Source organism: Rhinichthys klamathensis, unplaced genomic scaffold, assembly GCF_029890125.1.
Source record: "Rhinichthys klamathensis goyatoka isolate OS25496 unplaced genomic scaffold, OSU_Roscu_1.1 h1tg000554l_1, whole genome shotgun sequence".
Taxonomy (NCBI): domain Eukaryota; kingdom Metazoa; phylum Chordata; class Actinopteri; order Cypriniformes; family Leuciscidae; genus Rhinichthys; species Rhinichthys klamathensis.
In genome coordinates, this window is record NW_026607023.1 from 3,791,834 (window position 1) to 4,080,191 (window position 288,358).

The window sequence follows — 288,358 nt, forward strand, 5'->3', positions numbered from 1 at the left end:
TGTGTTCACATGACAGTAGAAACCCCAGAATATACATTTTTAAATGATGCAAAAAAAAAAAAAAATTAGGATACCACCTTAAAATGTCACTAAAAAATCATGGAGATTTTTATAATACTTGTGTTGCTAGACCATTTAGTTTTAGTGTCTAAGCATCAAAGACTAGGCAGAAAAATAATGAAGAATAAAATCAGTTATAGTTAGAGATATTTTGCTTACTGAAGGGTGTGCCATCGCCCAGGGCATGGCATACATTTACCTGACTAATAATAAATTGTTACATAAAAATTTATTCTGACCTACTCTAAAACTATTGAGTCTAGATCATGTTAAATCCATGTTACCGCAAATCTGCGATCAGGTTAGTAACAGACTACAATCCAGTTTAGGTTCGATTCCATTGGGGCTCGATTTAGACGAGCTCCGCCTAACAACTTGGCATTAGTTAAGTTTACTTAGTCTGTAAAGGCTATGCTGGGTTTTTATCACACAAAAAAAGTGTTATGTAAATAGGGTTAGCCTTAAAGGGATAGTTCACCCAAAAATTAAAATTAGCCCATGATTTACTCACCCTCAAGTCATCCTAGGTGTATATGACATTCTTCTTTCAGACGAATACAATCGGAGTTATGTTAAAAAAATGTCCTGGCTATTCCAAGCTATGAATGGCCGTTCTGTTTTGAAGTCCATAAAAGTGCATCTATCCATCATAAAAGTCCTCCACACGGCTCTGGCGGGGTTAATAAAAGCCTTCTGAAGCGAAACGATAAGTTTGTTTAAGAAAAATATCCTTACTTAAAACTTTTTAAAGTAAAATAACTAGCTTCCGGCCAAACAAACATACCGATTCAACTTAACGCAACTTTGAAGCTTCATCCATCTGGTTCTCTGTCTCAACTGGTATCTCATATACTCATTTAGCCCGGCTTCCAAAGAATAAATGCATTGTTCTGTGATTAATTCATTCAATTAATTTGATCATATAATCCAATTACTCTAGAGTTCTATTTTGTAGAAAGAGTTTCATTTAGATTTTTCTTCTTATCTTCTTGTTTTATTTTTTCTGTTCTGTAGGCCTACGAGACAACACAATATAGACAACTCTGCCTAGGGTCATGTAGATCAATAACACACATATAATACATTTAATTTTTATAGTGCTTTTCTAGACACTCAAAGATGCTTTACAGTTATTGGTTTACATCGATAAAACAAACAAACTAGGTATATAGACACGGTTACATAACTAGCACAAGAAATGAAAAAAAAACACATATACATGTAGATCAATAACACACAACATGTAGATCACGCACATGTATATCCACTTACACACATGCACACTTTGTAACTCTTTTACAGCACAATTGGTCAATATGTTAAATTATAACTATGTATAATATATACATGTATGAGTTTACATGCATGTTTTTTTTCCCAATATGTTTATTGGTCTTTCATGTAAAGTTTACAGAGGTAATTCAGTATTAAAGTTAACAATCTTTTCTAAACCACCATCTGACAGCACACTTCAACCAATTTCAGAGCGAGTAGAGAATACAATAAAATAAAACATAAATAAATATAAATAAATCCATCGAAATAATAAATCTTTTTAAAAAAGGTTAACAAATGGAAAAAGGGGATTGTCTAACATACATATAATAGCCTACTTATACACTTCCTTAATTTTAGGAAATCACAGTTTTACATTACCACATCAGCATTGTCTTCCAATATAATTTTTCATATAATTGATAAATTTGACCTCTCAAATAAAGTTTTTTTATTAGATTAAATATAATTTTTTCAACTGGAACATAATGAAGCTATAAATTTCTTTGCTCCTATCAAGGCCATCTTCATAAAACGTAAATGTACCCTCTGTTCAAGTTGCTAGACTTATACGTCCCCTAATAAAATACATCTTGGATCAAATGGAAGTTTTGTTAATAGTATGTATATTTTCACAAGAGGTTTTAAGTTTTTTACATGCCCAAAACATATGTAATAATGTATCAGTTTCTACTTTAAATCATAGTGCAACATTCTGAATAAGAATCACTTATGTTATGTAATCTTTCCGCTGTGTATATAATATACACTGAAACTGAATTAATCTATGTCCGCTGTTACATGAGAATCTTAGGGCATTTTCACAAACAATTTCCCAAGTATCTTGTTCAAAAATACATTCCAAATCTTTTTCCAGTTTGGATTTAGAGGATGTTGTATCCTCACCATAAAGAACAATGAAATTGGCATACATATAAGATACATAACCTTTGGGGCCCTTTTTTTTCTCTTATAATGTTATCTATTGGCAGAGAAGTAAGAGGCAATAAATGACCACCTTGTGTAGCAATGTAATGGTACACCTGGAAATACTTAAAAAGGAGAGAAAAAAACTTTGCACTCAATTGTTCAAATGTCATGAGTATATCTTCCTCATACAAATCACCAAATATTTGAATGCTTTTTATACCAATGTTGTGTTATTCCATCTCTAAGTGCCTCTGAAAGAGCCGGGTTATGGTGAAATGGAGTGTTATTATATATATTGGCAATATCCATTTACATTTTTTATTGATCTATGACCCCAACCTACTGACAAATGGATTGTTGACCTTCACAACACAGGTCTGGAGAATGAATAATCTAGGGGAATTTCTTTGTATCCATGTATCCATAACCATACAGCTCTCATTTGCGCTGGCCAAAAATAGAGTAAGAAATCTGGCAGTTGTAATCCTCCTTCGTTTTAAACTTAAATTTAACCCTTGGTGTTTTGTTTTTCCAAATGAATTTTCTTATCAAGCTATAGAGGTTAAAACACTTTCATGGTATAGGAAGAGCACTTGTTTTTTCCTCAATTTACATAGCCAGTGTAATTACAGAGGCAATGATGTCCACCTTTCTAGGTCTCTTATTAGCTTTTTAAGTAATGGGGTATAATTTAAAGATTATGTCTCCTCCAATTTTGTATAAATATTTAGTCCTAAATACACAACTTTTCTGAATTCCATGTAAAGGGGAAATTTCTTAAGGGCATTTTTTCAGCAACTAAATTAATTGGTATCATAACACTTTTATTTATAATAATTTTATAGCCAGTTATTGATCTAAACTTTTCCAATAATTGGGACAAAGTAGGCAAAGATAATTCCGGGTTAGTAAGATAACATTATGTCAACAGCAATATAATGATTTATTATACAGCTCTTTGGAATACTTGATTCTGATTGGTCAATCGCACCATCCAGTGGTACGTTATTCCCCGATAACAACCGCTAAAATAGATAACACAGGCTCATCCGGGTTACTGAAATCAGCTTTACTATACACTTGCTAGGAATGTTTTTTCTTCGTGGAAGTTTTGTGTTTGGTGAGCTAATAAACTCTTAAAACTCAGTCAAATCAATATTTTGTGCATACAGTTACTTAAACATTTCATCCAGTATCGTGAATTTGCGCTCTCATTTTATACAAACGCTGCTGCTGCCATTTTGTGTCTATTGTTTTGTACACTGTAATGGATAAGATAACAAACAGATATGAAACACTTTCATCTCAAATCAATATCCCCATAATTATTTATGTGGCGAAATGCTGCGTAATAAGTGGTATGACTGTATACCGTATCTCTTAAATGTCCGTCTAGTTTGAACCTGCCGCGCTAGCAACTGCTCTCTCCGCAGAAGCTTTGCGTTTAAAGACCTAATAAAATATTTTGTGTCTAATGATTTAGATGTTTTGCGTCGGGGTCCTGATCACCCTGTCGGCGTTTATTCTGAGATAACAACCGGCTGGATGTACATTATCCCTTACATAATATGTTCAGCTCCTATTTCTAGACCCAAGATTCACTAATTTATAATAATAAAAATAATTCATTACATTTATATAGCGCTTTTCTAGGCACTCAAAGCGCTTCACATGGAAGGGGGAATCTCCTCAACCACCACCAATGTGCAGCATCCACTTGGATGATGCGACGGCAGCCATAGTGCGCCAGAACGCCCACCACACACCAGCTTACTGGTGGAGAGGAGACAGAGTGATGAAGCCAATCAGTGTATATATATATATATGGGGATTATTAGGAGGCCATGATGGACAGAGGCCACTGGGCAAATTTGGCCAGGATGCCGGGGTTACACCCCTACTCTTTCGAAAGACATCCTGGGATTTTTAATGACCACAGAGAGTCAGGGCCTCGGTTTAACGTCTCATCCGAAGGACGGTGCTCTTTGACAGTATAGTGTCCCCGTCACTATACTGGGGCGTTAGGACCCACACAGACCACAGGGTGAGCGCCCCCCTGCTGGCGTCACTAACACCTCTTCCAATTTGCAATTTGTCCGTATTTGGCCAGGGTCTCTACTGCCAATACAAAAAGTAGTGGAGAAAAAGGACACCCCTGCCTGGTTCTTCTTGATAAAGTAAATTGTGATGACATCGGAATTAGTTTGGACAGCTGCAGATGGACTTTTATATGACATATGGATCATGTCAAGAAATTTTGGACCTAAATTCATTTTTTGCAAGACTGCCAACAAGTAAAGCCATTCTACTCAGCTTTTTCTGCATCTACATAGATAAAGTGCAATCACTGGGGAGTCTACTTGTTCTGCCGAGAATATGATATTCACAAGCCTCCGTATGTTATCAAAGCTTGATTAAGAGATTCTGGTAACTCTTTTTTGTGAATTGTCTCAGTATACAGTACATAGAGAACAGTAGATTTGACTAATTTTGGAAAAAAAAGTTCAACCGTCCAATACAGCTAAGGCCGAGACTGCAGTTTGAATCTCTCCTTTTGAGATTTCTTTCTCCAGATCTTCTCGGTCTTCATCACACATTTGTAAAAGCCTAAAAACTCTTGGTTAATTGATTTAGGGTGTTTAATAGTTTTATTGTCTTTTATTGAGTGGAAGAGAGCGCTGTTCATTAACTCGTTCTCTTCCACTCATTACCCACAACTGAGTTATTGAGCAAGACACCTCAGCCCCTGATTTATTGCCGGTACTGAGACTCGAACCCGTGACCTTCGGGTTACAACTCCGACTCTAACGATTAGTCCACAACTGCCCCTAAAAACAGTGGCCCATATGGGGATTGTTATGTGATGATTGTACTGTTATGGTTTTGCTAACTTCTTTTCTAAGCTGCCAAGCTAGAACTTCCCCTTCCACCAATCTTATCCCCATGTTCATAATACCTCTGCCATGACCTACGAAGAACATACCAAAGAACATGCTTTAACTTCTTTCAAAATATATTAAATTTTTTACAATGTAATTGTTGGAACAGCTGAGCATTTTTAGTGTTGAAGTGTTCTCGTTCCATTGTCATAATTTCCTATTCAAGTGATTGTATTTGTGATTGGTACTTTTTTCTTTTACTGGAGGATTAACTAATAATTTGGTTTTTAGTAAGTTTTTGGTAAACCGCAAAATAACAATTTGGCAATGTCATGATCGAAGAAGCGGAAGCAATAATGCAAGTAACTCTTTATTTGGTCAGACACAAACACACAGTCTCTGGACAGTTGGTAACGCAGGGACTAGATGGTCAGTGAATCCAGGTGAAGAGTGCAGAGATGATGGTGATGAATACAGGTGATAATCCAGACACGAAACAGAAGCCGGGAACAAGGACAGGAACAAAACCGCAACGACGACTGGAACAGGACCAAACACACACGAGGGACATCAACAACGATCTGACAAAGAAAGAAGAATGCGATGAGCATTTATGGGTGAGTGGATTGGATGCAGCTGGAGAGGAGATTGGATCAGCTGATCGCTGATCAAGTGGAATGAGGCGTCCACAATCACACACGCCCACACACATAACAACAATTACACGAGACAAGAAGGAAACAATGAATTTATTAACCGTGACAGTACCCCCCCTCCTAGGACTCCCTTACCTGTCGATTGTAATCATCAATAAGGGAGTGATCCAAGATGTCTCTAACAGGTACCCAACTTCTCTCCTCCGCACTGTAACCTTCCAAGTCCACCAAGTACTGGAATCCGCGTCCCCTCTGCATTGAGTCCAGAATACAATTAACCGAATATGTGGGTTCCCCATCTACGAGTCGCGGGATTGGCCGGGATTGGCGGATTAATATGAGAATGAAACATGGGTTTTATTTTGGATACATGAAAGACGGGATGAATTCTCCTGTACACCGGAGGGAGGTTGAGGCGGACTGCCACCCGACTAATGATTTTGGTGACAGTGAACGGGCCGATAAATTTGGGAGCAAGTTTATTAGAGACGGATCGGAGAGGAATATTCTTGGTAGAAAGCCACACTTTTTGAACAACAACGTATACGGGAGGCCTAGACCGGTGGTAATCGGCTTTGGCCTTGGTGCGCGCTCCCACTTGGAGTAAAGTCTCACGGGCTCTAGTCCAAGTGCGATGACACCTCTGGACGAAGGCGTGGGTGGAAGGGACCACGACTTCGGATTCCAGGCTAGGAAAAGTAGGTGGCTGGTAACCTACACTACACTCAAACGGAGAAAGGCCCGTAGATGACACTGGTAACGTATTGTGGGCGTACTCCACCATAGACAATTGTTGGCTCCACGAGGAAGGATTCTTAGAGACCAGACATCGCAACGTTCTCTCTAAATCTTGGTTGGCTCTCTCAGTTTGACCATTGCTCTGGGGATGGAACCCTGAGGACAGACTGACAGTCGCCCCCAATAACTTACAAAATTCTTGCCAAAATTGAGACACAAATTGGGGTCCCCTGTCGGAAACCACGTCTGTCGGGAGGCCATGTAAGCGAAAGACGTGATCAACGACGGTCAACGCTGTCTCCTTGGCTGAGGGTAATTTGGGCAAGGGAATGAAATGGGCCGCCTTCGAGAACCGGTCCACCACGGTCAAAACTACCTTGTTCCCTCGAGAGGGCGGTGATAAAATCTAGCGCAATATGGGACCAGGGTCTCGAAGAGACAGGCAGCGGTTGAAGTAACTCATCTGGAGATCGATTGAAGGTCTTACCAACGGCACAAACTGGGCAAGCCAAAACAAAATTGTGAACATCTTGAGCCATAAGTGGCCACCAGAATCGTTGCTTGACCAAAAACTTGGTTCGACTAACTCCTGGATGACAAGCCACGTTGGAACAATGCCCCCACTGAATGACGTCAGACCGTAATCCCTCCGGTACAAACAAACGGTTCGGTGGGCAACCGGGCAGAGGCGTTACCCCTTCTAAGAGAAGGCGGCCTTCTTGACCTTCGATTCAACCTCCCATACGAGAGTGGAGACAAACAGAGTCTCGGGCAAAATACACTCAGGAGTAGACGGGCGTTCGGAATGATCAAAAATGCGCGACAAAGAATCCGGTTTAATGTTTTTGGAACCCGGGCGATACTAGGGATGGGACGAAATATCGTTTGACAAAATATCGCGATACAAAACGTGACGAAACGCATCGAGGTCGAAAAAAATGGATCGCGAAATAAAGATAGATGGCACTGCTGCATGATTTGCGTAGTACCGTAAAACTTCAAATAATAGCCGAGTCCCAAATAGACGCCTGTCTCTTTTACACGCCTGGTGTGGCTGCAGGTTTGGGTAAATAAAGGTCGGTCTCAAATAGAGGCCGGGTCTGTTTTTTAGTTTCGGGTTGTATTTAATCTTCTAAAACCGTCAGATTGTCCGCTTTTTGATGGGAGCCAAAGCAAATTTTTTGTCCCTCCAAAGCCTTTTTTGATCGATGAGTGATGTAGAATAGAATGACTGCTGCGCTTGACAGGGCGCGTTACGAGAAGAGAGAGAGAGAGAGAGAGAGAGAGAGAGAGAGCGCCCCGGCCGCGCGCGCGCACTCTCACGTCTTCAAACAACACGAGCGCTGTCTTGTTCTCTCTCCCTCGCGCATATTAATAAAAATCAATTGACGCGATAGTAAAAGGTCGGAAGACCGCAGTTTCACGTGGAGCATTTGGAGATTTTTAGAGATTAGAGACGGGCCTATACAATCAATGAACAACATCTCAACACTAAATTATAAAGGCCTGTCTCATATAGACGCCTGTCTCAAATACAAGCCGGTGCAGTACGACGATTTGGGAAAATAAAAGCCCGGGCTACTATTTGAAGTTTTTACGGTATATAAATAATTTAGTGTACTATATGTGTGTGTGTATGTATATGGGGCAGACATACAGTCTATGGTGGCAGGCTGGTAGCACCATCTGCTGATCAAGCAGGGTAAAACTAAATGAAAAAAAAAAATGATATCCGGGGAACGGTGCGGTACGTCATCACGTCAAGACAGCGCATGTTGCAACAACAACACTGCAGTCTACAGCGAGCTAACAAATATTAGCATAGCACCAACTGCCTTGCCCCCAAACAGCCGACCATGGAGTCAAATGAGGTTGAAATTGAGGACGCTCCGCCTGGATACAAGTCATATGTCTGGCAGTATTTTGGCTTTCTCATTAAAAAAGACAAAGACGGCAATAGAGTAACTGACAAGACTAAGACTGTGTGTAAGCTATGCCATGCTGTCATTCCGTAACTTACACCACATCCAACACATCAAACATGAACCACCACCTTCAACGTTATCCATAAAAATGTTGTAAGTTACAAAAATAAATAAGTTGTTGTTATACAGTAATATTTTTTTCTTTTCTTTTTTCCTTTTTTGATATCGTATCGTGACGTATCGTATCGTGACCCTGGCATATCGAGGTGCATCGTATCGTGAGTTTAAGTGTATCGTCCCATCCCTAGGCGATACGAGAGAGTAAAATCAAAACGTCCGAAAAAAAGTGCCCACCGAGCCTGCCTGGAGTTCAATCTTTTGGCAGTCTTAATGTATTCCAGATTCTTGTGATCGGTCCAGACGATAAAAGGTACCACCGACCCTTCTAACCAGTGACACCATTCCTCCAATGCCAGCTTGACTGCCAACAATTCTCTGTTACCAATGTCATAGTTGCGTTCGGCAGGGGACAAACGATGAGAAAAGAACGCGCATGGATGCATTCTGTCGTCTGTGGGAGAGCGCTGGGATATCACTGCACCTACCCCCACCTCTGACGCGTCGACCTCCACCACGAACTGACGTGATGTATCAGGGGCAATGAGAATAGGGGCTGAAATGAACCGGCCTTTCAGTTTGGCAAACGCAGCCTCAGCTGCGTCTGACTACCTGAATGTAGTTCTGGGGGAGGTCAAAGCGGTCAGAGGCGAGGCTAGTTGGCTGAAGTTGCGAATAAACCACCGGTAAAAATGGGCAAACCCCAGAAACCTCAGTAGGGCCTTACGGGAATCTGGACTTGGCCAATCCACCACAGCCTTAACCTTCTCAGGATCCATATGTATTCCCTCAGTCGACACAATGTATCCTAGAAAAGGAACAGACTGTGCATGAAAATCGCATTTCTCCGCCTTGACAAAAAGCTCATTCTCTAACAACCTCTGAAGCACTCGCCGGACGTGCTGCACGTGTTCCTGGAGAGAAGACGAAAAAATCAATATGTCATCCAGGTAAACATATATGAACTGATCAACCATATCTCGCAGCACGTCGTTGACGAGTGCCTGGAAAACAGCTGGGGAGTTGGACAACCCGAAAGGCATGACCAAGTATTCAAAATGCCCCCTGGGGGTGTTAAAAGCAGTTTTCCATTCATCCCCTTCCCTGATGCGGACCAAATGATAAGCATTACATAAGTCCAATTTAGTGAAGACAGACACTCCCCTGCAACCTCTCGAAAGCTGAAGACATCAACGGCAAAGGGTAGGTATTTTTTACTGTGATGTTGTTCGGACACCCATGCTTGAACAGCCCGAGTCGTGTCGTTAAGACCCCTTTTCCTGATTGTCCATGCATCTAATACTGGAGTTCACGAAATCCTCCAATGACGACGAACTACTCGCTGCTTCCATCTGTGGGTCAGATCGTTCTGTCATGATCGAAGAAGCGGAAGCATTAATGCAAGTAACTCTTTATTTGGTCAGACACAAACACACAGTCTCTGGACAGTTGGTAACGCAGGGACTAGATGGTCAGTGAATCCAGGTGAAGAGTGCAGAGATGATGGTGATGAATACAGGTGATAATCCAGACACGAAACAGACGCCGGGAACAAGGACAGAACAAAACCGCAACACTGCAGCGACGACTGGAACAGGACCAAACACACACAAGGGACATCAACAACGATCTGACAAAGAGAGAAGAATGCGATGAGTATTTATGGGTGAGTGGATTGGATGCAGCTGGAGAGGAGATTGAATCAGCTGATCGCTGATCAAGTGAAATGAGCCGTCACGCCCACAATCACACACGCCCACACACATTACAACAATTACACGAGATAAGAAGGAAACAATGAATTTATGAATCGTGACAGGCAATTCAAAAGAGTATGAGTAGATGAGTAGAGTAGAGGGTCATGAGTAGAGGGTCATGGTCTGAAAATATTCTTGTCAGACCATGACCATATAATAACTCAATCAAATAATCCTTTTCTTTTGGGAACAAAAAAAGTAGGCAAATTTAGAGTAATTATTATGCCTGTGTGAATAAAAGGACTATTCTCTTTTGTTTTATTTTTAAGTTTCCATATATCAACCAGGTTTAAGCTTAAAGGGGTGGTTGATTATGATTTCACTTTTCTAACTTTAGTTTGTGTGTAATGTTGCTGTTTGAACATAAAAAACATCTGCAGTTACAACGCTCAAAGTTCAAAGCAAAGGAAGATATTAGCTTTTAAAGAAATCGTTTTTTAAGGACTACAACAAACGGCTGGTATTGACTAGATGATTCCTCCCGGGTTAGTGACATCACTAACCCTAAAATTTACATAAACCCCGCCCCCGGGAACATGTTGAGAAGAGGAAGAGGAACATGTCCATGTTGAGTAGAGGAAGAGGAACATGTCCATGTTGAGTAGAGGAAGAGTTGTTGTAGTCGAGCACATTTGTGAGTCTGCTCAAACTGTAGTATATGTAAAATTGTGTCCTCAACGTGATACTTGTGGTTTAGTAGAATTTACTAATCCAGTTAGAATTAAAAATAGACCTGGGGCCTGTACCATGATGGTAGTTGAACAAACTCAGGGTTACAGGATTAGTTTCGAGTTGACAAAACCAAACCTTCAAGCATTTTCTCTCTGGTAGCTACACTCATTCATTTTTTATGATGCCAACAGATGAAAATGAACTCCTCAAGATCATATTAGACTTGAGGAGCTCATGCTCCTCTGGTGTGGATGGAATATGTAGTAGGATCATGAAGGCCATAGCGAACATCATTGTAGAGCCACTGGCTCATTGTATTAATCTTTCTTTATCTACTGTTATTGTACCCAAAATGACAAAAATTGCTAAGATAATCCCAATTTTTAAATTGGGCGACAGAAATTATATGAGCAATTACCGGCCCATATCAATTCTACCCACTTTATCTAAAGTATTGGAGAAGGTGGTATACAATAGACTCAGTGGTTATCTTGACAAATTGAATATTCTTGTTCCTTCACAAAATGGTTTTAGAAAAAAGAGCACAACCTGTATGGCAATACTTGACTGAGTAGAACAAATTAACGACTGTATTGAAGAGGGAAAATGCGGTGTTGGTATCTTCTTGGACCTATCAAAAGCATTTGACACAGTTGACTTTGACATCTTATTGTACAAATTACATCACTATGGTATCAGAGGTCTCGCACTTGAATGGTTCAGAAATTATCTAAATGAGAGGGAACAGTATGTCCATATGAATGATCAAAACTCTATTTGTAAGCCTATAATCTATGGGGTCCCCCAGGGTTCAATCTTGGGGCCACTTTTATTCATTCTATACATAAATGATTGTATAAATTCCTCAAAAATATTTCATAAAATAATCTTTGCTGACGACACAAATTTAATTTTTGTGTATTTATTGCAATAAACTGTCATTAAATATCAGCAAAACAAATTTCATTTTAATTGATTCGGAAAAAAAATCGTCTTATTTAAAAAAACACTACTCACTGCCTGATTAAAATGAATGGGCAGGTGATAAAAAGAGTGTACTCAACTAAATTTCTGGGGGTCCTCATTGATGACTCTCTTAGCTTTAAATGTCATATTGACCACCTTGTAAATAAATTATCAAAGTATGTTGGCTTGTTTTATAAGATCAGACATTTTCTTCCTCTGTCTGCCCTTATGATGTTGTATAAAACTTTATTTGAACCACATCTCAATTATTGTAATGTGATATGGTGCAACACCTTTACAAGTCATCTTAAAAAGCTCGAATCCTTGCAAAAGAAAGCCATATGGGCATTGTCCTGGTCAGAGATAAATTCCCCGACCCGCCCTCTATTCTATCGCTTTAAGTTATTGAGACTAGCTGAGCTAAATGAATATCATAATGCTTGTTTAATGTTTCAAATTGTAAATAGCCTGAACCCTAGATTGAGCAACCTTGTTCCTATCTCCAGCCCACAGCATACATATCAAACGAGAATCAAACCACTTATATTTGGAAAATATCGCAGACATGTGTGCACCAGTATGAGTGTTGTTTGAGGGGTCCGCAGATCTGGAACAGGGTTGATAACGGTTTTAAGGTGTTGCCTTCTATCTCCAACTTCAAAAGACAATTAAAACATCATTTTTTCTTAACCTATATCTAATTATTCAAAACTGATTTTCATGGATTACTGGGACGTATGTGTATGTTTGTATGGCCGAGTATGTTGTTGTAACATATGTCATGGTACATTTTGTGTGTATTTATTGTGTCTCACTGTACCTTGTCAGTACCTACCCATTCAAGAACTATGGGCCCCTCTTTATAAGCTTTTTTTTGCTTCTTTGGGAGACCCATTTCACTGTACCCAATCTACTCTGTACCTTTAAAACTATTATTGAAATGCTTGAAGAGGTACTGTGAATAAATTGAACTGAACTGAACTGGAAACCAATCCAACTCAGGCTTTGTTGGTACCATGACGCTGATCATCAACTTTCTCTGTCAACTCAGGCTTTGTTGGTACCATGATGCTGATCATCAACTTTCTCTGTCAACTCAGGCTTTGATCCTGAGTTTAGGAGTTTAGGTGTAACATCAGTGGCGAACAGCCAATTACATGCTGAGAAAGAGTGTAACTGCAAATTTACACAGTAAGAAATATCTGTCTATGAAAGAGGACAACTAAAAGAAAAAGTCTTACTATATCAGTGCAAGTAAACGTTGTGAAGTTTATATAGTTGATAAAGGTATAGAGAGAATTGAACATTTAAACTCATTTGTAGTCATTTTATAGTTGTATCTATTGATTCTAAAGTGTATTTATATTACCTTTATATATTCATTAATTTAAACTTCGTAATAATAATTTAATAAACTAAAATTGTAGTGTGATCGATTAACGGTATAATAATTACATAAATATCTAAAACATACAAAATTATTATTATTTATTTAAAATGATTTATATTAGTATAAAATTATTATACTAAAAATCATTTGATATGTAGTGACAAATTTGGAGTGGAAACAGGTGGAGTGACTATCGCATCAGACGTGTCCCTTTGCTCACAGCTGATCCAAATTCGGTTTGAGATGTCTTACCTGGAACATAACCTGCCCCAGACGAGGTTAGCTGTGGAGCGTAAGTTACTATGGTGATGAACACTGCTAAAAGCCAAACCACTTTCATGGTGCCTAAAACCCAGGGTTGGCGGAAACTAAGCTGAAACATATCTGGCTAGCCACCTAAACCGGCTTCATGGTATAGGCCCCAGGAGCACACAACACAACAATATTGATTGAAACAAAAGGCTATAGAAGGAATTAAAAAGACAATTGAGGGGCTGATTAAAACAGCCAGCCACTGTAACACTCCCATATTGTCAGTTGCAAAGGTGGACAAAACAAAATGGCACTTAGCGCATGAACTGAGAGCAGTTGATGATAGAAGATTGGCCTGCAGAGGTCCCAAATCCACATACACTGCTGACTAGTTCTTCCTGCTGCTAAAGGTTTACTGTAACTGACCTATGCTCTGCTTTTTCAGTGTCTTTAGCAGAGGAAATCAGACACCTTTTTTTCCTTCACCTATCAAGGTAAAAATTTATTTGTACACCATAATGCCTCAAGGATTTTAAAAATTGAATTTGATCAAACTTCCTTGAGTGATTAGGATGGAAGACACAGTAAGCAGACCACTCCTAAACAAAACTCCAAAAGAATGGGTGTAAAGAAACAATAAGGGTTATAACACAGAACCTCATCTCAGTGATTTGGCAGGATGGTCTGAAGGAAATCTCAGTTAGATCCCTATCCAAGAGAGAGGGGTGTACTGTTCTCCTTGCATGTACAGATGCAATTTAACAGCCAGCCAAACTCCATCCATAAAGTACAGATGAGTCAGGATTCATCTTAGTCTTTGCCGTTTAATAAGATGCCAGGTACATTATGAATTAGAAGTAAAACTGTAAATAATAGCAAATAAACAATAATCAGAACAATAATACAATGACTAAAGACCATTCATGTAGTTCTGAAACTCTTATCTGAAAATACCCCAAATGAAATCTGTAACATAAATTTACTTAAATGGAATTATCAGGTAACAAAGAAAATAGCAACAAATACATATTGATTCATTTAGTGAAGTTATCACATCAAAGTAGAATGGAATCAACACATTAAATGCTATATTGAAGAAAGGCTAGGCTAATAGCTAAAGGCTATCACAAAAATAACATTGTCAAAGCTTCAAATAAACCTATCACAAATATATGCAAATATATATCATCAAGTATTATGTAATGAAGAATTAACTTACAGATGATGCTTTTACAAATGCAAAACAAAGGATGGCTTCCGAAGATCGAGGAGAAGCTGACTGCATGAAATGCGATCACTTATATTTCTAGAGAACTACCACAGGGGGGCGCCAGAACTAAACAACTATACAAAACAATACAAGTGACAAGTAAACTTGAAGCAGAACACTCCCCGCCAGACATCCTAAGGATGTCTCATTTAAGTCTTAATTTTCCTTAGGCAACAGCAGAACAACCTCTGTAATTGGTCTGAGATACTTTACTTCCTTTCCAGATCCATTTTTAGTAACTTTCAACTGAACCTTGCGTACTCTCCCATCAGTGCTTGGAAATACTTTAGACACAAGAGCCATAGGCCACTTGTTACGAGAGCTCTGATTGTCTTTTAGAAGTACAAGATCTCCTTCTTGAATGTCAGGTTGAATACTATTCCCTTTGCGACGAATTTGTAGTGTTGGGAGATATTCACGTCTCCAGCGATACCAAAAATTGTCAGCAAGACTCTGCACCTGCTTCCACTGTTGTCTGAACATGTCACTACCTGAGAAGTCCCCAGGAGATGGAGGAGCACCAACCTTCTGAGTCAGAAGCATAGCAGGTGTCAGTATAAGAGGTGAGTCAGGGTCTGAGGAGATTGGAACTAAGGGCCTTGCATTAATTATTGCAGAAATTTCAGCCATGAATGTGCATAGGACCTCATGTGAGAGGGGACGAGACCCATACTGCATCAACATTGAATCCAGAATCCTCCTCACTACACCTATCAAACGTTCCCAAGCTCCCCCCATGTGTGAAGCATGGGGCGGATTGAATTCCCATGTGCATGAGCAATTGGTGAGGTATTCTTGCATCTCTGGGTCCTTCACCATTTTGGAGAATCCCAGTTCTTTGCTTGCAGCTACAAAATTAGTTCCACAATCTGACCGGAATTGTTTCACAGGCCCTCTAATGGCAAAGAATCTCCGTAGTGCATTTATACAGCTGGATGTGTCAAGGGATTCAATCACCTCGATGTGAACAGCTCGCGTGGACATACAAGTGAAGAGAATAGCCCAACGCTTGCTCTCTGCATGACCTCCTCTTGTGCGACGAGCTGAGACTGAGAAAGGACCAAACACATCCAAGCCAACATAAGTGAAAGGTGGGGATGGACTGAGACGCTCTTCTGGAAGATCTGCCATTTTTTGACTCTCTGTATTCCCACGCAACTTCCTACATGCAACACATTTATGTATGACACTACTAATAGATCTCTTTCCATTAATCAGCCAGAATCCTGCAGTGCGCAGAGCTCCTTCGGTGAAAAGACGGCCCTGATGCTTTACTTGATCATGGAAGTGACGAATTAGTAAGGTGGAGATATGATGTCGTCCAGGTAAAACAATGGGATATCTCTCATCACTGACCACAGGTGCATGTGTTAAACGACCACTGACTCTGATTAGCCCATCTTCACCCAGAACAGGATTCAACTTAATTAGAGGACTATTCTGAGAGATTTCAACACGTCTCATAAGAGCACTGTACTCTTCAGGAAAGACAGACCGTTGGACTGAAAGAAGGATGACCTTTTTGGCTTGGGCCAACTCACTCAGGCAATAAGGTTGATGACATTTATGCCAGCTTATACGTTTGCAGGTCTGTCCTTTAGACATCGAATGAAAGGATCGGGCAACATGAATCAAGCATGCCACTGCTTTTAATAGAGAGTTCCATGTGGAAAAACGCTCATAACGCTCTGGGTTAAGTGGTTTCTCAGTTATACTTGTGACAGCAGTGCTCACTTGAGGTAAAGGACGAACCTCGGAATCTGTCTCTGGACTCACCAGCTCAAAGGTGTCTTGCAAAGTTAGATCACTTTCTAAAGGTCCATAAAGAAAGTCTGGTCCTGTCAGCCACATGGTGTTTGTAAGAAGAGAAGCTGGAACAGACCTAGAGGCACAGTCAGCTGGATTGTGCTCTGTAGGGACAAAATTCCATTGCTCAACCTTCGATGATTGCCTGATTCTTTGAACACAATTGTGCACATACACATAGAACCTCCTACTTTCATTGTGTATGTAACCCAATACGACCTTGCTGTCGCAGAAAAACTTTACAGAGTCTGGTTTAAAATCAATCTCGTCCAAGATGAAATCTGAGATCTCGACAGCTAACACAGCTGCGCAAAGTTCTAACCTAGGGATAGTAGGTTCATCTGGAGGTGTCAATTTAGCTTTACCTAAGACGAAACCAACGTTGATCTGTCCATCTTCATGAATAGTCTTGAGGTATGCTACTGCTCCAATAGCTTTGAAAGAGGCATCTGAAAATATGCACAGCTCTGTAAATTTTGCTTTTGACAGTGACCTCAAGCTATATGTCCTCTGAACATGAATCCTCTCCAGGTCTTGCAGTGAATTTCTCCACATTTCCCACTCTCTGCATTTCTCTTCCGAGAGGGGCTCGTCCCAGTTATCTATTCCCTTTGACAGCTCTCTTAACAGGAATCTTCCATGAATCGTTACAGGTGGTGCAAAGCCCAAAGGGTCATACAAGCTGTTCACAGTGGAGAGAATGCCACGACGAGTCAAAGGTTTGCTGTTATCTGGTGAGTGGAATGTAAAGGTATCTGTTGATATTCTCCAGTTTAGGCCAAGACTACGTTGAGCAGGCATGGTTTCATCCCCAAAATCAAGATCTTTGACACCTTCAGCACAGTCTTCACGTGGAAAGGCTGCCAACACCAGTGAGCTGTTTGACATTATCTTGTGGAGCCTTAGATTCGATTCTGCCAGGGACGCTTGTGTCCTCTGAAGTAAATCAACAGCTTCAGCGGCAGTCGGAAATGATCTCAGACCGTCGTCCACATAAAAATCTCTCTTCACAAAGTTATAGGTGTCAGTTCCATGCATAGGCTCTCCTTCTTTGGCAGCCCGATGCAATCTGTAGATAGCCACTGCTGGGGAAGGGCTATTTCCGAATACATGGACTTTCATCCTACATTCAATAACATCCTTGTCGAGATCATTGTCACGGAACCATAGGAACCTCAAATAATCTCTGTGGTTTTCTTTCACTGTGAAACAGTGGAACATCTGCTGGATATCGGCAGTCACAGCAACAGGCTCCTTCCTGAATCGAATCAGCACACCTAACAAGCTGTTGTTTAAATCTGGTCCTGTCAAAAGGACGCTATTTAGAGACAGACCCTGATATTGGGCGCTGGAGTCAAACACCACTCTGATTTGGTTGGGCTTTTTTGGATGATCAACCCCAAAGAATGGTAAATACCAGCGTTCCTGGTCATCACTTAGGGGAGAAGCATACTCAGCATGATCATTTTCAAACAACCTTTGCATGAAATCTGTAAATTGCTGTTTCATCTCTGTTTTTTTTCAGCAAAGTGCGACAAAGAGAGCAGAGCCGAGTGAGAGCATGCTCTCTGTTATTGGGAAGTTGAGGCCTTGGGTATTTGAAAGGAAGTGGACCCACCCAGCTATTGTCACTATCTCTGGAAAACTCACTGTCCATGATCTCCAAGAAGAGATGATCCTCAACAGATAGAGCATGCTTGTTGTCATCTCTTGTGCGCCTGAACACCGAACAGCCAAGGTGATTTTCTCTGCTTGCACCCTTGTAGAAATAAGGGATACCTTTTACTTCAGCTGTGAGACCTAAGTTATCCTTCAAGTTAATGTGACTTTGGCATGGTGGAAAGTATGAGGTTCTACCATTGTCCAGCACATGTGTCTTGTAACTCAACACACTTGGTTTGTGAGAATTACCCAAGCATACATCTCCAACTATAAGCCAGCCTAAATCTGTTTTAATCGCAAAAGGAGCATTATGAGGCCCATTTATCTGGCGTCTCACCTTATGGACTCTCAGAGCATCACGACCCAACAGCATGAGGATCTGGGCACTGTCATCCATTTCTGGAATCTCAGAGGCTATTCTTCTAAGATGAGGATGATTTTGAGCAACCTCTGGAGTTGGTATTTCTGCCCTATTATCTGGAATATCATTGCACTCGATTAGAGTCGGAAGAGCCAGGTTAATATCCCCGCTAACTGGCTCTATCTGAAATCCATCAGCTCTCCTTCCAGATGCTTCAATAGTTCCGGCACAGGTTTTCATGAGATAAGGAGAAGCTGGACTATTAATGCAGAAAAGCTCGAAAAACTCTGATCTTACTAGTGACCTGTTGCTCTGGTCATCGAGCATCGCATACATTTTGACAGCGGCTTCTGGATTGCCATTAGGATACACTCTAACTAAGCATATCTTAGAACAAGATTTGGCTGACGAACCTTCCCCACAGACTTTAGTACAGGCACTGTTTACAGAAGGTGATGAACGTTCTTCCTCCCCGCCATGCTCTGAAGAGGTTGAGATTTTGGAGACCCATGGTGCTGGTCCTGGGTGGAGGGCAGTGGTGTGGTCCTCACTATCACATTCTGTACACTTCACTGAGGCTTTGCAATTGCGTGCAATGTGGGAAGAAGATCCACAACATCGAAAGCAGATACCATATTCCTTTAAGTAGGCCTTTCGTTCCTCCAATGGCTTCATCCGGAAACCACGACACTTTTTGAGTGGATGAGGCTTGTTATGTATTGGGCAATTCTTAGGGTTTTCATCACTAGTGCCCGAATCCTTACTGGGGTAGGCCTTTTGAGAAACATCAATTTTATGAACAGAAATGGGCATCCTCTGATGTGTTTGTTTTTTGAAGAATTTCTCATCTTTAGGAGGACCGGCAATTGTGAAGCTTGGATCGTTTCTGGCTTTTGCCTCATAACAGACGAAGCTAACAAAATACCAGAAAGGAGGAAAGGAGGCATGATACTGTTCTTTATATTTCATGCCGTGAGAGAGCCATTTCTCTTGAAGAAAGTGTGGTAGCTTTTCCACTATGGGGTTTATTCCTCTAGCAGTATCCAGATATGTTAGCCCAGGCAGATAGCCATCTTGCTTAGCCGCCTTTAGTTCTGTCAGGAGATCACCTAATTCTCTTAACTTGATAAAGTCCTTACTAAGAACCCTGGGGAAGTTTTCGAGCCTTTGCAGAAGTGCATTTTCGATTATCTCAGGCGCACCATAACATTCTGTTAGTCTTTCCCAGGCGACGTATAGTGCTGCCTTAGGATCTCTGACATGAACTGACCGTAACCTTTTCACATGGTCAGATGATTCTTTGCCAAGCCACCTAATAAGCAGGTCCAGCTCTTCACCGGCTGTCAGGCCTAAACCCTCTGTGGCTCCAACAAAGGCCGATTTCCATGCTCTAAAACTCTCAGGTCTGTCATCAAACTTAACGAGACTTGTATTTACAAGCTCACGACGTGCTAAATATTTTGCTAAGTCCAACAAACCTGACGCTTCTGGCTGGTGAAAGGGTACTGGCTGTGGCCATGCCAAGATAGGTTCCTTCTGAGAGAAACATGAAGCATGAGGATCATATGTTTCCTGTTTAACTTCATCTCTAAATGACTGATCAAACGGCTGAGATGGCAATTCAGTGAAGGCATCCTGTGCACATTTCATTTTACTGGTACTATGAGCAGAGCAGTTGGGGTCTGAGGCCTCAGAGTACAGCTTGTCACTGTAATTTAAACTCTGCATGTATGTTTCTTTTGGCTCATTTAGTTCCACCCCACTTTGTGTTTCAACATAGTCTTTGGTTCGCTCCACTTTGCTATGTGAAGACACAGAGAAGCTACCACTGGAAACACTGTCCTCAATTGCTGCTACCGCTGCTTCTAGTACTTCTGCCTGGGCCAAAGCAGCGGCTTGTTCCTTTCATGTTGGAGCACCTCCAAATCTGCTTCCATTTTGGCCGTGTCCAGTTTATGGCTCATTTCTAATTTAATCTTATCCAGTTTGATTGCATTCTCTTTCTTTGCAAACAATACACGAGTTCGTGCCGCTTCTGCTTGAGCCCGGGCAGTGGCTGCAGCCATGCTAGCTGACATCCTTGATGATCTCGATGATCGTGATGAACGTGAGCGCTTTGAGCCCGCCTCAGAAGCTCGGTCTTCTGTGCTCGTGGTTTTCTCTGCGTTTTCTTCAGCAGAGACTGTAGGTTTCTCGTCATGGTTCATGGTACAAATATGACTGCAATCTTCTGCCATGTAACTTGATTTGCTTGTAGGATTAACATCTTTTTACTGTACTGTTCTCCTTGCATGTACAGATGCAATTTAACAGCCAGCCAAACTCCATCCATAAAGTACAGATGAGTCAGGATTCATCTTAGTGTTTGCCGTTTAATAAGATGCCAGGTACATTATGAATTAGGAGTAAAACTGTAAATAATAGCAAATAAACAATAATCAGAACAATAATACAATGACTAAAGACCATTCATGTAGTTTTGAAACTCTTATCTGAAAATACCCCAAATGAAATCTGTAACATAAATTTACTTAAATGGAATTATCAGGTAACAAAGAAAATAGCAACAAATACATATTGATTCATTTAGTGAAGTTATCACATCAAAGTAGAATGGAATCAACACATTAAATGCTATATTGAAGAAAGGCTAGGCTAATAGCTAAAGGCTATCACAAAAATAACATTGTCAAAGCTTCAAATAAACCTATCACAAATATATGCAAATATATATCATCAAGTATTATGTAATGAAGAATTAACTTACAGATGATGCTTTTACAAATGCAAAACAAAGGATGGCTTCCGAAGATCGAGGAGAAGCTGACTGCATGAAATGCGATCACTTATATTTCTAGAGAACTACCACAGGGGGGCGCCAGAACTATACAAAACAATACAAGTGACAAGTAAACTTGAAGCAGAACAAGGAGTTTTATCAGTCCTCCCCGGTTTGCTAGCTCTATTAATCTTATTTGAAAGAATCTGTGTGTGCTTCTCAATTCTTATTTTTGCATCCTCGTTTCCTTTCCTCGCGTCTCAGCTCCACCCCTTGTAGGACGCGAGGGAAGGCTGCAAGGAAAGAAAAGGACGGAGGAATCGAAGGAAAGCATTTTTTATACATTGGAATACTTGATCACTCGAGCGTCACTTCACATCGTCATCAGCAGCGCTCAAAGGATCTGCCCTTATGTTGTTGAAGTTTGGTTATTTAAGAAATTCATAATAAATAATAAAGCAAGAGACCCTGTTGAAATATGTGAAATATGTGCAAAGGTAAAGTATAAATTAAAATGATTGTGACCGATGTGAAGGGGGAGGAGAATTTACCGTATACGTGCGTCACATTTAGTTGATAAAACTCTTCCGCAAAGGATCCACCTGTGCATCCTCGCAGTGCAATTAGAGAATCGAGATGTCCTTCAAGATGGTTGAGCTCAATCGGTTTCCGGGTCATAGGATGGAGGACAGAGGAGCGAGGAACCGAGGAGGGATATTGAGAAGCACCCCATAAGTAGGGTATACTAAAGTTGGTAATTAAGAAATTGAAATTGAGAAACGTACAGTAAAATGTTCAAAATATGTGAACTGATAGGAAATTAACCTAAAAGATTATTATTATTTTTTTTTGCATAGATATTTGATTACGGTTTCATTGCTTCAACATCCAAGACCTTGACCGTGGAGGGGGCCGGACAAATGGACAAAGTTAGGAGTCACGCTGGACAGGAACACTGTTCTTGAAACACACAAAATGTGAATCATAATTATTTCCTTGTACAAATTTCAAATTAGGCATGTATATGTTTAATGTTCCTAAGCAAAGCACTCAATTTAAACCGCTTAAGTAAGCACTTTATCACTTTTTCCAATGTACTACTTTTTGTTCAATTCAAGCATAAATTAATTTCAAAGCTCTTCAGATCGCATATTCAGTGTAAAATTAAAATATATATATATTATAGTTCAAAGCTTATTGCGATTTTTTAGATGGGAGGCACTAAAAACTTGCTAATTTATCAACTGAAAACAGCACTGACTGAAAGATCGATTCTTGGGATTTAAGAATTGATGTCGGTTCTTCAAAATGAGAATAGATTCAAATTGAGAAATCGATACTTTTACCCAGCTCTAGTCTTCAGTAAACTCTGCCAACTGATCGAACTTCATATTTGAGCATAGTGGCCTCTAACTGTGATCCCCAACACTGGTCTGTAGATATGGCTCAAGTCCCTCCTTCAAAGTGAGTCTATATTCATTTTTCACATGAGCAGAAAAAGTCTGCAGCACTTGGCTAAAATGCACCTGTCACCAACAATGTAATATTGGTATTAAGCATGCATAACATTACAGCATTCTAAAACAGCCTTTTTCCAGGCAGAATTTAAAAAGGAATTGTGTATTTAGATATTTTTTAACAGCAATAAGTTAAGAAATGAACACCACAAAAATTAAAATTAAGTCAATAGACTTTTAATAGAAATAACATCTACAACCATGACTTTCAAATGTCATACAGGCAAATTGCTTAAAAGTCGATACAATTACTCATGACGTGTGCAGATCATATTGTTAGTTAGTGCATTAACCATTCATTCAAATGAATTACCATTAATGATAAACTACCCATTTAACAAACAAATGTATACATTTAAACCACATTAAAAAAGACAAGATGACAAGATAATTAGCAGGCGCAACTATTACATTCTACTACTGTACTACTAATGTTCTTCACGGATGGGTGTGCAGCCAGAGAAGAAGCTGTTTTTGAAGTTATTTAGGCCTCTCTTGTTCCTCCGGAGGAAGCTGGAAGTGTTGTTCATCGCTTCAGAGTCATCGCTGTCACTCTCGTTGTCAGCAGCGACTGGCTTTTTTTCAAGCTTCAGATCAGCAGGCAGGCAGCCCATGTCTCCAATCTCCTGTTTATGATACAGCAAACACGTGTGTTCAATCAAGAGTGACTTTAAAGGAATAGCCTACACAGTCATAATTTACTCCTAATTACCATGACATAATTATTCATGACATTCTTAAAGCAGTATGCTGTTATTTTCAGGGTCAATGACAAATAAAAATGGCCAAGATAAAGAAAAAATCATTAAACAAAACTTTAAATTTGATGACTCAATGTTGTGTGGTGTAACCAAGTGTGCCGCACAAGTCCTGAAAGTGAAGCCGCCGCATTTCACTCGCCCCCTGGTGGTTGACTGCAGTGTACTTCATAAACCCTGCCCACTCCATGCAGTCCAGTGATGCACCTCTTCATGAAAATGTTGTCATTTCCATCAAGAGGTTCATAAATTTTTGGTCAAGTTCTTGTATTGACGATGCAAGAGTCCAGCACTCTGTAAAGTCTCCTCCAGCACGTCCCAAACATTGTCAATGAATTTAAGCTCTGGACTCATGTGTGAATGATTCTTCAAGCTGCTCCCAATCATTCTTTCACAATTTGAGCCTGATGAATCTTGACACTGTCATCCTGGAATATGGCCATGATGTGTCTTCCTACATGGTTGTTTAAGAAATGTAAAGCTACACACTCCAACAATTTGGATTAGAAGAACTGTTTCCAAACACATAACATGATAGAAACAATCACTGCAGCAATGATCCAAACATAGACTCTTACTGTGCGTTCACACCGGACGCGAATAGCGCGTCAAATTCACGTCTACCGCGTCTAGTTTGATGCTTGACCACTTTGTGTTAATTCGCGTGTCAATGGCGAAATTGACGCGCGTAAAAATAAAAGTTTGAAGCGAAATTTACGCGCGTCAGAGGCGAAATCCGGAGGCGAAAGTTTCGAAACCCGTTCGCGGCCATCTTTTTAGATGTTTATCGAGCATTAGCATTATTCGAGAGAATCACCGCTCGTATATGCTCTGGAGAGCAGAAACAGCTGCGTAGGGGCATCGTCGCTGTACTCGGGTCCACCAGAGCCTCCGGAGGGTTTCAGGAGTTTCACAATTTGCTCCAGGAGCTAGGTTTGGTGGACCTAATGGTGAGGACGCTGACGATGACAGCGTAGGCCGTATAAGCCCTCGGCCTCGAGTGGTCTATGCCTGTCGAGCCCGCGCTCTACAGCCCGGCGCGAGGTTTACCTTCGCCCGCATCCACCTAATCTGTAATTTATTTTTGTTTTGATAATAAATGAAGCCAGCCTCCAAAAGTGATTAATCTGTCCTGTTATTTTTTTCTCTCTCTCACACATCACTGTCCAGACACGAACTTATATGTTGGTTGTCTTTACATTATAATAATATTTCATATAATCTAGATATGGAATAAATAGCATTCAATACAAAATGAATATGTCTCATATATGGAAATCGAGTTTTATGTGATAAAATATTTGCTTTGTTGTGCATTAGAACCACAGTCATATATTACAAAATAATTTATTGAAGCATCCAGATACTTCACCACGTGACAGCAGCATGCAGCTAGGCTCCTGATTGGTTAACGCGGCGCGAATTGATGCAGAAGTTCAGATTTTTCAACTCGGGCGGCAGACGCGAATTCGCGTCAAACGCGTGAATGCACAAATAGCACTAACTAAATCATTCGCGCTTAACTCGCCAGACGCTCAATTCGCCCCATTCGCGCGAACTTGACGCGCGAATGAGGCGTATTCGCGTCTACCGCGCCGCGCTCTACGCCTCATTCGCGCCGCAGGAATTTTTTACGCGCGTAACGCGTCTTTGCATTGACTTAACATTGAAATCACTCGCGCCTGACGCGCTATTCGCGTCCGGTGTGAACGCACCATTAAGCATTTGTCAATTTAAAACCAAACAGCAACTTTTTTTTTTGTCCGGGCAGTGTATAAAATAATATAATTTCTGCCTCATTCTGTAACAGCAAACCACATCAGTTCACAAAAGGAAGTTATTTCAAACACCCGACTGACGCTAACACGAGTCTGTAGTACAAAATATGATGTTCTCATAAATTGTCGTACTTTGACCAAAAACAATTAGCCTTTTAGTCTCCTCTAAATAAATAAAATCACATGACATGTGTGGCGAGCAGGACGAATGGCGCGATTACTGATGAGTGCCAACTGTGCGACGCACCCGTCTCGTATCTCTCACAGAGGAACTTTGGAAACAAAAGCAGGAGCGACGACAGTGAAGGACGAGAGAGGACCAGGCCTGGACTTTACGTTGTTTTGTTTGTTTTATTTGTTTTATTTTGTGTGTGCGGCAGTCGTCCATGAGGGGCTGCCGCCTTTACTTTCGTTTTATGTTTATTTATTTTAAATGATTATTAAAATCTGTTGGACGTTCGCTGGTTCCCGCCTCCTTCCCATAAAAACATAACTTGCTGTCTGAATACACTGACCTAGACCTTTTAGAACGTTGGAAAGATGTTTTTGACATATCTAGTAATTATACAGTTGATACAATATAAAACACTATATCGAGTATATATTACAAAAAGTAAATAGTCTCAAATGGGCCATGCCAACACTTATACATGTACACAGTCAAAATAGCATAGATTATTATATTCACTCCTTGAAGACTAAAATTTCATCTTTGAATATAATTTCATTAATTAATATTATGTATCTGTATTATTATTCTTTATTTAGTATTCATAATAAGTTGTATTATCTTATGAAGTTTAAAATGCATGAGTAGACTATAGATTGCATGGACACATGTGTTTAAGGAACATATTTTAGACACAAGGAGGGTAGCTGGGAGGATTATGTATTCTGCTTAGAGGTATGTAATGTTCACTTAGCAGAGAGTTCCAATGATGAATATACTTCAAATGTGTACAGTTGGTATGCTCTTTGCAAGAAAATGAATGTTTCAACTAATGCAAATGTACCATTTGTATACCACTAATGTATACACTGAGAAATAGTTTCTTAATCTGGAAAGTGGATTGTACCATGTGCATATACATTTCATTTTAAGCATAAGCAATATGTTTTGTTACCTTACAAGGAAGCTGTAAGACTCTCTGTGATGTATAAAAACTCAATCTTACTGTACTACAGCAGAGAAACATGGAGGCATGACTGGGTGAGAGGAAGGAGAAACACGAAACGCATAGACCTGGCATGAATATAACATCTTCTCAGAGTTTCTCTCCTGACATATAAGAATAAAAATCTTTCTTGGCAAGATAACTGGTGTCTGGTCCCGTGAATCAAATAATAACGGGGAAAAGGCTTAATTCCAAGTCTACAATTTGGCGTCACGAACAGGATCGCATCTTCAGGCATTTGTCTCAATCATTCAAGGTAAGACTTTTTCTTTTTCTAAAATAATTCTAAGTCTGCCTGATGATTAGACATTGACTGAAACTGCTTAAAAGAACTGTGTTATTTAAAGTACCAGTTGTGTTGCCAATGAATATATGTCAGACAATTAAATTTGGCTTATTTAAGTTGCTCTGATCAGTAAAACCTCTAAAATATTTGAATGATGCTTGGGTAAAAGTGGATCTTTTTTAGAAAGAAGACCATATAGAATTAGCTATAAGACGGTTAAGCTAGGTAAATTTGCTTGTTTACAACTGCGACGTGGTTGGATTGTGGCGGGACTGTCTAAAAAGATGGCAGAATGAACCCTAAAGCATCCAACACACAGAAGATTCGTTCTCAGAAGGAGACGAGGAAAGTGTAACAAGCAGTGATTTATAGCGGTTTAAAGTGGCGGGTCTGTGCTCTGAGTTAGTGCAGTGCAGTATATAGAAGATACGAAGAAAACCCTAAAACGTTTAAATACGCAGAGGATTGAACCCTTAGAAGAAGGGTATCAATGAAAAAAAAAAGAGCTAGAATCGCGGGCATTCTGATTTTGACCATAAAACTGTTCAAATGTTTGAGGATACTGATCTGAGTTGAACTTAAAGAAAAAAGAAAAAACAAAGAAATTAATCTAAGATAAACTAGAGGAAAAAGAAAGAATAAACTTATCTGAGTTAAACTTAAAGGAAAAAGAAAAAACAAAGAAATTAATCTGAGATAAACTAGGAAAAAAAGAAAGAAGAAAAAATGTATCTGAGTTGAACTAAGTAAATTAAAAAGAAAAAAGAATAGATAACTAAAATATAAGGGATAACTTGTTTTTAATCTTTCTTTAAAATTTTCTTTTCCCTGAGTTCTTGTAGGGCTTAGAGAAGAGAGAGAGAGAGAAGCAGCCCCTCCCTTTGGAATTCACTCTATATACATACACACACACACACACACACATATACGCACACACACATAGCCCTGCTGTTCTGAGCACAGAGACACAGAGTGACAAATTCTTTGAAACATGGGAGAAAGTGTCTGCAACAGCAGAACAATATCTTCTTGGTACCTGGAAAGGAAGAGGAAGAAACAAGCTAAACTTTTGAAAAAAGGTCTGGATATCAATGCATCTATGGATGAGCAGTTAAGCTGGTTCGAGTCCCAAAAAGACAAGATCAAATCAAAAGCATTCCCAATACTGGCGGCTCATTGGATTGTGAAACAAGGTGGAATTTTTTGCGATATGGGGTGGTCCATGACTACCTAGCTCTGTGGAAAAGACGTGGACTTATCACCAGCAGTGGGAGCGAAATACAACATGCTTCCATAATTCGCCGTTTGATTACAGCATGTCACTTACCCAGAGAAGCAGCCGTGATCAAAGTAAAATCACATCAATCTGACAAGTCCAAAGAAAGTCAAGGAAACACGGCAGCAGATGCAGCGGCTAGAGAAGCAGCTCTACTTCCTCTTACTCCTGTTACCTTGGTAAAGGAAAACAGCAAAGATAATCCTGAGCTCCATCTTCTGTCATATCAAATGGAGACAGATGAAGAGAAAGAGCAATGGATAAAAGCAGGAGCGAAAGAAGATGATCAAGGTATCTGGAGAATTCCAACAGGACAAGTGGTGATGCCTATCGGAACAAGAAGAGAACTGATGCAGCTGTATCATGGAAAAGTGCATGCTGGAGCAAAAGCAATGAAAGCTCAAATCAGCGAGACTTGGTGGTGGCCACGAATGATGAGAGACATTGATGATTACTGTAGGAGATGCTTGATCTGCATGAAAGCAAATGTGGGAAAATCTGTAAAGGTGCGAATGTCACATGCACCCAGACCAACAGGTCCATGGACACATCTCCAAATCGATTTCACAGGACCTTTATCACCCAGTGGAGGGTATCAATAAATACTTGTAATCATGGACAGATTTACTAGATGGGTGGAAGCATTCCCTACAAAAACTTGCACTGCTGAAGCGGCAGCACGAGTAATGGTGGAAGAAGTTTTTCCTCGCTGGGGTCTTCCATATGAACTTGATTCTGACAATGGAACTCATTTCACTGGAAAATTGATGAAGGAAGCAATGAAATTGATGGGAATTAAACAGAAATTCCACATTCCCTATAGGCCAGAAAGCTCGGGCATGGTAGAGAGAATGAATCGATCATTGAAAACCGCACTTACCAAAGCCATTCTGCAAACTGGTCAAGGTTGGCATAAGTTATTACCTGCTATTCTGTGGAACTTGAGAGCAACTCCAAACCGAGTTACAGGACTAACCCCTTTTGAACTAATGACTGGAAGAGCAATGGTTCTACCTCCTGATGCTCCGCCACCTGCGGGAACAGGAGGAGACTCTACTTTGTTCCAAGAAAAGTTACGACGCTATCTCGCAATGCTGGACAAAGCTACTAAAGACAATAATAAGAAAGTGCGAGAAGCTCAACAGCAATGGGATGAAAAACACACCACTACTGACATTCCACACATTCCCGAGTTAGGCAGTTTTGTTATGATCAAACGAATTGCTAGGAAAGGTTTAGAGCCTAGATGGGAAGGACCATACGAGATACTCCTAACTACTGACACAAGTGTTTGTCTCAAAGGGAAGGGTGTAGGAACAGACAGATGGTATCATTGGTCACAAGTTAAACCTTGCTTAGGGAATGAACAAAATGATAATGACGGCTTATGGCCTGATATTGAGCACTGTTCATCCATTAGCTTTAAAGATTGGGAACAAAGAAGTGATGTTTAATTATTTCTCTGCTTCCATTTCAGGAATCAATTCCATTGACATTGATTAGAGATGGTTGCAAGTTATTCTCGATACCCAACGACAATGGTATGCTTATTTTTAATTTTACTTGGCATTTACCAAGGAAGCCACGCTTTATGGACTCCTCGAGTTCAAGAAATCAATCGGAATGCTACTCTGAAATCTGGCCAACATTTTAATCTACCCTTTATTTCCAAATGGGGATTATGGGATTGGGTGCCACGTAATGATAAAGATCTTGCTAAATATCGTGAGGACATCTTTGGAGGATGTAACTTTTATCATCAATGTTACAAAAGCAGAGTAATTTGGCCTGTGAAAGACGGGGGGTATTCTGGTAGTGCTCAAAGACGAGAAATTTGTTCAAAAGGACAATGTGAAGTTGTGGGGTTAGACCTCATAACGTCTACTAATGTGGAAATTAATTTCATTCTGAATCGTACTCACATGCTTACAATATGGGATTCGTTGGCCCAAGGGTGTATTTATCCCATAGTGTTGCCATGTGAAGGGTTTCTAAGGGATACTTCCTCGGGGACAACAAGATTCAAGGGAAATTATGTACGAGTATGGCATTCAGAAGATGAGAATGAATATTGTGAGACTGAACTAGAAACTGGGGAAATTGGAAGGTGTTTTTATCTTTCTGCGGAAAAGACAAACAAAGCTAAAACATGCCCAAATACAACTATTGCACCAGCTCATGGTATTTTGTTAGCAAAAGAAACCAAAACCTTGATAAATGAAGCCCACATGGTGCGGCAACGCATAAATTATAACTTGAAATCCCTTCTTACTGTTTTTGATCAGTCTTATTGTGGAAATTTCACACAAATAAGGGGTTGGTTGGAAAAAGAAGTTAAATATTATACCTCTGGAGATCCTCTGAGTAGTAAAAATCGTAAACCTCGAAGTATATGGGGAGACATAGCGGGGGTGTTTGGTTCTGTTAATTCAATTAGCAATACCGCTCAAATTAATCAACTAAGTGAGTACACTCAGTGGGTGGGAACAATGAGTGGGAAAGGACTCACTAAGGCCCTTCAAGGTACTCTACATATTATAGCAGCGGGTCAGCATCTTAATAATGCTGCAAAGGAATTGGCAGATGCATTAACAAAATCGTCTGATTTTGAGACGCATCGTGCGGCGTGTTTATTTTTAGCCCAGAATTTAAAGGATCAAATGGTAGAGGATATTCAGGTTATTCGAATGGGTCAAGTTCCTGAACGGATAGCGGAATCTTTGTTAATGGTTTTCGGTAATCAACTTAATTTGACTTCTGCTAAACATGTCCCGTTAGTTAAAATTGGCATTAATGAGAATTCGTTGTCAGGTTCTGGAACATTACCTTTGACTATGATATGGCCTCAATATGGGAAGCGCAATATTATGACAGTTAGGCGATTCCAATCAATGGGTGTTAGACAAGGAAATTCAGTAATTAGATTAGGAAGGAATGGATATTGGGCTGAAGGTGAAATGCCGATGATTTCTACCACAGACTGTTGTGTTGAGGAACATGAGTGGGTAATTTGCTCATGCTCTACAATGTTTAGTCTATCTCTTAATGGTTCTGCAGTTTGGGAAGTAGTTCCTTTAGATCAAGCCACAGGTGCATGGCAGGTGTCAGAAGCACAGTGGTGCATATTACATGATGGGAAAAGTGAAAATATGATATACGGAGGGAAGTTGTGTCCAATTCCTCCTGATCCATTTTGTCTTGAGATTCTCTATCCTCTTCACTTGGGTGGAATTCATGTTCCACATGTGCAATTGTTGCAGTTAGAGCCACAATGGTGGAATAATGATTTAGTAGAAGAAAGGAATTATGAACTCTTTGAAATGGTTAGAAGAGTTAAAAAGAGTGTTAAAGCAGCTCAAGAGGAGGGAATTCAAGCAATGGGTCATGTTATCGTAGCAAACGGAATAGCTAAATTGATGTCTGAGAGAAAATTAACACAAATTCCGGGAAATCTATCATGGTCGGAATGGATAGTTTTGACTATGGTAGGTGTTTTGCTGTTTCTGTTAACAATACAACTCATCATATGTGTTACTAGAAGGAAGAGTACCAAACCTGTTAAGTTGAATATTATTAACCAAAAGGATAGAACCGAGAATGGGATATACGGAGTGAAATAGGAGATTTTACACATTCTACACTACGAAACACAACCTCACAAACAATGAACACCCGCTTACTGATTTACAACCCTAAGGGATAGGATCCTTTAACATCAACATTTATTTTTGTTTATTATTTTAGCACGGAACTGAAGGAGTTAATTACTTAACGAGTTCAGGCACGGGCAGAAGATTTATTACTTTTTCTTTTCTTAGATGATTGGGGTTCATTTTAAATGCTTACACATAGACGTTAAATTACACATAGTATGCGGGGACATAACATGGGTTGGGTTTTTCGTTTTCCTTTCTGTTTCTATTCTTCTATCCTTTGTCTATTTCTTGGTCTGCTATTTCTTCTCCTCACTATCACTTCAATAGGTTGGCCACCTGGGGATGATGGTGTGGAACTGACGGCCGTAGTTCCAGTGGAGGGAGATGAAGACTAAAATTTCATCTTTGAATATAATTTCATTAATTAATATTATGTATCTGTATTATTATTCTTTATTTAGTATTCATAATAAGTTGTATTATCTTATGAAGTTTAAAATGCATGAGTAGACTATAGATTGCATGGACACATGTGTTTAAGGAACATATTTTAGACACAAGGAGGGTAGCTGGGAGGATTATGTATTCTGCTTAGAGGTATGTAATGTTCACTTAGCAGAGAGTTCCAATGATGAATATACTTCAAATGTGTACAGTTGGTATGCTCTTTGCAAGAAAATGAATGTTTCAACTGATGCAAATGTACCATTTGTATACCACTAATGTATACACTGAGAAATAGTTTCTTAATCTGGAAAGTGGATTGTACCATGTGCATATACATTTCATTTTAAGCATAAGCAATATGTTTTGTTACCTTACAAGGAAGCTGTAAGACTCTCTGTGATGTATAAAAACTCAATCTTACTGTACTACAGCAGAGAAACATGGAGGCATGACTGGGTGAGAGGAAGGAGAAACACGAAACGCATAGACCTGGCATGAATATAACATCTTCTCAGAGTTTCTCTCCTGACATATAAGAATAAAAATCTTTCTTGGCAAGATAACTGGTGTCTGGTCCCGTGAATCAAATAATAACGGGGAAAAGGCTTAATTCCAAGTCTACACTCCTTCTGGAACTGCACACGCAAGGAAATTCTGGTCAGAAGTTATATTTAAACTTAAAGTGATTCTAGACTTTAACATCTCTAAATCCCTGTCAGTATTTCTGTTAGGAGATCTTTCCCCTATTAACGCTTCCAAATAAATAAAAACATTTCTCTTTACCTCATCCATATAAGCAAAAAAAGTAATACTATTAAATTGGAAAGATAGAACAAAAATATCTATTGCACAATGGTTAAATTTATTAATAGACATTAACGCTTGAGAAAATGACTGCCTCGCTTAGTTTCTAAGGAATCTGAGCCCATTCCACATGAGAAATGGCCTCCAGTTCAGTAATATTCTTGGGTTTGCGTGCTGTAACCGCCTTCTTCAAATCCCACCAAAGATTTTCTATGGGGCTCAAGTCATGTGACGGCCACTGTAGAATCTTCAAGGACTTTTTCTGAAACCAAGCCTTGGTGGAATTTGAGGTATGCTAGGGATCATTGTCCTGTTGGAAGGTCCAATGATGCCCAAGCTTCAGCTTCTCCACAGACGTTTTCTCCTAGGATTTCCTGATAATTCAATACAGGTTTCCAGTGCCAGAGGATGCAAAGCAGCCCCAGAGCATCACCAAGTCACCACCATGCTGAACTGTAGACAGAGTTCTTTTCAGCTTCATGCTTCATTCTTCTTCCTTCAGACATTCAGAGAGCCGAAAAGTTTGTTTCGTTTCATAGCTCCACAGAACAGAATCCCAAAACTTGCAAACTATGCTTTGAACTGTCTCTAGGAACATTTAGTGCTTTCACTATCTTTTTGTATCCTTTTCCTTGTTTGTGAAGGGGCAATGATCTCTTAACTTTTTGGACCATTCTTTTGACTTAGCCATATTTCTAACTTAGTTCACACTGCAGGCAAAAGTGGCCCAAATCAGATTTTTTTGGGGTCAAGTGACCAGGTCAGATTTCTTCAGAGGTAATGTGAACACTCAAATCTAAACCAGATCTGATTTTTTCAAATCAGATTTAGACCACATACATATGTGGTCCTGAATTAGACCCAGATCTGATTTTTTTCAATGCGGCCGCAGTGTGAACAATCAAGGCGGATTTGATGCGACTTTTACGTCAATCTACGTCGACATTTGTCACAATTATGCGCCGGCGAAGCCCTAGACACAACAGACACAGACAGTAGCCTAACATTAAAAACTTGACTAGATATGGAGAACAGCGATGAAGCGAGTCAATGAGAGTGAGGTGTTAGATCTAAGTAGTATATGGGGAGATACTTCAATTCAAGCTAGAAGGACCTACCGTAACCGCTCCGTTTTTGAAAAAATTGCTCACGAAATGGAAGAACGGGGACACAGGAGAACAGCGTCTCAGTGAAACTATTCACGTCATATTCCCACCACTCCTGGCTTCGTCTACGCATCCACACAGATCTCTGTAGTGAATTTGCAACTATAAACCCGCAAAAGTTTCCATTACACAAACATTATGAAATAAATGCGAATATGCTTACTTCCTCCATAACCTCCCGAACTTTAGTGCAACCGTGTGGTGCGTCTGATGTCATTGTTATTGTTCTTTTGCGCATGCCGGTTAGTTTGAAACTTCAAACAGTTCACATTGCAATCAGATATAGGTCACATTTTAAAAGGTAATGTGAACAGCCAATCAAAAAATCGGATCTGAGCAAAAAATCAGAATTGAGCATTAGGACTTGCGGTGTGAACGGGGCCTTAGAGTAGAACGTGACTCAACAAACCTAGCCAGATCAGATATTTTGTGTGTTCTAACTCAAGCACACCTGGTTCAACTAATGAAGCCCTTGATTAATTGCATCAGGTGTGCTTGAGACAACACCTTTTTTGCAGATTTGTGCTGTTGTGAGGGATTCTATTCAGGGGGTTGAACCATTTTGAAACTGCAGAAGTCATTAAAAGTTGCATTTTCAGTTAGATTTGGGGAAACCACATGGAACATTTGCTGTGTTGAGTTATTTCAATTACTTTTGAATGATTTGTTCATTGCAAACAGCAGAAAGTCTGTTAATTTTGCCAATAAACCTGATTTGCAATGGGGGTTGAATAATTTCAATTGCAACTGTGTGTGTGTGTATATATATATATATATATAATTTGTAATAAACAAAATATTGTTTTTATTAGTGCTGTCAATCTATACATTGTATTATAAGATTAATCACACTCTTGGTTAATCACACTCTCGTACTAGGACCGTTGCTATTCACCCTGTACATGCTACCCTTAGGAGATATCATTAGGAAGCATGGCATTAGTTTTTACTGTTATGCTGATGATACGCAGCTCTATATTTCTTCACGCCCTGACGAAACTTACCAATTCACAAAATTAATGAAATGCATAGCTGATATAAAAAATTGGACTAGTAATTTCCTACTAAATTCTGAAAAAAAAAAAAAATCTAATTATTGGACAAAAAAACTTACTCGCGCAATAACTTAAAATACGGTTTAACACTTGATGGCTACTCTGTCAAGTCTTCGTCGTCGGTTAGGAACCTGGGTGTGCTCTTTGATAGCAATCTTTCATTTGAAAGTCACGTGAATAGTATCTGTTAAACCCCATTTTTTCATCTTAAAAATATATCTAAATTACGTCATATGCTCTCATTGACAAATGCGGAACAATTAGTTCATGCGTTCATGACATCAAGGCTAGATTATTGTAATGCTATTATGGGTGGTTGCCCTGCATGCTTAATAAACAAATTACAGCTGGTCCAAAACGCAGCAGCTCGAGTTCTTACCAGAACCAGGAAGTATGACCATATTAGCCCGGTTCTGTCAACACTGCACTGGCTCCCAATTAAAGATTGTGTAAATTTGAAAATATTGCTAAATCACTTACAAAGCACTAAATGGTTTAGCTCCCCAGTACTTGAGCGAGCTCTTAACGCATTATAGTCCTGGACACGACGACAACGCAGTCCTGAAGTGTCAACTAGTCCGTCCCCTGTGAAGGCCTCCTTCCAATCCCTTACCTCTCTACAGATAAAGCGTTGTCGGGATAGTTCTGGTTCTCTATTATAAATTTTACGGCCAGACAAGTAGTTTGTTGAGGGTTGGTTTTTTAGGGAAGGACTACATGCCTGCGCACATATATTCAAACGTGCATACCTGTGGAGTGGGCTCTTAATACGCGTGTGCGCGCCAGAGCCATAGAGAGAAAGAGTTGCGACACTCCCATTGACCGCCATAGGAACTTTGGAATGCGGAAGTAACGCGTGTCGTGGAGCAGCCAATAGTTCCAAACACTGATAGTTCCAGCATTGAACCCCATTCATTTTCAGTGCTTCCGAAGTACGCTCGCTGGTAAATTAATGAAATTACTGTATTTTTTTACTCTTACACACATTAGCCGACCTCTCGTGAATCTAGTCTGTAGTTATATTTTATGTAGCCAGTTTTAGTAAATGTTTATTGGAAGATAATAGGTTAATTGCAGCGATAGCTTACGTGACCAACACTTCACTAACGTTAGCTAACTTACGGTAACCTGATGTATATAATATTTTTAATAATATTTTATATGTATGTATATATATATATATATATATATATATATATATATATATATATAGCCTATATATAATATTATATATACACTATCGTTCAAAAGTTTGGGGTCAGTGAGAATTTTATTTTTTGGAGGAAAGAAATCAATACTTTTATTTATCAAGGACAGTAAAGACATTTATAATGTTACAAAAGATTCTATTTCAAACAAATGCTGTTCTTTTGAACTTCCTATTCATCAAAGAATCCAAAAAAAAAAAAAAAAACTGTACAACTGACAGACCAACAACTGTTTCAACATTGATAATAATAATAAATGTTTCTTGAGCATCAAATCCTCATATTATACTGATTTGTGAAGGATCATTTGACACTGAAGACACTGACACTGGTGATGCTGAAAATTCAGATTTGATCACAGGAATAAATTACACTTTACTATATATTCACACAGAAAACAGCTGATTTACACTGGAATAATATTTAATACTATAACTGATTTTTGTTGTATTTTTAATCAAACAAGCACAGCCATGGTTAGCAGAAGAGAATTCTTTTAAAAGTATTTAAAATCGTACCGACCCCAAACTTTTGAACGGTAGTGTACATACACACACACAAACAATTCATTTATTTAAATGGGTTAGGGTTATGCATATATGTAACCTGACTCCGCCAGATGGATTTGCTCCGCATATCCATCTGGAAACCTTCCGTTGAAGTAGTTTTGGTAAGGGGCGAAAATACTGGTTAGCTGATTGGCCTATGTTGGTGATAGACGGGCCAAATCAACCAATCAGATCAACGAAGCATATGACGTACTAACAGAGCGTATCTTTTCCTCTGAGAAAAGCCTCCAGAGCAGTGTTTTGCTCTTCTTTCAGTGAAGAAATACTCTGTAATTCCGATAAAACTTGCTCGATAGCCACGCTGATGCTAGTTTCATCCGCTGAAGCCGACATGTTCTTTAGACTGAACTGACGCGCTTCTCGTTGCGTCACACCTCAACCCGCCTCAAAGCCAACGCTGATTGGACGTTCGTTTGGTGAACTGCTCCCAAATTTTCTTTAACGGAAAGTATCCAGACTGATCTGCGAGTGAAACCTTGAAAGCTCGCGAGATCAGGATGGTCTCACGAGGCTAGCATATATGTGCTTATATGTATTTAGGAACATAGTTATTTCACTCATTAACTATCTCTCCGGTTTAATTTTATGAAGAATATTTTTCGGTTGAATATTTACCGAACATTGCTGTATATAGTCGTTGCTTTCTACGTTATGGGAGCAGTCTATTTACCTCCTAAATCATTCATATGTACATGCTCAGCGTAATTATTTATATTTTATGTTGGTTGGAATTCTGAACGGACCGTCACTGCAGACCTCTTTGCGTGATCACGAAGGTAGGCTAATGGCTGAATCGGAATTTATAAGCAAGATCACGAGAATCAATAGCCTAATACAGCCCAGTTGTGCTAAAATAAATATCATGAGACGTCCATCATCAGATGAATGACATGGAAAAGTTAAGTTAGAGCCGCTAAAGCCAGTGCTACTACCCATGCGAACATGAACACTAAGCTTTTCCCTCCAAAAATATAGCCTAAAACTTAACCAAGTTGTCACCCTGCCTCTCCAAATGCAAAACTGACATTAACAAAATGCAATAACAGCTTAAAAAGTACTTGGGAGTGTGTTTTATTTTATATTTACCGTTTAATAATGCAATCGCTGCTGTCTGTCCATAGAAGAACATGACAGCCCGCGTATGTTTTGGAACTATTGGGGCTTACATGAACCACGTGACAGCCGTCGCGGCGACATCAAAGCGTGTCGCAACTCTTTCTCTCTATGGCTCTGGTGCGCGCCATCGGCATTCTCACAGGTTCGCGCTTTTGAAGTTTGCGTAGAGAGAACTTAAGTTTTCTGTTAAAACGGTGTCGTGTTAGCGGCCCCTAAGTTAATAACTAATGATTGTTGCGACGGAAGTGAATCAATCAAATCTTTAGCTGGAAAATAACTTTATTTGAGAGCTGCAATAAAACCAAAACAATCTGTTACTTTAGTTTCCTATTATCACTGTAAAGCAGCTTTGGAGCAATCCTTTGTTAAAAGTGCTATATAAATGAAGATGACTTGACGTGCGATTTATCGCAAATAATCGCACACTAATGAAATTAAGCATACGCATTTATCTTGTTTAACATTCATTTTGTCATCATTTGCTATATCCAGCAAAGTAAACAATCAGATTGAAGGGCGATTCTTACAAAACTATTTTCTGCAGGCTTCAAGGACCCTTGGAGACTCCAAAAGAACACCAAATAACCAAATGATGTGTCCATATAATTTTATTATATATAATACATTCATGCACACCAAAGCAACCATGAAAAAAACATTACACTGAATTCTGTAAAGTTTTTTTTCTTCTGTGTAGTATGTGCACAGAGCAACAACAAAGAGCCCGTATCATTTCTGACGAGTCAAGCTGCGATACCAAACAGGACCCGATGGAGACATCAAAAAACCTAAATCAATGGCCTTAACTTGCAGAAACATACGATTACTAAACACAGCAAAGAACATAAATCAAACATTATCCTGAGTGTGTGTGGAAACAACAGGAATTTACTGAACTGTGTCTGTACGAAATAGATTGCAGCATGCAATCAGGGATCAAGAGAGCACATACAGTTTGTTGTTTGTGCATCAAAACAACGTATACTGTACGACTCCTGTACGTCACCAAAATTGCGCTCTTCAGAAACAATAACAGAATATGACAGAGCTCGTGTTTTAAAGCAAAGTACACATTGGAATGAATAATTCACTAAAAATGCAATAAGAGTCTCTATTTTCTCCGATATCTCTGATATAATCAGCCTGGTCTTCTTTAGATTAGCGCTGTTTTGGACTGATTGTTTGAAAGAATTTGATTACTGGATCACTGAAAACTTTCCCAGAGTTTAATGGCTTAAAATGGTCTGATAACAAACAGAGAAGCAGAATTGGGTTAAAGGGTTAGAATGGAAATTTTCCATGTAATTTTCTTCAGATTCACAAACTTTCAAGGAATTCAAGGACCAATGGGAACCAAGTAGGGGTGTAACGATACACAAACCTGACGGTTCGGTTCGTCCCACGGTTTTGAGGTCTCGGTTCGGTTCGGTTCGGTTCATTTCGGTGGGGTGGGGGGGTTTAGAAAGCTAAAATTGCTTTTATTTTTTATTAAACAGTGCTTTAATGAACAAATTGTGTCCTTGTCTTTAAATTAATTCAATTACAAGTAAACGTTTCTCAAGGATAACAAAATTATCTGCTAATGCTGTAAACTATAGCCCTTACTTGCACATTACTATAACATTAAAGCTTAACAACAGAGCATAGACTTTTAGCCTAAATGATATAATAATAATACAACACTCAAATAACAAATTGTATGAAAACATGTAAACTGCACATAAGGCAATTTTTGCATTAACATGTTTTTACTCTAATTTGTTATTGTTATATAATAATTTACACAGTTGCTGTTATTTTCATGACAACTACTTTAAACATACATTAAATAATCAAGATATCATAAACAGGTTAAGTAAAATATAATATATAGGCTAATATATAGCATTTATTTAGTGAAAGAGTTAGCAAACCAGCAAGCTGTGGACACTGAATGACTTGCCTGAGGTAAATATAAAGCTATGTGAAAAACTAAGCGTTTTATTGACGTATTTCCGCTGTTGAAACACTGATTGAGTGTTTACACGAGTTATGATGCCTTTCAGTAAGTATACTGTATCTTTCAACATACCTTCGGGTCGGGTGTCCATTCATGTTTATTCTGTAACTGAGGAAGAGATGATCGCGCTGCCGCATGCATACAGTGATATCTGTCACGCCACATCTAAGAGCGCCAAAACGGCATTTATTGTTTGCATTTCGTGATCAAATAGACATAATTTGAAAGATTACACCTTGCTTATTATCAAAAGTAACAAAACACTGAGCTTATTGCGATTATATGTGGTTAATGGTGCTTAGGCAACAACCCTGTATTCGTTGTGTACACATAACACATGAGGTGCAATGAGCCGGGGCTGGGCTGGGCAGCAGGGGGCGGGGCGTGTTCGGTTCGCCATGAGAGTATCGCGATACGTATTGTGGGTGGTGTATCGCGGTTTTTCGGTTCGGTTCAAATATCGTTACACCCCTAGAACCAAGATATTTTAGAGTTTCAACTCTGTTTGTTATTTGTTATTAACATAGTAATTTATTATAGGGTTGGAGCTCCATATTGTGCAATAATCAAGGTCTGCTGATAATCCAGGTAATTTTGACTACATGTAACAATCCCTAAGCAAGTTATAGCCATTTATTACAACATTATCATAGGCGATTTTCAGTGAAAAGCTGGTGTTTTTTATTTACTGACAATTTAGAAACATTGTAGTAGAACACTGAAGCAAAGGTGACTTATATATTATTTATTTTATATAAATGACATTAACACCCACCAACCCGCCATATGCAGGTGGATTTCAGCAGTGGCGTGTAACGCAGTCACTCCTACTAGCCACTTTGGCGGGCTGAATTTTATATAGGCCTAATATACATTTTTCAATTGTAGTCTTTTAAAAAGTCTGAAATAAACTAAGTACAATCTAGTGTTGTCAAAAAATATAGATTTTTCGATACATATCGATACTGAACTATCTGAAACTCTTCCGCAGGATGCACCAGCAACGCGTTCTCCCTCTTTAATCTGTCCGACAGCGAGTTGACACCCTTTACAGTCTATGATTGATTGACACAAACCCGCGTCCCTTTACTCACTCGTTTAATTTGCTCCGGAGTTCGGATGAATATTGTTGGTTACAGGGTGAGGGATTGCGCATAGAGCATAATTGTACTCATTCCCGCAGATTTTGTGCTCACACCCAAAGTGCTTGCAGATAAAGACAAGTATATTGGCTATTTAAAACAGTATAATGGGTCCGTGTGTCATGTCTTAAAGCAACAGCAGCCTAATATACCGGCTGCCAAATAATGAGATAATATAAAAAATATATATATGGCAGATTTTCCCTATGTTATCGATGTCAAAATTGTGGCCAGTGAAAATGCGGAGTGGCTAGTAACTTTGAAAAACCACTATCCACAGTGGCTGGTGAGCAAAAAAGTTAAGTCAAGCCCTGTGTGTGTGTGTATATATATATTTTTATTTATTTATTTTTTTTTTTTTTTTGACTGAATATGAACAAACACAAATAGTGCAGTAAGAAGTGTAAACATTGTGAAAATTGTCTTGTGCAACAAAAATACAATCAGTGTAAATTATTTTCACAAGTACTATTTACATATACCAAACGGAACTATTGGCAGCGCCAGTTCTCTCTCGGACACAATTCCACTAGGACAAAACAAATTTGAAAACACAAATTTCAGTGCCTCATCCGATGTGTATACCGCTTTTTTATATTTGTTTTTGAATTGGGTTATGCTTTGTCAGAGAGTGCTCTCATGCAACTACTTTCACTTTACCTCAGTTCAAATTTCCAAAGAAAGATGCTAATTGGTCGTGCAAAAGACCAAAATCTATATTTATTGGTTGAGTTTATGATAGTTTCAACCAATCTGGGCATGGGAGTGGGACTAAGCATCAACAATCATTCATGATTGGCTCAGAGAAACAAATCGCATGGGTTTCTTTGACGAATCAATGCTGATCAAAACTTGATGACGCAATCACATTCACTACTGAGCCGTGAATCTCCTCTTTTTGGGACTTTTTAAAGCATACGGATTGGATTAGCGGTTCAAAAGTTATTAAACATTTTAGGGCTGCAACAATTAATCGATAAAATAGATAATCGATTATGAAAATCGCTGTCAACCAATGTCATTATCGATTAGTTGGTCTGCTTACATCACGGGGAGCGTTTACTGGTGATTGGTTGAAACAGGCCAATCATGATGTTCTCTGTCTTACATGCGCTTCATGAGACACACACGCAAGGTCTCTCTCCCTCCGCCACTCTGCTGTGCGCGCGCGCTACACGGTTTGGAGCACAGTCTCTTCTGTCTCGCATGCGCGCTCTTGCTTGCGCGCTCTAGATTCCGGGAGTTTTAACTAATTTGCGGGCATCAGGGAGCCGCTATCATTATCCCGGAACTTCAGGGAGACTTGGGATGTCTGTATTTTGTCTCGAGCATCAGGTTGCGCAATCAGTTCCCTCGCAACATAAGTGATGGATTAAAATAGCGGTTAATAAGTTAAATTAAAATGGTGTTTACAAAGTGAAGCACTAAATATAAAGGTTTTAATTGTTTTTCAAACGCGATCTACTGCGGCTCTATGTTCACACGCTTGTTTTCAGTCTTTCTATATTTATTTTATCAATTTATCCTTATAATTCAATTAATTTTAAAAATAAATTAAATGAACTATATATTTGAGATGTTTTTAGTTTATATATTATCTTCGCATCTGAACAACATGTCTGTGTAAATTTGTTTTAACAAAAATTGTGTTAAAACATATGTTGAATATATATACACTCACCGGCCACTTTATTAGGTACACCTGTCCAACTGCTCGTTAACACTTAATTTCTAAGCAGCCAATCACATGGCGGCAACTCAGTGCATTTAGGCATGTAGACATGGTCAAGACAATCTCCTGCAGTTCAAACCAAGCATCAGTATGGGGAAGAAAGTTGATTTGAGTGACTTTGAACGTGGCATGATTGTTGGTGCCAGAAGGGCTGGTCTGAGTATTTCAGAAACTGCTAATCTACTGGGATTTTCACGCACAACCATCTCTAGGGTTTACAGAGAATGGTCCGAAAAAGAAAAAACATCCAGTGAGCGGCAGTTCTGTGGGCGGAAATGCCTTGTTGATGCCAGAGGTCAGAGGAGAATGGCCAGACTGGTTCGAGCTGATAGAAGGGCAACAGTGACTGAAATAACCACTCGTTACAACCGAGGTATGCAGCAAAGCATTTGTGAAGCCACAACACGCACAACCTTGAGGCGGATGGACTACAACAGCAGAAGACTCCACCGGGTACCACTCATCTCCACTACAAATAGGAAAAAGAGGCTACAATTTGCAAGAGCTCACCAAAATTGAACAGTTGAAGACTGGAAAAATGTTGCCTGGTCTGATGAGTCTCGATTTCTGTTGAGACATTCAGATGTTAGAGTCAGAATTTGGCGTAAACAGAATGAGAACATGGAACCATCATGCCTTGTTACCACTGTGCAGGCTGGTGGTGGTGGTGTAATGGTGTGGGGGATGTTTTCCTGGCACACTTTAGGCCCCTTAGTGCCAATTGGGCATCGTTTAAATGCCACGGCCTACCTGAGCATTGTTTCTGACCATGTCCATCCCTTTATGGCCACCATGTACCCATCCTCTGATGGCTACTTCCACCATGTCACAAAGCTCTAATCATTTCAAATTGGTTTCTTGAACATGACAATGAGTTCACTGTACTAAAATGGCCTCCACAGTCACCAGATCTCAACCCAATAGAGCATCTTTGGGATGTGGTGGAACGGGAGATTCGCATCATGGATGTGCAGCCGACAAATCTGCGGCAACTGTGTGATGCCATCATGTCAATATGGACCAAACTCCCTGAGGAATGCTTCCAGCACCTTGTTGAATCTATGCCACGAAGAATTGAGGCAGTTCTGAAGGCAAAAGGGGGTCCAACCCGTTACTAGCATGGGGTACCTAATAAAGTGGCCGGTGAGTGTATATATATATTTTTTTTTTTACATTAATCATGGTTGTCAACTTGCCATCGGCAATTATCATTAAAAACAATAAAAATATTGATATTAGTAAAACTCAATGTGTGGCTTTTGCACTTTTTAAAGTACACTTTTACACATAAATACCCTGATTTAGGTTTCTCTTACGAGAGTATCTCTCGTACTGCGTAATAGCTTACGCTAGGGGAAAACCTCTTTTCCACGAGATATTGAAGCCAAAAATTATCCTTAATTTTTTATTAATGTAAAACGCTTTGCAGCAGCAAGCAGACACAGGCGAGACAGCTCGCGCGCCTATTGGCTGCTCTTGCGGCAAATGCAGCAGCCTATCGAGAGAGAACTCGCGCCCATATCGTCACGTCCCGCCAGAAAAGGCGTGGTCTCACTCTATAAATATGCTCGTTAGGCTGGTACAAGCTGATTTTCATCTGTTCAGCGAAGCACACGCATCACTGGATCCGGAGTGAGAAGCCGCGCCGTCGAAGCAAGCTTTTCAGCGGGACGAGCTCTGGAGTCGCTGGCCTCACCGCCTTCAACTGCCGTACCTGCTGTGCTTTCCGGCGTTCTATATCCTTTTATATCACTTTGTATCCTTACTCTGCTGAGAGTGTTTGCTCGATTACTTGACGCGACTCACACTTCTCATCACAAAAGAGCTGCGTCTTTTTAAAGATGCCATCCTGTGGCTCGTGCCGTGCCCCACTCAGCAACGGGGACCGTCAGGTCATCTGTGTGTCCTGCCTGGGTGAGGATCACGCGGCCATCGCGCTCGCTGACGGCGGATGCCCTCATTGCAAGCTTTTGCCTATGGTGACTCTGAGGACTCGCCTGGCATCATTCTCCGAGCCTTCACCACAGCCCGCCGTGGTGCCGTGCTGCAAGATGCGCCGCGCCCAGTGCGCTCCCAAACTCTCTCCAGCCCGCCAAAGCTCGCCGGTTCGCCCGCCAGCTTCCCCCGGCTTTGCTCGAGTCGCTCACTGACGGACAACGGCCGCCGCCTGCCGCCGCGTCCGTCCACGAGTTCGACGAACCCACCGAGGCGTGTTCTCTTCTGGCATCTGATAGCGAGGATTGGGCGAGCTCCGTGGACCTCCCCTCCGCTAGCGTTTCCCGCCAAACCACTGGTAAGAGAGCCGGCATTGAGACTGAGCTGATGTGTCTGCTCTCTCAGGCCGTGGAAAGCATCGGCCTCGACTGGGAGGCGCCCGCGCAACAGGCGAGCTCTGTGGACCTCCCCCTTCTGTCCGCGAGTCGTCAGGGAAACGGGCCAGCATCAAGACCGCGAGCCCTAAAACCGCGGCTAGCTTTCTTTACGTTATAAGAAATCTACCCCGCCCCCCATGGGCGTGCGTCACCGGCAAATGAGAAAAGAGTGTGTTTTAGTCCCCGCCGAGGCCGGACTAATCTCTATTTCTCAAACATTTCTCAGCTCCTAGTTTGAGCGGCTGAAAATGTCATTATTGCAGCAATGAGCCTGTTGTATAACACGCACACCTGCATACAAACGCCGACACACACAAAACTGTGATGACACTCTCTTATCTGCTTGCGCTAATGTAGTTCTCCCTGTGGCCCAGTGGCGGAACTCGAAGCCTTCGCGCGAGAGACCAGTGTTCGATCCCGGCTCTCGCAGCAGATAAAAATTTAGTCTCGCCGCAGCCAGACTTCCACCGAAACTTTTCGCTCGTTCAGTTCCAGAAAATGCGACTGTTCCAGTGTATTTTGCAGTAAACAAGCTGGTACCACGGCCCGCTTGCCTGCACATAAAGGCCGTTTCCACGGCGACCCAGAAAAATCATGTAATCATTGTATTTCTGGTTTTCCGGCCACAGCCGATGGTGTTATAAGTGTAATAAAATGCTCACAGCCCAGTGTTCATTTCTACACACAAACACAGCCCGCCACGGTACAGGGCTCGCACAAATGAAATCGACGCATGTCAATTGTGCATTAAATGTAGTGAATGTGCCCACAAACACTACCACGGTTTCTGTAAAACGAAACCAACACAAGTCTTCCTAGCCTCCTAGGAAATCGACGGTGTTTCAGTCTCGCCGTGGCCAGACTTCCACTGAAATTTTCGCTCGTTCAGTTCCAGAAAATGTGACTGTTCCAGTGTATTTTGCAGTAAGCAAGCCAGTACCATGCCCGCTTGCCAGCACACAAATGCTGTTCCCACGGCGACCCAGATAAATCACATAAACGGTGTATTTTCTGGTATTCCGGCCACAGCCGATGGTGTTATGAGTGTATTGAAAATGCCCACAACCCAGGGCTCATTTCTACACACAAACACAGCCCGCAAAAATGCAGGGCTCGCACAAACAAAATCGCCTCATGTCGATTGTGCACTAAATGTAGTGAATGTGCCTACGTCTCAGTGCCCACAAACACTACACAGCACATGTCCCACGGGTTCTGTAAAAACGAAACCAACACGCATTCAGTCAGCTCAGGCCGACGGTGTTTTTTCAGTGCAGTAAATGTGCCCGCTGTCCTGCGCCCACATTCACTCACAGACATGTTAAGCCCCACGGGGCTCGCCCCGCTCTCTCTCCCTCAGCAAACTGCTATAAGGGTTTTGAGCGCGGCCAGGCTGCCCGCCGCGATCGGTGCGCCCCCGCCTCACACACTGTAAACACAGTGTCTGCGTTACAGCACGCCGGAGCTCCCTTGCCGTCACTATGTCTCGGCCAGAGCCCAGATCTCATTCTACCCCTAGCTATTCACGCGAAAGTGTGGGCACAGCTTCCTGGGGTATCAGAATGGGTGCTGAACACTATAAAAAGAGGCTATTCGCTACAGTTCGCTCGACGTCCCCGCCGTTATACGGCACGCGTCGAGACGACGGTGAAAAACGAAGTATCTCATCTACTTCGAGCCGAGATAGCGAAACTACTGAGCAAAGGTGCTATAGAACCTTTATCTCAAGCTAAGAGCAAAGGGGGCCTACACAGTAGATATTTTCTGGTACCGAAAAAAGATGGAGGTCTCAGACCCATTTTAGATCTGCGACAGCCGCTTGTGAAACGCCAGTTCAGAATGCTTACAACCAGGAAAATCCTCGCGCAAGTGCGCCACGGGGACTGGTTTATGTCAATAGATCTGAAAGACGCCTATTTCCAAATACAAATAGCGTCCCATCACAGGCGATTCTTGAGATTCGCTTTCGAGGGCCAGGCATATCAATACACAGTCCTGCCGTTCGGCCTGTACCTAGCACCTCGTACATTCACGAAGTGCATGGACGCGGCGCTCGCACCCCTGAGACTTCAGGGCATGCGAGTCCTGAACTACTTGGACGATTGGCTGATTCTAGCTCGATCACGATCGGAGCTCATAGAACACAGGGCCGCATTACTCGAGCACCTCGAGGAGCTGGGCCTCACAGTCAATTGGGCGTAGAGCTCACTGTCTCCCAGTCAGAAAATGTCCTTTCTGGGAACAGTGTTAGACTCGCTATCCATGACGGCACGCCTGTCACCAGAGCGCGGACTAAATATTCAGCGCGTCGCGAAATCCTTCCGCCACAGCTCGATAGTTCCGCTCAAAAGGTTTCAGAAAATGCTGGGGCTGATGGCCTCAGCGGCCTCTGTACTCCAGTTGGGCTTGCTTCGCATGCGCCCACTGCAGATGTGGCTGAAAGCGTGGGTTCCACCCAGGGCATGGACAGTCTGCTTCGCCTCAGGGTCGACCTACAGTGTGTTTTAGCTCTGGAACCTTGGAAAATAACCGACTGGTATCACGGTCCAGGAACAATGTTCCAGCAGGGGAGTGGTTGCTGCACCCGCAGACGGTCCAGCTGCTGTGGAAAACGTTCGGCAGAGCACAGGTGGACCTATTCGCGTCCCACGAAAACGCTCATTGCCGAAGTTTTTCTCGAAAAGCAAGGACGCACTGGCTCATGTTTGGCCCCGCTGCCCCCTATATGCTTTTCCTCCTGTCTCGCTCCTGCCTCAGGTGTTGGAACGAATCAGGGAAAACGGATGCCCAGTGCTGCTCGTAGCTCCGCTCTGGACAAACCAGACGTGGTTCCCTGCCCTGATGCAGCTGACCAGCACTGCCCCATGGCCTGTACCATTGAGGAGAGACCTCCTCTCTCAGGCGGAGGGCTCGATTTGGCACCCTCGCCCGGAGCTGTGGTCCCTGCACGCATGGGCCATCAACGGGTACCCGCTAGCCTCCCAGAAGGAGTGTTAAACACGATCGCGCAGGCTAGAGCTCCGTCTACCAGGCGGCTCTACTCCTCGAAATGGTCTGTTTTCTCTGCATGGTGTCAAGCCCAGAGCTTTTCACCTGTGGAATGCGGGGTTTCGGAAGTGTTTTCCTTCCTTCAAGAGCTACTGGATAAGGGCAGGACCCCATCCACGCTCAAAGTAGATGTGGCGGCCATAGCAACGTTTGCAAAACCGGTGTCTGGCCAGTCGCTGGGGAAGAACGACTTAGTCGTGCGTTTCCTTAGGGGAGCTCGGAGGCTAAACCCTCCCAGGCCCCCTTCAGTCCCGACGTGGGACCTTTCCACGGTCCTGGAGGCCATGAAAGGCGCCCCGTTCGAGCCAATCCAGCTGGTGGACATGAAACACCTGTCGTTCAAAACAGTGTTTCTCATGGCTCTTGCTTCAGTGAAGCGCATAGGGGACTTGCAGGCGCTTTTAGTAAGCGCGTCATGTATGGAGTTTGGGCCTAATGACTCGAAGGTCATTCTCAAACCTAAGCACGGGTATGTGCCGAAATCCCTCAATACACCGTTTAGGGCCCAGGTAATTTCCCTGTCCGCCCTTCCGGTTCTCAATGAGGAGGAGGACGCGAGTCTCCTTTGCCCCGTCAGGGCATTAAGAGCTTATGTGTCGCGCTCGTCTGTTTTCAGACAGACTGAGCAGCTTTTCGTTTTGTTTGGCGGGCGCTCCAAGGGACTTGCCGCCTCAAAACAGAGCCTATCCAGATGGATAGTGGATGCCATTGCGCTCGCTTACACTGCAAAGGGCCTGCAGTGCCCCTTGGGTGTCAGAGCGCACTCCACAAGAGGCGTGGATTCTTCGTGGGCATGGTTTAGCGGGGTTTCCCTGCAAGATATCTGTACGGCCGCGGGCTGGGCCTCGCCGTCTACATTTATAAAATACTATAACCTGGAGGTACCCGCCTTACAAGCTAAGCTTTTGGCGGTCTAAAATTCAGTGCTATCTGCCCCGCTGTGCGGCCCAGATGCTGAGTTTACTGCAGCCCCATGAGTGTTGACACATATATGGCCACCCAGATCAGGCTGAAAGCTTTCACCCTGGCTGCGCGTTTTATTGTCATATGATAGCCCCGCTGGGTGCTATTTTATTAGGAATGACGCTTCCAGCCTCTGTTCCTCCACTCTATGTGAGTTTATGGTGATTATGCACTATATGAGCCCTGGGCTTTGGCCCCTGGGACTTTGGTGTTGGATCCCTGTACGCACGGCGTGTTGCATTGTGTTCCCCTAGCGTAAGCTATTACGCAGTACGAGAGATACTCTCGTAAGAGAACGTACTCGGTTACTAACGTAACCTCGGTTCTCTCTAGAGAGGGAACGAGTACTGCGTATCTTGCCGTGCTTGGAATACGCTCTGGTTCGCTTCGGCGATGAAAACCAGCTTGTACCAGCCTAACGAGCATATTTATAGAGTGAGACCACGCCTTTTCTGGCGGGACGTGACGATATGGGCGCGAGTTGCCCCCATTGGTCATTACGTCACGCAGAGTCTCTCTCGATAGGCTGCTGCATTTGCCGCAAGAGCAGCCAATAGGCGCGCGAGCTGTCTCGCCTGTGTCTGCTTGCTGCTGCAAAGCGTTTTACATTAATAAAAAATTAAGGATAATTTTTGGCTTCAATATCTCGTGGAAAAGAGGTTTTCCCCTAGCGTAAGCTATTATGCAGTACTCGTTCCCTCTCTAGAGAGAACTGAGGTTACGTTAGTAACAGAGTACGTTTTATTTAGTTATAATAAACAAAAAATCAAATTGAATTTACCCGATTAATCGAAGAAAAAATAAAATAATCGTCCGATTAATCGATTATCAAAATAATCGTTAGTTGCAGCCCTAAAACATTTAAGAACAACAGTTATTTTTAGCCGCCGGCGGCTTTATAGGGTTAAAAGGTCTGCTTTTTCTTTTTCTGCCATATTTTCTGCATTTCCATATGATGTATATCATTCCTCCAGAAAGAGAATTGGTCAAAGACAAAAAATGTCACCCTTGGTCTTACCTTTTTAGTAGGTGGCACACTAGGAGGTCTGAAAAACGTAGAATCTAGAGAGCTGACTGCTATGGGGTCCTCAGGAACGGCAGTAGGCTCTTTAGACACTTCACTTGTTTCAGTATGATCCTGAGGACAATGGCAGAAGAAATAAGATAAGGATATGGTCATTCACGGAGTAAACCGACAACCCCTGGCTCTTTAAAAGAACATTCCACTAACCACATTGTTGCGGTTCTCCATATTGCGACATTTCTCATGGTCACAGAGACAGTTTTCTCCACAGGTCATTTTTCCCTTGCGGCAGCGACAAAGCTTGTTAACACAGCGGCCCCGACAAGCACACTAGAGGAGACAGAATCATACACATAAATGGCTCGCTAAAAAAGCAAAGCCCCAAAATAGATGTTTAATTACAGGGTTCATACAGATTTTTACCAAGAAATTTCCACCACTTGGGTAAAATATTCATGACATAATGCTCCATTATAGTCTATGTATACACGCATTTTTATTCTTATTTTATGTGTTCAAATTTAGTATAGCATATCTAAAATCAACTAAAATTAATGACTTTTAATGCCATTTAAAAAATAAGTACAAGCAGCAACTGTGCCAGATATTACTTCATGTAGAGAACAATGTCACCTGACTGAATGCCCAAAGGCCAAGTATTGTAATTTAAATGTTATCAATTAAACCAGTGCCTGAAGTTTATTTTGGAAAATGAAATTCTCAATTTTACAATTATCTCACCTAAATCCTAAATGTTTGCTCACTCTACGCATTTGTGTTTTTACAAAGGGGTAATTTTTTATGCAATAGCTTACACCGCACAAGGAAGCTTGATTTCAAATTTTGAAATTAATTCATAAACAGTCAGCAAACAATCAGTAAAATAAGAAATAAAATAAGCAGTAGCACAAATGCACTAGAATAAAAGATACAAATGAAAGGTCTTTTTTAAAGTAGGTCTAGGGATTGCACTGATCCAATATACTGATACGTTTCTTTCTCAACTGTTAATGTTCACTTAAGACATAACCAACCTTGTTTGCGAGGATACTTAAGACGGGCATTTTGAAAATTGTTGTGTGCATTTGTCCGTTTGAACGCAATAAGCTGCGAAGATGTCAATTGTCAAGGCACCATGGTGAGTTTATTTTAGACCAGAAAATGCATATAAATTAAAACAATTTTAATAAAAAAATATCTAGGGATGCACCGAAATTAATTCTTACCCGAAGAGGAATATAATGAAACACTCGGCCAAAGGCCGAATGAGATTTTTTTTCCATTTATTTTGACAATTTCACCAATGCATATATCAAAGTCAAAATGTGCTTTTCAAAGAAAAAAATCTAAATACAAAACTACAATTTAAAAATATTAATTTAACATTTAAAAATATTAATTTAACACTTAAAAATATTTATTTTAACAGTCCAGCAGACATACCAACAAAGCACAGTATAACTTAAAACAAATAAATTGTTAACCTAAAAATATTTTTTTTTGTCCATCTTTGAGCCTACAGTATATTAGGCCTGTAACTGACTGCTGAAAGAATGTGACATACTTTGTACAGTATATCAACAAAAAAAGTGCATTGAAAAGTGCAACCTTTTATTTCATGATAACGATATATACGATTTAGTTTTTTTTTATTAGGCCTATATAAAAAGAATGAAGCAAATTACAAACAACTGACAAATATGAAAAAATGCTAATTAAATAAACCCCGTTTTTCCAGGTACAGTAGGTTTATTTAACATGTATACATTTATTAAACATCTTTTGTTGCTTGATAAATACATGTCTGTGTCATTAATGTTAAAGGCTGCTGTCACTTTAAGATCTAAAGCCGCCTTTCCACTGCACACGACAGGCGTTGGACCGGAAGTCATTCGTACGGGAGCTGCGGGGAGTTCCGATCATATGCGTATGCGGAAAATTCGTATCCGATTTGAGCTTTGGATCCGTTGAAATATCTGAACTTCTGCGGCTAGACCGTATGCGACCGGCCGACCGGATGTGATGTATTCTAATCAAAATTATGAGCGTGAGGCTAGAATTACCAATATTTCAACTCTTTAATGTTATTCTGTAAATGCTATTTCTGTAAAATGTCGGTTATTAATAATTATGGCAGAAAAAAAAATATTTTATAATTATTAAATCAATATTTATATTGATTAGCTCTGTAAAATCTATTGTTTTTATTGTAGATGTATTGAGGGTCATTTGTTTTGTGTGGATATATTCATGCATGCATTACATTCATCATTCATTTTACCATTGTGAATAGCCGAGGGTAACGGTTGCTTCACGACCAATTTCAAAGTTCCGTGCGACTGACACTAGGGGGCGAAATGCGACAATCGTATGCGAATGTCGTGTGCAGTGGAAAGGCGGCTTAATGCTTGGATCTACCAGTAATACAGTATAATGACACATATCCGGTTTTAGCCATAACCGACTATTTACATGTGATGCTCCACATGATGGGCATTTTGACAACGGTGTCTGTATTTGACCATTGAGGCGCAAAGAGAAGTGAATTCGGGACTGTCTGAGAGAGCGCTTCTGGTATCATTCAGCACGATACCACCACAAGTTTTTTTCCACAACTTACTGTGCATAATAACATGAACTCTTTTTTTGAAGATCCTCGTTAAATGTACACACACTTTGACATGTTCGCGTGTGGCTTTATCTCCACACTGACTTGAATTACACTAGTAGTGCTGTAAGTTTTTGCAGATGATTTTTTTTTTTTTTTAAATACAGCAGTTTGGAAGATGTGATCCATACTACAACCAAAGGTCAGATGCCATTGCCTATTGGCCTCACTGACTAGTCCAAGTCAGTTTACATGTGGAGAGTGAGGGGTACACTGAAAAAGAAGTCTTGTTGATATTCACTTGTGCTACAATAATTGATTTGGAATTCCAAGAAAGAAGCAATGATAAAGTCTGGTTTTTTAAAATGTTTTTTGAAACACTAATACTTTCCAGGCGGTGAAGTTGCATCTGAATTTGTGTCAAGTTTTTGACATTATCACATGTGAGTTTCAAATGAAATATTGTAACAAGATGAAATGGAACGTAAATAAACTTTTTTTTATGTTTTTTTCAAAACACCATGACCTTTTCAGTACTTTTCAGATAGTGAAAATGCATTTGAATGTGTGTGAAGTTATAAATCAGTTATAAATGACGACACCCAAAAAAAAAAAAAAAAAGGTCAAAGGTCAGATGTAGAAAGTGAATTTTAGTCTCAAATATATGTAAAAAAAATTTTTTTTGCTTTGTATCAGTAGAAACCCGGTAGTATTTTCGAATGGCCGTGCTTCCCTACCTCATGTCACCCTGAGACGAGAGATTTCTGTAGTGTGTGTCTGGAAAAAAACCTCCGATGACGCAAAAATCGTTATTTAGCGTCATCGGAGGCTTTTTTGGCCAGAGGCTAGAGACTACAGCCAGTAGTAGGAGCTAGTTCCGCATGTTTTCAACCCGCCCATTTTGAAGATCTGGTGCACGAATCCGATGCTCGTATGAGCCGCAATACAGCCAGGAACAGTTGCGTGGCTTGGGAGTGGCCTCGTAAGTAATGCAAGTAATCTACCCAGCACTGCTTGTAGTGCAGATGCGATGTGCTGACATGAACTTTTGAAGCCATTTACACGTTATATATATATATATAAACACACACACTCACCTAAAGGATTATTAGGAACACCTGTTCAATTTCTCATTAATGCAATTATCTAATCAACCAATCACATGGCAGTTGCTTCAATTCATTTAGGGGTGTGGTCCTGGTCAAGACAATCTCCTGAACTCCAAACTGAATGTCAGAATGGGAAAGAAAGGTGATTTAAGCTATTTTGAGCGTGGCATGGTTGTTGGTGCCAGACGGGCCGGTCTGAGTATTTCACAATCTGCTCAGTTACTGGGATTTTCACGCACAACCATTTCTAGGGTTTACAAAGAATGGTGTGAAAAGGGAAAAACATCCAGTATGCGGCAGTCCTGTGGGCGAAAATGCCTTGTTGATGCTAGAGGTCAGAGGAGAATGGGCCGACTGATTTAAGCTGATAGAAGAGCAACTTTGAAATAACCACTCGTTACAACCGAGGTATGCAGCAAAGCATTTGTGAAGCTACAACACGCACAACCTTGAGGCGGATGGGCTACAACAGCAGAAGACCCCACCGGGTACCACTCATCTCCCCTACAAATAGGAAAAAGAGGTTACAATTTGCAAGAGCTCACCAAAATTGGACAGTTGAAGACTGGAAAAATGTTGCCTGGTCTGATGAGTCTCGATTTCTGTTGAGACATTCAGATGGTAGAGTCAGAATTTGGCGTAAACAGAATGAGAACATGGATCCATCATGCCACTGTGCAGGCTGGTGGTGGTGGTGTAATGGTGTGGGGGATGTTTTCATGGCACACTTTAGGCCCCTTAGTGCCAATTGGGCATCGTTTAAATGCCACGGCCTACCTGAGCATCGTTTCTGACCATGTCCATCCCTTTATGGCCACCATGTACCCATCCTCTGATGGCTACTTCCAGCAGGATAATGCCACCATGTCACAAAGCTCGAATCATTTCAAATTGGTTTCTTGAACATGACAATGAGTTCACTGTACTAAAATGGCCCCCACAGTCACCAGATCTCAACCCAATAGTGCATCTTTGGGATGTGGTGGAACGGGAGCTTCGTGCCCTGGATGTGCATCCCACAAATCTCCAACTACAAGATGCTATCCTATCAATATGGGCCAACATTTCTAAAGAATGCTTTCAGCACCTTGTTGATTTAATGCCACGTAGAATTAAGGCAATTCTGAAGGCAAAAGGGGGTCAAACACAGTATTAGTATGGTGTTCCTAATAATCCTTTAGGTGAGTGTATATGTATATAGGGATGCAACGATTACAGATTTTGTAAGTACGATTATTGTCTGAGAAATAATCACGGTTTAACGATTATCACGATTATTATGCATCAATTAATTTCACAACACTACTAATGTATAATATCACATGAACACTCAGCACTAGATTTTAAAGTGTTATTTATTTCTGCCACAACACAGTACAAAATTATAAAATGGCAAACAATAATCAATCTCTTCCATTGGAATTAAAGAGAAGTGCTTTGTAAACATCCTGCATTTTTCTTTTAAAAATAACAAATTAAGTCAAAGGCTGCAGGACTCTTTGATTGAAATAGATCACAAAATTATTAAGTTTTTAGTTTGTTCTAAATTTATTTTCAACCTGAGGTAGAAAACTTGATAACATGAAAACAATATCTTGTTGGTATTTGACTTAAAAACATAAATAAAGGGATAATAAATCCCAATGAAAATAAGAATAAACAAAGTATTTGGCTGGCTCTATTGAATTAAATGCAAGCTAAATATTAGGCCTATGTATTTCTTTTAAAAGAAAACAAATATACTCCAAATGTTATCCACCAATATTATTGTACTTATTTTAATACTCTTTTTTAAATTATTAATCCAAATTTTACATGTGACTTTAGAAAATCATCTATTATAATCTCATTATTTTGGTTTGTTTGTTTGAAGTTTAAGTAAAAATGATAGAAAGAAACTGAGAACATCTCTCATGCAGTGTTATTAATAACTGAAATGCAGTTAATTGGTAGTCCTAGAAGTCTACATGATCTTATGTTAGTGTTTTACACCGGGCATATTACAACTACAAAGCCTAACATTTACTCAACACAGACAGGAGAAAGCAATAGGATATTAAGTTAAATGTTCACTGAAACTCTTGAGAGCACGTCACATTCGGTTTTCCACAGACTTGCGTAACCAAAACATTCCGCTGTTTTTTCTTGTTGTTTTTTTTTACGTTGCACTGAAAGCTGAAAGTTGCACGCCGCGTTCTCCTTTTTCCAAAGCGCTATAGGGCGGTTGCGTTCCGGAGGCGTCTGTCGTTGCTCTGTTGGTTCTTGTCACTTGACCTACGGTGCGCTTGCGGCATTCTTGAAAGTAGAGATGCTTTTATCTAGATGCGGCGCGGACGCGCTTGGAAAAAACGAGCGCGTCGCTTCCATTATGAGCGCGCATACCGCGCGCCTACATTTGAAATAACGAACTTGAGCGCGCAAAAGACGCGATATGTGAACAGGCCATAAGGCGTTTTTCAGAGGAAATAGAGCGTCGCTGCTTAGTCCCTCTGCCATATGGTTGACGAGCACGGCACTTTAAGCTGGTGCACCGCTGGTGTAACTTTATTTTCGTTTTGTGTTAGGTGCAAAAGTTCCGTACTTTGCAGAACACTCGGTGTAGCATAGTCTTTACGATTAATTAACCGTGACGTTTTAAAGCGCGGTTAATTGTGAAATCCGGTAATCGCTGCATCCCTATATGTATATATTATATATATACACTCACCGGCCACTTTATTAGGTACACCTGTCCAACTGCTCGTTAACACTTAATTTCTAAGCAGCCAATCACATGGCGGCAACTCAGTGCATTTAGGCATGTAGACATGGTCAAGACAATCTCCTGCAGTTCAAACCGAGCATCAGTATGGGGAAGAAAGTTGATTTGAGTGACTTTGAACGTGGCATGATTGTTGGTGCCAGAAGGGCTGGTCTGAGTATTTCAGAAACTGCTAATCTACTGGGATTTTCACGCACAACCATCTCTAGGGTTTACAGAGAATGGTCCGAAAAAGAAAAAACATCCAGTGAGCGGCAGTTCTGTGGGCGGAAATGCCTTGTTGATGCCAGAGGTCAGAGGAGAATGGCCAGACTGGTTCGAGCTGATAGAAGGGCAACAGTGACTGAAATAACCACTCGTTACAACCGAGGTATGCAGCAAAGCATTTGTGAAGCCACAACACGCACAACCTTGAGGCGGATGGGCTACAACAGCAGAAGACTCTACCGGGTACCACTCATCTCCACTACAAATAGGAAAAAGAGGCTACAATTTGCAAGAGCTCACCAAAATTGAACAGTTGAAGACTGGAAAAATGTTGCCTGGTCTGATGAGTCTCGATTTCTGTTGAGACATTCAGATGTTAGAGTCAGAATTTGGCGTAAACAGAATGAGAACATGGAACCATCATGCCTTGTTACCACTGTGCAGGCTGGTGGTGGTGGTGTAATGGTGTGGGGGATGTTTTCCTGGCACACTTTAGGCCCCTTAGTGCCAATTGGGCATCGTTTAAATGCCACGGCCTACCTGAGCATTGTTTCTGACCATGTCCATCCCTTTATGGCCACCATGTACCCATCCTCTGATGGCTACTTCCACCATGTCACAAAGCTCTAATCATTTCAAATTGGTTTCTTGAACATGACAATGAGTTCACTGTACTAAAATGGCCTCCACAGTCACCAGATCTCAACCCAATAGAGCATCTTTGGGATGTGGTGGAACGGGAGATTCGCATCATGGATGTGCAGCCGACAAATCTGCGGCAACTGTGTGATGCCATCATGTCAATATGGACCAAACTCCCTGAGGAATGCTTCCAGCACCTTGTTGAATCTATGCCACGAAGAATTGAGGCAGTTCTGAAGGCAAAAGGGGGTCCAACCCGTTACTAGCATGGGATACCTAATAAAGTGGCCGGTGAGTGTATATTAGGGATGGGACGGTATGAAAATTTCATATCACGATTATAGTGACCAAAGTTATCACGATTATCAATATTATCACGGTTTTGTTAAAATGAGATGGAAATGTTCAAAAAGAACTGATGCTCACCCTGAAAACATTTGAAAATCAACAAACAAAAAATACAATTAGCAGCTATATGCACTTTAAGCATAAACATTATATTAACATTAACATGGAGCCCTGAGAGTGAGAGGTATAAGTTTTCCTAGTGCAGGTTTTAATATACTCGTCATTAAACCCTATCATTAATAATGATAATTACACTTATGGATGTGTGTATGACTGAATATTATTATTATTAATAAATAAATCACTTTCTCTCTCACACACACACACGCGCGCGCACGCACGCACACACACTTTAAATGAACAAAATATGTTGGTTGGGTCAGGGTGACTAAACTACTGGAATAGGCTACTTATAATGACTGTTGTAAATAGCAACGCACTACACAGCGCACATCCATGTCTCGGATCACCGTGGAAGCAATCTCTGGTTTCATTCAAATGTGTATGTCTTGCGTCTCAGTTTTGATTGTATTGAAAATTAAATCAGAGTATTTTAGTATTAATACTACTACAATATTGTTGTAGTGATCACATTTACTTTACGATTGATTTGGACACTGTAACTTGTATAATGGATTTATAAACCGGTAAGATTTAAAAACATTAAGTTAACCACAATTCAATATTTCATGTCCCTGAAATTATTTCTGTGGTAAAAAAATAAAAAATAAAACTGTAATAAGTTTACTATGAATGAATACAATACATTATCCCTTATATGTCACCCTTAATAGTTTGAATATGTTCGTTCGTCTTGGCTCAAATCCACTTGCTGTAAAACTTTTCTCTTCGCGGAAGCTTTGCAATAATTACAAGTGAGATAATTAAATAATTGATCTCCAATAAATTTGTCTAATTATTTGCCCAAGTTAGTTGTGGTATTAAGGTAAAAATTAACTCAGTGGGTGGTTGTCACGTAACGTTAGATGACTTAGCAGATTTGACGTGTTTCCCCCTTTTGCAGCGACTTTCCTCTAGCAAGATTTGCAGACAGGGTGCCCATCCTCGATTAAATTGCCCTTGGGACTCTTGTAATAGCCAAAATACGACCATACCTCCGATTTTGTCCTCTTTAATGGCTGAAAAATCTCCCGTGCGCTGTCACTGCCTTCCGCCATGTCTTCTCGCGCAAAAAAACAACATTGCATCTGCGCGCCTGCTCGCGCCTGCGTCAGACTGATTCTGGCTGGACAGGATTTACCGCGAGTTTTCAAAATCACGATAATCAAACACGGTTTTTATGATAATTAAATTTTAAACGATAATACTAACCGCCAGGACATTTTATCGTGGTTTATCGTAAAACCGGTAATCGTCCCATCCCTAATATATATATATATATATATATATATATATATATATATATATATATAGAGAGAGAGAGAGAGAGAGAGAGAGAGAGAGAGAGAGAGAGAGAGAGAGAGAGAGAGAGAGCATATTTATGACAGTCTCAAGATTTACAATACATGTATCCCCATCAAAAACTCACCCCATTCACTTTCGACTTTTTGGAGCCTCGTCGTGTTCTGTCGTTTTTCTCTGGACGCCACTCGTCCTCTTCTTTCTCAGACTCTGATGGAGAGATGAGTTCATCAAGATCTATGGGCTCTTGCAGACGTGCCCGAGCAGTGGAGTGGCTTTTGGCTTTAGGCTAGATGTAGGGGAGGGGAAAGACAGTGGTCAGAATAGACCTCTAAATCCTTTTTTTCCCTCTCCAAAAAAAAAAAAAAAAAAAAAAAAAAGGTTTACCTTAGGTGGAACATATTCAAAAGATGTATCAGGTGACTCATTCACAGAAGAAAGGACTTTCTTTGCACTGGTCAGCTGGGCCAGAAGTAATTTCTGTGGAGAAAATCCCCCAAAACAAAAGTTTTCAGGGTTCAGAAATTACCAGGCACAACTTTTATGGAAAACTCAATCGTGAAATTCAGTTCCCACTGTGCTAAGTTATGGTATGAATTTGTGAGCGAAAAGGCTTATACCTGCTTGTATTGTTCATTTTCATTCTTAAGTTTTTGGTTCTGATCATCGAGTTCTCGAAGTTTTCCAATTTCCTCTTCCTGTGACAGAAAGCAGACCATACATTTATATTTTTAAATGTTCACTATTTTATTTGCTGAATGGATGTCATGTCTAATATGTAATTAGGTTTTATTGCACACACTTAATGTATGGAAGTAAAATAATGCCAAATGTTTTTGAAACAAAAAGCCTGTTGAATAGCACTACTTGAAAAAAATATGCATTGCATTAACCCTGCTTGTATTTTAATGTAGGGATGGGACGATTACCGGTTTCACGATAAACCACGATAAAATGTCCTGGCGGTTAGTATTATCGTTTAAAATTTATTTATCATAAAAACCGTGTTTGATTATCGTGATTTTGAAAACTCGCGGTAAATCCTGTCCAGCCAGAATCAGTCTGACGCAGGCGCGCAGATGCAATGTTGTTTTTGCGCGAGAAGACATGGCCGGAAGGCAGTGACAGCGCACGGGAGATTTTTCAGCCATCCAAGAGGACAAAATCGGAGGTATGGTCGTATTTTGGCTATTACAAGAGTCCCGAGGGCAATTTAATCGAGGATGGGCACCCTGTCTGCAAATCTTGCAAGAGGAAAGTCGCTGCAAAAGGGGGAAACACGTCAAATCTGCTAAGTCATCTAACGTTACGTGACAACCACCCACTGAGTTAATTTTTACCTTAATACCACAACTAACTTGGGCAAATAATTAGACAAAAAATGTATTGGAGATGAATTATTTCATTATCTCACTTGTAATTATTGCAAAGCTTCCGCGAAGAGAAAAGTTTTACAGCAAGTGGATTTGAGCCAAGACGAACGAACATATTCAAACTATTAAGGGTGACATTTAAGGGATAATGTATTGTATTGTATTCATTCATAGTAAACTTATTACAGTTTTATTTTTTACCACAGAAATAATTTAAGGGACATGAAATATTGAATTGTGATTAACTTAATGTTTTTAAATCTTGCCGGTTTATAAATCCATTATACAAGTGTCCAAATCAATCGTAAAGTAAATGTGATCACTACAACAATATTGTAGTAGTATTAATACTAAATTACTCTGATTTCATTTTCAAAACAATCAAAACTTAGACGCAAGACATACACATTTGAATGAAACCAGAGATTGCGTCCGCGGTGATCCGAGACATGGATGTGCGCTGTGTAGTGTGTTGCTACAACAGTCATTATAAGTATGCCAGTAGTTTAGTCACCCTGACCCAACCAACATATTTTGTTCATTTAAAGTGTGTGTGCGTGCGTGCGCGCGTGTGAGTGTGTGAGAGAGAGAGAGAAAGTGATTTATTATTTATTAATAATAATAATATTCAGTCATAACTTACACACATCCATAAGTGTTATTATCATTATTAATGATAGGGTTTAATGACGGGTTCATTAAAATCTGCACTAGGAAAACTTATACCTCTCACTATCAGGGCTCCATGTTAATGTTAATATAATGTTTATGCTTAAAGTGCATAGCTGCTAGCCTGCTAATTGTATTTTTTTGTTTGTTGATTTTCAAATGTTTTCAGGGTGAGCATCAGTTCTTTTTGAACATTTCCATCTCATTTTAACAAAACCGTGATAATATTGATAATCGTGATAACTTTGGTCACTATAATCGTGATATGAAATTTTCATACCGTCCCATCCCTATTTTAATGCATTGTATTTTTAGGGCTTGCATTTTTATGGGCTGAAATTTAGCATGGTTGAATATTTAAGCTGTGAATATTTCAATTCAAAACATTTCAAACACATTTTCATTAGTAAAATTTCAATAATCCATATCCACCTTTCATATTTCACTTCCAAAATATTCAAACTGATTAAAAATACAACCTATAATATTCAACAGGCGGGTTTCAGTCCATTTTATTTCGCTTTGCAAATTCGCTTCCACAAATTCAGTGGTTCAAATTCGACAGTAAATTCAACGTTGACATCCAGGAGCTGCAGGAAAAGCAGTAGATTACCGAGAATAATCTCCATCTGCTGTTAGTGGACCTCACCAGCAGGAGGTGCAAGCGCGTGTTGTTGACGAAGACCAGAGCAACAGTTAGAGCAAGCCATTCATTCATAAAAACGTATTTACAACAATGTAAATGTATTTGTGATTATTATGACGTCTGTTTTATGTGAAATTCAGTGTCTTCACGATTACTTTTCCTGTGTAGCCTACATGCATCTTTCTCTACCGTGAACGATATTATGTTATTCCCCCGATGCGGATGTACAGATCCAGTGTTACATTTGAGTTTGACATATTTCTCTTGGTTGTTTAGTTGCCTTAACCTTATATTGCCGCGATTGTGCTGCATGCAGTAGCTACTAGGGTTTCCCTCAATACGTCAGGATTCCCCTGCTGGACATATAAAACGCTTAACGTAGCTTAATTGACTAATACAGTGATATAAATTTAAAGACCAAACTCGCAGGCTAGCAGAAGGACTCAGAATATGAACTTAACGGGCAAAGTTTAATGCTGAGCGTTTCTCTGTGATACTGGCATAAATTTGGCTTGACATTGGACATTCGTAATTTAGGGACCGTCTCTAAAGTTACATACGACATTTGTATACACGTTTCTAACTTCAATAGCATTTGAAGAGAACGACTTAGTCATAAAACCAAATGTAAAGTGTTCATGTAGGTGTCAGGCATAATGCGCAATTTATTCAAATAGATTGAAGTTTGCTATTGAAGTTAGAAACGTTTAGGTCTATAGGACTACCAATGTTACTTTAGAGACGGTCCCTAAATGTGCGAATGTCAAGCCAATTTTACATTTAGTCTTTTAGCAGACACTTTTATCCAAAGCGATTTACAGTTAAACTAACAATATAGGACAACAATATGAAAGTGCTATGACCCTTCCCAGTTTAATCTAATGCAGTACATGTACAATACATACTTCCCCAATAAGGTGCGAGTTTGGTCTTTTATATCACTGTAGTCCATTATGCTACGTAAAGCGTTTTGTCCTGACGGAAGGGGAATCCTTGAGTATGATGAGGTATTGAGGGAAACCGATTATAATCCCGTTCATGGTATAAAAAGCTGATAACATGTAAGGCTACACAGGGAAAGTAACAATGAATGAAACATAAAAACAGCTTTTGTGCCTTTATCATCTTTTCCGCATATACAGGTCCTTCTCAAAAAATTAGCATATTGTGATAAAGTTCACTATTTTCCATTATGTAATGATAAAAATTAAACTTTCATATATTTTAGATTCATTGCACACCAACTGAAATATTTCAGGTCTTTAATTGTTTTAATACTGATGATTTTTGCATACAGCTCATGAAAACCCCAAATTCCTGTCTCAAAAAATTAGCATATCACGAAAAGGGTCTCTAAACAAGCTATTAACCTAAATAGTTGATTATCTGAATCAACTAATTAACTCTAAACACCTGCAAAAGATTCTTGAGGCTTTTAAAAACTCCCAGCCTGTTTCATTACTCAAAACCGCAATCATGGGTAAGACTGCCGACCTGACTGCTGTCCAGAAGGCCATCATTGACACCCTCAAGCAAGAGGGTAAGACAGAAAGAAATTTCTGAACAAATAGGCTGTTCCCAGAGTGCTGTATCAAGGCACCTCAGTGGGAAGTCTGTGAGAAGGAAATAGTGTAGCAAAAAAACGCTGCACAACGAGAAGGTGACCGGACCCTGAGGAAGATTGTGGAGAAGGACCAATTCCAGACCTTGGGGGACCTGCGGAAGCAGTGGACTGAGTCTGGAGTAGAAACATCCAGAGCCACCGTGCACAGGCGTGTGCAGGAAATGGGCTAGAGGTGCCGCATTCCCCAGGTCAAGCCACTTTTGAACCAGAAACAGCGGCAGAAGCGCCTGACCTGGGCTACAGAGAAGCAGGACTGGAGCGTTGCTCAGTTTTGCGAGTCATTCGGAAATCAAGGTGCCAGAGTCTGGAGGAAGACTGGGGGGAAGGAAATGCCAAAATGCCTGAAGTCCAGTGTCAAGTACCCACAGTCAGTGATGGTCTGGGGTGCCATGTCAGCTGCTGGTGTTGGTGCACTGTGTTTTATCAAGGGCAGGGTCAATGCAGCTAGCTATCAGGAGATTTTGAAGCACTTCATGCTTCCATCTGCTGAAAAGCTTTATGGAGATTTCATTTTTCAGCACGACCTGGCACCTGCTCACAGTGCCAAAACCACTGGTAAATGGTTTACTGACCATGGTATTACTGTGCTCAATTGGCCTGCCAACTCTCCTGACCTGCACCCCATAGAGAATCTGTGGGATATTGTGAAGAGAAAGTTGAGAGACGCAAGACCCAACACTCTGGATGAGCTTAAGGCCGCTATCGAAGCATCCTGGGCCTCCATAACACCTCAGCAGTGCCACAGGCTGATTGCCTCCATGCCACGCCGCATTGAAGCAGTCATTTCTGCAAAAGGATTCTCAACCAAGTATTGACTATTGAGTAGGGGTGTAACGGTACATGTATTCGTATTGAACCGTTTCGGTTCGAGGCTTCCGGTTCGGTACGCATACAAACCGAACGAATCCTTGGACCATTTTTCCTACCGACAAAATTCGCGCTCGCGCAACCACCACAACGTTGCGCAACATCAAATGGCAAGCGTAAAGAAAGCGGAACGAAACTGCGCTACTCATGTGCTTCACGGATCGTTTATCAGTTCGGAGTTCGGACCAGCAACATCTGTGCAGCGCGAGCCGATCTCGATCAAGCGACACTGTCACTACACAGCGCTAAGATCCAGTAAAGAAAACATTTGAATTCGCCACTGAAGTAATAACATCGCTGCGAGATCTAGTGAGAAGCATTTACATTTCTCCGTTATTGTAGATCTCTATTAGATCAAACAGCGCTGACGTGGACACCAGGAGAAATATTGTGCCGTGAATGAACTAAGTTAGTAATACTTTACGTCCACAGACCAGCAACATTCACCATAACTGTAACCAGTTTGGCTGGAATAGTGTCTTTTTCCAGCACTTCAAAACTCAAATATTATATAAATAAATATATGAAGAGTTCAGATGCAAAAGCCTCTAAGTGCCATTTGAAATTTTCTTCTAGAATGATCATTTTTGTGAAGCTTGTATATTTAAGTTCAGTAATTTCACTCAAATGACAATTAATAGGTAATCTTCATTGCCATTTAAGTGAAATTACTGAACTTAAATATACAAGCTTGATAAAAATAAAGAAAATTTCAAATGGCTTTTGCATCTGAACTCTTCATATATTTAAATGTTATTTTTTATGTGATGACCAAAACATTATTTGTTCATCCTTCAAAGATGACACCCATTTATAAACCTGAAAGTTTCAAGATGTAGGAAAACTCAACTTATTTAAAAAATATTTTTTCTTTTAACAAATAGGAAATTTCTCTGGCATTTCTTACTTTTTGCTGTATCGAAAACGTACCGAACCGTGACTTTAAAACCGAGGTACGTACCGAACCGTGATTTTTGTGTAACGTTACAGCCCTACTATTGAGTGCATAACTGAACAATTATTTGAAGGTTGACTTTTTTTTTTGTATTGAAAACACTTATTTTATTGGTCGGATGAAATATGCAAATTTTTTGAGACAGGAATTTCGGGTTTTCATGAGCTGTGTGCCAAAATCATCATTATTAAAACAATAAAAGACCTGAAATATTTCAGTTGGTGTGCAATGAATCTAAAATATATGAAAGTTTAATTTTTATCATAACATTATGGAAAATAATGAACTTTATCACAATATGCTAATTTTTTGAGAAGGACCTGTATACTGACCCAGATAATCGTCACAAAAAACGTAATGCATGCTCAATTGTTGTAAATGAGTTTTTACTGATTTTTATGAATGAATGGCTTGCTCTAACTGTTGCTCTGGTCTTCGTCAACAACACGCGCTTGCACCTCCTGCTGGTGAGGTCCACTAACAGCACATGGAGATTATGCTCGGGAATCTACTGCTTTTCCTGCAGTTCCTGGATGTCAATGCTGAATTTACTGTCGAATTTGAACCACTGAATTTGTGGAAGCGAATTTGCAAAGCAAAATAAAATGGACCGAAAACCACCTGTTGAATATTATAGGTTGTATTTTTAATCAGTTTGAATATTTTGGAAGTGAAATATGAAAGGTGGATATGGATTATTGAAATTTTACTAATGAAAATGTGTTTGAAATGTTTTGAATTGAAATATTCACATCTTAAATATTCAACCATGCTAAATTTCAGCCTATAAAAATGCAAGCCCTAAAAATACAATGCATTAAAATACAAGCAGGGTTAATGCAATGCATATATTTTTTCAAGTAGTGCAATTCAACAGGCTTTTTGTTTCAAAAACATTTGGCATTATTTTACTTCCATATTAATGTCAATGACTGCACATTGTCTTTTACATATTACACAATGAAACTTCTACCAAAACACAGACATGTAATCATTTTTGGTACAGAGTGAGAGATAACATTGACAATCTGATTCCGATTATTCCTCTGGCAAAGCAGCGTGATCTTCATTAAGATTTCATGACTGACTGTGATTGTACAGGCGATCGCCTCGTTCAGATAATGTTGCACAATTAAAATGAAGTTGAAATTTAAGATTACATAGTATCATATAGGTCTAAATAAACGGTTTTAAAGATTGACGTTTATTGTAAGGTTCAAATAAGTTTAATTTCTTGTCTAAACTGCGTCTGACCATTATTTTCTGACAGCCACGTGGGGAGACTGGGCGGGGATTTATATGGCCTCCACATGTGAATGCAGACACAATGGCTGGATTGCGTTTACATTACATTGAGATCCGATCACAATGCGTCCTCGACTACCTCCAAACCTGGACACGCTGATCGGATAACATTCCGATCAGAAGCGTGTTTACACATGTCTTTGCAATGTGTATGTGGACAACATCCGGATACAGGTCGCATATTAATGCCAAGTGTAAACACAGCCTTTTAAATCCTTGATTTCACACTATGCTGCAGTTTATCCAGGTGGCCACTAGGGTTGGGAATCGACTAGAGGTCAAGAATCGGACACTTGTTATAAAATTAAAATTTCGATTCCTCTAATCGATTCCTTTGTGAACAGTTCAATATGACTTTAAACCATTCGAAAGCGAGACGACTCGCGTGCTGTTTTCAGTGCTGCAGGCATTGCAGCAGTGTAACTATATTGGGCAACTCTTAAAGTGACAGCAGTCTAATATTCGTGCCGCAGTCTCTATAACAACACTAATCAAACAACAAATGACTAAGAAAATTCACTTGCTCTTGACTGAATAACTTTAACTATATTTGTAATGTATATTTTATTTATAAAGCGCAGTATTTTACATTTGATTACAGTTTCTGTAGCTGAATACCTGAAAACAATATTTCAATCGTATCTTTGTTCAGTTGTATCTATTTGTTGTGATAGTCAGTAGTTAAAAAAGAACAAATAAATTGGCAGTTTACTTGTCTTTAATAATGCTTGAAATTTATATTAGTTAGGTTAGATGCTTTTTCTATGGTATTTTTAAACCACAGGCAAACGTTCCTTGCATAAGTGTTCTTTAGCTTGTTGATTTTGGTTCAAGATATTCAGCTACAATTAAATGTTTTGCAATAAGATGCAATGTGAATGATATTTAAGGGTAAATTTATTTAACTTTATTGGAATCGGAAAATCTGAATCGATAAGCCGAATCGAAATTGTAAAAATTTAAGCGATACCCAACCCTAGTGGCCACTATGTTGTATTCATGTCAAATCACCTTGTACTCAAAGTAAAATTAACATTACCTTGTCTTGTATTGAAAAAATATGATTCACAGTGCACACAGACTTACCAGATTACTGCGTGCACTGTTACAGTGTTTACTTCCTTTTTTACCACCCATATTTTTAACCATTTCATTGTGAAAAATTGTACAATAGGATTACATAATCAAGTTACCATAAATAAGTTTATTTTACAGATTTTTCTTTATATAAAGTTGAATTTTTTTCATACAATTCCTTTTTAAAATGATGCATTTCTAATTCAGTAAATATGTTAAATAAAAATACATTTAATTTCAGAAATTTTATTCCATGTGTATTTACCATCTTTAAATTGGCCACCCTGCTCTCTAAGATATCCATCAGCAAAAAGTAAAATTAAAACAAAAAATTTGGTTGACAGCTACAAGAGAATACATATAATATATGGAGAGTTGGAGACATTCACACCTGAAACTTTAGACGCTGCATTAGCTCCTGCTCCCGTTTGGACACCTCCTCCCGCTCCTGTGCCACAGGCTTACTCTGGAGCTGACCGAGGAGATACAGCACCTGGACACAAGAAAAATATAAAACTTAAGTGTAAAAATAATTAAACTTAAGCAGAAAATCTACTTGCTATTAAATGTCAAAACTAAATGGAAAATAAAATGGAACTAATTCAACTAATTATTTGCCTTTATTACTATGAAAATAGCACCTAAACATCTATGAGGAGCTTCTATGAAAGCAGACCTTCTCCTGGTGTCTCTGCTCCATTTCTACCCGGTGACTCTGGTGCTCCATGTCCATGGCAGACATGAGCTTGCGTTCATCACACAAGATCTTCTGCATATCCAGCAGGTTAGCCTTTTCCTGCTTCAGCTCACTCTCCAGCTTGGCACTGGTGGTCTTGGAGACTACAACCTGAAACAGGTGCAAGGAAATGAGTTAAATAACTGATGATTATAATAATAAAAAAAAAATAATAAAAAAAAAAATACAATATACAAACTTCTAAACCTACTTATAAAATGATTATTCGCACGTGTGAATGTTCATTTTTAGTTAAATTACACTTCTTAACCCTCTGGGCTTCTTCGTAAACAGTTTCTGAAAACACTGTAGTGGGTTACACTTAGCTTCCTCCCGGTCAAAAAAGACAGAATTTTACTCTAATTTTACTCAGAATGGCTTACACTAACTGTTGCTCTGGTCTTCGTCAACAACACGCGCTTGCACCCCCTGCTGGTGAGGTCGACTAACAGCAGATGGAGGTTATGCTCGGTAATCTACTACTTTTCCTGCAGCTCCTGGATGTCAATGTTGAATTTACTGTCGAATTTGAACCACTGAATTTGTGGAAGCGAATTTGCAAAGCCAAATAAAATGGACCGAAAACCGCCTGTTGAATATTATAGGTTGTATTTTTAATCAGTTTGAATATTTGGGAAATGAAATATGAAAGGTGAATATGGATTATTGAAATTTTACTAATGAAAATGTGTTTGAAATGATTTGATTTGAAATATTCACAGCTTAAATATTCAACCATGCTAAATTTCAGCCTATAAAAATGCAAGCCCTAAAAATACAATGCATTAAAATACAAGCAGGGTTAATGCAATGCATATTTTTTCAAGTAGTACAATTCAACAGGCTTTTTGTTTCAAAAACATTTGGGATTATTTTACTTCCATAGCGTCGGGCCACGCCCCCTTGGCGGGCTCTGACGTGTATGATGTAATGCTAGCTCATTGGCGCACACGTTGGAGGCGCCCGCACCATTGGATGTGCAGTTGCCGCAGCACAGCCAATGAGTGAGCCAGACACTCACAGTGCTAGCTGTGCAGCTGGAAAATGCGTTTTGCCACTCGCAAAGCAGACAGCCGCGCTTCTGCTACCGCGGGCGTGTCCGGTCGGCGGACTGTGAATCGAAACTAGGAATCGAAATTTAAACTTTTGAACGATTCCGGGAAAATCGAAAAGCTAGTCCCGGTTCCAATCGATACTCGATACTCGATACCCAAGCCTAATGATGAGTTGCAAAAGGTTGAGAAGGGGTTCTCAACCTTTTGCAACTCATCATGGCCCACCAATGACTGTTTAAAAACATTCCAAGGACCACCTTTCCAAATATGATAGAATTTTTTTTTTTTTAATTTAAAGACAGTGGTCGGGCAAGACAGAAGAGCCCATAATCTAAAAGCAACGCGAAAAGCATTGCATTATATTTAAAGTACCTAATTAAATGTACTTTCAGTTTAATTAAAAATAAACTGAGTGCAAATATCCCATCTTGCTGGCAATTTAGTGGCAAAGGTGGTTTACACTAATAGAACAAACAAATTGACAAAAGATTGCCGTCTGTAAATCGCAAGAGTGGCGTGGAGAGCAATTACAGGGTGCAGTTGATTTAGCCTGTCGAATCAGTGTTTTTCCCGATCCCGACAGACAAGCAATATGCATTCTAGCTACAAGATGTGAGCTAAATGAATAAATCTAAGTAAAAAAATAAAACATATGGCCTACATTTTTGAAGTGCAGATAAGGATGAAGCAGATGAAATCATTTTGCATTTTACAGCTAGTTTTAATATCGGGCCGCTTTATTAGACTTTTTCATGGAAACATTGACCAGTAAATGTCTTAAGTTACGTTTTACAGTAGTTAAACTACTGCCAGAATCAAATAAGATTTTTTTTTTTTATAAAATATTTTTCTTGATTACACATCTTGATTTAATGCTTCTATTTTGTTGCAAGTTAAAAGGTTTAGTCATTTAATTCGGCAGACAAAAAACATTTATCATATTTTAAAGACAATTTAAAGGGATAGTTCAACCAAAAATACAAATTCTGTCATTAATTACTCGCCCTCACGTCGTTCCAAAAACAAGACTTTCGTTCATCTTCGTAAAACACAAATTAAGATCTTTTTGATGAAATCTGAGCACTTACTCTCCCTCCATAGCTACACAACTAACACGTTGATGCTTCAAAAGGTTAATAAAGAAATCGTAAAACTAATCCACATGAATTGAGTGGTTTAGCCCAAATTTTCTGAAGAGACAAGATGACTTTATATATGATGAACAGATTGAATTTAGACTTTTATTCACATATAAACATTCATCAACTCGCATCAGTTGTGGTAAACAGAGGCTCAAGCATGTTCGCTTGATGTGTGAGAACCAATGAGGTTAGTTCTCGTGAGTCAAGCAGGTTTGGTTGAGCTTCTGTTTATGTTCGCTGATCGATGTTTAAATGTGAATAAAAGCCTTAATTAAATGTGTGTGGCTATATGTGAAATTTTAAAATGTTCTAGCCATGAATAAAAGGCTTTTTATATATTTTTACATTCTTGAGTGCCTTGGCCTTTTTTAATTCTAATTTAAAAAAAAAAATTTGACCAATTATTAAAAAATAATATATAGTCCTACGCTATTATTATCAGAGCAGCGGGGAGCGAATCAGTAAACGAGGGGGTAGTTTCATTTTTCCAGCATTGCCCAGCATGGCTATACCATACCATGCAAAAGCACAGTCGGTCTATTGCAAATAGAAACAAGTATACTACTACATAGACATGTCATGTCGGCGCATTATTTGAGCGAATTTTGCTTTTCCGATGAGCATGGAAAGTTCGGATGGCCCGTGAGCAACTGAGCGGAGCACACGCGTATAGAGCGCAATATTAAGCGGAGCGTCACACCGCCTGATAACGGCTAGAGCGAGACTTAAACCTGAGCACTGAACACTGAGGGGAGGCATACATTTTCAGCCAAAAACCAAAAATGCCATTTTCAGCCGATAATTTTTGGCGGCCAAAATTTCACTGCATCCCTACTAAATATAATTTTTCACTCTATATCACCTAATAATATGTCTTAGTAAGATATTTAAATGCTTAGTTTTATGATGAAAGCTCTGTAAATTCTGCAAAACAATGCAATGCAAGCAAGATAAACAAACGTTCCTCAAAAGAAATATTCAACGTTCCTTAAAATATACAAAACTGATTGATGCCTTCAAAACATCGAAAATTCTAAAGGGGAGCATGCCCCCGACCCCCCTAAAGGGCCTAAAAACCATCACCCCATACTTTCACAAAATCCTGTGGGAAACACTGCAATATAATGTTTTAAGTCAAGTCAAGTCATCTTCATTTATATAGCGCTTTTAACAATGGAGATTGTTTCAAAGCAGCTTTACAGAGATAAACATACAATTTACGCTAACAGAGATTGTTTTGGCTTTATAGCGATTTTGAATAATGTTATTTCCGGCTAAAGTTGGTTTTGATTGATTCACTTCCAGCAAAATTATCATTTGTTATTACATTAGGGGCCACTAAGACGACGGCGTTCTCTCTAAACAGACTTTAAACGCGAACCTGTGACCTGATGGCGTTCACATGCGCATTAAAAATTGATTCTATAGTTATATTCGTTTGAATATGTGTGCGCAGGTTTGTAATTTCCCTACAAACCATGCCTAAACAAACTACTTGTCTTGCCTATACATTAGATAAAGAATTTTGTTTTATTTTATCACTTCGGTGTACGCGAACTGGATTTTCAACAACGCTTTATCTGTAGAGTGGGAAAGGGATCCTCCATAGGGAGAGGATAGTTGACACTTCAGCACTGCATTGTCATCGGGTCCAGGCGAATCCCCAGGTATTTTGTTGATTTAAGATTTGATCTGAAAATGCCTCACATTCCCAGATAATCTGGGGCGAAACAAACCAATGACCTGGACAAGATTTTTCTTAGATTGTCGAGAGGGCTTGATCGGGGTTAAATTGGCTGAAGACTCCTGTAGTTTGATCCCGGCTTAAGACACATTAGGGGAATCATTTAAATAATCTTATGAATGCACTTAATGCAGAATCGAATCGTTAATCAAATTGCATTGTGAATCGCCTCAAATCAAATCGTTCTGAATTTGCAAAAATCATTCTTTAATCGAAACCCTATAAATCGAGAATCAAATCGATGTCTACCTAAAGATTCACAGTCCTAGTGCAAACACAGCAGCTTCAGTGCTTGGACCACTAAAAATCCTCAAATGTGAGAAAATGTTGCCTTTACCTCAGCCATGAGGACCTTCAGTGCGCTCTTGGCCTCTAGGATGGTTGTGATAGAATCCCAGCGCTGTTTCATTCGCCCCTCATTATCCGCATCCAGAACCTTCTGCTGCAGGTCAGCTATCTGAGCACTCCTGAAAGAGTTTTAAGAAATACACACAGTGGATATAAAAGTTTACACACCTGTTACAACTGCAGCTTTTTGAGATGGAAAAAAAGGCCCCTAAAGCTTCTGTACGTACTAATAATGTCCTTTCAGAGCATTTCAAACTACAACAGGGCACAAGTAAAGGTTGTCATTGTTATTTGCCATAGCCATTAAACCCCTTGCAATTGCCCTACGGTCCAGTGCACAGGTCTGTGGTATCACCCGTGTAGGTATAGTGCATAAGGTTTCTTTATATGCAGATGACCTTCTCTTTTTGTCTAACCCTCTTATTTCAATTCCTCAAATTTTTCTATTCTAGATATCTTCAGTAGTTTCTCTAGCCTGGTTAAAACCAGACCATTCTCAGTTGTAACCGAGTTATGGTCTGGCAAAGCGTCATAGACAAATCATTTCCAGAGGGGCGTCACCAACAGACGTCGCGGATAGACCTAAACCCAATCAGAGCGATTAAGGAGATGACGTATGCAGAGTGGCGGAAAAACATCTCCGAGTGTTGTTCTTTGCTCGGTTTTTAACTAAAAGGAAACGTTCAAATCGCTTAAAACAGACAAGATAGCTGATTCGAACGAGTGATGTTCGACGGCAGCATCCATCTTTGTAATGTAGGCTACAAAAATATTTAATGCCTCAAAATCCCAGTGCTGTCGTTATCGTGTAAAGCCCGCCCCAACGTTTCTGATTGGTGCTGCGATTTCCACGGATTGGAAATGGGCTTGAATGAGCTCTTTGCCAGACTAACTTTCAGAGCAAATCTAAATTTGCCGGAAGTTGTCTGGGTTTTCCCAGGCTATAGTTTCTTAGCCTGGTTCTACCAGACTCTCGTACATTTAATTTGTACAGAGAGTCTGGCACCGCTCCATTGACAATCGTTAACTTCCTTGTAGGCGGGTACTCTATTGAAGTCTAAAACTATTGGATCTGCCCAAAGTCACTCTGGATCTGCCACCAATCGCTAACGTTTGCTCGTGATGTATGTCGAACCCCGTGGGGAGGAGGGCCACAACATCATGGCCAAAATAAACCTAAGCAAAGATTGTTCTTGCTCCGGCTTTAACTTCTAAATATTCGGCAGTGTTGCTACAACGGACCGAATGGCTTCGCTCGCATCTTTCTCCGCTGCCATTACTGAACTACAACTCAAAATAACGCACAACGTCATCGTTCTCAGCCACTCCCTCTGTTCGCTGATTGGCCCTACAAAAAATTGATCGGAGAAAACCAAAGTCTACAGCACAATCCCAGACGTAGTACTGAAGGAAAATGAAATTGAGCGGAAGTGCGTAGGAGGGCGGAGCCAGGCTAATAGTTTCTCAGAATACAAACCAAATTTCTGTAAAAGTGAACTGTTTCCATTGAACTCATCTTCCCTTCAGAATTCAGATTTTCAATTCAAGGTTGTCAGAAATAGTTTTAAATACCTGGGGATTCAGGTGACCCGTAAATTCGGACCTATTCAAAGCTAACATTAGTCCTCTCTATAATCATGTTAAGTCTCTCTTCGTGTCCTGGAAATGTCTCCCTCTTTTCTTTGATAGAAATGGTGAATATCATCAAAATTAATGTACCTTCCTATATTCCAAAATCCTTTTTTACTGTTTTGCAGAGGAATATTTCTTCTTTCATAAGGAAGAAGTCAAAACGAATGAAGTCATCTTATGAAACCAAAGTGTTTGGGTGGCCTGGCTCTACCAAATTTCCCCACCTATTATTGGGCAGCAAACATTGGGAATCTGTTATATTGGGTGCAGCAGGATTTGCAATTAAAGAAGTCTCAGTGGGTACTGGGTACTATTGGAAGCTGCCTCTTGAACTCCAGAAAATTTACTATCCTTACTATTTGTACAAATTCCCTTTAAGAATACTTTAGTAAAAAAAAAAAAAAAAAAAAGTTGTTAAACATTCATTAAGGATTCTCAATTACGTTTAGCATTAGACCTTAAAGACCCTTGTACTATAGCGCCTGTCTTTTGCAATATATCATTTTCACCCTCTTAAATGGATGGGGCTTTTAACATTTGGAGGGAACATGGCCTAGCTACAGTTGGTCAACTATACATAGATAACAATTTTGCATCCTCTACACAACAGTGAGAAAAATTGTACCAATCGTAAATATTTGTAAATATTGTAAAAAAAAAAAATTCTCACCCGAATACACTCATCTTTACATGCTAGGCACACCCTCATTCAATTCATTGTAGTGCACAGAGTCCATTGGTCTAGAACTAAATTAAACAAAATATTCCCTGATCCCTATTGTATTTATTGATTTTTTTTCTGGTGTGTATAACTTGCCTGATATTTTCTTTTTTCTTAATCTGAATTAAGGTAAGGTTGTATGTTATATGTATATGTGTACATGTATCTAAAATGATTTATACTATATTACTATATTCACGTTATTGTTACTTTCTGTCAGACCTAAGATGAACCAAATAAAAGCAACAACAAAAAAACATTCATGAAAAAGTAAACTCATATCAGATATTTTCTCACTTGTAATGTATTGAAACCAACAAAATTCTGGTAACAAATGGAAACTTAAAAAAAAAAAAAAAAAAAAAAAAAAATTAGAAACCTAATTACCTGGTTGCGTTAATTTTGTATATATATACACATATATACATACACATATATATATATCAGTGTTTCCTCTAGGATTTTTTCCAGCCGTGGTGGCAGGCCCATTTCGCCAGGGGGAAGGGGCGTGGCCCATGAGTGATATTCCCATTGGCCACGCCCCGTTATCCCAGGTGTTTAAACCTCCCCGTATGGCGTTATTCCCCTGTCAAATGTCGAGAGCGCATTATTGTAGCACGAAAGTACATTAATATAATGCGCGAGCGTGAATCTCAATGCTCGCGCGCGGAATATAATGTTCCGAGCGCGAATCTCTGCTCGCGCGCGGGAACTGGGCGCGCGCTCTCAGATACACGCTGCTCTTGTAAGAATTTTCTCTGGGCTCGCTCAGAGAAAATGCCTGCACTTAAAACGTGTTCAGTGCAATCACGAATCTCTCCTCTTTGCTTAAAGTAAGCGTGTATGTGCTTAGACTGTCTCCCGTGCGTTCGCGCATGCCTAATTACTCTTCTCTTCGATTTCTTTCTCTTTGCTCTTGGCATAAACGCTGTCAAAACGGCAACAACCAATCAGAAATTGCTATTCCATATGTTATGTAGGTTTTTTTTTTTTCCTTTTTTTTCTGCTGTTCTGTTAAGCACTTTGGCCAGTGGCTGTTGTAAAAATGAGCTATATAAATTAAATGAACTTTAACTTGTGAATGTCATTGTTTTTTTTTGGTCATAATCCTTGTGTTCCCATTGTCTCTTGTCTAGCTTTGTTCCCTGTACCATTGTTGGTGATTCTATGTATAGTCCAAGTTTATGTTCATGTTCATTTCATATTGTCACTTCAACCCAAATCGGTTTATTGGAATAAACTATACTTGGGTTCAATTCAACTCGACTTCAGTGGACTACATTACACATATTATAGACATGATTCATGGGTCTTTTTTTTATTTTTGTCTTAATTTTAAAATCTGAAAGTTCTTGTTTTAGGTTCTTCATATAGGCCTATTATATAGGCTACCTTGTTATATAAAAAACATTAAGAAAGGTTTTAAAAATTATTAAAACCTTTCTTAATGGTTTTTTTATTGAATGAAACGTTTTTCATTATCTTAGAAAAACATTAAGAGAACGTTTATATAATGGGAGAATTGACCGTTTGAATAACGTTCTTATAACCAAGCAAGAACGTTAATACAACGTTTATATAAAGGGAGAATTGAACGTTCTAACTTTATTATAACCAGGAAATAACGTTAATACAACCAACGTTTATATAACAGGAGAATTGAACGTTCTTATAACCAAGAAATAAGGTTAATACAACGTCTAAAAAACTGGACGTTTTGAAATTCCCAAGAACATTCAGAAATAACGTTTTTATAAATGAATGGGAAAGTTATGAAAACGTTCTTATAACCTAAAATTGTTAGCTGAGGAAAAGGAGAGATTCGCGATTGCACTGAACACGTTTTAAGTGCAGGCATATTCTCTGAGCGAGGCAGCGAGCCCACTCGGCCCAGAGAGAGAATTCTTACAAGGAGAAGTGTATCTGAGAGCGCGCGCCCAGTTCCCGCGCGCGAGCAGAGAGATTCGCGCTTGGCACATTATATTCCGCACGTGCGCAGAGAGATTCACGCTCGCGCATTATATTAATGTACTTTCGCGCTACAATTATGCGCTCTCGACATTTGACAGGGGAATAACGCCATATCCCCTAAGCATTATAACATGAAAGGCGCCAATAAGAGCGGCAAAGCGATTATACGCATCCCGTGCGCAGAATGATGCACTTGAAGCAACGCGAAGTCACAGCGTGCAGCGCTTCGCATTGAAAAGTTCAAAGCACAAAGCGAAGAGATTCTATCTATCTATGCTTAATGTATTATATCTAAGCAACAGTTTATTGATCCTTTTCTTTTAACAGTTTTAAATTTAACTTACAGTGCGCATGAAGAACAATTCATAGTGCTCTCTACTCTAGTGCTGTAGTAACAGACACCCGGGAGAAAGGAATATGATTTAGAAAGCGCTATAAACTCCAACAAGATAAAGTAATTTTATGCAAACTATAGACCTTTATCTACAAATAAAGTATAATAATGGGAACATTGATCTTGAAGAGAGTGTCATCGTGTTACTGTCGTAACCGAACGTGACTTGCTGTTTGAATGCTGAATGGAGAATGACTGAGGAGAGATGAGTTTCCATTAACTTTAACTTAACGACTTAAATATACATTTTTACCTCACGCTATGCTATTGAATGACTTTAGAAGTCTTGGAATATAGTGCGAAAACTTTATGGTGCTTTACAATGTTTTGTATGCCTTTAGTGGGGGCAGGGCCGGCCCTGACCAATTTGCTGCCCTAGGCAAGATTTTACCTGGTGCCCCATGCATTACAGCCCATTTCACCCCTTCATTGTGTTGGTGATTATTTAGTCATATATATATAGCATAGAGCATTACATCTAGCATTCAAGTCAAGTCCCCTTTATTTTTATATAGCGCTTTTTAGCCTACAATACAGATTATTTCAAGGCAGCTCTACAGTGATAACAGGAAAATAATGCAACAAAGTTTGCTTCTCCTGTACAGCAGATCTAGAAGAAAATAGTGTCATAATCAAGCTTAAGTATGTTCAGTGATGGTTTATTTTGTTGTAAAAAAAATATTAATTTATCTAATTTATATATAGCTTGCTCTGGATAAAACAGTGATGTCATCGTCCAAATGTCATTCATGCACAAACTATTCATTGAGCACTAGCAAAAGTGTTTGTTTGGGAGTTGATGGCAGCAAACTTCCACTAAATTATGGCACGTTTCATGTTTTCAACAAGAATGAAACTGCGAAATGTCTTCTTTAATGTGAATTTTACATAAAACATAATAAACCTGTAGCCTATAAATATCGTTAATAATTTTGGCAAATAAATTAAAAAATGCCATATATTCACCTCAAAACTGCACAACTGTATAGTAAAACATGTATTAATAAAAGTGATAGTAAATGCGTCTAAAAAAGACTGACATGATTGTTACAAATCGCATTGTCTGGGGGCTCTGAAGAACTCAGAACTACTGTTAGCATAAAGTTATAAGGTACAAATAACTGCCATTAAATTATAGTATCTTACTACTATGCAATTAGATAAACTGTTCATTCATTACATCACTTTACCTCTGTCTTTATCCCCTTGTAGCCTCTTCTCTTTGGCACTGTATCTATCGCAGGCTATAATGCTAATTTAAATGTGTCATGAAAATTCGGCCAACCGTTACAATGAGGTAACTTTCACCGTGTCTAGACCTGGCGCGAGCTGCCAGGCCCGTTTCTAGTGCTTGAGTGTGTTACGAAAGCAATGCTGTCTACATTGGATGCGGCGAGGGGCGACGCTACACAACAAATTACCAACAGTAAACTGTTCGCGCGCGCTCTGTTTCTGACGCACTTCAAGCACTCGCTGGGCGATGGAAGATTGATGCGCTGGACCGGAGTCGGGGGACTTAGTTGAGTTTTTGTGGAGTTGGTTTGCTTTATTTTGTAGTATTTCGAATTAATGGTTTTAAAATAGTATTAGTCAAAAAAAAAAAAATTTTTTAAAGGGGGGGGTGAAACACTCAGTTTCACTCAATCTCATGTTAATCTTGAGTACCTTTAGAGTAGTATTGCATCCTTCATATCTCCAAAAAGTCTTTAGTTTTAATATATTTATAAAAGAAAGATAGGCTGTACCGAGTCTTTCCGGAAAAACCCGAGCGGGTGGAGGCGTGCCGTGTGGGCGGAGCTAAATAATCACGACACGAGCGCGCGAAGCTTTTGCGTTGAGAGCGTCTGGAAGCTGTGAGTGACATCCGAAAATAAACCATGGCTAACAATCAGATAGTCGTCCCATGCAGAACAAGGATCTAAACAATACTAAGGGCTCGTTCATACAGAACGCGTTTTTGCTCACAAAAACGTGAGATGGGCAGTGAAATGGGTGAAAAACATAAGGTCTCGAGCGTTTTTTTTTTAAATAGAAGTAATTTGAACTTGAGCGCAGTGTTTTTAGAACACCATGTCATGCGCGAGTTTTACAACATTTGTGTGTTGTAAACAGACAGACTCGTGGTTTATGAGGACATGATTTATTTTTACAATAAACAAACTGACACCTACAGTGGCCAGCTAAACAAATGTATTTAAACACACACCACACATCGCATGCTCCATAGATACATTAACTGTATGTGATCATGTTGTTTACTTGCTGTGCTAACACGCCGATAGTTAACAACTCACAGACATTTGAAGCAGTTTTACTCACCGCTTGCGGTTGCAACGCACGACCGTGAACCTTTATCGTTGGGACTGCTCCATCTTTAAGTATTAGGCGATCTGCAAATCCGGCGTTGAACTGGGCTTTGTTTATAAAACTATTACCGTCGAAATGAAGGGAACAAACAAAAACACTTGCACAACTCCGTTGCTGCTCTAGAAAAACAAAATCCATCCACAGGTCCCTTAACGCTGGGTTCTTTGGAAATTTGTGCAGTGTTGTCTTGCCCTGGCAACCAAAAACACACTTTTTTGGTGCCATTTTTTTAATTGCAGCGCAGCCGAGCCCAGCGCTCTGATGGGCATAGGCGTACTCTCGCACGCACTAGGCTACAGATGCGCGTGCGCCCTTCCGGGAGAAGTGCCCTTAAGACCCGTATAAGGAAATTCCGGCCACTCTGACGTCACACATGCCCATATTCGAAAAAAACTTTCCGAAACTTGTGACAAACCGGAAGGAGTATTTTTGGAACAGAATTACTCCATCAAACTTACAACTTCATTTTTGAAACTTTGTCCATGTTTAGCATGGGAATCCAACTCTTTAATAGTGTAAAAAACTCACTATGCATGAAACAGCATTTCATCCCCCCTTTAAAATTCATTTTGGCGCCCCTATTGAGTGGTGGCGACCTTAGCATTTGCCTATACCGCCTATGCCACGGGCCGGCCCTGAGTGGGGGTTAACAATAACACATACAATATCAGACTGAGAAGCTGCAGCCGTGGCGGGATGATTTTAGGTGTGGCGGGATGATTTTAGGTGTGGCGGCCCGCCACGGCAGAATGAATGTAGCGGAAACACTGTATATATATATATATACACTCACCGGCCACTTTATTAGGTACACCTGTCCAACTGCTCGTTAACACTTAATTTCTAAGCAGCCAATCACATGGCGGCAACTCAGTGCATTTAGGCATGTAGACATGGTCAAGACAATCTCCTGCAGTTCAAACCGAGCATCAGTATGGGGAAGAAAGTTGATTTGAGTGACTTTGAACGTGGCATGATTGTTGGTGCCAGAAGGGCTGGTCTGAGTATTTCAGAAATTGCTAATCTACTGGGATTTTCACGCACAACCATCTCTAGGGTTTACAGAGAATGGTCCGAAAAAGAAAAAACATCCAGTGAGCGGCAGTTCTGTGGGCGGAAATGCCTTGTTGATGCCAGAGGTCAGAGGAGAATGGCCAGACTGGTTCGAGCTGATAGAAGGGCAACAGTGACTGAAATAACCACTCGTTACAACCGAGGTATGCAGCAAAGCATTTGTGAAGCCACAACACGCACAACCTTGAGGCGGATGGGCTACAACAGCAGAAGACTCCACCGGGTACCACTCATCTCCACTACAAATAGGAAAAAGAGGCTACAATTTGCAAGAGCTCACCAAAATTGAACAGTTGAAGACTGGAAAAATGTTGCCTGGTCTGATGAGTCTCGATTTCTGTTGAGACATTCAGATGTTAGAGTCAGAATTTGGCGTAAACAGAATGAGAACATGGATCCATCATGCCTTGTTACCACTGTGCAGGCTGGTGGTGGTGGTGTAATGGTGTGGGGGATGTTTTCCTGGCACACTTTAGGCCCCTTAGTGCCAATTGGGCATCGTTTAAATGCCACGGCCTACCTGAGCATTGTTTCTGACAATGTCCATCCCTTTATGGCCACCATGTACCCATCCTCTGATGGCTACTTCCACCATGTCACAAAGCTCTAATCATTTCAAATTGGTTTCTTGAACATGACAATGAGTTTACTGTACTAAAATGGCCTCCACAGTCACCAGATCTCAACCCAATAGAGCATCTTTGGGATGTGGTGGAACGGGAGATTCGCATCATGGATGTGCAGCCGACAAATCTGCGTCAACTGTGTGATGCCATCATGTCAATATGGACCAAACTCCCTGAGGAATGCTTCCAGCACCTTGTTGAATCTATGCCACGAAGAATTGAGGCAGTTCTGAAGGCAAAAGGGGGTCCAACCCGTTACTAGCATGGGGTACCTAATAAAGTGGCCGGTGAGTGTATATATATAAATCTGCGATTTTAACAGGGGTGTGTAGACTTTTTATATAAAAAAGTAATACAGGTTTCAAACAATACGAAGGTGAGTAAACGTTGACAATTTTCAAATAAGGCTGAACTATCCCTTTAAAAAGCAGCCATTTCAGAGAATAGTTTAAAAGAAAAAAGGGAAATTACAGAGCCCGTATACAACTTGTATCAACATCTTTTGATGTTGGCTTTTCAGAAATGGTGAAATGAGATGGCCTTTTTTCAACAGGTAAGATATCAAGCAATCATAATGATTGAATGTCAGAGTTTGCCTAATGATAAGACACTGTTAATGTAAAACTGTGATAGGGCTCTTGATAGCTTAAATAGTGCTGCCATGGTAATGCAAACTAATGCTTTTTTTTATTTAATGAAATTCAGCACACAGTTGTTGGCCATTATACACAGGCCCTGTCCCAAATGGAACCCTAAGCTCTCACGTTCATAACCTTCTCTGTCAGCGGTGAGGGTTTCACATGAAAAATGCAGGGAAATAGGCTGAAAGATAAGATTTCAGAATTAGAGACTTTAATCGAGGATAGTAAGAATTTAAGGGCATTAGATACGATTCTGAACGCAGCTAGCTTAAGCCTAGTTCACACTACATGATTTTAAATCCGATTTAAGCCCGATTTGCAAATCGTTGAGCTCGCCAATCTGTTAGTATGAAAGAGCCAACAACGCTTCAAACACGCTCGCAGACAGAAAAATATCTAGCATGCTAGATATCCAGAGCTGTCGCACGACTCAAGCTCACGTGATGTCATGAGCTACAGCCAATCAGAGCAAGGCATGTTCGCGTGTTGTGTTCTTCTTCCCTGGGTATTGGCGCGCGAGCTGTTTCGCGTCATTTCCGGTTCGTTTTATCGCGTGATTTTTCGTGACAAAACGTGGTTTGTAGACAAGATAGAATCATTGGGTGACAGTTGTTGTCAACTCGTGTAGTGCGTTACCTCCTGTTGCGGATCAATCACGTTGTGTCATGTGGTGTGAACTAGCTCAACAACTTGTACACTCCTGACAGTTCAGCCTGACGTTTTAAAATCATGTAGTGTGAACTAGGCTTTAGCAAGCCCAGTACATTGTTCGGTTCCAGCTGCAGAGCCCCCACAGCAGGGCGACTGAAGCGCTATAGTCGCAGGACATAACACCGCCACTTCGTTCCGACTGAAACCTCTAAATGGTTCTCCCCACTCACTGACACCCACTGAGAAACCTTTTGAAAGTGCCCTAGTTATCAGAGATTCTATTTTACGGTACATGAAAATAGAGACACTAGTCACCATAGTCAAATGTTTCAACACTACATTGGCTCCCTATTAAATATTGTATACATCTTAAAATATTGCTGATTACAAAACCCTGAATTGTTTAGCTCCTATCGCATTATATTTATTGGAGTCTCAATTCTGGCCAGTTGATAATACCTATAACAACAAAAACGATAGCGTGCGGTAGATCCTTTTCCTATTTAGTGCCTAAACTTCTAGCATTGTTCGGGATGCAGACACACTGTCAGTTTAAATCTAAATTAAAGATACACAACACTATCACATTATTATAATCAAAATCCCTTACAGTATTGTTAGGCAGCATATATTAGGTCAACCGGAAACAGGAACACTTCCCATTACATTGGATGATCTTGATTCATTGTAAGAGGAACGGCATTATATTAGTCTGTCTGTTTCACTCTGACCCCGAGGTTACAGTAGTAAACCGATCCAGTCTGTATCAAGACCAGATGGTGGACCTGCAACCCAGAGAAACCCACAACGCAGCCCTTAATGACAGCGATGACCACAACTAGACAATCGCTAGAGAAAGATCCCCTGCAAAAATCTCGTCAACTAGATGGTCCTCGGCACAGATTTCCTTAGCGGAGGCCATCAAGACAAGTCCGCTGCGCAAACTCCTATGGCCAGCTTCAACAACTTCTCCCACAAAATGCTGGTGTGATGTATTCAAATCTATCCCAATTCAAGCAGAAGGTGTCAGGGTGTCAGTCTGATCAGCTCAGGGTTTGTTTGTGTTGTGTCCTTTGCTTGTCTGGAGAGTTTTGCAGAGTTATCTGGCTCTCGTCTGTGTTAACCTTAAAGGGCTATTTCACCCAAAAATGAAAATTCTGTCAGTTATTACTCACCCTCATGTTGTTCTAACCCCGTAAGACTTTCGTTCATCTTCAGAACACAAATTAAGATATTTTGAAGCCTATGGAGGAGTGAGACAGCCCTCAGATTTAATCAAAAATATCTTAATTTGTGTTACGAAAATGAACGAAAGTCTTACGGGGTTGGAACATGAGGGTGAGTAATTACTGACAGAATTTTAATTTTTGGGTGAACTAACCCTTTAACCTTTAACCTAAGTAGTTTTAGTCAGTTTTGTCTCCCTGATATTTATCTGAAGTTTTTGAAAATTGGTTATTTCTTCATTTACATATTTTCCTGTTCTTCTAGCCTTGTTTTTGACCTCCCATCTGGTTAGTTTAGTTTTTTCCCCTCCCCTTTTCTTTTTTCTCCCCAGCTCCACTGTCCAACTTCCTGTTGATCCCTTCCGGCTCCTTTTTGGATCTTCCCTGCCCACCAGCCCCAAAGGATTCCAGTTACCACCACCAGGTCCCTACCTCTACTCTCCAGGTTCACTCTGGAGACTGTACTCTTTTCTCCCCCAGTGCTGCTGTTTGGATCTGCTCTGACATTTATCTTCTCTGACGCATCCTGTTGTGCTGATGTAGCACTCCCTCGTTTCTGGCTGGAATCCTTCCTGATCCCCTTCTGACTGTGGCCTCACAATTCTGATTTTGTGTGCCCTTGATATACAATAAATCACTTATTCACTGATTCCTCTTCTTTTACCACCCTGACAGAAGGAGCTAGATGAAATATTCTGAATGATATAAATCCACAATCTAAGTTCTGAAGCAACTTGGAATCATAATCAAAGCATGTTCTTTCATTTGGTCAGGAGAACTGACCACTCGAGTGAGCCTGTTTTTTCTCCATTTTTGTCACCAGATGGAGTTTGGATTCCTTGCCACTATCACTTTAACTTTCTGAGTCGGGTACACTTAATATTCAGAAATATTGATTTGACTGCACTGACACTATTGGATTAGAACTGAATGATGACATCACTGCTTTCTGAAGATCTGCATTTCTTAATAGCTGAATTGAACAGTGAATGCAAATAAGGCCCCATCCACACTACTGCGTTTTAGTTTAGAAACGGAGAATTAAAACGAATACGATCTCCGTCCACACCAGCGTTTTAGCTGCGTATTAGAATTGATCTCCGTCCACATTAAAACGACTGAAAACGCGGATCACGTGACCATTCACCAACACTGGGCATGCGCGTGCCGGTGTAAACACAACTTCATTGATAAAATTATCCCACCATGCTCTGGGTTAACCCCAAACCGACGCTCCATGTACGGTCAACGCCGCCGCTGCACACGGGAATTGTCACAGATCGCTCGAATAATAGCTTGACTCCGGCGCATGTAGGCAGTTATAGCGTTGTAAAATGCAGAATTTACTTGTACAACAGCTGCTAGCAAAGATATACGCCATGACTGATGACACCCAATCATAGAGCCGAGCGTGAGCCTCTACTACGTCATCGTTTCTAAAGTTCTCCGTTTGGACCCGTCTACACTAAAACGCCCTCCGGAGATTCAAAACGAAAAACGGGTCGGCAGCGTTTCTAAACTTCTCCGTTTTGGGTCTCCGTTTTTGCCGTTTTAGTGTGGACGGGAGGTGCAAACGTAGCAAAAGGTCTCCGTTTTTAAACGAAAACGCAGTAGTGTGGACGGGGCCTAAGTGTTGATTCATTTCTGTCATCACTCCATGCAGATACAGTCCAAAACTAGCGTGATTATACATTCACTGTGGTTCAGTTTCAGTATGTCTGACCTGAGCCCCATCTCGGTCTCCAGACTCTCCACTTGCTTGCTGATGGAGGCTTCCAGATCACCTTGGCCTTCCAACTCTGAAATGGTCAGTGTACGACGCTGAGAAAGAAGAAAAAAATTTAAATGCATCAAACTGCCACTGACAAATGACTGATGCTTATAGATAGATAAGATAGATACAGCTTTAAGAGATAGTTCTCCCAAAAATTATAGATCGATGATCAATGAAAATTGACATTCTCACCCTTTTGGGAGAACTATCCCTTTAAGATTCATCCATCTATAATTTTTGGGAGAACTCTCTCTTTAAGATTCATAAGATAGATAAGATAAGAAAACTTTATTGTCTGTCACAAGTGACAGAAATTTGTCTTTGACAAGACCGGCTCAGATAACATAAAAACACATACAAGAACATGGATACACTCAAGACAATTTAGCCACATTAGCTGTACAGACATGTGCAAAATACAAAAATGTGATGTGTTCTATCTATGGTTGTTCAGTATAGTAATGGCCGTGGGAATGAAAGATTTTTTGTATATGCTTTTCCTTGCAAGTGGGACTCTGTAGCGTCGACCTGGTGGCATTAACTGAAAGGATTGGTTAAGGGGGTGGGTGGGATCCTGTGTGATTATGGTGGCTTTCCTCAGTACTGACCGGGTATGAAGTTCTGTTAAGGGAGTTTGAGGGGAGCCTATTATCTTACTGGCTTGATTTATTATACGTGCAAGTTTGGTTTTGTGCTTGACGGTGAGGGTATTATACCAGGCTGAGATATTGAAAGTGAGTATGGATTCAACGAGTGACTGGTAGACCCTAGTTAAAATGGTCTTGCTCACACTAAAATCTCTAAGTTTCCTCAGCAGGTGTAAGCGCTGCTGGGCTTTCTTATACACAGTGTCTGCGTGCTGTGAAAAAGACAGAGATGTGTCCATCTCTGTCCCAAGGTATTTAAAAACATTGACTTGTTCAACTGGCTGACCATTGATGCGGAGGGGTTGAAACATTTTTGGTTTCCCTGCTCTGACAGCACAACTCCTTGGTTTTATCGATGTTAAGCTCCAGGGAAATTTCTTGGAATGTTGTGACCAGATTATTAACTGTCTGATGATAATCAGACAGTGCCTTAGTATCAGACAAGTGGGCTACCAAGGCCATATCATCAGCATACTTAAACAGAAACATTCCATCCCTGTTACAGGATATATTGTTTGTGTAAACAGAAAAAAAGAGCAGGAGATAAAACACATCCTTGGGGGAGGCCAGTGTTTAAAAGCTGTTTCCTAGAATTAAACCCGTTCACACGCACCTGTTGTGGTCTGTCCTGTAAAAAGTTCTTAATCCATAAAATCAGTTTTGGGTGGACCTGAAGCTCGACTAGATGTTGCAGAAGTGTGTATATGTGTACAGTATTAAAAGCAGAGGAAAAGTCCATAAATAGAATCCTTGTGTGGGTGTGTGAGGAGTCCAGCTGTCTGGTCACAGTGTCCAAGAGAGTTAGGGTTGCATCTTCCACTCCACGTTTAGCTTTATAAGCGAACTGGAATGGGTCCAGTCTTCCTGTCACAGAGCTGGAGAGGTGGTTACCTACCACTCTTTCCATACATTTGCAGAGTAGCGATGTCAGGGCAACTGGTCTGAAATCCTTGGGTTCTTTGGCATGTGTCTTTTTAGGAATTGGGATGATGGTTGATTCTTTCCACTGGTGAGGAACACAGCTTGAATCCAGGAGGCTCTGAAAAAGCTTGGTGAAAACCCCACTTAGCTGGGTGGAGCAATCTTTAAGCACTCTACCTCTGAGCCTGTCAGGGCCGGGGGTTTTGTGTGGGTTCACTCGCCTTAGGACAGATGCAACTAATTTCTCATCTATGATGAGAGCCTGGTGGGATAGACTGGGGCTGGGGGGATTCCAGCTGGCTGGTGTGCTACAGTTGTCGAACCTGCTGAAGTTGTTTAACTGCTCTGCAAAGAAGGCAGGGTCTTGACAGTTGATCACTGCAGGTTTAGATGTTCTCCCCATCATGGTGTTTAACCCCTGCCATGCCACCCTCGCATTCCCAGAGGTTAAATTTTGTTCTACTTTGTCCTTGTAGTGAATTTTCGCCATCTTAGCCTTCCTTTTAAATTCTTTCTGTAGCTCCCTCACCTGGAGTGACACCTTCTAAAAAAGCCTTCTTTTTTAAAACCAGACAGATTTACATGTCCTTGGTGACCCACTGCTTGTTATTTGGATGTATTATTTGTTTAGTTGGAGTTACCACGTCCTCACAGAATAAGATGTAAGAAGTTATTACATCAGTCAGTAAATTAAGATCATTCCCGCAATCCTTGAAAAATAAACCCCAATCAGTCAACTCAAAACATCCTCTCAGTGTTTCTGAAGTCTCTTCGTTCCAAACATTAATTAATTTTTTAAGTGGTGCTCCTCTTTTAAGTTGTGACCTGTACTTTGGCAACAACAGAATAACCTTGTGGACCAATAGGAGGACGAGGTTTTGATATATACGCATCTGGAATGTTGCCATATGTAGCGACATTGAGAATGAAACCCACACGAGTGAAGCATACATACATAATCAAACACAAGGGGCTGCATATTCCAGATTACCCCTAGGCTATGAAGCCAGAAGACCCTTTGTTGTTTAACTAAAGGAAGAACGTTGTCAATGTTTTGTAATTTGGCAAGAACAGATCTGTTCAGAAATGGTGAAACAAGAGGCCCTAACAAGAAGTCACCTGACCCCTGCGACTAAACAGACTAGCCTTTCTTTAAGAACCAAGGTTTTATGATATGTAAACAGAACAGACTTCAGCAGGAACTAGCCGTGACCTCAGACTGGAATGTCTTTCTTAAACGCCAGAAACTTTACATACCAACACACTTTACATATCAAAATCCATAAAACTCATCCCAGAACAATTCTTGACTGACCCATAATCAAAATTATATAGCATAACATAATTATATATTGTGTTACAACCCCTGTATGTGTCTATTCTGCTTAGATCACATCTAAGTCATGTAATTGTTATAACTATGAGATGCTGGAATGAAAGTGTCGTTTTTCCTATCATTATGCTCAGATATTATTAATTCAGAAGGTGGCTTGATTGAAATCTGTGTAAAAATGTTTATGTTCTTAAAATGGAAATTATGTCTAAACTGAATCCTCTGTTTGAGCTGATGAGTAAGCAGACCACAGATAACACATGATTCGCGATGAGAGAAAGGGGGGGGGATAGAAAAGACCCCCTTCTCAAATAACCATATAGTATCTTATTGTCCAAATTCCAAATTCCTCCAGGAGGCGGGACAAACATTTTGAGTTTAAAATCTTAGACCCGAACACAGAATCTCTCTCTTGTGATGATCTCTTGTGTTCTCGCTCTCTTGTGTTCTCTCTGGTTCTCTGGGGCTCTTGCCCTCTGCTCTCTGGTGCTCTTGCTCCCTCCCTCGGAAAAGGTCTCGGCAGAACAAGCCGGGTGGAGCCGACGATGGTTATAGTTACCATGTAGACGCATAGAGACAAATGACCCAAATCAAGATATGGGTTAAAACAGATTTATTTCAAGCCATCTAACTAGTCTTACCTTCCTTTCTTTTCCGTTAAAAGTCTCGGTTCTAAGTTAAGTTTTGCTGTAAAGTTCGTTTAAATGTTTCGACTGCAACACGCTTCCAACTTCAAAGACTTTCATTCATCCGCGCCAACACACCACGTGACTGGCTGTCCAAGATCTATCCAGGCACACGAGAAGATCAGCCAAACAACGGACCCGGGGAACACCTTCACACCGGGAATCCCCAAAAGCAAAGCAAGGGCAAGCAAGTAGCTCCAGACTTTTAGCTGAAACTGGTGTATTTTAACATCAAATTGAATTACCCGCCTAAGAAACGATAAAAGGGTGAAATTAATTATTGATGGTTCGTTTAGGTCATGTCTTTTAAGTGCATATAGAAACTTGGGATCTCACCATCTAACTCCTAAAACTCACTCTTCCTCACTCTCCGTCTTTCTTCAACTTGTATGAATGCGTGTGCGTGTGTTTGTGTTAGATATTAGTTTTATGTGTTAGTCATAGGCTTATAATCAATAAAGTATTGTTTGTATTTGAAAAGAGAAGCATTACTTGTGATATGTGCTTACAGATTTATTGTCTTGAACTTCGATCTAAGTTACCTATGCTTTGACCCTTGATTTATTTCTTAATTTAGCTGTTAGCTGGGAATTAGTCTTTCTTGGCTAAGAAGATATTATATTTCCTAGAATTAATAATTGTTTATGCTTTCCGTTCATTGGATGAACTGATGAAATGATCATACTATTGATTCTGCTACAGTAAATTCTGAAAATAATTCAATTATTAATTATTGATCATAATCCGTTATGAATAATAATTAATAATATTTATACGTGCGTATAAACGCTACACATAGCACAAGTCCAGTCTGTTGTGCATTCTAGTGGGGATTGTAACATACTGCTCCAAGTTAGGTAGATATGTGGTGACATCGCATTTGTTAAAATCCCCCAGCAAAAATACTAGTTGTTCACCAGATTGGTTGACAGCCCTATTGTAACTGTATCAATCCATCTATGTCATTGCAAATAAAACTTGTTAATCATTTTAATATTCTCTCATAATTTTTGTAGAACTATTGAAAGCCTAAGTAATAAACATTTTCAAACATCAATAAATAAAAAGATAGTTAAAGTACTCCATACAAATTAAGCAGTTTAATCCAAGCAGGGCTCTGTCTCTTTAAATGATTGCATTTTGCTAGCTTTTTTCCTGGTGGTGCGACAGCATTTTGTTAGAGGTTGCACTGCTTATCATTTGGGTAAACTTCGTAGTGGGACCAATGCCATGTCTGTTGCATATGAGAAACATCAAAAGGCAAAAGCTCTAGAAGTTGGACAAAACGGGACTACTCATTTGAACCGCAACGTAAGGACCATTTATGAATTCGCTTTAATAGACAGCAGTGTAAACTCAGAGCAGGTGTGTTTACTTGCAGACCATTCTTGATCATGCAACACCATAAACAGCACTGCGAGATCCAGTGAGAAGCGGTTTGTTACAAACCACCGTTGTTTAAAATGGATTGTTCATGGCATTGTTCTCTTTTTCCAGCTGGAAAAAACAGTTACAAAGCTTTTCGATCTGCAAATCACCACAATTAAATATGGATCTACTGTAGTACTAACACTTTACTGTAGGGGTGTAACGGTACACAAAAATCACGGTTCGGTACGTACCTCGGTTTTAAAGTCACGGTTCGGTACGTTTTCGATACAGCAAAAAGTACGAAATGCCAGAGAAATTTCCTATTTGTTAAAAGAAAAAATATTTTTTAAATAAGTGAGTTTTCCTACATCTTGAAACTTTCAGGTTTATAAATGGGGGTCATCTTTGAAGGATGAACAAATAATGTTTTGGTCATCACATTAAAAATAACATTTAAATATATGAAGAGTTTAGATGCAAAAGCCATTTGAAATTTTCTTAGAATGATAATTTTTATCAAGCTTGTATATTTAAGTTCAGTAATTTCACTTAAATGGCAATGAAGATTGCCTATTAATTGTCATTTGAGTGAAATTACTGAACTTAAATGTACAAGCTTCATAAAAATGATCATTCTAATTTCTAGAAGAAAATTTCAAATGGCACTTAGAGGCTTTTGCATCTGAACTCTTCATATAGGCTATTTATTTATATAATATTTGAGTTTTGAAGTGCTGGAAAAAGATGTGTGAAGTCCTTGAAAGCATTTCACTATTCCAGCCAAACTGGTTACAGTTAGTGTTACTATATTAAATCCATGGTGAATGTTGCTGGTCTGTGGACGTAAAGTATTACTAGCTGCTAGTTCATTCACGGCACAATGTTTCTCCTGGTGTCCACGTCAGCGCTGTTTGATCTAATAGAGATCTAGGTTAATAACGGAGAAATTTGAATGCTTCTCACTAGATCTCGCAGCGATGTTATTACTTCAGTGGCGAACTCAAATGTTTTCTTTACTGGATCTCTTAGCGCTGTGTTGTAACGGTTGTAACAGTGTCGCTTGATCGAGATCGGCTCCCGCTGCACAGATGTTGCTGCTCTGCTCCGAACTGATAAACGATCCGTGAAGCACAATAGCGCAGTTTCGTTCCGGTTTCATTACGCTTGCCATTTGATGTTGTTGCGCAACGTTGTGGTGATCGCGCCAGCGCGAATTTTGTCGGCAGGAAAAATGGTCCAAGGAATCGTTCGGTTTGTATGCGTACCGAACCGGAAGCCTCGAACCGAAACGGTTCAATACGAATACATGTACCGTTACACCCCTACTTTACTGTAATACTTATTTTCACAGAAAGGTGGTATGTTACTGTTATTAATGATAATAAACTGACAACTGCATCTAAATTCAAGCTCAATGCTTAACTGTCAAATGTGCATATTACCCTACCTTTTCAAATGTGTGCGCATGAAGCACAATAATTAATGAGGTTCATAAAGCATGTCTTTTCAGAAGACTTGAATTAAACCACTAAATTCATACGACCCATAAATCATACATCATTTTAGTTTCTAAGATTAACAAAAGTCTTTGTTTGGGTTTTGTTTTATGGGTCTGCCTTGCAAGCATTGTTACAAAGCCCTGACACAAATGTAGTAAGCAGTACGTTAGTATTTCATGCTGAATATGGTGTGTGCAAATCTCACCCGGACTTTGGCTACAGGTCTCTCTCCTGCCTCCATCTGCTGGCGAAGCTGAGCGATCTCCTCTGCCAGCATTTTCCTGTCCTCCAGTAGGTCTTGTAGATGTCGGCGGGCCTCCTCTGTGCTCACAAGCACTTCTACCTCGTTCAGCAACCAATTCTTAACCAGGCAAAATGACAATTAGAACTAGGGCCGAGTGGCAAAACGACAACATTAAATTATCGCACTATAATTTTCCTCAATAAAACAAGAGTTCGATAAATGTTCAATATTTATGCACCAAAAGCTGATTAACCCTCTGGGGACCAAGGTTTTTTTGAGGCCCTTGGGATGTTTTGACATGCACTGACATTTGTGCTTTTTTCAGTTATTTATAAACATGTTAATGGCAACGGTGTAAATTCACTCTATATAGCACAAACGGGGCTACCATAATCTTTGAGCAACATGTATTTACATGTTTGTATTTTTGAGAGAATATTATTTATGCATGGTTATTGAAAAACTTAAAAATAAAAGTTTCTGAAATAAGGCCACAAAACACATATTGATTATTTCTTCACAAGACTTTTGACAATTGTATCACATAGCCTAGAATATTTGCTCCAAAACTATGTGAGAATCATCCTGACTACTCATTCAGATAAGTCAATAAAGTCTTTTACATTTTTAATGACGTGTTTTGTTTGAGAAAGCTTTATGCAAGGAGGCGTGATCTCTCATTAATATGTATGGCATTTCACACCTGAGAAAGACAAAGACCCTCCCATAATGGCCCTATTAGGTGCTATCAGGCCCTATCATTAGGAGGAGCCTTGCACAAAGAATGAGGAGATTTAAAAAAGAATGGCTTTTAGATTGTTTGGATTTATTTACAACACAACATAATCCAAAGATACACAACAAAGGACTGGTTTCTGGTTAAAATTGCTTTTTAATTATATATATATATATATACACACACTGCTTAGAATAAGTGAAAACACCCATGCTAAAGTTGACTAAAAAGAGGAATAAAAAATCTTAATGCCTTAATTTCAAAAATGTGGAAAACTCCAACCTTTAGGGAAATGAATAATGTCCCTGAATTCTTTGTGAATGAATAATGTATCGCAAATAATTAAATGTTCTTCTTTAAAATACAGGGTGCATACGTCTGGACACTTCTATCACACACCCTTCACCATATAGACATGGTTTTATTTCAGTTCAAAGTTAGAGTTGGAAACATCTTGAAAATAAAATAGTCTTTTTCCATAAATGTCTGATCATACATATTTCAAAGTTGAGGATTCATTATTTTCATATAGCTTGCATTGGAACAGACATCTTAGTTGATTAGTTTATTGACAAAACATAAGCTTATTTGATGTCTTTATTTTGAAGCTTATTTTAAGCTTATTTGATGCTTATTTGATTTGAAAAACTTTATCCAAAACTAGTCAAAGAAATGTTATTTTATTTCGTCTGTAAGTGCGTATCTGTGCGTTCATTCATTCACATACACACACACAGAAACATGATTCACAAAACCGTAGGCTAGGCTATTTTTCCGTTTACAGACACTAACGTTATTCTATATCGCGATTAGAACAAAGCACAAAACACTTACACTTCTCAGCTGAATCTGTTGCTCCTCCTCGAAGTGAAACCAGCACTTGTTCTGTGGTAAATGTCCCAGGATTATTCCTCATAGCCGCGCAAAACGAATCTTAATCTGACTAAAAAATATTGTGTGTTTACAGCATTTGCCTGGGGGCGTTTATCTATTTTGCAAATGGCCTCAACACATTATCTTATGAATAGCGCGCTCTGCGAGTGGGTGTGAACAAATTAACGATAATGAGCTGAGACAGGAGAAACTGCAGTTTCAGACAGATTACATTGCAGGAGAATATTTGTTTTAAATGTGAATTGTTTTATTTAAAAGTAGAAATTTAAAGCGTTCTTTAGACGTATATTTCATGTTTGTGTGATAAGTATTAGCGGAGTTTCCGTTCATTTTCCAGACATGTTTCAGAAAGATTTTTGCGGAGACAGAGTGAGCTGAAAGCGCACCCGGTTTATTTTATTTATTTTTAAAAAAACACAAGGTTTTGATGTTAATGTGAGTGTACACAAAAAAAGAAGACCCTCCATAGTTTATAATCATGTATTGATTTTATTTATATGACCATAAATGACGGAGTATAAGTCTATGTTGCTGCTATGTGAAAAAAAAAACAGCAAAACGCGCGGGCGTGTTCTTGGTCCCCAGAGGGTTAAAACAGCGCTACTCATTTGAAGTGCAGCATTTATCCGCTCGACTTAAAGTTCAAAAGGCAGCGCAAGCTAAGCTTACAGAGCAGATGCGTTTACTCGCTGATCGGTCTCGATCATGTGACCACTAAACAGCGCTGTTAGAACCAGTAGCTTTAAACTAGTTTGAAGCCAGATGACAAACAGGAGAAACACTGTGCAACAATACAGTCAGAAGGCTTTTCAATCTTCAAATCACCATCATTTATCATGGATTTACTGTATAACACTAACTGCACCATGGAATTGCAGCAGAACTGTCAGATATTCATATCTAATTATCATAATCTAAATTGTAAGCTACTATGGAAGACTAAAGGTTAATTTTAATAAATCCACATAAAAATTAGGTTGTTAATCTTAACAGATGTTACTGTTGTTGTTAATGAACAAATTTTCATATGCATCCCAGCTCAAGCTACTATTACTGTCAACTCAAGCTATCATATCGCCCAGCCCTATTACAACATTCCCTCTAAGATGCAAATGCATTCTAGTGATGACAGTTACCGGTTTGACAAACTAGTATTTTTATCTAGCCCCCTATTTGCGACTGCATAACTTAAAGTCAAGCAGTTAGTCAGGAATCTAGAATCCCACCAGATGTGCCTCACGCTCCATCTAAACTGGGATCTAGTATGTACTTAACCCTGGATGCGGATTTGCGGAAACATAAGACTTCACTTAATCTACTTGAGAAAATAATTTGAGAGTAATTCAGAATAAAATAAAATGTAACAATTTATTATGTCAGGTAAATGTATCATGCCAATTTAATAATCAGTTAAAAAAATAATAAATACAAAAAATCAAATGCTGTGGAATAAGGAGAGAAGATGCGAACCTGACATTATAAAATACATGATGTGGAGTGCCTGCATACACTCCACATCACGGGCTAATTTGAGTTACAAATCGCCCTGAGCCTCTTGTTGCATTTCTTTATATAGGCAGAAACTTCTTTCGCATGGAAACAGTTGCTAACAATGGGAATTTGCATTCAGATTTTACACCTTTTGGGAGCAGAATGCCATTTGCCTGGAAGACACACCCTCCTCTGTGCGCAAGTTATCTCTTAAGAACTTTATTACCTTTTGGTTTACTACTTTGGGAATGAGACATTTGTACCAGTCGCAATGAGACACTTCAAATGATACCAAACATGGTATGTTTTTACTGATCGGATAGCTATCCGATTTATCAAAACGATTCCATTTATACTTGGCCAAATAAATGTGTCTCTGCAAAACGGATATAAATCCGATCCTCAATTCCCACACTATATGCAGATTTAATGGAGTTCACGTCATCAGAAGCAACAAATATGAGCTGCATTTGATTGATCATCAGCTAAATTCAAAATCAAAACAGCCCTGGTAAGATCATATTGTTTCTTTACATATAAAGGTTCTCTAAGCGATCCTGGGTGACGTCACTTCTTGTTGACGTTCAAACTATTGTCAAACAAAACGGAGGCTAGCTAGACCCTCCCTCCTCCTCATCCGCACACTAACCCCCCAAACCACACCCCCAAACCCTTGTTGTCGGTCATTGGCTGGAACAGTTTGTTATGTTTCGTGGAACGGGTCGCCGCAGTTTGTTTTTGTTGCTGTTTGTGGAGCCTGGGGTGTCTACAGAGATCGCGTTTCTTTACAGTGTGTTCAGGGGACAGGCAGCCAGCGGATAGTGAGGAGATGTTTGCTGGATGTGACAAAAAATGTTTTGGCCTAAAAAACGCGTGACATCGCTTAGAGCACCTTTAATGATGATGACTGTATTGAGCGCCTGCGACTTTCACTTGCGGCAGTTTGCTGAAGACATACTCAGCTGTGCGTGCTGCAGTAGCGCTGTCATATCTGACTTTAACATGTCATTTAGCTTATAACAAGCTCACACGTTTATTTTTTAGCATTGTTGAGTAAAATTTACATATGTGGTTTCAAGATGCATTTACACTTGTTCAGTTTTGACTGGAATGCGGCATAGACCACCTCCTGATGTGGTTTGAGCGATCGGATTTAAATCGGTCTCAAATGCGTTTCGGAGGGCATTTACACCTGGTCTTTTCACGATCGGATAGCGATCTGATCTGAGAAAACACATGAAGTGACCAGGTGTAAACATTCCCATAGAGACAGTCCCTTGCCGCCTGACAACAGGGATGGAAATTAGCACTAGCCACCAGCCAAATGCTGGTGATATTGTGTTGTGGCTGGTAAACTCGCTTCACCTACCAGCCACCGTGGCGGGTAAATAAAAGTAGCATGCCGTTTCACCCAGACACTTTTAGTGGAGGTACACCTTGAGACTTTACCCTATGGAATAAACGCCTTAAGTATTGTAGATCTTGTAGTATTAATTTTCACATGCAGTTACACATTGTCGGTTAAAAACAAGTAAGTGGCTGGTAAAAACGTTGAGTGGCTGGTAGATTTTGAAATCCACCAGCCACAGTGGCAGGTGGACAAAAAAGTTAATTTCCATCACTGCCTGACAGCCTGCAATTAAGTTCAGTTTTAAAGTCTTGTAGGCGCTTTAATAAGCCAAATTATCCTTATATGGATAGTGTTGTGCGTAAGCTGTTTTTAAAGGCCTATTAAAATGTTCAATATAAAATGAATATTTGTTGTGCTTCTTTGATTCTCAATTAAAATAACTATTACAACATTACTGTAAATAATTGAACCAAGGCAACATTTATCAAAAAAAAAAAAAAAAAGTTAACACTGACAAACAACATCACAAGTTATATAAAGTTTGAATGATCGAGGTCGGGATCAGTATTGGCCAATCACGATGACAAGAATTCGGAAGTCGTAACGGCTGCAAAAATCCTGATCGGAGCATCCCAGTAAGTGTTGTTAATTTTACTAAATTAATTTACATTTTAAAACAATAATTCTGTAATATCGACCAATAAAGAATATGGCATCGATACATCATAAGTTGGTAGACCATTTAAAAATAAATTCAAACTGTACATGAAGCAATTAGCCAACATCCAAAAATAAATGACAAATAAGCTGGACGTCAAACCAAACTGTTTTTTCTAAGTTAAGTACCTTGACTCTGCTGGCAACACCCTCGGTTCCACGGTTATGAACGTCTTTACGCTTCTCTGCAACTTCACTTCTCTTCTGAAGTGCATCTTTCAGACGCTTGTTAGCAGCTGCAGCCTGTGGATGAACATTATTTTTTTTACCATACTGTATAGGGGATAGGGCTGTACGATATTGAAAAAAACGGACATTGCAAAATTTAGTTTTTCCTGTGATATATATTGCGATATGAAAACAATTTCACCAGATGATTTGAATAGCTCTATTTGTAAAGAATTAATCATTCTATGATGATTGCTGTGATTTTGTAGGAGAGGGAATCTGCATATAAAAATAATAAAGAATTACAAGCATAGATAAATACAATAGAACAAAGATACAAATTAAATAAGCAGTGCTTAATGCTTTTTTTTTAGGTAAATCTAACTATTCAGGTACAGACATTGAATAATCAAATGTAAAAAAAACTACATTGTCTCTGAAGACTAAAATTTCATCTTTGAATATAATTTCATTATTTAATATTATGTATCTGTATTATTCTTTATTAGTATTCATAATCAGTTGTATTATCTTATGAAGTTTAAAATGCATGAGTTAGACTATAGATTGCATGGACACGTGTTTAACACTAGAACGGCCACGACGGTCATTTTGACCGTTTTGAATTTTATATCTGCAATAATTTTATTGAAAAAATAAATAAAATTCTCCTGGTACCTGACTTTTCCTAAAAGTGTCTGTATTTTCATTTAAAATGTTTTTAATATAAATTACACATAAGGCAAAAAAAAAAAAACCAAATGAACATATTTACCTATTTCGGCCATAGACGGTTATATTGACCGCACTGAATTTTGCGGTATTCTTTTGTTACATTTCTCACGGTTGACCTTTGTCTATTAGGAAATAATCAGAAGATTCAATTGCAAAATGACATATGTTTATTGAGAGCTGGTCAGATGCTGGGAGAGTTAAGGTGTGCAAATGTCCGATATGAAGCCCTTGGCAGCACAGGGACGCTGCGTGAAGAACCAGGAGTGCTGAACACGGGATAACACACGGAAAACGGATACAGGCAGGGAACAAACACGCAGGAAAAATCCACAACGATCTGACAAAGACTGGGAGACAACAGTAAGACTGAAAACGGTCGAATGCTGATCAGTTGCAGCTGGCGCGTTGATCAGAGCGGGCGTGCTGATCAGCGACACACACACAACAAGACGAGAAAGGAGACAGCGAATTCATAAACCGTGACATTTTCTCTCACAGTCAAAAGAATATCTAAATAAGATACTTTTAGTTGTTATTATCTTGTTCTGAGTTATGTTGAATGGATATGGAAATATAGCTATCTGTTGTGAATATGCGATAATTACGGGCTACTGATATTATTATTTATAAATGTATAATTAAACTTTTTTTAAATGTACAGTTTAGTGTTGTTTTGTTTTTAAAAGATATCCTAATACAATAAATGCATTAATCTCTCAATTGGGTATTTATCATTAAAGATATAGAGTTTGCAATTTAACGGTCAAAATGACCGCTTGTGGCAGTTCTAGTAGTTATGGAATTCTGGCACTTCTAGTGTTAAGGAACATATTTTAGACACAAGGAGGGTAGCTGGGAGGATGATGTATTCTGCTTGAAGGTATGAGCAAAAAATGTAATGTTCACTTAGCAGAGAGTTCCTATGATGATTATACTTCAAATGTGTAAGTTGGAAGAAAGTCTTCTCTTGGTGTAAGTCTTCTCTTTGCAAGAAAAGGAATGTTTCAACTGATGCAAATGTACCATTTGTATACCACCACTAATGTATAAACTGAAGAAATAGTTTCTTAATGTGCATTAGGAGTGGATTGTACCATGTGCATATACATTCCATTTAAGCAATGTTTTGCTACCTTACAAGGAAGTTGAAAGTTGCTCAGTTGTGTATTTAAGCCCAATCTTACTGTACTACAGCAGAGAAACATGGAGGCATGATTGGGTGAGAGGAAGGAGAAACACGGAAACGCATAGACCTGGCATGAATATAACATCTTCTCAGAGTTTCTCTCCTGACATAAAAGAATAATGATTTTGCTTGGCAAGATAACTGGTGTCTGGTCCCGTGAATCAAATAATAACAGGGAAAAGGCTTAATTCCAAGTCTACAGTCTCTTAACTGTATAAATTAAATCTAATTAATACAATTGATCTGTTAAAGCTACAAAAGTGATTTTCTCTTTTGTTGTTTGATTAACATTGGTGACAAACAGCTGTGGGTATATTAGGCTGCTGTCACTTTAAGACAAATGTGCAGATCCAATATGATGCGTATCCGTTTACTTTCTCAATTGTTTACAACACATAACCAACTGTTTACGAGGATACTCGCCGAGACAGGCATTTTGACTTAATTTTGCGTGTACATGTCCGTTGAAGCTATATAAAAAAAAGAGAACTGAACTCTGTGCTCCCGTGTTGTCTGTGCTGCTCTTTGAGCGCACAGAAAACCGCACAGGAGCAGTCTTGCGCTTGATGTTTAAACTGACAGGACTTAAAAGTACATGCAAATGATAAACTTTCATTCTATGATGGCTAACTTTGCAATTAATCCGCAAATCACATGCGTTCTGAACCGGGGGAAAGCCGGCCCCTACGGATTACTTTTCAACTATGATCCCTATACTTGACTTCGCACATCCTGCTATGTGACTTTCGAGGATGTGCACATTGAGATATCGGTGTTAAAACGATATATCTTGCAGCCCTGATAGTGGAACACTGTCCTGTCATCTGAGCAGGAAGATGTGTTAGACATCAACAAAACAGCAGGTGCAAATTAGTTCAGAATTGCTGTACACATTTTGGAGAAACCGCTCACCTCCTCTGTCTTGCGACGAAGAATATTGGCCTGCTTCTGGAAGTCTCTCTCCAGTTTTAGCATCTCAAATTGCCGTTTACGATCCTGAAATGTGTACAACAAACATTTAATTTCCTACAAAACCTTATTAATATAGAATGAAAATATGAAAAATTGGAATGTCAAACACCAAAAACGGTAAAATTATACCATCTGTAAATGAAACAAGATCAGAGTAAAAATTTAAGATTGACACCCACTTTCTCTTTGAGCTGTAGTACTTCTTTATCTTTCTTCTGTTTCCACAAACGAAATTTCTCAGAGTCTTCCTTCATCTGTCTCATGAGCTGCACTCGCTGGGACTTCATAGCCTGCACAGATTAACCAGCACTTTTTTCCACTGATAATTTCTTTAAAATAAGGCTTGAAACTTTTTCTTTAACCCATTTACATTTACTAATGCGACGTTCAGACTGCAGGTAAATGTGGCCCAAATCAGATTTATTTGGCCCACATGACTCTTTTGCCACTTCCATATGTGGTACTAAATCTAATACAGGTCAGATGTTTTGCAATGCGACCTCAGTCTGAACAGTCATATCGGAATTCATGCTACTTTAAATCACAATTCTGTGCTCATGGGAGTCATTTCAAAGATTTTACATACCCAACATGATCAAGACAGTTGCGAAAGGTCAGAACTTAATTACAGTGACAGCTCTAATTACAAACAAAAAATGAGGGCTTGTATCATAAATGTTTAAAAACTCTGCTCTCTTTTTTCGTATCCTCATATTTGTTTACGTTGTCTGCGCATAAATTCACTAACTTCGGCGGCAGATCACACTTTAAATTAACATGTAATCGCTTACTTTAATGTCCTCTGTGTTACTTCCATATAACAAGGTGCTAAGTGACGTCTTTTTATCATTCTTTTGAGCATGCCGGTCAGTCCAAAAACATGATGTGTTTGCACTGGAATCTCATATTAGCCACATTTAAAACAACGAGAGCAGCTATATAAAAAAATCAGATCTGAGCAATAAATTGGAATTGATTCTAAGGCTCAAAGTGTGTACGTAGCCTAATGCTGCTATGACTGAGGCAAGAAAGGAACCAGCTTAAAGAATTTATGCGAGCAGTGGTAATAAGAAAAGTATGTAATTGTCATTTTAATTAAACCATTGTTTATAGTTCGAAGGCAAGATGCCTTAAATAGTGACCATTTGTCTTTTGCCCTTTATAATGATGTCTTAGGGTTGACAGGATACTGAGGGTTGCAACAACTCACAAAAAAAAAGAAAAGAAATCTAACAAAGCAAAATCTTTCACTGTCAGCATCACTGTCCACACAGGCTGTTAAGTATGTCTACTAGAGCTAGGGCTGGGTAAAAAATATCGATTTCTCGATTTTAACCGATTCTCATTTTTACGAACCGATATCGATTCTTAAATCTCAAGAATCGATTAGGCTATGCTGTTTTCAGTTGACGAATGAATGGAACATTGTAGCGCTCATATCATCCAATAAATCGCAATAATCTTTGTACTTTTTTACTATTGATATGAAACAAAGTCTCAGATTTCTAAGTACGTCCATCCATTTTCTTACGAAATTCAAAAACATACCGTTTTAGCGCTGTGGCGTGAGATCGCTCGGGCACAGCTCAGCTCAAGAGAAGCAGCAGCGCGGAGCGCACATGATCTTCTCTTCTCCCTTAATAATACCAGTTACAGCACCGAATAAACATGAATGAGCATCTGAAAGTGTGTTAAAAGATAGAGTACAACTTATCGAAATCCATATCATGTCACATGGAATCGCTCAGTGTTTCAACCGTGGAAAGACTTCAGTAAACTACGTCACATTTACCTCAGAAAAACCATATCCAGTGACCATAAACTCGTTAATCAGCAAGAAAAATTAACTCTAGAGGAGCATTTTGCTAAATATATGCACCATATTACATATTCATTATAATTTTTATTGTTCTTCAATATTTAATGCATGTTTGAATAAATCTGGCAAGTTTTTATGACAGTCACCATTTAAATGTTTATATTTCATATAACTTTATTATTATAAAAATAAATAAAGTGGTAATTTAAGTGTTTGTATACAAATCAATATATAATTACCGATATTATAGTAGGCTAATAAGGCCTAGTAGGCTACAACTGACTCCCATAGTTTACTTACAGCATTAGTTAAGAGATTTGTTTTCCTTGAGAAAATTTGCCATGTATTGTACCTGATATCCAAAATAATCAATATTGCATCGAATCGAAATCGAATTGCAAGCTTGTGAATCGAAATCGAATCGAATTGTGAAATTTGGGTCAATACCCAGCCCTAACTAGAGGTGGAGATTTTTGTTCTTCAGATTACACCGCAACCTGAATGTAAGGAACATCCCATTCCGAATCAGCAAATTAAGCACATGAGGCATTGTAAACACAAACCTGAATCTCTTGGTTGAGTTTAGTTACATTGCGCACAGATGACTCTTTGAGCTTAAGCAGCTTGGATTGATCTTGCAGTTTCTTCTTTAAGTCTGTGATTTGTCCTTCAAGCTCCTGAAGTCTCTTTCTGCGTTGTTCACTCAATCTAGAGTAAAACAAGACATGAACAATAAACTATCAAAGTGTCATTGTGTTGCAGCATTAGACCTAACAATTTAAGTTTGGAGAGAAACTGGCACAGATATTGAGTTACTTGGCCTGATTGGTGTCCTTCTTAGCAGACTGCAGAGCATGGATGAGATCTTCCTTCTCTTTCTGCAGAGAGCCAACAGCAGTCTGGAGACTTTGAACATTCTCCTGGAGAGGTGAAACAAACAGTAACATTACTTTCATGGTGTTCAGCAATATAATTTTTATGATTTAGTTTCCAGGCTTACCTGGTATTCTGTTTGCATGGGCTCCAAATGACTATCATTCTGACACATCTTCTTGACAAAAGCCTCTTTCAGAGCCAAAACTTTATTGAGCTCAATCAGTTCTTTTGACATCTGAGCCTGCCGCAGTGCATGCTTGGCTGTGTAGGCTTCAGGAGAACCTTTGGATTGGGGATCAGCACCGATGTCCTAAATTAAAATTTGAGGAAAAAGCAAACTAGAGTAAAAAAAATTATTAGGATTTAAAATCAAAAATGTCCTGACTACATTAGGGGTGGGAATCACAGGGTACCTCACGATACCAATAATATCATGATACAGCAATTCTGTGATAATCAATATATTGCTAGACAATCCTATAATGATACATCACGATTAAGGGTGCTCCGATTGATCGGTCGCCGATCATAATCGGCCGATAATTGCTTTGGGATGTGTGATCGGCGGTCTCTATAAAGGCCGATCCAGAAAAGCCGATCAGATGACGCAAAACTCGCGAGACAATTTTTTTACGCCCTGGTAAAAATGGCTTCACCGGTCTGGCAATTCTCCAACAGGGCTCTCAAATGTCAAGCATTGACAGTCCCTCATTTCGGTCTTTTGTCACGCTCTCCCGCCACACATTGTATTTCTCACGCTGAAAAACTATTTGTAATATATTTAATATGCTGCAGCGGCCAAAACTCTGGCCGCGCCGCTCTCACTGTGGAACCGGCATGAATCAAGCGCGTTTCCTCTGGTGTTGTTCGTCGAGCTACACAATAGCCAATCAGAAAATAGCACTATTGTATCTGGGTAAGATTTAACGCAACAACCAATGACAAAAATGTATCCAACCCCCGTGCGTCCGTCAAATCACTCGTACATATTTTTTTCTCTCATCAAAACTGAATATGTTCATCAGCGGTTACAGGTATATCAAGCAAGGATACGTTTGTGTTTTATTTTGTGATTACACCGGAATGAATAGAGTCCGCAACGGCGATAGATTGAAGCGCGCGTCCGAGTGAAGCCTGCGCGAGGCACAGAGCACTGTATCCATGCAACTGATCGCCGCGGCAACGAGCGCGCACCTTGAGTTCAAAAACACATTTTAGCGCTAGATTTCTTATTTAATAGCGAACTAAATGAATGATCTGCTAGTTAACTGAAGATGTTTTGTTTATGTATATTAGGTACATGGTGGGACAGACTTCACTGGATCTAAAAAAATCAATCTAACCATAGATGTGACCAGTAGTGGTGGCTTTCTTAATCTGTTTAAAATAATTTTGCAAGGGTTCTTCACACACACACACACACACACACACACACACACACACACACACACAAAAAAGGTTTCTCTACCTCTCTCTTCCTCTCTAAATGCCCACAAAATCTGACTAAGCATCCCAGAAAAAAGCAAAGTTATAGATACAGATATGGAAGTTGTTAGTTGTTTTTTTTTTTTTTTTTTTTTTGCTGTGCACTTTACTACCTGTGGTCCTTTAAGTGTATTAGAAAAACTGATGGCTGACTGACTCAAAACTTTATTTTGGCTATAGCCTTTTTTGTTGCTGTTTTTAGTTTAAAGTAGTCTAAAGCTAAATTTAAAGACTCAGATGTTCTGTCTTTTATTCATTTTATTTTATATTCTACAGGAAAGTTGTATGTCAAGCCCTAAGCTGCTCCCAATAACCAAGCTGCTATGTTAATACTATGTTGCTTGCAAATAAATACACAGGTGTCAATTCATGATGCATTGTCTTCTCTTAAATGTAATACTTAAATGTACATTGTTGTTAAATATAGTTTAATAAGTAATGCTACATGATAAAAAGAAGTCTTCAAATAGACCCTGTAATCGGTGATCGGTATCGGGTGATACAGCTTCCAGTAATCGGCGATCGGCCCCAAAAATCCTGATCGGAGCACCCCTAATCACGATATCTGTCTAACTATGAAAACAAAATGCCTGTGAAAATTCAGGTTCTCTCTTTATTCAAGTCCAAACTGTTAGAAAACATCACAAAGTTCTTCTGTCTGTAAATTAAATTTAAAATTTAAGTAAATTAAACATTTTATGCTTCCTGAAAAGATCTGATTTGGAAAAAATAATAATAATAAATAAATAAATAAATAAGATTTGCCTGCAGTCTGAACTTAGCCAAAATGTGCAGAGTGGTGGGTCCCACAGTTGAGAACCACAGACTTATACATACCACTGGTGGGCCAGTATCAGAACCGCCAGGACTGGAACACTCCACAGATGAAGCACTGCCTGAAGTCATGGCATCAATGGTGGCAGCAATCCCCATGCTCTCGCTCTGTTGGACCAAGTCATTTGGTTTTATTGTAATTTCAAATCACTGTAAACTAATGATAATGAAAAACATAACATTCAGCGATCAACGGACCTCAACAGCCAGTCCGTTTATGGTGTTGTCGAAATGTTTAAATACTTTATTTAATCTAACTTAGGGTGCTTAAGACAGCACTCCTGTGACAATGCAGACAGAGCTAAACCTCATCCTTACATGTCACTGTACCACTGATAACCATCTTGTTCCAGTTATCTTTCACTCCGCCTTCATGCTCACCAGTCCTCACTGGTGGTCACCTTTCACCGTAACCTCCACCTTACTAACCAGTTCTCCTCTTTGGACGTCAATGAAGCAACAGACTAGTACAGTTCTAGTACCTTAACATTATGCCTTGTTAATATTTTCACCGGCTTCAGTCTTACCTTACAGGTAGATTTTTCAAGGTTTAATGAAAAAGAAAGATTCTGAGTTACATCAGCCAATCACTGGAGTGCCTTAATGTTCAGTTCTCACTCTTCTTTTCTCCATTTAGATAACTTCTCTGGGAATGATCATAAAAGGCACATGGCTTCTCCCTACCACTGCTATGCAGATGACACCCAGCTCTTGACTCACTTCAACCAAATGATTCTGTTTGAACTTGTATCTCTGCCTACCTTTCAGACATTTCTGTTGACGTCGAAGAACTAGCGGCGACAAAAGCTGACTGTGTTGTCACCTCTCGTTGGCTGCCTGTGTCTCGACCTAAAAGCTAAAGGCTAACAAAAGGTCTGCAGTTTGCTAATTCAGTGGTAAGAATTTAATTGTTGTTTTTATTTATTGTCCATGTATCGAACTTCCATGCCTCTTATATAGTAATTATATATTATTATATAACAATTTACTAATGCTAATACATTAATACATTCTGTCTCTCTCTGAACGATCATGGGAAAAGGGCCTTAGTCAGGGAGGTGACCAAGAACCCAATGGTCACTCTGACAGAGCTCCAGCATTTCTCTGTGGAGAGAGGAGAACCTTCCAGCCATCAACCATCGAACAACCATCTCTGCATCTCACAATCAGGCCTGTATGGTAGAGTGGCCAGGCGGAAGCCACTCCTCAGTAAAAGGCACATGACAGCCCACCTGGAGTTTGCGAAAAGGCACTTTAGGCATTTTTTAGCCTCCCCAACACCACACACATGATTCGACTATTAGTCGACTATAGGCAGGACTTGACGAATCTGATTCGACTATGAAAATCCTTAGTCGGGGACACCCCTAATATATATATATATATATATATATATATATATATATATATATATACACACACATATATATATAAAATTACATGTAAACGTATGAAAGTTTCGTTTCAAAGACGGGAGGACAGCAAATTTTGAAGACTCTGACATAATCCCGTTTTCCTCCGCTTTAAATCTCCCCAACCGGAAAATGAAGAGCAGCCTTGCGTCAAAGGCGGAAGTTATGCGTGCATATAGCCTATGGCCATAGACAATTTGAGGAAGTGGTGGGGGAAGTGACGTATGCCATCAAGCAATTGAGTTTTCTAGTTCTTTTTGTGCTCGGGTTGGGCTGGGGGCGGGTCTTTAACATTTTAAAGCCGGAATGTACATATCACACAAAGATTTAGAAGAAATGTTTTTATACATTTCGGATCAATAAAACTAAGAAATAACATAACTTCAGAAAGGCCACACTGCAGACAGGATTTGCATTTCACATGCAAATCAATTAAATCGGCTAAATTGCCTGTGCGAGCAGGCTCGCAACAATGCACCGAAAAAATAAACAATTAATTTACAGAATTAAATGAGAACAGAATATACCTTTCTAATAAATAAAAATACAAAACGAAATAAGTCAGAATCAAGTCACAAGATACAGAACAAATGTGTACAAAATCCCTAAAGTGCAGGGGAACATAATTCAAAACACAAGCTACAAATAGTTAAATTAGATAACCCTGAGTGATCCATAAATAAAATTAAAATAACGAAAGTATAGCCAGAATTGTCAACTTTGTCTTTTTAACTGCAGAAACAACAATAAACGCTAAACTGAAGTGGCAGTCTTTTTAGCTAAACATGTTCACAGCATCCAAAAATCTAATTAGAACCGGCTGAAATGTTTTGAAATCACTTGTACCCATACCTGATCGAGAAACAAAATCCAGTCTTTCACTCGGTCTGTGTCCGTTTAAGTCTTTTCAAATTGTGTGCGCGGATAAAATACATTCTAAAACGCTTAACGTGAAAAACGTTTAACGGCTTAATGTCCTAAGACCGTTATATTTAAAGATCAGATTCTGTACACACCTTATTAATAAAGCATACTATATAGCCTACAGAAAAGCAGATGAGCCCAGAATATGAACGCAACACGTTTAATTACACGTTAAGCATTTTCCTGCAAATCTGTCACAGGGGTGGTTGGATTAATTCACGCACGCTAAAGATTCTTTCTTTGCTTCTTTCTTTGCACATTTTTATTTACAGCTGTATATCATATTTATCATAATAGGCTGTATATAAACGTATTGACAGAAAACCGGTTCTATGTGAAATCAGACATTGAGCACACTCATATAGCCAAAGTGGCATGATCCTCGTTTCATAACACCTCTGCAAAGATTCGACCGTGAGATTGGTAGTCGAATCTGGCTCCTCCTATCGAAGTATCGAATCTTCGACTATTCGGCGTCAGAACTAAACTGATGGTTTGCTCAACACTGTTGATCTGCTGAATTTCAAACAATGCTATAACTTCTTGCTTTCCAATATTTTTGCTTCAGCTCTCTTTCCCTTGGTAAACTGTATGTATGTTTGTATGTATGTATGTATGTATGTGTAATGTTATGTTAGAGTAGTTTAAATGTTTAGTCTAGTTAATAAAGTCTTGTTCATATCACACGTAAAGTTGTTTGTGTCTCAAGCTCATATCTGGAGTCACTAATCATATCGATTTTGACTACTTGCTTAGTAGTACTTATTAAGAAAGACATTTCCCATGCCCCGGAAATGTACATTTCTATTAATTAATTACCAATATTGAGGGTTCACAGGATGAACCGAGTAATTGGTTGTAATGTTAATGTAGCTACATCAAGTTAATCCGATTAACTGACCCAAATACTCATAATTTTAACAAGTTATGATTGGTTATTAATATTTCATAGAGCTAATTTGCTATATAATGCTACCCAAAGGATGACAAATTAAAACGGATGCTGCCTGCGTTTTGCGTTAAATATTTTAACGCGTTAAAATGGATAAAAATATATAGTTTTTTTTTAAGCCACTTACACAGACAGTAATCAACAATTATACACCTCAGTCAGTCAAAAGAGACAGTGCTGTGACAAAACATTGCATGTCAACAAATCATCTGCACAAAAACGCAAAGTGAGCTTTAACAGCGGATGTCAAGCTGATGAGGGAAAGTAACTACACAGTTAATTGCTGTCTGCCTTTTACCGTCGATTTGTGGCTGTCATACTGCATATGAAACTTTACAGAGTTGATTCCCATTGTAGCTACCAAACTTAAATACCTTTTTACAAATGCTGCAAAATCCTTCTTCATTTTGACCACCAACAGACTGCAACCATGTCCTAAATTGTTCGTCCGCGTAAAATTTAATGCTTTTTAATGCCATTTAAGACCATAATTTTCACAAAATCCATTTAATGACTTCAGGGCTCCAGACTGAATTTTACATCCAGTCGCACATGTGCGACCAGTAAATTTGCCTCACGTTAAACGCATGGTTAAGCGTGGAAGGGGCTCGTCAATGAATCCGAAATGAATGTGACAAGAATAGATAGCGCGCGTGTCTGTGGGAAGGATACGGAGACAAATATCACAAGCTGCTATGTGCGTCTGAGAGCGATCTATCGACTCGTTACCAAGCAGCGAATGCAAACAAAATGAAAGTGGAACGAAAATACGCTACTCATTTATGCTTCACGGACCGTTAATTATTCCGGACCAATAATAGACAGAGCAGCGCATAATATTTCTAATGTATATCAATGGAGCAGCGCCCCGAACCATTGACAGTAAAATAAAGACCCGAACTTGCCAGTCGCGGGCCGATCTCGCTCACGCGACACTGTTACTAGGAGATCCAGTGAAGAAATCCATTGAATTCGCCTCAGAATTAATAACATCAACGCAACGAGATCCAGTAAGAAACATTCCGATTCGGCGCAGAGTTCTGTTATAAACCATAGATATCAGATCAAACAGTGCTGACGTGGAAACCAGGAGAAAAACTTATAGAAGGCTTTCAGTCCACAAATCAGCAACATTCACCATGGATTTAGGCTAATGTAGTAAGTAACTCTAACCATAAATATGATAATGTGACAGAAATAGTCGAACGCAGCCTACACCTCTTTTCTAGCACTTCAAAACTATAATATCATATATAAATAAATGCTTTTTTAAATTAATTTTTTTATTTGATGACCAACACATTTTTTGTTCATCCTTCAAAGATTATCCTAAAACTAAAAACTTTAAGATCTTGGATAACTCTTATTTAAACACTTATAAAAAAAAAAAAAAAAAACATTGTAAACAGTAGGATGTTTATTGGCCATGTTCACTCCTTAATATACATTTTTTCACTCCTTTTGTTTTTTAATTAATATTAAGACATTATGAATGATAATAATAACAAAAGTTAATTTCATCTAAACCCTAAATTAAGCTTAGTGAGTTATTGTCAGCCCCAGTGCTACCAGATTTTTTTTTTTTTTTTTTGTAGAACTCAGTGTGAGTTCTCATTTGAGGTGATGCTGCCCTCAAATTTGAGTCTGGAGCCCTGTGAACTTAAAATAAAACTGCATATCGTAATATCTGTACGTTAAGTCTCTTTATTATTAAAGAATTTGTCAGTATTACAGTTATTTTGGGGGAAATTTGAATAATTGCATTGCAAGCTGATTTAAGGTGTGCCCCTAAATTTTCTGCTTGTGCTCCTAAAATTCAGTCAGGGGCAACAGCGCTCCTAGTAAAAAAAGTTAGTCTGGAGCCCTGGACTTTTAATGCCCCGCGGAAACCCTGATAATATAAACAATTATTATGAAGTAGATGTCGTATTCAAAAAAAGTATGGGCAGCATGACAGTAGTTTATTTTAATTCAAACTCTAACAAACACGTAAAGCAACCCTCTACAAAGCGAGTAAATCACTCGCATATGCAACTAAATTTTCATGCTAGGCGACTAAATAATGTCTATCCTTAGCCATTGGCTAATAAATTGATAGATTTCACTCGCCAGTGTTTGAGTTAGAGGCTAAGTGTAAGTTTAGCACAGATCTATTTTCACTCGTCTTAAACATTGAGCAATTGAGAGGTTAGTACTATTCCAATGGATGCGCAGCGTATTTTACTCACTTTTAAACTCTAGTGCGAAGGCACCCTATTCGTCGTCGCTTAGCTGAGAGGACTGTTTCTCACACATGAGCTTTCAAAAGTTCAGCTTTTAAAAGCAAGCAGAAGCCACTGCCGGTTTCTTCGGTAGTGGGCGGAACTAATGCGCAATATGGCTTGACCCGAATATTTGAATATTCGTTCGGTGGGTTGGTATTCGATTTGAAAATGTGACATTCAAATATTCTTCTTTTTTTTTTTGCACACCTAGCATCCCCCTCGAAACGGTTCTCATTCGCGCTTGAATATGTTTTACACTATAAAATCTGGTGAAATATAATACTTAACATATAACTTCGTTGGCTACTTAATAAATATATTTGCTTCTTCTTGGACTACTAAAAGTGTTCCTGCAACGGGAGTATTCTCTGGATAGAGCGCAGAACAGCGGAGTTTGTATGGACAGAAGTGCATGCCTGAGCTTGTATTTTGGGTTAAGCTGTGTTGCTTTGACATTGTGGAAAACAGAATAATAGAAACAAAATATATTATCCTTTTTACCCGTTATTATCAATCTAAATGAATCTACTGCAAAATATTAATTGAAATTCGTGATGTTATTGAAATTGTTATTGCTACCGTGTTCTTTATTTAGGCTATTACAGTTCGTTCATTTTTTTTTTCGTTTTTCTATATTTAAATTTCGTTTTTATTTATTTAAATTTCGTTTATTTATTTATTTATTTATTTATAAATCTACCCTACTTTGTCAGTGAGAAAAATATTATAAGACTACACCTTATTAAAAATATTGTTTAAGTTAAAATACCTGTGTGTGTGTTTTATATCAGTGCCCATTCTCGGAGCATATAAGCCCTGCTTGCGTGAGGCGCGCCGCTTCTTTATTTAAATCTACCCTACTTTGTCAGTAATTTGTTAGTGAGAAAAATATTAGACTACCTTATTAAAAATATTGCTTAAAGGGCCCCTATCATGGATTTTTGAAAATGACTGTTCATGTAGTGTGTAATATAGCTCTAAGTGAATGAAAACATCCTGCAAAGTTTTATATCTGAAAGTGCACCGTATATAAAGTTATTGTCTTTCAAAAGTCGAGAGTCGACTCTTGAGTCAATGAAATGAATTCTTTTTCAAACGAGTCATTAGCCGTTTCGTAGTGACGTAGATACGAAACATTAGCATATTGGCCGCGCCCAGTTATTGCGCGCGCACTCGAAGGGAAACTTAAACCTCAAACGCAGCTGATTCATGTACTGGACAGCATCATGTCGAGAAGACGGCGCTGTGCATAATGTGAAGGTAAAGCCAGTTATTTTTCACTCCCCAAGGATGAGCATGTGAAGAATCAGTGGTTAAAATTCATCTTTACCAAGATATCACAGCAGTATAATCCTAAACTATTGCTGTGTTCCTTTTATTTTACTGCAGGATTCACAAACCGCTTGCTCTTGAAATATGGTGTTAAAAATAGTACTTAGTTTTGAGTTTTATATTGTGTAGGACTCCTGCCTACTCACATTATCACTGCCTTACTGAAATACTTCTGCTGATCAGCGGTGGGCCACTATTATTGAGTCGTCCTTGCGATGGAGGTTGAATAACTAGTTCTTTCTAATATTTCTTCATCGCACTCCCGCTCGCATTAATATGGTAAAATTGACGTCATTGTTCGTTACTGTGTTTAGTTTACGGTGATGGAAGCCTCAGGACACGCAGAGCTGTCGCGTTATGCAGTCTATAGTGTTATGGCAATGGGCGTTTTTGTTCTCGCACTGTACACGGTAGACCACTCACATCAGACTGCGCTGTCTGGCCAATCAGAGCAGATAAACTCGCGGAAAGGAGGGATTTAGAGAGATTGATTCATTTGACGAGCCGTTTGAGAATCATTGAAAATGTGATGGTGCAAATGTATTTTGTGAGGAAATTAAACAGTTTTTTTTACATTTGATGCGCGTAAACATGTTGTAGGAGACTCTACAACAACATTAGGAAACTTTAAAATACCATGATAGGGGCACTTTAAGTTAACAGACCTGTGTGTGTTTTATATCACTAGTGCATGAAGTGTCCGTTCTCGAAGCATATACGCTCTGTGAGGCACGCTTCCAGTTTATTAAAAGTTTGAACGTGTCGCGTCTCGCCTGTCTATCTATATTGCACCAAATACGACACTGCACTCCTTGTGAAGTCGTTTGGATGAACAGTTCTCGAAATAATCAAAATGCAAACGGACAGACAGACAGAGATTCCGAAGCTTCGAATATTCGATGTTCATTACTACTAGGGATGTGACGGTGAGGATATTTTCCCACCGGTTAATCGACACGTGACAACACCGGTAATACCGGTATCACCGGCAGGGCCATTTAAATAGCTAATTTTAAGGCAAACGTAAAATGCGCGCGTTTGCACGGGCAGAACAGCACCAGTCACGTAACTGAAAACTATGAAAGCCGTGTGACTGGCCAACCAGTAAAAAAATTAAATAAAATACATTAAAGAAATGATTCCCTCTGATTTTCTGTTTCATTAATAAAAGTTTGACTACTCGCAGCAGTCTCGCATGCGCTTTGAGCTCGTGTGAATTGCACGTAAAAAATTAAGTTAACGAACAACCTCGAACCATTAGGAAATGCCATGGTCGCTGAATTTCACCGCGCTTCATGAAGAGTTTTTCTTTTGCGTGAAGAAGCAGTTCGCCGGAGATGTGTTAAAGATAGCGGAGAGCATTCATGATTATTAGGCTACCGGTATAACAATCCTCCTGGCGCCGGGTCTGAGTGAGTCATTTACTCTCTTATCGTTCTTTGATTAACATAATGACACTTTAAGACCAGCCGCTGCTGACAGAGACGCGATCTGACCAGGGTTCTAAATGAACTTTTTTGATCACCAGCCAATGTGGCTGGTAACTTTCTAAAGTTACCAGCCATTTAGAATTTCCACTAGCCAAATTTTTTCCGGTGAAAATAAGAGAAATTATGAGTGCCACTGAATGCATTTGATAATTTTATTAACATTGTTGGCATGAAAAACACATATAAAGTACAATACAAGACAGAAAGTGCAAACATTTCATTTCAAGTTTGGGATCTATCTCTATTAGGGATGTGCACGAATATTCGAATTTTCGCTCTGTAATTATTATTAAAAAAAGAAAATACTAATACTAATACTTTTTCTTAAAAAATTTTTCGCAGTTATAATTAAATGCACTGGGTGGAGCACTTAACAAGTGGATTGTGTTTTTGATCACATAATGTCGTTGTCTGCCTCGCGAAGTTTGGAATTACTTAGATGAAAATGATAGCCTATTACAAAATGGAATTACGTTTAATCAATTTTTAATTATTATTATTATCATAATATCACCACCACAATGAGAAATCACATGAAATCCAAAGAAACAGCAGTCGACTGAGGAAGCATGCTGTCCATCACTGCATTAACGACTGCAGGTCAGCAGCTGTACCCCGATATCTTCTGGTAGCAAAATGATTTTGACATATGCTTCCTTTAAGTTTCGTTGAGGGAGACAGGTTTAAGAACAGAAAACGCAAAGTGCTGTTACTTCACTTTGCACACACACACACACGCGCGCGCGCGCGTCTCTGCAACGCCTGTGTGTCAGCGCAGCGCGTTTTCTCACTCGAGCATGTGGATATTATTGTTTCTCAACATGAACGTGAAACAATATAAACACGATAATCATATGCTGACTCGAGTATGCTGACTACGTTCTGTACGATAACTGCGCAGTCTGCTTCTTTTTTTCCCGTTTTTTCCCCGTTTGCGCTGCCTGAGCTTAAATGCTTTTGTTGTTTATATATTTTGTTTACACATATTGTTTAATGTTTTCAACTAAAAGAAAACCTTAAGATATATAGTAAGCTTGTTGTGTATAGGCTATTGCCTAATGTATAAGCTTGTAAGAAATAATGACAAAAACCTTAAACTTAAAAAAAATAACGTAGGCTATCTCTCGTTAAACGACATTTAAATTTAAACCCAGAAGTCTGTCCCAACCACCGCCGCATTTAGTTTAATCTTAACTTTTTACTTTAGCTACTTTACTAGCTCCCTCCTCTTTCAGTCTGCTCCCTGCTCTGGCTCGTTCTTCATCTTCCTTGTGTTTTCTGGTGGACGGACACGTACGCTCCGTTTGTTTCCATGATCATTTCTCGCGCTGGTTTCACTGCAAACTGCGCGCAGCCAATGGTCGTATGAAACGTCATCACGTAGCATTACGGCACAGTGTTTATGGGAAATGTAGGAAGTACTGCCAGGGGGATAAATGACCGAGAACAGAACCTTATGCATCACCGGCCAAACTGGCTAGTAAGTTTTTATTAACACCCGCCAAAATGAATTTTAACCCGCATTTGGCAGGTTGGCTGGTGTTAATTTAGAACCCTGGATCTGACACTCGTCCCATTTTCTCACAAATCTCTACGTTCATTTAAGACTTTATTTAAATCATTTAAGACTGATCTTATGAGGACACTCGACAAATCCAACATTTTGGCATAATTTGTGTGTGTTACGGTTTGTTCAAGTCCAAAAGAGAACTCGATACTGACACGCGTCTTTTCTATTTGTGTGTGTGTAATAGGCAGGACTTACAGCGTGGTCTCTTTAGTCTTAAAAGCATTCACATTAATAAGAGAGTGATCATACAACGCTAGTCAACGGGTAACAGAAAAAAACGGATACTGCGTAATTGCATTAAATATATATTTTTATTTTTCTGCGGTGCCGCGGTGGGCAAGTGATGAAACCGGTGTTGCGACTGAACACCGTGTAACACCGGTAACACCGACTACCGTAGCAAGCCTAATTACTACCGAAGCTTCGAACTTCGAAGCTCAAAAAATGGTTTCCGGACCAGCCCTAATGCGCAAATGGCAATCTTATTGGCTAGCACTCACTCATTACGGTCCATGTTTTGATTTCAGAAAATGATTTGGTGAAATCATTCATTCATTTGTTTATTTATTTATTTATATACACACATATATATATAGTCTGGTGAGTTAACTTAAATTTACAAGTCAAAGGTGATTCTATTGTAAAAATGTTTAGACAAAACTAGAATGTAGTTTATCTTTTGAACCATGTTTGAACTAGGGCTACACTATTATTCGTATTTTTCAATCATGATAACGATTTCTGTTTTTTTTTTTTTTTTTATCATTTGCATTACCTTGAGTTGGTAACAAGCCTCCACTATCTTTCCTGCTCAGGGTTGCAAGATGTCAAAAGCATAAACGCCCCAAATGGAGCCTTTTTTTAGGATGGATTTTCTGCCAAGTGTTTTACTTCATCTGGTCAATCTGGCAATCATGCACACACGCTGTGGTGGGGCCAGTAAATCTTTTGCAAGGCAAGTAAAAATCTGTACCACTGGAGCGATCGGGAGATACTTAGCACTGAGCCATGTGCCACTTTCAGAATGGCATATATCGGTGTTTCCCCACATACATACTTTAATATACCTAATATAATTTGCCACCCAAGTAAAGACCACCCAAATAGATCTGATAAGCCACTGCAGAGAAACAAAGCGAGAGAGATGTCCCATTTCCACTCTTTTAAAGAAAACAATACATTCTCCACTAAAAGTTTCCACCACAACGGTCAATACCTGCAGATCTAGGATGAGCTGTTGAAGGTTCTGGATCACCTCCATATTCTCCTTCAGTTCCTGGTCTTCCAGAGTCTCGACCACTTTCTTTAGGTCCACCTTACACCTGAAATTAGTGACATTCAAATTACTGAACACATTTTTGTATATCATTGATTCACAGATCGGCAAGACATTTGATACTTACGCTGAATGCTGCCTCAACTCATCTAGCTTTTTTTGCAGTTTCTCATTTGTCTGCTCCGTCTGAAAGAACAATTAAATTAATGTACAAAATTTGAAGATGAATGGTTTACAGTAAAGTAAGGCAACATTTTCCAAAGCTTCCTGGATCAACATGCCAGTGGTGGGTAAACTGAGAAAATGTGCTGGCCATAAATGTTTTGCAGGTCATTAATCTATTTAGACATTTCCCCTTTTTTAATTTTACGAGTAAACTGTGCAGGACCAATTCGTTCTCAGCATCAAACATTAAGTTCTGTTAAGATGCAACCTTTCACAAAAACAGTGACATCCACTGTAATTTTATCACACCGCAATTTATTGCTCTGCCCTGCATGAATAAAACTAACATTCTCTGGACTACACAGCTAAATGATGATCCTCACCATGATGATCCTTTCAAACATAAGAGCAGTTTGTCCCACGGCCTCACTCAGCTCTCGACTCAGCTTGCTGTTTTCATCTTGCAGACAGCGATTCAGCTCCAGGATCTTTGACACATTCCCTGCTGGCTCAGACCTACAAATCAAACTCCGCTTTAGATTTAGATATAATAATTAACACTCAAAAACTGAGCACAATCAGCACATAAAGCAGTTTTATATTTAAAGCTGCAGTCCGTAGCTTTTTTTGGGTAAAAAATTATCCAAAATACATATGAGAAAATACATAACCAGCCAGTGTTCAAAACTATCTGCTTGCCTTAGCTCGATTCAAAGCGGCAAGCTTGTAATGTTTTTAATTCCAGTGGTACTGTTGGATTTCCACGGGAGATTCGAGCATGTCTTAGTGTCATTACATCACATCTGTACACATAAAGGAGTCTCGGCTAGTAGGCTATATTGCGTGTGAGGATGTTGGAGGTGGAGATTTATAGCCTTTTCTCACAGCACTTGATATAATTAAACTTATCAATTTGATGGCGGATCCAGAAAGGTTCAAAACGACAAATCACCAGTGACAACAGATGCACCCGCTGTAAAATGCAAAAACGGGCTTCGGACTTCGGAGTGGCTACAGAAAAAAAGACTGCAACCGGACCCATGCGAAAACAAGGATACATATCGGAAGAACATTACATGTAGTCACGCAATGCTGATGTTGTTAACATTAACGATTTGAGAACAAAGTATAATTTGCACGGTTTTGCATGATATGATAAGCGATTGTTAGATTTAATCAGCGCGATTTACTGTCAGAACCAGAACAAAAGTGTATGTTTCTTACTTGTTCAGATGACATTTTCCAGTGAAAATTCTTATGTTGGTCATACTTCCAAAAAGAATAATCTGTGATTCTGAATGCCAGTATCCACACCGGCGCGGTGACTGACAGCCTCACACTCTCCTCAAACATTGTGTTCATCCGCGCTGTGCCGTGTCGAAGTACAACTCACGTAAAGTTGGTAATTCCGCGAATAACTGCAATTGCAGATTTCGAACAGAGATGGCGACAAAGAGGAAAAACTGCGGACTGCAGCTTTGATGACAATTGTTTCTACTTCGATTCTTATGCTTAAATGTAAGCGATTAAACGGTATCTGTCATAAAAACATAATAAATATAAATAAATAAATATATATATGAACCTTTTTTCTAGGTTACTAACGACCTATGGACATTAAAATGCTCTCCTGAAATATATGTAGTTACACGACATGCTTACAAGCCATTTTATTAATGTATTTCTACTGTTAAAACAGTGATTTAGATATTACATGAAACATGATATTTCAGTTAGTAATATCATTTTAATGTACCTTCTGATGTTCATACATATTTATTTCGTGCTGCAACTAGTAGTAAAGTGGAACAGATGATTGGTTTGTGTGATGTGGCCTGAACTGAGGTGGCTACAGCAATCTGTCAGACCACATTAAAGAGCATCAAAACGACATTTCAATTTGAATGCTGAGAGTTACATTCCTTAAAGTAACAAAAACAAGGCTTATTGCAATTATTGGAATAATTGGATGAGAGGTGCACTACAAATAATGGTTTAAGTTTTATTCAGGAGTCAACAGAAAACAGCATAGGCTAAAAAGATCTTGGGATTTAAAAAATCAATATTGGTTAAAATCGATTCATTAATATTGGTTAACACAGACCTAGAATATAAAACAATATCATTAGAATTGTGATATTTCAACTGCCTTATGTGCAATTTAAACATTCGCATTCAAATTATCTGATTGTTAATCATTACATCTTAAAAAAAAATTGGAAATTTAATTTAATAATTTGGGCTCTTTTGTTAATTCTCACCATTTATATTATAGTAATGTTCCAAGTGAAAGGATTTCTTGTATAGTTAACAGCAGGGATTGAAAACAATTCCACAAAAGGCATCAGTAAACTAATATAGAAAGTTTATTAATACACATTTGAGTGATTCTGAGAATGTAAAGTTGATGAAAAAAAAAAAAAAAAAATTAACCTACCAAGTCAAATTTTGTGCAGAATCTTTTATTCTTTATAACCTTTAATAATTGCTGCCTGTAAGCACTTAGAAGATTGTCACCTCCCTACTGCAATCTTAGCCTATTCCTCGTTAGAAAAAGCTTCCAGATCACTGGTAATCTTTGGTTTTCACGATACCCCTGCTTTCCACAAAATATTTTCAATGAGCTTTAAATCTGAAGACTATACAGGCCACTTAACATTCTACGATCGATCCTTGAACCAAGCTTAAGTAGATTTGGATGTATACTTTGGGATGACATGAGCGAGAGGAGGTGCGAGTAGATGACCGAGGAGAGGTGGATGGACAGGACCAAGGAGAACGACCGGGGACAGCAACAACTACGGGACGACACAGGCGGTCTGGATGGGACCCTAAATGGGTTGATATCTCCAGGTCAAGCCTTGGTTGTGCCACGTACAAAGCCATGGTGATTATTCAACATACCCGAATTATCCACCATATTTGTACTTTTGAGAGAAAATATAATAAATCTTTTGTTGCCTGTAGGAATGTTCTGTCGCTTGTGCCGGCAGCACAAGACGTCCAAAAGAGGTGTGGGAAAGAGGCCGTTTATCAAAAATGGGTGCCAGCTTTATCGAGTTGACTACCTGGACAAGCACCTCAACACTCAACACCACCAGGGGAGTGTAAAATCTCACTCCTCACTGATACAAGGAAAGATCCTGTGTAAATGGCCTGTTGGCATATTAAAGCTAGTTAACAATAATATATTGACATTTATTTTTAAACATTTATGCACAGGTTTTGTCAATATACATTTTGTTTGGTTGTATAGTTTAATGGTTGCTTAATAGTTTAAAATTTATTGTGAATGATGATGCAGATACATAAAACTTCCCACAGGAACAAACTGGTACTGGTTGCCTTTGAACCTGTGGTGGTGCTTGAGCATGAGGCTGTAATAGGGGGCTTTAAGTGCCTCTATCACACCATCAAACGAGAGCAGGCACATCACACCAATTATCCTGCTTTGTTGGATTTTGCAGAGATATTGGGGTGTGATTATTTCAAAAAGCTCAAGATAAAACAAATTTTGGCACTATATTCAACATTTAACAAACATTACTTTTATATATTAATATTTGATTTTAATTTCTTCAGATTGGGAAAATAACTAACTATACATCACATAGAATAATAGACAAGATGTTAGATGTCATAAACAGAGTGGTGGAGGAACCAATCCTCAACGATATCAATCAATCTGTAGCAATCGGATTGGAAGTTGACGAAACCACTGACATTTCTGTCAGAATACACAGATTTCGTCAGATACACAGATGTAGAAGGACAGGTCTTCAGTCAATTTCTTGACATGATTAGTGTCCCTGATGGCAAAGCAAAAACCATAGTGGCAGCCACCAAAGGTGTCCTTTTTAAAAAGGAATTCCCACCACAAAATTGTATGGGTTGGGAACAGATGGAGCTGCTGTCATGACTGGTATACACACGTTCAAAGGCTGTTTCAGTGTGAGTTAACAGATATTGTGGTGTATAACTAAAGGTGTCTCCAAATGGGGAGAGTGAATGTTGTAGCCAAGCAACTTGGTGATGCCTTCCCCTGGCTGGTGTCTGTTGCCTGTGCTGCCCATCGGCTTGCCCGGTCATGCAAGGTTGCGTCAACATCGGTACCCTACATGGGAACATTTAGGGACCACCTGCAGAAGCTCCACCTGTATTTCCGCAACAGTGCCAAAAGGACAGCTGCTCTGAAGATGGCAGGGCAGACCTTGGGCATCGATGATTTGAAAGTCAAGGCAAGTTTTGTAGAAAGTAAAACAATACTTACGTCACTAATTGTAGGTTGATTTGGATAAGAGCATCTGCTAAATTAAATTGTAACGACTTATGACTTGCACCTTCTGGGGCTGCTCATGTTTTTATCTTTTAACTTATTAAATCTCGTTTAGGAGGTGAAGGACACACGCTGGCTGTCCCAAGACGCAGCTATTAAAAACCTCCAGCACAACCTCTGTGCAGTCCTGGCAGCCTTGGCTGAAGAGTCAGAGGTCAAGGGGCTGTATTCCTTCCTGGCAACATACAGGTTTGTGGCAGCAGTCTATCTGCAAGCAGATGTGCTGCCACACCTAAGCTGCCATTCCAAATTGTTCCAGAAGAAAAAAAGACAATTTTCTGGCACTGAAATACCATGTAAGAATTTATTTTAATAGCATATTTCAGAAGCTCTCTGCAGCATTTACCACATTTAATCCCTGCCTGTTTATTAGGTTCCTGTGACAGTGGCTGCTCTGAGGAAGATTAAAGTTGATGGAGACAATCAACCTCCTGGGTCATTCCTGTCCCAGCTAAATCAAGACCTGGATGATCCAGCAAGACTGTCTGCCTTCAGCATTGTCCACAAGGAGGAGAGGGACCAGAGAGGGAGAGAACTCGAAGAAATGTCCAGCAGAGAACAGCTCTGGTCCAGATTCAGGAGGCAGGTAAGTGTTTGAAATGGTGTGGTGTTATTGCACAGTTGTAGAGTTTGGAGAAAAGGGAGATGGGAGTAAGGGAACAATGGGGAGGACTTGAGCTGTCAAAGTACTTAAGGGAGGAGTCAGTTTGCTTTGACCATAAACTGCCATATAGTCCAAATAAGCAATCTTTCACCATGAACCACTGATTGCCTCTCTAAGACAAACAAAGGAGCTTACTTTTGTTTGTCATCTTTAGGTAATGGAACCATATCTGGATGCCTTGATTGACAGCCTGGACCGGCGCTTTTCTAATCTGGACCTATTGAGCGCTTTTCATGTTCTTGGGCCTCAGGCAGCCAGAGGGGAAGAAGCTGAAAATGTGTCAAACCTGACCTTGCTCTCTGAGAAATTTCAGATGCAAACAACAGGTGCTGCAAGAATGGGCTTCTTTCCTGTGTGGAGCATTTCAGGTATTTAAATAAAAGTGACCTTTCTGACAAGTAGCGCAAGTTGTGAAGGTTAATAAGTGTGTTATGTAATTTGTATGCAATATTCTTCCAGGACATGGACCAGCAAAAAATTATGGAGAAGCTTGCGGTACAAATTGATGAGTGGGGACAGCTCTACCCTGGATTAAGTAAACTGGCTGCCATCGCCCTCAGCATACCAATCTCCAGTGTGAAGCGTGAGCGTGACTTTTCCACACTGAATAGGGTGATTTTAATCAGATCCATTATTCATTAATTAAGACATAGACGTGATATCTGTATACCTACAGCCACACAGAAATCTCTTCATGCAGTGTTTGTATTTGCTTTATTTCTAGGTGAAGACAGACCTGAGGAATAGGCTACAAGGACAGCGTCTGGCCACATGCCTGACGCTGTCCTTGTAGCCACACTTGGACTTCCAAAAAATACTCTAAATGTTCCGATCCAATCTGACTTGTAATGCTGCCCGAATCATGCACTGTTCTTCCTTTGGCCAGAGGAGAACTGGCCCCCCGACTGAGTCTGGTTTCTCCCAAGGTTTTTTTCTCCATTCTGTCACCTGATGGAGTTTTGGTTCCTTGCCACTGTTGCCTTGGCTTTTGGCTTGCTTAGTTGGGGACATTTAACATTTAATATTCAATAATATTATTGATCTGCCTTACTTAAGGTGGACGTTGACGCAATTTCTTTTAGAAACAAACTTTGTTATATTGTTATATTGTTTTTGTTATATTGTTTTCATGTTATCACTGTGAAGCGCTTTGATACAATCTGTATTGTAAAAAGCGCTATATAAATAAAGGTGACTTGACTTGACTTGACATGCATGCGTGTCAGCATTAAAGGGATAGTTCACTTTGAAATTAATTTTTGATATGTTTTAGCTTACCTCCAGTGCATCCAAGATGTAGGTGTCTTTGTTTCCACAGTATCTTCAATTTTGATAATTTTAGGTAAAACCGTTGTTGTCTGTCAGTCATACAATGGAGGTGAAGGGGGTCCTCCTCAAAGAGCAGTCAAAATTAAACATTATTTAATGACTCGTAAATGTAAGTACACATTGATGCCCTAAGACACGAAACGAGTGGTTTTTGTGAGAAAACGAACAGTATTTATTTTACCTCTTGTAACCACAGCCATGTCCAAGTTATCTGAGGGCGCGGACGCTTCCGTGTGTGACGTGTACGCAGACTGGTGCATAGATAAACTAGATGTCGCCTTGGCGACGGCAGTTCATTGGAACGAAACCTTAGCCAAGGCGACATCTAGGGTATATATATCTATGCACCAGTCTGCGTACACGTCACACACGGAAGCGTCCGCGCCCTCAGATAACTTGGACATGGCTGTGGTTACAAGAGGTAAAAACAATATAAATACTGTTCGTTTTCTCACAAAAACCACTCGTTTCGTGTCTTAGGGCATCAATGTGTACTTACATTTACGAGTCATTAAATAATGTTTAATTTTGACTGCTCTTTGAGGAGGACCCCCTTCACCTCCATTGTATGACTGACAGACAACAACGGTTTTACCTAAAATTATCAAAATTGAAGATACTGTGGAAACAAAGACACCTACATCTTGGATGCACTGGAGGTAAGCTAAAACATATCAAAAATTAATTTCAAAGTGAACTATCCCTTTAATGGCCCCTCCACAATAGCATTCAATTACCAAAGAGCCTTAGAGATCTATGAAAAGCCCAGAAAAATTAAGTGCTCACAGATTGGGTGTGGCCTTTGCCATTAAGATAAATCTTTTTGAATCTTTTAAAATCTAAGATCTTTTTCTGGGTTGTGCAGTTTCATCCATTTCATATCTTATAGCTAAAATTTAACACAAAAGAAAAACGTGAATAATCCTGTCAAAAATTATAAAAACTAAGGTTTCTGTTTGTGACCAGTTCAAGGTACGTGCTGCAATAATCATGCCTTGAATCTGTTGATGGCATGTCATTTTTATGTCTCAAAATGTACATTTCTATCCACAAAACTTGCCAGAAGTCATGGTTTAAGGGGTTATTTTAAAATAAGTTATTCCGGAGGTGCATGCCCCCGGACCCCCCGCGCGCAGCTTGGTAACAACCTCCGGCACGTAACAGCACCGCTGCTGGAAAGATTTCTAGGAGAAACACTGCATCCCTACTGCAATTAATCTTTGTTTAATGTATACAGTGAAGATTATTCCTTAAAGTTACAAAAGGTATTCAGTCAAGAGCAGTGAGTGATTTCTTTGTCTTTTGTTGTTTGATTAACAACAACAAAAAAGACAGAAGCAGGAATATTAGGCTGCTATCAGTTTAAGACCTAATGCATGGATCCTAGTAGATCTAGTGCCCCCTAATAGTAGACTAAATGTTAGTCGATGAGAAGAGGCATGGTTAGTTGCAGAACAAAAAACTCCACAGGAAATGACAGTTTCGCAGTGACAGATCATTAACATGGCTGGTCCATGTGATATGTCAGGCAGAAAATCTGAAGTGTGGGAATATTTCGAGAAGGTAAAGAATGACCATAAAAAGATGACGTGCGACCCCATACATCACATATAACATGCAAGTAGAAGCCTAACATTAGCCACTTTACATGGCTGCGTGTAGGGCTGAAACGATTCATCGAGTTACTCGATTAACTCGATTACAAAAATTCCTCGAGGCAAAAACTCTGCCTCGAAGCCTCGTTAAATTCCTATGACGCGCACTATACGCGCAGCGATCTATACTATAGCGCGTGATACATTTTGAATTTAGTTGGCGCGATGGCGGAGAGTAAAGATGACCATAAACGGCAGAGAATGTCTAAAGTTTGGGATCATTACATACTTAAAAAGGAAGAGAACAAGGTGCACCTGGCAAAGTAGACCTGGCATACCACAACAGCACGACTTCAATGATTCAGCATCTGAACCGAAAACATCCACTCCATGCAGTTTCACCAAGCGTCACTGAAACAAGGTAAACTAATGGTGTTCACACCGAACGCGGATAGAGCGTCAAATACGCGTCTAGTTACGCGTCTAGTTAGACGCTTGAACATTCGCTCAAGTTCAAATTTTTCAACTTGCGCGGAAGACGTTCGCGGCAAACGCGTAGCCCAGTTGAAAAAAAAATTGCCCGGCGCGAATGATGCGTCTATTCGCGTCTTTGCATTGACTTTGTATGTAATATACTCACGCAAATAATTCAATTTGCGTTCGGTGTGAACACACCATAAGCCTATGATACATTGATGTTCGCTGATTTTAATCCCATACTGTATTTGTAGCGATGTCGTGATGCGGTTTGACTAGATATGATGTTTAGCTTTGATGTTTTTAAGTAGTAAACGTATTCGCGTTTAATTGCAAGAGAGTATAGCCTAAAAAAAGAACCCCTTCACACGCACGCACGCTCGTCTCTCTCACGCGCCAGTCAGACCAATTGCGGTAATGGATCACATATGCTTAAACTTTTATGTAGCCACACAACAATAATTTCAGCATGCATTCACTGTATACACCGCGACGTGATGGAGGAACAAATATTGTATTGCAGTCTTTGCGAGACCTTGTTTGTATGTCACGTCTTCCAAATAGTTACAGACAACAACAAAAAATGAAATTCCCCAGCCTGCTTCTCCAAATCCACTCGTACTTTTGGGGAAGACATTTTAATCGGCTACCAAAGTAATTGAGCATAGAACATTGTTGGCACTTGGCACTTACTAAAAGGGTAAAAATTGCAATAAATAGGCTTAGCTTTGGAGCCAAATGTTGGAGTTGGAATAAAAACCAGTTGTTGTTTTTTACTAAATAAAAGCCAAATGCTTGATCATTTTACAGCCACATCATTTGTGTTATGCAATATTTGTTTTGGTTGTTTAAAAACACCCAAAAAATGTTTTATCCGATTACTCGATTAATCGATCAAGTACTCGATTAATTGATTACAAAAAGAATCGATAGCTGCAGCCCTAGCTGTTTGCTCTATTGTAAATGTTTTTATCTAAATGTGGTTTAATATTAGGCACATATTCAAGTGTTCATGTGGAGTATGGAAGCTAGTACCGCGCTTACTGCAAGACACTTAACTAGGGGTGTGCCGGTTTCAGAATTGGTGATGAGTGTCGGTTATGAAGTGAGTCAAATGTGACGGTTCGTAACATAACCGCCGTCGGGGGAGGGGGCGGGGCGTTGCGACGTCCGTCTGTTATAGGACAACTTAGTTTGAATAAACGAGCAGACACTGATTAGCTACTTGCTCTACGTTTATTTAAAATTAACAGCAAGACAACTAGCAGTGAATGTGTTTTCCTTTAAATGAATCACACACAGTAAACAAATCCTTAACAAAAAAAAAAACAGGCCTATTCTGCTGGGTGCGGTGATGCGGTGGTGATGTGTTCATGTAACATGTAAGGGTGGCGCTGCCAATAAAGCACCTAAAAGCTGTCACAAAGAACCGGCAAAAGTAATTATGAATATGTAAAATACAGCAAGGAGATATTTTAAATGTTTATTAATAAACAAGTGTTTTCTTTGTCAGTGTCAGCCAAAGATGAAGTTGACGATGCCGACTCGCGATCTTCGCAGTAGTGAACGCGCCAGAGAGAAATGCACATTTTATACGGATTGTATAAGTAGAGAGCAGTCTGTAGTCTGTTTTCTTTCGTTTTGAATTGTTCTGTTTAAAAGTAGACATGTCTATGACTGAGGCAAGTAGGCTACCTTATACGCCGAGTTTCGGTTAATTTATGAGACGAGCTCCAGTTCACGCGCCGGCACCTCTGTTTCGTGATTTTCTATCGTCTGCTATATTTACTTCTTATTTATTAAATCCAGGCAATTGGTTGATGAAACATTTATTAAAATTAAGATACAATTAATACAAAACGAAATTCACTTTAAAGAAAGGTTTTGTGCTTTCTGTTTGATGTCACTGTGAAAAGTTAATGCTTTCAGAGCGGTCACGTCCGTAACGGAGAACTGTCACGTCCGTAACATTGTTTTTTTTTCCTCATAAATGCGAACATGAAAAATTAAATTTTATGTTCTGTGGAGACTACAGTTAGGCATCTCATAATTTTTATTCTGAATACGTAACAACGGTACATGTATTCCGTTACTCCCCAACACTGATACCTTATTTGCAAGATATTTTAATAACACGGTTTTGGCGGTTATAGAGTTCTAATGAAGGTGTTCAACTATAACCGTCGGTCTCACGGTTACCGGTATATAATAACCGTCACACCCCTACACTTAACTTAAATTCTAGCTCCACGCCATCAGCAATTTAATCATCCCATTATGATTACATTGCCTATATGATTAACAATCCACCCTCCCCCCCAGCGCTACAAAATCAGGTGCTGGTGCCACCATCTGTAGAACTTATTGGCACCAGTGCCACTGCTCTCAAATGTTAGTCTGGAGCCCTAGACAATATATCACACAACAAAAAGTGGTTATAGTGACTACATAGCTGCAGGAGTAGACGGCTTCAGTAATTGTAAATGTGACCCAAAGAGAACAAAAAAAAAAAAAATCACAGAAACTTTTCAAATTACTGATTTGATCTGATAATCTGTGTGGATTCATTTATTCATTCAACCAACATGCAATTGTAAATAAATGGTGGAAAATTATGGATGGAACAATATATATATATATATATATATATATATATATATATATATATATATATATATATATATATATATATATATATATATATATATATATATATATATTTCTATTATATAGAATTACATTAAAGCTGCATTCCGTAGTTTTTCCTCTTTGTCGCCATCTCTGTTCGAAATCTGCAATAGCAGTTATTCGTGGAATTATCAACTTTACGTTGGTTGTGCCTTGGCACGGCACGGATGAATCCAGTAATTTGAGAATGTGTAGCTGTCAGTCACCGCGCTGGTGTGGATACGGTCATTCGGAATCACAGATTCTACTTTTTGAAAGTATGACCAACAAGAATTTTCACCGGAAAATGTCAGCTGAACAAGTACAGTACCAGTAAACACTTTTGTTCTGACCAACTAAGGGGAAAAAAGCATTGCAGTAAATTGCGCTGATTAAATCTAACGATCGCTTATCATATCACGTGCAAATTATACTTTGTTCTCAAATTAAGAGATCCACCGATATATCGGCCGGCCGATTAATCTGGCCTATATTTGCAGTTTTTACATGTATCTGCCATTGTATTTAGGGAGCTGCAAATAGCTAAGTTGTAGGCTATCCGTATGCATACAGTAGCTGTTATGAACACTGGTCATAGGATTAAGTAATGCCGACGTTGTTCCGAGGTATTTGTGGGAGTTTTATTCAGCGACTACCTGGCTGAGGTTTGGACGCGTGTGGTGTGTGTCTCTCCCTGAGCTGGGCGGAGTTGCCATCGCAGTGATATCAGAGCTTTAATGATGAGATATATGTTTTATACTTAGTTGAATATTAATTCGGGTTAACGTTTATCATGTACCAGACATAAGTGCACCATGAGGCGGCAGTGGCTCAGTGGTTCATGTGGGTTGTCTACAAACCGGAAGGTTGGTGGTTCAATCCTCGGTTTCACCTGACCAAGTGTCGAGGTGTCCATGAGCAAGACACCTAACCCCAGCTGCTCCCGACGAGCTGGATGGCGCCTTGCATGCCTGTCGCCCGTCGGTGTATGAATGAGTGAGTGAATGTGAGGCAAATTGTAAAGCGCTTTGGTGGCCATTGGGTCTGTGAAAGCGCTATATAAATGCAGTCCATTTACCATTTACCATGAATGCCTTCTGTTTAGAGCCGTTTGCTGACGTTATCATTATCAATCCAGTTCAATGGTGGTTGAGTTTCAGTCAGCGTCAGCTACCAATTAGAAGTGTGTGTGTGTGTGTGTGTGTGTGTGTGTGTGTGTGTGTGTGTGTGTGTGTGTGTGTGTGTGTGTGTGTGTGTGTGTGTGTGTGTGTCACACTCAGTGGGCACAATTTCCTTATATTCTTAGAAAAGCCATTTGCTCTACAAGAGATTAAGTTAAGTGCACTAAAACTTAGGCCTAAGCATCAAATGACTAGGTTGGAAATCGTTGGTTACTTTTAAAAAATCTAGTACAGTGTGCACTTTATTATGCTGCTTGCTTGTTGCTACTGTGTGCAATAGTGTATTTTATTTATGCTTAAATATTTTCAGAATTTATTTTCAGAATTTTAATTATGCTTAAATATTTATTTTCAGTATTTTCAGCACTGAACTCTTTTTTTTACTTGTTCTACCCTCACCAGTTTTTACTATTTGTTAAATATAGTTTTTTCAATAAAAATTTCAATAAATGTTCCTTCTTTAAATTGAGACTTGTAACATTGATGACCCAGCCCATACAGATGACCGATACGGGCTGCCGATTTTCTTGAGCCGATACTGCTTTTGCTCCCTCAATTTACATCATTAATTTACATCATAAAAATTATGTAAATTGAGGGAGCAAAAGCAGTATCGGCTCAAGAAAATCGGCAGCCCGTATCGGTCATCGGCTAAGGCAGATGAAAAAAAAAATCGGTATCAGCACTAAAAAATCCATATCGGTCAATCCCTACTCAAATTGTTAATGTTAACAACATCAGCATTGCGTGAATACATTTAATGCCCTTCCGATATTTATCCTTGTTTTCAAATGGTCCCAGTGGCAGTCTCTTTTTTTTCTGTAGCCACTCCGAAGTCTTTTGCCTTTTACAACGGTTGAATTTCCAGTTGTCACTGGTGATTGTCCCTTGAACCTTTCTAGATCCGCCATCAAATTGATAAGTTTAATTATATCAAGTGCTGTGAGAAAAGGCTATAAATCTCCACCTCCTCCAAAATCCTCACACGCAATATAGCCTACTAGCCGAGACTCCTTTATGTGTACAGATGTGACGTAATGACTCAATATAGCCTACTAGCCGAGACTCCTTTATGTGTACAGATGTGACGTAATGACGCAAAGACATGCTCGAATTTCCCGCAGAAATCCACCAGTACGACTGGAATTAAAAACATTATTACAAGCTTAACGTTTTGAATCGAGCTAAGGCAAGCAGATAGTTTTGAACACTGGCTGGTTATGTACTTGCTCAAAATTATTTTGGATAATTTTTAACCCCAAAAAAAGTTACGGACTGCAGCTTTAATATTTTTATTTCTATAATTCAGAAGGTATGTTTAGAGGAAGCAACAATTTTGATCCACTTAGTGTCTGACAGATGTGCACCTGTGTAATGGTGCACATTTGGGACCGTCCTGCTAAGTTCACGATCTCTGCAATTTATAGGCTCTGATGCCCATAGACTTTTAAGGCAGAAAATTAAAGAAAAAAAAAGAAAAACAAATGTAATAGAAGACCCTTAAACAACCCTCTTACAAGACTGCTAAATAAAAATGAAAAGTCAGTAATGCTTCACAATAAGGTCCCATTAGGTAACATTAGTTAATGCATTCACTAACATTAACATTGAGCAATAGATTTGTTACAGTATTATTTATTAATCTTGGTTACCATTAGTGAATAAAAATACAACTGTTCAATGTAAGTTCATATTTGCTCAGGTCCATTAATTATCATCAACATATACAACTTGTTATTTTTCACATTTACGAATACAATATTAAAATCAAGATTTTTAAGATTAATGAATACTTTAGTTGACTTCAACTTCAAAAACTTGTAATGAAGTTAACTAATTTTAACAAATGGAACTTTACTGTAAAGTGTTTCCCAAAAAAACTTAGGCCATACCCAGTCAGCACAGATGCAACACCACCACGGGCATGTAGCAGCATCACCTGAAGATCTTGCACCTGTGTTTAGAAAAAAAGAAAGAAAGATAGAAATTAGAATAAGTACCTACATAAGTTATTTAAAATTAAATTGAATGCTGAGTAAATTGTCATGTAACAGCTGTCCTCTGAAAACACACACTAGACAAAGTACCTGCTGTTTGAGTCGCTTCATTTCTAGTGCGCGTGGGTCAACATTGAGAACAGGCTTATTTTTGATTTTACGGGCACGGTCCGCATAACGCAACGTGTTGATGGTCTCCTCAATGTTGGAGTCTGCTGGACTGACACACGCAATCATCAAGGTGTGGCTGTTACCTCCGAGGGAGTCTGGGGAAAAGGTTTGAGAAGCATTTCATTACCAACTAGCCAAATAAAATAAAATAACTGTTGGCATGCATTGGGTGAATCTCAATCAGCTCCTTTGCTCGTGAATCAGTACATGGCGTTCATGAACTCGAGCACTGGTAAGGACAATAAAGGACGCTGGCTCACTACACATTGGGACACTGATGACCATTTCCGGCGACGTGACAATGTCCTCATTGAACAACATCAATATACTGGTACTTGTAAACAACAGCAGAGCTGATGTCTTTCTGACATTACTTGTAATGATATTTAAAGTGCATTGTGATAATTTTTTTGATTGTTACATATACATGCAACATTTCAGCCATAAATAAATTATAAATGTTAGCTAGATTATGTTCATTACCTGTCTAGCGATTTATGTTTATGCCGAAATATAATAAAATAATGGTTTGCACTATACTCTCATTCCTGCGAAATAATCAAGAAACTTTACTGCCGTACCATGAGTGCAGCAGGCGTAATGATATGACGCAGCGCCTGAAAATAGGCTACCTTCCGTCAATAGAGCTGGGGACTATTTTGTCTTAATTTAACGTGTTGCGTTCATATTCTGTGCTCATCTGCTTTTCTGTAGTATGCATTATTGTGTTTACTAAGTTTGATAATATCATTCATTTCTTTTAAATCAGTCTAATGCATTAAGCCATGTTAGCGTTTCAGAACATCCACGAGGAGGCAGGTTTCGTGACATCATCGCGTACAATAGAAGTCCCATTTCATTGGCTAGGCGCCAACCAATAAAACGGCTCCTTTGAACACCCCCGCTCCCGCCCCCTTTCTCTCTCGCCACTACTGAGTTACAAGTGCACAAATCAGTTTTGCACCTCATATATCGCGAAAAGAGTAGCAAAAGTCAAGGCGCGAAATTTGAACTTGCAGTGACAGATTTGAGAAGTTGCAAGTGCCAATTTGAGGTTGTACTGCGAATTTGAATGTTAGAAGAAGTGCAAATTTGTATTACAAGTTTGTGTCTGTCGTTGTATCTTTGTGAAATGGCATTTTACACGTAGGGTTGGGTATCGGTTGGGTTTTATCCGATACCAGTACCTACTCGGTATTTTTTAAACTGTTCTGGTGCTTAAACCGTTCTTGAACTGGTTACTTAAGAAAACGAAACCGCACACAGTGTCAAAAAATAATAACATTTTATTTACAGGGCCAAACTGGACACAATATTAACTTAAATCTTTAAACAATATAAATAGAACATATGATAATAATAAAAAAATAAAAATTCACATTTACATAATATCAAATAAAACAATATTGTATCAAACAATGTAATAATACTGGAGATTAATAGAGATTACTACCAGGGTAATCTAATGTCGACATGGCTCCAGGTTACCATGTTTTGTCTGCTTGATCCAGTCATGTAGGCTAAGTTATCTGGTCGTTGTACTAGTTAAGGCAGCGCTTAGCTTGGCGGGTTAGCTATTTCGTTCCCACTGCATCTTAGCTACACAGCGTTGAGTGAACCTATGAAAGAGAACATCTCTGGATACTGGTGTAACCTATGTTCTCTGAATAGGGAACGAGACGCTGCGTTCGCTGCCAAGCTCCTCGCACTGCCGACAAGCTTCCTTTTTCGGCAGAGAAATCTGAGGAGCAGATGATGGCGCGCGCGAGCGTCGAGGCGGCGCCCGCGCCATCAGCCAACGAATTGGCGTGATTCTATATGGGATTCAGACAATCGGCACAGAGAGGGCGATCTGACGCGTAATTTTACACTGATACCCGCAAATTAGTTAAAATCTCCCGGAATCAAGAGCGAGCGAGCAAGAGTGCGCATGCGAGACAGAAGAGACTGTGCTCCAAGCCATATAGCGTGCGCAAGGCGGAGAGGGAGAGAGCGAGAGACCTTGCGCGCGTGTGCCTCATGAAGCGCATGTAAGAGAGTCAGGCACCGAAATTTTCGTTCTAATTAGGTCTGGTTACTACCGTTTACGTCGGAACCGGTTCCCTATTGGCACCGCGTTTCAGTACCCAACCCTACACATTTGTGACTGCTTGTCTGCAGCTTCAAATTCAGAATACAGGTTTGTGACTATTGTCTGCGAGTGCAAATATCAGCGTTCAAGTTCAGATTTTTATTTTACAGGTTTTCACATTGGAGCTGTGAGCGTAAATGTTCGCGTACACGTACGAATATTTATTGTACAAGTTCTCAAATTCACATCTACGTGCTCTCGAGTTTTGCTACTAATTTACCTTCATAAATGAATCTTACCCTGTAAAAGGCGTGTCAGTTTGGAGTCCCTGTATGGCACAAAGGTCCCCTTCTTGCTTTCATCACCGAGTGCACTGATCACATTCCCCAGAGACAGCAAACCACGGTTAATGCTGATTCCTGTGAGACAAATTTTATCAAGAATGTGTTTAAGGAATAGTTCCCCCAAAAGATAAAATTCTGTAATTTACTCACCGTCATATTATTCCAAACCCATGACTGACTTTCATTGAACATGGACTTTCATAAGGACTACTAGTGCTTGGAAGATAAGTATGGGTGGCAAGATACTTATATTAATGTTAGTGGAGATGGGGAGATGCAGAAACAGCTAATCCCGAAGCAAGGTGAATGCTGCTATATGCTTCAACAGCCCGTCGTCCATTATTCCTCAGTTATCTGCAGAATTATTGAAAAATAATGCACACCTGAAATTAGGGATGGCCCGATACCGATACTGGCATCGGGGATCGGGCCGATACTGTCCTAATAAACTCGTACTCATAAAAATTCGCCGATACCACGCACCGATACCACGTACATTTTGCAAAACGAAACTGGCCGCCGCGAGTGCTTTGTCGAGGTGAACTGAGGCATAGGAAAGTATAATGTCGGCGGTTTGGGCTCATTTCAAGATAAGGGGTGATGACAACAGCAAGGCAGACTGTGAGTTATGTTCAGCTAAGGTGTCGAGAGGAGGGAAAGAAAGTACATCGTTTAACACCAGCAATCTAATTAAACATCTGAAGACGCATCATAGATCTGATGGCCGAGCGCGCGCGCGGGCGGTAATGCACTCACTCTGTGTGTGCGGGTTACGGGAGAATAAAACGATTCACGGGACTCCCGCAAACTAGAAATATCTATGAATAAAACATAAAAACTAAAAGATTTTTATTCATCTCTTGCAGAAAAGCAACAAGAACAACCACAACAAAATAGAAACGATTTACAGGTCAGAGTTTCTATTCATAACATGGTTACAGCGTTGAGCGATGTAGCCAATCACAGACATGTGTTGATTTCTTGAACGCAATGGCCAATCAGAAGCATTTAAGATAGACTCCCCTCACCGCTCAAAACGGACTTTTTTGTTCAGTGCTGAATTCTGTATGCTGGCAAATCCTCTAATTATAACAAACAAAGTGTGGATATTATGAAAGATTGATTGTGCAGTCAGCTTCATTGATAATAACAGATGTGTGAGATCGCGATGAACTGTCAGCTTTTAGGATTTATTAAGGGAGCGCACTTTGCGCGCATTCAGTCATGCCAGACCATGCACGCAGTAGCCTGCTTGCTTTTATGTTAAATTAACAGTGGTTTGTGTGTTAATACATTTATTATTTTACTAATTTTTATTTATTTTTAGACTTGTTAAAACAAGCAGAGAAGAAAATAAAAACAGTCTTCTAACCTGTGTTCTAAAATAGTCGTCTTCTTTTCTGGGAGCCTATTACTTTTGCGGTAGAAATATCGGTATCGGTACTCAGTATCGGCAAGTACACAAATGTAAATACTCGTACTCGTATCGGTTTGAAAAAAAATGGTATCGGGCCATCCCTACCTGAAATGGTAATGTGACCACGATGTGAAACAGGTGTAAATAACTTTTCAATAATTCAACAGACCAGAGTCAATTATTTCACTTATACCATGGTTACCACAACTCGATTTTTCAGATGTTTTATTTCAAGACATTGGTCAGGTTTGTCGTCAAATAAAACGCTTTTGTGTTTAACTTATTTCTTACGCGTTGCATAGCGACGGCTGTAGAATGTCCACACGTGGAAATATCTAGATCGCAAACAGTCTGATTTAAGTGTAACAATTTGTTGAATGAAGATAAATAATTAGTTTAAATTCTGCTACCTAGCATATCACTCTTCTACCTCTTGTAAACCTCAGACAGGAAACATTAGGCTGAACCTTGAGTACAGGAATGTACCATCGTTGGTTGAACACAGGGAACTTGGGAGTAACCTGGCCGAGTTTCTCCAATTAAATTGGATTCCATGCATCACAAAGAAACTATACTTGATGCCAAAGATAACTAAAGTATGTTTGGTTCAGTTCATTGCTTTGGCTATCACTGTCAATCAGATTCAATCGTGCATTTAAATATAATTGTCAATCCAGAAAAGTTGCAATGTGTAGTTAGCAGCACGAAAAACGTATAGGCTATTATATACAGAAAGAGAGCAAAGATCACTCTTATAAATCACATTATAATCACTGAAGCAGTCAATTACTTCAGTAAAAAGCGAGGTAGCCTACATAAAGCTGCACTCTTACAAAAACCAAAAACTCGCATTCTCGCAAACTTGCGTTCACAAGCTCAACAGAAATATCAGTGATTGGCTACAAAGCTCATTGATGCAAAAACACATTGAAAACGATGCTCTTTACAGAGTGCTTCACACTCATGTTAGCGTTTTAAGCAGGCTATCAGCAGAAACAGGTACTGCAGAACTGCAGGAATTGTCACATTAAATGATCAAATAAATCTTTGACGGGACAAAGATTCATTTGAGGCCGCCAAAATATTTTCAATGGAGGAAAAACCCTAGTATTAATAGTAGAGCCCGACAAATTTATCGGCCGATATGAGCCGGTTGCAGATATATCTGCATTGGCGTATATGCCGCAGATATGCCACCGATATGAACTTTTTACAGAACATATAACGCAGATAAAATGCTTGTAAATTGTGTAATTACATAGTTCGTCCAGCAGAGTGCGCTCCATTGTTTGCCACTGGCGACCCATGTCACTGTAGTGACACCAGCCAACCCTTTCACTTCAGTAAGGAGGTCTCTTGTTCAGGCAGCATCAGACAAGCAGTCAAGCGGTGTCTTCACAATAGTTGGTGAGACACAATGCTATAAAGCAAATAAAAAATGTCCCCGTCTTTTACTCTCACAACGAGCTTATCATAATCATTTGCTACATTAGCTAGCTAGCCACGTTTCATACCTTGTCAGCGGGGTGGAAGCTAATGTGTGCGCAATCGCGCATCTTACACCGTGTCTACACCCATTATAATCAGTGATGTTGTCTACACTGGATGCGGTGCGACGCGAGCGACAAATCTCTGACAGTAAACTGATGCCTCGTTCTATTTATGACGTACTGACACGAAGGACAAATGCTTCGCAACGGGCGCCTTTTCGCGTCCAGTGTTGCCCATTCTGCCTATTACGCTAACGCTAATGTGCAGTCAAAGGTTTTTTTTTCAATATTATTCATGTTTACATTTCGTCCCCTTGGAATTATAAGGTTCTATCTGCGTTCTGAGCAGTTTTGAGATATTGAGCTTCAAAGTTTTTGCATTACATATAGGAAAATTTATATGGGGAACAAGTTTCTTTCAAACATGAAAATAACAGAGACCCTAAATGTATTCTAAATATAAAATATCAAAATCCTCTCAAATTTGTAAATGTTTTTTTTTTGGAATTGGTCAAACGCAGATAGAACCTTCTAATTCTAAAAAAACACTTTTCGCTTAGAATTATAAGGTTCTATCTGCCAAAACATTATTTGAACATTAAATTTAAAATTAATGTTGTAACAATGTCTCAACATGTGTTAGAAAGTAATATTTTATCCTTTCTATGACATTTATTTCATATTTTTTAGCACTTCCGTGTATTTAGGACATTTCAAATTAAGCAAGGTAGGTCTAAATATTTTGTCCGGTGCAGAATCTTAATTTCCGTTACCAATTCGGTGGGTAATTAAACACATTATTGCAGAAATTGTTACTTTAATCTTTCTTTGGTTTAGACAGAAAGCAGCTACTGTAATACATCTGAGCAGGACTTTATTCCAGCTAAAGTGGGCCAGGTGAAATGGCTTTCTCTCTATACATCAGTATGGCTGAAATAACACGCTAACGTTTTTTTTGTTGTAATTAAGACCCCATCAATGAAATTGTTAACTATTTGACCTTTAAGGCTTAAAATTGTAAAAATTAAGACATTTTAAGACTTTAAAAACTACAAGAAAATCGACATGCTTCAGCAAATTAATTCATAAAGTTTAATAATCATTGAAAAATGATTCACTGACTATATGATCACAAAAAATGTCAGACTAATTTTTTAATCACACACACACACACACGCACACAAACACTTTCACACACTCGCACACACACATTTTCACACACTCGCGCACACACACACACTTGCATGTTAAATGTTTTTTTTAAATATTCAATTTACTCACTGCATATTTGTATAATTCAGATAATAATAACTATAATAATAATAGTTATGAATAATAACCTCATTGATAATTAATAATAATAACCAATACACTATAAAGAAAATGGCCAAATTGAAGCCACTTCATAACACTACACAATTTAGTGAATATTTAATTTACTGTAAATGTATAGCATTATGCCTTTATGGGGTTTCTTTTTGTCTTCAAGGAAAAGTTGGCGACATGATATATAAAGTTGATTCTGATTGGTCCTCTTCTGTGCATTCCAAGTGCTGATTGGCTCACGCAGATAGAACCTTATAGAGCCAAGTTAGAGTTCGATTTTGTAGATAGAACCTTTTTGTTTTTTCAATAAAAAGTCCCACAATGTACACATTTTAAAAAAACACATCACATAATGTAAATAAGTTGTCACAGAATAAGAATATGTGAATAACTCAATTTTGACAAAAATGTCAGATAGAACCTTATAATTCCAAGGGGACGATTTGGAAAAACTGTTTCCTGCATAAACCTGCCCCTGTTGGATTGGCAGTAGCTTGCTTGCCCTACACAATTACCTTGTTTATTTTCTTAATACAAGTTATATAAATTGTTCTATTTGCATTTTAAAGTTATTTATAATAAGTGAAGTAAAGTTAACTGTTTAGTGCACTGATGTCAGACTCATTTTGGATAATAAAGTTTGTTAAAGGTGCTGTATGTAAGAATAACAGCAGTCCAAAATCAAAATATCAGAGACCGTTGTTTCCTTCGCCCCCTCCTCCTCAGATTCGACTCGAAAAAGGGTTGCCAGTTTGAGGACACGCAACAGGAGCAAACACAATTGACGACGAAAACCGAGGAGACTTACGCCTAAGTTAATGAGTTGATTTATCCGCGTTTTAATATGCTCTCGTTCATAGAGATTTTTAGATGGATAACGAGGCTTTTTAGGTTGTGGAATCTGCAATGTCTGACCAGTTTGTTTGCTCGTTTCCAAGGCTGCCATATGCTGCGTTTCCTGCCAACTGGCATCCCGGAGTGTCGAAATACTATCGGGTGAACTGGCAGTGGACGAGATCACACAGACCAAAACAAAACCCGACTGACAACACGGAACGTGTAAAATAACTGGCTGTTGAAGTGTTTTAGAAACGAGTATGTGAACTTAGCATGTTTCCTAAATATCTGCAAACATATGGTATTTTTATTAGAGTAAAAAGGTTCACGTCGTTATAAGCGTTTGATCACCACATTTGAGTGATCATTGCAAAAAATGTGTTTATGTATATACTGTATTCTATATACAGTACCAGTCAAAGGTTTGGACACAAGAAAGGGAAAGTGTCTCAACTTTTGACTGGTACTGTACTGTAATATGCACAAAGAATATCGGCCAATTTATTGACAGACTTTTTTTACTCCCTAATATCGGTATCAGCCCTCTAAAATCCATATCGGTCAGGCTCTAATTAATGGCCTGCTGCATTACAAAGCACAGTCCATGAAAAAGCACAAATTGAACACAATATTGGCCTTGGAAATGGATAAATTAGTTTATTGTGCTTAAGTAATTAAGGCCCTTTCACACAGTGCGTTGATCTAAGAAAATTGCCAGAGTGCCTTCTGTTTGAACGCAAACAAGTCTGGCATTGATCCCGGGATGGGGACCTAGTAACATTCCTGGGACCAGTCCCGGAAAGCTCCCTGTATGAACAAAAGGCAGGATCAATGCCGTAAAGGGCTGTGCCATAGTGATGACGCTTAAGTAAAACGGTACATAAATCACTGGCAGTGTGAATGAACCAAAATCAAACGATCCCGGGACAAATCCCAAGAGACATTAGTGTATTTTCCAGAATCTTTGTGTGAACGGGGCTTTAGTCGATTAGTCGCCAAAAAACTGCAGCCAAAAAAAAAAAAAAAAAAACATAACCAATAAATTGTTAAAATGTTTAGACGTCTCCTTCAGTTTTTTTCACGACACATTCATAATCATTACGTTTGCCATTGCGCTCTGGCAAGCTTCATGCGTCATTTTATATAGGCAATTAAAGGGTTAGTTCGCCCAAAAATAAAAATTCTGTCAGTAATTACTCAACCTCATGTTGTTCCAACCCCGTAAGACTTTCGTTGATCTTCGGAACACAAATTAAGATATTTTTTATTAAATCTGAGAGCTGTCTCACTCCTCCATAGGCTTCTATTGTAATAGAAACTTGCCGCTTCTGGGTTGTACGTCAGAACGTAGGCTCACTATTGGCCAGCATCACACACCTGACCAGCGTCGGCCAATAGGGAGCCTACGTTCTGCCGCACAACCAAGAAGCGCTGCGCTGTTACACTACGTGAACTCACACAGAGGCCCACACAGAAGAAAATTATTAGGGGTTCAAGCACTTCAGTGCTGAAACCCTATTGTTATTGTTAATTTTCCCATCATGCAACATTCTCCATGTAAAACTGATCGGGCAGGACCAGTGTTGTTTTTGGCAGCCCTTTTAGTTTTAGTCTTAGTCTTTTGGACGAAAATGCTTTTTAGTTTTAGTCACATTTTAGTCACTTAAAAGCTGAATAGTTTTAGTCAAGTTTTAGTCGACGAAAATAGAAAAGAAATAAAAGTGCCACTTTGCAATCTGTTAAAAATAGAAAAGAATAGAAATCCATTTGGCAAGACAGGTCTATTTATCCCTGCATTAGTGGCTGCAATGAGCCTGTTTTGAATTGCACAATTTCTCAAAAGTCAAGCTCAATGATCAGCTGAGATCTGTACTTTGTTTTCAGTGAAACTGAAACAGCTGAAAAGCCCATCTCACAGAGATATGATGTGGCAAAGGGAAGAAGAATACACACAGCTCTCTGCCTTTCGCCTACTTAAAAACGTGATATATTTTTTTAAATAGATAAAATAGACATAACATACTGTGTTTGATATGGGATTAAAATGATGGGTAGTGTATGGGCAGTGTATAAGATATAAACTAATGATAATTACTTTAATATTCCTTTGTTCCGATCAGAGCATGTGAGTGGAGAGCACATTTCTGAATATTCCGCCCCGCTCGCTCATTCAGCTCAGGGTCGCGCGCTCAACATAGAATGGCCTGCTGGTTCGAGAATATGTGGAATAAGAACTGCCTCTGACTAAAGTTTTTATTCTAGTCGACTAGTAGTTGTTCATTTAAGCCATTAGTGGGCAAATCGCCCCTTTATATTAATTTAATTAGCCTACTTAAATAGGCTATACGGGATATTGAGCGTTATAGCCGCACTCAAGCACACGACCGCACGCATAAAGCTTGCCACAAAGAACGATTATGATTATGAATGTGTAAAAAAATAGCAAGGAGACATTTAATTGTTTATTAATAAACTGGTGTTTTCGGTGTCACTGCAAAGATGAATTTGACGATGCGGACTCGCCATGAACGAATAAAGATAAAAAGGCATAAAACGGAAAATTTCCTCCCGTTTTGGAGGAGACCTGTCACGCCAGTGGGGCGCGCCCCACACTTTGAGAACCGCTGGATTATACTGAAACTGAAAGTATGTCCATAAATCATCTCGTCGTTTCCGACCACCAAGCCCGTTTATTGGCTTCGCCGCCATGGTCCTTTGAAGATGTGTGGCGAGTGACTAGCCGCAGCCGCAGGTGTGCAGGTGGAATCTGGTGCGCGCGCGGCATGGGTACCCAAAACAATGATAGGAAGCGGCAGCATTTCTGATACTTTTTTTTAGCTCAAAACAGACAGATTTCACGCAAAATAGGCAGAAATGACATGCATTGCGAACGTCAGACTTAGTCATTTTCGTTCCGTCTCGTCTTGTCAACGAAAACTCGAAAACGTCTCGTCATGTTTTAGTCACCTTAGAGCCATTTTTAGCTAGTCATCGTCGCGTTATCGGCATAAAAAAAAGTGCGTCAACGAAATAATTTCGTTATCGTCATCGTTGACGAAAACAACATTGGGCAGGACGAACCGTAAGTCGTAGAGACTTGAAACTATGGGGGCTGGTAGTACTCACACCGCCTACAGCCTCACCAAGGCACGCCCCGATTGGCCCATAGGTGGCGCTACAGCGGGCAAAAGTACGAAATGGCTCATAACTCCTCAACCGTCGGGCGTAGGCTCAAGTGTCTTACATCGTTGGAATCCTTGGCTCGAGCCGGACAAGATGCATGCCTCGGATTGGCTCGCCCTCAGGCTCCAATTTCGAGTAAATTGCGTTTTTGTGTAAAACCTACTTTTGCGAACTACTCCTAGGTTTTTGGCCTGATCGGAACCAAACCACTGCAGAAATATTCTCTGGAGTGTGATTGTCCATAATCATAAAAAAAATAATTAAATTTCAATTGTCGGTTGCTAAGGGGAACCAAAACGTTTGATGGCACCAGAGCCACGTTTACTAAAATGGTTATAACTTGTGAACGGAAAGAGATATTTTCGCTAAATTTGGGACACATGTTCATGAGCACAATCTGAGGTCGCATGAAAAAAATTTAGACGATTGGCCACTTGGTGGCGCTATAACATGGAAAAATATTATGACAATGGTTATAACCGCATCCAAACGTTAGTCTAATGAAAGATGGCATGCAGTGTCTTTGTCCAGGGTACCTTGATAGTCTATGAGAACATTGGTGTATCTAAAAAAACTCAGTATACGTCATCGGCAAAATGCCCTGAAGGAGCCTGAGACTTTTCAAGCCAGCGTTTTTTCACGGGAGTGACCTCCTTACACTTGCCGAGTCCAACAATACCAAACATGCCAGGTTTTGCCTTTTGGTTTTGTAACGTGTCATTTAGAGCTTAAAAAGAATTACTGTTCTCTTCGAAGACCATTAGTCTGATCGAGACAAAAAAAAAAAAAAAACACAGGCAATTTGAAAACATAAGTAAATAGCTAAACAATAATGCCCAAATGTCAAAATTATGATAGGAACTGAAAAAAAAAAATCCAATCAATATCACCGATGCATAATTTTTATGCTCTCATAAATAATAAGTGTATCAACTTCAAAACAAAATGACATATTTACAACAAATTTGAGACATGTATATGGGCACACTTTTAGGACTACTAATAAAAGTGGTGCAGATCAGGCAGGTCAAGCTGCTATAACTGTCAAAAAAAACTTATAAAAAATATCATTCCTTAGTAAATTGCCTGTATTGGCTGTAAATAGTCTTTCCTATGATCTAAGATTATTTATTTATTTATTTGGATCCCCATTAGCCAGTACAGAGGCAGAGGCTTCTCTTCCTGGGGTCCCAACAATTAAATACAAATACTACATTTAATCAAAAAAATAAAATGTTAAGTCAATTAACCTAACATTCATTCCAAATATCAAAATCAACAATTTACTATACCGTATTTTCCGCACTATAAGGCGCACTTAAAAGCCTTTAATTTTCTCAAAAACCGACAGTGCGCCTTATAATCCGGAGCGCCTTATATATGGATGGTGAACACACGTTCACCAAGACGGGGAGACAGCGCCGAGCGACTTACGCCACTATCTGCCAATGGATCGTGGATGCCTGGGCTGATATATCAGTCTCATCTGTGATCCGAGCTTTCACGAAGGCAGGAATAATCTCTTTATTCAGCCGGCTCACATACCCGTATTTACTTCCTGTTTTCGGCCGAAGTCCACAGTAGTTGATTGTCGAGTTCGCGCGCGCGATCAAACCTCCTCCGTGTGTTCAACATCTGATTCGGATGAACTATCCATTTGAGCTGATATTCTCAGAACACCACACAGCACCGTCATCGGCTGACAGTCTGAGTCTCCACTGTTGCTTAGTTACCAATGATCGCGCGCGCCCACTCGACAATCGCCTACTGTGGACTTCGACCGAAAACAGGAAGAAAATACGGGTATGTGCAGTCAGATTCACCGTGTTCACTCACATGGCTGTGCACTTGTAATGACACATTAAGGTTGTTAAGAGGCTAAAAGCAGGTTTAAAACTTGTCCCGTTTAAGTCAACAGGGTGCAAATTTTAAAAAGAGGATAACACGGTGTAGGCAACACCGGTTTTTGTCGTTGTTATCTGTAGTTGACAGCACTCCAAATTTCCTTTAACGTTTGAACAACGTTACCATGGGAGTGAACGGAGTTGTCAGAACGCTTAATGAAGTTTGACTTTATCTGACTGTTTTGTTGACATTTGTTGACATCTAGTGGATGCATAACGCAAACCCAGTCAAACGTTTGACTGCAGTATCTTATGCGCCTTATAATCCAGTGCGCCCTATATATGAAAAATGTTCTAAAATAGGTCATTCATTGAAAGTGCGCCTTATAATCCGGTGCGCCGTATAGTGCGGAAAATACGGTATATAGTGCTATTAAATGTTCCTTAAAATATTTTTTAAAACTCATTTTTCTTGTGTAGAGTGTCTCTTGTCAAAATGTGTAATATCAATGGTAAATCCTTCAATATAGTTTCATTCTTCTTTACATTATACAGTCCGATGTTTTGCAGTGGTTTTTGAAATAAAATAAAAATCCCTTTTATGCATGCCTGCTGTTAAAATAATGACTAGCACTACTATACAAAAATTGAGAGTAAAGGAAATTAGGAATTCTAGACACAGAAATATTTCTTTTAAAACAAAGCAGAGACAATCTTTCACCTGTACATTTTTTGTCTATATGCACTCGACCAAACAACTGGGCAATAATCTAAGCTAGAACCATTGTTTTAGAAATACATTTGTAACCCGGGTAACCCAGGCCACCAGTAAATGACTTGAGAGTTGGAAAAAGTTAAGAAATATAAAGAATTAAAGTGTTCTACAAAGAAACGCGATTCATCCAATCACTGATTGTGCTGCATTGACTGACAGCCCTAAGAACCAACAGTAGCGGCATATTCATTAGGCCCGCCCACAGTTTGCGCCGGTGCCGTCATCAGTCAGCATTCAACAGACGGAATCAGATGAGAACAGGTCAGACAGGCAGCAGCACACGGAGCATTTCTCCACAAACTTCTTTCACAAAATCATAATCGAACGGGAACTGTGATTGAGTGCACTTGGAAACTTTGGATACGTCAGGCTGGTGTGTTGTCAGAGAGAGAAAAGTGGAGTGGAAATCTGTATTGAATTTGGTTTTGGTGAGTGATTTTTTAAAATTTTAAATCTGAATATAAAAAGACATATGAAAGATATAGCTAGATATGTCAATTTCAGAAATGATTTGATATGAGTAGGCCGCACTCACAGCGCGAGCAGAGCTAGTTAGCTAAAGCTACCATGTGTAACGATGCTTATTGTATCATGAGTTGAGACAATGAGTGATTTATGAGTGTTGATCTGGTCTATAAATGTCGATAAGTTAGATTAATGTGTCATTTGAGATGCGCATACTTAATTATTGTACGTTTGTCTTGTGTTTTGCAAGGCTGTGTTTCCTTGTTCTCAGTTTTTTCCTATGTGCACGTCATCTGCAAGTATCCTGTTTTGAAACTATCAACTGGTAAGATGTTTCCAATTTTCTTTTGTTTTTCGGACTCAAAGGACTTTGATTCATGGGATTTAGTGATTTGATTGGTTTATTTTTGCTTCTGAAATGGACAGACTTTGTTTTTTGTACTTGAACTGATCGGAGAAGTTTGAACAACTCTTTAAACTGAATCCTTTGATTCACGAACTTTGTTCAACTGAGTCGTTTTATTCATGAACTTTGTTCAACTGAATCTTTTCATCTTTCCAGCATTTCCAATTCATATTGTGGAACATACTGTTTACTATTGACAGTAAATGTGTTTATTGGAAGGAATTCTGAATCATTATGTTTTGAGTCGAATCCAATATCTGATCCAATATATTCTTTTTTTACATTTCATCATTCATTCATCCGAAAAGAAATGACTAGTCGTTAAGGCTGTAAGGTTAGTCAACCAGAGAAATCCTTAGTCAACCAAAGTCCTGTCCTGCACAACGATCAGTCAACAAAATAAAAAAATAAAAAGATGAGATGTTTTGCATTTTTATTGAACATTTATTAAACAATTGTCATAGAGCATTTATAAAACAACAACGAAAAATCAATACTACATAAAACTATAATAATAAAATTAGTTGAAAAGTGATTTTAGTAGTGATTTTTTTTAACTGCAAAGTGAGAAGTTCTGTCCTAGATCTATAGTGACCATCACAATCGCGCACCTGATCACACCACACGCTACAAAAAATATAACTGCTAAAACTGCCAAATAATGAAAAAACATAACAAAAGCCCTAGTTTATACTGGTGTATATTCTTCTTTACTTTCAAAGCTTTGGGTTAACTTTTGTTCAGCCGATCTAGGCATTTTAAAACACACAAACCCAAATAGCCTAAAAAACAATCCTAATAATTATAGGCTGTATAGTAGGAAGGCATATAGGTTTATTTTCATTTTGTTACATTATTTAGGCTATTTTCAAATGCGTCAAGTGTACAAATAAAAACAAAAACATAAAACACAATCTATTGAGTCAGTCTAATAAAGCCGTTAAGGCTACTTACAGATTTGCAGGCCTAGTCCACCTTTTTTATGTTGTGGACCAAAAACACTAACATGTCCACATTCTTGGGTAAAAGACAGCTCCTCGACTTAACAATAAATCCTGCTTTGGAAAATATGTGCTCTGCAGGAGTGGAGGTTGCAGGGATGCAGAGCAGGCGTCTTTTGTGCGCTCAAGTTCGTTATTTCAAATGTAGGCGTGCGGCATGCGCGCTCATAATGGAAGCGACGCAGTCGCGGTGCGACACGCTCATTTTTTCCAAGCGCGTTCGCGCCGCATCGAGATAAAAACATCTTAACTTTTCAGAATGCTGCAAGCGCACCGTAGGTCACGTGACAAGAACCTTAACAACAACAAGCTTAGAAACGACAGACGCCTCCGGAGCGCAACCGCCCTAGCGCTTTGGAAAAAGGAGAACGCGGCGCGCCTAGCGTTTTGTGAATGGCGCAGCATCATAGCTTGCACTCCACAGTCTTGTCTTTTTTTGTAAAATACAGCCAGACAAAAGATTTAGATTTCTTGGAGATTTTGTTGACTAAAGCCAAAACAAATAGCATTCTAACTGAATGAATACAGCAAAACTTTTACTGAGCGCGAAGCAGCAGTGCAGCCAGCCGCAGGTGCGGTTCCCGAGTGTTCTACGTGGTGCGCTAAACTGGCGCAGAATAGCCTAAATTAAAACATTTAAATTTGGGGATAAAACATAGGCTAATTATATTTAAAATACAGTAATATATAACTGCTTATAAAGGAATAAATATCAGTAAATCAATTCATTTATTTCTGTTGGTAAAAAATTATGCAACTGGTCGACCAATGAGAATGAGAAGACGGCATCAACTGATTAGTCGACTTAACGACTAAAGTTGACAGCCCTACTAGTCAGTGATGTCTGTTTTGATTTATTGACTTATAAATTGTTTATATTTGTCACTCATCTTTCTGAAACAAACTACAAAGAGAACTAATTCCTTTTTATAAGGAAATAAATATAATTTTCTATTTGATAGCAATACCACTGTCACATGACGCCTACCACAGGTCTGAGCTCGTCACTGTCATCACCGCAAAAAACAAACCAAAAAAAACCTTTACATGTTAAAGGTATAGCGGAGGATTTTCTTTTTCTGGGTGGGTAGCCTATACTATTGGTCCACCTAATTGTCAATCATTCTGGTGATATGTTTACGTAAGGCCGTCGTACGTGCTCGTCCCTATGTAGTTTTCGCTTTCTGCGCATGAGCACTTTCAGTTGTATTATGTGTGATGAGTTACGGTTTCAGCCATTCCTTTGAAAATGGCTGAGGGTCGAAAGATAAAAAATGTATACGAAGTGTATGATAAGAAGAGAAAGGCCGCAGAATATAGAAACAAGACCAGAGTGATTTTGGGTGAATATTTCACACGCTGGCGTGTGCTAAAAGCACAGGTTGGGCTTCCCACTGATGCCGCAGTCGCGAAAATTGTACTAGACAGGTAAAGTTTGTCATGCAAACTTTTTAAAATCCATTTAAAATCACTGCTAGTAAAAGTTAATGTAAACTCTGATTAGCGATGCTAGCCCTGGCACAAGTCATGCACCGCGTAGACACGGTAAACATCTCAATTTGTCTAAAGTAGCCTTATGACCATATGGCAGGGTTCCAGACTGCGACCAAATTGGTCGCATATGCGACCATTTTTTGAGAATGTGCGAGTTAAAATTTTATGTGGTCGCATTTGTGCGAGTGGACGCTCGAGCAACAGAACGCCGTTGTATCAGCAGCTGCAGTCTGTAACTTATGTTCAAAATGAACGAGTAGGCTACATCATGAATCCATTTTCCAAACCGTGTTTTTGACTTATTCTGAATCACTACGGTACGCCTATAATAAGTGTTTATATTCGGACTATTTTATCCCGGGGTCGTCTCGGCTGCGGAGTAGCCCAGTGCCTGCGTGACTCGCCATATACATTAACGGAGAGAAGTTCTGTCTACAATGTTCTTCCGCAAGACACGTCGTGCAGTTTATTTATTGACGAACGTAGACGCCACGCACATTGCACACTGATGGTGAAACGCCCCAATTACGAATTCACGAATTAAGGCATATAAAAATGAAAAGGTCTCACGAAACACCGAGCCCCTTCCTACGTCTTTTCAGCGGTTATATTTTCCTCTGTCGAGCGATTACTCTCATGATCGCTCGACAGAGGAAAAGGAAATTATTATAAAATGCAGAAGGTAAGGAGTGTGAGATTTCTGCTTTTTGTTTCAAATGTAAATAGATAGATTGTATCTAATTCAAATGTAAAAATGTTTAAAATTACAGATTAAAATTACTGTCCAAAATCCATGAAAATCCTGAAATTTGGCAATGATAATTAATATATTACAGGTATTTCTGCTGCAACACAGAAAGTGTTTGCTAGCCTTGGTCCATTAAAACCACTATTCATTGGCATGCATTGATTAATCCCATGGCATGTAGCAAAAAAAAAAAAAAAGTGCGACCAAATCATATGCTGGTGCGACCAACTGAGAAAGTTGGTAGCACCAGTGCAACCAGTGGAAAAGTTAGTCTGGAGCCCTGCCATATGGTAAATGATATCACGCTGAAATATTCTAAAACCTTGTGTGTTCATTTTCGATAATTCCAATGTATTCACCATAGTATTTATTACACAAATGCAACAAGCTACTTGTCCATTGCATATCATGTCTTGAGTCTTCGGTCACTCAATCGATCAGTATAATAAGTAAATAAAACACAGAAGGGCATTTGACATTTTGTCTTCCATGAATGTTTTTGAGTTAGTTTGTGCCACCAAACGTGACTACCCAAATTTGGATGCCCTTCCAAACAATCTACTTTGCATATCTGTGCACCCTCTCGGGAGCAAATAGTGTTGCGCATGTTTATTTAAAAAAAAATTGGAGAGGGCGGGTCTTCTCTAAAATTCGGAAAGATCCTCCGCTATACCTTTAACATTGTGTCGAATAACATGGATTCATTGATTGTAATGACATGGATTGTGTCTAATGACATTGTGCCTTACATGGATTCATGGTTTTCTAAACAAACCTTATCAAAACATGGAGCACCAGTCTAGGACAATTCTCTGGCCTCTCTAGGTCAATAATTATTGAAAAAGTTGAACTTTTGCATTTTTCATATTGTTATAACAGGATGATTTAGAAAAGGGGTGTGGCAATAAAAACTCAAAAGCCTATAAATCATAAATAAAAACTCGTGTGACAACATAGTTAACAAACATGCTACATTTTATGGAGATCAAACCATAGGTGGCGCTATAACTGTTAAAAAGCTTTAAAACCATATATTTCCTATGGTAAATTGCCTGTATTGGCTGTAAATTGTTGTTTCCATCTATTATGTCACTGGTTAGGGTTAAGAGGCGCAAAATGAACGTTTTGGGAGGAGCCTATTTTTCTAAAATGGCTATAACTCGAGAAGTAAATGATATCTTCACCAAACTTGGTACACATGTGAATGAGTTCAATCTGAGCTCACAGTAAAAAAATTGCAACGATTGAACAGTAGGTGGCGCTATAACATGGTAAAAACATAAAAATGGCTATGACCACGTGACCGTTAGTCCGATTGACCTGAAATTTGGTGCAGTGTCTTGGTACCATGTATGTGTAAAAGGATAATGGCGTATCTAAAAAAACATGGCCGCCATTGACCAATGAAGTTTGAGCACCTATTAAACAAGGTTAACGGAGGCCGATCAGAACGAAACTCGATGGGCATGTTCAACTCGTGGCCCTAGAGGTCTGTAAGAATTTTGAAAGAAATCAGCCACTTGTTGGCGCTAACGAGTTTTACAGCTCTGTAATCACGTGGTGTAGCACACATCCACACAATATGCATATCGTTTGATACATCTAGTTATTAACGAAAATGTTAAAAACCTACTTTTGCGAACTAGTCCTAGCTTTTTCGCTCAATCGGAACCAAACCAGTCTAGGACAATTCTCTGGACTCTGTTGAATTTCCTATGGTAAAATGCCTGTATTGGCTGTAAATGGTCTTTTCCATCTATTATGTCAGTGGTTAAATGTATGCTAAATAAAACTTAATGTCTTAAATGCTTATGTGCTTAAAGGCCTTAACCCTCTGGGGACCAAGAACGCGCCCGCGCGTTTTGCTGTTTTTTTTTCACATAGCAGCAACTAGGGCTGTGTATCACCAACAATGTCACGATACGATACGTATCACGATACTAAAGCCACGATACGATATGTGTCACGATATGGATCAATTTGGAATTTAAATTTCTTTTGAGCTGAGTTTAGTAACAGTAATATCTGTTTATTGAATAACCAGTGTTATAACAGTTGTGATAACTGAAAAACAATGAGTTAAATGAATAAAAAAGCTTAGAATGGCTCTTCCTTCTGCTTTTAAAGTCTGCCTCAATAACTGAAATGACAATTATAGTGACACTGAAGCATGTCTACACGGCTCAATGACTAAACAAAACTTAAAACATTCCATAAAAGCAAAAACGGTAACAACTTAAATTTAACTTAGTTTTCTCAAACTCTTTTAAACACCAGTATTTAACAGGTCTTAAGTGTTGGAATGTGCACCAAACAAAGTCATTTCTTCTACGTTGAAATCATTTTAAATGATTACATTTTCAAATTTTAATGCAGAAACAACAATTGATCGACATGCTCAGGGTTAAGAGAGTGACAGCAGAATATCTCGCTTAACTTCATCATACAACCGGGGAATCGCCGTTTCTGTTAAAAACCTTTATGCTTATTTAAGACATAACCAACTGTGTTTAGAGGATACTTACCAAGAACGAAATTGGTTCATGACATCATTTTGCGTGTTTTAGTCTGTTAAAGCGATATAATCTCGCGAGCTGTATGTGAGGCGGCTTTACTCTCTATGTATGCACGCAGAGAAAACCAACTCTCAGAGAGCGCGCAAGTAGGCTACTGAATAGTTTAAAATCGTTTGAATGTTTAAACTGGTAAGACTTAAAGACATGCAAATGGTAAACTTTAGTCACGATGGCCCGATTATGCAAGTGAATATTCCGTCATGTCCCGACTCCTAACCGTGAGCGTGTAGTTTCACCGGCTGCAGCGCTGGACGCTTGCCCGAGACGAGAGAGAGAAGACGCAGCACTGCATTGAACTCACGCTGTTTGTGAAATTGCGTCTCACAGAAAGTTTTAAAATGACTGATTTGATAATCTGTGTGGATTAATTTACTAATACTACAACCTACATGCTAAAGTGAATAAATGTTTCCGTGAATTTCCCGCATTATAAAATGCGGGAATTATTCAAATTATGCGCAATCCCGCGCCGAAATTGGAGCCCTGAATTGGCTACATTCAAAAGCACAAAAGTATCGATACGGCAGCTGCTGTATCGATACGCGTATCGCCAGGAGTTCATGACGATATATCGTTGTATCGATATTCTGAGCACAGCCCTAGCAGCAACATAGACTTAAAATACTCCGTCATTTATGGTCATATAAATAAAATCAATACATGATTATAAACTATAGAGGGTCTTCTTTTTTTGTGTACACTCACATTAACATCAAAACCTTGTGTTTTTTTAAAAATAAATAAAATAAACAGGGTGCGCTTTCAGCTCACTCTGTCTCCGCAAAAATCTTTCTGAAACATGTCTGGAAAATGAACGGAAACTCCGCTAATACTTATCACACAAACATGAAACATACGTCTAAAGAACGCTTTAAATTTCTACTTTTAAATAAAACAATTCACATTTAAAACAAATATTCTCCTGCAATGTAATCTGTCAAAAACTAAAGAGAAGTACAGTTTCTCCTGTCTCAGCTCATTATCGTTAATTTGTTCACACCCACTCGCAGAGCGCGCGATTCATAAGATAATGTGTTGAGGCCATTTGCAAAATAGATAAACGCCCCCAGGCAAATGCTGTAAACACACAATATTTTTTAGTCAGATTAAGATTCGTCTTGCGCGGCTATGAGGAATAATCCTGGGACATTTACCACAGAAGGGCTGGTTTATTTTCACTTCGAGGAGGAGCAACAGATTCAGCTGAGAAGTGTAAGTGTTTTGTGCTTTGTTCTAATTGCGATATAGAATAACGTTAGTGTCTGTAAACGGACAAATAGCATATCCTACTGTTTAAGTGTGTGTGTGTGTGTGTGTGTGTGTGTGTGTGTGTGTGTGTGTGTGTGTGTGTGTGTGTGTGTGTGTGTGTGTGTGTGTGAGTGTGAGTGTGAGTGAATGAATGCACAGATACGCACTGTTACAGACGAAATAAAAGAACATTTCTTTGACTAGTTTTGGATAAAGTTTTTCAAATCAAATAAGCATCAAATAAGCTTCAAAATAAAGACATCAAATAAGCTTATGTTTTGTCAATAAACTAATCAACTAAGATGTTTGTTCCAATGCAAGCTATATCAAAATAATGAATCTTCAACTTTGAAATATGTATGATCAAACTAAGACATTTATGGAAAAAGACTATTTTCTTTTCAAGATGTTTCCAACTCTAACTTTGAACTGAAATAAAACCATGTCTATATGGTGAAGGGTGTGTGATAGAAGTGTCCAGACGTATGCACCCTGTATTTTAAAGAAGAACATTTAATTATTTGCGATACATTATTCATTCACAAAGAATTCAGGGACATTATTCATTTCCCTAAAGGTTAGAGTTTTCCTCATTTTTTAAATTAAGGCATTAAGATTTTTTATTCCTCTTCTTAGTCAACTTTAGCATGGGTGTTTTCACTTATTCTAAGCAGTGTGTGTGTGTGTGTATATATACACTACCGTTCAAAAGTTTGGGGTCAGTGAGAATTTTATTTTTATTTTTTGGAGGAAAGAAATCAATACTTTTATTTATCAAGGAATAATTAATTTGATCGAAAGTGACAGTAAAGACATTTATAATGTTACAAAAGTCTTTTGAACTTCCTATTCATCAAAGAATCCTAAAAACAAAACAAAAAAAACTGTACAACTGACAGACCAACAACTGTTTCAACATTGATAATAATAATAAATGTTTCTTGAGCATCAAATCCTCATATTATACTGATTTGTGAAGGATCATTTGACACTGAAGACACTGACACTGGTGATGCTGAAAATTCAGCTTTGATCACAGGAATAAATTACACTTTACTATATATTCACACAGAAAACAGCTGATTTACACTGGAATAATATTTAATACTATAACCGATTTTTGTTGTATTTTTAATCAAATAAGCGCAGCCATGGTTAGCAGAAGAGAATTCTTTTAAAAGTATTTAAAATCGTACCGACCCCAAACTTTTGAACGGTAGTGTATATATAATTAAAAAGCAATTTTAACCAGAAACCAGTCCTTTGTTGTGTATCTTTGGATTATGTTGTGTTGTAAATAAATCCAAACAATCGAAAAGCCATTCTTTTTTAAATCTCCTCATTCTTTGTGCAAGGCTCCTCATAAGGGCCTGATAGCACCTAATAGGGCCATTATGGGGAGGGTCTTTGTCTTTCTCAGGTGTGAAATGCCATACATATTAATGAGAGATCACGCCTCCTCACATAAAGCTTTCTCACACTAAACACGTCATACACATTATAAAAGGATTTATTGACTTATCTGAATGAGTAGTCAGGATGATTCTCACATAGTTTTGGAGCAAATATTCTAGGCTATGTGATACAATTTTCAAAAGTCTAAGTCTAAATAATCAATATGTGTTTTGTGGTCTTATTTCAGCAACTTTCATTTTTATTTTTTTCAATAACCACGCATTAACATTATTCTATTAAAAATACAAACATGTACATACATGTTGCTCAGATATCATGGTAGCCAAGTTTGTGCTATATAGAGTGAATTTACACCTTTGCCATTAACATGTTTATAAATAACTGAAAAAAGCACAAATGTCAGTGCATGTCAAAACATCCCAAGGGCCCCAAAAACACTCTGGTCCCCAGAGGGTTAACTGCTTGAACCCCGATAAATGCTGCTTGCAGCTTTAATTTTTTTTGTTTTTTTTACACACAAAAAGTATTCTCGGCGCTTGATAAAATTATGGTTGAGCCACTTAGTCACTTGGACTATTTTGGCTAGAAAAATCTTTAGTTGAGGGCAGCCCTAGTACTTCCTATGTGAAAAACACCCATTTGTGTCACTGCTGCAGGTTGTGCCGTACTGTGTGAGATAACACTCATTTTTGAGCTTTTGTCAGCTCTAACTTTCAGGAGGGTGAACTCATTTTTGAAACATGACATTATCTCTTTGATAAGAAAATGATATTTTCCTAAAGAAAACTGATATGCTTCTTTGGTAATTAATCAACCAGACTTGCTGGAACATATCTTACAAGGAAGCTGTCTACTATGTGAAGCTTAGTATATATTTCTATTGAACATGGATGGAGTAACACATTTTGTTGGAAAAGGAATCCGAAAAGTAGTTTATTTGTTGTTAGGGGTGGGTAATAACACTATATCACGATATAGTTATTTTCGCTTTGAATAAAGTTATAATCAATTTTTCATTTCAAATTTTCAATTAATAAATCTCATCACCAATTTCAATATCACACAAAAAAATAGCAGAAGTATAAAAAAAAACCTTTTTAAAGCTCACTGAAGTCAAATAAACAGTCAATAAAAAAAAAATAAGACAAAGAACAAATAAACTAATTACTAGCAATAGGACAAAAACTACAAGAGAACAAAAGACACAAATAAAACAGACCTACCTGGAAAACCTCAAGCACTACAAAAACAACAACAAAAAAATAGAACAAAAAATACAAACGTGAGCATAACTAACGGTTAATCGCGTCTACCGGTATATCACCCACCCATAGTTTTGTTGAGAAATAATAAATATGAGGTGGTGTTTTTTTTACCCCAATCCCCATCCATTGTAACTGTGGACATCATATTCTGTAGACCTTTTCCTTTTGTGTTGCACAGAAAAAAAATGTATTCATATGTCTTTCCAACCCATGTGACAGAGAAAAAGAAAGTACAATTTTATGTTTTAGGTCAATTATTTGTTTACACTCAAGGGTGTAAATTTAAGTCATAAGAAATGCTGGCATGGAGAGATCCCAATGAAAGACAAAAACTATTAACTTTTTTTTTTCAAAACCAAGTAAACTGGCACTAATACGAATAAAAATGGATTTTTGATTGCACTCACCCTCTTTGAGCCGATCTCCCTCTGCTTTAGTTTTTTTTTGTCTTTCAGATCCAGCGAGATCCACCAAGTGCAGTTTGGAGACCATGACATCACTCCTTTTCAAAACAACAAATTTCTCATTTTAAGTTAAAGATACACACACACACACACACACACATATACATACAAATATATATGGGCCATTCTACAGAATTGGTGCAAACTGCTGTCCCACAACAACCAAAAAAACACTAAAAAAGCATTTAAGTATTCAAATTTTAATGTTTACAAAGATTCTTCTATTATCTATTGAATCCCACAATAATATTTAAAATATCAGTAAACTAAATGTATATAAAATCATAATTTATTGGGTACTTTCAATTGGGAGGTGGCTGTCCCGAACCCTAACCCCTAAATGTCAACTTGTGAAAAGGATATTGAAATGTTTTTTAGTTTTTTTTCAATTGTTATTTTTAAAAATATCTTTTTGATTTCTTTTAAAAAGTGAAGTAAAATAAAATAAAAAAATTATATTTTATTTTTAAATCTGAAAACTACTTAACTACGTTAAAAAATGTGGCCCGCATTTTCATGTCACTACCGAAACTGTGTTTTAGTCCATTGGCTGAGACTGATTTTAACCACAGCCCTACATTTTTTATCAGGAAATATTCCTGTGTCCCTCTCTCTCATAGCCTCTCTTTCATTGTAGATAGGTACCATCATTTTGAGGGAAATGTGTTCATAAGTCTGAAGTCTTAAGATTTAGTATTTGCTGCAGATAAAGTACTAATTGTTAGTGATTTTAATATACATGTAGATAATGAAAAAGATGCTTTGGGATTGGCATTTAAAGACATTGTAAACTCAATTGGAGTTAGACAACACGTGTCAGGACCTACTCATTGTCGTAATCATACTCTAGATCTAATATTATCACATGGAATAGATGTTGATGCTGTTGAAATTCTGCAGCAGAGCGATGACATCTCAGATCATTATCTAGTCTCGTGCATAAAGCTTTCTCAAAGAAAACACGTCATACACATTCTAAAAGACTTTATTGACTTATCTGAATGAGTAGTCAGGATGATTCTCACATAGTTTTGGAGCAAATATTCTAGACTATGTGATACAATTTTCAAAAGTCTTGTGAAGAAATAATCAATATGTGTTTTGTAGCCTTATTTCAGAAACTTTTATTTTTAAGTTTTTCAATAACCATGCATAAATAGTATTCTCTCAAAAATACAAACATGTATATATATGTTGCTAACATATTATGGTAGCCCCGTTTGTGCTATATAGAGTGAATCTACACCTTTGAAATCAACTTAATGGGCTTTTACAAAGAAAGATTAGATTCAAAATACAACAAATCTTATAAATTACACTTGAAATATTGTTAAAATTGTAATTATTGGTGTGTTTTTTTTTTTAAATATCAAAAAATATATTTACAAGGTAGATGTAAACAAAATATTAATAGGTCAATATAAGCGTTCTTATTAAGTTATTTATTATTGTGTTTCGGTAGTGACAAATTTGGGGAGAAGAAAATATTTCCAAACTTTCTGAAAATACAGTATGATAATTAACTACACAAAAACTAGAAATGTTTTTTGGGGGGGGTTTTGCCAAACATTTTACAGTTTTATACATTAGCACTTCACAATAATGATATATTTTTAGACCTGGATGTGTTTTCTTTGAAAAATCATTTTACCTTTACTTCAATTAGCACCTTCTTACATCAAGAAAGGGGGTAAAAAGCTCATCACTTTTCTCATGCGCAACTTTCAAACAAGCTGTATATGTCCATTCTAAATAGGGCTGCAACCAACGATTAATTTGATAATCGTTTAATCTGTTGATTTTTCTGATTAATTGGATGAAATTTAAAAAAAATCATTATGCATTAATTAAAAATGAATTTCAATCCATTATTTAAATAAAAAAAAAATAAGTTTTTCCACATCCTGCCCAGTGCTGTCCTCCCAAACAGTGTGTAATAAAGCCTATGAAAACAAATATAGTGGATGTATCCAGGGTTCTAAATTAACACCCGCCAACCCGCCAAATGCGGGTTAAAATTCATTTTGGCGGGTGTTAATAAAAACTTACTAGCCAGTTTGGCCGGTGATGCATAAGGTTCTGTTCTCGGTCATTTACCCCCTGGCAGTACTTCCTACATTTCCCATAAACACTGTGCCGTAATGCTACGTGATGACGTTTCATACGCCCATTGGCTGCGCGCAGTTTGCAGTGAAACCAGCACGAGAAATGATCATGGAAACAAACGGAGCGTAAGCGTCCGTCCACCAGAAAACACAAGGAAGATGAAGAACGAGCCAGAGCAGGGAGCAGACTGAAAGAGGAGGGAGCTAGTAAAGTAGCTAAAGTAAAAAGTTAAGATTAAACTAAATGCGGCGGTGGTTGGGACAGACTTCTGGGTTTAAATTTAAATGTCGTTTAACGAGAGATAGCCTACGTTATTTTTTTTTAAGTTTAAGGTTTTTGTCATTATTTCTTACAAGCTTATACATTAGGCAATAGCCTATACACAACAAGCTTACTATATATCTTAAGGTTTTCTTTTAGTTGAAAACATTAAACAATATGTGTAAACAAAATATATAAACAACAAAAGCATTTAAGCTCAGGCAGCGCAAACGGGGAAAAAACGCAAAAAAAAAAAAAGCAGACTGCGCAGTTATCGTACAGAACGTAGCCTACATACTCGAGTCAGCATATGATTATCGTGTTTATATTGTTTCACGTTCATGTTGAGAAAAACAATAATATCCACATGCTCGAGTGAGAAAACGCGCTGCGCTGACACACAGGCATTGCAGAGACACGCGCGTGTGTGTGTGCAAAGTGAAGTAACAGCACTTTGCGTTTTCTGTTCTTAAACCTGTCTCCCTCAACGAAACTTAAATGAAGCATATGTCAAAATCATTTTGCTAGCAGAAGATATCGGGGTACAGCTGCCAGTCGTTAATGCAGTGATGGACAGCTGCTTCCTCAGTCGACTGCTGTTTCTTTGGATTTCATGTGATTTCTCATTGTGGTGGTGATATTATGATAATAATAATAATTAATAATTGATTAAACGTAATTCCATTTTGTAATAGGCTATCATTTTCATCTAAGTAATTCCAAACTTCGCGAGGCAGACAACGACATTATGTGATCAAAAACACAATCCACTTGTTAAATGCTCCACCCAGTGCATTTAATTATAACTGCGAAAAAAAATTGAAGAAAAAAATTATTAGTAGCTATTAGTATTTTACTTTTTTAATAATAATTACAGAGCGAAAATTCGAATATTCGTGCACATCCCTAATAGAGATAGATCCCAAACTTGAAATGAAATGTTTGCACTTTCTGTCTTTTATTGTACTTTATATGTGTTTTTCATGCCAACAATGTTAATAAAATGATCAAATGCATTCAGTGGCACTCATAATTTATCTTATTTTCACCGGAAAAAATTTGGCTAGTGGAAATTCTAAATGGCTGGTAACTTTAGAAAGTTACCAGCCACATTGGCTGGTGATCAAAAAAGTTAATTTAGAACCCTGGATGTATCTATGTAGGCTATGCTGTATATTATAAGCAAAAAAAGGTTAAAATACAAACATTGCTAACTACTTTAATCAGTTGATTTTAGGTTTAAAATTTAAAGCAGAAATTAAAACAAAAGCACAAAATGTTAACTTGTACAAGGTATGAAGAACGGACATTCACTTGTCAAAATATAATACATAAACATGCCAGAAGCATTAAACAGTACACGCATCTGTCAAAGCATGACAGGGCAAGCGCTTATGCTTTTGTTTGAAGTGCATATAAATATATAGCATACCTTTCCCGGAACAGCTCACTCTGTGTCCTCCGCTATTTTCCATATGCATTTTGTCCATAGAAATTGGTTCTTCACTAATGTAAAGCAACGTGACTGGCTGATGGTTTCCCGGGCACAGAGTGCAGACACTATTAATCGATAATCAAATTTGTTGTCGATCACTTTCATTATCGATAATAATTGATTTTATCGATTTGTTGCAGCCCTAATTCCAAATATATAATCTTGTGACAAATTAGCCCATTTTCTCCAATTCTATAAAAACCTTAATCTTATACAGCCTACTCTTAAATTTGACAGCCTCCAAACAACTACAAGTTGCTTAGTTTAACAGCATATGCTAAGGTTACATACTTGTCTCCTTTGCGTCGCTGCTCCAGTGATATGGTAAAGATGGCATGTGAGCGAGATGAGGCTGCATTCATGGCTGTTGAGCCCACTGTTCGTGCAGAGTTTCCCAACTCAAGACAGCTCACCATCTCATGAGCGGTGAACACATCCTTTTCTGTCAGTCCAACAATCTACACCAAGAAAACAAAAACAGACACCGGTGGTCATACAGGGCACATGAGAATTAAGGATGTATTCAGAGACGATAGCCTTGTGGGTAGCGCTCCAACGCACTGTGCATTTGTGCCTGGGAGGTAAGCCCAGATTTGTGGTCCACTTTTCACTCCCCCACAATTAGGGTTTTGAAATTAACACCCGCCAACCTGCCAAATGTGAGTAAAACTCCACTGTGAGGGGTAACATATCAACACACTACCCAATTAAGTGGGTTATGATTAAAATATTATGCTCCATCACTTTGCATGGTATCACTATCAGAGCCTTTCCCCTAATAGGAGCCTCAAACATTAGCAAAACAACGCGTAAAGATGGTGGCAGACAGAGAAATGACGCGTCTTTCAAATCCCAACACATTGTCTTCTATAACCGTACGCACACCAGCGGTGCCCAACTACGACTCCAGCTGTTCAAAGTCATGCCGCACCACAGCGTCGCTCACAGTTTTCCATTCAAATACAACGATTTAGGACAAATATATGTACTACATACTGACTTCATCCTAAGAGATTATGTCTTCTGCATTTCAGTAACAGGTTAGTTTTTGTGGCTTGAATAAATATGCTTCATATAGAGAAATATGGATAGCACTTTCTCTTTTCCAAATACCTCACAAACTCATTCTTGAAGTGAACATTTGCCTGTATTGTAATTAGGGATGTCAATTGACACAAATTCCCATGATCGAAGGTCGTTTAAATTAAAAATCAATCAATCGTTACTATACATCTACTGCAGTGACATGAGCTGAAAATACGCGTTAAAGTCAGGCAACACAAACCTTTCATGACTTGAAACTATCACACGTTAGCACATGCAGAAATTAGGAAATATATTTTTCTATTGGGCTGCTTGGTCAAATCCAGACCTACAGCTTCATAGCCCTGACTCACGCACTGGCCGATCTACTACCAGTAGCCAAGTTTCCATCCACTTGTCAATCGAATTATCGAATTATAGTTCGGTAAAAAAAAACTCATGCGAATAAAGCTGGTGAAAGTGCGTTTCCATCCAACGGCTTTAAAGCGAATAAAAACCTGTGCGTAATGACGTCACATGCTGTTTTGCGATCAAATTGGTATATCGAATTGATTTGAGACATTTTAAGGTGTTTCCATTCATTTTCACACTGAATCGCACAACATTCAAACAAACATTTGCGAACAAAGTTTTGCTAGACAAAATGGATCGCGCCATCTACCAACAAATGATTAATATTGCACAAGTTGTAGCCTAATAGTGCTTATGTGCCAGCTGATAGCGACATATGTAAGGGATAATGTATATGTGAGGTGGTTAGCCTAACCGCCTCGCTATACATTATCCCGCTTATTACATGGCTACCTACCAAATAAATCAGTAATGTGACACAAAATATTGATTTAAAAAGGAGTTTATTGATTTAAAAACGATTGTATTGCTTCCGCTAAAGAAAATAGTCCGTTCCGTCTCTGAACTGCGCCCATGGCAATGCTCTGTTTTTCATGGCAACGGTGTGTTAGCAGCGGTCTGTTATCAAGAAATAACAGACCGCATTCTACATTAGAATTTAACCAAGCCATGTAATAACAAGCTATAAGAAAACAACGGCGCTATCAACACATTGTTATGATGATGATGCAGATGCACGTAAATGTCCGACGACAACGGAGGCGCCTGTGGTGTGGGAACGACAGCGCTCCAAACAGTTCTGGGAGATCACGGTTCAGAGACACTTCACTTGGTTAAATTCACGGAAACCCTTTGGTTGAAGCAATTTGTTGCTTTGTCCATTTACATCTGTCTTTGTTGACACCCACCATGTGTGCGCAAACAGAGCGGAAATACTGGGCGGAAATGAACTAAAAATTCTATGTTTTGTGGTGTGTTGCAACCATAAAAGGACCTAAAACTTAAATCGTAATTCATTATGTATTCGGCAAATAACGTTTCCATCAACGTTTATCGCATAAGCCGTATATCGATCAAGATCAAATCCGATGAGACCAAACGTATTTCATTTGCGTCGATAATCATGAAATTCAATCGAATTTTACTGTTTCCATAAGGCATTTTTCATTCGATATCACTTAATTCGGATAAAAAGGTGTGGATGGAAACATAGCTAGTGATGACAAAACTGAATTTAGTTTTTCAGAAAGACAACGTCAATCTTTCCAGCATCCGACCAATAGTGCAAGCATCTGTCGCGGCATTTACACAGTTACGAGATGTACCAGGTCCGGAAGAGGAGACATTCCAGGCGGGCTATAAAGACGGCACATACAAGGATGTCAAAGTGACCAATTCAAGCGACCGCTCCATTCAAGCTTTCAAAAAAATCCAGGGAACGCTATGTTCAACATCTGATAGATGCCTTGCAAGATCGGTTCCCCGAGGATTGCATGGATCTACTTCACTGCCTCGATGCCCTTCTGAACCCCTCTAGATATCCGCAGACACATAGTGGTAAGAAGGAGCTGTTGATATTATAAATATTATTTCACATTTTTTTTCAGCATAATGTAGTCAGAGTTACCGAAAAATAATAATAATACAACAAATAAGGAGATTGTTTTATTTATTTTAATCAGGTTTGTTAAAAGTGTGCTTGAATGAGGTTAGTTCGTTTGCGCAACCATGTATTTGCTATAACAATGAAAATATTTGAAAACCGGTTTAAATTAAGTAGTGATGCAATCCTTTAAATCTTAACTTTTGAGTGTAGCGGAATTAAATGGATGTAAAATTATTATTATGTCACACTCACATGTGACATTGTATTTAATGTGACATTTTTTTAATATTTTATAACAAATATAATATAAAATATATTTGATAGTTATGTATACATTATGTTAGGGCTGGGCGATAAAACGATAACGATAATTATCGCGATATAATTTTTCTCGATAAAACGATATCAAGAGGTTGATAAATGTTCGATAATGTGTATGCGCCAAAAGCGGAACGAAAATCATTTGAACCGCGCGCCTCACGGACCGTTTATACGCTCGGCTCAAAGTCCAAATGCCAGCGCGAGCTCACTAGAGCAGACGCGTTTAGGTTTACTCTGATCGTCTCGCTCACGAGATCCAGTGAGAAGCGCTTAAGTTCAGCGAAGAACACAAATGTCCAGTTTAAATCAGTTTAAGGCAGATGAAACAGCGCTGACAAACAGTAGAAACACTGTACGCAACGATACAGTCAGAATCTGAATTGAAACTGAATCCATTTAGCCTACCATGGATTTACTGTAACGTTAGCCTAGTAATATTAACTGCACCATGAAATGTGGGATATACATATTGAATTGTATAATATTATTAATGTAGACAATGTATTAAATGACTAATGGAATATAATTACAGTATTTAATAATGTATTTAACTGTTAGGCTACTGTTTTTCATACAAATACCATAGAAACCATAAAGTTACATTTTGCCATGATAGTGAGGTGCTAAGTTATAGGCTGTACCTGGCTTTATCTGTGGTTATCATGATCTAAATGCATGATACTGGATGGCCAATGGTTAATTTTAATAAAACTCAAACAGTCAGAATATTACATTTTACCAAATAAAAATGTAGTCCTTAAATTAAAAAAAAACAAAAAACAAACAGATGTTACTGTTTTTGTTAATGAACATAAATTTTACATAGTAGCATTAGCTTGAGTTAGGATGCAGATTTATTGTCAACTCACTGTCAAATATGCATTTCGAGACAAAACATGTAATTTGAATATTGCAGCCTGCACTGCAAACTGTGCTGAAGAAATATTTTTCTTTTCAAATATTTATTTTGTTAAGGAAAAATGACAAATGTTTGAATGTTCTACCTCAGATTTTTAAAACCACAACACTCTGGTTTATACAACTTTCACTTAGGAGCAAAAATCTGCCTTTAAACTTGAAAGAAATAAAGATTTGACATTTATCGTGATAATTATCGATATCGACTGATATAAAAAAAAATATCGTGATAATTTTTTTTGGCCATATCGCCCAGCCCTACATTATGTATACATTATTATATTTTAAATGGTGTAAAAACTTGTTATTGGCCTCAAAATAAAGCACTTTCCCTCTGTACATAACTGTGGGGACGAGCACTTCTGTGGTGGAATTCTATAGAATTAATAAAAATCAAATATTGCCACATTGATGGCTCAGGCTCAAGGTGGTGTAATTTTTCAAATAACATTGTTTTATTTTAAAAATGTAAAAAATTGTAACCCTAAAGTGTATAAGTGTAATATTTTTGTAAAGGCAAGGGACAGAAAAATGAACATTTCCATAGAATGACCCATACAGGCCTATTTATAATAAGTGCAGCATTCTTTTGTAGGCCTATAATTCTATCGTTCTCACCAATTATATTATAGCTCTTCAAGAATATGCAGAACCAGCGATCAGAAGGATTATTTGCCATTTTACAAGCATTGAGTCTGCGGACACTGCTCCTCTTATCGATGCCGTAAGCCTGCGACGTTATGCCCTCGCTGTCATGACAGCGCTCCGTGGCTATGGAGGATTGCATTTCTCCACAGCCTGCGAAGTCCTCATATGTGATTTCAACGAAATGTATCCAGAGTGGACCAAGCTCGCCAAGATAGCCTGTGTAATCCCTGTCTCGAGTGTTCCTGCAGAGAGGGGGTTCTCGCTCCAGAATCGGATCAAGACGAAGCAGCGAAGTCGCCTTGCGGAGAACAAGGTTACGCGGCTTATGCGCATTGCAAGTTGTGGAGACACTGGGAAGTTTTGATTATGTCGGCAGCTGCACAATTCAGCACTGCAAAACAGCGTAAAAAGTAGCCTAAAATGACGCGAGACAATGTTATAGGCCTAGTCATTTGTTTGTTCCAGTTCATTTGACAAGGAGACATTTTAGGGTGGCCAATTTAAATGTTACCAGCTGAATGAGACATACTGAGAGTGTATAATTAAGTTCGCCTGAGTAAAAACAATAGGCTACTATTCAAGTATTTTATGTGGGGAAGGGGGATTGGTTTGTTAAACTATGAATGTGAAACCATAGTAAAAACAATTGCCGTTGATTGAAGCCAATCGGACGTTCATGTTTTTTTCCGTCTATTTGAAAGTTAGGCTAATAAACATGTTGCATTCTATACGGCCTGATTATGTCATTTTTTAAGTTACATAGCCTGCCTCCAGTTTTCCTCAACTTGACTAATTAAGAGGCGATATTTGACCGGCATATCATCAAAATGTCCGTAAAACCATTTTTTTTCTAGCGGAAACTCTGCTCATATTACAAAAATACTTTGTGGTTCAGCATGGTTTTAGATTGTAAAACTCACTTTGATGCCGTCTTTAGGATCCTCTCTGATACTGATGACGGGTTTGTCCTTTGACGTGCACAGCAGGTCCAGTATCTCTTCATTGTAAATCTATTTTATAAAAAAAACAAAAAAAAAAACACCCTTGAGTTACACAAAATAAGTACTGACTTAATTCATAAATTAAATCCATAAAGGAGGACAACATGCAATTGCAAGCTATACCTCAAGGTAAGACACAGTAAGTAGAAATTCACAGTCTGCACATTTAGACTTTTCCTGATAGATTCTTCGTATCACTCGCGGGATGACTCCAACCGTAGGCTCATTCTCTTGTTCAGATGTGTACGTGCCGCCCATAGAGAACGTCTTCCCTGACCCTGTCTGTCCATAGGCCAGAACGGTGGCATGATAACCTGTGATTGCAAACAATGAACATTAATTTACATTGAAGTTCTTTGATGTTAACCATGCCTTGGGTCTTAGCATCAGATGGCATAAACTTGAACCTCACAACACGTTTGCGGAGTCTGATGAAGAATTTTTTTTTAAACCTTATTAGCTGAGGTAAATGCAACTTTCAATCCCCCCAATCAACCCCCCTGGTTCTTGGAGATCTACCTACCTGCAGAGTTCCATCCAACCCTTATCCAACACACCTGTCTGTTATCATCAAGTGCTCTTGAATATCTTAATTAGCTGGTTCAGCTGTGCTTGATCAGGGTTGGAGCTGAACATTGCATGAAGGTAGATCTCCAGGAACAGAACTGGGCACCCTGATTTAAAGGGGTAGTTCTGCAAAGAGAACTTTATTATTATTTTTTTGAAGAATACTGAAAACCAAACAGTTTTGGCTACAGACTACATTGTATGGACAAAAAAGAAATTAATAAAAAAAAATATTATGTTCCACAGAAGAAAGAATATCACAGGTTTGAAACAGCATTGTTGTTATTCAGAAGCCCAGTCGTGCCCAACTCTTTGCGAGTCTTGCGACCCAATGAAGTAAAGCATGCCAGGCCTCCCACTATCTCCTTGAGTCTGCCCAATTTAATGTTCATTGCATCAATGTCACTATCTACCCATCTCATCCTCTGCCTTCCCCCTCTCCCTTTGCCTTCAATTAATCCCAGCATCAGAGTCTTTTCTAAGGGGACCTCTCTTCTCATTAGTATTAGAAGTATTTGAGCTTTAACAGTCAGGGTTGATTTTCTTTAGGCCTGACTTATTTGATCTCCTTGCAGTCCAAGGGACTCTTAAAGGAGAACTCCGGTCAATTTTAACATTGAGCTCATTTTTTTGTACATTTGGAGTGCTGTCAGTATAGACAAAAACGACAAAAATCGGTGTTGCCTACACCGTGTTATCCTCTATTAAAATTCGCACCCTGTTGACCTCAATGGGGCAGGTTCTAAACCTGCTTTTAGCCTCTTAACAACCTTAATGTGTCATTACAAGTGCACAGCCATGTGAGTGGTGTTATTAAGAGTGACCATGGTCAATCTGACTGCAGTAAATGTGAAAGATATGAATAGTCGATTGTCGAGTTCGCGCGACAATCGAACTTCGAACGAAAACAGGAAGTAAATACGGGTATGTGAGCTGGCTGAATAAACATCATTTTTATTCATATCTTTCACATTTACTGCAGTCAGATTGACCATGGTCACTCTTAATAACACCACTCACATGGCTGTGCACTTGTAATGACACATTAAGGTTGTTAAGAGGCTAAAAGCAGGTTTAGAACTTGCCCCATTGAAGTCAACAGGGTGCGAACTTTAATAGAGGATAACACGGTGTAGGCAACACCGATTTTTGTCGTTTTTGTCTATACTGACAGCACTCCAAATGTACAAAAAAATGAGCTCAATGTTAAAATTGACCGGAGTTCTCCTTTAAGAGTAGTCTTAAAGGAGAAACTCCTTATCCCTCCCAGTTTTTGAGGGAGGGATAAGTTTTTAGACGGACTTTTCACTAGCCGCGTTTCCACTGCCGGGCCAGGGCCGAGCCGTGCTAAAGCGTGCCAGGGCCAGTCGCGTTTCCACTGTCACTTCCGGGGCTTGATCAGGGCTTACTCGGGGCCAACGGCCAGGATTTCTGGCCCGTCGAATACCTTGGGCCAAAACGGCGGGCCAGCTCTGGCTAGAGGCGTGGTCAAGGTAAAAGGCAGAGTTTATCAGTGTTATGGAACGTTATAATCTGAAGCAAGATGCACATTTCACTTTTTTATATCGCGCAAAATAATCGCTGCTCGAAATGGTGAATCGCCTGTGCTGGTCTGTCGAAGATACCAAAGCTCTTCTGAGCATTTGGGCAGAAGAAAGGGTACAACGTCAATTTGACGGCGTGTGAAGAAACGAGGACGTTATAAAATATATCGATGCTGAAATTTCTAAGCTAAGCATTCAGCAAGCAACGCTTCAAGTTCAGGAAAAAATAACAAAAAGTTGCGGGCCCAGTATTGTACAAGGCGATTAAAACGCACAATGAACAAAGCGGAGCTCAGAGAAGGGATTTTCCATGGATCGACTTGATGGACGGTGTGCGTCTCTCTGTTAGTGGCGACTCGCGAGACAATCGGGACACTATTGCAGCCACGGTCGGTGAGTTAATATACATGCTATCTTCCTAACTTAAAAAAAAAATTAATCCATAATACCCGCTGAAATGGGTTGGGTTGCATGACGTTTGATCCAGAAAGGCGTGTTAGGGGCGGGGTTTAGGGCAGTGCTGCGGGACTACTGGCCCGGCAGTGGAAACGCAAGCCCGGTGCTTGAGGCCCGAAGCCACTGGCTCGGCTCGGCTCGCTGTTAGCCCTGGCCCGGCCCTAGCCCGGCAGTGGAAACGCGGCTAATGGCACCATTTATTTTCAAGTATTACAGCTGTATCTTAAAGGTGTTCTAAGCGATGTCACGCGTTTTTTAGGCCAAAACATTTTTTGTCACATACAGCAAACATCTCCTCACCATCCGCTGGCTCCCTGTCCCCTGAACACACTGTAAAAAAACGCGGTCTCTGCAGACACCCCAGGCTCCACAAACAGCAACAAAAACAAACTGCGGCGACCCGCTCCCCGAAACATAAACTGTTCCAGCCAATGACCGACAAGAAGGGTTTGGGGATGTGGTTTGGGGGGTTAGTGTGCGGATGAGGAGGAGGGAGGGTCTAGCTAGCCTCCGTTTTGTTTGACAATAGTTCGAACGTCAACAAGAAGTGATGTCACCCAGGATCGCTTAGAGAACCTTTAATGCCATCTTTTTATAAATGAAAGCCAGTATCACTTATATTATAGCTACTGATGTCTCGATGAAAATGATTTTCATTTATAATAAATGTCATTTACCTGTACCATACAGAAATTGAATAAGGTTATAAAACAGTCCGCACTGCATAAATTATAAATGAAATATAGATTAATCCTTATCAAAGCTACAAGCGTTCTTTAGTCAAGAGCAGTTAGTAATTTTCTCTGTTCCCTTTGTTCTTTAGGTTAACTTTACTGACATACAGAATTGATGGCTCCTGTCAGTTTAAGATCTGTCGCTGCTGACAGGATCTCACGCATCTCATTCTCTCACTACTATTTACTTCCATTTAAGATTTTATTTAACTCATTTAAGACTCATTTTATTGTTCGTTCAAGCGCGAAAGAGAACTCGACACTGGCGCGCGTCTTCCTGTGCGTCGTGTGTGTGCGCACTGACAGCGCGTTCTCTTTTGTCTTGTCGCGCATGAGTGGTTTAAAGCATTTGCATGAATAAGAGCATGATCATAACCCTAGCTAAAGGATGACAGAAAGAACGGATGCTGCGTTAATTGCGTTAAATATTTTAACACGTTAAAGCTGGACAAAAATGAATCGCATGCGAAAATAATAATTTTTTCCTCACGGCCGCACGCCAGAGATCCGGCACGGTGCCGGAATACTTTAAAGGTGCCCTAGAATGTTTTGTTTTTTTTATTTGATAATGTTTCCTGGGTTGCCCTTATAATGTTAGTATGTTTTTTAGATCAAAAATAGTCATAATTTAGAAATAAAAGGCATTTTTCCTAGCCTGATTTTAGCCTCTGATTTGAACACTCTGTTTGAAGGGGTGTGTCTGCTGTGTGTAACCGGCCTCTGCTGTGATTGGCTGATTGGCATATGAAATAGCTATGCATTACATGTGAAACTCTCACGAATAATTTTACTACAGCTATTATACGTTTTTACTATTATAGCTATCGAGATTAACGAATCGTGAGATGTTTTTAAAGTATTAGATCTATTCCCATCACATACAATGTTGCCGTGATGACTGAGCATTGAGCAAGCAGATGACAGTCTGTTGATCGCGAGAATGAAGATCTTATCACTGCAACACAGTTTCTGCACTCTCTCTAATGCTTTCACCAATGCAAACACGATCATGTAAATACAGTAAGAGCTTCGTTGTGCAGTGTAACGTGCGTCATTGAATTCATAACGAGTTGTCCAGATAAACTCGCGCTGTGGAAAGATTGTTCTTTGATCGCTTTCTGTATATAATTTATTCACAATTTAAATAAGTTTTTTTTCATCCTACTAAAAGAAACGAGGTGAAGTTGATATGTTAGTCACTGGCTTGACTTACTGATGCATAAACAGTATTGAACGATTTTGAGAGAAAGATTACCTGTCTGAACTTGAACAATTACACATCAGAAAGTGTTGCTTGGTAGCTCGATCCGAGGCCAGCTCTGTATTGGCCCAAGTTGAGGAAACAGTCGTCAGTGAAATGTTTGGAAATTTCCAGAGAAAATAAAATTAAGCCATTGTTTCTTCAGAGGCTCGGATGGAACTAAAAAAATACTTTTGTGTTCATGTGTACATCCAAACACTGAGCAACTGCTATGCTTCGGCTGCGCAGTTCCGCCTGGCATTGAACATGGGCTGGCATATGCAAATTCTTGGAGTCGTACATATTAATGATCCCGACTGTTGCGTCACAGTCGGTGTTATGTGGAGATTCGCCTATTTTTCAGGTGTGTTTTTCAAAAACGAGATTTAAGAAAGAAGGAGAAAACAATGGTGTTTGAGACTCACTGTATGTCATGTCCATGTACTGAACTCTTATTTAACTATGCCAAAATAAATTCAATTTCACATTCTAGGGCACCTTTAAGCCCTGTTGAGATCTCTAGTCTTTCCCATTCTATTGTTTTCCTCTATTTCTAGGCTGTAGATCCTTTTCCTATTTAGCACCAAAACTTTGGAACAGTCTTCCTAACATTGTCCGGGAAGCAGACACACTCTGTCAGTTCAAATCTAGACTAAAAACACATCTCTTTGGCCTAGCATACATAACACATTATAAACTTCTATAATTCAATGTTAGGCTGCATAGTTTAGATCAGCCTGAACCGGGAACACTCCCCATAAATCCTGATGTACTCGTTACATCTAGAGATGTTCCGATACCCTTTTTCCCTTCCCGATACCGATACCTGGACTCAGGGTATCGGCCGATACCGAGTACCGGTCCGATACCTGGGTCTGTACAGTATCTATACAGCTGCAATTCATACTAGCACTGTATGAATTGATAGAATTATTTTATGGTGTGCTTCAGACTTATCCCTTAATTAAACATGAACAAATACATAGAGTGAACTAGAGTATTTTTATTATCTGACATACATTTCACAGCCATATATTATTTATCTTTCTTAAGTGAAAAAGAACTTAAAAAGGGGCGGCAGTGGCTCAGTGGTTCATGTGGGTTGTCTACAAACCGGAAGGTTGGTGGTTCAATCCTCGGTTCCACCTGACCAAGTGTCGAGGTGTCCATGAGCAAGACACCTAACCCCAGCTGCTCCCGACGACCTGGATGGCGCCTTGCATGGCTGCCGTCGCCCGTCGGTGTATGAATGAGTGAGTGAATGGGTGAATGTGAGGCAAATTGTAAAGCGCTTTGGTGGCCATTGGGTCTGTGAAAGCGCTATATAAATGCAGTCCATTTACCATTTACCATTTAAAATGCAGCCACACATCTAACACTGTAAACTGAAAAAAGGTATTTTAGATTTACAATATATAACTGTATAAAAAAGTGCAACAAATAAATCTAGGAATCTAAAAAAATTATATATGAATAATATAAGAAAATTATCTCTTTATAATTTAAGGTCCATAAACAGTTTTGTTAAATAAACGGCATTTCAGTTTTGACATCGGCTGGTCATCCAGAATAATAAACTTAATAACTTACATGTTGTGTCGGTTATATTTATGATCGCTCGTTGGCTGTCTTTTGAAAACATTTCTCTTCGTTTGAATGAAGCTTTCAGAGATTGTTGATTCTGGTGCGGCTCATCCTTCTCTGCCCTTGCCTTTGTTTAATCGTGTTCTGCGGGGTTACTCGGTGTTACTTGAAGTTGCTAATACTTGTTCCACCCCTCGAAATTGCAGTATGGCATATGAGACATGTCGCCGTTTTACTAGCTGGTTGTCCAGTCTGAAATACTGCTAAACAGCGGACATACTGCAGGGCGCGCGCGCGCTTTCTTCTTCGCTGCTCTAAACAGTGGTTGCTTGTGTGGCAACAGCACGACTTCCTGTGCTGCCACAAGCAACCACTGTTTAGAGCAGCGAAGAAGAATTGAGCTCCGATTTGCAGCGTTACGCAAAGCCAGCGTGCATAACTAGTTATTGTTTAAGAAAATGGTATCGGATCGGTACGCGGATAGAAGTACTCGCCGATACCGATGCCAGAATTTTTATTGGTATCGGCGGCATTTCCGATACTAGTATCGGAATCGGAACAACTCTAGTTACATCATAAGAAGGATGGCTTCTACGCTAATATTACTCTCTCTGTTTATCCCGAGGTTTACCGCAGTCCGCCGGATCCAGGCCGTATCCAGATCTGATGAAGGACCTGCGCCTGGACACGACGACAACGCAGTCCTGAAGAGTCACTAGTCTCTCCCCTGGGAAGGCCTCCTTCCCTTTACCTCTGTACAGATAAAACGTTGTCAAAATAGTTCCGGTTCACATGGCTACTCGGAAGAGATAAATAATTCTGTATTATACATTTTTAAGGCCAGACAAGTAATTTGTTGAGGTCAATTTGTAAAGAAAGACTACAAGCCTGCGCACATATATTCAAACGCGTATACCTATAGACTAAACACGTAATACGCATGTCCACGCCGCCAGCGTTTTCACAGGTTTGCGTTTTTAAAGCTTGCACAGAGATTTAAAAAAAAAAAAAAACCTATATTTTCTTCAACGCTTGCACCTTGGAACCCATTTCAAGGCTTGCGTTCTCGAGCCACCAGGCACTGTTGTTGTGCGGACGAGCGTGCCGGAACGTGTTAAGGGTTTTCTGTTAGAACGGTGTTATGTAAGCGGGCCCTAAGTTAATAACTAATGATCTTTGCAACAGAAGTGAATCGATCAAAACTAACTTTAGCTGGACAATATTTAGCAAAACTGCAATGGAAACAGTTTTTCGCATTTACAGGTCACCTGGTGTACGTAAAAGTTGATCTCTTTAAAGAAGGCGCTGTATGTTTGGACAGAAGACGAGACAGTTCTTTAAATTAATAAAAGACAAAAGTATCACAGGAATACTAGATTCTAAGCAACAAAGAAATGCCACAATTTATCAAGACCTTAAAGCAGATCGGAGGGAGAAACACCTCATATGTGCCGCTCCTTTCTTTAAAGGTGACCTAGAATGATTTTTTTTATTATTTTATAATGTTTCCTGGGTTACCCTTATAATGTTAGTATGTTTAAAAAAAAAAAAAAATCATAATTTAGAAATAAATGGCATTTTTCCTAGCCTGCTTTTAGCCTCTGATTTGAACACTCTGTTTGAAGGGGCGTGTCTGCTGTGGGATTCAGTGTAACCGCGGCCACTGCTGTGATTGGCTGACATGCTTGCATATGAAATAGCTACGCATTACATGTGAAACTCTCTCCCGAATACTTTTACTACTGCTATTATACGTTTTTACTATAACAGCTATCGAGATTAACGAATCGTGAGATGTTTTTAAAGTATTTAGATCTATTCCCATCACATAAAATGTTGCCGTGATGAGCATTGAGCAGATGACAGTGTGTTGATCGCGAGAATGAAGATCTTATCATTGCAAAGCAGTTTCTGCACTCTCTAATGCTTTCCCCAATGCAAACACGATGATGTAAATACAGTAAGAGCTTTGTTGTGCAGTAACGTGCGTCATTGATTTCATAACGAGTTTGGCAAGTGTCCAGATAAACTCGCGCTGTGTGGAAAGATTGTTCTTTGATCGCTTTCTGTATATAATTTGTTCACAATTTAAATACGATTATTTTCATCCTACTAAAAGAAACGATGTGAAGCTGATATTTTAGTCACTGGCTTGACTTACTGATGCATAAACAGTATTGAACGATTTTGAGAGAAAGATTACCTGTCTGAACTTGAACAATTACACATCAGAAAGTGTTGCTTGGTAGCTCGATCCGAGGCCAGCTCTGTATTGGCCCAAATTGAGGAAACAGTCGGTGAAATGTTTGGAAATTTCCAGAGAAAATAAAATTAACCCATTGTTTCTTCAGAGGCTCAGATGAAGGAACTAAAAAATACTTTTGTGTTCATGTGTACATCCACACTGAGCAACTGCCATGCTTCGGCTGCGCAGTTCCGCCTGGCATTGAGGGCTGGCATTATGCAAATATTTGGAGGCGTACATATTAATGATCCCGACTATTGCGTCACAGTCGGTATTGTGTGGAGAACCGACCGTTTTTCATAAACGTGAATTAAATGAGAACGCGAAAACAGTCCAGTTTGAGATTCACTCTATGTCATGTCCATGCACTGAACTCTTGTTATTTGACTATACCAAGGTAAATTCACTTTTGAATTATAGGTCACCTTTAATAAAGACTTTCTTTATTAAAGGAATAGTTCACTGCAAAATGAAAATTCTGTCATCATTCACTCACCCTCAAGTTGCTTCAAACCTTTATAAATTTCTTTCTTCTGCTGAACACAAAAGAAGATAAACATCTTAAATCCCAGATAAATATTCTTCAAAAAAATTGAAGAATGTCGGTAACTAAACAGTTGATAGGCCCCATTGACTTACATAGTATTTTTTTCCTACTATGGAAGTCAATGGGGTGCATCAACTGTCTGATTACCGATATTCCTAATTTCTTCCTTTGTGTTCAGCAGAAGAAAGAAATTCATACAGGTTTGAAACAACTTGAGGGTGAGTAGATAATATAATAGTATAATTTTCATTTTGAAGAGAACTATTCCATTAATGCTTGGATAACACGCCTACGTGTCCTACGCTTAAAAATAATGGCTAGTGCGGTGGCTGGGATATACATAAACCTACTAACATCCATTGCCATGATTTTTGGAATGACTTTTTAAATGTAAAAATTACGTTTTAGTCGCATAACATCGGTTAATAGTATCCACTATCCTCTCCCTATGGAGGATCCCTTTCCCACTCTACAGATAAAGCGTTGGGAATTCCGGCTCGCGTACCCCGAAGTGATAAAATAAAACAAAATTCTGTATCAAAATTTATAGGCAAGAAAAGTAGTTTGTTTAGGCTGGGTTGTATGAATTACAAACCTGCGCACATATTTTAAAAAGCACATAACTATAGAATTCTGAATGAGCATGTGAACGCCGTCAGCGTTAATCACAGGTTCGCGTTTAAAGTCTGATCATTTCGACGGAGGTGAATCAATCAAAGTTAACTTTAGCTGGAAGTAACATTATTCAAGAACCGCTATAACGCCAAAACAATCTGTTACCTTAAATTATATGTTTATCTCTGTAAAGCTGCTTTGAAACAATCCATTGTTAAAAGCGCTATATAAATGAAGATGACTTAATGGAAACACTGTCATTTCGCAATCGTTTATCAACATTTATAAAATATTGCAAAAGTTTTGCACAAATCTGTAATGAAAATTCGGCTAGTTATCTTCGTTAAAAATAGTGAGGCTAAATGAATATTACCAGATGCCGCTCTTTCTCCCATTGTGATCTTTGATCTTGAAATTAGCTGAAACCGAAAGTTTAAGTGACGCACGTTCATTGCTGTTTACTGTGATATGAGAATTGTGTCTTTTTTTTTTTAAATCAACACATTAAAGGGTTGTAAGACTGAAAAACTGGTTATAGGGAACGACCACTTCTTGAGAAGACAAAGAACCCACTGCATAGTAGCATTTGGGCTCACTCTTGCGAAGGCCCCATCCGAGACTAGAGGTCTCACCTCTGAATCATCCTAATCTACATTTCTTCCCCTCATCCCCCACTCCTTCCCCTTCATGCAGATCACCTGAAACTCACATAAGAATATATGTATGGTTTGATGTGAATGATTATCAATGATTAATGCGTTTAGTATCATTTTAACCCTCTGGGGTCCAAGGTGTTTTTGGGGTCCTTGAGATGTTTTGACATACTCTGACATTTGTGCTTTTTTCAGTTGCTTATAAACATTACTGGCAAAGGTGTAATTACACTCTATTTAGCACAAACAGGGCTATCATAATGTGTTATCAACATGTATGTACATTTTTGTATTTTTGAGAGAATATTGTTTATGCGTGGTTGTTGAAAAAACTAAAACTTAAAGTTTCTGAAATAAGGCCACAAAACACATACTAAATATGTGTCCACAAGACTTTTGACTAATGGATGTTGTCGCCTAGAGTTTTTTCTTCAAAATGATCTGAAAATCATCCTGCCTTATCATTCACATAAAACAATAGATTGGTTTAAATTTACAAATGACACTTTTTGTTTGGAAAGGCAATATGCGCAGGGGTGTGACCTGCATACTGCATACTAGCAGGGCTGCATACTAATGACCCTTTCATTCAGGTGTGTCACTGAGCCACAAGAATGACAAATATATATATATATATATATATATATATATATATAGACCTATATAATACAAAATTGGTTCACAGTTCCAATTATTTATTTATTTTTCAAATTGTGCTTGCAAATTGTATAATATCAAATGTAAACATTTCTAGTAATTGTGCAGTTAATTATCATACTGTTTTTACAAAAAGTTTGGGAATATATCCCAAATGTGTCACTAATAAAACACAGTACAAATAATTTAAAGAGGAGGCTTATATTGAGCTTTTAAGATTTACCTAAGATTTATTTATATGTAGCCTACATATATTTTTGCTATTTTAATAAAAAGGTTACAATTACAACAACAATTACAATTTTAACTATATTTCAAATGTAATCTTTCTTTGTATATACTAAAGTATACATTTTATCATACATATTTCACAGTTTCGGATTAATTAGTTTGAATATAGCCTACAATCGAACAAACACTATAATAACATCTTAGCAAACAAGCTTATTTGATGTGGCAGTATTTTACAGTAAAAACGACATCTTGTCTTTCATATGTAACATCGTTTTTATGATTAGGACATATAAATGTTAATTTGCAGTTTAATACGTTGCTTATACAAAAATATTTTATTTCAACATATTTCAGTCGATTTTTACTCATCTCAGTATTGGAATATAGTTAGGTAAAAGCTGTTCATTCATTCACACACAAAAACGCGATTCAAACAGTCTTTTTGTTTACAGACACTATTCCATATCGCGATTAGAACAAAGCACTTGAAAATAAAGAATGTAGGCCTACCTATTCCTCAGCTGGATCCGTTGCTCCTCGAAATGAAACTATTTGTACTTCTGAGGTAATTTTTTCCAGGATTATTATTAAGATAGTACTATTATTCCTCACAGCGTCGTAAATCTGAGTCTCTTTCGGTGGGTTATCCAGCTGATGTGTGGGCGTGGATCGCCTGAGAGCATTTGTGTTTGAATAGAGCGCGCGCTCCGTGGGCGTGGTCAAATTAACTTTGATGAGCTGAGACGAGAACGACTATCATCTCTCTCTTTTCGTACAGATTACATAAAATGAGAAAATTTGTTTTTTATATAAATTACTTCATTTAAAAGAAGATAATTCAGGCTTAATGCCTGTGTGCCTGTATACCTGTTTGACTGAGTATTTGCAGAGTTACAGTTCATTTTTCGGACGCGTTTCAGAATGGACTTCACTGACAGAGAGAACGCAGAACGCGCATCATGTTTATTTTTCTTTATTAGGCGAAAAGCACAACACTTTGTTTTTATTATGAGGTTCCACAAAAAAAATACAAACTTAACAGGATCGAATGATGTACAACACTTATATGTAAGATCAAAATCAACAGAGTAATTTGAGTCTCTTTTGCACTGATAAGGAAAAAAGTGAGCTGGTATCGCCGGTGAGACCGCCGACCCCAGAGGGTTAAAGGTCTCAGGGTGGCTGGTTCAGATGTCTCATTCCAAAAGAGTAAAACAAAAGGTAATAAGGTTTTTTAGAAGTTTAGAGATGACACACAAAGGAAGGTGGACTCTAGGCAAATGGCCTTTCTCCCCTACCCCCAAAATAAGGTGTAACCTGAATGCAAATTACCATTGTAAAGAAGTTCTGGCTATTTAATGGAATGCAGCAAGGGATCGTGGCCTTTTCTGTATTTCAGAGAGCCCATGAGGTTGTTGGTCGGATAGACTTTCAGCTCATGTATTTCTTAATATGTTGGGTTTGCATCTATTCTCTGTATTCCAGAGTATTTGATGTTTTGTATTGATGATCTTTGAACTGATTATGAAATTGGCATAATACTTTTACCTGACATAATAAATTGTTGTATTTGATTATTCTAACAGACTTTGACTTCATTTCCATTGGAGTTAAAAGGAATAGTCAAACATTAACGTATATTTAATGATGCACAGATATCATTGAAAAACTTTTTCATTTTATGGAGTCAGATGAAACGAGTTAATACATAAAATAAAATGTATTGCATTTAATTAAAAAATCCCTTTGCCATGATGGGAAGAGACGGAACACTGCGTGAGACCTTCACAGCTAATTTGAATGCTGCCATTGGATCAAATTAGACGGACTTACAGGGTCATGAAACAATAAGCCAAATTTTCTGAGATTTTGAGTTATGAGTGTTGAACATCATAGAAGTCTATCTTACCATCCGTTAGTTTTGATTGTTGGAGAAAACGGGTTTAAATTCGTCTTTGTGTCAACGTCACAGGATGTGACGTTTTCTTGTACTATAGTCTCATAATTTTTCATGAGACTGCGTGTCCTTATCCAAATCGAAGACACCTAAACTCAAACTCCCCGAGTGGTCTGGGGTGTTCACTGATATGCTCACACAAAATTGCTGCAAAAGATGCTTTCCAACAGGTTTTATCGTAGTTTTTGTCCAACTCCACTGACTTAACTTGGGAAAAAACTACGATAAAACTCTTTAAAACTACGATAAAAGTTGAACGTCTTTGTAAACTAAAGTTTAATGCGTTTTATGAAGGATTGTTCCAGTGCACCTATGCAACCATTGTGGAGGTGGGGGGATACTACCACAGAAACCGAAAATTCTCGGGCCAGCAGCATGCGTCCAAATTTCAATCTTAACCGTTCTATTTCATCAGAAACGATCTTAAAACAGGGCTTTAAGTATAAAATACCGAACTTGTCCTTTAAGAAACCTTTATAATGATCATGATTCATGTTAGTTGAACTTAACCTATAACCACAATGGGCACCATGTTAGTACGCACAGTAGTTCAGGGAATTGTATCTGTCAGGCTACAACACGTCAATTCATCCACTTCTCCCGAAATACATTAAAGAAAGTGGCTGGTGAAGTAACAGAGTAAATTTTATAGTTACCTGTACAATGTGTATATAAATATGTCCTCAATTTATAATTGAAAGGATTGTTATTGCTGCTTCCTTAGACATTAGTGTGTACTATTTTTTACAAACTATAAATGTTGTTTTGCTAGTACTTATGTGTATTTAAATGTCTGAAATCTAAAATAAAGCTTGTGTGGTTGAAAACACTAAATAGTTGTGATGACAGCACTGACTGTCTCTGCAGCGCCAGCCAACGCAGATTTGAATTTAGAAGTTGATGATCACATGATCTGAACATTAAGCACACCAGTGTTGACAATCGTACGCGTCAAAGGGTTAACTAGCAATCACATGCGGTGATAGGGCTGTGATGGTATGGGATTTTTTCTTACCGCAGTGAAGAAGCAAAAAATCTCGCGGTTTGGCGGTTAACAGAAAAAAAAAGTGCGGTTATGTCCTCACACTGCGGTAGGCATCTCATTAACGCGATATTGCGGTGATGCGGTTATCGTCACACCCCTATGCGGTGATGATGTTTCTTACCTCCGTTTCGGAGAACTAGAGGGCAGATATTTTAACCGACAACTGAGGCATTTAAAGGTGCAGTGTGTGATTTTTAGCGACATCTAGTGGTTCGGTTGCGAGTTTACACTAAGGGCTGAGCCCACCGCTCACCCCTCCCTTTCGAAGAAGCTACGGTGGCTAAAACGGGACAACCATCGTCGTCTGAGACAGCAGAGAATAGCCAGCGTAAACCAAGTTTCTGTACCACAGTCCATTATAAACCACATCATGGATAAAGTTTCAGGTGAGGATCAAGGGTCTTAATACATAATATAATAATAGTAATCAGCTGATTGTCTCACGAACGTAACCAGCACATTCTCCCCACATAGCAAACCCATAATACAAACAGGGTAGTAAAAGTTTAGCTGGCTAATATGAGCTGTTACTGTGGCTGAGCTGGTTAAAGCGTTAAGCCTTGTTTAAACTCGATGCGTCCGCATGAGCCCAAAGGTGCGTGCGGCAAAAATGACGTGATTGTAACAGCGCACGCGCCTCCGCATCCCCTAAACACCACTTACTACACTGCCCTACAAAGCAAAAAGGCAGTAACTACGCAGAGTGCAGAACAGAGAAAAATGACTTTAAAGTTATCCTGTCATCCAGCCTAAGTAGTTGTAGGTAGATTATTGGACATGTGGCTGTTTTGTTACTTTATATTAGCTTATTCTTTGTACATATCAATCCTCATATTTAATTTGATATTTTACCCCTATTTTACAGTTACTGTATTCTTGCTTTGTATTACTTACCAAAAACGTGGCACCATACCAAGGGAAAAGGCAGTAACTACAGATTCTCCAAAAACTATTTTGCCACAACTTGGGCTCTGGGTCTGATACACTGTGTTTGAAATAAATGAAACCATTTGGACAACATTTTCAAAAATTTTGTGTTGCGAAACTAGTGTTTCGGAGCGGGCGTGTTACAGATATGTGGTGTAAATTTTTAGTAATCAAAAATCATGTCTAATTAATTGAAATCATGAAACTTTTATTATAAACTATTATTAAACTTATACAATATTTTAAAAACAAACATTTTTTGGTCAAACAACATGCTGCACAATGAGCTTTACTGTTAAAATTAAAACATTGAAGAACAATTAAGTTTTAATCTTAATTTATTTGTATTAGTGTTAGTATTATTATTACATTGAGACGTTTCTAAATTCTACTGTACAGCAGTAATATATTTCTGTCAAGTTAAACCGAACTTTTATTTTGACGGGTTGCCGTGAAGACCGTGTCCTCATATAGGCAAAAAAAACAGCTCGAGCGTCACACACGTGCTTCAGCGCGCGCGCGTGTGTGTGTGTTAGTTTGGTAGGGGAACAATTAGGGGAAACACTGCATCTCAAACTAAATTTGTGTGAAGTTAGAAGCGTGAAATCGCAAATGTTAAAACCGTCCCGTGAGGATGCCGCGAAATCAGCTGTGTGTTCACCATGGCAACAGTAACTACACTGCGCAGCAACACGGTTATTTTTTGTTAGGTAAAACATAACAAGAATACAGTAATGGATGTTACTGTACTCTTGCTTTGTTTCACAAGGGCTTTTTGCAGTTACTGTACAAACGACTACCATTTTTCTCCAAAACGACACACATTTGAGATAAGATGTTTTGTCACATAACAAAGGATGCCTTGAAAGTCATGAAAATGATAATAACTCATTTTTGACCAAAAATGCAGTTACTGCCTTTTTGCTTTGTAGGGCAGTACACACAATAGGCTTTTTTTCTCTGATTTTGGAATCTCGATCGACTTAAAATGCTTCCAAGATCGACGGGTTGGTGATTCCTGTAACTGTTTTACGGTCAATGACAAGAGTAGCCTACTAATCAGCTCTCACGAACTTAAACAGCACATTTATCCCCACATAGCAAAGACATAACACAGCGAGGGAGAAGAATTAAGTTACATGAAACAATCCAACAAAAAACAATTCTTCTAGCTTTCTGCGGCTTCTCTTTCAAGGTAGTGACGAAACGCGCTCTGTAACACTGTTTGTTCGCTTTCGGCTACGGTAGAAACATGACGTCACAATATGGCGACCTTCATAGAAGGGGATTCCCGCGCCTATGTAGATATAAATGCCTCATTCTAAGGTAATAAAAACATTACGGTTTATTAAGTAAGTTCTTTATACACCACTGAACACATAGTTATGGATGTCATATTGCATTTCTGTTAATAGATACTCAATGTTACACACTGCACCTTTAAGTGGATATAATTTGAATGGATACAATTTGAAAAATGACACTGTTTCTTATCGAAAGTAACAAAACACGGAGCTTATTGCGATTATTGGTGGTTAATGGCGGTTAGGCTACAACGCTGTATTCGTCTTGTACACATAAGACAGACAAAAATTTGCGGGACGAATAGGTGTACAGTTACACCCCTAATTAGGCTACTATTTAATCAAATGCCAAAGAGGAAAAATTTGTTTTGTGACAATGTAAAGTGAGGTCAACCTCAACAATGGCCCTAGTCCATTGGGGCAGCAGAGGGCGGGGCGCGTTCGGTACGCCATGAGAGGTTTTTCGGTTCGGTTTGAATATAGTACTGAGTGTGCAAGCTATTGTGTCTCACAACTCTGTATTTTCAAAAAAGGAGATCATAAGTATTTCTGTGCTGGTGTCACCATTAAATTTGGTCGCACCAGCATGGTGCCAAGCCACTTCGGGCTGAAAAAAATCAGAGACCCGCAAAATCCTAGTGGGACTGTTTTACAAACCTTTAAAAAGCCCCGACAATAAAGGAGACACAGCGGAGTTGAAAACTTCTTCCTGTTCTGTTGTGGGGTCAAACACATAATCATAGGTGAAAGCCTTGTCATTGCCAACAATGACCTGAAATGGGAAGAAAAAAAAAAGATTTCATGAATCTTTAAGTACTGACATGACCTTTTGATGCAAAAGAGTGAATGAAATAGGCAAGATCTCATGATACACACCTGAGGTTCACCAGGTACAAAATTAAGACAGCATTGACATCCCTCATTTATCTCTTTGGGAACTAAAGGCCGGCATCTCAGCGCAACCCTCACAGGAATGGCTCTCTCATCCTCCTTGGTCATGCTGGAAGAGCAAATACAGCTGAATCACAAATGACAACCCAACTCACATATTGTCTTGCAAAGCCAGTGTGCACAGAGCAAGACCAGATACATAGTTATTGCCATTGTTTTAATACGGTGTCTATGTCTAAGAATAATATGTCTGATCAACCAAAGACACCAAGGAAAGTGATTCAACCGGAAGACAATACAATGCTGAATAAAGTCGTAGTTTTTGTTATTTTTGGACCAAAATGTATTTTCGATGCTTCAAAACATTCTAACTAACCCACTGATGTCACATGGACTACTTTGATGATGTCTTTATTTCCTTTCTGGACAAGGACAGTATATCGTACATACATTTTCAATGGAGGGACAGAAAGCTCTCGGACTAAATCTAAACTATCTTAAACTGTGTTCCGAAGATAAACGGAGGTCTTACGGGCTTGGAAGAACATGAGGGTGAGTCATTAATGACATAATTTTCATTTTTGGGTGAACTAACCCTTTAAAGTTGTCAAATTCACAGTGCATTATGTGAAACATTTAGATTGAACAACTTAAGACAAAACAGCTGACGCTTGTCACAGCTCTCCTTTGTCAGAAAAGCTCTGTAAGGCACACTGAAAAAAAAACAGGAATTTAGTGGATAACCAAGTCCCCCAAAAATGCACCCTGCATTTTACCTTTTTCATTTGCATCATGAAACTACAATTCTTAGCCTGCATATTAACTAAACACTACGGTAGCCTTGTGGGTTGGAGGTGCTTAAATCCTAATGTGTTCCATGAATGGCTCCTACTACTTTTTGCAAGAACATTAATAAAACCAAAGATTAAAGTTTGCATTAGAAGTTAAAGTCAACAAAAAGCCACTTTTGTGAAAGTAGTGCAGCTGACAGTTAATTGCGGTCAACAGCAACATGCAATGTAAAGTTAGTTTTATAGTTAGTTACTTTTTCATCCAGTCTAAGTTTGTATGCAACTGACTAAAATAAGGTTTCTGCAGGTTTTATAATAGTAGATTTAAGACTTTTTAAAGACCTTTTCAAGACCAAGTAACCAGAAAAAAAGGACTAAAGAGAAGGGAACACACATGTCAATATGTTCTCTGTCTAGGAGATGAACACAATGAGTTGCATTAGCAACACTTCAAAGTTTCAAAATACAACCTCCTACCGATCTCCATTATTTTTATTTATTCATAAATTATTATTATTTTAATTTTACAAAACAAAAAGCTTAAGATTTGAATACCTCTGCTCTCAACTATGAATATATAACTAACTGGTATATGGATATAGCTTTTACTTTACTTTTTTTCTCTCTCTCAGTGCAATTGTCTAAAGATTCTTAAATCTAGATACATTGAGAAGCAAAATGATATCTTGTTTTCTGTGAAATTGATAGAAATTAAGTTTACGCTTAAAACAAAAATCTGCAAATGGGCTCAGAAAAAAGGGGAAACCAGTTTTCATACCTAATTGATAGATATTGGTTTTAATTTTAAGTGTAAACTTAATTTTATTCAATTTCTCAGAAAACAAGACTACATATCTTTATTTTGCATCTAAAGTAAATGCATCTTGATATCAGCAGGCTATGTTTATAGATACTTATTAGAATTCGTAAACAATGCAAAATACTGAATAAGATATTAATTTTTGCAACATTTAAATGTCATCACTTTACAAAAGTAAGACTTTCTGCTCTGATTTGGACGGGTGAATTAAGACTTTAAGACATTTTAAAGACAAGCAGAATTCCTACTTAAACTCAAAAGCAGTCTTCAAGAAAAAAAAAAACATTAATGACTAACTTGTTAGATTAACGTTATGGTTTATCCAACAGGCCTAAGTCCTGAACTAGCCTACACTTAAAGCCATTAACGATACCATGTATCTTTATACACACTTTCTACATATAAAAACACATTTGCGTTAAACAACACACGAACAAAATAAGGGGCTGATACAACAAACCGGGATGTTTAAAACGCATGTCATTAACTTACCTTCCGCCCTGTAACGTAACGTTAGTCTGTTGTTATCGGGCACGAAGAGTAAAGCGTAGCAGCTAGTAGTAAACGTTCCTTTTTACACAAACTCGACAACAGTTTCAAATAAGACAAGAAAAATGGTTATCTTAATCGCTCTCACGGGATACCGTTATCCTTTGTAAAGACAGACGTCCTTAACAGTTTCTGCCATTCAAATTCGAGCACAGCGTTAGCATCTCTGAAGAAAGACCCTGCCCGCCACTTTCAAATAACCTGCTCCGCCTCTGCCGTGACCTGCTCTATTCAGTTCCGCCCATAGACTGTCGTAAAACCTCTATCCCGTTTCTCCATAGGGAAATTGATTTTGAACGATAACTTATAAACCTTTAAAAGACAGACCTACTAAAACCGTCAGCCCGCATTATTTCAGATTATTTTTAAAACTGTCGTGTTTAATTAACAGCGGAATTCCTGGTGAAAACTACATTACCCATGACGCTGTACTGAAAATTACACCAATCAGAGAGTCGAAAAAGCAACACGCGCCAAAATAACTTTTTAACTCCGCCCACTCACATGAAGCACTGCGAAATTTATGCCGCGTTCCAGGCAACCTGTAACCCGTGTTTTTTCAACTCGTAACTGGGAGTACATCGATCTAGTACGAGTTTACGGGTGGGAAGTCACGGGTTTGACTGCCGTTCCAGTGCACTTTCACGGGTATAAGGTTGGAAAAACACGGGTTACAGGTTGCCTGGAACGCGGCATTAGATCTTTCTCGTGTGGTGTATTTCTCAGAAGGATCAATACTTTTCGTGGGATTGCATCCAACAGCAAAATCCTTAGGTCTAACTGGTATTTTAAATGTATTAAAAAAATTCCATCATTGTTTAAAAGCTGACTAACTAATATATATATATATATATACATATATACGTGTATATATATATATATATAAATATATATATATATATATATATATATATATATTTATATATATATTTATATATATATATGTATATATATGTATATATATATATATATTTATATATATATTTATATATATATATGTATATATATGTATATATATATATATATTAGTTAGTCAGCTTTTAAACAATGATGGAATTTTTTTAATACATTTAAAATACCAGTTAGACCTAAGGATTTTGCTGTTGGATGCAATCCCACGAAAAGTATTTCTTTATGCAATTCCACGCAAAGTATATATATATACTTTGCTATATATATATATATATATATATATATAAATAAAAAGATATTTATTTTTATATAGGATATTGTGTATAGGATATCCTTGTTGTTACAAATATAATATTTCCAGATATTTAATATTTTAAAAAATATGCGTATAGGTGAGTATCCATGCCATAAAAGCTTGTTAATGAAATGTTGCAAGTTTAACCAGTATTGAACCGGTATTCAATTGAATAATTACACTTCAATAAAAATGAGAGGTCACCCTTGAATACATAGTTGGGTAAGGAATTTCAAATACTGTCTTTATTCTTTAAATATTGAATAAGCCTATTTATTTTAAATACATTGTTTAAAGCATCACAACTCAACACCTCTGCACCATGATCTTTGGAGATGCATAAAAGTTATTCTCTCAGATAATGTGGCATGTTTTTCCAAATTAATTCAAAAAGCACTTTTTCCAATTGTTTGGTAAATTTAGGGGGAATATCCAATGATAACAAGCCTAAACTGATCTGGAGATTCCTTTGGCTTTTAACAAACATACCCATGACAAATCCTTTAGTAAGCACATATTAAACCTCTTAGTTTTAATTGTTTAATTGAATTGTTTTAATTTTTTATTCAAAGTCCGATAGTCTAATATAGTTCAATGTGCAGCCTTGAGGTTTTAATTCAATCAATGATAGTAAGATGTAAATAGACGTACATTTTCACAAACAATGCCACCAACAGAGATGTACGATGCAGAGGAAAGGGACCTAATTTAATTTTACAAATATTTGTATAATTTATTAATCATTCCATATAAAAAAAACAAGTATAGCCTACTAACAGAATCTGGTTCGAATTTATTTTATTACAAATACTGTATGTGGCTATAGCTATTTCAGCTCCTCTTTAGGCCTAGTGCTTCTTGTCTTTTTCTCCTTTTTCCAAACCTATTTTGCTTACAGGAGAGGAAGATGCGTACCTTCCAGCTTTGTTGAAATTTGATGATTTTTGTAAAATAACTTCTGTTTTGCTTTTCAAACCCGAGTTGTTTCAGTTTACTATGTTGCAGGCTCATTTATTAATAATAAATAATTGATAATAAATAATATTGATGATTATAAATAATATAATAATATTGCAACACTGACAGGTGCGTTCAAGTTCATGTCGGAACATAGCGAGGCTAAGCCAGGGTGGCACTGGCCCACTCAGATAGACGACAGGTCCACCCCTCTATGGTCCACCCAATCAAATGAGACACAAAATATTTTTTCTTTGTTGCTGCGTCCCAATTCGCATACTATCCATCCTAAATAGTATTCGAAACTAGAATTAGTATGTCCCAAATCGAAGTATGTTGAAATGAGTGAGACCCCAAAGAGACCCGGATGGTCTACTATATCCGGTCAGAATCCGAAGTGCAGATCGATGCGCACTCTAACGGCTGATATTGCCCACAACCCATCGCGCGTTGGACGAGGATTCGGTTAGAACTACAAACACGAATGAAAAGTGTTCAAAAACTACAGACATGGAGGACGCGCGAGTCCGACGGTTATGTAGAGAGGTTTATGCCGCTTTCCAGGCAACCCGTGTTTTTACAACCTTATACCCGTGAAAGTGCACTGGAACGGCAGTCAACCCCGTGACTTCCCACCCGTGAACTCGTACTAGATCGATGCACTCCCAGTTACGAGCTCTGACGTCACATAGCCCGCGAAACCATACAAAACAACAATGGTTTGTTTACATCTAGCTACAACAATTCCTTGCGCTCAGGTAGTTTGGCGTGACTGGCCTGGAACGCTACAAAGTCGTGAGTCGTGGTTTGAAGTCGTGATTTACGTGCTCAAAAACCTGCCTGGAACGCAGCATTAGATAAAGGGGTTTGAGTGATTAATTATCAGTATCTAACCTGACGAAAATGTATTTATTCAATGTTCTCCACATTATATTGCATCTGCAGCAGCATTGTGAACTTTTGCAAAGATACGTTTAGCCATTAACTTTTAAATGCATTATTATATTCAAATTCCAAACACATGAGGAGAGTCTCCGCATGAAAGACCCATGACTGGCAGATGAACGTGCGACAACAATTCTCTCCGAAATGGTAAGAAGTTATATTAGATTGAATGGAGGATTTTAACTGTGACGAGATGATTGACAGGGCAGTTTACGGTGATAGGATGCACGCGACAGATCTGTCCGTTAAAGATGACGAAGTAGAATGTCCCAAAGCTTGCCTACTCTTTTGCTACACACTCAAAAGTATGTACTTTTTCTTCACAAAAAGAGTACATACTTTTAGGGCGTAGTATAAGTAGGCGAATTGGGACGCAGGAGAAAGGAAAAGAATCTTCTTCTTCTTCTCTGATATTTATAGCGAGTCGCAACAAACTTGTTCAGGTGCATACTGCCACCTACTGTACCGGAGTGTGTAATATCAAGGTTTGAGTACTTCAGGTTACAGATTCAGTGAAACCACAAAGTAAATAAATAAATAGAAAACAAAACTCAACAAAACAAAACAGAAAAAAAACGTTATGTTACATTAAAAAATATGTTATGGTCTAATCCTGTAGATTTGAGAAAATTAAAGAGAGTTTTGCAGCACTCCCTTGTTTCCTAACTCATCCCTAAAATCCCTTCTAAATTCCATCCCCGTCCTAATTCATATATCTTGTCACGTAAGATGTTCCTCTCAGAATCATATTTACTCTTCATGATGACATGCTCGACATTTTCAGGAACATTAAAAACCTCACATTTATCAGACACACATTTTGCCATTAAATACAGCGTTGATTTTAACCCAGTATGTCCAAATTTTAATCTTGAAAAAAACACATAATCTCTTTTACATTTCCCTTTGAAACCCTTCACCTTAATTGATTTCTGTATGCTGTCATAGTGTCTCCCTTTAGTGTCTGTGTCCCACTTCTTCTGCCATACGTCACTCACTACTTTTCTAATTAATGATTTGGCCTCTCCTTTTCCAAAGGGAACTTTCATTATTTCATCATCTTTTCATTTCAACGCTGTACTAAGATTCATCACCGAGATCAATCTCATTCTTAACACATCTAGCTTCAATGAGTTTCAGAATCTCTTGCTCATAAATAGCTGCATGAGCTGCCTTTGCTAGCTGTCTCTCCATTCGACGCAAAGATGGCATTACCGAGAAAATTTAAGGTGCAACGGTTTCTTTCTCTATATCTCCAGCTTCTTGTTGCAACATTGAGTTTTGCATTAATTAGCTCAAATTATATATAGGAAATTTTAATAATTAATCATGAATATGATTAATATATTGCAAATTACAGTTAACTTATCGAAATTGAAAATAGATCGATTGATATATATGAATGATATATATGAGGATTAAGGGAATTAATCAGTTATCAAACAATCGGTTTGTCCAGCAAACGGCCATAAGATTAACTTATCAACTTCTCAACAAAGTTATCCCTTTTTATAAACTCCAAGAAATATCAATTTTCTGGCCGTGAACATTAATTTTCCTGAGTTTATAAAATTTAGGTTACTGAAATAGTAACAAATTGTAAAGCTTTGTAGCTATAGATCAATCATTTCATTGACTTTTAGACAGAAAGCAATCAAGAATATAATGGCTTTAATAATTGGACTAATAATACATCGAACTACAATTCACACAGAATATATATGTACAGTATACACCCGAAACAAACAAACGAAAAACATTACAAACACGAGAGAGGAAGATAAAAAAGAAGAGGGAGAGAGAGAGAGTTGGGAGGAGGGAGAGAGAGAGAGAGAGAGAGAGAGAGAGAGAGAGAGAGAGAGAGAGAGAGAGAGAGAGAGAGAGAGAGAGAGAGAGAGAGAGAGAGAGAGAGAGAGAGAGAGATCCGTAGGATCAACAGGATGGCAAAAGTCACAAACACAACCTTGAGAGGCACAAAGATCAAATCCCCTGAATGGGGCAAACAGATCTTAAATCATTTAGATCGATAGGAATTATGATACTTGATTCTTTCTCGTGGCTGAGAACGAAAGCATGTGTGTGTCTCTGTCCTCGCGTCATGCGTTACGTGGTCTTTCAGAGCGGGCAAAGCGCGTTAGTTTGAATGTCCTTTGAGGTGCAGTTGCCGGTTGAGTTCAGCTGTGTTCATTTTCCTCGCAAGAAGAAATGAAACAGGGACTGATGAAGCGTCGAAGGGATAGGAGAGTGAGAGTTGCACAGTGGTTCTCTTTGTGTTGCTGAGGAAAACCGCGTCTTGCGTGTGTGTCCTTAAGAGCGGGTGCGTGCTTTCTCAGCTCTTCCGGGCGAGCGTGGTCGCTGAAAGTTCAAAGAGTCTCTTTAAAGTTGAAGTTGCCGATTACGTTCACTTCACCGAAACTGAACGTAGGAAAGTCCGAAGATGAAAATAAAGAAAGACTAAAGAAAAAGGAGAAACACGGCGTAAAGCTCCCTAAGGAGCCATGGAACCGGAAACCTCTCACAGGGTAAAAGCTCTCCAGGAACTTCCTGTGGTCAGTCTTTTATGGAAAAGACTGGGTTCACGCCTCTGTTTGCGCGAACCACACATGACTGCATTATGCTATCGGAATTCGGCTCCGTTAGATTGAGAGCATTACAGGGATATCAAACATGTCACATGAAGATTATCGGAATACAGAGTTACATAAGATATGCATTTTATAAGCATTTAATGTTCACTCACACGACTATAAAGCCATAATACCGGCTACCATGACCTAGGAAAGATCAAATTCATGTTTATACATTTCTTAAGTGGTTATACTTATAGAAAACATAAGATTGCAGAGTCTATTCCTCTTTCTTCATCAGAATTCAAGTGGGAGCTGTGATTCCCTTGGAATTCCCTTTTGGGGTCATAAAGTTTTATGACCTAGCAAGAGGGAGAGTTACAGAAGGTGATCCTGTTGGGGAATCTTTCTTTAGAAATAAACTTAAGATTCGAAGTTACAGAACAGTCTCCAATTACACCCATAGAATAAGACAAAACTAATTAGATATGCATGCATACAGGAAGGTCAGATACAATTTTGTGTTATATACATTAAGGACATTTCTATCCTAAGTTGCACACAAAGGACGTTTGTGTGCGGGTATGTGTGGCGCGTGTAATTGCCCTCATGGTCAGCATCTGTCCATCCGTGGTGTATACCACGTGAGGGTTTAGTTCGCAAATGGTTGTCTTCAAGACAAAGGGTAGTTTTGTGTTTAAATCCACTTATCAGACATAATAATTGATGAGGGGGGGAAACTAGCTTGAGACCCTGAATGGATCAGTTCTTATTCTTTGTGACTGAACACAAATTGCAAGCAGTGTAAGGATTTGAGAACAACGGGGACCTGTTTCTTGATTGCGCAATGCGTCATAAATGAAGTTAATCAATGACCTGCTGGCAGACATTGGGGCACCATATCACATGATTCAAGGTTTTGTGAATTAAACATATATGTGTTCATATTTGTTCAGTAGTGAAAGGAAAACAGGATTCGGTCAGTCGCTACATTCTCATAACCAAAGTAAATACCAAATACAAGGTGCCTTTACTGCTCAAATGATTGATTTACCTGAACAGACTTATCCTGTGCAAATCCTCCAGCGACGTTACCAACATCTAAGAGGCCCCCCTCTGGAGAAGTTTCAGAAAGTTAAACCCTTTGTTACTAATGGGAGCTGATCATCCTCACCTTCTTAGCTCCAAAGATCGAGTACGTTTCGGTCCTCCTGGAAGTCCAGCTGCTTTGCATACTCGACTGGGGTGGGGATTACAGGGACTTACTTCTTTGGGTGAGAAGACTAATACCACGACTCAGTGTTTCTTCCAGGCTTCCCTCCCCAGGATCAGTTGCATAAAGATGTGGAGAAGTTATGGCAAGTTGACGTACTTCCTTTCTCTCAGACTCCAAATCATGCTCTGCGTTCTAAGCAAGATAAGGATGCTCTTGAGTGTCTAGATCAGAAAACAAAGCATGAAGAAATCAATGGAATAAAAAGATATGTGACTCCTTTACTTCGAGTCAAGAATGCACCTGTCCTTAAAGCATCTCCAGAGGCAGAATAGTTCGAAGAACCAATGATTCTGCTGCCCCATGAAGACCTAAACTCTCTGCCGCAGAAGACATGAGCATGGTTCTTTCTGAACCATCGTCTAGGATGGCATACGTCTCCAGAGTCTTTCCTTTGTGGCTCAGAACTACCTTCACAATTTCAGAAGAACAGTTAAGACCACTTGATCGGCTCAAATAAAATATCCTAGAATCTGGTTTGCGAGCATTTACTTCATGCAGTACTCCTAAGTGACGATCTTGACACAATGGACATTTTCCTCTTAAGTCACACTTGGATGATCTATGGGCCCAACCACATCTCCAACAACTATTATTGACAACAACCCATTTCCGTTTGGCTACCGTATCAAAGCTCTGAAATTCAGGACAATGACTGAGATGATGATCATTACTGCCACAGTATGCACATGATGGTTTAAGGCCCTCCTTCTTGCCCTGTCGTTGGATAATTTCATGGTTTGCAGTGTCAGTGTTCTTTTTTGAGTGGGATTAACTTCTTGACACACCATGAAGGAAAGTAGCTGTGTGCTATTGGAACTTGGTAGGCCTTCCTTCCCTTACCTGGAACTTCTTCATACCTTTAGATTGTTCAAACACTAGGGTAGCTAGATTCTGACAATCTGATTCCTCTTCCTTAGAAGTTATAGGACTGGTCTGGTCGGGTGGTTTTGGCATATCTTGCAAAACTAGCAACCTGGTGTGCTGGAAGTTTACTGAGTAACTGATGGACATGTGATGCACAGGATAACTTCTTTGCTCCTTCTTCATGATCCCAGGACTGAAGCATTCCCACAAGAGCTTGAACTCGTACAGCAAATTCGCCAAATCCAACAGAATCTCCTGAACGTACAGCTGGTAAGTTCTTAATTGTAGCAATCTCCCGGAGCACCAACTGATGGGGTTGACCATATCTCTTCTGAAGAGCTTTTAAGGCAGTAGTATAAGGCTGGGAATGATGGACATAAGCCAAGGCCAGAAATCGAGCTGCATCCAACTTCAAATGATCCAGAAGAATATGGTACTTGTATTGCTCAGTTTCCTCTGAGGATAACAAATTCTTTAAAGCCATATTCAGCATGGCAAACTCTTGGGGGTCATCGCGCTTCAAATATGGAAATGAAAGTCTTTCATTACGGGCTGACCTGGAAGGCTGTAGAGCTGGCATAATTGTGTGGGGTACATTCACTGCTGAATGAACATATGCTGATCAGGTACCATCATTTGCATTCCAATTGGAGAAAGTGCAGTTATTTGATTCGTATCTCTTTGCTGCCCCTGAGGTGCTGATGCAGTGGTAAGTGTCAAATGATTCTGATGAGACATATGTCAGGGTTCTGCCCTGGCAGCTTTGTCTGTGTTGTCTTTGTTTCATGTCTGTATGTTTGTGTTGTGCTTGAACATATGGCTCTGTCTTTGTTTGTGTTGGCCATGTGCTACTCTGTTCCTGCCACCTTGTTTCCCTGTACCACGCCCTCTTGTCTAATTGAGTCCTAGTTTGTCTGAGTGTTATCACCCATTCCTCATGTTCTCTGCTCCCTTGTTGAGTCCTCGTTTGCCTGAGTGTGTTCACCTGTTTCTTGTCTGAATGTGCTCACTTGTTCCTCTTGTTCTCAGCTCCCTTCATATGTGTTCTCTTTCCCTCATGTTTTGGCTAGTTTGTTGTCATTTAGTGTGTTGTGCTACCTGTTACTTATTGCTCATGGTTACACTTCTGAATAGTGCCTGGATACCTTGTATTGTGTTTGTTGTGTTCCCTGTTTGTTCCAGCCCTGAAAGATGGCTGCTTCCTCTCTACCAAGCAGCGAGACCGGTGCAGTGACTGATTGTGCCCTGTGAGTCCATCTACGTGTGCTGTATTATCCTGTCTGGCTCTTGCTGCATCCATTGGCCTTGTGCTGCTCATCTACCTCAGAACACCAGTGTATTCTCCTTGGGCTGGTCTCAACTGCCACCCTCTCAGCTTGCCTGTCATTGTGCTTTGTTCCCTGCCTACTGTTTGGACTGTTATCACCTCCTCACCCACCATCTCTCGTCTTGTCAACTAAAACCCGTTAACACTCATTCTGTGCTTGAGTCCTCCCTCATAGATCCGTAACAACATAATGGACGGATAATTTTGCTGCTGCAAGCTGTTCTAGTTGTCTGCTGTTCTAAGGAAGTTTGATGTGAATGACCAAGAGAAGCACAAGGAAATCCAGCTGATAAATCTCTAGGAGGTAACGTTGCAACTCTTGAAGGAACACAATTAATCTAAGCATTTTGGCTATGAGATGGATATAATACTGGATATGGAAATCAGGTAGGTACGGAGGCCTTAACAAGCCTCCACTTGGAAAGAAGGCTGGCCAACTTGGAGGCATCCATGGAAGACCGGGCATACAGAATGCATTTCCCTGCATTTGATCAGATGGCAAAAGGCTTTGATCCCTTCCTACTTGTTGATCACTGGGATAAAAACTGGGATTCATTTGATGATGACTGACTGAAGATAGCCATGGAGGACCATTACATTGTTGCTGAGTTAAGCTTTCACCCATTACAATGGGATCCATTAAAGGTTGTGACCTGAGGTTATCTGGGAGAGGAACTGATGGCCTAATAGGTGGACATGGATCAGAAAGCTGCTGGTGTTGTCTCTATGATGGCCCTCTCTAGTGGTGCCTGCTGAGGAAGTAGGCATTGAAGAGGTAGGCGGCGCATACTGAGATGGGGGCAAAGTATTTTGTCCCTTAACCTTTAGTGGTGTAGAAAGCACATTGTCCTGCTTGGTTTGATGTTGTCGCATACATTCACTCAACTCATCCACAATTGAATCTCTGGCGTTTATCTCATCTTGCTGTTTTGCTTGTTTTGGGATATGAACAGGGGATGCTTGAATAGAATTGCATTCAGAGCAAGTAGAAAATGAAGAACTTATTTTCCTTTGCATATCCTTCATCATGTGTCCCACATCCAAAAACATTTAATTTGTTTAATCTCCTCAGACAAAGACTTAACCTCATTTTGAGTTGCGGTAATGGAAGCTGCTTGTGATGCAACCAAATGGCTCAAATCCTCTGGCTGGTGTGACAATTGTCCAATTGGATGAATTGAAGGATTTGACTGAGCCATCATATAATCTTGGTGCCATCTTGGAGGTCTTACGATCCTTGATGAACGTTTAGGTCTCACACAGTCAAGTCAAGTCATCTTCATTTATATAGCGCCTTTTAACAATGTAGATTGTTCCAAAGCGGCTTTACAGTGATAATAGGAAATTAAAGTAACAGATTGTTTTGGCTTTATGGCAGCTCTAGAATAAAGTTATTTTCCAGTTAAAGATTGATTCACTTCCGTCGCTAAGATCATTAGTTATTACCCAGATAGCATGGTGACATTGATACAATGTTGAGTTTTGATCTAAACCATCATTTTGGTTGAGATTGACATTTCAATGTTTAAAGTGTGCTGGATCAGCATTGAAATTTTGATGAAAGCCAACAGCACACATGGGTGGAGACAGTGACATTGAACTAACAGTGATTTGTAGTTGATGAGCACAAGATAATTCAGGCGTATCTCTGCAGAACACTAGTGGGTGTTTCTCGATCAGTGGGGCGTTTTCAAACCACAATGGGCATTTTCAACCGCTTTACCCGATTTGCTGTAATCCACTGTGGGCTTGGTTTAGGGGTGGGCCTTCATGATTTTAGCAAGTCTGTTGAAAAATGGTTGAAAAACATTTACCTGTAATGTAGTTTGAAATTGGCCACTGATTGGTAAACGCCCCTTTTTGTCTTTGCATGTGCACTTTTCAATAGTCTAATGCTTCCTCATTAGAGAGAAAACAGGTGCATCCTATACAGAAGTCTTGTTTGTTGAATCACCTGACATACTTACATGACTTCTCTAGCACAGTTTCAAACAATGGTGCATCTACCTTATTTCTCTGTTCCTTTGTTTTGCATGCTTATTTGCGTTTGATTTGTGTTGTTACTCACTGTAATTAGATTACAAAGTTATTAAAGTGTTTGAATAAAGCATCTATTTTTCTACATTCTTAAAAAATGCATCTTGCTTTAGTAAAGTTTATTAGGAATTTCCTGAATAAAGTTATGTCATTTAACAGATTTCTTAAGGTGCAAGAGACATGAACATGAGCAAGAATGTTAACATAGCCCATGTCTTGAATCGGTCAGTGTTTGCATGCAGAACACATTGCTCCTTTAGTACAGACTGATCTCATGAAATGGCGTATGTATGACACGCCAATTCGTATTTCCATTTTTGGCGTGCTATCAACACGCATAATCGCTTTTCAGCGTGTTTATCAACGCCTTTGACTTAACGTTATATTACTGTATTATGTATATATAAATATATGACCTACCCCAACCCCGTCCCTAAACCTACCCGTCACTGGGGGTTAATACCATTTATGAGTCTTCTCCTACCATCCTAGGAAAAGAAATATCGCTCCACAGATGTAGATATAGATTTTGCTTAGTTTCCCTCGGACATTTAACGGCGTACACATACACGCGGAATCACTCGGACATTTAATGGCGTAGACATACACGCAAAAGATTTCGGCGTGGACATACACGCGGATAGCTCAAAATGCGTATAGATAACAAGCCACTTGAATTGAAAGTGGCGTGTATGTTTACGCAAAGTCATGATGTCATGTTGTTTAGTAGGAGTGAAGGCAGATGAAGATGGACAATTAAAAAAGCACCCTCCTGATAATGCTGACATTGATCATACATTGAGTTGTTGTCGACAGCATAATTACCTGACCTGGGACTTGATGATATCCTGTATCTTATCACTGCTTAATCAGGTAATCATTCATATTCCTAAATCTGTATCAAATTTGAGAAATAACTGATTTCCATTCAGTTTAGCTTGTTTCCACTGAAACACAATAACAAAAAAACATCTAGTGTTTAGTAAGAAACTGACTGACATGGCTATTTTGTGATATTTAAAGAGATTGGGGTCTACATAAGGTGAATCTGCAGCTTTAAAGAGATAGTTCAGCCTGAAATTAAAATTATGTCATCATTTATTTACCCTCAAGTTGTTCCAAACCTGTATGAATGTCTTTCTTCTGCTGCACACAAAAGAAGATAGAGTGAATAATGTCGGTAACCAGACAGTTGATGTTAGCCATTGACTTCCATGGTAATTATTTCCTACTATGGAAATCAATGGCCACCGTCAACTTTCTGGTTACCGACATTCTTTAAAATATCTTATTTTGTGTTCAAAAGAAGAAAGAAACTCATACAGGTTTGGAACAACTTGAGGGTGAGTAAATGATTACAGAATTTTCATTTCGGGCTGAACTATCTCTTTAAATAAATTTTCGGGGGCGCTAGTGCGCACGCGTAGGATGTAAACGTGTTTAGCTTGTGCTCTCCACTACAACTTATGCAAAATCACCAAATACCACGATAAAACTGTCCAAGGACTGATATTTTTGCTCGCCCGTCTATCTCATCCGTTAAACTTCGCTAATTTGAAAATGTCGCGGCAGAGAAACCCTCCTGGGAGGCATAAGACCATCGATGGATACATCGGCAGTGCTAATGCTAGTGGGGCTAGTTCTAACGATAGCCGCTCTAGCGAGCCCTCTGCTAAATCCCCGGCTACCGTTTCAGAGACTATGTCCACAGACAAAATTCACATGTACGAGATGTGCAAGGAAATCTGTAAGGAAATGTCAGAGACGATTCTGGGGAGACTTGATGAACGGTTTGATGCTTTTGACACCAAGTTTCAGTCTGTGTTTTCAGTGCAAACCGACCTGCAAAACCGCATGGTCAACCAAGAGCAAACAACCAGTGCACTTGAAGAGCGCGTGGAAGTGCTTGAAGCGAAATGTGAGGATTTCACAAAATACACCAGTCAGCTTCAAGCCAAATTGCTGGATTTAGAAGCTCGGTCCCGTAGACACAACATCAAGATTGTTGGTATAAAAGAAAATGCAGAAGAGGGAAAACCAACTGATTTTGTTTCCAAACTTATACCTGAACTGCTGGGGAAACAGCACTTTCCACATCCGGTGAAAGTTGATCGTGCACATCGCTCTCTGCAACCCAAACCAGCGTCGGATGGCAAGCCGCGCACCATTATGGCTCGTATTCATCATTTTCAAGTGAAGGAGCAAATTCTACGCCTCAGCAGGACACAATCAATGGAGTACAAGGGAAACAAAGTTCTGATCTTCCCTGATTATACCAACGAAGTGATGAGCCAGCGCCGTGCCTTCCGAGACGTGATGAAAGCCTTGAGAGACGGGGGAGTTAAGCATCATCTGCGCTATCCGGCCAGACTTTATGTTTACTGGGATGAGGAGGAGAATAATCCGGAGGTCTTCAATGATCCAGCAGCAGCTGAAGCCGCTCGTTTGTTGAAGGAACGTAGCGTTTCGGCGGAGGGTTAAAATGTGATGATCACTTTTTGCTTTCTATTCAAGGTGAGCGTGTTCGTTTATCAGTAATAAATGCGCCGCACTGCTGGCCAGCCTTCGAACTGTTCGCCAATAAGAGACTGTCCGGACGCATGGCAATTATTAATACATCAGGGCGCGGGATAATTTCTTTTACAGGCGTATTTTATTTTGTTTTCAAATGTGGTACTAAATTTCATTTTTCAACGCATTTACGTTGTGGTTGGGGGCTATTTGAGTCGGGCCTACTATTTGTCCAGCAGCTCCTGTTTTGACCAAGATGGGAAGATACGCGTCATGTTCGGGGGACGCGGAGATGTGGGGGGGAGGGTGGTTGTCGGACTGTGTTGTTGTTTTTGTTCGGCTCAGATGCACGTGTTTTATTCAATTGTATTCGATATTGCAACAGCATTTGTGTTTTCTTACATTTTTCCAAAATGACTCAAGTGCAGGGTAGAATGGATGTTGGAGGCAGAGATTTACAACTAATTTCATGGAACGTGAAAGGGCTTGGTAGTGTAGTCAAAAGGGGGAAAGTTTTCAAGCACCTGAAATCTCTTTCTGCAGATATAATTTTTCTACAAGAGACCCACATCAAAACAGCAATGCAGCATAGGTTGAAATGTAACTGGGTATCTCAGATATATCAGTCGCCATTTACCTCACATGCCCGTGGTGTGGCAATATTGTTTCGAAAAAATATCCCATTTCAGGTAACCTCTGTTAACAATGACCCTCTTGGTAGATATTTACTGGTCTCTGGTACAATAAACTCACTCCCAATAACCCTGGTTAATATATATTGTCCAAACACGGACGAGCCTAATTTTTTCAGAAAGGTTTTCGACCTGCTTCCAGACGAGAGTGACTCAAACATAATAATAGCCGGGGATTTTAACTGCTATCTAGATCCCTTTTTAGATAGATTATCTACACGACCAGCTCCTGAAATTGCATCTGTAAAGCTCTTAAACAACCTTTTGAAAGTTAGGAATCTAGTAGATATTTGGAGGATTCAGCATCCTACAAGCAAAGAGTATTCATTCTACTCAAATGTCCACAAATCCTACAGCAGGATTGACTTTTTTTTGATTAGCTCTAACCTCATTTCTCAAATCACTAATTCCAAATATCATAATATTTTGATTTCTGATCACAGCCCTTTAGCAATATCATTAAATATTTCTCTCCCAAAACAGACTTATTCCTGGCGTTTTAACCCAAATCTTTTAAGTGATGACAACTTTGTTAAGAATATAAACTCCAAATTGAAAGATTTTATAGATTTAAATGATAATGGCGAAGTGTCTGACCTAACATTATGGGAAACACTAAAAGTTGTTTTGCGTGGTGATGTAATCTCTTACACTTCAGCCATTAAAAAGAAGAGAGAGATGAGACTACTTGAAATTAACAGCACTCTTTCTATTTTGGAAAGAGCCTACCAAAATTCTAAATCACCAGATCACTACAAAGAGATATTGAAGCTTAAATATGAATATAATGATATTATGAGTAGCCAAATTAAGAACTTGCTTCTAAAACTAAGGCAGAAGCACTTTGAGCTTGGAGATAAACCAGGTAAATTACTAGCACAACAACTTAAAGGTGCCCAGGCTTCAAGAGCAATTCGTGCTATTAAGTCTAAAACAGGCATTCTTCTAACCAATCCTGCTGACATAAATCATCGTTTCAGGGAATTCTATTCTGAGCTTTACTCCTCCAAACACAATGTTTCACAATCTAATTTGAATGATTTCTTTGACTCTATATCGTTGCCCAAACTGAACAGAGGCGGACAGAGTACAGAGCTTTGTTACTTGAGTAAAAGTACAGATACCCCTTGCTAAATTTTACTCAAGTACAAGTAAAAGTACTACATTCAGATGTCTACTTAAGTAAAAGTACTAAAGTACTTGTTTTTAAAAGTACTTGAGTATCAAGAGTATAAGAGTAGATTTTCTAAATATTGCATAATCTACTGCCACAGTGCTTACATTTATGCACAGAAACGTCCTACATGGAGTTATGAAAAATGTTAATGTTAATACCTGGGAGAATGTAAAAGGAATTGAAAGTAAAATCAAGTCATTTTCATCTTTTTACCATGTTGCTTTATTTAATTTAATTAAATTTTTGGGGGGTCCCATCTTTAAATGCGGGGACAACACACACACACACACACACACACACACACACACACACACACACACCACATGTAAGGGTGGCGCTGCCAATAAAGCACCTAAAAGCTGTCACAAAGAACCGGCAAAAGGAATGATTATGAATATGTAAAATATAGCAAGGAGATATTTTAATTGTTTATTAATAAACACTTGTTAATAAACAAGTGTTTTCTTTGTCAGTGTCGGCTAGATGAAGTTGACGATGCTGACTCGCGATCTTCAGTAGTGAACGCGCCAGAGAGAAATGCACATTTCATACGGATTAGATAAGCAGAGAGCAGTCTGTAGTCTGTTTTCTTTGGTTTTGAATTTTTCTGTTTAAAAGTAGACATGTCTGTGAGGCAAGTAGTTTACCTTATACGCCGAGTTTATGAGACGAGCTCCAGTTCACGCGCCGGCGCCTCCGTTTCTTATCTATCGTCTGCTATTTACTTCTTATTTATTAAACCCAGGCAATTGGTTGATGAAACACTGATTCAAATTAAGATACAATTAATGCAAAACGAAATTCAGGTTAAAGAAAGGTTTTGTGTTTTCTGTTTGATGTCTCTGTGAAAGTTTTAAAGCATTTTTTATGCCGCTTTCAGAGCGCTCACGTCCGTAACGGAGAACACGTCCATAACATTGTTTTTTACTCATAAATGCAAACCCGAAAAATAAAATAAAACAAAATTAATATTTTATGTACTGTGGAGACTGAGCACCAACCCTTTTTCATTCGCTGGGTAGTAGCCTACTTTGGTTTGTGCAGTGTAATTCACATAATCAGTTAAAATATATTTTGCCTCCTAAAGTTTTTTTTTTAAGAAATCAGAAATCCCTCGTGGCTACGCCACTGCCACATTTGAACCTGACTGTGTTAAACACACCACATACTCAAGAACATCAAACCAAATTCTTGGCTTACATTAATGTCTAATATAAAATCTGACCATGGAGTTGACTTTGGCGGAAAGCTGAAAGTGATTGCTGATAGGCTGTCCCAATCAGTGGCGCCTGCACAATCCAATCACGTTTGAGAGGGAAACAACAAATTGAGGGTTTCCGAGATTTTTCTTTACTTTTTTTTTTTTTTTTTTACTCGGGTACTCACGGTTATGGATAGAAATGTATTGGAGTAAAGAGTACAATATTTGCCTCTCAAATGTACTTGAGTAAAGTCACGAGTACTCCCCAAAAATGACACTCGAGTAAAGTACAGATCCCTCAAAATTGTACTTAAGTACTGTACTCAAGTAAATGTACTCCGTTACTGTCCGGCTCTGAAACTGAATGATGTTGCTATGAAATGTCTTGATTCAGACTTTACACTGCAGGAAGTCATCAATGCCATCAAGTCGTTTCCGTCGGGCAAGGCTGCCGGGCCTGATGGTTATTGCGCAGAATTCTACAAGAGATTCTGTGATATTCTTGCACCACTTATGCTCAGAATGATGCATAATTCTAAAATTGATGGGGAATTGCCAAGAACCCTTTATGAAGCAAACATTTCTTTAATTTTAAAAAAGGGCAGAGATGAAACAGACCCTGCGAGCTTCAGACCAATTGCGCTTCAAAATTTTGATCGCAAAGTACTAACTAAAATCTTGGCTACTAGGCTGAACAAATATTTGGCTTCTATCATCCATCCTGACCAGACAGGGTTTATTCCTGGCAGACTCTCCTTTTCTAATGTCAGGCGGCTGCTCAACACTATTTATTCAGATTTTAGTGGTACTAAGGGAGCTTCTATTTTGTCTCTCGACGCACACAAAGCTTTTGATCAGGTCGAATGGCCTTATTTGTTTGAGTCACTGCGCAGGTTTGGGTTTGGAGAAATCTTCATCTCTTGGGTGAAATTGATATATGCAAAACCGTGCTGTTCTATTTTGACGAATGGTGATCAGTCAGCCCCCTTTTTTTTGCAACGCTCGGTTCAGCAAGGCTGTCCATTGTCTCCGGCACTCTTTGCTATTGCACTGGAGCCGCTTGCTGTCGTAATAAGAGAGCACCCACAGGTGAAGGGGCTTCAGATTAGAGGTGCGGAAACACTTATCAGTTTATACGCTGACGATGTAATACTGTATTTGGATAATGCTGAAAAATCAGTTCCCCCTCTTCTTGAGTTGATCGAGTCTTTTGGTAGAATATCGGGGTACACGATCAACTGGACAAAGAGTGAGTTTGTGCCTTTATCCAGTACTTATTCACCAGGTTTTTTACAAAGTATTCCATTCAAAATAGTTAATGATCATTTTACTCACCTTGGTCTGGCTATACCTAAAGATCCAAAGCTAATATTCAAATTAAACTTCGCAGAATTTATTTCAAAATTAAAACAAAATATTGAATGCTGGAAAATTCTTCCCTTATCAATGATTGGACGAATACACTCAATTAAAATGGTCTCCCTTCCAAAATGTTTATACATATGTCAAAATCTCCCCATTTATCTCACCGCAGCCTTTTTTAAAGACTTGGATTCAATTATTTCGTCCTATATTTGGAATGGCAAAAATGCCAGAATCTCCAAGGCCCACTTGCAGAAGTCTAGATGAGAGGGAGGGTTGGGCCTGCCTGTATTTAAACATTATTACTGGGCTGCCAATGTAAGGGCATTAGTGTTCTGGCAGCAGGGATCCCTGGATAATCAGACGCCTACAACCCCTTTGTGGCTTAAGATGGAGGCCAATTCTGTAAAAAACTCTTCATTACCAGCTATGTTATTTTCCAAGCTTGAAAAGCTAGAGTCCAATAAAAACTTATGTTTTGTGGTAAAGCAGTCAGTTAGAATTTTAAATCAGGTTAGGTGCTTTCTAAAACTACCAAACACATCAGTACAAACACCCATATGTTTCAATCATTGTTTTCTACCTCCCTGGCATGACATATTGTACCATGACTGGAGAAAGAAGGGCTTGGTTTCAGTTAATAATCTGTACATTGATGGTAAATTTGCATCATTCAACCAACTGAAAGGAAAATATAATCTTCCTAACTCCCATTTCTTTCGGTACTTGCAGGTTAGGCATTACACCCAATCAAGAATTGAAGACTTTCAAAATCTACCCCAGGAACATGAAATCTTTGATATTTGTAAGAGCCCTCCTTTCTCCAAGCGTCTTATTTCGAGAATTGTACGTTTATTTGATGACTGTATAACGGCGCACACTTTGAAAACTAGAGATACTTGGAAAGAAGAGCTAGGTGTGGAATTATCTGAATCCATGTGGAACACCTGTCTGTCTAATATTCATTCCTGCTCTATAAACAGCAGGCACCAATTAATTCAATTTAAGATTGTACATCGCTTGCATTATTCCAAAGTCAGATTACATAGAATGTATCCGTCTGTTTCTCCAATGTGTGACAGATGTAATATGACGGAGGGTACACTGTCCCATGCTTTTTGGACTTGCTCCTCATTAGCAAACTTCTGGTCCAAAATATTTGACTGGTACTCCAAAGCATATCAGAGGCCCATCCAACCCGAGGCTGGACTTGCCATTTTCGGCTGCTCTCAAGCAACGAGGACAATTCCAACTAGAATGCGGCAACCATTGGAACTGGGAATGATAGTTGCCAAGAGACTGATATTGAGGGAATGGAAGTCCCCCACCCCTCCTTCCTTTCAGACATGGGTCATTGACATGCTATCCATAATACAAATGGAAAAACTCCGCACTAGTCAAATGGACACATTTTTCCGTTCTTGGAACCCATTCCTAACTCATTTTGAAAGAGTTAAATTACAGTAAACTAACTGTGTTCCTGTGTTAACAACTTTTCCTGCTACCGCTGTGTTAAACATGACTGTAACAACTGGCAATTGCTGCATCTGAGCCCTGTTTGTTTGTTTTTGTTTGTTTGTCTGTCTGTTTAAAAAAAAAAAAAAAAAAAAAAAAAAAAAATTCATTGAAAAAAACTAAGATCTTTTTTATTCTACAAGATCAAAAAGTGTTATTTGAATACTGTAGTTTCACAGAAAATGAACTGAGATATTTAATGGCTATAGCTCAGAGGTGTTTGTTCCTCTTCATGAAGAGTTTAGCTCCAGCACCTGGAAGTGTTCATTGATCTGATGACCTTGATTAACTGCCTCAGGTGTGTTTAATTAGGGCTGGAGATAAATCCGACACCCCTGCTAGTGTTTTCTTTTGATATTAAAGCATTCATAGAAATAAATAAACAGAATTTTACGATACTATAATCGTAGTTAGAATATTTTGTTTTCATTGACTTTAAAAAAAAAAGTTCATAAACAATCATATTGTGTTTAGTATATTAACATTATTGAATGTGACTGTATGTATGACAACTGAATTGATTCGTTCTTGAGTAACATCATGCTTTCTTTTTCAGATTCCAGAGAACTCAAAGGAAAAGAGGCAGAATCTGATGATGCAAGACAGATTTTTAAAAACCTGAACCGCTGGACCTGTAGTTATGATGACATCAGACTTCTGAAGTCAATTTTATTTTTAAAGGTTGAAATGCTTTTGTCCTATTTCTCCCCCTTTCTTTAAAAAAAAAAGATATTTTAATATATTTGTTGTCATTGATTGATTGAATAAAATAAATTGACTCAACTGCTGGAAAGGTGTAATTTATATTTGAAAAGGTTTTCGACAAATTTTGAAATGGTCAGGAATTTGTTGACGCACCATTGAAGTGTGATTGAAATATTAATGCTGTTTCAACATTAATTGGTACATCAGATGGCAACATTGTTTGACATTCCTTTTCAGTCTTTCAACAAAATGTATTTAGAATCAACATCACATTGTAACATTGATCAAACCATAATACCAAAGTTTATTTTTTGTTAATTTCAGTGTTAATTCAACAGCAGTGATTTAGATTCAACATCATAGTGTAACGTTGATTCAACAATATTACCATTGATTATTTTTGTTAATTTCAATATTGATTCAGCATCAGTGATATAGAATCAATCATAGTGTAACGTTGATTCAACAATATTACCATTGATTATTTTTGTTAATTTCAGAGCTGATTCAACAGCAGTGATGTAGATTCAACATCATAGTGTAACGTTGATTCAACAATATTACCATTGATTATTTCTGTTAATTTCAATATTGATTCAACAGCAGTGATGTATAATCAATCATAGTGTAACGTTGATTCAATAGCATTACCATTGATTTTTTGTTCAACATAGTTTCAACATTAACTGAGGGTGCAAAAGTGATGTTGATAAAATATCACTTTGTAATGTTGAATCAATACTATTACCGTTGATTTTTGGTTGAATTCCCAACATTATTTCAACATTAACTGAGGGTGCAAAAGTGATGTTGATAAAATATCACTTTGTAATGTTGAATCAATACTATTACCATTGATTTTTGGTTGAATTCCCAACATTTTTTCAACATTAACTGAGGGTGCAAGAGTGATACCAAAGCAACATTACTTTGTAACGTTAATTCAATGCAATTAGCGTTGACGCATCAACACTGAGTCAACATTGTTTCAATGATTACATGCTATCTGGGTAACTTAGGGGCCGCTAACACAACACCGTTTTAACAGAAAACTCTTAAGTTCTCTCTATGCAAACTTTAAAAACGCAAACCTGTGAGATCGCTGATAGCGTGCACATGCCCATTAAGAGTTAATTCAATAGGTATGCGTGTTTTAATATGTGCGCAGGCATGTAGTCCTTCCCTTAAAAAAACAACCCTCAAGAAACTACTTGTCTGGCCTTAAAATGAATTTTAACGCTTCGGCGTAGCCACGTGAACCGGAATTATCCCAACAACGATTATCTGTACAGAGGTAAAAGGAAGGAGGCCTTCACAGGGACTAGTTGACACTTCAGGACTGCGTTGTCGTCGCGTCCAGACGCAGGTCCTTCAACAGATCCGGCGGACTGTGTTAAACCTCGGGATAAACAAAGAGACTAATATTAGCGTAGATGCCATTCTTCTTATGATGTAACGAGTACATCAGGATTTATGGGAAGTGTTCCCGGTTCCAGCTGACCTAATCTATGCAGCCTAACATTGAATTATAGAAGTCTATAATGTGTTATGTGTATGCTAGGTCAAAGAGATGTGTTTTTAGTCTAGCTTTAAACTGACAGAGTGTGTCTGCTTCCTGGACAATGTTAGGAAGACTGTTCCAAAGTTTTGGTGCTAAATAGGAAAAGGATCTACCGCCAGCAGTCGATTTTGATATTCTAGGTATTACAATGCGTTAAGAGCTCGCTCAAGTACTGTGGAGCTAAACTCAAGTACTGGGAGTTTAATAGGGGGCCAATGCAGTGTTGACAGAACCGGGCTAATATGGTCATACTTCCTGGTTCTGGTAAGAACTCAAGCTGCTGCGTTTTGGACCAGCTGTCATTTGTTTATTAAGTGTGCAGGCCAACCACCCAGTAGAGCATTACAATAATCTAGCCTTGATGTCATGAACGCATGAACTAACTGTTCCGCATTTGTCAATGAGAGCATATGACGTAATTAAGATATATTTTTAAGATGGAAAAATGCGGTTTTACAGATACTATTCACGTGACTTTCAGATGAAAGATTGCTATCAAAGAGCACACCCAGGTTCCTAACCGACGACGAAAACTTGACAGAGCAGCCATCAAGTGTTAGACAGTATTCTAGGTTATTACGTGAGGAAGTTTTTTGTCCAATAATTAGAATCTCTGTTTTTTCAGAATTAAGTTGTAGAAAGTTACTAGTCATCCAATTTTTTATATCAGCTATGCATTCTGTTAATTTTGTGAATTGGTAAGTTTCGTCAGGGCGTGAAGAAATATAGAGCTGCGTATCATCAGCATAACAGTGAAAACTAATGCCATGCTTCCTAATGATATCTCCAAAGGGTAGCATGTACAGAGTGAACAGTAACGGTCCTATTACTGAGCCTTGTGGTACGCCATACTGAACTTGTGATCGATAAGACATCTCTTTATTTACTGCTACAAACTGATAACGATCAGATAATAGGTGCAATTCCATTAATGCCAACATAATTTTCGAGTCTATTTAAAAAAATGTTGTGGTCGATGGTATCAAATGCAGCACTAAGATCGAGTAACACTAATAGAGAGATACAGCCACGATCGGATGATAAGAGCAAATCATTTGTGACTCTAATGAGAGCAGTCTCGGTACTATGATACGGTCTAAATCCTGATTGAAAACCCTCGCAGATAACATTTCTTTCTAAAAAGAAACTGTCACGGTTCATGAATTCGCTGTTTTCTTCATGTCTCGTGTAATTGTTGTTATGTGTGTGTGAGCGTGTGTGAGTGGGCGTTACCGCTCGTTCCGCTGATCAGCGTGCCAGCTGATCTCATTCTCTGCACCAGCTGCTGCAAATTCACTCACCTATTTAGACTCATCACACTCTCCTCTCTTAGTCAGATCGTTGTTTGGTGTTCACAGTGTTTGTTCATCGCCAGGCCTGTTCCTCTCTCGATCTTCACTGTCGTCGCTCCTCCTTTATGCTTCCGCTCCTCCGTGAGAGATGCGAGACCGGTGCGTCTCACAAGTGTCGTTCCTCACTTCCTCGCGCCGCTCTCTCACGTCACTCGGCCTCATCCTGCTCGCCACACGGATGTTTTGCCATCATCTATGATTACCACATGCTTCCGTTTCATGTGCTTGTGCATCACTGTTGTGCTTCCATGCCACAGAAGCTCTACTTTGCAAAGTTTGCAAGTTACAACCTTCTTCACAGAATTTAACGTAAAATGCTTGCATGCCTTAAAGGATGTTGAAAACCTTTTTCTTCTTAAGTGTAGGAACTTAGAAGAGAAGACCAGGAGACTCGGAAGTATCTTTTCAAGCAGGATCATTTATTGCTGTTGCATCGCTGTAGTCTGCTTCGTTCAAAAATCTTAGCCAAGTCTAACTACATTTCAAGGGGGAGGGGTACATGGAGGTGGAAACAAAGCAAATGTAAATGAGGTATACAGGTTTTGGGACCTGCTCAGCATGAGAAGGTGCAGGGCATCTCACACTGAGACAAGAAATCCAAGACAAACAGTCTCAGTAATAAACTCAGCAAGAGTCTTTGCCCCGGTGAGACACGAGAACAGGAAAGGCATGGCCTTCTTGCATTGAGACAGGACAGTCAGGATAATAAAATAGCGGATGTTCAAAACCTGCTCCGCAGGGCTTCCCGCACTGAGACAGGAACCCCACGACAAATGGTATGGATTTAACTTGCAATAAAAAGGCAGGTTTGTGACATTTACCTTAGTTACAAAATTCACACTAATAAACTTCCTCAGTTTATATACTATAAATCTAAATTAAACATTTAAATACATTTGTAATCCGACAATTCCCCCTTTGAGAGTTCTAAATAACTCTCACAAAATACAAATTTAGACACTTAAAAGTTCACTCTTGTAACTTTTTTATGGTTACAGGTACATAACTTAATGATCTGTGTTTGCTTTTCTGTAATTGCATGCTGACACAGAAAACAAACATGCAATTAAGGTCCGTGTAGTGTTACTATGGGTAATAGTCTTTTCTGGTTGGAACTTTGATTTCATCTTGAGAGGCATTTGTTGAATGAAAAACTTGATACTGTGGACGCATAGATAATACGCTAATAAGAGAAACAACAGCAGAATTGCTATTTCCTTCATCCACATCCACGGTTTACCTAACAAGTTTCCGAACCATGAAGAGTTATCTTCAGTCATCTGGTGTAATTTTGCTGAAAGAACAAGAATGTCTTGTTGGATTTTGTTCAAGTTCTCTGTTGGATCCATTAAACCGGTGCAGCACTCAGGACCAATGATGGTGCAGGCTCCTCCTTGTGATGCTAGAATGTAATCCAAGGCCACTCTGTTCTGTAAGATCATTATCTTGTGCGAAGCGAGAGTGTTGGTGATGTTACCCAGGGCCAAAGCCGTATCATTGGCCAATTTTTGTACAGAATTCGATAAGCTTCTGACTTGATCCAGGGCCTGCATGACACCATAAGACAGGATTAATGCTCCAAGAGTTCTTGACCACCATGTTTGTGCGCAAGTGAGTCCGGGAATGCAGCCATCTTCTTTGTTTGTGGTGGGAGCTGAATTTTGTAGCTGTGGGGAGCTTGAGGTGGAATGTGTATTTTCTCTGATAGCTGGTAGAACATAAACCTTCCGTTGAATTGACTGGGGAGGATGCTGTTCCACATAACCAAAAAGTGTCAGTTGGTGGAGGGATCATGCACAACTTTTTTATTTGCAAAAAAAATGTGATAGGGATGGGTTTCTGGAGAGACACTCTGTTAAGTCATTTTCCTCTTTCTTCTCTGTTGTAGAAACGTACAAATAGGATTCTTCTCCTTTTTCAATCACAAAGCTGCAACGCTCACGAGGAATTTCACCCAGTGGAGTCGATGCTGGAGCATAATTTTCCATGCACCAATGGAACATCATTGGCAGAAGCAGATCTGTCATGATGGGAGTAGCTGAAGTTAAGTTGCAGGATGGTAGTCCTGGAATGCAACACGAAAAAGCTGGAGGAAGTGTTACATTGTGACATGTGTCCTTGTTGTATAATCCACTGGTATGATGATTGAGTAAGGTACACGTGTCACATTTGGAGATAGGGTGGGCCACCCATAGGATTCCTGCTCCTACTGAAGGTGCGTGTGGCATGCAAACGTTCTTTCCCGCAAACAAGGCATTTCTTGACATATTCATCAGTTCTAAGAATATGTTGTTTCTGGAGTCCACACTTTGTGCGATGTCCAGGATGGTTAGTAGTATGACAATCTGGATCGTATTGAGGGATGACTGAAGATTCCGTATATAATTCTCTGCGTTGTGTATTTTTTTCTTTTCTTTTCTTTTGTGATAGTTGGCTCAGCAGTGAGTCTGGTTGTTTTCTGGAAGTGGTGTCTTCATACACAGGTGAGGAGGTCGGTGCGTATGGGGGTCGGGATAGCCATCTAGTGGTATCTGCACAGAGGAAGACAGAAAACAAAACAAAAAACAGAGAGCAGTTTTTCTTCAAACACTAGGGTTGTCGCAGTATTTGTTTAAAACACTAGGGTTGTATCCAACACTAGGGTTGTATCCTTTTCTGAGTCTGCTGTTGTTGTTGTTCCCTCTTTCCCTATTTCTCTTCCTGTGACACCTAAAGAGACAGTGAGGTAATGATGGACTATGGGGGGGGGGGGGAGGGCCTATGAGGGAGTCTTCACCGCAGGGGTTGGCCACCGGTGCATATTGCAATCGGATCTTCCCTGGGCTCCTCACTGTCTCGTGCCCTATCCTATCCCTGTAGGTGGGGGAACAACTTTACAGTGTGACACATGAGTCCAGGTTTTCTTTCCTTGACACAATACTGCAGCTGCTGTAATCAACATCACTTGATATGGACCGTGCCACTTAGGCTCTAATGGCTTGTTTTTGAATGACTTTATCATGACCCATTGATCTGGGATGATAGTGTGTCCACCTTCTGGTGGAGTCTGCCAACACGACTCAACTCTCTCTCTGGCACTCTGTACTGCCTTTGTGAGGTTTTCACAGTAATCGATCAGGGCATCTGAGGCAATGTGTACATCAGCATTTCTAAGATCAATGCATTGGGCGTCCAGTAATAATCTCATGAGGGCTCAGTCCTACTGATCTGTTAGGTGACGCTCTCATACTACACAATACTGCTGGCAACGCTTCGACCTATGCTACTCCTTCCTGATGCATTTTGCTTAGCCTGGTTTTGATTGTTCTGTTTGCACGTTCAACTTGTCCTGATGCTTGTGGCCTATAGGGGCAGTGAAGGTTCCACTTAATCTGCAACATTCTAGCCACTTCCTTGACTACCTGTCCTGTGAAGTGTGTACCTTGATCTGAGTCAATGCAATCTGGTAATCCCCATCTGGGAATGAAATCAGTGACAAGACATTTAGCAGTATGTGCAGCTGTGGCACGCCCTGTTGGATAAGCTTCTACCCATCTTGAGAACTTGTCTATTACTACCAAAACATCAGTTTTTCCCTTACAACGAGGCAATGATATGTAATCAACTTGTAGGTGACGAAATGGTCCTGGTGGAGCTGGGGTATGTGCTGCTGGTGTAGTGGCTGCTGGTACATCATTATGTTTCTGACATGTAACACACCTCTTGGCTGTTTCTGTGGCTACATTTCTGAATTTTGGATTCCACCACTGATTTGAGAACCTGTGATTCATCGTTGCTGGACCACTGTGACCCAAACTGTGTATTTGTTGAGCCAAATATGGCAGTAGTGATTCGGGAGCGACATACTTTCCCCCTTTGGTCCAGCAACCAGATGAATCCACTGTGGCTCCTTTGTCTAACCATGTCCATGCTTCATACAGAGGAACGTCTTTGTACACATCAATTATTGATTCAGGAGGCATAATTGTCTTCTGTGCTGCACTACCTGAACACACTTGTACAGTTGCATAGAAACAAGCCTGTTTAGCTGCCATATCCGCAAGTGCATTGCCTTTAGCTTCTGTAGTATTAGTTGTGAGATGTGCTTTCACTTTGATCACTGCTAATTTCTTTGGAAGTTTCCTGGAAAACATTAGATCTTTCACTAATTCAGCATGCTTAATGGGGGATCCAGCAGAAGTTAGAAACTGTCTGGTTTGCCAAATGACACCAAAATCATGAATTACCCCAAAAGCATATCTGGAATCTGTGTAGATATTAGCAACTGATCCTGAAGCTACCGTGCATGCTCTTGTTAAGGCTACTAGTTCTGCAGCTTGAGCTGAAAAATGATCTGGAAGACGACCTGAAGCAACCACTTCAGTGGTGGACGTTACTGCATAACCAGCTCGTCTGTTACCTTCAATGACTTGAGCTGAACCGTCAACAAACAACTCAAATTCTGAATTCTCTATGGGAGTTTCTTTTACTTCACTCGTAGGGGTATATGTAAGCGTAACACAATCGTGAGTCATTTCTCCTTCATCCTCTAACAAACTTTCAGTCATTGCAGACATCATACATGAGGATGGATTTGTCACAGGTGCACGCTGTAAAACAATGTTCGGGGCTGTGAGAGTTGCTAACCAATTTCCCCAACGAGAGGAGGTTACAGAGGTGACTTTTGCTTGATTCATTAGTGCGGACACTGCATGTGGGCATTTTACATTTACAGTCTGACCTAACACCATCACTGATGAAGCTTGAAGAGCTAGATGAACTTCCTGCACTGCTCTGAGGCATGGTCCCATACCTTGAGCAACTATGTCAAGTTTACCAGAATAGTAATGAATTGGGCGTAAACTGCCCCCATGATCTTGCATTAGACATGCAGTCATAAAACCTAAGTGTTCATGGACATAAAGCACAAAGGGTCTATCAGATTGGGCAATTCCCAATGCTGGTGCTTGACAAAGTGCTCTCTTCAAATCATTGAACGCTTTTAGGTGAAGTTCTTCCATACAAACAGTATCTGAATCTTTACCATGGCCTTTCAACAAGTCATAGAGAGGTTGAGCAATCGAGGCATATTCTTCAATCCACGGTCTACAGTAACCTGCTGTTCCTAAAAATGATCGGAGTGTTTTAATGGTAGTAGGCGGGGGTATAGTTTTGACTGAAGCCGCTCTATCCTGTGTAATGGATCTGTTTCCTGCACCAATTGTTTGACCCAGAAATGTGACTTGCTTTTTAGCAATTTGAGCTTTGTGAAAGCTGCATTTGTGTCATCCTTTATGCAAATAGTCCAACAATGCTGCCAATTCAGTTTGATGTACCTCGTGATCAGTTGAGGCAATCAAAATATCATCGACATATTGAATCATAGTGGACTGTTTTACCGGACATTCTGGGTCACACAAATCACGTCTGACAGCCTGATGGTATATGGTTGGGGAGTTTTGAAATCCCTGTGGCAAACGTGTCCACTGGTATTGTTCATAGTCAACTGTGAAAGCTAACCATGGCTGGCTGTCAGAGTGCAACGGTACAGAAAAGAATCCATTAGACAAATCAATTACTGAAAAAATCTTACACTCCAATGGTAAACCATTACAGATTGTGGAAGGATCTGCCACTAGGGGGGGTGATTTTATCAATATGTTTATTGGCTACTCTGTAGTCTATTGTTAGTCTCCATGTCCCATTAGATTTCTTTATGGGCCATATGGGCGAATTACATGGACTGTTGGTTTTAACTAGCACTCCTTGCGTCAGCAATTTTTCTACAATAGGTTTGATCCCCTGAATAGCTTCCTTATTGATAGGATATTGTTTGGTGACCGGAGGTGCAGTTCCTGTTAATTTTATTGGTTCTACACCTGTCAACAAACCACAATCATCCTTGTCTTTAGCCCAAATTGGATGATTCTGTAAGAAAGCATACTCTGGAGGGATTACATTATTGGTAGAAACTTGTGCTGATGAGATTTTAATGCTAGCAGATTCTGAGGACATGTCTTAAGTTAGATGTACTTGTCTCAGGAGATCCATGCCTAAAATTGCACCTGTATTTAATGGAGCACATAGCAGTTTTGTAGTCAGAGTTTTCGGGCCAAATTGAACATCTATGGGCGGGGTTTCATACAAAACAGAATCTTCACCTACTACGCCAGTTAAAGAAAGTTTGGTTTTCTTGTATGGAATGTCTAAACCTTTAGCCAATTTTGTAGGAATTATTGTAATTTCTGCACCTGTATCAAGCAAAAAATCAATCTCGTCCTCTTGTATGCTACCTTTCACAAAAATTCTTGTGTCATTATAATGGATTACAGGGGTAAGGTAGCTGCTCACAGCCCCAACAATTAGTTTTTTTCCTGGTCTTTTTGTGCTCTTAGAAGAGCCTGTACGAGCTGTCCTAAAGTCTCAGTGGACACTTGCGGAACTGCTTCAGGGTTGTAAGGAGGCTGAGAAGGAGTAGAATTATGCATAGCGTTTCTTTTTGTATCTTGCAACTTCTTCCTACACTCTTTCTCCCAATGTCCTAGTTTTCCACAGTAGTGGCATTTGCCTTCTTTTTTAGACCACCTGTTTTCTGGGGGTGTTCTGCTAAATGTAGCTGCTGCTGCTACTCTTACTTTGGCTTTAACATCAGCATCTCTTTCCAATGCAGCCAACCTGTCTAAATTACTTCTGAGAGTTCTGTGAGACCAAGTTAGATCTAGGAATGGCAAAGCTCTTCTGTATTCAGCTACAAGGCCATCTGACCAGATGCGGACTAGTGGCCCTTTGTCATCGAGCACACTTTCAGAACCATCCACTATTCCACTGTACGTTACGGCTGACTGACAAAACCTCTCAGTAAATTCACTCACAGTTTCTTCTTTCTTTTGTACACAGCTAGTAATTCTAGACCAATCTATTTTGGGTCCTAGGATATTCTTTAGGATTTTCAAAACACCTTCTCTCATATCACTTCTACTGGCATGTGGTCGTTCAGAACTCACTGCAGATTCAAAACTGTTGAATTCAGATTCAGTTAAAATTTGAGACATTAACTGTGTTACTTCTGTTAATGACATGTCATATAGACGCATTTTGCCAATCAATGCTTTTCTAAATTCAGAAAACTGTGTGCGTGCTGATGATAAACTCTGGGATAATCTCTCTATGTCTCTAGGTCCTAGCACTTTGGCAACAGTTTGTATTTGGACAACAGAAGAGTTGGGAGGAACACTTTCTGTCTCCTCGATTCCCTGTGATCTTTTTCTAGCCCCACACACATTGACGGAATTTACATACTTATCTGTTACTGATGGGATGTCTACATCTGTTTCAAAGAATGCTTGTAAGTCAGGGTAAATGTTATCAGACTGACTTATTTTTTCCACATCAGTTTTTTTTGCATCTTTGTTGCGGTTCAATTTCTTGGTCAATGCGGAAACTCTAGCGCGTAGCTCTTTGTTCTCTTTCTCTAGCTCTGAGTTATGCTGAGACTGTTGTGTGGCTAGTGCTAAACCAAACTCTCTATGGCAACAGATTATGCCTTTCATGTTTTTCTTTCTAACACATGCTCCTAGTACTTTTTTACACTCATCTACCGACCAAGTCTTGTCTGGATGAATTTCAGATTTCTGTGTTAGTTCTTGTCTAACTTTTTCAGTGACTATTAGGTTCATTTGTTCTCCTAAGAGTGTTTTAAATTCGCTATCTGACCACAAAGGTGTCGCAAGACCACCTTTTTCAGTTGTGGGGATTAGTCTAGCACTTTTCCTAAACATTTTGTGGATTTCTTTGTTACCACACAAACAAACGCTAAAACTTCTCTGATCAAACAGAGGCTTACACTTGTTAACACAGATCAACTCTGTTAACCTTCCTTGACAGAGCAAAGGATAACCCAAACTACTAGCACTTTACGCTAATCTTCCCTGCCTGAAAAGAGGATAAAAATAAATAAATAAAAAACAACTTCCCTGACTATTCAGAGGATCACCAAAATATTAACATTTAATGTTAATCTTCCCTGCCTGAACAGAGGATAAAACCAAATCATTAGCAAAACAAATACTAATCTTCCCTGACTGGGCAGAGGATACCTTTCATCTCTAACAGAAAAACTTTTAGAGGATAAACTTAGTTAACCAACTCTACCGCTGTCCGTTAACTCTTCTCTGACGGCGCAGAGGATTAACAAATTTGTACTGGTCTTCAGTGGTTCTTTGAATAGAGTGAAACTCACCAAATCATTAGTTGTACAGAAAGATTCTGTCAGAAACTTTCTCAGTCAGAAATGTTCATTCTTTGTTGAGATCTTTATTGAGCTTGATGTTTCAAGATTCAATGTGGAGCTCAATCAGAAATGTTCATCCTTTGTTGAGATTTTTGTTGAGGTCCAGTTCTGGATTCTGGTGAAGTTAATTCTATCCGGGTCACGGCACCATCTGTTGAAAATCTTTTTCTTCTTAAGTGGGGGAACTTAGAAGAGAAGACCAGGAGACTCGGAAGTATCTTTTCAAGCAGGATCATTTATTGCTGTTGCATCGCTGTAGTCTGCTTCGTTCAAAAATCTTAGCCAACTCTAACTAAAGGCAAAATACCTTGTGTTTTATATACATTTCAAGGGGGAGGGGTACATGGAGGTGGAAACAAAGCAAATGTAAATGAGGTATACAGGTTTTGGGACCTGCTCAGCATGAGAAGGTGCAGGGCATCTCACACTGAGACAAGAAATCCAAGACAAACAGTCTCAGTAATAAACTCAGCAAGAGTCGTTGCCCCGGTGAGATACGAGAACAGGAAAGGCATGGCCTTCTCGTATGGAAGCAGAATAGTCTCAAATTTAATTCACGCAAGAAACATGATTCACAAGTGCGTAGACAATTTCACATGCGTGAAACCTAATTCACGTACACACCAAAAAAAATTCACGTGCGTCAAAAAAAATTATATTCACAAAAAGCAATTCACATGCGCAAAATAAAATTACATATTCATAAAAACATTTCACAAATGCAAAACACAATTCGTAGATATACAACTGTGCACAAAAACCTTTGAATATTTAAAATGTACGAGAGTGTCCTTGAATTTGAATGTGCAAATCGTCATTCTCGTACGAATCGCCTTGGGTGTGTGTGTGTGTGTATTTTTGAGACTTTCCTGCCAGCGCTTACTCGTAAAACAGAGCAGTCATACTCGTAACACAGAGCAGTCGTACTCTTTAGCCAATCAGATTTAAGCTTATCAATCGACCAATCAGTATCACGTGAGGGCGGGCCTATCTGCATGTCACGTCATCAGCTTTCGACTAGTTCATGGCTGAACAGAGGTAAGTGCAGTTACTATTTCATTTCTGTGTTAACTGAAGTTAAAGGAGCTTGAGATCAGTTGAAGCAATAGTTTATGAACTATTAACTGATGTAAGCAAGTGCTGTTGTAATCAGATGTCCCATATAGTGTCAAAAATTAAGAATGATGCTTGTTTTGTTGTATTTTATCTGTACAGACAGCTCTCACAGCTACAGCAATCACGCTAATGAGTGCAAAACAATCATCTGTGGTAAATACCCACCCTAGCTCTCTTAGCACTGGCCTCATCGAGATTGTTCTTTAAATGGTGAATAGACCTATTTTAATGAGCACCCACTGTTTATTTGCCATATTTGTGTATGTTGTTAAATTATTGTTAACACTTGTTTCCCTGTATTTTTCAGGATTACTCCCCTTTGGTGTGACATCTGGATAGCAGTCACAAACATCTTAATCCATGTTATTTCTTTATTCTCTTTTATACTTTTTTTGTATTAATGTCTTAATTGGTAACACTTTACAATAGCGTTTCATTAGTTAGCATAACCTAATAATGAACTGTAGGCTACCAAAACAGCCTTTATTATTTTTTGTTAATGTTAATTTCAACATTTACTTATACTTCATTAAAATCTTGTTAACATTAGTTAATGCACTGTAAACTTACAATAAACAGCTGTATTTTTAACTAATGTTAACAAAGATTAACAAACACCACAACAAATGTATTGCTCATGGTTGGTTAATACATTAGCTAATGTTAACTTAGTTATATTACCATATTGTATAGTGTTACCAATATATTCAACATTGTTTTGTGCTGTATTGTCATCTCAGATTTTTTATTGTCATCTTAATGGTGCGTTCACACCGGACGCGAATAGCGCGTCAGGCGCGAGTGATTTCAATGTTAAGTCAATGCAAAGATGCGTTACGCGCGTAAAAAATTCCTGCGGCGCGGTAGACGCGAATACGCCTCATTCGCGCGTCAAGTTCGCGCGAATTGAGCGTCTGGCGCGTTAAGCGCGTTACGCGCGAATGATTTAGTTAGTGCTATTTGTGCATTCACGCGTTTGACGCGTCTGCCGCCCGAGTTGAAAAATCTGAACTTCTGCGTCAATTCGCGCCGCGTTAACCAATCAGGAGCCTAGCTGCTTGCTGCTGTCACGTGGTGAAGTATCTGGATGCTTCAATAAATTATTTTGTAATATAATTATGACTGTGGTTCTAATGCACAACAAAGCAAATATTTTATCATATAAAACTTGATTTCAATATATGAGACATATTCATTTTGCATTGAATGCTATTTATTCCATATCTAGATTATATGAAATATTATTATAATGTAAAGACAACCAACATATAAGTTCGTGTCTGGACAGTGATGTGTGAGAGAGAGAGAAAAATCACAGGACAGATTAATCACTTTTGGAGGCTGGCTTCATTTATTATCAAAACAAAAATAAATGACAGATTAGGTGGATGCGGGCGAGGGTGAACCTCGCGCCGGGCTGTAGAGCGCGGGCTCGACAGGCATAGCTAGACCACTCGAGGCCGAGGCCTTATACGGCCTACGCTGTCCTCGTCAGCGTCCTCACCGTTAGGTTCACCAAACCTAGCTCCTGGAGCAAATTGTGAAACTCCTGAAACCCTCCGGAGGTTCTGGTGGACCCGAGTACAGCGACGATGTCCCCTACGGAGCTGTTTCTGCTCTCCAGAGCATATGACTCTCTCGAATAGCGGTGACTCTCTCGAATAATGCTAATGCTAATGCTCGATAAACATCTAAAAAGATGGGCGCCAACGGGTTTTGAAACTTTCGCCTCCGGATTTCGCCTCTGAAGCGCGTAAATTTCGCTTCAAACCTTTGTTTTTACGCGCGTCAATTTCGCCATTGACACGCGAATTAACACAAAGTGGTCAAGCTATTCGCGTCCGGTGTGAACGCACAGTAAGAGCTGTGTCCCAATGTGAAGGCTGCATCCTCCGAAGGCCGCGGACTTCGAAGGATGCAGCCTATTCGTCCTTCGAAGGACGCACCATGTAGCCTACATAGGATTTCCTAATTGCGCATCCAGGTGTTCCCGATTACCGCTCCATGGCGCCAAGCAACAGTGCGAGATGGAGCTGCCGTCCTGATCATTAATTTGTTATAATTGAGTAAACAGCTATGGAGCCAGAATTGGCTATTGTCATTTTTATGTTTTATATTTTACTGAGGATGTTAAATACATGAATTTTCTAAACGACATTTAGGCCACTTGTCTTTAAAGTCATTTTTTTAGGAGGAAAAAGCTCAGTATAATAAAATAAGCAAAAAAAGACTTCACATATAAAAAAGAAATATAACACAAACACAAGGTTAGGTTATATAAAAATAAAACATTCATAAATTATTTTATGATTATTACTGTCTTCAGTGAACTCAACGCAAATGATAATAATATTATTAATATTAGCCTACATTTAGGCTACATATTTAGAAGGCGGTTTTATCCAAAAAAGGAACAAAGAAATTCGTCAAATGTCAGTCATAATACAGGGCTAAGATTATCACAAATAAACAAGATTTTGACGCAAATGTGTGTGGGAGTGTGTCCGCGAACACTTGCATTTTCCCATCAACAGTGGAAACAACTTAAAAAATACTCTATAATTTCTGGTCATACAGAAAAGAATAATACATCATTCGCATCTACTTTTTATTTGTCCAAACTCACATAACAAAAAAAGTTGTGCTTTTGTAAAATAAATTAAAACAATCAGTCGCGCTTTCATGATCTCGAACTGGAGCGCGTCTCATAAATGAACTGAAACAAAATATACCTAGCCTAAAGCTTGAAATGTTCACTTTTAAACGAACAATTAAAATGCCTCGTTATTTATTCAGACACATTTATTATCATTAGCCTATAAATCATGGTTCCAGAGACATGGCTCTTCTCATTCAGCATTGCGGGAAAAATATAATTTCCAGGTTCTAATCTGGCCTTAGAAAACCAGTAAAATCGTCATTTGTCCCATAGTAATTTGTGAATATTTTAAATGTTTAATAAAGGGGCAAAAAGTCTTCTTTTTTTTTTTCTTTTTTTTTTTTTTGCGCAGCATTTGTGTAGCAGCCTACTACAGTTCAAATTTTGGTGTTCAACTTTGGCTTTTAAAAATACAACAACCTTTCATTTTTAGTTTTTCAATTACGGGTTAAAAAAAAAAGAAAAACAAATGGACGCAAAAGTAGGCTACCTTATATTATTAAATGTTTACAATAATGTTTTTGTAGAAAGGTTTGATAGTCAATTAAAATCCTAGTAAAATCAAAGACTTTAATCTAAAAAACTATCACTAAACTATCTTTAGTTTAATAGTCTGTGTAAATTTGCATCTATTCGTTTTTAATTTTTTTAACCCGTAGGCCTAATTGAAAAACGAAAAATGAACGGTTTTAAAAGGCATAGGCCTAGTTGAACACCAACATTTGAATTTGAACTGTAGGCTACACACCAAATGCTGCACCAAAAATGCTGTCGTCACCGGCGCGCAATGAATTATGGGGTAGGATCAGGGTAGGATAGGCCGCTAAGTGTCCATTTATGTATCCTTCCTTTCACTGGGAAACGAAGGGTGCATTTGGCGTCGCTTTTGAATCAGGGTAGCCTTCGTCACGCCGTGATGACGCAACCGGCCTTCGAATACGGCCTTTGAAGGATGCGGAATTGAATTGGGACAGCCTTCATCGCGCCGCGGTGACGCAATCGGCCTTCAAATGCGTCCTTCGAAGATGCAGCCTTTGAATTGGGACAGCCTTCGTCACGCCGCTGTGACGCAATCGGCCTTCAAATGCGGCCAATCGGCCTTCAAATGCGGCCTTCGGAGGACGCAGCCTTCACATTGGGACACAGCTAACGTCTCACAGGACAATATTGTGAAGCATTAATTTTACTTTGCCTAATAAAATAGGCAAATCTGATTTTATGCTAATAAGACAAAGTTACTTATCATAGAGAGGCTATTAAGATTATGCGACTAAGATTACTCAGTAAACTCTATTCAAATACCATTACTTAATTTCCCACGTCCTCTGCCTGCACTCTGCACCTCTTGTACTATAGGTTTTTACTATTTTAAATATCAGGACAAAATCTGATATGTCCTAAACTGAACACAATTCATTTGTTCACTTTTCACTTGATGTATTGCACTTAAATTTACATACTTTAAAAGCAAAGCAGTCTCTGACTGGATCTCACAGCTCTGGAAGAGACGTATATTTCTCTGTGCTGAATGTTGTGCTTCATACTTAAGACTGTCAGTTCATGATCTTCATATGTAACAGCCAGGAACATTAATCATGTCATTTTATATATATTTTATTCCCAAAGGATCTCGGAAACTTTCAAATTAATAAAACGTGTACATCAAATTGAACCATGTCGTTGAATCTTTTAATTCTGACAAGAACATTTAATAATGCATGCATAGCGGGGCTGTATTCCTAGAGCGTGTACATATAGTTCGCAGGAGACAAATGAATACAGTAACAATGCATCACTTTCAACCTCTTGTTGAAACAACTGTCAAAATGGATGGCTTACAACATGACTGTTTTCAAAGATTTACAGTAGGAATGGTAAGATCACAGTACTGGTTGTCTGCAACTTCATACATCATCTGTCTCGAAAATCTGAAACAATAAAACTACATAATATATGATGCTTAAAACAAAACATGTCTATATATGCATGTCATTACATACATTATCATCAGTTGAATGTGTGGTGGACAGGACATGAAAATCCATCAATACTAAAAATAAATGTTTATGTTCACATGTGGACTAAACAGCAGTTAATAAACTATTGCATCAACTGATCTCAAGCTCCTTTAACTTCAGTTAACACAGAAATGAAATAGTAACTGCACTTACCTCTGTTCAGCCATGAACTACTAGTCGAAAGCTGATGACGTGACATGCAGATAGGCCCATGTGGATAGGCCCGCCCTCACGTGATACTGATTGGTCGATTGATAAGCTTAAATCTGATTGGCTAAAGAGTACGACTGCTCTGTAAGTGTTACTTACGAGTACGACTGCTCTGTTTTACGAGTAAGCGCTGCCAGGAAAGTCTCAAAAATACACACACACACACACACCCAAGGCGATTCGTACGTGAATGACGATTTGCACATTCAAATTCAAGGACACTCTCGTACATTTTAAACATTCAAAGGTTTTTGTGCACAGTTGTATATCTATGAATTGTGTTTTGCATTTGTGAAATGTTTTTATGAATATGTAATTTTATTTTGCGCATGTGAATTGCTTTTTGTGAATATAATTTTTTTTCACGCACGTGAATTTTTTTTGTGTGTACGTGAATTAGGTTTCACGCATGTGATATTGTCTACGCACTTGTGAATCAAGTTTCTTGCGTGAATTATATTTGAGACTATTCTGCTTCCATATTCTCGCATTGAGACAGGACAGTCAGGATAATAAAATAGCAGATGTTCAAAACCTGCTCCGCAGGGCTTCCCGCACTGAGACAGGAACCCCACGACAAATGGTATGGATTTAACTTGCAATAAAAAGGCAGGTTTGTGACATTTACCTTAGTTACAAAATTCACACTAATAAACTTCCTCAGTTTATATACTATAAATCTAAATTAAACATTTAAATACATTTGTAATCCGACAAGGACTTGGGTCGCGCACTTTTACCCGCTGTATTGCCATTCCTCAGATGTGCGTTTGTTTTCAACGAAGCGTTATGATTACACGTGTTGTGACGTGCGCATGCCAACTAATCGATAATGAGATTCGTTGATAACGATAACGTGACAATTAGTCCAGACCTTGTTTTTACCCTTTTCGGTGAAATGATTGTAGAGTGACTGGAATCAGACTCAGGTAAATAAGTTTCTGATTGTTCATCCTGCACTAGAATGTCTGGGGCATTATCAGACGTAGTGGCCGCAAGTTGATCTTGACCATGAGTTTCCTTTGCCCCTGTGTCTGTTGAACTGAAGTAGATTCTGGTTCATTGTCATTGACTGTGTACTCTAGTTTCAGATTGGATAAGGTAAGACCGTGATGTCTCAGACTTTCTGAGAATAGTGCCGGACCTTATCCACCCTCTTTTATCATCCAGCTTGATTGCAACCGAAGTTCCAAGTGGAATCTCTGGTAATGTTCTGACTTTGTTCCTTTGATTGTAATACTTTCTATAGCTCCTTTTTGCCTTTTGATCTGCCTTTCTCATTTGCCGAAGATCAGGCCATCCAGGTTGCAGGTGTGACTCCAATGTGGGAACTGTAGTTCTTATTTGTCTACCCATCATGAGCTGTGCGGGACTTACACCTGTAACATGAAGGGGTGTGGCTCTGTAGCTCATCAAAGCTGTGAATGGTTCAGACTGTTTCAGAATATTTTTAGCTGTTTGTAGTACCCTCTCAGCCTCTCCATTGGACTGGGCATAATAAGGGCTTGAAGTAATGTGCTGAAAATCATTGATTCCAGATCATTGACAGTCCTTGCAGCTCTTAATTAGCTGCTGGATTTCCTTCCTTGAGGATCTACACCACACACTACATCTTGCTCTCTCTCTACATTTCACAATGCCTTGGTGAACACTGTGCAATCTTTGTTGTATGTCTGACCTCATATTTTGGGGAATTATGATCCTGTCATCATAAAGCACGAGGTCCTGGAAAATTGACAAGTGATAGCGACAAGTGATAACACCAGTTGTTTGTTAGGTACATACAGCATTGTGCAACAGGATTATAACGCAACATCTGCAGTAACAGCCTTTGACATCTCAGAGGAACTGAATCAAGAGGCATTGATCATTGAAATTAGTGGTTTATGGTCAGTTTGCAGAATGAAACTTTCCAGTCCTTACAGAAACCTTGAGAATTTTTCACCACACAGCCGCCAGGCACTCTTTTTCGATCTTTGTGTACCTTTTTTTCAACATTGTTCAGAACCCCGGAACATTAGGCAACTGGTTTCAGCTGTCCGTCACAGTCCTGCAGCAAAATTCCCCTCAGACCGTAGCTGCTCGCATCTGGGCTGACTACTGTAGGCTTTGTAACATCATAGAATGCTAGCATTGGACTTTCTGTGATTAGGCGTTTTACATTTTCAAAGGCCTCCTCCTGCCTATTATACTACATCTTGTTTCTCATTTCAGAGGTTGAATAACCTCTGAGAGATGAGGAACATACCTGCTCAGGTAATGAATCATTCCTACCATTCTACTTATTTGTGGAGTTGTGCAGTTGTGGCCTAATGGTTAGAGAGTCGTACTTGTAACCCGAAGGTCGTGGGTTCGTGTTTCAGTACCGGCAGGAAATGTAGGTGGGGGAGTGAATGAGTGCTCTCTTCCACTCTCATTACCCAAAACTGAGGTGACCTTGAGCAAGGTACCTAACCCCCAATCGTTCCCAGGGCTGCCCACTGCTCTGGGTGTGTGTTCACGGTGTTTGTGTGTGTTCAATACTCACTGTGTGTGTGCACTTGGATGGGTGAAATGCAGAGCACAAATTCCGAGTATGGGACACCATACTTGGCTACATGTCATTTCACTTTCACTTAGTTCTGAGATGTTGTTTTGGCTCTGTCTAGGCTGTAGTGACTGAGACAGATCAAACACAACTATTTGTTGTATTTAACAAATAATCCATAATATCCCTCACCTAACAAGCAAACCATGGGCAAGAGTTAACAGCAACAAACACATTGGTAGAACCAGGTGTCCAGTTACAGGACATATTAAGACCGATGAGACTGTATATGACCCAAAGGAATTTAAAGTTTTGACTCTCACTTAATTCTTATTGAAAAGGACAAGTAAACCCTTTTAAGCGTATATATATATATATATATATATATATATATATATATATACACTCACATAAAGGATTATTAGGAACACCTGTTCAATTTCTCATTAATGCAATTATCTAATCAACCAATCACATGGCAGTTGCTTCAATGCATTTAGGGGTGTGGTCCTGGTCAAGACAATCTCCTGAACTCCAAACTGAATGTCAGAATGGGAAAGAAAAGGTGAAAGGTGCCAGACAGGCCGGTCTGAGTATTTCACAATCTGCTCAGTTACTGGGATTTTCACGCACAACCATTTCTAGGGTTTACAAAGAATGGTGTGAAAAGGGAAAAACATCCAGTATGCGGCAGTCCTGTGGGCGAAAATGCCTTGTTGATGCTAGAGGTCAGAGGAGAATGGGCCGACTGATTCAAGCTGATAGAAGAGCAACTTTGACTGAAATAACCACTCGTTACAACCGAGGTATGCAGCAAAGCATTTGTGAAGCCACAACACGCACAACCTTGAGGCGGATGGGCTACAACAGCAGAAGACCCCACCGGCTACCACTCATCTCCACTACAAATAGGAAAAAGAGGCTAAAATTTGCAAGAGCTCACCAAAATTGGACAGTTGAAGACTGGAAAAATGTTGCCTGGTCTGATGAGTCTCGATTTCTGTTGAGACATTCAGATTCAGAATTTGAGGTAAACAGAATGAGAACATGGATCCATCATCCCTTGTTACCACTGTACAGGCTGGTGGTGGTGGTGTAATGGTGTGGGGGATGTTTTCTAGGCACACTTTAGGCCCCTTAGTGCCAATTGGGCATCGTTTAAATGCCACGGCCTACCTGAGCGTTGTTTCTGACCATATCCATCCCTTTATGGCCACCATGTACCCATCCTCTGATGGCTACGTCCAGCAGGATAATGCACCATGTCACAAAGCTCGAATCATTTCAAATTGGTTTCTTGAACATGACAATGAGTTCACTGTACTAAAATGGCCCCCACAGTCATCAGATCTTAACCCAATAGAGCATCTTTGGGATGTGGTGGAACGGGAGCTTCGTGCCCTGGATGTACATCCCACAAATCTCCATCAACTGCAAGATGCTATCCTATCAATATGGGCCAACATTTCTAAAGAATGCTTTCAGCACCTTGTTGAATCAATGCCACGTAGAATTAAGGCAGTTCTGAAGGCGAAAGGGGGTCAAACACAGTATTAGTATGGTGTTCCTAATAATCCTTTAGGTGAGTGTATATATATACTATACATAACCACTTGAGAAATGTTTAAACATGTATCAAATATTCCCATCTCATGATTTTCCTTTTATAGGGTTTGGCCTATGTATTAATTCAAACTCTTTTTGATTAATGTTTCAGAATGATATATTATGGTTAACTAAAATCACATGTGTAGCATGTTTGGTTTATATGAATTCAAATTTTTGTTCCCTATTTGTTACTGTCACGGATGGAACAGGAGTCAGACAGGTGGTAATTGAAATAGTGTTTATTTACAGGTTGCAGATCCAGACAGAGATATGGTGAGTATTAGGGGTGGAACGGTACATGTATTCGTACCGAACCGAAACGGTACGGGCGTCACGGTTCGGTGCACGAATTTACACGGAGAATACACGGTATAAAAATAAATAAAACTCGCGTGAAAATTAATTAATGTAATGCGGAACTACTGTTAGATACGCGGGTTCTTTAGGGACACATAATCTGTACCATCGGCTTAGCTCTGAACGCGCGTTCACTTCAAACGTTGGCTTTATACGCGCGTCCTATTCGCTTTGGACTAGCGTCGAACTAGACGCGATAGACGCGAAGTTAACGCTCTATTCGCGTTTGGTGTGACCGCATAATGAACAGGCTGCGATGTCAAGATTGCAATGCTGGAGTGTGTGTGTTTGTGTGTGAGAGAGAGAGGCGCGGCCGCGATTGAACAGTGGAAACATAAAAAACATACTCCGTCATTGTGTTCATACAGATCATTAAACCTTCAAAGTGTTTACTTATATTTGTGTACACTCGCAATAAAACACAACATTGTGCTTTTGTCACACTGTAAACTCTTGTCAAACTGTAACCTACAACTGTCACCCAACCAAAATCTCTCTCTCTCTCTCTCTCTCTCTCTCTCTCTCTCTCTCTCTCTCTCTCTCTCTCTCTCTCTCTCTCTCTCTCTCTCTCTCTCTCTCTCTCTCTCTCTCTCTCTCTCTCACACACACATACACTGTTTTAAAAGCAAAACATATTTATCCAACTCCATTTCAAAACAGTCTGTGGGTCCCATCTTTTGGACATTCATCATATCGCATTGGTTTTCATTTCTCGTCCTCGGAGCACTAATCTTACACATTCTACATTAATTAAAAAAGAAAATCGAATGCGTTTTTAATGGTAATATTATTTTATACAGAAATCAATTATTTATAATTCAGATGAGAATAATGTTACATTGTTAATTAATAATGTTAATTAAAATTAAGGAAAACAAATATATATTTATCTGAAATATAGCAAATTAATTTTAAATTAATTCAGGTACAATTACCAAACATATCGCAAGGTCTTTTTGTCTTTTTATTAATTTAATTAATAAACGAATTATATAAAACTATTCTCAGTGCACTACAAATAAACTGGTTCTATGCCTTTATTAATAAAACTTATTTAAAAAATACAATGCCTTCTACATTTTTGTTTTGCTTTCCCCTTCATTGTACCGAAATCGTACCGAACCGTGATGTCTGAACCGAGGTATGAACCGAACCGTGACTTCTGTGTACCGTTCCACCCCTAGTGAGTATGCAAGCAGACGATATTCAGGATGGAACTTAGCTGAAGGATAACCAGAGTCTTTGTTTACAGATGCGGATGGAGAGTCACTGGGAACAGGCTAATGACCGGAGACTGGAGACTGAACTTCCGTGTGAAGGTTAACAGGTGATTGATGGATGGAACTTAGGTAGGTAGCGGGTAAGTTGCAGGTAAGTAGCGTGATAGTCTGTAGTGTCATGTAGAGACGAGACCAGACAATGAGTGTGTGAAGAGGAGTTGAATATATAGGGAGGTGAACCGATGAGGTGCAGGTGCAGGTGATTAAAATTAAGGGGACTGTGGTAAATGGTAAATGGACTGCATTTATATAGCGCTTTCACAGACCCAATGGCCACCAAAGCGCTTTACATTTTGTGTCACATTCACCCACTCATTCATAAAACCGAGGGCGGTGTCAGCCATGCAAGGCGCCATCCAGCTCGTCGGGAGCAGCTGGGGTTAGGTGTCTTGCTCATGGACACCTCGACACTTGGTCAGGTGGAACCGGGGATTGAACCACCAACCTTCCGGTTTGTAGACAACCTACATGAACCACTGAGCCACTGCCGCCCCTGTGAACGAGTGAGAGGAGTGAGTGAAGCTGGTGGAATCCTGACAGTAACCCCCTCCTCCGGGCAGCTCTCGACGCCTGAGACGAGGGACGAAGACGGCGACAAGGTCTACTACGACCCCTGGGAGCGGGGCGATCAGGATGGTTGACGTGAAACTGAGTGAGGAGATCTGGATCCAGGATATCATTGCGAGGAACCCACGACCGTTCCTCTGGACCATAATCCTCCCAGTCAACCAGATATTCCAGCCGAGGACCTCGTCACCGTGAGTCCATGATGGTGCGGACTCGGTAGATGGGCTCTTGCTCGACTGGAACCGGAGGAGGAGGTACGTCCTCTGGGACGGTTTCTGTGGGAGGAGAAGTGACAGGTTCAATGAAGGGCTTCAACAGTGACACATGAAAAGATGGCGAAATCCTGTATTGTGGAGGAAGGTCAAGCCTGTAGGTGACTTCGTTCAGCTGCCTCTGCACGGTGAACGGACCGATGTAACGAGGACTCAGCTTACGGCAGGGCAGGCGGAGGCGGATGTCCCTGGTCGAAAGCCACACCTTTTGTCCAGGCTGGTACAGCTGAGGTTCAACACGACGACGATCCGCTTGGTCCTTGTGCCTCCGCACTGCCTGCTGGAGGTGCACGTTGTAGCAACAATGACTTGTTTGGGGAAATTATTAGCTCAAATGGAGAATATTATTCATTAGATAATGAATATGTAATCGCATACATAAATTAAATTGTCCCAAATAGGGAATGGACTAAACCTCACCATATATGGATAATTAACACGATGGCTCGTAGTAATTATTGATATTTAGGTCAGTTAAGTCAGATTAATTTTCAGAGTAAATTTACATGTGATTCCAAATTAGTTTGTCATGCATCCCGGTTCGTCCTGCGGCCGGACCCGAAAACTTCCTTATATCACAAGATTACCTGCCTGTATACCGAGTGAATACTTTCCGGTGGCCACACGGAAGTATTTGCTCGTATACGGCACTTTCAGATGTTTAAAATAGTTAACCGAGGTAGAGCTTTGGCAACTTTACAGACCTTTGACATATTACAGAGACTTCAAGCATGGGACCATGAGACAGATTCGATTCAAAGGATTATGGAATTTAATAACACAATACTAAGGGTTATATAGACTACTAAAAATCACGCAGGAGTAAATAATATGCATATCAAAACAAACAATTAATACAGGATTGCAATATGACGTATTTAAAAAGAGACAGTTAGAGTGAGAGAGAGTGAGAGAGAGAGAGAGAGAGAGAGAGTGTGAGAGAGAGAGTGGGTGTGAGAGAGAGAGAGAGAGAGAGAGAGAAAGACAGAACAGTTCAAAACAGTTCAACAGAGACCCAAAGGATTCCAACATTAATCTAGACAACTTTAAGCAGCACTTAATTGAGATTTGTACGTTACTTTTACGGCTTTTTTGTGTGCAGTTGTGTTAAAAAGGCAGCGTGGTAGGAGTTGTCTGGAGCGTCTTCCGGTAGGAGGCAGATGTTTGCGATTGCTTCAGCTGCGGCCCGTACGAGAGGCGATTAATCTTAAACTTGTTTCGTTCGTGAATGAAACCGAACTATCAACTGAGGTAGATCGAAAGAAAGCAACTTAGATTTAAAACAAAGTAGAAAAACGACGAAGAAGGAAAACTCCGGCTGGAGTTTAGCAGGAAAGTTTAGGAATCTCTCTCTGGCGTAGGAAACTGCAAAGAGGAGAAGGTGGCGGTCTATTTTGAAGGGGCGAGGGACACGCCTTTCTCACGTGTCTGATCCAATCGTTTTGCAGGAAGGCGGGTCGGCAGACCTTGTGATTCACGCCTTCCGGATCATGTGCATAGTGGCTAAAACTTGTTCGAAATACACTTCTAAACTAGTATTAATAAAAGCATGCATCATATTACATTTTGGGTTGATGATTCAATCTTCTTTGATTATTCTGATTACAACCATACCAAGTTCGGCATTCCTAGGGCTTAGTAAAATGCAGATCCATGATTTTTCCGTGATTAAACGGATGTTAAATTGATCACATATCATAAAAGCTTACAGTTATACCAGTTTTGTCACCAGGGAATCATGAAGCACAATCAGAAAAACATTTCACACATTTTACAGGGTGATTTTGACCATAGTGTTCAGAATGAATGTCTCTCGTGTATGTGTGTGCGTGTGTGTGTATGAGCGAGTTCACCCGGCGGTCGGTCACGCGGAGAACTTTTGGTCATCTTCTGTTCTGTGTATGTGTGTGTGTATTCAGAGTTCTTAGAGGGGGATTCCACGTGTGTGCGCTTATCTGAATGTACAATGTTCGTCTTGTCACCTTCGGAGGGGTTCTTCCGCGTGATTCTGATTCCAAGATGGGCCCTTTGGTCACATGTCTGTGTCACATGTGATAAGCAATGCATTTCTTTGTTTAACCATTCGTGGCAAACGCCAGTGTGTGAATCAGAGTCAGTAATTCAATCAAGTCCAAGCCCCATTTGCTTTGTGTGGCAAATTACAACAGAGAGACTTTGTGATTGACTCGGTAACCTAATCAACAGACCCATGACTAGGGGTGTGACGGTTATTATATAACCGTGAGACCGACGATTATAGTTGAACACCGTCATTAGAACTCCATAACCGCCAAAACTGTGCTATTAAAATATTTTTTACAAACATTTTTTTATCATAGAGAATGTTTAAATACTAATATCAGCTTACGAGGGAAACGGAGGCGGAGTTAGTGGTGCGATCGGAGGCTGCTACTGCTGGAGATGATTCGGGAGAGGTCTGTGCACCTTTACCGATCAGAGCGCGCGCTGACACGGAGTAAAGCCTTGTTTATACTCGACGCGTCCGCACGAGCGCGAAGGTACGCGCGGCAAAAATGACGCGTTCGGTGCGCAAGACCGGCAAGACCCAATTTCGCTTGGCTGTGTGCACGGCTTTTTTGTAACAGCGCGCGCGGCGCCGCGTCCGAGCCGAGGATGAACGACTTCAAGCCGAATCTGCCCGAGCATGCACGTCTCACCGCACCGGCACGCAGTTTGCGCGTCTAAATGGCAAAGTTCATTCATTGTTACGAACCGTCATATTTGACTCACGTCATAACCGTCATCACCAATTCTGAAACCGGCACACCCCTACCCATGACCCTTACTTTTGTCATAGTCTCTGAATTAAAAGAATGCAAAACCAGCAGTTTAAGAAAATGGCAGATCTGACCATGGCTACATTCCCCCTTTGATGGTTCGCAGGACCCGTGGGAGTGGACCTCGTTGGACCATCACGATTGCCTTGGTCAGATGGCAGGCAAATCATGGAGGTCGGACTCTGCAGATGATGGTTAGGGCTGAGGGCTCAGCTCTATGAGGTCCTCCGTGTTCGCTAGCGGGGAGTCTTCTTTCCGAGGGGCCTTACGGAACCCCACGGACATGGCTTGGGTGAGCCTGGCTGTAGAGGCTCGCATCTCGTTGACTCGTCGGTACAGGACGTAGGCCAGGCCCAAGGTTAGGGTGTGGCCGATGATTGTTGAAATGCACACAGCAGTGTCAGCGGCGGTCCATGCTTGGACGACTGGCGAGGCGTTCAGGATAGGCATTCTGGACAAGGCTTGGAGGGCGGTGTCCAGGGGAGCGATGTCGACGATCTGTGAGCCCCCTTCCTGAATCCATTTCTCCAGCTCTGGGTCGAGGGTGAAGTTGCGATCTCTAAAGAAGGATGGGATCTCTAGTTCGGATTGGTATTCTTCACTCGGGAGGTGGTACAAGGCTAGGTCGTCCAGGTGGAGGATGGCTCCTCGTGGGACTTGAATCCACATGGTCTGGTTCAGCAGGTTGACACGTGTAGCGGTGTCGTGTTGGTCGTAGGTCAGTGTCGCTGACCGTACTGGAGTGTTAACGAGCCATCGGTCCCCCACGATCTCGGCTTGCATCTCAGTGACTTGGCTGCGAGGTTTAGCATCCGCCGGGCAGCGTGAGTCGCTGGCCAGGTGTTGCAGGCCGCAGATCCCATCAGTGTTGTCTCTGAGGAATGGCTTGCTAGGGCAGAGATAGTGGATATCTTTGGTGCGGATGCACATGTGCAGGTTCGGGGCTAGGTACAGCTGAGGGTCGCTGTCGTGGTAGGCTACCACGTCAGGTGTCCGTACCTTAAAGTAGGTATTGCTCTGCCAAAATCCCACGTTGACAATGTCTTTGAGTCGGTAGATTCGGCTTGATTCTATGATGGGTAAGTTCAAGAGGAAGCCTACCTCTCGCTGTGCGGGGTCAACGTACAGTGGAATGGCACTGCCTAAGGAGTAGGCAAGGTGGGTTTGGATCGGGTCAATGGGTGTGGTTATGGTGGAAGCCAGCACGGTTTGCACCAGGCTTAGGGGTATCAGATATGGCGGGATCCTACCCATGGCTAAGCTGTCCATGGAGGAACTTACTTCTCGGAGCATGTCGGTCATTAATGCTGTGACCAACTGTGTTTGGGCAAAGTCATTTTGGAAAACTGTGAACATCTGTATCATGGAGCTCACAGTCTGATTCAGCATGACGCTGTGAGTGTTGAGGATTGTCACGGTTCCTCTCAGTGTCTTGCCAATGGTTCGCAGGGATTCGCTCTGGGTGGTGAGTTGTTTTTTTAACTGTGGGAGCTCCGTCTGAATTTCAGCCACGTGTCGTCGCACCGTGGCTATGTTCACGGCGTTGACACTGGACATGCCAATGTTGAACAGCGTGCCCACGGCCGCAGCGGCTCCGAGCAACGCTCCCAGGAACCGTTTGGAACGTTTGTTGTGTCCTCCCAATTCCGCTTGGGTGACGGTCATCTTTTCGAGTTGGTTCAGCATGTGCTCGACGTCGGCTTCGGCGTGGTTGAGGGCGGCTTCTGTCCATCGCGCACCTGCCCAACTGTACTGTGCCACCGAGCTTGGGTAGTGCGCCCGGTAGACATTTCGGGGGTCGAGTCGCACATACACTTTCTGTGTGTGCGTTCGGCAGTTAGTGATCAGGAGTCCTGGTTGGTCCCTCAACACGATGCCCGAGGCCGGTCCTGGTGAGATGACGTCGGCTGGCGGCTGGCCTCTGGTCGACTGAAGGCACATGAGGACTATCAACAGCAGCATCCTATTACAGGCAAGAGAGAGAGAGGTATGGAGGAGCAGGGGAGAGAGAAAGGCACAGGTCAGCGAGGTTTGTCCCGGGTTGTGTGAGACAGTCTTTCGCTGCGATGACGGCGGTTGAGTTTTAGCTTGCATTGGCCCCTCCCTGTCTGTCCCTGCTAGGGGCCACATGTCTTTTGATCTGATTGCGGTGGACCCATTTGAGAACTGGTTCTCTCTGTCCCCGTTTTAGCTGGATTTGGTATGCAACGGGGGAGAGTTTGTTCACAATCTCGTGAGGTCCTGTCCAGTGGGGCAGGAACTTCTTTAACAGCCCCCGGGGTGGCGGGGCGAAGATGTAATACAGGACTTTGTCGCCCACATTGAACTCGTGGTGAGATGCCTTTTGGTCATAGTATGCTTTCTGGCCTTCAGCGCTGCTTTTCAGGTGTTGCTGGGCGAAAGCGAAAGTTGTTTTCAGGTGTTTGTGGAGCTCATCCAGGTACTGGAACGTGGTGTAGGCGGTGATGAGGTTGTGGTCTCCTGGTTGGTACAACAGGTGTAATGGCAGAGTCATCTGCCGCCCGGTCATGAGTTCGAATGGGGACACCCGTGTTGATTCCTGCGGTGTGGCTCGGAGGGCCATCAGCACAAGGGGGAGTTTCACATCCCAGTCTTTTTGGTTTGTCGATACATACTTCCTTAGCATGTGGACCACCGTTTGATTGGACCTCTCGACTTGCCCCGATGCTCTCGGATTTTGACTGATGTGTAGTCTAGCTTGTACTTCTAGACATCTCCAGATCTTTTGCATGATCTCGGCAGTGAAGTGGGTACCTCTGTCTGAGTTGACTCTTAGTGGCAATCCGAACCGGGAGAAAATGTGATTCATCAGGAGGTATGCCGTTGTTTGGGCAGTGTCGTTAGGTGCTGGCAGACACTCCACCCACTTGGTAAACTGACACACCACCGTGAGAAAGTACTTGTTGCCTCTTGTCGACCTGGGCAGGGGTCCTACCCAGTCGATTTGGAGGTCTGACCATGGGAACGTGATTCCTCTGCGTTGCAGTGGGGCTCTGTGATTTGGGTTTGCTGGTTGGAATTGACAGCAGACCAAGCATTCTCTCACATACTCTGCCACATCTTGCTGCATGCCTGGCCAGTATGCCACCTGTCTGAGTGTGTCATACGTGGCTCTGGTACCGTGGTGTCCAGCATAGGGTGTGTTGTGGGCGTGCATTAGCATCACCCCCCTTTGGCACAGTGGCACCACGAGCCTAGGCGGTGTTGTGCCATCAGGGTCAAACCATAGAATGTCGTCCCTCACACGCAGCATATGTCTGGAGTTGTGTAGATGTCTGAGGTATGAGTCGTCCGCTAAGGCTGTCGGTGAGATAGGGTGGCAGGCGGGGTCAGAGAGGTGGTCAAGAATTGTCTTTATAGCAGTGTCTGTGGCTTGCATATCCGCAATATCGTTGTTAGAAATTTGCGGTGTTAGCGATAGCGGCTGTGAAGCTGGTGCTGTCGCAGGCAAGGGCCGTTTGCTGCGGGTTAGTACCGCCACATCGGGTGTTGGTGTGGGGTTTGGGGAAGACCACAGCTCACCATGGAGGGCGCCCGCTTTGGCAAGGGCGTCAGTGTGGTCATTAAAGTCTTTGTCTAAGCCTGGCAGTTTTAAATGTCCCTTTACCTTCTTCCAGTACACGGTGACATCGTGTGTTGTTGTGATGTTATCACATTCCTGGAACAGGTGTTGGTGTTTGACAGGCTTGTTGTTTGCTGTTTTGAAACCATTTCGTTTCCAGATCGGGAGATGGCACACAAAACTGAGTCTGACATAGTTAGAGTCTGTGCAGATGAGAAGTTCACTGACGTTATGGGCTGATGCGATTTGCAGAGTTATGAGAATGGCTGCCACCTCTGCATACTGGGATGACTGGGGGCCCAGTTTGAAGCGTTGTGGTGGGCATGGGTGGTTGTCAACCCACAGTACCCCTGCACCTGCCTTTAGGATGCCCTCGTGGTTGTAGGAGCATCCGTCGACGTAAGCTGTGGGCATGCCGTCGCACGCATTCTTGTCAAAGTACCTGTGACAGGTCAGTTGTGGCTGTTGGGGCTCTGGTGTGTCTAGCATCGCAGCAGGTGAGTCGTCAGAGCAGTTCTGACATGCAGCCAGGCCGTTTCCCAATGCCGACTTGTGATTCTGTGCATATCGTGCCTCGACATCTCGTCCTTGTAGAGCCATTAACCACGTGGCTATGCGTGCATTGGTGACCACGCCGTTTCGGATGCGTTGGCTGTTGAGGAACATCACGGGCTGGTGGCAAGTGTCAATGATAACTTTCTGTGCTCCAATGTAGTTGGAGAAACGCTGTATGGCCCATACCGTACAGAGCAAAGCTTTTTCAAAGTCTGAGAATTTACACTCTGGAGGGAGAAGCGTCTTGCTGGCATATGCGACCACCGTTTTTGTCTTGAGCGTGCAGTTGGTATAGGCCAGCACTGAGACATTGGTCAGAAAATCCTGCTTCCAGGTAGAATTCCTTTTGAGGATCGGGGTAAGCGAGGCAGGGGGCTGAGCATAAATGTCTTTTTAGTGCCGCCATGGCGTGTTCTTGAGCGTCTGACCAGACGAAAGGGCAGTCCTTTTTCAGCAGTGCTGTGAGGGGCCTGGCGATGTCCGAATAGTTTTCGATGAACTGTCGGGAGTAATTGCATACCCCTAGAAAGCTTCGCAGTTCAGAGACGTTAGTGGGCGGCTTGATGTTTTGAATGGCGTGGATACGGTTTGATTGTGGTTCGATGCCATGGGATCCGACGAGAAGGCCCACGTTGTTGACCTTGGTGCGGCACCACTGACCTTTGTGGAGAGCTATTTTGGCGCCGGCAGCGGATAATTGGTTCAAAACATAGTCTATTTCTTTCAGGTGGTCTGCCACCGTCGTGCTCTTCATGAGAACATCGTCCACGTAAATCAGGTTACCTCTCATCCTGGCATCAGGACAGGCTTTGTTCAGGAAGATGTTGAACTCAGCTGGTGAGTTGGCATACCCGAACGGGCATTTGTTGAAGGTGAACTTTTGGTTGCCGAATGTGAATGCCAGTTTGTGTTGGTCTTCTGGGTGCACTGGAATGGTCCAGAATCCAGAGGCCACATCGAGTGTAGAGAAGATGGTGGCTCCTCTGATTCGGGGTATTTCCTGTTCAAGTTGGGTCATGGGCCACCGTGACAACGGTACCTGTTGATTCAGCTTTCGATAGTCAATGGTGGGCCGCCATTTCCCATTCGGTTTGAGAACGGGCCAGATGGGGGCAGAGTAGGTGCTGTTACATGGACGGATGACACCTTTCTCAAGCATGGATTCGATGATTTCCTGCACTGGTTCGTGCGAGGCGATGGGAATTTTGTACTGCTTGACGAAAGTGGGAGGAGCCTCGGGATGCGTGGGGATGCGCACCGTGTGGAGGTTGGTAAGGCCACAGTCTAAAGAGTCTTTGGCAAAGGATTCTTTGAACTTGTAAAGGACTTGTCCTAGTCTTTGGCGGTCTGTGTCATTCTGAAGCGCGTCAGCATCTTGTAGAATTTGCTGCACTTGAGATTCAAAACCTTGATATGGCTCCTCTGTCGATGTGTCATCAGTCGATTTGATCTTTAAAGGCATAGCAGGTGCATTAGTCTCACTGGCAGGCTGGTGGGAGACTGTGTACACTGCGAGGTGTTGATCCTCTGTAAGCTCAGTTCTGCACACCTGGTGTTTGGCCACTGACATGACAGATGTGATGGCAATGAGTTGGAAGGGCAGCGTGAGCACTGTGTTGTCTGTGTGCCCTTCAGGTATCAGTGCAGGTGGAAGGGGGCCGATGACCGGTAATACAAGTTCAAAGTCATGAAAGTCATGGCTCACTAGCCATCCTAGCCTGTAGGCTCTGGGAATGCTGATGTCGGTTGCTGTGCAGTTGTTGAACAGAATGTAGACTATCCGAGATGACACTTCCGTGAGGGGTGTGGCTTCGAGTGTGAGTCCGAGGTCTCCACATTCAGGTGAAGGTTGGAAGAAACCTAGCGTGTGGTTCAGTGTTTGGTTCCGTCGTATGTCGAGGTGTACAGCGACCCCTTTGGTGTAGGCTGGTACTACTGTTGCTTGTTCGTTGATTATGGTGCAGACTTCAGGGATGGTCTGTCCCGACAGTAGATTGTCATGATTGCTGGGAACAGGTGGCTGTATAGTCAATGGGGCCCATACCACTTCATTCAACATGTCCAGATGTCCGGATGTACTAAACTCATCGGGCCGATTCCCAGGTGAATGGGGGCCACGTTTCTCAGCTGGATGTCGTTTTGGCTGTACGACTGCACATTCAGCTCACAGGTGTGGAAGTTAAGAGTTCGATTCTGTCCTTGAGCTTCAAATTTGAGTTTTTCAAAAAGTTCAGCTGATATGAGTGTGAGATCGGAGCCCGTGTCCACGAGCGCTTCGAGTCTCACCTCCTTTTCCAAAGTGATGGTTAGGTAGAGTTTGCGTGCCACACCTCTCTCTATCAGATTTCCCAGAAGTTTTGGTGTGGGGTCTTTTGTGTTGATCGATAGACAGTGTGGTTGTGTTAGGTGTGGCTCCCTGTGGGTGCAGATCACCAAGACAGCACTGTCTGGTACCTTTGGGTGAGCGCTGCTACCGTCTTGTTCAGGGAGTGCGGTGTTTTGTTCAAGAAGTGCAGTTGGCAGCCGGAGTGAACGAAGGGTGTTGTCAGTTGGTGATGCAACATTGAGTTCACTAGTCTGTGACTGACAAGCCGTGTTCTGGGCTGTCAGTTGGAGGGAGTGAGTGGTGCTGTCACTTAGTGATGTGACAGCAAGTTCCATAGTCTGTGGTTTGACAGTGTCTGTGGGGCCGTCATTGGGGGAAGCGTTGGGAGTGGAGTTGGCTTCAGGCCTCAGGTTTAGTCATGCGGTGTCTGGCTTGTCCTTGTCTTTCTTGTGAGGTTTCTTTTGAAGAAACTCCCTCAGCATGCTCAGAAGTTCTGCAGCGTCAGACGCGGCGGCATTGTCTCTGTTGGATTTGAGTTCCAACTTCAGTTTACCAATGTCATTTTGAGAGGGGTCTTTCAGCCGGTTCTCTGGGCTTGTTGTCCGGGGAGATGGAGGTTGGTTCCTTCTGGGTTGCTGGCCGGTTTCCCAGGTGCCCCCTCCCCTTTGGTTGTGGGAGGTGCGAGGCCGGTCCCAGAATTCCCCAGTGCGGCTGTTCTGCTGCCTGGGGCGGGCACCCCCACCTCTGACCTCTGCTGGGTTGGAATGGTCGTGTCTCTCTGTTGGCAGGCTTGCAACTGTGGTGCTGTGCGCCCTCTAGGGACAGCTCTGGACGGTGCTCAGAGACAGGGCAGATTGTGGGGTTTCTCACAGTCTTTTCAGAGATAGTCTTTTGTTTGGTGTAAGCTTTGTGAGCCAAGTCACGCAGTTGTTGGATTGACATAGTCCGTGGCTCAGCTAAAACCCCGAGGTGGTGCGATAGGGTCGGATGGAGATTCCGAAGGAACAAAGTTTTGAAGTTACAGTCCTCCTCCATCCCGGACTCATTGCGAGATCCGAAGTAGGCTTGTCGGAGGCGGCCGTAGTAAGCTTGTGGGGTTTCTAGTCGGGCCTGCTTGAGGTCCATTGCGGTTACGAATCCGCTCTCAGAGTCTGGGTCAGAGAATTCACGGATCAGAGCTTGTCGCAGCTGCTGGTAGTCCGTTTTGACGATCTCAGGTTGCCTGTCTAGGAAACTCCGCACGTCACGGCTTGAAGTAATCCTGAGAAGATACAACTTATCCCAATTAGTGACGTTGGCCATAGTTTGTAGGTGAAAGTCAATGTCTTGTAAGTAAGAGTGAACATCGTGGCCTCCTGCTGGATTGGGAGTGAAGGTCGGGATGTTTCTAGCCAGCTTGTCCAGTTCTTTATGGGCTGTGTGGTGACCGATGGCCTGACCCCGCCCCTCTTCAGCTGGTGGGGGTACGTGGCGGCTGGCTAGTGATGTCTTTAGCAATGGGCTTTCGCCCCCCTTTTCAGGTCTGGGTTTTTGGCTGAAAAGTGCAGGCTCGCTGGTGAGGGGAAACGGAGTGATGGGTATTTCCCCCTCCAGGTCGCCTTGTAATTTGTAAGAGTGTTTGAGTTCTTTATGGACCAAGTCCAGTTCATACTTTAGATCATGGCTCCCTGAGGCTCCCTGATCTGGCTCCCTGAGGGCGAGAGAAATACAACACACACACAAAGGGCCGCTGCTAGCTTGTTTTGAGGCTAACGAGCTGTAGTACAGCCGTGCCGTTTATAGACACTTGGCTAACTGTCGTAGACAGTTAGGCGGGCCAATTTTATGCGGGTCAACGTGGGACCCGAAGTACTGCTTGGTTGTCACTATTATTTAGCTTCCTTGGGGGTCTCTTGGTGAACTGAAAGAAACAAAACACAAAAGACCAAAACAAAGCAAGGAAGAGAGGATCGAGAGGGGAAACAAACAAAAAATATTGCAGTGAAAATAACACCTAAGTGAATTGACCTGTGCTGTAGTGTAGCCGCTAATAACTCAGAGGGTGTGTCTTAGGGAGAAAGAGGCAACCCTACGCTCAGAAAATATATCTGGGGAAATACCTAATATTCTGTGGCTTCTGCTAAGTGGCAGGGTTTTTATCAAAATCCAGTCTTACCTGGGGTGAATTGAGGTCAAACCCAGCTGGCCCCAATGAGCGTGGTCAACTTTCCGGCGCCACCAAACACTCGACCGCCGTGACTCCGGATGCTCTGTCACGGTTACGCCCACTCAAACAGCACGTGACTGTAAGCACAACCTGGTATTCTCCGAGGTGTCAGCCGGCCGACCGCACTGCAAAAGTGGGCGGTGCACAGAACCCCGCCAGCAATGCTGACGTAGACAGTGGCGCATGCACCGGTCCCCGCAATTGACTCGTGCGTCGGCTTTAGTGGTTGAGCCTTTGGAGCACCAGGTTGCTGATGTCACGTTACTGCGTGCCGCAACCAATGGCAGGGACAGCAGACCCCGAGAGCCACCGCACGGTCAGTGTCAGTGACGCCAGTCAGCAGATCCGCCCACAGAGGACAACAGGGGCTCCCACAATCCACCACAGGTGCTGAGACTTTAACCTGTACACATGCACAACCGAAATAACAAGGGAGCTTAAAGTAAATTAAGATTTTCCTGCTTACGGCAAATTTAACTCACTTTAAACAACAACAAAAAAAATTATTATTATTACTTCCTTTTTTATACTCAAAGTAATTCAAGTAGGAGTAAACGGAAACTACAATAGACCTGAAAAGGGATAAGGTAGTAACACAATGGCTCTGAAGAAACTTAATTTAACCTGGAAAGGAAAAACCAAATTAAAGGTTCTCTAAGCGATCCTGGGTGACGTCACTTCTTGTTGACGTTCGAACTATTGTCAAACAAAACGGAGGCTAGCTAGACCCTCCCTCCTCCTCATCCGCACACTAACCCCCCAAACCACACCCCCAAACCCTTCTTGTCGGTCATTGGCTGGAACAGTTTGTTATGTTTTGGGGAGCGGGTCGCTGCAGTTTGTTTTTGGTGCTGTTTGTGAAGCATGGGCTGTCTACAGAGATCGCGTTTCTTTACAGTGTGTTCAGGGGACAGGCAGCCAGCGGATAGTGAGGAGATGTTTGCTGTATGTGACAAAAAATGTTTTGACCTAAAAAACACATGACATCGCTTAGAGCACCTTTAAGAGATGAACGGCTTTTGCCAACTGAGGATAGCACAGAAAGTAATTAGTAGTAATTAGTTATTGAAAATATCCTAACCCGTTTCGGAAGTTATCAATAACTTAATGCAGGTGGAGGTCAGGAAGGGGAGCGGTGGCCGCTGTAGTGGGTCTTGGAGCCTCAAGGGGGCGCACTTCCTTCCTGTGGTTCACCTTGACTGTTTGGTACAATTTAAAGTTAATTCAAATAGTTTTAAACTCAAATCAAAAATAAGCCTGGGGGAGATTGACAGAATTAGAATGATTTCTTATAATAATCACAACAACCCTGAAGTTATTTGTAGTGATTATAAAATAATCATTCGGAAAAGCATAAATGAAAATGATTTCATACAGAGTAAGTTCAGTAGAAGGCTGATAGCTGGTTTGAGAAGGGCATCTGCCACTAGATGGCGTCCTGCTTTTCAGGGGGCTATCAACTGACTGAAATGTAAGAAGTTTATAGTGAAGATTTAAATGAAAAAAAAAAAAAATTTATTAAAAATTTTATCAGAAAAATTAAAAATAAAATATTGTTCCAATCAAAATTAAATCTAGATATATTGGGGGAGGAGAACAAAAGTTTTGTAAAGGAATCAGAATGATTTCTGATAATAAATCACCACCTCACTGAAGTTATTAGTAGCGATTATAAAAATAAAACAAAACAGAACAGAGTCATCGAGACAGAGAGAAATGGGAGCAGGGTAGAGCAGAAATGGATTGAGCAGAAGGGTGGTAGCTGACCTGGAGGGGTGCCACCGCTAGGGGCGTCTGCCTCCAAATTAACTATCAGTGATTTGAACTGAGGAATTCTATAACTTAAACTCCAATTCACTTCAGTGAATTGAACTCAAAATAAAATGTCTCAGTCCAAAACAGGAGGATTGTTTTACGAACTAGCAAGCTGTAAATGCAAATATGTATTCAGGCAGCTTATTCGACAATAATCGCGGTGAATTGGGAGGAAATACACGAGGAGGAACAGCGAGTATGGGAAGCAGATGGGTAGCCGGTCTTTCCCTGCTATTGCCACGCGGTGGCAGTGTCGCGCTCACGCGGCCCAAACTCACAAGTGTGGTACTTTGAAACTGATACGCGCTTGTGAACCTGGATAAGGAACACAGAAGTTTTCATGCGCACAGATTTAAACACGAACCAAGTATACACACATTTTACAAATATACTTTGCAGATCACGGCGGATCTCGGATGTCCTTTTAGACACGGAACAAGCATACGAACATTTCCTAGTATATTCTTTGTAGATCACGGCGGATCTCTTTGTGCTTGGTTTGCACAGAAAATGGGATTTTCTAACCGGTTTAGCTAACTTTACGCCAGCGTTTTTTTTTGAAAACCCAAAGTTATTCGTTGCTAACGAATTTAAAGATCTTATACTGCATGGGAGATTCTCGTCCCAACAGTTAAACCATATATACCGGTAATGTGCCTGTTTTTGAAGTTTTCTTCGTTCAAAACAGGGCTTCGGACAGTGTTAAAATGTCACAGCCAGGCAAAGAGAAAACAAAGAGTTTCCTTTTCTCTTAGCTGGGCCATGCAGTATACTGTCTGTGGCTGCAGTTTTTCTCTCACATCCAGTCGAGCTAAAAAGATGCCCTCAGGCTTCTTTTCAGCCAGATGCTGGTATGTTACTGAAAGGCTTTTGCTCAGTTTTCGAGTCGACTTAATTACACAATGCGCATACAATATTAAATTCCCAAAACACACATGAACATGAATCTGAATATTGATCCCACTGTGAAGTTTGTAAATGCCAGCATTCTAAAAACCATAAAATATGTAGCAACAATGACTTGTTTGGGGAAATTATTAGCTCAAATGGAGAATATTATTCATTAGATAATGAATATGTAATCGCATACATAAATTAAATTGTCCCAAATAGGGAATGGACTAAACCTCACCATATATGAATAATTAACACGATGGCTCGTAGTAATTATTGATATTTAGGTCAGTTAAGTCAGATTAATTTTCAGAGTAAATTTACATGTGATTCCAAATTAGTTTGTCATGCATCCCGGTTCGTCCTGCGGCCGGACCCGAAAACTTCCTTATATCACAAGATTACCTGCCTGTATACCGAGTGAATACTTTCCGGTGGCCACACGGAAGTATTTGCTCGTATACGGCACTTTCAGATGTTTAAAATAGTTAACCGAGGTAGAGCTTTGGCAACTTTACAGACCTTTGACATATTACAGAGACTTCAAGCATGGGACCATGAGACAGATTCGATTCAAAGGATTATGGAATTTAATAACACAATACTAAGGGTTATATAGACTACTAAAAATTACGCAGGAGTAAATAATATGCATATCAAAACAAACAATTAATACAGGATTGCAATATGACGTATTTAAAAAGAGACAGTTAGAGTGAGAGAGAGTGAGAGAGAGAGAGAGAGAGAGAGAGAGAGAGAGAGAGAGAGAGAGAGAGAGAGAGAGAGTGAGAGAGAGAGTGGGTGTGAGAGAGAGAGAGAGAGAGAGAGAGAGAGAGAGAGTGGGTGTGAGAGAGAGAGAGAGAGAGAGAGAGAGAGAGAGAGAGAGAGAGAGAGAGAGAAAGACAGAACAGTTCAAAACAGTTCAACAGAGACCCAAAGGATTCCAACATTAATCTAGACAACTTTAAGCAGCACTTAATTGAGATTTGTACGTTACTTTTACGGCTTCTTTGTGTGCAGTTGTGTTAAAAAGGCAGCGTGGTAGGAGTTGTCTGGAGCGTCTTCCGGTAGGAGGCAGATGTTTGCGATTGCTTCAGCTGCGGCCCGTACGAGAGGCGATTAATTTTAAACTTGTTTCGTTCGTGAATGAAACCGAACTATCAACTGAGGTAGATCGAAAGAAAGCAACTTAGATTTAAAACAAAGTAGAAAAACGACGAAGAAGGAAAACTCCGGCTGGAGTTTAGCAGGAAAGTTTAGGAATCTCTCTCTGGCGTAGGAAACTGCAAAGAGGAGAAGGTGGCGGTCTATTTTGAAGGGGCGAGGGACACGCCTTTCTCACGTGTCTGATCCAATCGTTTTGCAGGAAGGCGGGTCGGCAGACCTTGTGATTCACGCCTTCCGGATCATGTGCATAGTGGCTAAAACTTGTTCGAAATACACTTCTAAACTAGTATTAATAAAAGCATGCATCATATTACATTTTGGGTTGATGATTCAATCTTCTTTGATTATTCTGATTACAACCATACCAAGTTCGGCATTCCTAGGGCTTAGTAAAATGCAGATCCATGATTTTTCCGTGATTAAACGGATGTTAAATTGATCACATATCATAAAAGCTTACAGTTATACCAGTTTTGTCACCAGGGAATCATGAAGCACAACCAGAAAAACATTTCACACATTTTACAGGGTGATTTTGACCATAGTGTTCAGAATGAATGTCTCTCGTGTATGTGTGTGCGTGTGTGTGTATGAGCGAGTTCACCCGGCGGTCGGTCACGCGGAGAACTTTTGGTCATCTTCTGTTCTGTGTATGTGTGTGTGTATTCAGAGTTCTTAGAGGGGGATTCCACGTGTGTGCGCTTATCTGAATGGACAATGTTCGTCTTGTCACCTTCGGAGGGGTTCTTCCGCATGATTCTGATTCCAAGATGGGCCCTTTGGTCACATGTCTGTGTCACATGTGATAAGCAATGCATTTCTTTGTTTAACCATTCGTGGCAAACGCCAGTGTGTGAATCAGAGTCAGTAATTCAATCAAGTCCAAGCCCCATTTGCTTTGTGTGGCAAATTACAACAGAGAGACTTTGTGATTGACTCGGTAACCTAATCAACAGACCCATGACCCTTACTTTTGTCATAGTCTCTGAATTAAAAGAATGCAAAACCAGCAGTTTAAGAAAATGGCAGATCTGACCATGGCTACAACGTGAGCCGAGTCCCATACCCTCTCGCTCTGATGGAACCAGTAATAGACAGCTGGAACCTCAGAGGGCTCACCCGACCAAGGGAAAAGTGGAGGTTGATAACCCAGGACACACTGAAAGGGGGTGAGGGGGTAAATTCTGGGCGTATTCCGCCCAGGGAAGGAACCGGCTCCAGCTGTCCTGGTACTGGTGGCAATAGGTCCTGAGATGTCGTCCGATCTCCTGGATCTTCCGCTCAGTCTGGCTATTTGTCTGAGGGTGGTATCCAGAAGATAAGCTGACAGTAACCCCGAGGAGTCTGAAGAAGGCTTGCCAAACCCTTGAAATGAACTGTGGACCTCTGTCCGACACTATGTCCTCTGGGATGCCGAAGTTTCGAAACACATGATTGAAGAGGGCCTCTGCGGCCTCAAACGCAGTTGGAAGTCCAGGCAATGGGATCAGCTTGCAAGCCTTCGAAAAGCGATCCACAACGAGGAGACAAGTGTGGTTACTGGATCTGGTAAGGTCCGTCATGAAATCAATTCTAAGGTGGGACCACGGTCGTTGTGGGATAGGAAGTGGCACGAGCTTGCCCTCCGGGAGTCTTCTGGGGGTGTTGGTAATGGCACAGACTGAGCATCCCCGAACGTACCTGGAAACATCCTGTGAGATGGACGGCCACCAGTACCAATTACTGAGGACCGAGAGGGTACGCCTGCTACCTGGATGTCCAGAGCCCAGAGTGGTATGAGCTGAGTCCAGAAAGGCAGCACGAAGATGGAGAGGTACAAAGATGCGCCCCACTGGACCTCCCGGCGGAGCGGGATGACGCAGGTTCTCCTGGAAAATCTGCTCGTCGATGTCCCAGATGATGGGGCTGATGATCATGGCTGGAGGGAGGATAGGTTCTGGTAGCGAATCTTCGGTTGAAGCATGATGAAGACGAGAGAGAGCATCCACTTTGCAATTCTTGCTTCCAGGTCGGTATGACATGGTAAAATCAAAGCGGGTAAAGAAGAGAGCCCATCGAGCCTGACGGGGATTCAGCCTTTTCGCTTCTCTGAGGTATTCCAGGTTGCGATGATCGGTTATAACCTCAAACTGGTGATTAGCTCCCTCCAGCCAATGCCTCCATTCCTCTAACGCAAGCTTGATGGCGAGCAGCTTCCGATTCCCAATATCATAGTTCCGCTCTGCCGGGGACAGCTTCTTAGTAGAAGGCACATGGATGGAGTTTGGGAGGATCACCCTGCCGCTGTGATAGAACTGCTCCAACTCTTGTTGAGGATGCATCCACCTCACAACAAATGGTATATCTGGGTTAGGATGAACCAGGATGGGAGCAGTCAGGAAGGCTTCTTTCAGTTGTTAAAAGGCTAAGATGGCTTCAGGAGATAAGGACAGAGACTTGGGCCGGCCCTTTAGAGACAAGGTCAAAGGAGAACTGATATGACTGTAGTTATTGATGAATCTTCTATAGAAATTGGAGAATCTGAGAAACCGTAGAAGATCCTTCACAGTAGAGGGCAGGGGCCAGTTCCGGATAGTTTCCACCTTCCTCTGGTCCATCTGCACTCCCTGTTGGTCTATGATGTAGCCCAGAAATTGCACAGTGGTGGTGTGAAACTCACATTTCTCCAGTTTCAGGTACAGTTTATGAGCTCTCAGTTTCTCCAAATCTAGAGTAACATGGCGCTCATGCTCAGCAAGAGATGAGGAGTAGATGAGAATATCGTCGATATAGACAACCACAAATCTGTTGAGATACTCTCGGAAGACCTCGTTCATGTAACCCTGGAAGACAGCTGGGGCGTTGGACAGTCCGAAGGGCAAGACTCGATACTTATAGTGACCTGAGGGCGTGACGAATGCCGTCTTCCATTCATCACCTCATCGAATGCGAATCAAGTTGTACACACTGCGTAAATCGAACTTAGAAAAGATGCGGGCTCCAATGCTGCTGGGACCAGAGGAAGGGGATAACTAAACTTCACAGTTTGAGTGTTGAGATGACGATAATCAATGCACGGCCTCCAGCCTCCGTCCTTCTTAGCCACGAAAAATAAGCTGGAAGCGGCAGGGGATGTAGATGGTCGAATTAACTCCTGTTGAAGAGCCTTCTCCACATACTCCTCCATGGCCTTCTGCTCCGGGATGGACAGAGGATAGACACGGCCTTTAGACAGGGTGGCTCCAGGTAGCAGGTCGATAGCGCAGTCCCATGGCCAGTGAGGTGGTAGTTTGGTTGCCAACTGCTTGCTAAACACATCCTGGAATGCCCTATACTCAGCAGGAATCTCCCCCTGGTGATGGACCTCCAGACTCTCAATGGACGTGGAACACATGGGAAACTCGGACTTTCCCACCGAAGATGAAGAAGAGGGGGCTTTCTGGACCTTCTCAACCGAAGCTAGACAGGAATGCGAGCAGTCTTCTCCCCAGCGAAGGACCTCCCTGGATTTCCAGTCGATGGGTTGATGTTGGACCATCCAAGGGCGTCCCAGAATGAGCTCAGCAGTGAACTCCTCCAGCACCATGAAGGAGATCTCCTCCGAGTGCAGGCAGCCGATGCGGAGCGTCAGTGTGGGGGTGAAGTGACGAATTCGACGTCGACCCAGCGGTCTACCCTGGATGGTTTGGACTCGGAGATCTTGATGACTTCGGCGTTTACGAACGTTCAATTTTTGTAGGAATTGAGTGGAAATGAAGTTCCCCGCCGAGCCGGAGTCGAGGAGGGCTTGTGCTGAGACACATACACTGGAGGTTAATAAATGAACAGTTGTGCGGTTCAAGGTTGAAATCTTAGGAGGAATTTGAATGGTGCTTACCGCAGGGCGTTGAGGTCAAATAGGGCAGGAGTTGATGAGATGTTTACCACCCCCACAGTATAGACAAAGACGCTGTTGAATTCTCCGCTGCCGCTCTGAAGAAGAAAGATGAGTGGAGTCAATCTGCATGGGCTCGGGTGCTGGAGGGGCGACTGATGGAGCCGAGGACGGAGGATTTACAGCGGTTTCTAGAACATCACAGGCAGATAAGCATTGAGATAGTCGAATGGTTTTCTGAATGAGGTTTTCAATTCACAAGGAATCCTCATATACCACCACCAGCTGACGGATGTTAGGGTTGAGACCAAAGGTCGAAAAGCTGTCATCAAAGCTGTCTCATTCCAGCCACTAGAAGCCGCCAGCGTGCGAAATAGAAGGGCATATGTACTCACTGAAGACTTTCCTTGACTATGGTTGAAGAGCTGATCGTGAACGGTGAGATCGGAAACTGTCTGACCAAACACTTCCTTGAAATGCTGAATGAAACTTGAAAGGGATTTAACCGCAGGAGAATCTGAGTTCCAGAGAGATTGGGCCCATTGGAGAGCTCTGCCGGACAGCAGGGAGATAATAAACGCCACTCGGGCTGAATCGTTAGAGAATTGATGTGCCTGCATTTGGAAATATAGCGATACCTGAAGCAAAAAACCGCTGCAATCCTCCGCCTCTCCGTTGAATGTCGCTGGTCGGGCCATGGGACTCGCAGAGGCAGCTGACGAAGCAGCGGATGTTTGCGGAAGTAAATGGTGGCGTGCTGAGTGAAGGAGATCCTCGGGAACGGTGGGTGGATTAGCCGGTGGAGAAGGAAGTAAGGACTGACAAACAGCCTGAACCAGTTCCGCGAATGGATCGCGAGATGGATTCTCCACAGGCTCCGCTGGACTCTGGATTTCGTTGGTCTGGTCTTCTGCCACGGATGGAACAGGAGTCAGACAGGTGGTAAGTGAAATAGTGTTTATTTACAGGTTGCAGATCCAGACAGAGATATGGTGAGTGTGCAAGCAGACGATATTCAGGATGGAACTTAGCTGAAGGATAACCAAAGTCTTTGTTTACAGATGCGGATGGAGAGTCACTGGGAACAGGCTGATGACCGGAGACTGGAGACTGAACTTCCGTGTGAAGGTTAGCAGCTGATCGATGGATGGAACTCAGGTAGGTAGCGGGTAAGTTGAAGGTAAGTAGCGTGATAGTCTGTAGTGTCATGTAGAGACGAAACCAGACAATGAGTGTGTGAAGAGGAGTTGAATATATAGGGAGGTGAACTGATGAGGTGCAGGTGATGGTGATTAAAACTCAGGGGACTGTGAACGAGTAGGAGGAGTGAGTGAAGCTGGTGGAATCCTGACAGTTACGGTTAGGTTCTTCTCTTAAACACCCAGTCAAATGACATATGCAAATGCCCAGCTAGAACACAAAGGTCCATAAAGTTTCCCTCCAAAGGAACAACTTTTTATTGGATCACACACCTCCAGAGGGTGTGACATCTTCACACTTTAAATCATAAGATCACCCGGTTTTCAGGCGAATTTTGAGAAATTCTAATGTGAAGATGATGCTGAGCAAGAAGTCTTCTAATGACCCCTAAGTTTGTGCCAGGCTGTGGCCTTGTATTTCCATTCACCAAAGATGCTCTGACTCCTTTCTCAAGACAACATCAGAAAACTGGAGCCTCAACAAATTGCATCAGGAAAGTTTTATTCAAATAGGTGAGACAAATAGCTAAGTCTCATTATTTGATACATTAAAGAGCATATTGCAGGTTTTTTTTTTTTACAAAATGAATATATAACCTTGTATGAAAATACCATATGAAAAGTTAATGCAGTATTTACAATGTTTTGCAAGACATGAGAGCACAAATTTAGTAGAAAAGTGACCGTTTCCTCGACCGTTTTTAAAAAACGCTTTTTTTTTCATGGCGTCATATAACGTCACGAGAGGGAGTTGTTTGCCAGGCTCTGCGTTTGCTTAGTGCAGAGTAGGTTGGTATTCAGTAGGAGGGGTTGCGATTCAGTGTGTTTTCGGTAGTTATTGTATTTCAATTTATCATCGTCATGGTAAATTATTGTGTTTGTGGAGGTTGCACAAACTACATCCTGTCAGGACATCGAGTCCACAGGTTTCCTAACAAGAAAAAATGATGCTATCTTCTGTTATGGAATTTTTCTATTATTACTCTGATTTCAGTGATTCCTAATGATGGCCTCATCTGTTCTCACGAATGTAGTGAGAAGGGGCCTTTGGGTGATAATTTACTGTGGTTGGGAGTCAGTGGAGGTAAGGAAAAGCAGGTGGTCAAGGGGTCATCTTGAGTGCATTTGTACGTTATAGCCTAAAGGGTTAAGGGGGCATTTACCTCTCAGGGCCAGGGAGAAATAGAAAAAAAACAAAGTATATCTCTCCTGTGAGGGGAGGGCAGAAATAAGGCCTTGGAGGACACAAGATATAAAAAAGACAGACACTGCTTCTCTTTATCTCTCCTCACTGACTCACGAATGTGTATTGGTGACGAAGATCTCTCTTGCAAGAGAATAAATACTTTATAAACTATTAAATTGGACTCAGAGTGTCTCTTACTCAGTGATGATGTTTGTTGGAAAGGAAAAGCCACAACACTTCCATGCCTGGGTGCGTTGTGTGCAGGTGAAGAGACGGGACTTCACTTCTGCATCTACTTCGAAAAACACGGTAGTGTGTAGCATTCACTTTAGACCGGAGGATTATCATCCCGTCGATATAGAGTTCATGGTAGCACATACGGGTTCAGACAGCAAGCCTCAAAGCCTCAGTGCAGAGTCAGGCACTGCACATCAAGTCTGGGGGTGACATTCTCCACTAAGGCCCAGTATGCTTCCACCCCCCTGTACAGTAGCATGTTTAGTCTCTATAAACTCCAATCTTCGTCCCCCATTTGTTAATTTACATTACATTTTGCTAACTTTGTGACGCATTAGTATTATAAGAATCTTGAAGATTCTTTTGTTAAACACCCAATCAAATTACATGTTCAAATGCCCTGCTTGAACAAAAGGCCGTAAAGAAATTCCCTCCAAAGGGAACAACTTCTTATTGGCTCATAACCCTCCAGAGGGTGTGACATCTTTACGCTTTAAAAATCACTGATCACAAGATCACGCTCTTAGTCCCTTTCTGAGAAATCCTGATGTGAAGATGATGCTGAACTAGAGGTTTTCTAAGGACCCCCAAGCTTGTGGCAGGCTGCGGCCTTGTCTTTCCATTCACCAAAGATCCTCTGACTCCCACTGGTTCTCTCTCATTAAGACAACATCAGCAAAGATCTACGGGAGCCTCAACAAATTGCATCAGGACAGTTTAAATCAAATGGACGAGATATGCAAGTATCAAACTTAGTCTCATTATTTGATACATTAAGTATCCTTACCCCTTTAAAAGAAGGGCGTGTTAGAACTAAACTGATGGTTTGCTCTAGACTGTTGATCTGCTGAATTTCACACAATGTTATAACTTCTTGCTGTCCTGTATTCTGCTTCAGCTCTCTTTCCCTTGGTAAACTGTATGCATGTACTGGTAACACTTTACAATATTAGTACATGAATAATCATGTACTAATACCTGAATTAATAGTTACTTCAACATTAACTCATGATTAGTGAATATATGAACTAATCATGAACTAATGAAGAGCGATCCTTAACTACAACAGGAGTCATAATGATCCATGCATGAAAAACAGCAGCCTGAAACATGTTAGTACATGTTTGATAGTTAATGCATTAATTAACGTTTAGGGGTAAACTAAATCAATCACTCTCTGTAAGAATAAATAAGAAGTCATCTAAATTTGAATTAAACATATAATTTAATACTGCCATAATTTAAACTGTAATATCATAATCTGCTATCTGTGGCAAGCATTAACAAATAATTGGAATGGCACATTTTAGCCATTAATTACACAGATCCGTCTAATCAAACGTGGAAAATAGACTAATAACTAGCACTAATAAATTTAATTTGATCTAAACCGTTTTCTGATTTTTATAGTTTATTTAGCCCTATGTTTAGTAATAGCTACTTTTCTTCCTGGAACTACAGTATGTAGGGTTTGTTTCTGGTGGGACACTCATTAGTGGCGCACTCGGTGCTCGTTCAGCACGTTGGTTGTGTTCTTATGGTAATGCTGGCATTTTAATCTCATAAATGTTGACTTCTTTGGTAAACAATTAATAATTAAAGAAATGTTTGCATGTATGTTGTATTTGGGAGGTTTCAGGAGGTTAGGGTTAATTAACTGTAATTTTTGTTGTTTAAATGTATATGCTTCAATTAGCATTAGCTTATAGCCTATTTTACATGTAATTGTGTCTCATGTGTGTCTTTACAGGTATGTTTGGACTTTCTTTTAAGTCCATATATGTTTAATTGTATAAATAAAAATGAAAGAACAACACAATTTTTTTCATTTTTATCATTTATCAAAAAATGTTACCATAGTTGTAAAGGAATAATGATGGCACTCTTATTGTATATATTTATTCATATTTTAGTTCATGATTTGTAAGTGCATCATTGTGTCATGACTTTACTTGAGGAGGCACGTCATCATTAATTCATTATTAACTAACCATACACTAACATCAACTAATGGCTTGTTAATGCATCATTATGTCATGACTTTACTTGAGGGGGCACATCATCACTAACTCATCATTAATTACTTATAAAGTAACATGAATTCATGACTTGTTAATGTATCATTATGTCATTTCTTGTCTTGGCCCTTCAAGAGTACATATTTAAAAAGTTATCAATTACACATGTTCTATACATATTCAGCTCTTCTAAATCAGATCAAATTTGGTGGTTTGTAAAAAAGTGGAAGAGCAGAGGTGCTGTGCCCGAATTTGGATGGAGAAGGAACTGAACGGTAGGAGGAAAGTGGACACATTTTGAGGGGATAAAAAGAAAACAAGACTAACATCCGACTGTATTTTGATATAAAGACAGTAAACCAATCCTCAAAATAACCACATAAATAACCATCATCTGTGCTAACACTGATTTTAATTTTGAAAATTGCATCTGTTTAATGGATATATTAGTGTAGGTATTTCACTCTTGATGGCAGCAGTGGAATAACTTAAAACGGAATGAGATTAAATTGTTTTAAATGATGAATGCATCATTGTGTGTTCAATGAGTAAGGTTAAATGTAAATATTGCAAGACATATAGTGTCATTCAGTGATGTTTGTGACAGTTGCTGGTGGCAAATTTATGAACAATTTTACATTGTGCCCTTTTAATACATCTTTCTTCTAATCTAGAGCATGTTTGATTTAGTTTACACCAAAGTGTTAATTAATACATTAATTAACAAGCATGTACTAACGTGTAGTTAAGATGGTATATTCATGCAGGAATTCATATGACTCATGTCGTAGTTAAGGTTAGTTCTTCATTAGTACATGTCTTAACTCATCATTAGTTCATAGTAAAGTAATTATTAATTCAGGTATTAATACATGATTATTCATGTACTGTTATTGTATAGTGTTACCCATGTACTGTATTGTATGGGTATGTCAGAGTAGCTTAAGTGTTTAGTCTAGTTAATAATGTCTTGTTCATGTCACAAGTAAAGTTGTCCATGTTTCATGCTCATATACTGGAGTCCCTAATCATGCAGATTCTGACTACTTGCTCTGAGTAGTACTGTAAAGTAAGAGACTTTAAGAGTATTTCCCATACCCCGGAAATGTACATTTCTTAGAATTAATAAACAATTAACACTGAGTGTTCACGGGACAAACAGGTTAATTGGTTGTAATATTAATTTTACTACATTAAGTTAATTCTATTAATTGAACCAAATATTCATACTTAATTATCACAAGTTATGATTAATTATTAATATTTATTTTAAGCTAATTTGCTACAAATAAGAATTTCAAACAATATTATAACTTGCTTTATTTAGTTGTTTTAGATCAACACAATTCTAATTTGCCCTGTTTTCTTTGGAATGGCCACCATAGGGTCGCACCACTTTGTAGGCTCAGTGATCCCCACAATTACACCATATTGTACCATTCTCTCTAGCTCCACCTTGACCTTTGGAAGCAAGGGCACGGACACCCGTCTTGCAGTGTGCAGATTGTATGGTAAAGCATCCTCTTTCAGGCAGATTGTAATGGGTTTTGTCTTTATTAAGCCCAGTTCAGAAAAATAAATGTGTTGGAGCTCTCCTGGAACAAGGAGATTGTTTACATGGGTACCAGTCACCACAAATGCTTCAAAACTATAGGCCTACTGCTTATCTTTAAAGGGTCATGAAACCCCCCTCTTTCAGCTCAAGTCTAGCTCACAATCTTTTTGAAAAATGCAACTTAAATGGGCGTGGATGGCTGTAAGAAGGGGTGTGGTAAGGCCATCACTGTCATCGCCAGTATCCCATGCATATCGACTGTCACTAAAAGCAGTGGTAAACCGTGAGGAAATGCTAGATTTTTTTTATAGCTGGCAAAGTTTAAGTCTTATGAAATACGACACTTTATTATTGTCCTTTCAAAAGTAACTGAATGCCCTGCTATATTAGCCTAGTAAGCCTACAGTAATCGTAATTCTATTGAGAACATATTAATGTAGGCTACATGTATAATTATAATGTCATTATAAAATATATAGTTGTTTATAGACACTATATATATATTTGAAAATTATTAATTTTCCGCTTAAAAAAAAAACGTTCTGCGCATGGCCTAGATCTACGCGCCCCCTGAACCCCCATAATAAAGATGGCTCTGTGGAGGTGGATGACTTCTCATTTTAGACACACACACACACACACACACACACACACACACACACACCTCTGAAGGGATAGAAAAGTCCTCGGGACTTGGTACCGCATCACTCGCAAGACGCAACCTGCATTGGTTGTCAACAAGGCGAAGTCCACCATTCTCCAATTCACGAAGCTCAAAAATGTTTGCGGCACACACGTTTAGATGTGTCCGTGGTTGATGGAAAACCAACCACCCGGAGCCAGAATCTAGCCCGGGCAGCATCGCGGGGAAACATATTCAACCCAATTGGACTTTTGCACCACGAAAACAAACACTTGCGTGCGTCCCATGATTGCCTCTCTCATCTACTAAGACGAAAATAGCCGAAAGAAACTAAAATTTAACCATTTTCACCCTACTATTAAATCTAACAGATGCTAACATTGTCTTCAATGGTGTTCAACACACATACCTCTGATAAAATCCTCAGAAAATTTGGTTTAGGGTTTCATTACCCTTTAAAGGTAGTCATAGCTCTGAACCGTCCTCTGCAGTGTAATGTAAGGCTCTCAAGTTTCACAATAACTTTAAGTTGTGGCTTGTACTTGAAGTTTTTCTCAGAAATGATACTTACGTCAGCGCCTGTATCCATTTTAAAGGCTATGTCTATTCCCTGAATTGGGAGTGTGACCATCCATGCTTAACATTTGTCATCAATGTGAGTTAACTCACTGGATATTCCGGCAAGATGGCGGACCGGGCAAGCAGTACTTTCTAAGCTCTCGTTCACCTGTCCAGAAATCTTTACTTAAAAATTCAATGTGATTCGTTAAAAAGTTTACAAACAGTGAACAATTTAATAAGGTATTGAAACATTTTATATCACACATTTAAAGCCTAATCGAAGTTTTAACCGAACATGCCGAGTGTAAAAACCGAACCTAGATGAGCCGCTACCTAAGGCCAAGCAAAAACAGACCATGGTTCGCGCAGATGGATGTTACAACCAGTGGTGGGACAAAGAGAAAAGGTTCCCCTATTACTCCAACGAAAGGTGCAGCGCCACCTTCGAAGGTAAAAACCTCACAGGATTTGTCTGAAATTCCAAACGCGTCTCTTGTTGAAGCTGTAGAAAAGCTCACCTCCAGAATTGAACGCTTTGGTGACCAGCTGAGAGAAAACTCTGTCTTGGTGGCCAGGTATAACCAGACTAGTGGAGCTGAATGCCACTGAGATTAAAGAGTGTAAGGTCACGATTCAAGCTATAGAAAAAGAAATGCCCCGTCTCGTAAAGGAAAAAGAGGAGCTGAAAGATAAAGTCACAGAGTTACAAGAGACGCTGGAACCTTAAAGGAGCTGTATGTAAGAAATTTATTTGAATTAATCATAAAATGACCCTGATATGTCACTAGACATTAAGAAATCATGTTCATTTCAAATACTTATATCACTGACAACAGTAGTCCGGCCAGGATATTGTCATTTAAAAAGTGAAGTTGCAGCCCTCAACTGATGTTGATGTTGTCATGTTGTGTTTTGGTCTGATGCTCCACCCTCCACCTATCGACCATTCACGAAGTCAGTAGTGTTGCGCCATCCGGGTTGCCAGCTCTGCTCTAGTTACCACAGCTGCAGCTACACACGTGTCGGATAAAAAAATGCAGCCGATCTGGCAACCTCGAGTCAGGGGGGAGGGGGAGGGGATACACCGCTCTACAGTAATTTGAAAGTGATTGCAGTACCGGTTTTGGCCACAATCTTACATACAGCTCCTTTAAAATACATGGTTTGAAAGAAAAAGTTGACATAAACACCCGAGACGTTGTCATGAGTATCCTTTCCAAATTAGCACCGCAGTGGGATACATCGATGGATTCAGTAGTTGATACTGTGCACCGCATCGGGAGAAAGGAAGAGGGGAGAGAACGTCAGGTTATCATCCAGTTCACCATGAGATTCCATCAGGATTCCATCTGGAAGTTGTCCAAAAACTCTAAGATTTGCAAAGACCTGGGGATTCACTTCAAGCAAGACTTTTGCAAAGCTGACAAAGAGGCTTGTGCAGCTGCATGGCCGAAGATGGAGCAAGCCAGAGCGGCAGGCCTGAATGTGTACTACAGAGGACATGTGGGCTACATCAATGGTAACAGGGTTAACGTTACTCTGGATTAGACAGAGCTTTGGACAAAAGCATGTCATTTACCTCTCACTATTACAGGTTTGAGATTTATACCTCAAAGACTTAATATCAAAAGGTTCTCTTCAAACCGAAACATCTTTTTTTGTTTTCTCTGTTGTAGGGCATGTTATTACATTAGTGAGTTCTCAGTTTAATGACGACTATGGAAAAAAGGGAGGAAAAAAAAAGAAAATTATTTAATTGTGGATTTGTTAATTCAACATCAGTGTATTTTAATCCCTTGCCTCTTTTCACACGAATACTTTAAAGCTTTAGGGAAAAAAATCTCATTTTTGTTCAGAGGTATAAGCTTGAAACTAAGTTATTAAAGTTAGTTCACTTTAGAACTTTAATTTAAGAAAAATAATGTTTGTTTTATAGTTAATCTGATTACATTTAAAAATGCTCGATAGGGGCCTTGCAAGAGTGTTTACTTCCAGAAATCTATTTTTTTTTTTACTCTTATTTCTTATTTCCTTTTTTATATGTTTTCTCATAACCAGATGTTCTCTAATGTTGCACTTAACATAGGGGTCTTATTTTAATTGTTAAAAGGAAATCAGTGTTCCTTTTTTTTTTTTTTTTTTTAAATGAAAGGGCACAATGCTTTCTTCTCCATGAAACTCATTCTGTTGACATGGATGAAATATTCTGGTTAAACCAGTGGGGAGATAAATATACTTTTCTCTCATGATTCTAATATGTCAGCAGGTGTTGCTATACTTTAAAACAAATTTCCTGGGAAAATATTAACCGCTGTTAGGGACACTTGTGGTCATTGGATAATTTGAAATAGATGATAATTTCTTTGATTTTTGGAAATATATATGGATATAATAATCAAAACCAAAACAAAATCTTGATTGACGATGTTATAAAGTTGTAAAGGATTTAGGTCAAAGGTGATTTTAATATGGTAATAGACGATTGGGTCTATAGGTCTCCTTCAAAATATACAAGACATCATTACAATCCCAAATTCCTTAATATTTGTAGTGTGTTTAAATTGATAGATGTATGGTGGGCTAAAAACCCATGGTATCCAAGTCTTCTCTTGGTTTAAACCTAATGATTCAGTGAAATCCAGATTAGATTTCATGTCAGTCTCTGAATTTAGCCCTTGAGTATCTCTATTGTTTCTGCTGCACCTTTAACTGTATGGTTAAACTTATTCTTAAACCTGCAAACACATATCAAAGGACAAAAGGATATTGGAAATTTAACTCAAATCTTCCACACAATGAAACCTTTGTCAAGAAATTATAGCTACAATTAATAATATAATTGGAGATTCAAATTTTACAATTTATAGAGAAAAATGGGAATATTTAAAATAAGGTGTGACCTCTATATCTTCTGTTAAATTATTGAGCAGAAATAGCACCAAAAAAAAAACGCAATTGGAAATTATTAAAGAAATAAACAGTATTTGTATTAGAACTTCTTTAAATGAAAATGAGAAACAAAACCTTATTATCCTATAATCTTCGCTAGACAACATTTATGTTCATTTAAAGACCTTATTTTTCATATTTCAGAAATATCTGAATCCTGGATTCTTCCAACTACTATGAAACAAAGGATTATCACTCTCATCCCCAAACCTTGGAAAAATCCTAAATTATTATTAGACAACCTTAGACCCTGCTTAATAAGGACTATTTAACGAGTTCGTTTGCCCATAAAATCTTTAAGATATTAGGTTAAACTTATTTGGCTTGCTGTCCGCTGGAGAGGGGCTTGATGAAGCAGCTTCAACTCGAGCTCTGATATACCCCCCAGTGGCTAAATGTAGGACCTGTTAATTAAAGGGCAAGGTACCTAAGATGAAGGTGGAGTTTGGGGAGGTGGAGGGATACTGGAACAGCTGATACTAGGGAGAGGTAAGCGGCTGCTTATATACTCTGTTTGTTGATTGAAAGATTGGATGGGCTCGCTCCTCCCTAACTTACGTTTAGGAACTTCATAAAATTTTAACTCATATTTATGCAAACAGATTAAAAACTGGAATTTCACAGATTATTTCAGAGACACAGTCAGGTTTTTTAAAAGGGCATTCAATTCATAATAATCTATGACTTGTGCTCGATTTATTGGATTAGAATTATTTGGTTGAAAAATTAAGGTTTTATTTTATTTTTAGATTTTTTTTAAAGCTTTTGACACAATTGAACACAATTTTATGTTTCGTACTTAAGAATTATTTGGATTAGGAGAATTCTATTAATTTTGTCAAATTAATTTATAAGGACACTAATAGCTCAGTTAAATTACCTCAGGGTACATCTTCAAGATTTTCAATTGATAAAGGAATCAAAGGTTGTCCCATCTCTTCCCTGCTCTTTATTGCTGTAGCGGAAATGCTTTCCATTCTTATAAAAAATTCTGAATTTGAAAAATTGGCTGATGACACAACCATGAAAGACATTAACCAAGTTCCAAAAATCCTCCAAACTATAGAGCTTTTCTCTAGGGGGTCTGGTTTAAAAAAAAGAAAGAAAAAAAAAGTGATTTATTACCAATTCATAACTTCACTCAGTCAACTTTTTACAATATTCCTGTTAAAGATACTGTTAAATACCTAGGTATACATGTATACCTAGTGTAAATCTTTTTTGAATTTGTGGTCTCAAAGAGACATTTCTATAATTGGCTGAATGTTTCTTACAAAAATGGAATGCATTTATATCTATCCATCTTACTCAATCTCATTTTCTAAAAATGCAATAAAAGCTATAAATCAAGCCAACTTCAATTTTATCTGGAAAAGAAAAACACACTACACTATAAAAGGAATTTTGGTAAAAGAGTATGAAGAAGGAGGGCTAAAAGCAATCGATGTTGAATGTAATGGTACTATTAAAACGAATTGGCTAAGATCCTTTTTGAAAAATTAAAATAGTTTTTGGTTTCATATCCCCAATCAAATCTTTATGAAATTAGGAGGCGTCAATATTTTCCTTAGATGTAATGTGACCTTGAAAACCTTGACCAAGTTATCAGTGTTTCATCAATGGGTTTTACTTTACTGGGGAATTATCTATAAGCAAGCATAATTTCAGTCCTCACAACATCCCTTTGTGGAATTGTAGATATGTGGTATTTAGGAATAAATCTTTATTTTACAAAAATTGAGGGGAGAAAGGAATATGGTCTGTGATGCATATAATACTGGAGTTATTATGTCTTTTGAGTCTTTCTATTCAAAATTGTATTTATTCGACAGGTGTTCTGCCCATTGTCATGGTATATAATCGCCATCTAGCGGACATTTGCAGTATTGCAGTTGTTATTTTTGCTGTACATGCGCACTTGCGATGTTGATTTATTTCGGCAGCAGTTCAACGTGCAGCATACTGTAGATTTAATTCGACGCTCAAACAGTCTTTGCCCTGGATAAAGATATGCCTGTAAGTTTATTTACTATTTTAAGCGATGTTTAAAAGTGTTATGAGGTAACATAAGGCTTGTTTGAGATGAGCAAAATCTGCGCAGAACCGATCACCGGTGATCAGCGCGAGATGCATGCCGGTTAGAAATGTGTCCGAGTGCGGTCCGCATTGCTCTGATGTCATGCTGACGTATGTCAAAAAACTCTCGAGACCGCAAGGCGCACGTGTCGGATTCTGCAGTCGCGCGCAGTTGCTCTCCACCGACTGCGCTGATCAAAAGCATGATGGGAAACGACTTGCTGACGACACAGCTTAATGCTCATTGGTTTAAACAACCGTGATGTATTGTTCTCTTTTAAAATGTTTGATTTAAAACTCTGATATCATGTTTTATGTGTATAAATTATATGGATATTCCCAAACTCTCTGACAGTGCGATCTATGTGATCATAAAATAAATCAATAAAAACTCATGTCTGTAAAGAAGAAATGATTGATAAAACACGTAGGCCTATTTAAAATGGAATTAAATAAGTACTTTGGGTGTCTTGTTCATTATATTTATTTTCATATAACAGCAACAAAACTTAAATTATACATCCAGTTTATTAGCAACACCTGCACGGGCGTAAATCCCGCGATATCCGCCTTTGATCTCACAGGTGTCAGATCCACTGCGAGAAGAGCGATCTGTCCGGCTTGCCTGCGCTTTTTTCACTCCTCCTCTCACTGCAGCCGCCTACTCTCGACTACATTTCAGGCGAGGCAAGGCGCATCTCAAACAAGCCTATTTCCTCTTGAAAAATAAGTTTGTGATCGATATGAAAATGTAAAGAAGTTTTCTATCACATGTATACGCACGTGCAGATTGTGATGTACGCGTTTATATGTATTTCAAACAGATTAATGTACAAATTGTAATTTCATTTCTTGTTTATTGTATTTCAGTTTTACAAATAAGAAAAAGGATCACAGAAGTAAACATTCTGGACGGATAAACTGCTTCATGTGTGTTTGTTAGCTAGCTGTCTAGTTCCCTTTCAAGGCGGTCACTTCGACATTACGTCATACTGACGTATATGGGAACTCCTCCCTTCTCCATTTTCACTGAAATCTTATAGGTTAACGCCAGCTGGAGACAGCTGGCCAATTGACGCAAAACATGCAAATGCTGACCGGTCCGCGGGCAGTATAAATAGCATGGGCGCGACAATTACGTCAGAATCTCTTTCTTCACGCTAGAAGTCTTATCTGAAGTCATCGTGGAAGTTGCAATAGAGGTTACGCACCATGTTTCCTCCCCGCATCCGATGGCTGCTACATGCCAGATATGTGCGGTATTGACTCGCTCTACCCAAACAAGGATCTACTGAGGCCGCACTCACGGACGACAGGCATGTGCTGGTCTACCAGTGCGCGCCCTCATAAACCCGGGCATCAGCAGGGATGAGGCCCACTGCCGCCAGCGGCCGCTGGTGGGCCCTCTCACGCCCAAAGAAGAGTTGACAGTCGTTCTCCCCTGTGGCCCAGTGGCGGAACCCGAAGCCTTTGCGCGAGAGACCCGTGTTCGATCCCGGAGATGGCCTTACCACCGGCTCTCGCCCCAGCGAAGCACTTGGAGACTTACGCTCATTCTAGTGAATGTTGTCGCATTGTCTCGGACCTGATGACTGCAGCGTCACTCTCAGTCCGATACCAAGCTACGTTCCGAAGTCGCTTACACCGTTCAGAGCACAGGTTGATCCCTGCCCGCCTTATCTGCTGAGTTTCAGCCTCGCATGATGCCGATGCTCAGAGTGATGTTGGCCCTGTAAGGGATTTGTGGATGTACGTGGATTACTAGGCAGCAGTCTACCAGCTGTTTGTGTGCTTGGTGGATGGTACTAGGGACATGCTGTTTTATACAGAGACTTTCTCTCTGAATTCGACGCTTTAAATTTAGGTATGCTGGCTGTCTTCTCAGAACACATTCGCCAGGGTTCCAAGTTTGATGCTCCACCTTAGCGTCGTGGGTTCGGTGAGTTTTATCAATGTACTCATGAAACTGTTACCACCAGCTGTGCAGTAGTCTGTATTGCAGAGTTACCATTGCTGCTAACTCTGTGTTATGACTATAAGGTTACATAGCTGTTTCCACATTACGCAGTAGTTCCAACGTACTGTTAACTCTGTGTGTGGCTTAAGGTTATGCAGCTGTCACCGCTATGCCGTCGACACTGTGTTAGCTCTTGTGCTCGAGTGCTTATGGTGTTGTGCTGCCCTGTCCAGTGCAGCCTTTGCCTCATTGCAGTGGATGCACAACTTGGTAAGCCGGAGCAGACGTTGGTCTAGTTTCGCCTATCAGTTTTGAGTGCTCCTAGCGGCGCTGCTGGCTTAGAACTGTTGTTCCTGTGGGAGTGTAGTTTGACCCCGTTCAGGGCTTATCTTCACTGCGCTCACGGCGGGATTCTATACAGTTCCCATATACGTCAGTATGACGTAATGTCGAAGTGACCGCCTTGAAAGGGAATGTCTCCGGTTACTATCGTAACCTCGGTTCCCTGAGAGGCGGGAACGAGACATTACGTCAACCGCCGTGCTCGCCGTTTGATCAGCTGTGCTAGCGTTCAGTCTTGATTCTGACGTAATTGTCGCGCCCATGCTATTTATACTGCCCGCGGACCGGTCAGCATTTGCATGTTTTGCGTCAATTGGCCAGCTGTCTCCAGCTGGCGTTAACCTATAAGATTTCAGTGAAAATGGAGAAGGGAGGAGTTCCCATATACGTCAGTATGACGTAATGTCTCGTTCCCGCCTCTCAGGGAACCGAGGTTACGATAGTAACCGGAGACGTTTCTTCAAAGTGACGCAGTTGCGAGGACAGCATAACAGGAAACAGTATGATAACATTATAAAAGCAGTCCCACAATCTATAATTCAGATGTCTTTCATTTTATCTTAAAGTAATGTAGATTTGAATGTCATGTTTGAAGATTTACCTGTATTAACAAAGGAAAATATAATATTTGATATGTTTATGAAAGATGAAACAAACACATGACTTGCCAGTTAACACATTTATTATTCTTGGGAAATTCTTTTTTTAAACAAGAATAGATTCCTGAAAACACTTCCAAACTTTACCTTTACTTTAATTTTCTTATCGTCAAATTAATGAAGAAAAAGAATGCCTTAATCTTATCTACTTAAAAAAAAAAAAAAAAGTTAACTCACTCAGGAAGTGCGTTACATTGCTGCCCTCTTGTGGTTTGCTGACATCATGGACTTATCTGGTTCTACAAACTGCAGCGAATTTGAGCGAAATTACCCTTTTTTACTAGCCTGGTTAAAACCAGACCATTCTCAGTTGTAACTGAGTTAGGGTCTGGCAAAGCTCCATAGACAAATCATTTCCAGAGGGGCGTCACCAACGGACATCGCGGATAGACCTAAACCCAGAGCCATAGAGAGAAAGAGTTGCGACACGCTTTGATGTCGCCGCGACGGCTGTCACGTGGTTCATGTAAGCCCCAATAGTTCCAAAACATATGCGGGCTGTCATGTTCTTCTATGGACAGACAGCAGCGATTGCATTATTAAACTGTAGATATAAAATAAAACACACACCCAAGTACTTTTTAAGCTGTTATTGCATTTTGTTAATGTCAGTTTTGCATTTGGAGAGGCAGGGTGACAACTTAGATAAGTTTTAGGCTATAATTTTGGAGGGAAAAGCTTAGTGTTCATGTTCGCATGGGTAGTAGCACTGGCTTTAGCGGCTCTAACTTAACTTTTCCATGTCATTCATCTGATGATGGACGTCTCATGATATTTATTTTAGCACAACTGGGCTGTATTAGGCTATTGATTCCCGTGATCTTGCTTATAAATTCCGATTCAGCCATTAGCCTACCTTCGTGATCACGCAAAGAGGTCTGCAGTCCGTTCAGAATTCCAACCAACATAAAATATAAATAATTACGCTGTGCATGTACAAATTAATGATTTAGGAGGAAAATAGACTGCTCCCATAACGTAGAAAGCAACGACTATATACAGCAATGTTCGGTAAATATTCAACCGAAAAATATTCTTCATAAAATTAAACCGGAGAGATAGTTAATGAGTGAATTAACTATGTTCCTAAATGCATATATAAGCACATAAATGCATAACCCTAACCATTTAAAGGTGCCCTAGAATGTTTTTTTTATTATTTTATAATGTTTCCTGGGTTACCCTTATAATGTTAGTATGTTTTTTAGATAAAAAATAATCATAATTTAGAAATAAATGGCATTTTTCCTAGCCTGCTTTTAGCCTCTGATTTGAACACTCTGTTTGAAGGGGCGTGTCTGCTGTGGGATTCAGTGTAACCGCGGCCACTGCTGTGATTGGCTGACATGCTTGCATATGAAATAGCAACGCATTACATGTGAAACTCTCTCCCGAATACTTTTACTACTGCTATTATACGTTTTTACTATAACAGCTATCGAGATTAACGAATCGTGAGATGTTTTTAAAGTATTTAGATCTATTCCCATCACATAAAATGTTGCCGTGATGAGCATTGAGCAGATGACAGTGTGTTGATCGCGAGAATGAAGATCTTATCATTGCAAAGCAGTTTCTGCACTCCCTCTGCTTTCACCAATGCAAACACGATGATGTAAATACAGTAAGAGCTTCGTTGTGCAGTAACGTGCGTCATTGATTTCATAACGAGCATGGCAAGTGTCCAGATAAACTCGCGCTGTGTGGAAAGATTGTTCTTTGATCGCTTTCTGTATATAATTTGTTCACAATTTAAATACGATTATTTTCATCCTACTAAAAGAAACGATGTGAAGCTGATATTTTAGTCACTGGCTTGACTTACTGATGCATAAACAGTATTGAACGATTTTGAGAGAAAGATTACCTGTCTGAACTTGAACAATTACACATCAGAAAGTGTTGCTTGGTAGCTCGATCCGAGGCCAGCTCTGTATTGGCCCAAGTTGAGGAAACACTCGGTGAAATGTTTGGAAATTTCCAGAGAAAATAAAATTAACCCATTGTTTCTTCAGAGGCTCAGATGAAGGAACTAAAAAATACTTTTGTGTTCATGTGTACATCCACACTGAGCAACTGCCATGCTTCGGCTGCGCAGTTCCGCCTGGCATTGAGGGCTGGCATTATGCAAATATTTGGAGGCGTACATATTAATGATCCCGACTATTGCGTCACAGTCGGTATTGTGTGGAGAACCAACCGTTTTTCAGGGGTGTTTTTCATAAACGTGAATTAAATGAGAACGCGAAAACAGTCCAGTTTGAGATTCACTCTTTCATGTCCATGCACTGAACTCTTGTTATTTGACTATACCAAGGTAAATTCAATTTTGAATTATAGGTCACCTTTAAATAAATGAATTGTGTGTGTGTGTATAATATTATATATAGGCTATATATATACATACATACATATAAAATATTATTAAAAATATTATATACTACAGACTAGATTCACGAGAGGTCGGCTAATGTGTGTAAAAGTAAAAAAAACTGTAATTTCATTAATTTATCAGCGAGCGTACTTCGGAAGCACTGAAAATGAATGGGGTTCAATGCTGGAACTATCAATGTTTGGAACTATTGGCTGCTCCACGACACGCGTTACTTCCGCATTCCAAAGTTCCTATGGCGGTCTATGGGAGTGTCACAACTCTTTCTCCCTATAGCTCTGCCTAAACCCAATCAGAGCGATGAAGGAGATGACGTATGCAGATGCAGAGCGGCAGAAACATCTCCCGAGTGTTTTGCTCGGTTTTTAACAAAAAGGAAACGTTCAAATCGCTTAAAATAGACGCGTTGTAGCCTACAAAATCTGCTTCAAAATCCCAGCGCTGTCGTCATCGTGTAAAGCCCGCCCCAACGTTTCTGATTGGTGCCGCGATTTCGACGGATTGGAAATGGGTTTCAATGGGCTCTTTGCCAGACCTACTTGCAGAGCAAATCTAAATTTGTAAAGTTTTCCCAGGCTACTTTTTTACTGCATTTGCGGCACTCAGCTCTTTTTGCTGGACAGATTTCCCCCTTTCCATGATTTCTACCGCATCTTTTACATCTCAGTTACATGCTCCGTCTGGTTTCGTTTCGAAACCACGTCTGCTTCTTTCAGCCTATGGTGGGATTTCACCTGGGTCACGTTCAAGTTCAAAACGGTGCGCAACGGTTTGCTACGGTCTCCGGGTTGAACGTCATGTTTCCTGGAAACGGCGTGCACCGTTGTGCAACGGGGTTTAAGATACGTTTTCTCTTGTTTGGTGGGTGTGTCAGAACTGCAGTCCAATCAGCAGCAACATGTATATAAACCACGCGGTATTAAAGTGAACTCGCACAATGGGTTCAAGGAAAGCAAATGTGTTCGATGCAGCTCGGTATACGCAACAACTGAGGATATTAGAAGGCATGTTTGTCGTAAGTTTTATTGTAAAAATATACGATATCAACATAATGATGTAGTTGTTTATATGTTAACTTCATTGCAAGTGTATGACATTTGGTATAGAAATAAAGAATGGTATAAGTGCTTTTCCTAAAAATGAGAAAGAAAATACTCTCAGTATGCTGAATTTGGATACTTAATTAAAACGCCAGGGAACACCTCAACGTGTGCAAAAGCCAGGAGAGAGGGCTAGCAAAAAGTAACAGACAAATTAAGTTTGTAGTGACCATGTTAGATGTTTTTATCACTTATTACAGTATATATTTTTATATTTTAATAATTTCTAAATAATTAATAACTTTGTTCATTGTAATGTCAGAGTCACCACCCACTACTAGAACATGGGAACAAGTAAAAGTGAAGTACTAGAATATTCTACATAATGGTAATTTGTATTACTTATAAAGATATAAGTAGTACAAATTACCATTATGTAGAAAATTACCATTATGTATTGTATATTAAAAAGGCACTGTTAATAAATGTTTGCCTGTTTATAAAAGCAACCAAGAAAAAGGCTGAGAAAAAAAAGAAAAGAAAAACAAACAGGTGGTGGTCCTGCAGCCAGACCCACAGCCAGAGGCCAGGAGCAGCAACACCTTCACTGCTGGTAAATTAATTTTAAATGATCCTAGTACACTGTAAAATAATTTGTTGCTGTATTAAATTAAGTAGGCCTATAATCAAAATGGCTGTCCAGTCATATCAACTGTTAAACCTTGAGTAGTAATGAATTGCTTTGACTTGTGAAAGTCTACATGTTTGACTGTGAAACTACATAGTTAATGTAAACAAATATGTTGCCATGAGTTATTGATCACATTTCCCCCCAGTGTACTTCATTTTAATGAAATTGTGTTTTCCTCTTTTGTGCAGTTTTAAACAATACACCAACACTTTTACCTGTTCCCAAGCAAGTGGTGGCTGAAGCATGTGCAGTAAGACTTTTTTCTAACGTTACATCAAAAGGGAAGAAAGTACAACACTTTGTAATGCCCATTTCCCCCCCCCCCCAATGCACAGGACAGTGAAGAAACCCTCTCATGTATCTTTAAGTGCATAAATAACTTTACTTAATTTACACTTGAGTACCTATTATTTCTGAATGCAATATGAGTTGCAGGAGTCCACATCTACAGAAGAGTCAGCACAAAGCAGTGATGCAGAGGTGGGCACTAGGCAGTGTTGTACTTTTCCTTTTAATTTTTGATGCATAAGCCATGCGTTGACAGGTTTACCCCTACAAAATAGAGTATTTTGAAAATACTTGACAACTTAAAGAAAAAAAACTGGCACTAGAGATAGGAACTTCAGAGTAAGTGCTAATATATTATTTCACACAGAGTACTATTGCTGACTTTGCATAATATCTCTTATTGCAGGCAAAAGATGACTATCACTGGCTTTTCTTTACAAAGAACAATTAAAATAAAACTCAAAGAACTAAGTATATTTGTCTTGTCTTTTATAAATGTTTTATATTTTTTCTGTTGCATGGTGCAATGTTGTGTAATATGGCCCATGCAATGTCACAGGCCCTGTCAGGTGCAACCCTCAGACTCTCTTGGCTAAAGTTAACTTCATTGTGTGCCCTTGTCCTGGGTAGAGCGGCATTGTAACTGGTCTGGGGTTTGGGTCAGGGAATGGGGTCATAAAACACCTGTCCAAGCAGGATCCTGTTGTAATCACCTGTATAATGGAAAAATTCAGTTCTGTTAGGATAAGCATAAGTGTATGTAATACAGTGAGCTTGATATTTATATTTTTCCTTACCACGTTCAAATAATATGCATAAATCTCTAAAAATTCTTGACTCATGCACAGATCCTGGCCATATTTGTGATATGAAACATAAAAGCACCAAATTTTGCATGGTGTTTCCTTAGGGTCTATAGTGTAATTCTGGCCTAGGAGCCCTCGGAAAAAAACTTTGTAACATGTCATATTAGAAGTATATCATTATCAATGAAATATGCTTAAAAACACAGCGATTTTCATGTTCCTGCACAAGATAAAGTGTTCAAATTAATCCCAAAGTTAACATTTTATATTTTTATTTATGTTTATGAACTTTTACATAACTAAAGCTTCAATACATGTCAAAGTATTAGCAAAATTATCTTTATTGGGCCTGTAATTGATAATTACGAGTCGTTACAGTTTCATTTGCAAAGAGGAGAGCGGTCTAGACTTGCTTTGCCACATTTGCAGGTGGAACAATCCCCCTTACAGCAACATTTGATAAGTTCTCTGCAGGCTGTGGGGACTTCTGGAAGTGTCATCCAAACTGGTTCCCAAGACCCTGATTCCTTGGTCCATCCATAGTCCCTTGGAGAAGGAATACCTTGCTGTGAGAGTGTGCTGATCGCCCAGATTCCAGTCTGATAAACTGCCCGTCTTATGTGCTGCAGCAGAGTATATTGGGTGGGTGGCAGTTTCTCCATTGTCCTACTCCCATGGCAGAAGAGTTCTTTCCTCTTCTGGACAATGGAGCTTGAAGGACTGAACTTTTTATACAAGATGACACTCAGTCTCACAAGCTTTTGGAACTGTCATGAAGCAGAATCTAATTTTTTGAATGGATTTGTCACCAATGTTAAGGCCAAGGGTTATTTACCACACTCCGGAGGAGCAGACACCAGAGGCAGACAACCAAGGTAAGTTTAAAAGGCAAGTTTTTATTAAAATTAAAAAGGGATAAAAACGGGGACAGGGACGTTCGTGGCTTTGGTGCGATACGGGGAGGGGAGTGCTGGCAGGCACTCTTCCGTTCTTCAGGTAAGTATATCCCTCTTGGTGGCTCATGGGACAGGCAGTGGCTCTTCTCGTCGTCAGACTCGTTGAATAAGCTCGTGGGACAGGCAGTGGCTCTTCTCGTCGCCAGACTCGTTGAATAAGCTTGTGGGACAGACAGTGACTTCTCTCGTCGTCAGACTCGTTGAATAAGTTCGTGGGACAGGCAGTGGCTTCTCTCGTCAGACTCGTTGCATAAGCTCGTGGGACAGGCAGTGGCTTCTCTCGTCGTCAGACTCGTTGCATAAGCTTGTGGGACAGACAGTGACTTCGAAGACAGAAACGGGGTACTTTACCAGCCTTCGCTCTTGTTCTGGGTGTGTTAGAACAGCGCCGTTGGGAGAAGGGAGGCAGGACCTTCTTTGGCGTGGGGTACAGTACTCATGAACGGTGACAATAGAGGTGCGTTGAGCTGTTCTCCTGCACCATACACACAATCCCAGAGACCTGGACACAGCTGAGGGGACAGATCAATTCAAAAGAATCTAAGTTATGGATCAATTTCATCCGTCAGAAACTCAGAGAGAACACAGTTGTTTGATCTCACCACACTCGTGCATAAATCACTCTCCACATGTGTTTAGTTCACTCTTTCAGACACTGCAAACTCACTCTCTTCACAGCGATTAATCAACTCGTTTCTCTTTTCTTCATAGGATGGATGAACCAAAGAATAGTGGACTCAGAAGATGAACATGGATTCAGCAATCTTCCCAGCCGCTACTGTTACTGTCAACAGGATAACACACACTGCCCACAAACACAGGTTAGTCGTACACTGGTGATGGCAATCTTCACATGTGTTTTTCTCCAAAAGGTGAATCATAAAAAGGGGTGCACTTAACTTTTCCTCGGTGAATCCTGCAGCGGGTTTCCTCTCTCTTTTCTGCCAGTCACTCTCCTTCTTCCTCTGTGAAGTTTTCTCACTTACTTCGTTGTGTTGCTGTTCGTGGTTTCTTTAAAAAGACTCACTTAAAGGTGCTCTAAGCGATGTCATGTGTTTTTTAGGCCAAAACATTTTTTGTCACATACAGCAAACATCTCCTCACTATCCGCTGGCTGCCTGTCCCCTGAACACACTGTAAAGAAACGCGATCTCTGTAGACAGCCCATGCTTCACAAACAGCACCAAAAACAAACTGCAGCGACCCGCTCCCCAAAACATAACAAACTGTTCCAGCCAATGACCGACAAGAAGGGTTTGGGGGTGTGGTTTGGGGGGTTAGTGTGCGGATGAGGAGGAGGGAGGGTCTAGCTAGCCTCCGTTTTGTTTGACAATAGTTCGAACGTCAACAAGAAGTGACGTCACCCAGGATCGCTTAGAGAACCTTTAATAAGCATGTCTCAGGGGACTCAACATAGAACACCGATCAGGTCTTAAACCTCTGCTTTCTGCACTTGCCGCCACTCACTGCCACTGTTACAATCCACTCGAGCACTCCTGTGGAGCTTTCCTACTGCCAGAGCATTTTTTCACCACTTACTGTGCTTCAAGCCCCTCTCTTTATACAAATTTTTCTTCCCGGACACATGCTTCAATGAAGCGCTACTCACTGGCTTCAGCTGGCGCTTGTTATAGTCGGCGGCCATGATAGGTAAACCCAGAGCCGGCCCGGTGTTACACCGGCATTTCTTCCCCCTGGAAACGAGTCAACAATTTTTGGTTCCCGGTTTGTTCACCCGTTGACAGATTTCTGGCAAGGGAAGCAAAAATACTTTAGTGGCTTCATCATAGGCTTGCCAAGCCCGCCAAATGTGCTTCTTACCCTTCCCAGTGAAAGCAGATGTTGTATCACACCCTGAACAGGCATGGAACATCAACAGTGCTTAAGACTTGTCCTTATCTAGACTTTTACATATGCTATTGATATGGTAAAATCCATCCAATTGCCTGGCAGCTTTGTTTGGCCAGACACTTTCCTGTGTACACCTTGACCTCTCTTTTGACGCGTGGACTCCTTCAAACTGTCCGAGATGTATGTATCTCATACAATATCCAACCTCTGTGTATCCTGTAGCTGCCTCTTCAGGTAAAGAATGAAAACATTACTTGCATATTCATTAAATGTGTTCACTGTATTAGTAGACAGACTGTGGACAATGACCGCTCCATCCAAGATTTTGCAGTCAAAGCATGAGGGTAGCTGTGATTAATAATAATAATAATAATACTTTTTTTTTATAACGCACTTTTCATCAGAAGATATCAAAGTGCAACAGGTTAAAAACAAAAAAGATAAGCAGTTATTTAAAAAAAAAAAAAAAAAAACATCTAAAGGGGACTTTGATTGCCCAGGGTGCTCAAGGCATTGAAGTAAGTCAGACTTTGTGCCTGGCAGGTGAAGCTTTCCAAAGTCAGAGAGGGAAGGAGGGAAGGACTGTACTTAATGTGCAAAGAATTCATCCAAATCACTCTCACGGCTTTGCATTGCAACATACCAGAGCCATAGAGAGAAAGAGTTGTGACACTCCCATAGACCGCCATAGGAACTTTGGAATGCGGAAGTAACGCATGTCGTGGAGCAGCCAATAGTTCCAAACACTGATAGTTCCAGCACTGAACCCCATTCATTTTCAGTACTTCAGAAGTACGCTCGCTGATAAATTAATGCAATTACTGTATTTTTTTACTTTTACACACATTAGCCGACCTCTCGTGAATCTAGTCTGTAGTATATAATATTTTTTAATAATATTTTATATGTATGTATATATACACTCACCGGCCACTTTATTAGGTACACCTGTCCAACTGCTCGTTAACACTTAATTTCTAAGCAGCCAATCACATGGCGGCAACTCAGTGCATTTAGGCATGTAGACATGGTCAAGACAATCTCCTGCAGTTCAAACCGAGCATCAGTATGGGGAAGAAAGTTGATTTGAGTGACTTTGAACGTGGCATGATTGTTGGTGCCAGAAGGGCTGGTCTGAGTATTTCAGAAACTGCTAATCTACTGGGATTTTCACGCACAACCATCTCTAGGGTTTACAGAGAATGGTCCGAAAAAGAAAAAACATCCAGTGAGCGGCAGTTCTGTGGGCGGAAATGCCTTGTTGATGCCAGAGGTCAGAGGAGAATGGCCAGACTGGTTCGAGCTGATAGAAGGGCAACAGTGACTGAAATAACCACTCGTTACAACCGAGGTATGCAGCAAAGCATTTGTGAAGCCACAACACGCACAACCTTGAGGCGGATGGGCTACAACAGCAGAAGACTCCACCGGGTACCACTCATCTCCACTACAAATAGGAAAAAGAGGCTACAATTTGCAAGAGCTCACCAAAATTTAACAGTTGAAGACTGGAAAAATGTTGCCTGGTCTGATGAGTCTCGATTTCTGTTGAGACATTCAGATGTTAAAGTCAGAATTTGGCGTAAACAGAATGAGAACATGGAACCATCATGCCTTGTTACCACTGTGCAGGCTGGTGGTGGTGGTGTAATGGTGTGGGGGATGTTTTCCTGGCACACTTTAGGCCCCTTAGTGCCAATTGGGCATCGTTTAAATGCCACGGCCTACCTGAGCATTGTTTCTGACCATGTCCATCCCTTTATGGCCACCATGTACCCATCCTCTGATGGCTACTTCCACCATGTCACAAAGCTCTAATCATTTCAAATTGGTTTCTTGAACATGACAATGAGTTCACTGTACTAAAATGGCCTCCACAGTCACCAGATCTCAACCCAATAGAGCATCTTTGGGATGTGGTGGAACGGGAGATTTGCATCATGGATGTGCAGCCGACAAATCTGCGGCAACTGTGTGATGCCATCATGTCAATATGGACCAAACTCCCTGAGGAATGCTTCCAGCACCTTGTTGAATCTATGCCACGAAGAATTGAGGCAGTTCTGAAGGCAAAAGGGGGTCCAACCCGTTACTAGCATGGGGTACCTAATAAAGTGGCCGGTGAGTGTATATAGCCTATATATAATATTATACACACACACACACACACACACACACACAATTCATTTATTTAAATGGGTTAGGGTTATGCATATATGTGCTTATATGTATTTAGGAACATAGTTAATTCACTCATTAACTATCTCTCCGGTTTAATTTTATGAAGAATATTTTTCGGTTGAATATTTACCGAACATTGCTGTATATAGTCGTTGCTTTCTACGTTATGGGAGCAGTCTATTTCCCTCCTAAATCATTCATTTGTACATGCACAGCGTAATTATTTATATTTTATGTTGGTTGGAATTCTGAATGGACTCCAGACCTCTTTGCGTGATCACGAAGGTTATGGCTGAATCGGGAATTTATAAGCAAGATCACGGGAATCAATAGAAATAAATATCATGAAATAAATATCATGAGACGTCCATCATCAGATGAATGACATGGAAAAGTTAAGTTAGAGCCGCTAAAGCCAGTGCTTCTACCCATGCGAACATGAACACTAAGCTTTTCCCTCCAAAATTATAGCCTAAAACTTATCTAAGTTGTCACCCTGCCTCTCCAAATGCAAAACTGACATTAACAAAATGCAATAACAGCTTAAAAAGTACTTGGGTGTGTGTTTTATTTTATATCTACCGTTTAATAATGCAATCGCTGCTGTCTGTCCATAGAAGAACATGACAGTCCGCGTATGTTTTGGAACTATTGGGGCTTACATGAACCACGTGACAACCGTCGCGGCGACATCAAAGCGTGTCGCAACTCTTTCTCTCTATGGCTCTGCAACATACAGCTGACCAAAGAGTGGCACATTGTTCTGGAGCATTTTAATCTTCCCGTGTGTAGGTAATGTCTTGCGTTGAGTTTGCTTGAAGAGTTGCAACGAATTCCTCTTGATTGGATCATGGATGGATTGGCTGCGCTTGCAACTTTGTGACAAACTGTTGATATTGTTTCTTGCCTGTGTCTTCTAAGATGAACACTGTTTTAGCCACAGATTCATCTGCATTCATCTGTCATGATCCGGCCTTCTTGTCCTTAATTTCCCCTTGTCTTGAGGCTGGATCATGACAGACCCGTGTTTTGTGTACAAGCGCATGGTCTGTTGTTTGGGTCATGTGCTTGTGTTGTCTCGTTATGTAACTCCGCCCCCTTGTTACCCTCGTCTTGTCATTATTGTCTAGTCAGTTTCACCTGTCCTCGTCATTAGTGTTCCCTATATAATCCCCTTGTGTTTGCTGTCCTGTGTCGGTTCATTGTTTGACATTGTCATATGTGTATGTATTGTCATACGTGTGTGTATCAAGTAGTGATGGGCAGATCGAGGCTTCGTGAAGCAATGAAACAGTTGAACCAAATGGTTGAACCAAATGGTCCATATTGTTTCGAGGCTTCGAATCAATCTGACACCCGTCTCCACGGCGACACCTAGTGGTCACTTGCAGGTGTTGATCTGAAACAACCTTGACGAGCCATGAAAATTTGTTGTTTTTTTATTATTGTACTTTTCTAATATGTGAATCTTGCAACCTATAGGCTCCTCACTGTGCATAATGTTATTTTGGTCCTGCAAAATGAATATTAATAAAATAAATCAAGCCACAATGTCTCACTTTTTTACATATTTTTATTAAAAAATATTAATTTCTCTGCTGTGGAAGGACTTAGCCTACTTCTTTTTTTACAGATAATTTCTCCAGCCTTTGAAAAAATCCTCTCACAAGGGACACTTGTTGCTGGCATGCAAAGATAGTTTTTAGCTAATACATACAAATGAGGAAAAATTACTGCTCTCTCTTTCCAGTAAGTTAGTGGATCATGAGTTCTGGGCAAATACGCAATATGCATCGTCGAAGTTTTTTTTTTGCACACAGTGACGCGACCAATCAATCACTCCTTTAATGCTGCGTTCACACCAGACGCGAATAGCGAGTCAAATTCGCGCCTACCGCGTCTAGTTATAGCCTACGCGTGAACACTTTGAATCCATTCGCGCGTCAAGAGCAAATGACGCGCGTAAAAAAACTAAAGTTTAGACTGGCTGCTTGCACATTCACTGTCCTCGCGGCTGCGGCTGCTGCAATTGGAAGTGGCTGGCTGCAGGACGACTCAACTTCCCCGGACAGTTTTTAATATTTTATATCAAGATTTTGCTTTAGTATAATTTTCGGGACAATTAAGGCCGGTTTCGGGATTCGGGACAACAGGTTAGATTTCGGGACTGTCCTGAATTTTTCGGGACTTCTGGTCACCCTAGGGAGGAAAAATCTGAGGGGGCACGTGCCCCCTCACTTTGAATGGGCATGACGCCACTGACTCTGTGTCTCTAGCCTATCAGTCAATGTGTTGTGTAAATTTAAATGTAAGCCTAAATAACTAAACAAATCGCACCAAAAATCCGCTATCTCCAATTCAAACTCCTCTCACAAAAAACACGAGGTCAATATGCGTTGATTTCACTTTTATACAGATGTGCGATTGTGTGGTCTGTTGTTCCCGACCGTGTCAATCAAACGCTGATTCGGCAGATCACCTGATGAAACACTAGTGAAACACTTCGAGGCTTCGTTTGGCCGTAGTCACGTGGGTGTTTTGAATCACGCTTCGAATCAGTAGGTGCGTTCCATTCGACTGTAAGTGGACTGCGAAGTGGACTTCACAGGTATTTCGCCATCTAAAGTGAGATTCCAATCCGAAGGGAACGAACATGTTCAGTTCGAAGGGCACTGCAAACGGCATAGGGAATAAGGGAACATCGATACATCACTTCACAGGAACTGGAGAGTGAAAATCAACCAACTGTCATTGCGCACCGCGTCACCAGTCGGAACTAACCATAGAGCAGAGCCGTTGGAAGAGATATTAAATTTACATTTCTAACGGCTCTGAGTTTACGGATGCATTGAGTATTCATAAATCTTGTTATTATTATACAAACTAGAGTATTTATGAACGGTTGGGGTGATGAATGTATCTATAGGCCTATATGATTTTAAATTAGAAAGGAAAGTAAATTACAAAATTTAATTAAGTTATATCATAATCTGCGCGACCCTGTTGTTGGCTTTCTTTGATGACGTTGCAGGGCATTCCAAATGAGTGATTATTGTCAGCGAAGTCCACTTCAACTGATGTACCGTGTTCAGGGAGTAGGGAGCAGTGAACATTGCGTAGGGACCCTGTCAAATGGAACGCACCTTGAGTTTCGAAACATCTGCGCTTCGGGATCTCGCAAAGCTTCGGAACGACTGTTTCGCGGCAGCCATCCCTAGTATCAAGCTGTGAGTAACCTGTTGAGAGTCCTGTCTTCAAGAAGTGTCTGTTCCTGTCATAGCTGTGAGTGTCTGAGTATTAGTCTTGTCCTGCCTTGTTTTGCCCCATCGTGGGTTTTTGTTTTCTGTTTTTGTCCATTAATAAACCCTGTGAGAATCATTTGCTGTCTGCTATTGGGTTCATCCTTCATCCACATAACAGGGTGTTGCCCTTTTCAGGGTTTTGCTCTTTGTCGCTTTCATAAGCTTTGTATTGTTAAACTTTAGGTGGCAAGATTTGTGCCAAAAAGCAGAATGTGAAGCAAAATTGCTAGCAGTTTCATCATTCCTAAAATAGAGTTTAGTTGGAAGATTGTCAATTGCCCTGAATTGCTAGACATTAGCAAGAAATGATCTATAGGCATCAGATTTATCACCACTTGTCCCAGGTGTCTGCAAGGGACATCTCAGGGGTTCAGAGGTGTCTTTCTGACAAATAATACATTGAGCCCAGGGGCCGTATTCACAAAGAATTTTATCTTACCACTATGAGTACTCCAGTGTTGTGCCTGAACGCGTTCAATGAACGATAGTTCATGAACTCGTTCATATTTTGGGCGAACGTGAACTGAACGTATTGAATTACTGCCTGATGAACGATACTGTGAACTCGTTCATTCTGGTGTCTGTGAACGCATGCTCTCTCAGTTTAACTTCGTTCAATAGGGTGCCAGATTTCTATTGAGAGTGAGGAGTCACGTGCCGATTTGGGTTGATTTGGGCGGGGTCTGAGCCGGTCGGCCATGATGGCAGGAGACGCTATCGGTTGCCAGGGGCAACGCCTTCAGAACTTCACAGAGGCGCGACTAAACATTATTTGTTTACATTTTAGCGATACGCCGCAGTTTCTTTGGAAGATATGGAGAAGGAAGAGAAATGAAAGGGGTTATATCGGGAGAGACTAAATAACAATGCTAGCCAGCTTTATTTAGAGAAAAAACTTGTCAATAAACTGACAGCAGCAACAGCAAAGCATGATTTCAAAAGCAACACATTTCAGCACAGTTCGCCTTTTATTTAACACAAACGAATTAAATTAATACTCTGTTATTCAACTAGAGTTGTTTAATTTGTTATAGATATATCTGTACCGCGAAATGTTTTAAAAAGACACTTTTTTAATGACGTACGACTCGCATTGACAGGGGAATGTCCGATATGTCCGCTTAACGTTGCACGTCAGGTGCAAATGCACGGATATCTGATTCATATCAGATTTATTTCCACATATGAATGAGGCCTGAAACATGACTGAACTCTCGCAGTTTAATGTTACAGGTTTGGGGGTTTCTGTCTTGCACCCGCAGCCGCAGCAGAATTGTTCATAAGCTTCTAATGACTTAAAGCTTCTGAACTCTTGCATTGTGTATGCAAGAGTGCATGCAGTAACGTTAGGCACTGATACCATAAACCAGGTAATTGACTATGTCAGGGTATGTGAAAGGTGGTAGTGCTTTGGGTCTTTCGTCCATTCTGTAGCAGGTCGTACGGGTCCATGTTGTTGATGTCAAGTAGTTTCTCTAAATAACGCTGCTTGGTGTTGTTATTTAGTCTCTCCCGATAGAGCCCCTTTCCTTTCGCTTCCCCCTTCTTCATTTATTCCCAAGAAACGGTGCCTTATCGCAAAAATGCAAACAAATATCAAGCTGCTCTCTCTCTCTGTCGCTATTTCTCTCGGTCTCACTGTCGAAGTAACCATGACAACGGATAGCGTATCCTGCAAAGATGGCGACGCCTTCCCACAATGCAACGCGGAGTGAGACGCGTGACGTCACATTCTCATTCTCAATAGAGCCTTCCAGGCGAAAACCCGGCTAAAACACGCCTTAATATGTAGCGAAAAAAACACCCAAACTGGCAACACCAGCCACCAGTGTCGCACCGCGGCCGCCGCATGCGTCATCAAGACAAGAAGCAGCATGTAGTCGACAAAGCAGCGAGCGAGGAGGCATCGTATGACGGGGTGGCAGTGGCTTAGTGGTTCATGTAGGTTTTCTACAAATCGAAAGGTTGGTGGTTCGATCCCCGGTTCCACCTAACCAAGTGTCGAGATGTCCATGAGCAAGACACCTAACCCCAGCTGCTCCCGACGAGCTGGATGGCGCCTTGCATGGCTGCCGTCGACCGTCGGTGTATGAATGAGTGTATGAATGGGTAAATGTGAGGTAATATGTAAAGCACTTTGGATGGCCATGGGGTCTGTGAAAGCGCTATATAAATGCAGTCCATTTACCATGATAATTTAAACGAGTTTTATGACAAGGTCGGTGAGGATGGGAAAAATCTGACATTTCTGTGCAAAATTTGACTGTCGATAAAATAATTGCTGTCTGTGGTTGTATATGGGCTGTGGCAATAATAAATAATAAAAAAAACTCGCAGCAACATATGGAAAAAAAGAACTATGAACTAGTTCATTTTTTGAAGTATGACCTATGAACTGAACTAGTTCATTTTAAAATTTGTGAACTGAACTTTGAACTAGTTCATGTAGAAAATGAACTTTCCCAACACTGGAGTACTCCGATATCGCACTAAAATATTTTAGCTAGGAGTTTTCTCTTAAAAGTTATATACAACGCCTTTCAGACCTACTCTTAGTAAGGAAAAATTACAACTCCTAAACTAAGAGTGAGTCTTCGTTGCTATGGATGACGTCAATTCTCATGCACAAGCTTCCTCGCAATTATCACGGTGATTGGTTGTTAGATGACAGAGCCATCATGCGGAACATAACACAGATGCAACAAATCATGGAATTACGACATCTAAATATGTCTGTGTCCTACACAAAATAATAATAGTAATGTCATCGAAATGCATATATAATGACATGTGTATGCAGGCCCCAGTGAAGTGTAATTCTAAAAAGGCAGAGAGAGAGAGAAAAGTCGTGAATTCAATTACATTAAATCAAGGTAGCCTATACACCAATGAAATCCGCCACTTGCCTAATAATGAAAAAACGACACTTGCATTGACATCCTATTAGCCTAAATAGACTACTTAAAGCAAGGAAATGTTGCTCCTATTGAAGTAGCCTGTAATAGTTAAATGACGGTGGATTATGAACTCGCCAAAATGGAAAAGAAAGCCCAACTGGACGCAGGATTGCTTACTGCTGCTGGCCCAGTTGGTGCTGAAAAAAAAAAAACATAATCAAAGGGAAATTCGGCACTGGGAGAGGATTTGTTTGCAGATCAATGCAGCATTCCCGCTTGTTTCGCGGACCCCCGACGACTGCGAGAGGCGGTGGTATTAGTCTAGTAGCCAACTAGGTGAACCTGGAAATGTTGAGTACACCCAAATTTTATTGCAGAAATGTGAAGTATGGGTCCCCAGCATACAGAAACTGCCGGATGCTAATTTGCATATGTTGAGCAATTTGCATAATTAGCATAATTAGCATTATCAGCTTAATCGTCCATTTTGACCAGGTATTTTGCACTGTATGGCCAAATTCTACAATATGTGAGTGGTTTTCAAGGTTTTAGAGGATGCTGATTTCATTTCTGGCATTTTCAGATTTCAAATAGGTAATTTTATTACATATTTTGATTTATTTAGGCAAATTTTGATTACTTTCAGGCATAATTTTAGGTTATTTTTATGGTAAACAAAATAATCTTACATTTCAGAATCATGAGTGCTCTTGTGAATGTTTATGCATTGATTTCAGGGTGTAGTGAGGCTGAATCCCCTCCTGACACTTTTGAAGATTCAAAATTGCTTTTTGGATAAACGATGAATCTTTGTTAGGCTAAATGTTATGCATTTCTGGAGGAAAAAGCAATGCGGGAATTTGACATAACTTGGATCATGCAACTGTACGATACATATTAATGGGGTAGCTTTTTAAGACACCCAATGAGATGACATCACCTAAGCCCATCACCATGTGTGATCAACGAACTATGTACAAATATACACTATATACATGCCATACAAGACAGGCACCGCAAGTCGCTAGGGCAATGCCCCGAATGGCAGAAGGGCTGCCCAGGTTGGTCCGCAAGTCACAAGATCCAACAAGGACCCAGTTAAAACTCCGCCAGACGCAAGAGTTAAAACTGAGTCTGGGCAACCCGGGTCAGCCCGCCAGACGCAAGGCTAACCAAGAGGGCCTCACCTCCGCACTACACAAAGCACACACTGGCTACCACCTTCAGGCAAACTGCTATGCCTCACAATTAATTAACAAAAGGCAGCCTCATCATCTTCACTATCCTCGTCTGTTCTGTCATCATCTTCTTCAGACCCTTCATCCCTTTGTTTGTGTTCTTGGTGTTGTGTAAGTATGTTGCAGCATATACTATCATTGCCTTTGCAGGAACAATAACTGGTACAGGCCAGACCTGCAGCTGCACAGCTGCACTTTGCTGATGTGCAAGGTTTCAACCCAGCTTTGCAACCACAGCTGACAACATCTAACAAAGCAGGAGGAGCAACTGGACTTGAATCCTGGGTGGGCATAATCAGTTCCTCTCCTTCCTTTAGGCCCATCTTCTTGTCCCATCCAAACAAGGTTATATCCACAGCCGGTGGATCAGGCTGGTCTGCTGCTTTCCATAGCAGCACCTGTAGGTGGGCACGTCTTCCATGAAGGCGCATATTGCGCTCTGTAGGAGGTAGTGTCTTCAGTGCTGGGGGTCTTTTGCGCTTTCTGTAAATTTCATACCGGGCTGCATCCAAGGTTACAGAGTTTCTCTGATTGTACAAAGCCAGAAAGAAAGCCCTCGTTGCTTTTGTGATCTGTAAGTCTGTGGCTTCTGCCTCTCCAATACAGTGGAGAAGCTCACCAGGTACGACTCTCATGGCCTTGAGTGCAGACACCTTCCCCTTTCCGACAGGATATGAGGAGGTATCACATCCCGAAAGAGCATGCATGGCCAGAATGGAACCACATTGGTCACCCAGATTCTCTGCAGTTGCATTTATGCTGAGAACAGTACCATTCCATTTTTCCATCTGTAGGTTAGTAGTGATACCAGCCTTCCAACACCAATAAACCATGAGCACAAAGACATCTGTGTCATCACTGAGAATGTGAACAGTTGAAGCCCCATGTCTGACAGCATCTAACATGTAAGATATAAGTGATATATCGGCCTCATCATGAGTGTCAATGCTGTCAGCTTTACTGACCATCATGATCTTACTTCCTACATTGAAAGTACACAGGAGTTCGCTCAGCCTTTGTTTGTTGTGCTTGTTTTTCAAGACTTTGTCTCGACTAGGTAGAGGTGTAGTCAATGAGAGCTTGTACTCTGTGGAGCTCTCTCCTGCTCTTCTATGTCTCTCATGGTCCTTGGCAGATACCTGCAAATATCTGTCAAAGATGACAAATGTTTGGGTGTCGTAACAATTAAGCCGACGTCCCATGCTGGCTGCAAGATCTGCCACTGTCCCAGACGATGGCCAAACCACGTGATAAATGAGCTGGGATGCATCCACAATGACAACATCTGGTGGCTGGGGATTGCAGACTGGAATTCCGAGCTGCTGGACAAGCACTGACTTATTGCCCTTTCGGAGGCATCCATTGTCATCAATGATAGACAAGGGGACTGGGCTAAGCTCATATTTGAAGAGAGAAGAGAGCTCCATTTTTCTCTGGCCTCCCACCACCAACAGTCGAGCAAATAATGACTCAAGGTCACAAACAACCTTCCCACTGACCTTCATTCCCTTTTCCTGGAACTTCATAGTCACTACCTTGTTAGAGATGGGTGCATGAAATGCCTCTGGAATTGATGAAGAAAACATCAAGCAGGGGCACCATCTGAATGGCGGCACACATGACTTCCGGCAAGAAGGTCATCTTTTGCAATGGAAGGAAGGTGCTGCATTTCACGTAAATGCCAAGGGATCCATCTAGCATAGTGGTGATGACCAGCAGCAAAAAAATAGGGTAGCATCTTTTCAAGGCAGTGTTGTTGCAGCAGCCAGTCACCCTCCCTCTCTGCTCGCCAGAATCTATGTGCTATTAAGGTTGGAGTGATAAAGCAATCCACCCATAATCGGCCTGTTGGGTGCTGTCTTGCCTTTTCCAGGAATTCCAGTATCTGCTGATGACTCTTTTCTCCCTCCTTTAAGAATTCATGAAGAAGAGCATATATAACCATACGGAAGGCTCGCATGGCCTTAGGCCAGGCCTTTCCATTGAAGATAGATGCCAGGCCGCCAAATGATGCACCTATCAGCTCCTCAAGGCCTGTTGAATTCATCAACTCCCCAATTGAGCCAATGAATGACATCAGGGTGTGCATCATTCCAGGGCTGAGCAACACAGATGCCCATCGCTGTGGGTCACCCCATTTGATCTGGCAAGCAATCTTGTACAGCTGCATGTCAAATGTTATATGACTGTAGCTCATGCCAAGCTGCTTGAGTGATGTGTCCAGGTATGTAATGGTACGGAGCACTGTATCAGGATGAGCAGGAGGTGAGTCGAGCAATGGTCCAAAGACACTTATAGTCTTCATTCTAGACACACCTTCATCACTGTGACGATCTTGCACAACATTGTAGGCCGACCAGTCCAGGGGAAGAGGATTAGAATGGAGCTGACAGAGCCAAGCAGCATCCCTCCTCTGTGCTCTAGAAACCCTCTCTTGGATGCTCTCTTGGACAGTAGCTGTTCTTGGCACTTCTTTCAGAGCGGGTGGAGTCAGCTTCTTAGGGCCTGTATAATGTTCAATGACAAGACTACTGTTAGCTACTGGACAGAATTTCTCAGCTTGGAGCTTTGTCAGACGGGGTACTTTTAGCGATGTAATCCCACCGTCTGGAGTCGCCACTCCAGGGAACAGGATCCCTGCAGGATTTTGCACAAACTGAGTGGCCATGGCATGTGTTGTGCGGCAACCATTGGGTGTGAAGACCACAAGATCAAAATTATCACCCCAACTGTGAATAGGGCCAATGCACCTCTCCAGTCCTAATACCCGCAGGTACTTATCTGCATCATCTGAGGCATATTTGGCAGCTTACTTCCGGAACCGGAGGACCTCATCATACAACAAGACCATGCTCATTTAGGTTCCGAACCAGTTCTGAACTACCATGCTTATGATGAAGTTTTACAGCTAGCCCCAAAGTTGTCTGATTCCAGCTTTTACTGATGTGCTGCTGGATGCATTGAGCAAGTGTGAGTGCTGGTTTGGTCACCGTTTCTTCCCTGGACACAAGACTGGATACAAGCCTTAGGAGAGTTGGACTTGTATCTTGAATGACCCTTTCATGCCTAAAGCTGCCAAGGTCGTAATCACGAGGCAATGGAATATTCTGGACCTCTGCCCGCACTTTTCTGACAACCTTGTTGACATCATCATCGTCGTCATTGGAGAGGCCAGTTTGTCCTACTAATTTGAGTGATTTACCAATGTACTGCCTAAAGCCAACAATCGTCTGGCATCCTTCAACTCTCAGTACAATAACAGCATCACCATAATAATCACACAGGTTGGCTAGCATTTGCTTCCGGCACAAACTCCCAGAATTAGCTACAAAAACATCATGTAATTCAGAGACAGTCCAAGTCACTGTCTTGTTTGCACTCATGTGGTCTATGACCGAAGCTAGGCAGCTGTCAATTGGTTTACTAGCAGTTGCACTTGAGTCAATAGGTACCTTCCTGAAAGCATTGTAACACTTGAAGTGATACTGAGCATCAGCTGCAGGTAGGTCCATGATGCCATTCACCCGTAACTTCACAACTTCTGCCCAATCATCCTGTCTTTCATCACATTTAGACAAAATCACATCTTTGAAGGATGGAAGGCCTGGCCTATCTAAAGTCTGACATTTTTTAACTGGATTCCACCTGTTAGGATTTTTAGAGTCTTTTTCTTCACAAATAAGACCACAGAACAAGCACTGTTTTGAATACTCAAAGGCAGAGAGTTTAGAGCGAATGATTCGCTTTCCGGGCTGACTCTGACATGAGTCTGACTTGCGTTTGCAATCATTTCTAGAGCGAGAAGTATATGAGCTGTAGCACGATTTGTGACATAACACAGAAGCTGATGAAGCACCATCAGTAGCAATAATGTTTGACAAAGTCTCATGTATGGCTGTGTCTCTGAGCTCCTCGCTCTTAATTAGCATAGTAGCGATTCCTTTGGACCCAGATATTTTAAAGTCGCCATCTTTGCCACTGCATGGTGCAAACAGACACTTCTTTCCCGACATTTTGACCTGATCAAACCAATCTCTCTTTGTTTTGAAAGTACTTAACCCTAGAGAATGTTCCTCCACAACAACTTGAGAAAGCAGCAATAACACTGAATATCGACTGTTTTTAATCCTTTCCTTATCAAACCTGATGTCAAAGTCTGAATTTAAAAAAAAGAAGAATCCAAAATTTTAAAATAATGGTAACTAATTTTAGAACACCAGATTTAGCCACAAAATGGATCTGACTAGAAATTCACAATGCATTGAACAATACTCTCCTTATAACTCTTTCCACCTTTTATCTTAATGTGAAAACATTAAGTGAATGAAAACATTAAAATGTCAACATTAAATCACTTGACTGACTTTTGTATGAATATTAAGGCGATATAAGAAAAAAATATTTGCAAGGTGAATTTTGAGTTTAAAACTAGACTATGCTCCCTTGCTTTACAACATACTTATTACAACTACAACAGCTAGCTGCAACAGTTTATTTTCATAAAAACATGACCGGACCTCAAGAAATGTAAACAAAAATTAGGTTATCAACATTCACATCAAAGAGCAAGAGCTCTTGTGATTCTGAAATGTGAAATTATTGTGTTTACCATGAAAATAACCTAAAATTTTGTCCGAAATTAATAAAAAATTTGTCTAAATGTATACAAATTTGTTATAGAATTACCATTTTGGAGTCTGATAGCGCCAGAAATGAAATCAGCATTCTCTAAAACCTCTAAAACCACTCACATATTGTAGAAATTGGCCATACAGTGCAAAATATCTGGTCAAAATGGACGATTAAGCTAATAATGCTAATTATGCTAATTATGAAAATTGCTCAACATATGCAAATTAGCATCCGGCAGTTTCTGTATGCTGGGGACCCATACTTCACATTTCTGCAATAAAACTTTGGTGTACTCAACATTTCCGGGTTCACAATGGGGCTCTATGGGCTGGCTACTAGACTATATGCGCCACAATCCTTTGTGAATAGGTCTTAGTGAGTTAGGAGTCCTCTCGACTTCTTTTAAGCTGTCCCAGACTTAGGTGCTACTTTTAGGGCTAAAATGCTTCGTGAATTACTCTTAGTGAAAAAAATTAGGAGTCTTAAAGTTAGGAGTGACACGTCCATTATTTTTAGGAGTTGCTCCTAAATTCGCCAGTTAGGAGCTACTTTTAGCCTTAAAATTCTTTGTGAATACGGCCCCAGTTCAACTACATGTTGAAGTTTCAGAAACTAATGTTATGTAAGCATAAAAGAACAAACGAATCAAGACATTCTGTCCTGCAACACGTCTACAATAGGAAACCAAAATATCTGAAAGTACATCTAGCTATGTAATGTCACACACAAATAGGATTTAATGTGATGTGATGCAGCCTAACATAAAACTAATGACCAAACTATGAATCAGTAGTAGATAGCTATATGAATGACCTAGTTGAATTGAAAAATAAAAGAGAAAACCAAGACCTCTTAACATTTAAGCATTTTTACTGCCTTTTTTAATAATTCCGCCTATATTATACAGGGCTTTTTGAGGTTTTTTGAGGTATAAGGTGTCTTGGCACTCTATTTTACACTTATAATTTGAAAGATCTCCTGGCCTGAACACAAATTAACAAAAGGAAGCTTATTCAGTGGTCTTAAAAGGCCATTACCCTGATAGTTTTACTTGAGAGAAAAAAAAGAACAAAAAAGTTTTTCATGAATATTGTTTTTTAAGTGATTTGACACTAAACTTCAATATTTCAGCTGGGCTCCTAGGCTGAAATCATTCAGGAAGTGCTAAAGAAGCTTCATTTAAAATTTGGTGCTTTTATCACCTGGGTAATGGTATTATTTAATATGTGCACTACCCGACTAATAGCGCTTTTTACAACATAGATTGTTTCGAAGCAGCTTTACAGTGATAACAGGAAAATAATGCAACAAAGTTAGCTTTTTTTGTAAAAAGTTATTAATTTAGTTAATTTGGCATAGCCGCTCTGGAAAAAACCGTAATGTCATCGTTCACCTCAGTTCAGTTCTCATATAATGGTGTCAATGCAGGCAGATCAATAATATTGTTGAAAATTAAATGTTCCTCTCCTTGAACTGCCACCTTAACGTGGTGGAGGGGTTTGAGTACCCGAATGACCCTAGGAGCTATGTTGTCCGGGGCTATATGCCCCTGCTAGGGTCTCACAAGGCAAACAGGTCCTAGGCGACGGGTCAGACTAATGCCGAGTTCAGACTGCACGATTTTAGCCCCGATTTTGGCTCGCCGACAGGTTTTGAGAAATCGCCGACAAATGCCCGAAATAACAGGCAAATCGGTGCTCGTTCACGCGAGTGACAATCACGCAGTGTGAATGAGCAAAGACGCGATCTGAGAGAATCGCCGACGAGTCGCCGACGCCCGTGAGATATTTGGCATGCTAAATATCTGGGCCCGTATT

The 288,358-nt window shown here is 40.0% G+C and overlaps 1 protein-coding gene across 1 annotated transcript; it reads right to left on the reverse strand.

Moving 5' to 3' along the window:
- Positions 1-23,167: 23,167 nt before the first annotated feature.
- Positions 23,168-185,756, reverse strand: kif4 (kinesin family member 4). The gene is made up of 31 exons (XM_056239100.1): positions 185,493-185,756; positions 183,375-183,498; positions 183,156-183,270; positions 166,313-166,503; positions 166,109-166,198; positions 160,592-160,758; positions 156,382-156,476; positions 134,439-134,558; positions 131,988-132,163; positions 131,793-131,854; positions 118,035-118,167; positions 117,614-117,672; positions 117,427-117,532; positions 106,270-106,374; positions 104,072-104,257; positions 103,888-103,991; positions 103,635-103,779; positions 101,432-101,542; positions 101,193-101,276; positions 98,321-98,434; positions 92,964-93,119; positions 86,251-86,348; positions 73,214-73,343; positions 68,876-69,046; positions 68,591-68,692; positions 60,304-60,381; positions 60,071-60,163; positions 59,811-59,972; positions 50,794-50,916; positions 50,581-50,700; positions 23,168-23,638 (listed from the first exon to the last, which is right to left on the reverse strand). Exons 2-31 carry the CDS (start codon positions 183,495-183,497, stop codon positions 23,441-23,443), a joined length of 3,717 nt encoding a protein of 1,238 aa, XP_056095075.1. The 5' UTR covers position 183,498; positions 185,493-185,756; the 3' UTR covers positions 23,168-23,440.
- Between the last annotated feature and the right edge of the window lie 102,602 nt (positions 185,757-288,358).

Bases quoted from the DNA above. Each gene is read 5' to 3' on its own strand.
- kif4 (XM_056239100.1), bottom strand. From the start codon at position 183,497: ATGACCAAGGAGGATGAGAGAGCCATTCCTGTGAGGGTTGCGCTGAGA. The intron at 117,673-118,034 runs GTGAGGATCATC...TTGTTCTTTCAG, and splicing joins TGTTTGAAAGGATCATCATG to ACGGAGCAGACAAATGAGAA. The intron at 86,349-92,963 runs GTGAGATTTGCA...CTTCTTTCTCAG, and splicing joins GACCTGTAGCCAAAGTCCGG to CGTCGTACACTGACCATTTC.